Source organism: Amia ocellicauda, chromosome 3 (assembly GCF_036373705.1).
Source record: "Amia ocellicauda isolate fAmiCal2 chromosome 3, fAmiCal2.hap1, whole genome shotgun sequence".
Taxonomy (NCBI): Eukaryota; Metazoa; Chordata; class Actinopteri; order Amiiformes; family Amiidae; genus Amia; species Amia ocellicauda.
This window is the reverse complement of record NC_089852.1, coordinates 23,213,426-23,457,218: the sequence shown is the minus strand read 5'-3', so window position 1 is coordinate 23,457,218 and position 243,793 is coordinate 23,213,426. Positions and strand designations below refer to the sequence as shown.

At 40.5% G+C, this 243,793-nt stretch overlaps 9 protein-coding genes, 1 long non-coding RNA gene and 1 pseudogene across 18 annotated transcripts; 5 read left to right on the top strand and 6 right to left on the bottom strand.

Annotated features, from left to right (window-relative positions):
• Positions 1–4,679: 4,679 nt before the first annotated feature.
• On the top strand, positions 4,680–7,008 carry hexim1 (HEXIM P-TEFb complex subunit 1). Its single transcript, XM_066698560.1, has one exon. It carries the CDS (start codon positions 5,386–5,388, stop codon positions 6,538–6,540), a length of 1,155 nt encoding a protein of 384 aa, XP_066554657.1. The 5' UTR covers positions 4,680–5,385; the 3' UTR covers positions 6,541–7,008.
• A 12,763-nt stretch (positions 7,009–19,771) lies between these two features.
• Positions 19,772–24,783, bottom strand: LOC136747278 (mucosal pentraxin). The gene is made up of 4 exons (XM_066700214.1): positions 24,552–24,783; positions 24,190–24,300; positions 23,655–23,735; positions 19,772–20,767 (listed from the first exon to the last, which is right to left on the bottom strand). Exons 1-4 carry the CDS (start codon positions 24,628–24,630, stop codon positions 20,145–20,147), a joined length of 894 nt encoding a protein of 297 aa, XP_066556311.1. The 5' UTR covers positions 24,631–24,783; the 3' UTR covers positions 19,772–20,144.
• Positions 24,784–27,409: 2,626 nt separating this feature from the next.
• Positions 27,410–32,207, top strand: LOC136747277 (C-reactive protein-like; annotated as a pseudogene).
• A 2,979-nt stretch (positions 32,208–35,186) lies between these two features.
• LOC136747023 (uncharacterized) lies at positions 35,187–47,954 on the top strand. Its single transcript, XM_066699977.1, has 7 exons — positions 35,187–35,468; positions 36,079–36,178; positions 44,882–45,244; positions 45,527–45,715; positions 46,245–46,274; positions 46,689–46,795; positions 47,315–47,954. Exons 1-7 carry the CDS (start codon positions 35,187–35,189, stop codon positions 47,321–47,323), a joined length of 1,080 nt encoding a protein of 359 aa, XP_066556074.1. The 3' UTR covers positions 47,324–47,954.
• Positions 47,955–47,958: 4 nt separating this feature from the next.
• Positions 47,959–49,924, bottom strand: LOC136741972 (uncharacterized). Of its 2 annotated transcripts, none has more exons than XR_010814616.1 (4): positions 49,730–49,924; positions 49,334–49,474; positions 48,619–48,672; positions 47,959–48,230 (listed from the first exon to the last, which is right to left on the bottom strand). It is a non-coding gene; the product is annotated as an uncharacterized LOC136741972 (long non-coding RNA). The 2 variants fall into 2 exon arrangements; XR_010814610.1 differs by having other exon boundaries at positions 49,334–49,432.
• LOC136741956 (zinc finger protein 780A-like) lies at positions 49,418–52,160 on the top strand. Its single transcript, XM_066698557.1, has 3 exons — positions 49,418–49,527; positions 50,362–50,434; positions 50,651–52,160. The coding sequence occupies exon 3, from the start codon at positions 50,839–50,841 to the stop codon at positions 51,727–51,729; it is 891 nt and encodes a 296-aa protein (XP_066554654.1). The 5' UTR covers positions 49,418–49,527; positions 50,362–50,434; positions 50,651–50,838; the 3' UTR covers positions 51,730–52,160.
• Positions 52,161–52,894: 734 nt separating this feature from the next.
• On the bottom strand, positions 52,895–59,942 carry LOC136741940 (uncharacterized). The gene is made up of 9 exons (XM_066698556.1): positions 59,795–59,942; positions 57,692–58,320; positions 56,984–57,162; positions 56,534–56,709; positions 56,324–56,423; positions 55,842–56,180; positions 54,802–54,958; positions 54,398–54,525; positions 52,895–53,984 (listed from the first exon to the last, which is right to left on the bottom strand). The coding sequence occupies exons 2-9, from the start codon at positions 58,242–58,244 to the stop codon at positions 53,628–53,630; spliced, it is 1,989 nt and encodes a 662-aa protein (XP_066554653.1). The 5' UTR covers positions 58,245–58,320; positions 59,795–59,942; the 3' UTR covers positions 52,895–53,627.
• Positions 59,943–62,096: 2,154 nt separating this feature from the next.
• Positions 62,097–74,324, top strand: tmem98 (transmembrane protein 98). 4 transcript variants are annotated; one of them, XM_066698553.1, is made up of 8 exons: positions 62,097–62,204; positions 68,584–68,697; positions 68,816–69,028; positions 69,363–69,494; positions 71,479–71,512; positions 71,798–71,913; positions 72,055–72,114; positions 72,433–74,324. In XM_066698553.1, exons 3-8 carry the CDS (start codon positions 68,898–68,900, stop codon positions 72,638–72,640), a joined length of 681 nt encoding a protein of 226 aa, XP_066554650.1. In that variant the 5' UTR covers positions 62,097–62,204; positions 68,584–68,697; positions 68,816–68,897; the 3' UTR covers positions 72,641–74,324. The 4 variants fall into 4 exon arrangements, with proteins under 4 accessions (XP_066554650.1, XP_066554652.1, XP_066554649.1 ...); XM_066698552.1 differs by lacking the exon at positions 62,097–62,204 and adding an exon at positions 67,373–67,531; XM_066698555.1 differs by lacking the exon at positions 68,584–68,697 and having other exon boundaries at positions 62,116–62,204.
• svild (supervillin d) lies at positions 73,959–132,658 on the bottom strand. 5 transcript variants are annotated; one of them, XM_066698548.1, is made up of 30 exons: positions 132,515–132,658; positions 116,071–116,804; positions 109,428–109,598; positions 107,858–107,892; positions 104,569–104,630; positions 103,107–103,252; positions 101,410–101,647; positions 98,991–99,724; positions 98,401–98,533; positions 87,161–87,308; positions 86,566–86,655; positions 86,370–86,456; positions 85,919–86,099; positions 85,351–85,523; positions 84,055–84,210; positions 83,493–83,629; positions 83,035–83,182; positions 82,463–82,608; positions 81,740–81,915; positions 80,680–80,818; positions 80,234–80,522; positions 79,643–79,797; positions 79,377–79,479; positions 78,773–78,980; positions 78,227–78,360; positions 77,810–77,965; positions 77,354–77,497; positions 77,010–77,122; positions 76,432–76,587; positions 73,959–75,788 (listed from the first exon to the last, which is right to left on the bottom strand). In XM_066698548.1, the coding sequence occupies exons 2-30, from the start codon at positions 116,532–116,534 to the stop codon at positions 75,702–75,704; spliced, it is 5,109 nt and encodes a 1,702-aa protein (XP_066554645.1). In that variant the 5' UTR covers positions 116,535–116,804; positions 132,515–132,658; the 3' UTR covers positions 73,959–75,701. The 5 variants fall into 5 exon arrangements, with proteins under 5 accessions (XP_066554645.1, XP_066554644.1, XP_066554646.1 ...); XM_066698547.1 differs by lacking the exon at positions 132,515–132,658 and adding an exon at positions 131,867–132,456; XM_066698549.1 differs by lacking the exons at positions 109,428–109,598; positions 132,515–132,658 and adding an exon at positions 131,867–132,455.
• Positions 132,659–136,687: 4,029 nt separating this feature from the next.
• Positions 136,688–142,275, bottom strand: cdk21 (cyclin-dependent kinase 21). The gene is made up of 7 exons (XM_066698546.1): positions 141,974–142,275; positions 141,596–141,728; positions 141,016–141,183; positions 140,143–140,252; positions 139,835–139,885; positions 138,880–139,012; positions 136,688–138,426 (listed from the first exon to the last, which is right to left on the bottom strand). The coding sequence occupies exons 1-7, from the start codon at positions 142,201–142,203 to the stop codon at positions 138,334–138,336; spliced, it is 918 nt and encodes a 305-aa protein (XP_066554643.1). The 5' UTR covers positions 142,204–142,275; the 3' UTR covers positions 136,688–138,333.
• Positions 142,276–143,501: 1,226 nt separating this feature from the next.
• On the bottom strand, positions 143,502–152,529 carry retsat.2 (retinol saturase, tandem duplicate 2). Its single transcript, XM_066698545.1, has 11 exons — positions 152,297–152,529; positions 151,859–152,041; positions 148,448–148,689; positions 147,558–147,759; positions 147,035–147,232; positions 146,489–146,608; positions 145,730–145,868; positions 145,507–145,616; positions 144,980–145,146; positions 144,624–144,783; positions 143,502–144,404 (listed from the first exon to the last, which is right to left on the bottom strand). The coding sequence occupies exons 1-11, from the start codon at positions 152,454–152,456 to the stop codon at positions 144,259–144,261; spliced, it is 1,827 nt and encodes a 608-aa protein (XP_066554642.1). The 5' UTR covers positions 152,457–152,529; the 3' UTR covers positions 143,502–144,258.
• Positions 152,530–243,793: the final 91,264 nt, after the last annotated feature.

Below are 243,793 nucleotides of genomic sequence, written 5' to 3'. Positions count from 1 at the left end.
TACTTAAGAGGCATTCTTAAGGATATCACGGCTGTACAGCCAGCGATGAAGCCGTGCAAAAATCACTTGAGCTGAACTCCACCTTCTACAGTAAAAACAAACAAATAGTAATGGAAATTAAATTAAATAATTCAATTGATTGCAATATATTAAAATCATATTTCAAACAAAACACAATTATTTATATATATATATATATATATATATATATATATGCCTTTCTATGTTACTCTCTCCATTGTGTTGTATATACATAAACATGCTGGTGTGGGCATCATTTCAGTTTTTGCATTCGATTAGACAACTTCCTATTTCCACATGTAGCTGCTGAGCAGAATATAGAAGTGTCCCTATAGAGGGTGAGAGATCCTAAGCAGCGCAGTCATGGGCTCTTCCACTCCCTCAGACAAAGCCCAGTGCACATGAGGGAGAGGTGGGGGGGTTACAGAGGCCCTGTGGCATGGAGCTCAGTGAGCAAAGCCCGAGGTACCTGGTTGTTTTTCTGTGTGTTGTGAAATATGATAGTGGTGGTTCCTACTTTGCTGCTCTTACTTAAAATAAAAGAAGGAAGCTATATTTTTATAAATGCAAATGTACGAGTAGCACTTTGCAGTGTCAGATAAGCTATGGTGTGATAATCTAAAAACAGGCAGTGCTTCAATGGACAAGGCCTGAACTCCTTTGTTCTGAGCAGTCAATCAGATTCAAGTCAAGGCCCTGCTAGGGTGGAGTCGTAGAGCCACCAGAGTTGTATGCTGTCTGTGTGGCTCTAGAACAATATTGATGAATGGCTCTGGCAGGAAACATGTATGTGACAACACCAAGCACACAACAGAGCAGACAATAACACACCAATGGTGGTTTGCTGGGTAACTGATATTTCTACCAGGCGGTGAAATGTGTTGAGACCGGATGACACCACTTTGTTTATGTATACTCTTCAGAACAGACAAACTATGTTCGCAGTAAAACAAACCAAAAATCAACACAAAAAGAGTGAATTAAAACATGAACAGTATTTCAGGGTTACATAAAGCACATCTTCAGTGCAGCAACCATTATATTCTTCCTGCAAACATTGTCTTTTCAGTAACTTCCCTGAGATTTACTACATACATTTTTTGATCACAGGCTGCTGTGGAAAAGCACAGTGAAAGCATGATTATAGAAACAGAATAGTGACAGCAAGGTAAATCATTAAAAACAAAACAATACAATAATCAAGGTAAAAGGCGAAACAACATAAGGGAGCTCTCATGACAAATATGAAGTTAAGCAGAGAGCAACAGGACATAGTTATATGTGAATGTAAGAAGGCTGAACTTAAATGACAGGAAAATGCATGGGGCATAACAGTATTTTTAATAAGAATAAATGTAGGCCTGTTGCCAGAATAAATAAAAAAAGAGAAGTATGAATCTGTGGGCAGAGAGGGAGTCAATGAGGCTGTGCCCAGTGGTGGTGTCCCTTTACTCTTTCTTGCCAATACAGTCCCCTCTCTGCTCTCTGCCAACAAGGCCTGTGTCGGCAGAGGGGAATTTCATATTCTTCAGGGCCAGCGCACTGGCTCGACTGGGACGATCAGATTTCATGCCCAGCTTTATGCTCCCAATGTTTCAAATCATGGACTGCTACAAACTGCTTAATCTTGTGACTTGTGTTTCAAATCGTCTTCCTTAAATGAACATTTTATAAGAATTGTGGTTTTGTTTTTTTGTTTCTCATTTCTTCGTTATTGCATTTCCCATTTTCTGTTTTCCAGTCTGTTTTTCTTTCTCTGACAACTACAGTACTAGAGATTCAGAAATAATGTTAAGGATAGTGAGGTGACCAGGCTAATCTCCAGTGACTAGTTCTTTGTGGCCGAGTTTGATTTCATATCCTGCGTTATAATAGAAAAATAAAAAATAAAGCAGTCACCCCAAGACTCTGGTTGCTCTACACCTCCATCCTAGCAAGGCTGAGACTTGACTTGACCTCTCAGAACAAAGGAGGAGTCCAGGCCTTGATACAAATATGACTTTCCCTTCTCTCTATTGCGCCAAACACATCACACAACAAAAGGGCCCAGTACAGTGAAAGGGAACACCATGCAGTAGGATACATCTTCCTTCAGATCACAAGTTAAACCGAGGTCCTGACTCCTTGTGGTGAATAATGATCCTGTGGCACTTTCGAATGAGCAGATATGGTAACCACTGTGTCCTGGTTAAATTCCCAAATCATATTCTCTCAACCTGGCCTATCCAAAATAAACATCCCCCTAGCGTAACTGGTTAAGCAACTCCACACTTCTCTACCTGTATGCTACTGTGAATCCCCGCACCCTGCTATATCAGAAATGCACATAAAACTATTACATTAAAAAGCCTGACTTAACCAAATAATTCAACAGAGAACAGTTTTGCATGTTCAGTGCCCCTGGCAAAAGGCTCACTCTGTTTTTGAATTTTTTCATACCTACGCTTTTCATCTAATAAATCAGGAGACCTCATGAGAGATTACCTGGAACATCGTTGACTATTCCAAGACAGGCCACAGAATCCAACATAGCAAAACACATCAGAGATATCCGGTATACACCCCTCAAATCACCCAGTAAAAACAAAAACAAAACGGCAGTACAGGATTAGACACGAATTTAAAAACAGGCCTGACCTCTGTGGTAATTCCCTTTATGTCTTTGGAAACTGCTGGAAAGGCAAGTTGCTTACTACCTCTTTTCATGACCCAAGTACAGCAATAACTTATAAATGAACAATTGCTTAAAAAAATAACCACACATTCTGTAGTATATTAGTCTTCTAAATGAGTGTCTGAAACATAGGGTCTGCAAATGTGTGCCAGGCCATACCACACACGTCTAGGTTTGCTTCAGCTCCATTCTGTGTTTGGCGTTGTATCACACTGTGGCACAGTCTGTGGCACGATTTTAATATGTAAGGGCTCTCTAACAGCAACTGCATTTCAATTTCCTGTGAGGCAGGCAATGTAGAAACCTTCCTTTTCACACACAAGTCAAAAGTGTGCAGTACAACACAGAGGTAATGAAACAATACAATACATACTGAAACTTATACTGAAAGTAAGTCCTCTTTACCCCCACCACAGTCTATAGAAATACAAAGGATGTTTCTAGTGGTAAATACACAAAAACGTGAAAAGGTTTCATCTGTAATGTGAAACAGCTGTTTATGTTTCCCTGCATCACCCAGTTCTTAATAATAACACAGGAGCAGATTCGGTTTTTAAAAATAAAACTCGTTAGCATATGAGACAATGATAGCTTCTTGGCTACATGACGGAATTACGTAATAAACATGATCAAAGTTTCCAGTTTCCTCTGGTCACGTTACATCTCTTGGACAGCAGCGGGGCATGGCAGCTGCATGTACAGACACTGGACAGCGCTGCTCCAGCAAGGGCTCATCTGTCACTGGCAGACTCGCCACAAGCAATTCACACGCCGCAAAGCAGAAGCGGAACCCAAAAGGAAACGCTTAAAACGTGCACTGCTCAGTCCTCCCTAAAACCTCCTGCTTAGTCGCTAATCTACCGTTGAGTCAGGCAGACACACTCCCTCCGCTGCAGACGGACAGTTTTGTCACCTTCAACAGAAAACCCTGGCGAAGTGCGCTCGCTTACAGACACACGCCAGTCCACAGCGGCGTGTGCAATTCAGATAAATACACATTGGTGGATTCATGCTTTCGTTGCACTGCCCTTGTGAATGAGCCATTTTAAGAAGCAGTCACGCCAGTTCCAGTTGTTGAACCTCTCACAGGCCTGTGACATACTCCTACTGGGAGATTCGAGTCTTACGATGCGGGGCCAATACACATTGATTTCCAATAGGAGAGCTTGATTTGTATCCCCCTCTCAACAACTGCACCGTGCTTTACTGCCGTGGGGGTGGATTAAAACATGCAATCAAATTAAAAGCACCAATTGCAATGAGTGCACGGAACACGCTGGAGTCGAGGAATGCGTCGGAATGGATTCTGAGCACATGTCATCCCCTACAGTGGGCGAGTCACCTCGACTGCAAACAACGAGCTACGAGACGTGGCGTTTATTCACGACGGAAGCATCGCCCTCTGCTTGGCCGTGATACGCACAGCGGGGTAAAGGAAGCGCTTTCTTAGAGGACGGCACAAGAACTCGGTTATAGCGAAGCTTTAACACAACACAGTCGCATATTTTGTTTACGTTACAGCTTACAAAGCCCGTGTCCTTGCGCTTCTCTTTCAGCAGAGACGGGCGCACTACTACTCAATATCCATCCGCCCAGACATCGAAAGGGGTACAACCGACCAAAGTGTAACGTTTCACGGGTTACAATGTACAGTTGAAATGTAAATACCAAACACACACATTACATTTCGGTGTTTTATTGTACGATTACGTCTGTGCGACACACTATTGAGTGGAACTAGTTTCTGCACGAGGGACCGTGTATGTGTACATGCGAGGTAATCCCATTTGTTTGGGATTTAAACAGTAACATATTATCTCATTCAAACGCAAATAGCTGTAATTAATTGGAAGTATTAGCTTTTTGTAGGTGTGAGTGCGCGTACAATGTTCTCAGTGTGTGGCATTTATTCATATTTTGTTTAACGGTGAGACATATTCCCCCCCTCCGCTCCTGCATGTGGTAGAGTCTAGAAGGTTTTCCCGGAGTGCTGTACGTGATAGGAAAGCAAGATCCAGGATGGACAGCAAAAAGGACCAATCCAGACGCAGTTTAAGCTTAGCAACAGCGCACAGGTCATTTCAGCCAATAGGGATGAGCGGGGGCCGGACCGAGTCTCGTTTCGAGTCGTGGAAAACCATTGGTTGATAGTTTGGGCTCTTGCTGCTGGATTGTGGGAATCGTAGTTTTAAAATATAACATTTTCGTGTTAGCTATAGGGAACGTAAACTACAACTCCCGCGAAAGCGTTACACCTGGGGATTTCCGCATGCGCAGTGAGAGCGTCAGGTTTTATATATAAACGAGGACCCCGTCTGCTTTACCAGTACTTGGACAGAGTTTGTGGAGGCGTAGCAGCTGTGTTTGGAGAGTAAAGCGAGTTCGCGAGTAGCTAAACGGTTAATAGTTGGTAAAGAGATTTGAACAGCAGTGTGGCTCAGCAGAAGTAACAAGTGAGAGTAACTTTTCATTGATATTTAAATTGAGACTTGGGCAAAATAGCCAATGTTATTAATTTTAAGAAACCGAAATAACATACTTTGCAAAGCCTGACGGTTTTCCACCTTAAACTTAAAATACTTTTTTTTTTTTTTTTTCCTTTTTAATTTTTAAACCGTGAAGCAGCTTGGGGGGGTATTGTGGTTTGATCAGCCACTTACTCGCCCCTATTTTAAAAAATAACATTCACAATGTCCGAGTCTGTAGATCGGGACAACCATCATCTGAAAACTTCAGATCCCCTTGCAGGTGGGAGCGCTACAGTTTTGGAGCATCCTGTAGCCAATGAGAACGGAGGGCCGGAGGATGACGCTAGGGGGCCCCACAGAGCTGGACCAGCAGACGACTGCAACAGCAGGGGCACTAAGGGGAGTCAATGGCCGAAGCCAGAGAGCCAGGAGGTGTGTCTTGCTAGGGTCGTTGGAAATGCTCACCCTAAATGCCCAGCAGCCGCCCAGACGCGACAGGAACCCAGCAGGGAGGCGGCAGCGGTAGATGCTCTACCTGCCCACGGCAACAGCGGCGACGGCCCTGGGGAGGAAACTCTCAGCCAGGTACAGGGCGAGAGCGGCCCGCATAGCATCCAGCGCTTGAGCCATGGGTGTCCCGGCGGCGGCTTGCACACTATACCCGAGGCGCGAAAGGGCAAGAAGAAACACCGGCGGCGGCCCTCCAAGAAGAAGCGCCCCTGGAAGCCCTATTTCAAGCTCTCCTGGGAGGAGAAGAAGGCGCTGGACGAGCGGGAGACTGCCCGGGCCTCCCGGGTGAGAGCCGAGATGTTCGCCAAAGGACTGCCGGTCGCACCTTACAACACCACGCAGTTCCTGATGGAGGAGCACGACCTGGAGGAGCCCGATCTCAACACGGAGCTCGGCGGGCGCAGACCTTGCGGGGCTAGCCGCTCCGAGGACACTGCCAGCGAGGAGGAGTTCGTGGATGCTGCCGAGGAGGAGGAGGACTGCAGCGGCGGCGGGAGTGGAGGCGGCAGCGACGGCATGGGGAGACCCGGGGACGCGGGCGGGGAGTTCCTGCAGAGGGACTTCTCGGAGACATACGAGAAGTACCACGTCGAGTCGCTCCAGAACATGACCAAGCAGGAGCTGGTGCGGGAGTATCTGGAGCTGGAGAAGTGCATGTCGCGCCTGGAGGACGAGAATAACCGGCTGAGGCTCCGAGACGGCAAGAGCCCGGACGGCACCGTGGACACGCCGCAGCCGCAGCCGGATCCCAGGCTACAGGAGCTGGAGAAAGAACTGGAGAGACTCCGAGCTCAGAACAGCGAGCTGCGTCTGCAAAACGAGCTGTGGAGGAAGGAGCGGGGACACACTGTTTCCACGGGGGAATAAAAACGTTTTTTTTGCTTTTATTTTTAAAGCACCAATGTAAACATGCAAGGCCTGACACGTAAGTACACTTCTGAAAGTGACGGGTTTCTGTTGGGAAGACGGTGGATCTTGTGTGAGACAACCCCGCGGTCCGGTCGATGTATTGCAATGTTTGTGCTTCGAGCATTTTTTTTTCTCTTCCCCTTTCTCCCCCTCCCACGTTCACTTTATGGACTTAAGACCGTCAATACAGAGACTTTACATTTTCAATAAGGAATGTGTATATATTTTAATTTTGTTTTTTAAGATGCATAACATTGATTCCTCTACTGTCACACTTTTCCCCCCCGAAACTCAATGCCAACGGACCTTGAAGAAAAATCCTAACATTTACAATTTCATAGTCGAAATAAAATATGTTTGAAAGTTTTTCAAATGAGACTATTGTTCTTTACTCTTACATTTGTAAATATAAATATATATCTACGAGCTTTTGTTGTGTTTTTATTTGAATTTCTTTCCCCTCTAAATAGCCTACCATGCATTTGGGGACCTAAAGGTAGCTGTTAATCCAGCATCTGTCGTATTGGCATTGTGGAGGACTAATTAATAACGAGTTTGTCCAACAGAGGCAATGGTGACGTGCTAAATGACAGGGTCTCTTGTATGATCTCTGCAGAATTACATCTAATGTACAGATTGCCGGTTGTCCAGACTTGAGACCGTTGCCCATTTAAACGTATGCATGTATAAACTGTATTAATCAGTGTATTTTCAAAGGTATTCAGGTTTGTGTTTCACTCTGACGTGAGGCAGCGTCATTTACCCACTGCAGTTTGACCGTTAGTCTTTACTATAGAGTAAAGTAAGTCGCTAGCTACTCTGTTAAACATGCATTACCCGTCAGAGCTCTAATTTCTACGGCTCTGGTGTGACGGTGGTTTTCTAAAGGTAAATGCCCTGTTGGCCTCTTATGGGGTGTCCTTTTTCATGCATTAGGTTTGGTGGTCTTGTGGTGGAGAAAAAAAATACTGAGGACAAGGATTCAAGTGGTATATCTCCGCAGCAGATGCTCTGGGGGTTATTGGTATTGTTAACTCATTTTAAAAGGAATCCTTTCCATCTCCTTCACTTGTCTGTGGCCAAGCATTTCTGGCTGTTTTGGATTATACCCCCACAAGACCTTGGTCAGTGTGTTATTGACAGCAGCTGTATGGGTCAAAAAGTTAGGGGAAATGTGCTTGGGTGTATAAATAGGTGACTAAGATCTGGATATATAGATTTTTGCTGCCAGGAATGGGTTAAATTTGGTAATCCTATTAAGGTGCTTCCTAGTGCCCCTAGCTGAACCTGTTTCCACCTAAGACAATAGTCAGAGAGGATAACTCATTGTGAAAGATTTTATAGGCCTCAACCCCCAGGCATTCTTTTTGCAATCAAGTGGTGGGGAAAAACTGATATAACTTTAAAGCAATTCCAGGTTTCATTACTACAAACAAGGAGTGATAACACTTGCCAGCTGCCTGTTCAAGCTCACTTCACAGGGCAAAGGTATAAGAAAAATCAAGGTGGGGGTGGTGGTTACTGTACAGAGTGTAGGCCACCACTCAGGGAGGATGCCTCAAGCTGCCTCTTGTGGTGAAGGGGACAGGTCACATACTTACACTTGTAACTCCTTTATTTCAACCAACATTTTGTAATCTCATGAGCAGCTGGTTTCTGTACAGTAGTAGTAACCTTCCCACTAGCATCACATCATGCCTCGTCTGCAGTCCCTGGTGTATATTTCACCTACAGAGGGGAAGGGGGTTGTGTGATCAGGAAGTCCGGATCCCCCACACTGCAATGGCTTTCATGGAATGATACAAAAGGCACAGATATTCAGAGAGAGAAATACGTTAGAGCAGTGCTGCAGGGCTAGAGAGCGGACATTTCATACTTTAATTATGTTAAATTAAAACTCCCCTCGTACAATTATAATTACAAATAGTGATCCCCTGCACTGTGCAGAGGCAAGGCTGTCAGGAGAAGCCAGGGGGCAGTATCCAACGGTGGCAATCATCAGGTCTAAATGGGATACAAAGATGCCACACTGCACTGCACACACAGCCAGCCTCTGGCTTCTGTGTTTGGATCCATTTTGTATGTCACATTTACCTTCAGGTGCTGCATGATTTTAGAACTGGGGGGCAAAGGTTGAAGTGTGTTTGAGACTGGTAAAGCAACAGAAGTTTCCACTTCCCTCCTTTCTCACATATGACATTGACGTTTCCTTATTATTGCTGTACGTCAGGGTTTGGTTGTTGGCAGTTACACGTCAACAGGCAAACACGAAGAACGTACCACACGTTCCCTGCTCCAATGATGCACGTCTGTAATTGGCACTAGATCATTTGACTGAACAACACAAAAAGTGCAAACTGGCAATAAGGAGCTCTGTTGATGTTAGACAATGATAATGATGATCCTGTGGTTATAGAAGTCAATGCTCTGAGTTGTTATTTATAAGGGGGTGAGGGGAGGGCTAGTAACTATTTATATTGGCTTAAAGACCAATAGTATTACTTAATTACTTAGAATGCCGGTAGGAATTTCTACATTTTCATCACATATTCTATAAAACAATGTATTTTTTAAATCAGTGGTGCAATCACAAGTTAGCCTTATGCAGATTAATAATTGTGTAAGATCCATAATTTCTCCTATGGACCCACAAAATGTTTACTGTCCCCAGTGACTATTTAGTGATCAGCAGTAAGAGTGTCTGGATAAAACTGGAAGCAGGGCAATGAGGTAGTGAGGGTGAGATAAACAAGAGTTCTTATACCATTAATACCGGCCATAAGCACTTACCTATAATTCCAAACACACATATCTTTACAAGAAAACTTTGTATTGTTTGCTAATTAAGGCAAGGGGACACAGCACTGGTGTCTCGGAGCATCTGTTCACAATGAGATCAGGGTCTGGATTTAATCAAATCTCTGCATCGCACATCAGTCGTAGATTCCTAAACTAATACTTAATAGCATCTTTCCATTGTATAAACACCAGAAGCCTCTGGCAAACGGAAAGCTTAATCTGACTGATGCATTTTGAATCTGCTATTGGGGGTAAAGTTGTGATAATTTCAGGTCAGATCCTGTTTGTATATTTTGACAATATGTCAGGTTGTCAGATGTGTGCTTCAATTGTAGTTTCAGTGACTTGACAGATGCTGGGAGTGTAAAGCCCCCCCTTAAAGCCACTAGCATTGTCCAAATGCTATCACAGCATGCTTTCTGTGGCTGATGTACTAAAATGACAGATTCTGTTAGACAACTATTAGTCATTTACATTGGGGCAGATTTTTAAGCTCCCTAGCTTCATCAGAGCTCATTGTGGGGAAAGGTGGGAAAAGAAGGACATGACTTTTTTCAGACATTTAAAAATAAATAATGCTATTCTACATTATTGTTAACTGTACTGCCAAGTTGTGATTCAAAATGGAAATGCATGGAAGACTATGACAGCACATAAATAAAATAATTTAGGCCTAGTGTTGATGCTCGGTTTCACCAGGATGAGCTGTGAATGGTCTCCTTCTATATATAAATATCACAAGCAATTGTTGCCAATGAAACTTGGAAGCAGTCTTGAAGTGTGCTGTGACTCGCACTCACAATTTTCCATCTCACCCTCTCCTATCATTGAGGGAATTTCTGTCCAGCAGTTGCTGCCTCTGAAAACTAAACTGAAACCGACCAGCCGTGTTCGTCATAGAATATAGGAAGGAGGAGGAGGCCGGAGGGGGGTTTCCCGAATCATTATCAAAACCTCCCTTCAAGGATTGTTCACGGCTGGCAACAAGAAGTCTTAGACATTTAATAAAACAATACACATACGTGAAGCATTAGAAGAATCAGGTGGAAGACAGGCCTGGGGTTAAGAATGGTCATTCTCCACATTCAGACCAGTGACCTCATGAATATCGCACAATCCCAAAATGGGTGACTGCCTTGCTTTAATCATATGCCATCTTGCAAAAGATAATAGTACAGCGTCCCCCACCCAATCCAACCTTGCTAGATTTCAGAAAGTATTTAAACTGGAGATGGACTGACGAATTATTTTTGTTTTGCTACAGCATGTAATATAATGTATGGGTTTCTTTAGTGAGATCTTGGAAAAGATATATCAAAGTTTGATGGCAGGCTGTCACCAAGATGTAGAACCAGAAACCTGACTTAAGAAAGTTTGACTATTGCCTGCTGCATGCAACAATAAACTTGAGTTTTGGCAGTTGCTGTTTAAGAAACACAGTGCAGAGTGCAAAAGGCACATGTTTGTATGGGATACTCATTAAATCTGATGGTTCTGCTAGGCTTTTTATATTTTCAAATTATTTTTATTGAAAAGATTATAACTTGATTGTAACAGATTTTAGCACAAGGGCTAAAAATATTAAAACAGTAGTTTGTTCACTGCCAGAAAAAAATATTTTGATAATCCCCATACTGTTGTATAGAGAAGTTGCAGGTCAACTATACTACAGACAAGCAGAATAGGTGTGCAAATTCACCCAAAAATGTGGCCTGTTTTGTCAAATATCTCCCCTTTCATGTAGATACCTGGATCCACAGGCTCACTGAGGGATTTAATATATTCCACTTGAATTAACCACACCAGTATTCTTTCTTCTTGGAGAGGTCAAAGGGCATAAGAGAAAGGGCGAACTGTCCCCACCCCCATACTGAAAACACAAAGCAAGAGAAAGATATGAAAATTGAGTGAAATGGGGAGAAGACCTGTGTTCAGGATATTGAGTATGGCAAGATAAAATAAACAGGTATGTAACTAAAGTAGCTTCAGCACCACATTGGGAGATATTAGCCCTCTCCCCCAGTGTCAAAGCATCTACAAGATCTAGTGTGCTATGATTTACCTACCCTATAAATAGGTATCCAACATAACCCAAAGGTAGCCCAACCTAATCTAGTGGGTACTGACAGATTTTGCAACAGTGCATTCTATGACTAGAATAAGGAATAAGAGAATATGTCCTTATTATCTACATATTTAAGTAATATTTTACTTAACAAAGCACATCCTTAGACACAGGCATTAGCTATCAATAATCTCTAATAATGGTTTTATGATCACCCTTTATGAAGGGAAGGACAGTGCTTTCATTGTGTGCCATTGTTAACATTTCATAATTTTATTCCTCAAAAGGAAGTATTATTTTCTGCTGACATTCAGTTCTGAGAAAAGCTCCTACATCATTATTATGGTTATTACTAAATTATCCATTTGACAAATCAAAATTCTCATTATTATAATTGATAAAGTACCTTTAAAACCTGTTGGGGTGAGGCCAGAACATTGTTTCAGTATATATATGCATACACACACACAGAGTTAGGTCCATAAATATTTGGACAGTGAAACATTGTCATCATTTTGGCTTTGGCCACCACAAGGGTCAAGGTTTTGAAACTCACAATTTTATTCATGATTTTGTTAGTTTGTCCAAATACTTTTGAGCCCCTATAATTGGGGGGATCACATATAAAAATGGGTGTAATTCCTACACTGTTCACCCAATTTGGATGTAACCATTGTGGTGACATACAGAGCCAAAATGATGACAATTGTGTCACTGTCCAAATATCTGTGGACCTAACTATATATATATATATATATATATATATATATATATATATATATATATACAGCTCTGGAAAAAATTAAGAGACCACTGCAATTTTTTCTTAAATCAGCATCTCTACATGTATGGCAGCCATTCCATTCCATTCATATTTTTATTTGGAATTTGGGAGAAATATCAGTAGTTTATAAAATAAAACAGAAATGTTCATTTTACCCAAACACATACCTATAAATAGTAGAACCAGAGAAACTGATCATTTTGCAGTGGTCTATTATTTTTTTCCAGAGCTGTATATAGTTACTGTGTACAGTGTTGAAGTTACCAGTAAATGTAAATGTTATTTTTTTTAAAGATCTGATACAACTCCTGAGTCTGATATATTATCGTATTATTGAAGACCCTGTTATAATAGGAAATATAAGGTTTAGTGCTGGCCTGTTCACTTTCATAATGATAACACCCTGTTAAACAAGTTATACAAATGGGTGTTGCTTAGCTGGTGGGTAGCAGATGATCCCTTTTTTACAATAGCAAGAGAAACATGTCACTGTATTAAACTGAAATAAGTACAACTGAAGATGAATGCCATGAAACTCTCCACGTGGGTTTTAAAGTTTATGTAGCCACAGATTTATGCTGAATGCTTTTGCTAGACAATTAAGGCATGGGATATAGTGCTACTTGACAATGCTGCTTTTACATTCCCACAAACACACAGCACTGCACAGATTAGGGATGGCCACTATGGAGGATAATCCATGCCAAAATTAAAAATAAATATATAGAGAGAATAATAAATGAATAAATCAAATGTTGAAATAAATAAATTCCATGTACTTACTTATTTCAATATTTAATATAGTTGAATGCTTTAGAGCGACATGAGTGCTTCTTTCTGCTTTACAACTACAGAAAAATCAACACACACATTTTAATTTCCTTGTGCTAAAAAATAAAATATAAATTCCATCAAATATTTTACTGCATTATAAAGATCCATTAGCTAAACCCATAACACATTAGTAGTCAACACCTCTCACTACTAGTACACAAAAAATAACATGACAACAATTTAATCTAACAGCTACATGTATTTATCTTTGTATACATGTACATACATACATTGCAAAAACGAAGCAGGCTATTCCATCTTTGTTACACGACGGGCATTTGAATGAATTAATAACAACAATGGATAAACTCTTATATTGCTTACCGCATCTTATACAGTAAATGACAATCTGCAATTTCAAGCAGAGGCCTGCTTGTAGGCCAAAATAGAAGCCTCGGGATTTCCTGTCGATATGTGCCGACGCACAGAACTCGAAACCGGAATCATACGTGACATTTGGACGCATTCCCTTATATCGCGTTTTGACCCTATGAGTGTTTTAACGACATTTTACACTACTCTGTATTTTAGCCTACACATTCCCACCTTTAAGTGTAGATATTGTAAAACATAAGACAAGCTTATTTAAGAGCTTCATTTCTAAATAGGCGTGTTCGTACATAATGATTTTTAAACTGTATACATTGTGCAAATTAGTCATTTATGAGAACAAAATGCTCATTGTGCATATAAAATACATATTTTTATTAACCCTTTTCACTACAATGTATGTGTTGAACAACCTTTGTTACGGTGAGATGCAGCTGTTCTGTTAAAAACGAACTGTAAAATAAAAACGAAATAGATATTGATTTGGAACTTTGCAGTAACTGTAGTTTTAGGAACTTGATCAGAAAAATATTTAACTGACATTAAAGTAAATTACGATTCCAACGGGGAAAGTATACATGATCGTTGCTGTACATAGCTCGGTTATGGCAGATATGGGAGTTGCAGTCTTCATGGGAAGCAGCCGAACCTCGCATGACTCTGTTGCAGTTTTGTCGAACTACAATTCCCAGAGGGCATTGCGAACAGGCACACATACAAACAATGTAAACGTGCGCTGGAAACAGTAGCACATTGTGGGACAAATGTGTAAAACCAGTGCAGTCAAAGATCTGCATTTGCACTCGCTCACTTGGCCAGGAAACAGAGGAATAATCATATGTACTGTATTTGTTCTCATTTATCCGATGTACCTATGTTAATTTTTTCACTGTCCTTAATGTGTGTCTTCCAATTGTCATAATAATAACAACAACAATAATAACTTTGTTTTAAAATGCAGAAACAAAACAGCAGGGGAAAATATATAACAATGCATGGACACTCACTTCAGTTCCCTTCGGAATGTGCGTATATCATGTCTTTATAATCCAGGGACGATTCAAAGAATAGATTAGCGCACATCTGCCGTATTGAGAAATTAGGAACCTATAAGATTGAGTTCATTGTATTGGGACCAATTCATTGATTATTCAAAGTCGCATAACCAAACAGCTTAGTTTTTAGCAGACTGGGGTAAAAAAATAAACTAAACAGACAGAAAATTTGGGGCTGGCCATTAAATCTTGATAATCTAAAACACGCAACATACACAATGACAAATACGACACAATTCCTTATCCAGCAAGAGTACATGTGTTACACAACAAGAGAACAATTAGTCAATCTAAGGTTTTCTTCTGGTGTTCTTAACAAAATACCTTAGATTGTCTGTTTCCTTGTTTCAACATGTGGACGTTTATTGCACAAATGAAGGGATCAAAAGACATCTATAACGGAAAGTCTGATGCGAATACACAACCCATTTCCTTTGCAAATCTTCACTGTCGTTTTCTTTTCTTTGCCAAACCGAAAGCTAGTCTCCCCCCCATTATTGATGTGTGCGTGTAAGGAAAGAGGCATTGCACCCTCTACTAAACTAGACCCGATCTTATATATTTATTATGATTGATTTAGCAGACATCCTTTCCCAAGGCACATCTTACATACCTTAAAATGTTGGTTTTGCCCAAGATTCACATTTCATTTAGTGTGGATTAAAAAATGCTTAAACGTGGAAGGCCTTTAAGCCAATATACAAATGTTTGAATCGTGTCTAGGTTAAAAACACATGCTTTGAGTGCTTCCAGTATAACTGAAGAGACCTGGATTGCGCTGAAACGGGGATGTCGCATTTGCAAGCAGCCACGGGTACCCACATGTACCCTCTTGTGGAAGCGCGGACGATTAAAAATGCTTATTGTATGTGCAGATGCAGTTTGGACAGTGGTGCACTAAGGCGTTCATGGACGAGGGTGCCTTTTTTTCGGGGGGTGCATTGTAACAAAATTCTGCCCCTAACACAACTAAACGTACTTCTGCGTTTATACAGCGCAGATCTCAATTAATTGGATGGACACAATAGGAGGCCTGTATTTCCTAGAATTGCTGTTATTGTTTCAGCATCTATATGCATTCAGACAAAGCCGCACTGTCGTTTGGTCCCAGGAGAGCAGCTGAGGCGGATTTCAGACTCCAGCTCCCCCGTGTGGCGCAGACGACGCACCGGCGCCGGATTGTGCTGAGCATAGGCTCGCTGTGGGCCTGTAGATAGGCCTTCCTAACCAGCATCTCTGTCATGAAAAGGGGATTATGAAGGGGGCATTTGTGCATAGATCGAGGTTAATGTCATTGATGGTCTATCATTCATACTAAACCTGTGTGTGAACTGAACCTAACAAACCTCTCTAAACGAATACTACAGTTAACCAGTTTTCAAAGTAACATAGAAAGCGCTTGAGTGATTGAGCATGTCTCTAGGTGCTGTAACCAGTTTCCACTTCCAAATTAAACAGAAGCTCCGTTTGATAGAAAACAAGAAGATCTGGTCACTATTTCAGACAGGTGCCACAGTATTATGGCTCAATTCTAAACTACAAAAATACTTAATCTTTGCCCTGGTTAATTGTCTCATCAGATCCTATTTTGCAATTAGGAAACCTGGAATTAATACTCAACATAACTGCAGTGCCCTATACAGAAGTCCACCTCAAACTAAATTATATAACCCACTCGTCTCTGTAGGAGCATAGAGAATAAACCTGTGTTCAAGTGTGTTAACGACATTTCAATTTTGGTAAGGGTATTAAGGGTATTAAAATAAGTTTAAATGACTGGTCGGATATGTTGTATATTGTATTTAATATCCCAACACTTAAATGCAAACAAAAGCTATGCATAACCCAACTTTATTTTTTCCCGACATACATTTTTGACTTTTGACAAACGTGCAATTATACAGTTATAGTCGCATGCCTACAAACCTAACCCATTAAAGCCATATCCTTGTATGGGAGTTGGTCAGACATGTTCACTGCCAGCATTGTGATGATCAGTGATGTGTAGCAGTTGTCATCACCCTGTGCTTCATTTATTGGGAGAATGTGGGTCACATCATTACGTCACTCAAGCCGAGTGGCTGAAGGATGACGTTTCGGCCTTGTCTCGGCCTCTTGAAATATGTCCTTTTTTTGCCCCGTATACAAAAGCATTACTGCTACTATTAATGCAACTTAAAAAATAAAACACAAACTTTCATATATATTATAAGCACCTTTACAAATCTTGCAATTAAAAAAATAATAATACTCAATTAAAACCTGAGCTGTCGTTCCCTAAGCCTTTTACCAAGTCGTGATTGGTTGAGTACAAAAGCGCCATCTTCCGTCCAAGAGGCAAACCTACCCCCTATATACACACACACAAAGAAAAAGCCAACAGTTGTCAAACAGCTGCAAAAACAATGAACACACTCAGATATATCCGTGTTAGTGCCAAACATGCACAAAACACATGGCGAGAGACACGGTATTGAGGCTGAATGTTGTCCTTAAACAATAAACATTTTTTTTTAAATGTCACTTCCCCAACTACACGAGTTTGCAAAGAAAATGTGGAAAATAATATTTTAAAAATAGATAGCCCCTGGAGTTATCTTCTCTTACAGTGAATAACCCGATTGTTATTGCTAACCCTGCTCGACCAGAATGAACTTTCAGATGTGGTGAATTCAGAACAATTTTAAACACACTAAATTATTTTAATATCATTTCAAGAGAGGTTGCTTATATTGTTTACTCTCACGGTGCACCTAATAGGTTATATCCCTTGATATCAAATTACCTTTTTGTTGCAGAATAACATGTGTTATGTACACTACCGTCAGGGCCGGCCTTCCTTAGGCAAGATTAGGCAGCCGCCTATGACGGCACTTGAATTTGAGGTGGCATTTTGACAATTGGCCGCCGCCCTCAGGCGCCCCTGATCGGCGGCACCCCGGCCACCAGCTCATAGTTTGGGGTCACTTAGAAATGTCCTTGTATTCCATGAAAACATACATGAATTTGAATAGTAAATGTAGCAAAATTAATAGGAAATATAGTCATTGACAAGGTTAGAAATAATGATTTTTAATTGAAATAATAATTGTGTCCTTCAATTTTTTTTTTTCGTCAAAGAATCCTCCATTTGCAGCAATTACAGCCTTGCAGACCTTTGGCATTCTTGTTATCAATTTGTTGAGGTAATCTGAAGAGATTTCACCACCCGCTTCCTGAAGCACCTACCACATGTTGGATTGGTTTGATGTTTTTATGTTCCAATACGGTCAAGCTGCTCCCACAACAGTTCAATAGGGTTGAGATGTGGTGACTGTGCTGCCACTCCATTATAGACAGAATACCAGCAGACTGCTTCTTCCCTAAATAGTTCTTGCATAGTTTGGAGCTGTCCTGTTGTAGGAGGAAATTGCAATTCCAATCAAGCGCCGACCACAGGGTATGGCATGACGCTGTAAAATGGAGTGATAGCCTTCCTTCTTCAAGATCCCTTTAACCCTGTACAAATCTCCCACTTTACCACCACCAAAGCACCACCAGACCATCACATTGCCTCCACCATGCTTGACAGATGGCGTCATGCACTCCTCCAGCATCTTTTCATTTGGTCTGCATCTCATGAATGTTCTTCTTTGTGATCCGAACACCTCAAACTTACACTTGTCTGTCCATAACACTTCTTTCCAATCTTCCTCTGTCCAGTGTCTGTGTTCTGTGTTCATCTTAATCTTTTCTTTTTATTGGTCAGTCTGAGATATGGCTTTTTCTTTGCAACTCTGCCGAGAAGGCCAACATCCCGGAGCCGCCTCTTCACTGTTGACGTTGAGACTGGTGTATTGCTGGTACTATTTAATGAAGCTGCCAGTTGAGGACCTGTGAGGCGTCTGTTTCTCAAACTAGACACTCTAATGTATTTGTCCTCTTGCTCAATTGTGCACCGGGGCCTCCCACTCCTCCTTCTATTCTGGTTAGAGCCAATTTGTGCTGTTCTGTGATGGGAGTAGTACACAGCGTTGTACGAGATCTTCAGTTTCATGACAATTTCTCGCATGGGATAGCCTTAGTTTCTCAGAACAAGAATAGACTGACGAGTTTCAGAAGAAAGTTCTCTGTTTCTGGCCATTTTGAGGCTGTAATCGCACCCACAATTGCTGATGGTCCAGATACTCAACTAGTCTAAAGAAGGCCAGTTTCATTGCTTCTTTAATCAGCACATCATTGCAGAAGGGTTTTCTAATGATCAATTAGCCTTTTATAATGATATACTTGGATTAGCAAACACAACGTGCCATTGGAACGGAGGACTGATGGTTGCTGATAATGGGCCTCTGTACGCCTATGTAGATATTCCATTAGAAATCAGCCGTTTCCAGCTACAATAGTCATAAACAACATTAACAATGTCTACACTGTATTTCTGATCAATTTGATGTTATTTTAATGGACAAAAAATGTGCTTTTCTTTTGAAAACAAGGACATTTCTAAGTGACCCCAAACTTTTGAACAGTAGTGTATGTGTGCAAAAGTGCATTAAGCACACAACATGCTTTTGACATTTTGTTTATCAGATTACCATATGCACAGCTAATAATATTGCTAGCAAAGAATGATAACAATAATTAAAAAAAAAATTCAAGTCACCAATCACTCAATCAATATTTTTTCTGTACTTCTCCAGTCGATTTCACAATTTAAGCGCAATAGGCATGTAGCACAAGACGAGATCAATATCTATAAATGTACACTTGCTCATCAGCCCTCAATCAATGCATTCTGGATTGTAAAGACTGTCACAAAATTGTAGAATTTACACAGTATAATTAGCTAAAACCATGAGCAAGTTTTTGGTACATTTGAACTGAAGATGGTTTAGATCAGGAGAAACAGTAGGGCAAATTCTCAAAGTTAATGAAGAAGATACTTGAACACTTGCTCTTGGTAGAAAGTGTCACTTGTCGCCCTGCTACTGAGCTGCAATTCATAATCAGTAATTACTGATCATTAATTTGCTGGAGACACTGGGATTTGGGAGTATGAGGATGGCTCAGCATAAGAGATCCAATGGGGAGAATCCTTAAAGCTAATGAAGAAGATACTTGAATATGTGAGGATTCACAAAGGTGTCTTTCATGGGCTCCCAGTGAAACAGGAGACCCTGTGATTTGGGAGCAGACTATTTGCAGGTGAGAATTACATATTGTGATTGGTGGGTTGGTCAGAGTTGTGATTTGTTTGTCTGGGTCCTGCAGGCCCAGGATATTGTAAAGTACTGCAAGTTCACCTCAAAATGCAAAACTGCCAAGCACAGACACAGCTCAATATTCATGTTTTCATTTGCTTTCATATTTATTGTATGCTGCTGCAATGAGGCACAGTGAGTATACAGAACAAGAGGAGCATCACACCTAATAACATTCCACATGAAAATCTACACACATACAATTTCATTAAACAGCCACAGATGAAGGTAATTTAAATTTTACAAACTTTTAAGAAGTCTACTGGACATCCCCACCTGAGGATGGCTCAGCATAAGAGATCCAATGGGGAGAATCATTAAAGCCAATGAAGAAGATACTTGAATATGTGAGGATTCACAAAGGTGTCTCTCACGGGCTCCCAGTAATCTGCATTGTGTGATCAGTAATAATTTACTCTGAAGTGACACAGAAGACCCTGTGATTTGGGAGCAGACTATTTGCAGGTGTCTTCCACGTTTTTCAGAAGCACTCTGCCATGCCTTTGGTACTGCAGCACATTCCAGTTTAAAACATTGCCCGTGGTGACAGACAACCCTGCATTCAGAGCAGTTATCTCACAGCCTGAAAGCACGTAATCCCACATGTGAACCTCTGTGATCTGTCCCACCAAAGACTGTTGTCTGTCAAAACCCCCACCAAAACTGTCCTGTTCCTGACCTAGGACAATGGAGTGATTCATTAGAGGAATCACCTGCCCAGTTTCCATTTGGTTGCTACTAGATTTCCCATTCACCCACATCATAACAGTTCCACTACTTGACTCCCAGGTGGCACACACTTGAGTCCATCCTGATGCTGGTCTAGTATCCTCTACTGAGAAATTTGTATGTTTGCTGTTTACATACACCGAGTATTTGCCAGGTTTATTTTTCAAGAGGAGAAGTGCATTGGCCTTAGCTAGAGTTGCAAAAGAGAAGAGAGACTGTGCCCGAGTCAGCTTAGAGTTGTATCTCAGGCAGACGGTCGTTGCAGTGAGACTTGGCAGTGTCTCCGGAGTTACTGTCACATAGGTCTTGTTGGATTCCTCTGGGAAGTAGAAAGCTTTCTTGGTCAGATCTGTGGAAATAAGATGTTCTCAATCTGAGTGCAGAGTATTGTATGAAAGCTTGTTAGTTTAACACTTATTTCACTGATGGCTATTCCTGCTTGATTGCCAGTGGTGACAGATAACCCTGCGTTCAGAGCGGATCTGTCAGAGTCTGAAAGCCCATAATCCTACATGTGGACCTCTGTGATCTGTCCCACTAAGGACTGTTTTACAAACCCTCTGAAAAAGAGAGTCTCCCTGCTGGCCAAGGAAAATGGAACCTGAGGGGAAATGTTGAACCACCTGTCCAGTTACATTTTGCTCGGTTCTGGCTTTCCTATTGACTCTCCACTTCCATAGTCCACTACTTCACTCCCAGGTGGCACACACACAAGGACCCACCCTGCTTCTGGTCTAGTGTCACTATCATCAAAGATGTTATCTATACTGTTTACAGTGGCTCTCAAAAATAGTCACCCCCTTGGACTTTTCCACATTTAATTGTGTTACATGAAACATGAAATCAGAATGGATTTAAATTAGGAGTTTTTGCCACTGATCAACACAGAAAATGTCAAAAGTGAAAAATAGAATCTGTCCATTGTTCTAAATGAATTGCAAATACAAAACAGAAAATAATTGTAAAAGTAATCACCCCCTTCAGTCAATATTTGGTAGAGGCACCTTTTGCCGCAATTACAGCCTTGAGTCTATGTGGATAAGTCTCAACCAACTTTTGCACATCTGGACACAGCAATTTTTGCCCATTCTCCTTTACAATATTGTTCAAGCTCCATCAAGTTGGATGGGGACCTTTGGTGAACAGTAATTTTCAATTCTTTCCACATATTCTCAATTGGATTGAGGTCTGGGCTTTGACTGGGCCACTCCAGGACATTTATGTTTCTGTTTTTAAGCCACTGCAGTGTGGCTTTGGCTGTATGTTTGGGGTCATTATCCTGCTGGAAGATAAATCTTAAGTCCCAGGTCTCTTGCAGACTTCAGCATTTTTTCTTCCAGGATTTCTCTGCACTTTTCTATATCCATTTTGCCCTCTATCTTTACAAGATGTCCAGGCCCTGATGCAGAGAAGCATCTCCATAGCATGATGCTGCAGTGCCACCACCATGCTTCACAGTAGAGATGGTGTTCTCAGGATGATGTGTCGTGTTAGGCATGTAGCGCTTAGCGTTGAGGCGAAAAAGCTCTATTTTGGATTCATCCGACCATAGAATCTTCCTCCACTTGGTCTTGGAGTATCCCACATGCCTTCTAGCAAACTCTAGCTGAGATTTGATGTGTTTTTTTTCAACAATGGCTTTTGTTTTGTCACTCTCCCATAAAGGTCACTTTTTTGAAGTACCCGGGCTATTGTTGCAGTAAGCACAGTGTCTCCCAGCTCAGCCGTGGAAGACTATAACTCCTTTAGAGTTGCCATAGGTCTCTTGGTGGCCTCCCTGACTAGTGCCCTTCTCGCCTGAATACTCAGTTTTTGAGGAGGGCCTGATCTAGGCAGATTCACAGTTGTGCCATATTCTCTCCATTCCTAATAATGGAATTTACTGTGCTCTGGGAGATATTCAATGCCTTGGAAATGTTCTTATATCCTACCTCTGATTAGTGCTTTTGAAGAACCTTATTCCGGATTTGCATTGAATGTTCCTTCATCTTCATGATGTAGTTTTTGTTAGGAATTGTACTAACCAACTGTGGGACCTCCCAGAGACAGGTGTATTTAACCTGAAATCATGTGACACACCTTAATTGCACAGAGGTGGACTCCATTAAACTAATTAAAACTTCTAAAGACAATTGATTTCACCATAGCTCAATCAGGTGTGTCATAGCAAAGGGTGTAATTACTTATGCATTCAATTATTTTCTGTTTTGTATTTGTAATTAATTTAGAACAATTTGCAGATTCTATTTTTCACTTTGACATTATGGACATTTTGTGTTGATCTGTGGCAAAAACTCCTGATTAAATCCATTCTGATTTCATGTTGTAACACAATGAAATGTGGAAAAGTCCAAGGGGGGTGTATACTTTTGAGAGTCACTGTACAACAAAGCTGACAGTAGAGTGGTATTTGTAGAGCAAAAGGACTCTGTCATTAGCTGGGGTTGCCAAAGAGAAGAGACCTAGGACCTAGTCAGACTAGAGCTTTATCTCAGGTGGATAGTAGATGCAGTGAGAGGTTTCCCCCGTCTTTGGAATTAGTGGAATCAAGTGCTGTCAGATTCCTCTGGGAAGCAGTAGCTTTCCCTTTCAGATCTGTGGACATAGCATTTGCTTGTTATGAGCGCTGTCTATTATATAGAACTGTGTGAAAAGGCAATATGTCCTATCCTGTAGAAACTGTAGAAATGAAGCAGCAAATCCTTTTCTCAGGCCATCCTAAAGACAAAGTGCTGGAATAGCCTGTTTGATATTAATGAGTATTATAGCCTACTGCCATAAACAGTGCTATCATTAAGCAGGTCCAGTACAGGGCCCTGCCACAGTAAAATGAGCAGACTTGATCTAGAGATAATTCAATATTGTGCACAACACTAAGCACAAAATAGAGCACACACAAACCAGCAGTGTGTGGTAGCAGATGTTCACACAGGATGCTGATATTTATTTCCTACACACTCAACTTTAATTAATACCATTAATAATATTGACAATAGGATGGACACAAGAAGTCAGACTTGTGTGACAGTTTACTAAAGAACTGGATATAGACTTCAGCTTTGTGATGATGGGCCTGGTAATGTGGCTACAACACAGAGGTGTTCTTATGAAACTGGGTCAGAGAAGTCAGGAGCCAGGTCTCTGATCAGAGCTATGCACTGGGCTGAACTTTAGGCTTTTAAAAATCTGGTATATCATCATAATAATCATATCTGAATGTGATGATCATAACTTACCTTTAGAACAGGGGAATGTGGATGATATCCAGTCCTGTTTTTCCCTCTGCAATTCACTAATCAAATCAGACTGGAATACATCTAAACACAGAGACAAACATTTAACATTGTAAAATACAAAGATCCATCCATCTCTTATTAATAATTATGCAGTGACTACAGGGCCATTTAGAGTAGCCAATCAACCTAAGCAGCCTGTCTTTTCGAGAAAACTGGAAACTGGAGCACCCAGAGAAAACCCACACAGCCATGGGGAGAACATGCAAATTGCACACAGGCAGTCAGTCATGGTCAGAACTGAACTCAAGTCCCAAGTTCCCCTCCCCCCAAGAAATTACAAACTTGTTTTTTAGTTGCATTCATGTACTGTGGTTTTAAATAAATGTAATGTATGATAATTTACAAGAAACATTAGTTACAACTATCTTCTGCAGTAAATCTGTACATTTCATAAACGCACAAAGCTAATTAACTTTTAGCTCTAGCTTTAGGACAGTTTTACACATTACTTAATACACACTGGAAGTATACTCACACAGAGCTCCTAGCACTGTAGTGGCACCCAGTAGGAGACCACACAGGATGGAGAGCAGCAAAACAGCCACTCGATAGTAACATAAGGTGCTGTCCATGCTCTTCACAGCAGCTGGCAGGAAAACAAGGGTATTAATGATAGAGGAAGGTCCAAAGGGGTCACTTCCCTTCAGTGTTTTACCACAACGTGATTCCCGAGGGGGTCAGGTAAAAGTTTCTTTAGACATTCATTCATTAATTATTATATCTAATTAAATTATTACCTAAACCCATATTTCAATATAGTCAAAACCTTCCCTGTAAACTGAGCCTAGAATTACATATTAGAATGATGTACGAGAGATAAAACTCCAGATGACTTACCTGTGGATTGGTGTAAAGTTGTGTATATATCATCTTCTGCAGTTTTCTGCAGTCCACTGCATGTGTTCTGTAGCTCCATCGTTGGTGTGCAGGATGGCCAAGCTGCTAGTGAACGCTGAGTTTATAAAGCATCTACTTTATAAAGAAGGTTGTGGCAAGAGAGAGGTGAAATATATACCCCCACTACCGCCTCCCACCACATGTACAGAACAGACATTTGCTGAATTTTCTCCTGTAATTATCTATACACAACATTGATATCCTGAAATACACTTGTGAAATTCTGTGCTTCCCTTTTTTGATGTATTCTTTGATTGCAACACGAGAAGCCATTCTTATCTTGAGCTGACTTGTTCGTAGTTCTGAAGTACCTCTCACACGCAGAACCACTGGTTAGCAATGATAGTGTGAAACACTAATTATATTAGTACACTTCAAACCTTTATTAAATTAGTCTTTTCCCCACTCATAGTTTCTAGCCCCAGTGTCCCCACTAACACTGCCCTCACACAAACTGGATAATATATGTATATATTTTTATTAACTACATTATTATAATAATAATAATAATAATAATAATAATAATAATAATAATAATAATTATTATTATTATTATTATTATTATTATTATTATTATTATTATTTCTTGGCAGATGCCCTTATCCAGGACGACTTATAAAATAAGCACAATACAAAGTGCAATAATACAGTTCAGTACAAGGCATCAAACATTACAAATTCAAATTTACATAATACAAAGCAATTCAAAGCATAATACATTTTACAAATTCCAATGTACACAAGTTTTTATTTTATAAACATGCAGTGACAAAATGCAATGCAACAGTTGCACTGACAATCCTGGATTGATTATTTCCTCTTATTATTGGTAAGTACCTTGACAAATTCTAGAAGGCATGCGGTACAGGGCGCTATAAACATGAGCAGCTTTTGGTACATCTCAGAACTGAAGAGAAAACGTGCGCGGGGTGTAATGTCTGACTATACTGTAACCCTACTAACAGTATTATATTGATTATATATGTATTTATTTTGTAGATGTCTTAATGTATGGAAATGGGATCTCTAGCATATACCTAGGACTTAACTCACACAGAGAATTGGAATATTCTTATTTGTCATTGGAGGTTGTTATCTGAAATATCACAAAAATATACATATATTGTGTCTAGAGATGTGTTTTTTATGCTAAGTTCTGTAAATTACCAGTGCAGATATGTCTTATTGGCAGGATAACCGCAGAGAACTCCCCATACTAGTGACAACCAGTAGGAGGCAGCACAGCCACTACATAGTAATGTAATTCATTACTAGTACTAATTGCAGGAGCTGACAGGAAAACAAAGAAATGGTTTTGAATTGTTACAGTTTAAACGTCATATTTATGGGGCTACATTTCTGGCTAACTCATGTGTAAGCTTCGTATTATTTATTTTGCAGCAAACGGAGAAAAACAATAAACTGATTAAAAATAGGAAATGGTAGTTTAGAAAAACAATCTCTCGATATTTAACTTTCTAGATGTTCAGCACCAAGTTCCTTCAAGAGTATTAGTGAAAGAGAAAGGGGTAACATTTCTTCAATTCAATGTGTCAAAATCCCGTTTCTTATATTTAACATATGTGGGATATACTTTATTCTTTAGTCTGCAATCTATATATTTTTAAGTACATGTTCACAATATATGGAGAGGACCCATTTTAATCTAAATATATAAAATTACTATATGGATTAGAGACTAAAATACATTTCAGATATATCCCACATATTCTAAACATACACAAGGACCAAGTTTAGTCAAAAATCTAAAAAGATGAAATTCCTATATTTATACCATACCATACAAAATGCAGGCCTGATTGTATGCAGACAGAATAAGAAGTTTCATACTTATCTTTCTATGAATAGGATGTAAAACAATTCATAGTACCAAGCCTGTGAGGTCTCCTTAAAATAAAAGAAGCCCCACCCTTACCCTCCTGTAGCCAGATGGGAGGTGGATTCTCTGTCTATAAATTGGTGGCGTCTGAATGTGGAAGAGTGCCGAGAGTCTGACATTTGACAGAGTGGTAGGATGCTGTGGCTCCTGGCCCTTAGGTGTCTAGGGAGTCAGGGGAACAATAGGGGGGTTTATTCCTAGTGTAGTGCAGCTCAATTCCAGCTCAATTTCAGTTCAATTTCTCTGACTTCTGAATTCAACACGACTTACATGGACTACTTCCCAGTTCCATCAATTGTGAGTGAATTGCCATTTGTATCTTTTGTTTACTTTGAACTGTTTTTTATATGTCCCTGCCAAGTGAAACCTCTGAGAAAACAATTCATGGCTTATGCTAAAGGTTTAAAGGCTACAATGAAAAGGAGTCCATTATGCTCCACACCCCTTCTCCAATCACAAAACTATCCTTCTGATAATTTCTTGAAGCCTCCGATGGTTTGTTCAATACATTATGAATTTGTGTAAAGAGCACATCATAATTTCAATATCATTTCTGTACTAAAGATATAATCATATCTAGTCAATAAACAGACTTTGTTGAAATAAATTCAGGAGAACAGAGGATGCAAGTTGTTTTTGGCCTGTGCACAAAACTGTTTGGTTCGAAGTAACCAAAAAACACATGTGAAAGATGTAAAAAAAATTAAAATCTGAAGTGAAAGGAGTGGCAAGTCACAAAGACTGAACTATTCTACATTTGTTTTTTACTAAATACAAAGACATCTATACTGAGGCTGGTTACATCCCTCCATGGAATCTGCAAGGAAATTCCCACTGGGAATAAACCCCCTATTGTTCTCCTGACTCCGTAGACACTTTATATAAGGGCCAGGAGCCACAGCACCCTGCCACTTTGTCAGATGTCAGACTCTCAGCACTCAGCCCCCGACATGGAGATGACAGCCATTCCTGATGCCATTCAGAGGCCACCGATTTATAGACACACAGATAATCTACCTCCCACGCAGCCACAGGAGGGTAAGTGTGGGACTTCTTTTATTGACTGTTATTATAATTTATCTTTTCTGTAAATCGCAGATACATTCTTTTAATGGAAGGAGTATAAGATATTGTTTATACAGTGTTGTCAATGTCAACCAAGGACAATATGCATTTATTCAGTCCAAAAGTATCTGACTTTAAAATGGCAACAGTGTCATTCAAGAGTGTTTCCTGGTTTTTCTGACAGCTCCTGTGAAGAGCACCAACAGTACATTAAGTTACTATCGACTTGCTGTGCTGCTTCTTACCATCCTGTGCTGCCTACTCTTGGGTGCCACTATAGTGCTGGGAGTTCTGTGTGAGTATATTGCGAATATGTATACAGTAATTTGAATTTACTGCAGAATTTAGTTGTAGTTGATATTTCTAGCATTTTATCTTACATTAAACATATAGTATAGTATATAGTACTATAGTACTCATGCTGAACCATGATTTTATTTTGGTGAAGATGACAACACATTTCTAAATTATACACAGATCAGCCATAACATTATGATCACTGACAGGTGAAGTGAATAACACTGATAATCTCGTTATCATGGCACCTGTCAGTGGTTGGGATATATTAGGCAGCAAGTGAACAGTTCATCCTCAAAGTTCAAGGCTCATTGATGCACGTGGGGAGCGATCCAACAGACGAGCTACTGTAGCTCAAATTGCTGAAAAAGTTCATGCTGGTTCTGATAGAAAGGTGTCAGAACACACAGTGCATCTCAGTTTGTTGCGTATGGGGCTGCGTAGCCGCAGACCAGTCAGGGTGCGCATGCTGACCCCTGTCCACTGCCAAAAGCACCTACAATGGGCACGTGAGCATCAGAACTGGACCACGGAGCAATGGAGGAAGGTGGCCTGGTCTGATGAATCACGAGTTCAAAGTGTTGACTTGGCCTCCAAATTCCCCAGATCTCAATCCAATCGAGCATCTGTGGGATGTGCTGGACAAACAAGTGCGATCCATGGAGGCCCCACTTCCAACTTACAGGACTTAAAGGGTCTTGATGCCAGATACCACAGCACACCTTCAGAGGTCTAGTGGAGTCCATGCCTCGACGGGTCAGGGCTATTTTGGTGTATATACAGTACTTTGCAAAAGTTTTAGGCAGGTGTGAAAAAATGTTGTGAAGTAAGAATGCTTTCAAAAATAGACAATAGATTATATTTATCAATTTATCAGTGAGTGACCACCCTTTGCCTTCAAAACACCATAATTCTTCGAGGTACACTTGCACAAAGTCAGGCGTATAGTCAGGTGTATGATTAAACAATTATACCAAACAGGTACTAATGATCATCAATTCTATATGTAGGTTGAAACACAATCATTAACTGAAACAGAAACAGCTGTGTAGGAGGAATAAAACTGGGTGAGGAACAGCCCAACTCAACTAACAAGGTGAGGTTGCTGAAGAGTTTACTGTCAAAAGTCATACACCATGGCAAGACTGAGCACAACAACAAGACACAAGGTAGTTATACTGCATCAGCAAGGTCTCTCCCAGGCAGACATTTGAAGGCAGACAGGGGTTTCCAGATGTGCTGTCCAAGCTCTTTTGAAGAAGCACAAAGAAATGGGCAACGTTGAGGACCGTAGACGCAGTGGTCAACCAAGGTAACTTACTTCAGCAGATGAAAGGCACATCATGCTTACTTCCCTTCGCAATCAGAAGATGTCCAGCAGTGCCATCAGCTCAGAACTGGCAGAAAACAGTGGGACCCTTGTACACCCATCTATTGTCTGGTCAGAAGTTGCCTTCATGGAAGACTTGCGGCCAAAAAGCCATACCTCTGATGTGGCAACAAGGCCAAGTGACACAACTATGCATGAAAACACAGGAACTGGGGTGAAGGAAAATGGCAGCAGGTGCTCTGGTCAAAATCTGAAATGTGAAATATTTGGCTGTAGCAGAAGGCAGTTTGTTAGCCGAAGGGCTGGAGAGCGGTACATGAATGAGTGTCTGCAGGCAACAGTGAAGCATGGTGGAGGTTCCTTGCAAGTTTGGGGCTGCATTTCTGCAAATGGAGTTGGGGATTTGGTCAGAATAAATGGTCTCCTCAATGCTGAGAAGAACAGGCAGATACTTATCCATCATGCAATACCATCAGGGAGGCATCTGATTGGCCCCACATTTTTTCTGCAGCATGACAACGACCCCAAACATACAGCGAAAGTCAGAACTATCTTCAGTGTAAAGAAGAACAAGGAGTCTTGGAAGTGATGATTTGGCCCCCAAAGAGCTCCGATCTCAACATCATTGAGTCTGTCTGGGATTACATCAAGAGAGAGAAGCAACTGAGGCTGCCTAAATCCACAGAAGAACTGTGGTTAGCTCTCCAAGATCTTTGGGCCAACCTACCTGCCAAGTTCCTTCAAAACCTGTGTGCAAGTGTACCTAGAAGAATTGATGCTGATTTGGAGGCAAAAGGTGGTCACACCAAATATGAATTTGATGTAGAATTTTCTTCTGTTCACTCACTTTGCATTTAGTTAATTGATAAATATAATCTATTAACATTTTTTGAAAACATATTTTTGAAAGCACTTACTTTACAGCATTTTTTCACACCTGCCTAAAGCTTTTGCACGGTACTGTGTGTGTGTGTGTGTGTGTATATGTATATATACACACACACACACACACACACACACACACACACACATATATATATATTGTAATGTTCTATTGAAATCAGTAAATCAAATGCATCACACATGCTGCATATTAAAGCATTTAATCCATTTGATTGATTTCTGTATATTTTTCAGATAATTTAGAATGCAATTGAAAAAGATGCCTTTTCTAATTCTCTGTTGGAGGAGAAACGTGAGTATAAAAATCTGAGCAGCAAATACAGAACTCTGTCTGACTCCGCTAGTGACAACAGACATCGGCAACCTCTCTGACACAAAGATCAAACTAAAGATCGAAAACCACTAGAGATACGGTTGTCCTACTAGATGACAGAGAACAAGAAAATTGGACTTGATAATGAACACCACAGAGCGGTCAGTCAGAGACTCTGTATTAAATTAACACTACCTCCCCCTTTTCTACAGGTAAGCTGTGTGTCATACATAGTTATTATCAACAAATGTAGATATTTTGATGTAACCGCTTCTTGAAACATACAGTATTTACACAAAAGCACACCCTGTAAAACAAATAACTGTCTCCTTATTTCTCTTTCACAACTTAATGAACATTGCATGGGGAAAAAGAGCCCCTAAAGACATTGAAATGTACTCACATGGTGGTTATGGTTATCTTCAAATCTACAATACCTTAAGACACAGAAACACAGGTAACTTAGAAGGCAATGATTGATCAGTTATGATATCAGATAAAGCCTGTCTATCTCTGTCTCCGTTCTGGTTGTTTTCTTGAGAAAAATACAGCTCATGAGAAAAAGTCAAAAAGAGAAAACTGTCAAAACGTGTAAAAAAGGTGAGTTTCCATTTTCACACGCAAAATATTATTTCTATGTCAGTTCATTCCATTTTACATTTGCTATTTTGTCCTCTTAAATTATGTATTGCTCTCCTTGCACAAGCTCCCCTTCAGCAACTAAATTAGGCTCATCACCTGTTTACTTTGTTAGCAGGAAAAGTCATCAGAGCAGTCCGTGTTTAAGTATCATGCAGTTGCACTGAGATTGAAAACATCTTGTTTCCACAGATCTGACCAAGAAAGCTTTCGACTTCCCAGAAGAATCTGACAACATTCAACATTACCACCAGAGACATGACACGTCTCACTGCAACGACCGTCTGCCTGAGATTCAACTCGGGCACAGTCTCTCTTCTCTTTTGCAACTCTGGCTAAGGACAATGCACTTCTCCTGTTTAAAACTAAACCTGTCAAATACTCAGTTTCTGTAAACAATATAGATATACATTTCTCAGTAGAGGATACGAGACCGGTATCAGGATGGACTCAAGTGTGTGCCACCTGGGAGTCAAGTAGTGGAAACGTTACGATATGGGTGAATGGGAAATCTAGTAGCAACCAAATGAAAACTGGGCAGGTGATTCCTCTAATGAATCATTCCATTGTCCTAGGTCAGGACCAGGACAGTTTTGGTGGGTTTTTTAACGAGTGGAACAGATCACAGAAGTCCACATGTGGGATTATGTGCTTTCAGGCTGTGAGATAACTGCTCTGAATGCAGGGTTGTCTGTCACCACGGGCAATGTTTTAAACTGGAATGTGCTGCAGTACCAAAGGCATGGCAGAGTGCTTCTGAAAAACGTGGAAGACACCTGCAAATAGTCTGCTCCCAAATCACAGGGTCTCCTGTGTCACTTCAGAGTAAATTATTACTGATCACACAATGCAGATTACTGGGAGCCCGTGAGAGACACCTTTGTGAATCCTCACATATTCAAGTATCTTCTTCATTGGCTTTAATGATTCTCCCCATTGGATCTCTTATGCTGAGCCATCCTCAGGTGGGGATGTCCAGTAGACTGCTTATAATTTAAATTACCTTCATCTGCGGCTGTTAAATGAAATTGTATGTGTGTAGATTTTCATGTGGAATGTTATTAGGTGTGATGCTCCTCTTGTTCTGTATACTCACTGTGCCTCATTGCAGCAGCATACAATAAATATGAAAGCAAATGAAAACATGAATATTGAGCTGTGTCTGTGCTTGTGTCACGTCCTCCTTGACTTTCCCTTGCTACACTCCCCCCTGTTGCCACTAGATGTCATCCTTGCTCCCTTTCTCCAGTATTTTCACTTATTGAATCATTGCTTCTTCCTACCTGCACTAATCACCGCACCTGTCCCTTGTTTTCCTGCCCTACATCCACTCTATATAATCCCTTCATGCCCTTTACTTCCCGCGAAGTATTGTTCATGCTCCAGTATCAATTCCAAGCCTTTTGTCTCCTTATTGCCTTTGTTTTATTGACCTTTACTACTCCTTCACGACTCCTGATTTCATGATTTCCTTCCCTGCACTGTTTGCCTGATCTCAGACCTCTTGCCTGCCTCTTTGACCAAGCCTCTCAGATTCTCCTTTGACATTTGACCTCAGATCTGGCCTTGGACTCCTCTCACTCTGCATCTGGGTCCCCTTCCTACGGTAGCCTCCCCGTTACAGAATACTTCTCCATGGCTTCGGACCCAGCGGAGCAGACTGAACTCAAGGCTACAGTCGCCGCCCAGAGTCGCGTGTTGAGGAAACACGACCAGATGATTCAACAAGTGGAGTCAACCCTGGATCGCCTTCTGAAACTTCTTGACTCGACAACACCTGCTCCTCTGGTTTCCTCTACAGCAGCTGCCCCGGCACCTTCACCTGTACTTGAGAGCAAAACCATTCGTTTTGCCGTTCCCAATAGATATGATGGTTCCCCAGAAGGCTGCGAAGGCTTCCTATTACAATGCTCCCTGTACTTCTCCCATCAGCCGACAGCCTTTCCCAGCGACTCCGCTAAGACCGCCTTTATAATTACGCTCTTAACCAGTAAAGCACTCCAATGGGCCTCTGCAGTCTAGACACAGCAAGGACGCATAACACGCTCCCTTAATGCATTCCTGGGACACTTCAAAGATGTCTTTAATCACCCAGTGGATGGCACGCTGGCAAACAGCTCCTCATGTTAGATCAAGGCTCTTCCTCGGCAGCCGACTAAGCTCTTAATTTCTGTACATTGGCTGATAGCAGTGGAGGGAATGAGGTAGGGTATGCAATCTTTTCCAGAAACATTTTTTGTTATACTGGTTGAAAGTCTCTTCACATCCTGATAGCAATCAATAATTTAAGTGGTCTAAATGTAAATATATATATATATATACACTCACCTAAAGGATTATTAGGAACACCTGTTCAATTTCTCATTATTGCAATTATCTAATCAACCAATCACATGGCAGTTGCTTCAATGCATTTAGGGGTGTGGTCCTGGTCAAGACAATCTCCTGAACTTCAAACTGAATGTCTGAATGGGAAAGAAAATTGATTTAAGCAATTTTGAGCGTGGCATGGTTGTTGGTGCCAGACGGGCCGGTCTGAGTATTTCACAATCTGCTCAGTTACTGGGATTTTCACGCACAACCATTTCTAAGATTTACAAAGAATGGTGTGAAAAGGGAAAAACATCCAGTATGCGGCAGTCCTGTGGGCGAAAATGCCTTGTTGATGCTAGAGGTCAGAGGAGAATGGGCCGACTGATTCAAGCTGATAGAAGAGCAACTTTGACTGAAATAACCACTCGTTACAACCGAGGTATGCAGCAAAGCATTTGTGAAGCCACAACCCGTACAACCTTGAGGCGGATGGGCTACAACAGCAGAAGACCCCACCGGGTACCACTCATCTCCACTACAAATAGGAAAAAGAGGCTACAATTTGCACAAGCTCACCAAAATTGGACAGTTGAAGACTGGAAAAATGTTGCCTGGTCTGACGAGTCTCGATTTCTGTTGAGACATTCAGATGGTAGAGTCAGAATTTGGCGTAAACAGAATGAGAACATGGATCCATCATGCCTTGTTACCACTGTGCAGGCTGGTGGTGGAGGTGTAATGGTGTGGGGGATGTTTTCTTGGCACACTTTAGGCCCCTTAGTGCCAATTGGGCATCGTTTACATGCCACGGCCTACCTGAGCATTGTTTCTGACCATGTCCATCCCTTTATGACCACCATGTACCCATCCTCTGATGGCTACTTCCAGCAGGATAATGCACCATGTCACAAAGGTCGAATCATTTCAAATTGGTTTCTTGAACATGACAATGAGTTCACTGTACTAAACTGGCCCCCACAGTCACCAGATCTCAACCCAATAGAGCATCTTTGGGATGTGGTGGAACTTCGAGCTTCGTGCCCTGGATATGCATCCCACAAATCTCCATCAACTGCAAGATGCTATCCTATCAATATGGGCCAACATTTCTAAAGAATGCTTTCAGCACCTTGTTGAATCAATGCCACGTAGAATTAAGGCAGTTCTGAAGGCGAAAGGGGGTCAAACACAGTATTAGTATGGTGTTCCTAATAATGCTTTAGGTGAGTGTATATATATATATATATATATATATATATATATATATATATATATATATCTTCTGTGGAAGGGACAGGACTAAAAAAGGATTGACCAATCATTGCATTCGGTCCGAATGTAATGATAGGATGTCCTTCCTGTCTGCCAATCCATATTTGTTTACCGCCCCGCAACTTGTTCATGCAGACAATCACACGTCATCAGCGCGGGAACCTTGATGCTGTGCAGAGCGAGCGCGAGAATGAAAGGCGAGCCGCAGCTACTTTTTTAAAAAACATAATAACCGTAAATAAGTTGTTTACGCTCGTTATTATTGTAATGTCTAACCTGTGAATGAGACATGAGGTAATCTGAAAGCATTGCGATCGATTCCACCAACACATCTCTCCTTCTGGCGCTGAGACTCTGCTCTGTGTGTGTGTTCATGTGCGATAGAGGGGGCGTGGCTTTGGAGACGCCTCTGAAGCGAGGGCGGGCTCTATGCTTTCAAAACAAGCTTGCTAACTGCTGGCCTCTCAGGATTGCATACCCTAGCTTTAACAGTCTTTTGAAAAGGACTTAATCCTGAACTATGTTCTGAATTGGCTTGCCGGGATGAGGATCTGGCTTTGGAGGATCTTATTCAAGTCGCTGTCCACCTGGATCATCTTCTCCGAGTCCGAAGATCAACAGCCGAAGCATCACGCCACCCTGCCAGGTTTTTTCCAGCACCCCAACCTGTATCCATGCCCGAACCCATGCAGTTGGGATCGTACACAGTTGACAGCAGAAGAGAGACAGAGACGGATTCGACTGCGTCTGTGTCTCTACTGTGGTCAGGAGGGACATTACCGTGACACCTCCCCTGTTTGCCCTGGCACCTCCAGAGACCCCGCAGTGAGTACCACCCAATGCCCGCAAGTTACCCATGCACAGAGTCTACAGAGTCTAGAGTCATCAAAGTGAAAATCTCTCTTTTTATTTCTGTGCTACTAGACTTGGCGTCGCAACAGCGACTCGACAAGGCATTCCTATCCTTCCTTACATGCCTCCTCTCCAGATCACGGCTATTGATAACCAACCTATCGGCACTGGTCATTTCTGTCACCAAACAGTCCCTCTCCGGCTTCAAATAGGCAATCTCCATATCGAAGAAATCTCTCTTTCTGGTTATGGATTCCCCTGGCGCGGATCTCATTCTGGGACTTCCTTGGCTCACATGTCACAATCCTACCATTTCCTGGAAAACTGGTGAAATCCTCGCCTGGGGCCACACTGTTTTTCTTATTGTCTGTCTATTCCATGTCGAGCCACACACATTGAAAGTCCCCTCCTATCCCTACCTCTTGAGTTTCCTTCGGAATACAAGGATTTAGCGGCCGTGTTCTGCAAAAGCCAAGCATCCCAGTTGCCACTGCACAGGCCCTGGGCCAGTGCCATTGATCTCCTCCCAGGCTTGGCTCCTCCTAGGGGTCGTATTTATCCTCTTTCCCTCCCGGAATCTCAGGCCATGGAGGAATACATTAAGGAAGCTCTAGAACAAGGCATCATTCGTCCTTCCACATCACCAGCTGTGGCGAGCTTCTTTTTTGTGGCCAAAAAGGATGGTAGACTTCGGCCATGTTTTGATTACAGACAACTTAATTCTGTCACTGTTAAAAACCGTTACTCTCTGCCTTTGGTACCCGCCTCTCTGGAACAGGTACGTGGATCCCGGTTCTTTATGAAATTGCACCTGAGAAGCGCCTACAACTTGATCAGAATTAAAGAGGTGGATGGGTGGAAGATGGCTTTCATTACTGCCAACGGCCATTATGAATACCTTGTTATGCCCTTTGGTCTTGTCAATGCCCCCTCTGTTTTTCAGGCTTTCATTTCGCTTTGTCATCGCCTATATTGATAATATTGTAATCTATTCCCCTACATTTTCTGAGCATATTTCCACCAGGCACTCCAGTGTCTGTTGCAGAATGACCTGTATGTAAAAGCTGAAAAGTGTTAATTTCACCGTGAACACATTGCATTTCTGGGTTACATTATAGATGCTGATGGTGCCCATATGCATTGGCGGATTAAGACTTCATGGTGCCCCTGGGCAACAGCCGCCCAAGTGCCCCCCCATGCAATAAAAAATGCCACGTACTGGCGGTTTTAGTTTCATATTTAAAAGTATAATTTCATTTTGTCAATCATTTATATCAAAATTGTATATTTAAAACATTACGTTTCTTATTATTCTGACTGAATTGTTTTATTAAATGTAAGAATTTCACATAAAAGCTGACACACATACATTTAATAAGTTTATTTAATACATTAATGCACTTAAAGCAACTTTAATAAAACTGCCAAAATCAAAATCAAATCTGTCTTTATAGAGTAGAACACCAAAAAATAATATAACTCTCTGTTATCAAGTTTTTTTGTTTCTTTTTAAGCAACATCCGTCATCCACTGGTGTGCTGTTACATTGCTTGTTTACATGTACTGAACAAAAACACTAGAAAAACCTTTACATCAGAAACATTAGCAATGCTATTACAAATACTCAAACATCTTAGAATGGCCTCTTTCTGGATTTTGACCATGCAAACTCGCATATGATGTCTTCAAAATCTAAGCCCCTAACCAGCTCAGATTCAATGGCAAGCAGGGAAAGTGCAGAAAGCTGATTCTGTGCCATTGTTGTCCTAAGTTCATTTTTCACTCGTTTTGGAGTAGAAAAAAACCTCTCTCCTTCACAGTTAGTGATTGGCAAGGTTAGAAATAGTCTCAGTGCAACATAAACATTAGGAAATGTTGTCCATTACGATCAACAATTTGCAGCAGCTCTGCAGGTGAGGTCTTATCTTTGCTAAAATGTCTGAACTGAATGAGTTCATCAGCCAAGGTTTTATCCAGGTCTTCTGGATATGTGGAGGAGAGTTTATCAGCTCTTGTGCGCAAATCACTTTCTGTACAGTCCTTGCAGAACAGAACACCAAAAAGATCATAGACCTCAATGTATGCATCAATCTGTTTGGATAGGCATGATCTGAGCCTGTCCATGATGACATAATATGCCTCGACCTTAAATCTCTCACTCCCATCAGTAAATGTAACTTAAGCGCCGAATGTCATATTGATACCTCAGCAAACTGCTCTCAAAGTGTGCCAACATAAGAATTGAATGACTGCAAAAGGCCAACAGCAGTTGCTAAGTCCATGTTGCGTTTTTGCAGATTAACACTTGTTGCCTTAAATCTGCTTAGCACCCTGTTCCACAATATAGTCATTAGCACTGTTTCCAGCTTATTCAGTTTACCAACGAGTGCAGCAGCTTCACGTCTTGTGTCTGCCTTCTCATCACAATCTTTGGCAATTTTTACAAGTGCATCTCTAATTGCATTGTAGTTGTCAGGGAGAGCCTTGGTGGAGTCTGCCCTACAGCTCCATCTTTTGCCACACAGAGATTTGAGGGTCAAACTAATGTGAGTGTGACTATCATGAAATATCTTATTCCAGCATTGAGTGGATGCGCTGCAGAAGGTATAAAGTGATTGTAATAGGTAAAAAAATATGTGACCTCCTCACAGCTGTCATCTATGCTGTTCATACCAACAAGATTCAAAGAATGACCGGCACAGGGCATGTAGTGAATTAAAGGGTTTTGCGTTTTCAAGTGCGCTTGGAATCCGTTATATTTACCAGACATATTGCTCGCATTATCATAGCTTTGCCCACGGCAATTTGACAAATCCAACCCCAGGTCTCGAACCATTTTTAATACACATTCTGCGAGACTTGCACCTGTGTGGCTATGCCGGGGCACAAATCCAAGGAATCGCTCAACTACTTTCCCCTCAGTACTGACGAATCTAAAAGTAAGTTATAAGAGATTCAAGCCTCATTATTGGAGTGCACGGATAAGGTATGGAAGGTGTAGGGGTACCTGCCCATCTTGCATTAATGGAGAGAATCTGCTCTTCTTCAAATCTATTATTTCACCGAAAAAGGTGCACATCTTCCCTGATTTTAGTGCTGAAATGCACTGAAACATTTCTTATGAAACACAGAGCTGCATTTAATGAAGTCAAGGCTGTTCTCCGTGAAGCAGTTGAGGTACGACCTCTTGCACCTGGCCCGCATGTGCTTTTCCTATAATGGCACCAATCAGATCTTCAGATCGACTCTCCACAGGCAACAATGAATCTGTATTCAAAAAAGATTCTTCCAAATCTACCCAGCAATACAAATTGCTACAGATTAATAAAATCATACATTTATTTAATTTTCATGAACTTTTATTCATTTTTTTTCTTCACTAGCTGACATGCACACGTTTTACTTGGGGGGGATATGAACTGTGTGATACAACCTAGGTTTGACCACCCTTCCCTCAAAATCAGCCTTGGCTGTTCATTAATTTCTTGAAACTTATGGTATCTCTGACCTATGGCACTTTATTTTTCCGACATATCGGCAGTACACTTTTTTTCTCAACTGTTCATCAAACATTCTCTCCTAGAGATTTTTTTATAGATAAAAGATTGGTTCCCTTGGTCTGTTCTTGCACTTACCATGGCATAGTAATTTTGGATCATGCCCCTTTGGCTTTAGAACTGTTTTCCTCCTCATCACCCTTGGTGTTTTAGTCCCCTGTTGCTGTCAGATTAAACTTTGTCCAATTTCTTTCTTCCCAGCTAGACTTTTTCCGAGATACAAACTCAACTCCAGGTATATTCCCAGCCACTCTATGGAAAACCCTGAAGGCAAACTTACAGGGTCAAATAATTTCTTATAGTGCTCAAACCAATAAAGTCTGAAAAGGACATATATCAGAAAGTAACTGACCTAATTTTAGATCAACAGCATTGTTACTCTCCTAATCCGGACCTTCATAAGCAAAGACTGTCCTTGCAAACTGAATTTGACCTGCACCCCACAAAACGGAGCAATTTATGACTAAATCTCATTATGCAAAATATGAACATGAGGACAAGGCCAGCAAAGTTTTGGTTCACCAGCTGCATCAGTCTGCAGCCTCACATCTGATTCCACAAATTATTGTTCCATGAGACCAGCCTACAACAGACCAGCAGATCAATGACCAATTTCAAAGATTCTACTCTGCTTTTTACACATAAGAATCACCTTCAGATCCTGTCTTACTTGATACTTTTTAAAGAACATCTGTATTCTGACTATTGATGCCCAAACTAAAGCCCAACTAGAGGAGTCATTATCTCCAGTTGAAATAACTCAGGGTATGAGTTCAATGCAGAGTAGTAAAACTCCTGGTCTAGATGGGGTTCCCATAGAATTGTATAAAAAATTCAGCGATAGATGATCTCCTTTGTTGAGTTCTGCGTTTTTGGAATCTTTTGCATTTCTGTCACCCTCTAGAGTGTGGTTCATACCGTCCCATATCTCTTCCTAATACAGATTTAAAAATTCTCGCCAAGGCTCTAGTATATTGTATTGAATCAGAACTCCTGTCTATAATTTCCCTTAACCAGACAGAATTTGTGCAGGATAGGAACTCATTTTTAAATTTTAACCAACTTTTCAATTTATTATATACTCGTTCCTCCCCTTTGCCAGAGATTATTGTCTCACTCAATGCAGCAAAATCAGCTTTCAATCATTTTGAGTGGGACTATTTATTCGCTACACTGCGCAGGTTTGGTCACAATTTTATTTAATGGATCAAGCTGTTATATTCTTCACCTTCAGCCTCACTTCTGTCCGGACAATCAACACGCAGTCTAAATACTTCCCTCTCTACCGGGGTACAAGACAGGGCTGCCCTCTCCCAACCCTCCTCTTTGCAATAGCCATTGAATCTCTTTCGATTTCTCTACGTGAAAATCAGGATGTGCAGGGAGTCGAAAGCAGAAGGTATTTATAAATGTAAAATGTTTAATCTTATACTGTCTATACTTTGCCCTTCTTTAGCAACACTGAAAACCTTGTGGGAACAGGAATTCTCACAGAGGATACCTGGAACTCTCTTCTGGCTCGTGTACATTCCTCCTCAATCTGTGCTCACCACAGGCTCATTCAATTCAAGATTTTACACCATCTCTACTCAAGTTAGCCAGAATCTACCCTGGGCTGAACCCAACCTGTGACAGATACAATCTTGCACCTGCCTCTCTATTTCAAATGTTCTGGTCATGTCCCAGGTTGACTCCTTTCTGGACATGGGGTTTGATACACTCTCAAATCTTACAGGTAATGATTGCTCCCACCCAGGCCTGGCACCACAGGGGGCAAAAGGGGGAAATGCCTTCCCCAGTTGGAATATTGTGCCCCCTTCACTATTTTTTTGATCCGATTATTAATTGCCCATGTCGAAATGTCTTACAGACCACACTTCGCCAGCAATGTCCAGTACAATATTACTTCTTTGCATTTACATTTTACATTTTACATCTGTCCTGTTAAGTAATAACAAAACAAAAACAACAAAAAGGTGGTTGCCTTATTACTAACCTATGCATTAGGATGCATTAGGACTAATGGATGGATTAGTTGATCATTGCTCTAGAGTGATGGATTAAGCATTTCTTAAGGGTAAGAGATTTTAATTCATTTCAGGATTTGTTAAGTTTTGAAAGGCTTTGTCTCTGACTGGTAGTGAACAGTACTGGATTGGATGGAAACATGTAGAAGGAGAAAGGTCTCTTGGGAGGATAAGACTATAGCCTACTATAGACTAACTTTACTTATGAACAGCTTAAAATCTTCAGATTATTTATAAAATAATATGTAAAGAAAAACAAAACAAAAAGTGTCAATTATACAAGTGCAATTATAAAGGTCTGTCAAGACCAAAAGCATTAGGGCCTAATTCTGTGTCATGCTTCGGGTTGTTGAATATATTAATAGAATGTATAACACGATCTTTTCAGCATTTTGTTTGCTGGTTTCATTCTCAAAAGTTTAAATTTGCTTACAACCTAGTTGCTTAATGGTACACATTAACCATTGATATCTGAAGAGACAGGAGCCAGGTTTTAAACACAAAATAAATTCAGTAGCTTGCCTCTTTTATGATTGAGATTGGGGTTTGAAACAAAAAACAAAACAAAACAAAATATACACAACAAATTAAACAGATTAAAAGAGCTGTGAAAGCCTAACTATCCTGTAAATTATATGGTGATTTATCCACAGATACGAATGTGCCATTTCCTTAAAAAATAACTTACTGCCTTTCTTTAAAGGAAGAAATTTTCATATAATCTGATGCTTCAAGACATCACTATCACATAAGGATATTGTAAAGGACAAGATTCTCCATTATAATTTGCTTGATTCAAAACATTAAACTGACAGGAAGTCTACCATCTGTCCAATAAACTATATGATCAAAAGAATAACAACAAGAAGTTGGAAAGTGAGTTTTTGAAAATGCCACAAGCCGATGGTTGCTGTTAACATTGATATAATGACAAGAGTGTTGTTTGCTTTTACACACGGACTGAAGTCTGAGATTTGCAAAACTTCACAGAACACAACTAAGAGATCTTTGGGTCCATACCCTCTTGTATATCTCCAGAACTGAATATTCTGCATAGAGGTGTAAGTGTCTAACGGTACCTATCATATGTGCTGAGAAAAAAGAGCATTACCATTATAAATCAACATTTATATGTTATGCAAAGTATATGTAAAAATGTCAAACGTTGACAGATCTGGCAATTGAAAGGAACTGCTTTTGACCACAGCATTTGTTTTCCTTAATAAGTTTCTTTTACACTGCTTATTTAAAACCTCAGAATAAAGGAAGCAATTCACCACTACCTTTTTTGTACAGTGCCTCATTCTGTGTAATCGGTTTACCTACAGTTGTATTTTGCCTGGACCTCAGTTAGGAAGTCAGTGAAATTAACACACAGCTCTGTCATTCTGCTCTATGGAGATGGACCACATCTACACTGGGCTAGACTTCAACCAAGGACAGCCATCAAGTTAACTTTAGAAGGGTAAATGATCTGATTTATTTCCATAAGGTTTTCACCTGAACCTACAAGTTCAGGAGACTTAAAAAGGTCACATATTATCATCAATTAAAAAAGAGCCCTAAGGCTGCTGTAAGATGTAAGAATGATAATCTTTAGATTGTTTAATTAATAATCATCATCACCATGATACTCTGATTATATATATGTTAAATTTGAAGATACAAACTACTGACATTATGATGAAATTGCAAACAGAACACATTAAATATAATTCATTTGACCAAACAGTAAAAGTCGCAGAAAATATTAAACTACAATCACCTAGATAAGGCTGTAAGGTTATTTAATCTAAAATTCAACTGACATCACATTATAAGGATATTTTACCATTCAGTCATTTCAAACCATAGTGTATTTTAGCACAGCCCCACACTGATGCACACACAGTGCTGGGGAGTAACCAGTTTTAACCAATGCTTTACAACAGTATATTATGATCACAATTTTAATCAAAATAATACATTCCTTTTGTATTTAATGTTTTAGTGGGTTAAATTTCCATGTAAAGACTATTGAAAAAATTAGTATCACAGATATGAGATCAAGGTATCAAGGAACTGGAGAAATTCACCACCACTGTCTGAAGAAAACGCATGTCTGAAATTTTACATGTTGCCACATGTCTTGATGTCAGATGTTGTGGAAATCTCAAACCACTTATAAACTTGCCTACCATAATAACAGTGTATCGACAAACTGTATCAAGTCAGATAGTCTAGTCTTCTAACTGCTCCTTATTGTCCAAAGTATGATAATCTACTAATACTATTTCAGAAAGCAAGTGTAGAGTGTCCCATAACTTTGAAAATCTGAGTAAACTATTATGAAATGCATGGCTCTAAGAATTAAAGGAAGTGCATTACATATCTGCACCAGTTTATGATATTCACAAAATCTTAATCTGTACTGAACCATTTTTAAATGTATATATATTTTAGTTAAATTATTTATATCTGCTTTTCTGCTGCAGTTAGCAAATTTGAACGGTCAATCAGATACAAGAAATTAAACATATTTGTAAAAAAGTGATTTTGAACAAACTGCTTTCCTGAAGCCAAAATCATTCAGCTATGTTACTTTAAAACTGTAAGCATACTTTCAGCAAGGCCCAAACACAACTGATATGGTTTCCTAAAGATAAACATCTAACTATGCAACTAATTTTTGATTATGTCAATTTGCTCAAGGAATGAAAAGGTTTACAACAATACATGAACGCTGCCATAAAATTACAAAAAGAAAAAAAAAATCCTTGTTCTCTCCAGATGCACATTTCCTGCACTGTTAAAAACATTAATCCAGGTAAGGCAATACCAACATCTAGATGAGGGTTGTTGAAATAAGACCTCTTAGAGATTCAACAGATTCAAGTTTTTTCTTAAATATATCTGTAGTTCCTCTATGTAGTATATTTTGGACACAAGCCTGATATACTGTTGTGAAGAAGTAAAGTGTTGTGTGCCGAGTACAAAGAATTATACACCAGAGCTTTGTGTCACTGGAGGAAAGGAGCACTCTGAGTGACACAAGATGACATGAAAATGCAGTAGGTGCTGGAAACACTGAGAAGCATTGTTCGGCAGGTCTGTATTGCACAGCTGTCATACTTTGACCTGCCACTGATGGGAGCATCACAGAGGAACACAACGCTTGACGTCGAGGTATCTTTGTTGCATAACTAAAGACAACTACTACGCCAGCTTCTGAACAAGCAAGAGATTGACTTTAACAAAGAAGGCTGCAGAACAATGACGTACAGTGACTGAACTTGATCTGAAACACCATGCTGCTATCAGCTCGGGCTCTTCTGTGTCTCTTGTCCTATCCATGTGAGTACTGGAGGTTTGTAACTTTTAACTTTATGAGGTGGATAACTTTGCTGCTCCAAAACCTGACAGAATAAGGCATTGCACTACTGACTATAGTTTATAACATGATGTACACACACACATGCAGATAGATAGCTATAGCTGAAAGTATTCACACCTGAGTTGGCGATTCATTTAGTTTCCAACATATTGCTAATTACACTTGACTTACAAAGCAGTGATATCAGAGTAGAGATGGGGTATGTTCATAAAGCCGTAATGTTTGAAAAAATTAAAAAGCAAGGAAACAAATTAAAACAATGTATACCTATAAAACAGAAACATTTATGTGAATTTTTTTATGTTTTGTTTTTAAGTCATTAGGAAAAAACAGCTGATAACTAATACAACCAGGGTATGTAAAGTTTTTGACAGCCACTGTTCTGTGTGATGGCAAGATTGGCTTACTGTTTGTGTCCCATCTGCTCAGGTCTGACCCTTCAGGAAAACGTGAGGCAAGCTACAGCTGTGCAGAAGGCACGCCAGGGGGAAGCTGTACATTTCCAGTGCGCTTACTTAAACAAGGTCCAATCCTTTTATCTGTTCTGGTATGAGCAGCTTCCCAACAAACCACCCCAGTACCTGCTTCAGAAATGGTACCTCAAAGACCAATATGATGAGCCCAAATACAAGGGGATCTTCGAAACAATACTGGACAAAGATAATAAATTGCACACCTTAAAGCTGCTCAAAGCCAAGCTGCGTGGCCCAGTGTCTTACCTGTGTGCCCTAAACGATGGGGGAAATGAACAACTGCATTTTGGAAACGGCACCAGACTGGACGTGCTTGCAGGTAGGCCAGCCCAGTCATGTTCTGTGTCAGTTTCACTTACAGAGGGTTAGACTGGTGCATTTGGATGTGGCATTTCAACATAAAAAAATGCCAAAACTTTAATACAAAGTCATTTATCTACACCATAACTTAATCAAAGCTGGGGTTTTATTAACTGTGAAACATACGGACAGCAAACAGAATTTAGCTTACCTTTTCGTAGCTTCCAATATGTTGTCTTGTATTTTTTTTTTTTTTAAACAACACGAACAACCCTTTCTTTTCTGTTCCATTTAATTCCAGAGACAGAGTGTGAACTCTCCACTTACACACTTCAGCCGAGCACAGGCGGCCCCGGGGCTTGTCTGGTGACCGGCGTGGAGCCAGGAGTGAGCAGGCTGGAGCCCTCGGTGTTGGACGGAGAGTCATGTTACAGCGTGGTGGCTGTTTTGCCACAAGAGGACTTTGACTGTGCAGTCCACAATGAACAGGGTAAGACACAGGGTTGGCACATTGGCTGAAGCGATTTTTAAAAAGAGACAAAATAAAGATGAACTTTTCTTTTTACCCTGGATTTTGTCCATTGCATACCAGTCTTTATAATAATGTATATACACTTAGTATGCATTTGCTGAATTTGTATAATAATAATACAATTAAAAAATAAATTGATTTATTTAGATACATTAAACTTTTAAAAATATGTTTTTTTTTTTTTTTTAATCATGTTGATATCATAGATGCTGTTACCCCAGAATTACAAATTGGTTTGAACTCACAAAATTACTGTTCATACATATCACTCACCATGTACTCTGATTTGTAGACAGAAACACTTTGGTTGCAGATATAAATAATCAATCATAATAAAACCAAAAAAGAATACAAACAGACATTCAGAAATTGATCACTAATTAGGTTAAATCATTACCTTTCACCGTTACCACCCTTTACACCAAATCAAAACCTATTTTATTATTTGTTTAGGTTAGGTTTAATTTTTGAATGTTTTGCTTTTCAGGGGACTCATGTTTTGATTATCAACTGGCAGGTAAATTATTATTTTTTACTAGCGCACTGTTATCGGTTTAACCAATGAGAAGAAAAAATATTAAATCAAAGAAATCTCACATACTCACATACAGTACTAATTCATTATTATTATTAGTTACTATTGGCTCTTTATTCTTAATCTTTCATATATTTAATTAATATAGGCATTATTAATTGCTGATTAGCATGTATCAAAACTAAAAAATAACATCTGTAATCCTTGAATTGATGGAAATATGACCAAATGCTACAGGCAGAGACTACGTAATTGTGAATGTGTTTAAATTGACACGGTTCTAAAATGTCTCATATGTATATTCATATGTATATATGTTATCTCCGTTTAAAATATTTACTATCATAATAGCTCTCTGTTGGTGTGTGACCTTTTTTTCCCCTCTTCAAACTACAGATGAAAAGACCAACTTCTTGTCGTTGACTGTGATGGCTCTCAGGATTATTTGTCTGAAGAGTGTAATTCTTGGGGGACTACTGACACTTCAGATTCACATGGCAAAGGTCAGCTCTTCATCACAGTTGCGAATATCCACCATCTCTAATACATTTCTCAGACATACATTATTGTACACGTACTATTAGCATACAAGTCTCATTCCAGAGAGACCCAGTTCTTCATGGCTGATTGAGTGTCTTCAAGACTTAGTGGAAGAATTATCTAACACTGTATGTGTTTTAACATTACTGGAAGAATGAGATCCGATTAAGCAAATACTTAAGATAAGTAAGGTAAGATAATATAATGCAGCAGGACAGATATACCACAGACACTGGGTTGTACTAAAACAAGGTCCTTTGTGCAGATAAGATAAGTTAATGGTCCCTTTTCTCTTACAGAAACTTTTTATATTCTGATTGATCTTTGCATCACTGACTTGATCTTAGTGCCAGGTGCAGTAAACAACAACAGCTATACTGCTGAAGAAATACCAGTATGGATAATGCGCTAATGAACATATTGCATTATTCTCCAACCACATGACATAACTAATGTATGTTTCATTTTTCTTCTGTTCACAGATTCACTGAAGCATGGACAAAGCCCCCTCCCCTCCCAAAAAAAACCCTGCACATTCTGTAAAAGTATTTTTTGCTTGTAATAGAATTTAATAGAGTAAAGTTTCCTATTAATAGATTATTGTTCCTGCATATGTGATTTCTCTGTATTGCAGTCCTTGTAAGGAACCTCGGATAAAGGCATCAACCAAATTGAGAAATAATATTTGTAACAGAGACAAGTCATGTAAAAATGATTTTCACTTCTGTTTAGGCTCAGCCTTTACAAGCCACAGTGTAGATTTAGGTCGTTTCATAGATAAACTGACTATGCATATAAAACCAACTGTTTTTCCGATAAACTAGTTCAGTTTAATATGGGTTACTAAGATGCCACTTTAAGCCACCCATTTTGTCACAGTACAGCAGCATACAGTATGATGTCAATAGGCAACATGCATGAATCATGAACAGGAGGGGGAACACAAAGACATTCTATACTGCTTTTTGTCACAAGGAATTATTTCCCATTGACCAGCTCACTGGCAATAGTGACATTTAGGGGGAAATCATTCTTGTAACTTATATCAATAGTATGCTTCAGACCATATTTAATTGTATCCCTTTTTCTTATTAAAATATAATAAAATGTGCTGAGTGCAAAGACCTTGCTTCTGGGTTTTGTTTATTGGATTTACACAGACACAGTCAATTTAGAAAAATACATTTCTTGCAATTGGCTAGTCTTTCTTTACCAATTATTTTGACCTTAAACACTGACTTTGCCCTCAAAGAATCAGACACAGTGTTTCTATATGAAAGCAGGAGTCACACAGGGGAAGTGTTACCAATGGTGACCAAAAAGGCTGTAGGTATTTCATGTCTTCAGTTCTGAGATCTCTGCTCGATTTTCCTCCGCTTGCTTTACGGCTCTCATTTCCTGTGGAAACAGCACAGTTTCAAACTACAAAACCAGAAAAATAGATAAGAATTGCAGGGTGTGTTTTATGTCTGTTTTTTTTTTGTCCTTTTGTTTTAGTCAACCACGCTGACCTAGAAAAAGAAAAAAAAAGTGTCCTAAACCTAGAAACTATATCTTTACAGGAAATGCGAGGGTGGTGAAGAAGATCAGCAGGTGTGAAGTCTGCAATAAATTGATGGTCAAAATGTGTGCTGTCATGACAAATAAAGGCAAACAACTGACAAAAACAACCGCAAGATGAAGAAGAAGAAAAAAAGAGTTCTGTCAGCTTGAAATTAAGTTAAACTTGCTTAATCAAAGTAATAGATGTATGAATCAGTATGTCAGTCAAATAAATATCACTCACATCCATTTTGGATCACCCACTCTGGTAGGATGTGGTCTGGGAGGTCTTATATACCTATGAAATGCATCATATTTATTAATTTGTATGCATGTAAATTGTAATGTATTGTTTTCTGATTCACATTTTTCAATGTAAAGATAAAAACATACAACACAGTTAATTCGTTTTACAAACTAAATGTTCTGAATCCTTATATTGTGTTACTACATTGCAGTGATGAATGGAAAGATGTGACCCTATATAACATTGTATTACACATATATAATACAGCACTAACAATAGCCAATATTTGAAATATTACTCTTGATGCATTTCAGGTCTATTTTAATGTATTCTTAAGCACTGTAAAAGTGCAGAAGTAATAATCTATTGCTAGACTGTATGACGTCAATGTCCTTCCAGCTTGCTTTTAATATATTATTTAATGTAACATTTACTACTATCATTCCTTATTTAAACAAGACGAGGTTAAAAAGAAAAACGTGTTTGTTGTTTTATACACTATGCTTGGCACTGTTGTCACCAAAGTCTTGTTAAAATACACTGATGGAAGAATCGTTAAAACAATTATAATTTAAATGCATGAATGCAATCAGATGACGTTTTAAATATTTATTTACACGTATGCATTCGTGTGTAGTTTATTCTGTGCGGATGTTGCTTTTATCGACATATTGATAACATACAGTCATTAAGGCAGTCACCAGTGCCTCACCCGCTAATACTGCAGCGTCTCCTGCCTCCCAAACATCCGGGTCCGGAACCATTTCTTCCAGCCTTTTTCCGGCTTCAGTTTTGCGATAGAGATGTTTGGCTAATGCAAATAATATACTTCGGATAATTATATACACACCATCTAAACAAACAACAACACAATAAAATCGTTGCTGGTGGAAGGCCATTAGCTATGTAAGTTTCAAATACGCCATTTACTTTACAACGTGTTAATTGGAACTATAATACCATTTAGAATATTTCAATGAATCCGATTTACATACTTTTTCTGTACACGTTCTGTTACAATTATGTGTCCACTTTTTGTATTATTTTAATACTAGGCACGCCGAGCTGAGCAACAGATGTGTGTGTGTGTAAACACAGAATGACTTACTGCAGTATATAGACTGGATATAATTGATACAGTCAGGTTCTGTCAGATTGATTCAGGCAGTGCAACATCGAAAATGTTGACTGTATTATAACCCCATTGTTACCATTGTTTTCTTCTCATTTACAGTTCAGCCCCCGTTCTGATTTAAGGCAGGCTGTCAGACTCCAGTGCTGCAGGGCCGCAGTGTCTGCTGGGTTTTCTTCCTGCCCACCTCCTGGCTCCTTCATTAGTCTAATTAAACAGTTTACTGCATGAAGTCAGCACTTCTCTTAAGACACTGAAATGTTCTGTGGGTTCACTATTTTGAGTAATCAACTAATTGTATGGCATCTGCTATAAAAATAATATGAAAGTTTTAGATAAGCCTACCTGAGTAAATAATGACTAAGTAATTGGGAGCTCAAAAACCAGCAGACACTGCAGCCCCCCCAGGACTGGAGTCTGAAACCCCTGATTTAAGGAAGACATGTGTCCTATAATATAATAATACTTCCATACCAGGTCCAGTTTTACCCAGTCAATATGATGGTCTGATTTCCTCCAGGTGTAACGTAGGTCTGAATATTAATCCTGAGGAGTCTTAACTGATTTTACCTCCCTAACCTCCAGGTTATATTTGTGCTTCCCAGCAGCATTTCAGTCAAGTCTGTGCTGTGGTGAATACTGCTGATCAAGACAGAGAGCTCTACATATGCATTAGACCAGGTGGGTGGACATGCTAATGAGGAGAGATTATTTTAAAGGCACTGCTCAAAACTATGCTTCTGTGTTTTTGTAATTGAATTGATTGTGTGATTGTAGCTTCAAAATCATCTAAATCATGATCACTACAAAGTTTTGCAGTGGAAAAGACGTGTAAAAGGAAATTCGTATATTTATATTATGAGTAGGATACAAACCAACTTTTACTGTTTTTTTCAGATACAAAGCAAAAAAAACAAAAAACTAATTGAAGGGCTGCCACACATGCACTCAGATGGAGGTTGCTGAAAGGACTAAAGAGGACACACTGAACTACTGCAATCCATTTAAAGTTATCAAACAGAAGGCATTGTTCGCAATGAAGCAGGAAAGCCCTGAAATGGTACTTTTCCAGCTTTACAGAGGACATGACCGATATGCCCGTTAATATGGAAGCGGGTTCCAAAATTGAATTGATCCGAAAAATTGAGCACCTGGGTCCGACGGAGGTCAAAATCAAAACAGAGTTATCCGAAATTACTCTGTTACCCATTAAAGAGGAAATGAGGGAATCCTGCACCACTGGGGTAGAGGAACCTCTCATCTCTAACGAGGGGAGGGCCGACATCAAAATGGCTGCTACCCAGGGTGTGTTTGCAGCTCGGCCACGCATTGGAATGCCGGAGTCTGGCCCGGGTCAGGGGTTCTCTGATCAGGCGGGCAGCGGAGAGAAGCGGTGCCACTGCAGCGAGTGCAGGAGGACCTACAAAAGCCAGATGTACCCGAGACGCCACCAGCTGGTCCACGAGGGGCTGAAGACGTTTAAGTGCCCCGGGTGCGGCGAGTGCTTCCGGCTGTATGTGCGCTTCAGCCAGCATAAGAAATCCCACCTGGGGGATAAGCCATACCGCTGTGTGGAGTGCGGGAAGGGTTTCCGGCTGGCCAAGTACCTCCGGCAGCATGAGTCCATCCACATGGGGCAGCGGCCCTTCTGCTGCCCGGACTGCGGCAAGAGCTTCAGGCTGACCTCGCACCTCAGGTCCCACCAGCTGATCCACACCGAGGACAAGCCCTTTCACTGCTGGGACTGCAGGGCCAATTTCCGTCTACTGGGTGAGCTGCAGCGGCACCAGCAAGAGCTCACGGGGGTGACGCCGTACCAGTGCCCCGAGTGTGGTGGCCACTTCCGACAACAGAGCTCCCTCATCAGAGAATCCACAGGGCAGAGAAACAGCACTACAACGTGGTCACACTCTGACCACCGGCCTGCAGGGCTTCCCAGTTTACTGCTAGGCCGAAGATGTTACACTGTATCTTAGCCTCATAGTGCAGTGTTTTCATGTATTTTTTTTAAGCAAAGATTAAAAAGTTAATTGTACTGTTATTATTACTGTACATAAAGTCACCTTAGATGAGCACCTGAAACAAATGTCAAATCAGTTTTCCTTCTGTTGTTGAGTGCAGTTTTCCCCATCTGAGTTGAATACACTTGGCTGTCATGTACATGACAGCCAAATCAAGTAAATTTTTGCGGATAAATGTAAACCATTAAGAAGATTGGAGACCAGGGCACGATACATTTCTGAAATGTATCTTGTTTACATTTACAAAATGCTGCTTTCTGATGCTATGAAGACCTCTATCATAATCACGATGCAAAATGACACAAGTGTATTATTTGTTATTCAAACACATTTGAACAGTATCTCAACAGCTCTGCCAAACTCTAATAAAAATATTTTTGTTTTTATATCATTACTGCCCTTCTACCTTTTCATACCTGTGCACTTCATCTTAAAAGGTATCCAAATACAATCCCAGAAAGTAAAAAGATATTTTTCAGTTCCAACTGGAATTAGTTAATGGATCTATTTATTTGTATACATTTCGTGTATAACTTACAAGTACAACTCTTGCATTTTAGGTGCTTATCGATGTAATAAAAGCCCAAAGCTTTTAAACATGTTAACTAGCCAGATAAGCCATCCTGTTAGGGCATTCAAAAGTTGAAAAAATCCAAAAGGAGAAAGCATTGTGACTCTCCCTGACCAGAGCTGCAGATCCTCTGTGCTGTGAATGACCTGATTAAAAATGAAGCCAGAAGAAGTCAACCTCCAATGATGTGCCTGACTTCCGCCTTACCAAGCATAAGTATTTGCCAACAAACTTTGGTCAAAACTTTCCCAGCATTAAATGCTTTGCAGCCGTCCTCCACCCCAAACACCACCCCTGCTCAGCAAGTTGTGGGGGCGTTACGATGGTCTTGTCCTCGTGGCCAGCTCATTAAGTCTGGGCCATATATACCCTGTTTACCTTCTACTACTAACATCTGTTGATGTTGTCTGAACTCCTGAACTGCTTGATGGTTTTACTGTAGTTTTATCTGTCTTTTGTAGGAACATTATGCTACCATCCATGATCTGAACATTTAACAGGCAGGTATAAAAGTTTGTGAAATATGTCACAATTATTGAAACCGAGACCTCAGGGTAACAGCAGTTTTAATGCTGTGTATTAATATGTTAGATTAAAAACAAAACAGTTACAAAATACACAGAAGACACAGACCAAAGCACACATTTTGAGAACCCAAAATAAACACTTCATAAGTTTCATAATTTGTGAAAAAAGAAAATATATAATGGGTAGTGAATTTCATTGCATTCACTGAGCATCTGCAAATCTGAACCAAAATCTTAGTTAAGTCATGATGAAACAGAGCTCTCTTCGATCTTCACAAATGCCTACAGTTCGCATATTGTTCAGTTTGGGTTTTCTGTGCGTCTCTTTACAGTCACACTAATAAGAATGTTGAGACATAAGTTAATTCATATAAAGTATAAATTTAAATTAGCCAACATTCAGAATAACCTTTACAGTACTATTTTTCATGGAAACATCTTTACATTTTAAGTAGGTCAATATTCGTAGAATGTTTCAAGACTAGAATATCTACACAAGACAAATCAGTACCACCTCAAGCAGGTATTCCTAAATACATACCTAAATTCACCTAACAACAAACAGCCCCTAGTCCTTTTCTAGAATTAATCAATTAATACTTATAACACTACAGTAATAAATACCCTATTTGTTTTCTCCCAAAAAAGGTAACAGATATTTGTCCTGAGTGCAGTTTTGCAGAAAAGTTCTCTTTTTTCCCCCCTTTTAAGAGTTAACCACTTAAATACGACCAGACAAATGGACCTGGTTCTTGTCAAGACAGCATGTGGAGCCGGGACACCAGTTCTAGAACCTTGGATCTCTTCCCAGTGTTGGAGCTGATGGGCTTCTCGATGCCGTAGATGTACTCGAAGAAGCTGTAGAGGGAGGTGAGCTGCATGGGGTAGCCTAGGTTGAACACCCACAGGAACTTGAAGAGCTTGTCAATGGCGCGGGTCAGACTGACTTCTTGCAGGGGCAGCACCACCTTCTCGGCCGGAGCCAGGATGAAGAGCTGCCTGCTGGGATTGTCCAGATTACCCAGGCTCAGGATGTACGGCTTGGCCTGGCTGCTTGATGCCCCGTTGGACGTTCCTGCGTCACAAAGGAGGGAGGACACACTGGTGCCATCCTGCGAAATGGGTTTAAAACATTTGATGAGAGCTAGCAGAGCAGGGAAAGCCAGGACAGTGTCAGATCCAAACTTGTATTCCTTCACTAGGATAACCAAAAGTATTGATTTGGTGACATACAATTATTGAGTAAAAACCTTCAAAATCATCAGAAAATCGTTAACTTTTAACAATTTCATTTCATGCAGGCTATGACATAGTGAGGAAAGCATCAGACCCAATATAAAGCAATGAAGAAAAACAAAAGATCAGCCCCGTATCTCTGTACTGCATTTGAAATTCTGTGCACAGAGCAATGTGCAATCATATTCTTTTTGTGACAATTATGTAATAAGAATTGAAAATGCCAGACATGCAGAATTGAACAGCTTCTGAACCCAACTCCGCCTCGTCAGTAACTTCAACCACTTACTGGTGCAAATTCCACAAGGTAGCGTATGGCGTGTTTTATGCTGCATTTCGTTGGTTGTGTGGCTCTGCCAGTATTAGTTGGTGGGAGCAGATGGATCAGCAGTTTAAGCATAGTCAGCGTGTAGAAGTCTGCAAAAAAAACACTTATTTAGTGAAGGATGTACTTCAGAAGAGACATACAAACTCTAGATTTAAGACACTCGTATCTCTAAGCAGATTAAATCAACTACATTCTGTAACAGTAAGATTTTTTTTCTCAGATATTAAAGCCTGAAAGTTAATTACAATGAATCTGTAAAACTGCAATTACTGATCAAGAGCTAGAGTAGGAAACTTTAACCATGGAAAACAAATCGCTACTGAAAAAGATCAAGAGTGAAACCAGCATTGCTGGACTGAAATCACCTTCTTTCTCCGCGCATGACTGTTCCAGCAGTACTCCGATTTCGGGGTGCTTCTCCTTCTCGGCGATGTGCCGCACTTTGGGCAACACACAGGTGTCCCACTTAGATAGGAAGCTCTCCCCTTTGCCCGGGAACAGCCTTTCAAACTCTGAGTCAATCTGGGCAGAAATACACAAGGAAAAGAAATCTCAGTCACAGAACTGTTTGCCACGATTGGAAGCAGAGCACAGATAAGGAGGTCTGGTGTGGCTGAAAACGTAATAAAGCACGTATTTAGAGCCAGGGCATTTTTACAGCCGTGAGTTTTCTTATAGAGGTTTTTCAGTAATGCTTAGACAATTATGAATTCACATTGTACTTAAAATAAGGTAAGATAGAACAGACTGATACAAACTTGGCCGATGTTGTGTATTGCAGCATTTCCTTTTGATTTGTGATATGCTTCATGAAAGACTGCTAAAATTTATTTGCAGCACACTGTGTTGCATGGATCAAAAAGGGTTAACAATGCTTTGTCCTGTCACTGGCTTGAAGACTCCTTTGGGGGTTAACAAGAGAAAGTGCTGAGTTGGTCAAAGTAATGCAGGGTGCTTTCAGGCACAAGAAACTGGATTGTTTTATCGGTTGTGAGCAGCTAATGCCCCTTGAAACACTTCTCCTTCTTCGTTTAACTAATTACATATAAATGGCAATGGATTGTTAATTGAGTAAGAAGGTTGTACAATGCTCCTGGTGGCCTAGCAAATAAATGTGAAATATGAATGTTAATAGATATTATTTATAAGATAAAAAAAAAAGTGGGAAAAACTGTTTAACAAGACCAATGTCCTTTCCTGTGATTAAAAAAAAAGCTGCTGTATCAGAAACTCTGCCTTGCATGGATTCACTGAAACTGCAACTCAATGACTCACTCTCCTGGTGCCTGGAAAGCTTTGAAAAGGTTAAACAACTGGGGAAAATAGTGGTAACGCAGACCAATTTTTCAACAACTGGTTAAACCGAGTTCCATGGGAATGGCTCTGTATGGGTTTCCAAGCTTACCGTGGAAGGCACATCCAGGAAGCGCGGGTACTCTGTGATGACGGCGTCCACCGTGGGCCTCTTGCTCAGCATCCACCTCCTCCTGGCACCGAAGGTCCTCTCCATGCCATTCCTGATGAGGACGAGGTTCTTGGCCAGAGGGCGAGTCTTCTTCATCAGGGCGATCCACTTCCTCGTTTCTTCCGGGACGTGATCCTCTGGCTTCTGCTCCGAGGGGGGCACCTCGGTCCGCCGCCGCTTCAGCACATACTTCTTCTTGTCGGCTTCCAGGGTCCTTCGGAAATTGCGCAGCCGCGTTTCAATGTACCCTGTTCGTGATATTGGATCGTAAAGGTGCTCCTGTAAAGATTGAACTCATCAAGGCACAACAGGGACTGTTCAGTGCAAACACACACTCTTACCTGAGCACAGTACTGCATGTTAGAAAGTCTTCTGCAAAAACTAATGTTTAAGAGTGCTACAGGTCTGCAGATTTGACTTACAATGCCGTTAATTCCTGCCGATGGAACACACAATCTTAGTGCCGGGAAGAGGTCGACAATATGCTCTGCCAACATGGTCTTCTGAGCAGAGGTGGGGTAGCTAGGAATGAAAAAAACATGGATTGAGAATCTGACGTTTTTAACACAAACAATAAATACACTTAATATAAGTTTTTAAAATGGATTTAAAAAGTACTCAAATTGACGTACAATCCAAACTCCTCCACAAGGTAGGCCACTGCGATTTTGATGAGCTTCCTCCTCGACAGCTCACAGAAACACGAGTCTTTCTCATACTCGCGAATGACCTCGGGGGCCAAAGCCTCCAGTCGTCCCCTAAGCTGCTCAGCAAAGCTCTGCACTCCGTATTCGCTGAACTCCCCAGACTGCAAGACAAGGAACACGTCACCAGTTACAAAACTGAGGCTGTGTTTTTCTCAGCCGCACAAAGAAGGAACCAATCCTGTCAAAATCCCACAGTGCCTACGAATGCACAAAATATAAACATTCACTGTGTTCTCATCAATGGTACGGAAAAGCCTCCAACACTTCGGCAGGGAATTCCCTCACTGTCTCACTATTGACCTTTAACCTGTCACACGTCACAACTAAAGAATAGAAGGAAGGTGTGGAATTCTCCCAGATCAGGCTTACTTGTACCTCTGCATTGGGATCAGCTCCCAGTTCAGGTGCCTCCTCTGTGGTGGGGACCGTCTTGTTCTCAGAGTCTTCTTCCTTAATCTGGGCAGGACTGAAATCGGCAGGTTCCTCCTCTTCCATGGGGACAGAGATTATTCTTAAATCTTGGCTGTGGAGGTAATCTTTACTGCTATCAGCATCTTGGATGGAGGAAAAAAATCAGTGAGAAAAGGTTAATTCAACCCGTACCTGTGATTGGGAAAACAGTCCCGAAAAATTAAAAAAGCAGCAGAAAATACAGAAGGCCAAACAAACTCTATGGGCTGGTTTCACAGACCCAGATTAGCACTAGCTTAAACTACCTAATGTTATTTTAGGTAGAGTAGTCCATGACTAGCACTGATCAAGCTCTATAAAACCACCTGCAAATGTGTTTAGTTGCGCAATCGGATTAATTTTATCTAAAAACATAATTCTACAATCAAGAGCTACAATCAACTCCCACTCTACGAACTTGTCTGTTCTGACAATATTCTAGGATGTGCACTCTCAGTGGTTTGGTTTGGCACATGCAAACTAACCAATACTACAGAATTAACCAGGTGTCAAAGAATTGTGCACACTACTCTATACGCACTTTCTTTCAAAACGATCTGGGAGGCAAATATTATGGAAAGCCATGAAGTACACAGAAATCCACAACAGTCCACAGACTACAATTCAACTTACACTGTGTGGTTCCATCCTCGTCTATGAGGGAGATGCCTTCATGCTCTTCAGCTTTGAAGACCCTGCTCATCAGTTCCCAGTTGGCCTGCAATCCAACATCGTGTCCCTCTGTATAATCTGCCGCAGTGGGGTCCCCAGACAGCTCGATGTGATCAGGCGAGAAAGGAGTGAGAAATCCATCGTAACTTGGATGCTCTTCCCTGGGTGGCTCCTGGACAACACGACTACTTTGGAAACGCCTCTTCCTGCGATTTCCACTACTCAGAGTCGGCTTAAGAGTCGGCTTCAGAGTGGACTTCAGAGTCCGGCTGGTACCGTTTAAACAACCGTCTGCAGATACTGCTCCCAAGCCACTTTCAGGCACCTCTAGCTTCAATTTCAGGCTTTGGTTTTCTCTATCCTTTTCAGCTACAGCGATCTGCAAATCTGCCAACTTGCCACCCAGCAGCCTGGCGGTCTCACATAGCACTGTCTCCACAGCGGTTTTCACAGCCTCCTCAATGGTGGAGCTCAGCTGCTCCTTCAGGAAGGACACAGACAGGGTGACGTCCATCTCATTCTCCTCACTCGCACACTGCCTAGACACCTCTCTCGCCAGGGCACCGCTGACTGAGTCACTTCCTGGGGTCCTGAAAATGCAACAATGGCCGCTTAAGGTTAACACTTCTACTGTGTTTTAAAACCTATTACTTAATCTCATTTAGGTACTTATTCACTTGGTTGAGGCTTTCATTCCTGCCACACTAAGTCAATAATACATTTGCATGAAGTAAAGTGGAACATGAATACACAAGCTCGGAAACAGTATGAACATTATGTAGACATTCAGCACACAACTACTGTATCAATAGTGCAGAAAGGTGCAGAAATTGAATGGGTTATGCTTTAACGGCAACCATCCTGCTTGAGGAAGAGTGCAACCAAAGGGGCTTGTGATACAGTCTTCTCAAAAAAGCACCACAAAGTAGGCTCCTAGTATAAAATATCTGGTAGGCCTTTATCCAGTTTTCTCCCATTTACTTTAGGCTACACCCATATGTATGTAGTCTAGGAGACAGCAGGTTGTCCTTGTGTGATACTTATCTGTGTTACCCAAACGTCAGTTCATCAGGCCTTGCCAATAGGCTTCAGCACCCTGTACCCCACTAATTGTGTTCCCCCCAGTTGGCTCTCTGTTGGTCTCCTTTGTTTGGTCCTACTTTGTTACAGTAAGTATTGTAAACCCCCTCCCCCCTCCAGTAATTGTTCTGGGGGATCACAGATACTCATAACAGACAATCACACTGATTCACAAAGAGGATGTGTATGTGTCATTGTGAAATGTAATAAATACACAAGATGTGATACACTGCCTTACTGCTCAATATCTGCTACATGTCCATTTCAGTGTCACAAGTGATGCAGCACGTCACTTTTTAAACCATCTGATCTCCCCACGCTTCTTGACATGAATCATCTTTTATGGCCTTATAACCCCCTCTCCAGGCGCCCGAGTCGCAAGGATAAGGACTAACTACCCACACACGCAGGATGAGAACAACATGACGTCGTCTACAGGGCCTCGTTAAAAACATTTTTTGGCTGGTGCATGGCGCGTTTGTTTTATTGTATGTTCTGTTATAATTTTACCTTGTCCTTACTATAAGACAGCGTGTAATAGAGGTGTGAGATGCAGCCCTAATCCCATATTCAGTAACATATACATAACTAAACATGAGGTCTAATCAGTACACTAAAAGTGCATTTCGATTACACTATCAGCCTACCTATTGTAAAACCCCACACGATTTATATTTTTGGGAATGTATACAGCAAGCGTTTCCGAAGTGATAACGCGAATTGACACAGGCTTCCGTAGAAGCACAACAACTATAAAATTACAAGTAGAGACAACGTATTTCCGTCAATCTTATCGGTAGAACTAAGATCCATAAAACGCAGTGCATGCAGGTTTTGAGTATAATGGGATGGCACTGTGTAGGCACTGCAACACACTAGTCCTCTGTTACGAGAAAACAAAACAAGGGATCAAACACGAGTCCGAACATAGACACTGTATTCACTGATTTCATATTTATTAGTAGTACAAGATGCGATACTCACTTGATTCAAGCACCGTCGACGTCGTAATTACCGGATAATTAATTAAAGCAAATAACGCTGATTTGTGAACGCTACAACTTCAAGTATGAACACCCAGTTTCTCGCCTGTCCTGTGAATAATTCGTCATTCTCCATCGAAACCCGAGCCGGAAACAACAGCGCGGTGCATTGTGGGGGTTGTGTGCGGATTGTTTTTTGTAGTTCACCAGGATAGAGTAGAAATTAATATAAAGTAGTGTGCAGTTTTAAGTTGAATGACTTAATAGGGACTACATTTCAGGTTTGTTCATTTCAGACATACAAAATAATATGGTCAACAATTCTAATTGTTTTTAAATAAGTTTAAATCTAGCATAATACAATGACATAAAATAAGGCATATATTGGGACACTGCTGTTGTACCCTTGAGCAAGGTACTTTACCTAGATTGCGCCAGTAAATGCCCAGCTGTATAAATGGGTTAAGAAAAAAAAGTGATAATTGAAACAAGTTACCCGGGATAAGGGCGTCTAAGAAATTGAGTAATAATATGGCATATACAAGACCGTAGCTAAACCAATTACATTTACAGTGCTTATATATACAGTCCTGTACAAAAGCTTTAGGCAGGTGTGAAAAAAGGCTTTCAAAAATAGACATGTTAATAGATTATATTTATCAATTAACAAAACACAAAGTGAGTGAACAGAAGAAATTTACATCAAATCAATATTTGGTGTGACCACCCTTTGCCTTCAAATCAGCATCAATTCTTCTAGGTACACTTGCACACAGTTTTTGAAGGAACTCGGCAGGTAGGTTGGCCCAAAGATCTTGGAGAACTAACCACGCTTCTTCTGTGGATTTAGGCAGCCTCAGTTGCTTCTCTCGCCATGTAATCCCAGACAGAATCAATGATGTTGAGATCAGGGCTCTGTGGGGGGCCATACCATCACTTCCAGGACTCATTGTTCTGCTTTACGTTGAAGATAGTTCTTAATGACTTTCCTTGTATGTTTGGGGTCATTGTCATGCTGCAGAATAAATTTGGGGCCAATCAGATGCCTCCCTGATGGCATTACATGATGGATAAGTATCTGCCTGTACTTCTCAGCATTCAGGAGACCATTCATTCTGACCAAATCCCCCAACTCCATTTGCAGAAATGCAGCCCCAAACTTGCAAGGAACCTCCACCATGCTTCACTGTTGCCTGCAGACACTCATTCGTGTACTGCTCTCCAGCCCTTCGGCTAACAAACTGCCTTCTGCTACAGCCAAATATTTCACATTTTGAGCCATCAGTCCAGAGCAGCTGCTGACATTTTTCTGCACCCCAGTTCCTGCATTTTCATGCATAATTGAGTCACTTGGCCTTGTTGCCACATTGGAGGTATGGCTTTTTGTCCTCAAGTCTTCCACAAAGGCCACTTCTGACCAGACTTCTCTAGACAATAGATGGGTGTACCATGGTCTCATGGTTTTCTGACAATTCTGAGCTGATGGCACTGCTGGACATCTTCCGATTGTGAAGAAGTAAGCATGATGCGTCTTTCATCTGCTGCAGTACGTTTCCTTGGCTGACCACTGCATCTACGGTCCTCAACATTGCCCAATTATTTGTGCGTCTTCAAAACAGATTGAACAGCACATCTGGAAACCCCAGTCTGCCTTAAAATGTCTGCCTGGGAGAGACCTTGCTGATGCAGTATAACTACCTTGTGTCTTGTTGCTGTGCTCAGTCTTGCTATGGTGTATAACTTTTGACAGTAAACTGTCTTCAGCAACCTCACCTTGTTAGCTGAGTTTGGCTGTTCCTCACCCAGTTTTATTCCTCCTACACAGCTGTTTCTGTTTCAGTTAATGATTGTGTTTCAACCTACATATTGGATTGATGATCATTAGCACCTGTTTGGTATAATTGTTTAATCAGACACCTGACTACATGCCTACAAAATCCCTGACTTTGTGCAAGTGTACCTCGAAGAATTGATACTGTTTTGAAGGCAAAGGGTGGATTTGATTTAGATTCTTCTTCTGTTCACTCACTTTGTATTTAGTTAATTGATAAATATAATCTATTAGCATGCCTATTTGTGAAAGCATTCTTCCTACAGCATTTTTTCACACCTGCCTAAAACTTTTGCACAGTACTGTAGTTATACCACTTTGATAATGATAATAAGTTACTTCTCCTCATGTGGAAGTAACAGTATAATAAGAATACTAAGCCAGTTTAAATAACAACACACAGTTCACGTAATAAATCCGGCAGTTATGGGATATACTCATTTCCCCTGCATCGTGCAAATGCTAGGCGCGGGTCCTGGACACCATCTGGACTGTGTACAGACGCATTGTTGTGTGCGCGCTCCCGGGACCGAGGCTGTTCTGCTCCGGGCGAACAAGCGAGAAGCGCCAGGATGGGCAGGTAAGTGCTTTTCAATTCAAATAAAACACTACAGCAGAACCAGGCCACTCACTTGGGAACTTGTTTAAAACCATGTCGATTGTGTCAGAAACTGTATGAGCTAAAGAGAGGGCATGAAGTTAAACGTATATAAAATAAAACCGTGTAATTTGGGTAATGAAGTACTTCCTCAAAACTTTTTTGTGTGTGAGATCACCGCCACAGTTTATACTCACACAATGACGGCGAGGCTAGGATGGTTTTTCATTATGTTGAAGAAAACATAACGTTGCATTCTTGTATTTTCCCGTTATTTGCTTTTTTGTACACGTTGAACATGGATAGTTAGTCGGCACAAATCAACAAGCTACGTTACTGTAAAGGTTGCTATTAAGTTAAAATTGTAGAAAAGAAATAGTTAACATAAGTACGACACATGACTGCAATTCATTATTATTATTATTATTATTATTATTATTATTATTATTATTATTATTATTAATAATAATAATAATAATAATAATAATAATAATAGTTCATGCATTTATTTATTAACAGACATCAAATTACACTTTTTGTTGGTCCCCAATGACATTTTCGAAATAAACTTTTAAATTTGTTTATAATATGTTGAGTAAAATGTAACAAAATGTTCAGCATTTAGTCTTACAATGTATTTGTATATATGAAATCTAAAGCCGAAACTGTCTCCTCCACACGGGCGCATGTGAACTCTCAGCGCTTAAACAAAGCAGACCTGCGGCAGATGTTTTATACAGCTGTCAAACGCAGAGTCGCTCTCCTATTGCCTGCAGCTATGTCTCCAGCCTCATCCTCCCCCTTCTTTCTGCATAGCTGTGCGAATAAGATACTACACGATTCCTCTCCACCTAACCCGCTTTTCAGACCACGTCTAAAAGACAGACTGTTTACCACTTCGCCAAACCTTCAATCCTTATCTAAAGATTTGAGGGTAGGGAGGACTCCCGCATACCATGCTGTCCCTATCTGATGCAAACGGCCCCCCTAAACGAACATAGTAACCTTTAGTGGAAGTTAAAAAGAATACTAACTTTATTGGTTTACACCCCCATTAAGCTGGAACATGAGCCATATATAGTTGCTTCGAACTTACAGTACAAAATATATATTTTATGTTTCCAGTGTGATAAACACCTGATCCAATACATTCTGTGCTTGTCCTTTATCATGAGAAAAGCTTATGGATTGGTAGCTAATACTGCGATTGGGCAGAATTCCAGCTGAATCACTTGATTCTTTGAGAGTTCCTAGCCTCCAGGAAAGTTATTCACTTGTGAAATGGGATTTAGGTTGGGGGGTTTGTTTTGTGTACAGTTTGTAACTGTTGAGTGTATCTATATATATCTATATATCTATATATATATCTATATATATATATATATATATATATATATATATATATATATATATATACACTCACCTAAAGGATTATTAGGAACACCATACTAATACTGTGTTTGACCCCCTTTCGCCTTCAGAACTGCCTTAATTCTACGTGGCATTGATTCAACAAGGTGCTGAAAGCATTCTTAGAAATGTTGGCCCATATTGATAGGATAGCATCTTGCAGTTGATGGAGATTTGTGGGATGCACATCCAGGGCACGAAGCTCCCGTTCCACCACATCCCAAAGAGGCTCTATTGGGTTGAGATCTGGTGACTGTGGGGGCCAGTTTAGTACAGTGAACTCATTGTCATGTTCAAGAAACCAATTTGAAATGATTCGACCTTTGTGACATGGTGCATTATCCAGCTGGAAGTAGCCATCAGAGGATGGGTACATGGTGGTCATAAAGGGATGGATATGATCAGAAACAATGCTCAGGTAGGCCGTGGCATTTAAACGATGCCCAATTGGCACTAAGGGGCCTAAAGTGTGCCAAGAAAACATCCCCCACACCATTACACCACCACCACCAGCCTGCACAGTGGTAACAAGGCATGATGGATCCATGTTCTCATTCTGTTTACGCCAAATTCTGACTCTACCATCTGAATGTCTCAACAGAAATCGAGACTCATCAGACCAGGCAACATTTTTCCAGTCTTCAACTGTCCAATTTTGGTGAGCTTGTGCAAATTGTAGCCTCTTTTTCCTATCTGTAGTGGAGATGAGTGGTACCCGGTGGGGTCTTCTGCTGTTGTAGCCCATCCGCCTCAAGGTTGTACGTGTTGTGGCTTCACAAATGCTTTGCTGCATACCTCGGTTGTAACGAGTGGTTATTTCAGTCAAAGTTGCTCTTCTATCAGCGTGAATCAGTCGGCCCATTCTCCTCTGACCTCTAGCATCAACAAGGCATTTTCGCCAACAGGACTGCCACATACTGGATGTTTTTCCCTTTTCACACCATTCTTTGTAAACCCTAGAAATGGTTGTGCGTGAAAATCCCAGTAACTGAGCAGATTGTGAAATACTCAGACCGGCCCGTCTGGCACCAACAACCATGCCACGCTCAAAATTGCTTAAATCACCTTTCTTTCCCATTCAGACATTCAGTTTGGAGTTCAGGAGATTGTCTTGACCAGGACCACACCCCTAAATGCATTGAAGCAACTGCCATGTGATTGGTTGCTTAGATAATTGCATTAATGAGAAATTGAACAGGTGTTCCTAATAATCCTTTAGGTGAGTGTATATATATATAAAAAGAATCTGAGAGCTAGATACAAATGATTTAATATGACCAAAATCAATTAGGATGGGCGACACTCTGCCAGTGATGGATGTTTCGCAAGTAATGTGCCAATGAAGAGGTCGTTTGTTTTTACAAAGTGGCAGTGTGGACAACTGTGTCCTGCCAACCTTGGTGGAGAATTAGAACGATGGCCCACAACCTGCAGATACTAGAAAACTGTTTGGGATCTACACTGAGAGTGTGGTGAGAAGCCAACTGTTCGTCAACCCGTGGGATATCAGCCCTGGACTGCGATGGGCACTGCATTTTCTACCATGCCGGCCTGACTGTTGGGACACTGGACGACTGCATCTGGTGCTCTGCAAAAGGAGATGGTTCTAGTTTATGTTTATGCAAGACAGTGGCCTAAGCCAGCACAGTGATAGAAGGAGAACCAGCAAATCACAGTTCTTCCATGGCCGAAGCAATCACTGGACATTGTGTGAACTTCACAGTGGGCGATTCCACACTGATCCCTTTCAGAGTATACGCATTCGAACCCTCCAGACCGGGATTGGTCAACTCATCCACATGCACCCATACAATGTGCAACTGTGATGCTGCCGATCAAACTCCAGCGCGACTTTGCTAGTACTGTGCATGGATCCAGAATACACGCAATGTCCACACTTTCAAATATCAAAGGCTATTTGCTGATACTCAGTTTCATTATATATCTTTGACATCACAGGACTGGTGATCTCACTGACACATGAAGTATGCCAGCGATTAATTACTATTAGAAAATATCCATCCATCCATTTTCAAAAACCGTGGGTCACTGTGAAGTGCTTATAGGGCACAAAGCAGAGTATGTATACCCAGTTGTAGAAAATAGTTCAATACAAAATAAAAATAGAGAGCACTTTTTTGTTACTTTTAAGTTTGTAATGAAATGTAGGCAGTTTTGCAGTAGGCTACTCCATAGTGGAAATGGAGATAGTTAAATTAATCGTGATGGGCTGGCTGTGTTATGGCCAGTACACCATGTGTTAATCCTATTAAAGAATTATAACATTCCACCCTGGCTTTTGCTCAGTTCTCGCTTTTTGCTATTGAGCTCCATTGCTGTTTGGAGCAGTCTTTATCTGGAGAGCAAAGCTTCCTCCTGGTACCTCAACAGAGTGGAATTTTAATGCTGGGTCTGCAAAAAGTCAGTGAGAATAAAATAAAATATATTTTCAAAACATATGGTGGTGTTATGTGAATTTGGCAGCACAAGTTTTCAGAACTACTATAAAGAACTCAAATGTGGCTTAGAATATTCTGGGATTCTGATGTCATTTACAGATACAGCATTGCTATTACTTTCCAAAGTATATTTCAGACACTGAACTCAAGCCATAAAGTGGTGAAAAGTAATCAGTCCTACCACCAGTGCAACTGCAACATCTGTAAATGAGCACAGCTAGGGAATTTAATTTAAGCAAATTCTTATAGTGCGGTTTCATATGATTTAAAGTGTGAAAATGTGGTAGTGTCTGTTATTTATTTATTTTATTTATTTATTGGTGATCTTCTCTTCAGATTCCCAAAAGGAATCTCTAGATATTTTATTGTGAAACCGGTGACATTATGTAGCTCCTCCAACATTCCTCTGGTTAAGTCTGACAGTGAAAGAAGAGTCTGGAGAGGCACCGGGGGGGAACTGATAAATAAATCATTACTATATTGTTCTGTGCTTTTTTCCAAGCTCTGTGGCCTGCTGTTCATTTCTTGGGGGACACAGAAGCTGTCTGTGATGAATTTTGGTTTTAAACTTGCCCTTCATTACTCATAAGTTTAGAAACATACTTGTGCTGTGAAGCTTTATTTTATGTTAAATATGGTTGGCCAACAATAAATTGAGTAAATGCCCTGTGCTATATTGTGTTTACAGTACTATACAAAGGGTGATATGAAAAATGTGTTTTAACCAAATATTAATAAACATGATTACAAATATTTTAAAACATCTCATAACAACATTTGTTTGGTTTGCATCTTAAAGTGGAACAGTGTTTAAAAATATCCGATTTAACTCAACAAGAAAGATACCTGAAAAACAATCTGATTTTGCTCTTGGAAGTTAATCTGAAAGTGTGACCATGTCCAACTCTGTTTCAGCACAGCTGATGAAGTAAGATCTACTCATTGGATATTATGTGCTTGTTCTGGTAGGATTGGTCTATATCTAAAAAGGCTGGGATTTCAAAGATGGAAACATCAAACAGGTTATCTGGCACAGACATGCTCTGAGCTGCCAGTTTCAGATAACAGGATTCAATAATCTTAAACAAAATTCTCAGACAAATTCCCTTGACATAACTGAAACTTGGAAACGATTAAATTCTTTATGGCTGTCTCTTCCCCTCACATTCAATTAACATGAAACATTAAACTTGTGAACAGACTAGCTTGAACTCCATGCTACCTGAAATACAGCAAAGCGGGCAGTTTAACTCGGGCCGACCGCGCAGCACACCTGACGCAGAGGTAAACACAGTTGACTGCTGTTTAAACAGTGACTCATTTGGTCAGAGGTCAGGTGAATGCAGCCATGTTTAGCCTTACCTAGAGTTTGAGAAGAAAACGTTCAGGGGAGGGGGGAAATAAAAGAGTCTGAAAACAATCAGCAACTTGTTCTTAAAGGTAAGTAGCCCCTCAGTTTATTATTCTGAAAGATTCCTGTTGTGTTTTTGATTTTTCTTTTCTCTGCCGTCTCTCCTTTTAAGAAAAATAAGGCAGCTGTTCAAGCTAATCAAAGAAACTGTTGCGTTCGTCATGTCTTGGTTAACTCCAGCCTTTCATTTATTGTTCTATTCATGCACAGTATGTTTCTCAATGTATCTCTGAAGTACACACACGTTTTGGTGAAGCGGGGAGTCATATTGTCTTTCATTCCAGTAATTTTTTTTGTTTTATAGCTGGCAGTATGTGGTGACCTGTCCAGCCTATTTCTCTTCAACAAAACCTGTATATAGTTGCTTTGCGTCAAGTTTGCGGAAGACAAAGATGACTTCAGTGTTTGAAATACAAACCATATAATGCAGCATGGTTTTGGTCTATTCTTAAACATGTTGTGCGTTAGGGAACAGATGTTCCAAAGAAAGATATTGACGTGGTCCTGTAGCATGGAGTTGAGAGTAAATCATTTCAGGAAAGGAAGTGTTTTGAGGCATAATTGAGAGTCATAGAGGCAGATTTCAGCTCTTGAGGGGAAACGCATTGCTTCTTATGTTTCTTTTACTTACCAAAAATTACCAAATTAAATACAACTCTGTGTCATGTTATAATGGAAGTCTTTTCAACTATTGTATTTGTTTTGTTTCGAGCACTATGTCTAACGTTATAAACTTTCTAGAAGGATTAGTCTGGTTAGTGAATTTCCTTGATTTCAGACTCAAAAGCACATACTGTACTTTTTATTTCAACTTTAAGTCCAATTTGTGTCCACAATGCTTGGAGTGGGTGTTTTCAAATGGGATAAAGGAAAACTGATGGACTTTTTCCAAACCAGTTACTTGTTAGTTTTGAATTTCTGTTTGGCACAGGCTTATTCTTATTCAACATTTTGAAAACACAAAGTGGCTTCTCTAGTACTCCATTACTGTAGTACTTTACCTCTATAAATATTAGCGCACATTCTGTATGCATTGGGTGTGAGTCAACATTTGCCACAATGGCCTGGTTTTTCATTTCAGAACTTTGGACTTGATTTATCACAGAGAAAGTGTATTTGGCCACAGCCTGACGATTTGAAAACCAAAGCAGATGAAGAAATATCTTCAACGGGATATGAAGACAAAATCCACACTGTGAGAACCTCAGCCCTGTATCCTGTGTTGTGTTTCAAAGTGAAGTGGAGCACATAAGGCCTAGTTCAATAGTTCTGAATGGAAATAGTAATGGATTCTGTTTTTTTGTTTTTCGCAGATGAAAACGTTCCTGTAGCAAACTGAACCAATTTAGTCACCTTGTTGCTGAAACGTCCACGCTGGAGACACAGTGGGCTGCCATGGAGACAGTTGTCATTGTGGCCATCGGCGTATTGGCTACCATTTTCCTGGCCTCCTTTGTAGCTCTGGTGGTTGTCTGCAGGCACCGCTACTGCCGCCCCACTGGCTTCCTGCACCAGTTTGACTCCAAGTCAGTATGGGCCCCTGCCTTTTGCTTTGCTTTCTTGTGTGGTGCAACCTCTCACTAACCAATAACCAATTGACACTGGATCTGGTTAATTAATTGTCTTCAGTGAGGACTCCAAAGCATCTAGAACTGGTTTCAGACGTACAGTAGGGTAGTCCATAATTAGTGCTAATGCAGGCTGGAATGGTACAATATATATATACTTTTAAAATTTTTAAGGGAAAGAGATGGACATTTTGCTAAAACCAGGAATTGGTAGGGTTGAAATTGTGTTGGAAACTATCTACTGAAGGTCTGCTCGTAGTTTTGTTCAGGCTACTTTCCGGTCACTCTCCAGGCCCACGGTGGACCTCATTGGGGCAATGGAGACCCAGAGCGAGCCCTCAGAGCTGGAACTGGACGACGTGGTGATCACCAACCCCCACATCGAAGCCATCCTGGAGAACGAGGACTGGATCGAAGATGCCTCGTATGTACACTTCTTGTTTTTAGTCCATTTGCGTCTTTACCTGGGGATGTCGGGTGGGGGGGTTGGAAGGGGCAGTTATAACTCAGATTGGCAACTCCTCAACCCCCGTCTGTCTGTCAGGGTCAAACTTGCAACATGCCCCAACTACATCTCTGCCTATATATATTGATAAGGATGATTAAATTGTATAGATGTGTGTGTGTGTGTGTGTGTGTGTATATATATTACACACACACACACACACACACCGTGGGGAAAAAGGGAAAAAAGTATTTGATCCCCTGCTGATTTTGTACGTTTGCCCACTGACAAAGAAATGATCAGTCTATAATTTTAATGGTAGGTGTATTTTAACAGTGAGAGACAGAATAACAAAAAAATCCAGAAAAACGCATTTCAAAAAAGTTATAAATTGATTTGCATGTTAATGAGGGAAATAAGTATTTGATCCCCTATCAATCAGCAAGATTTCTGGCTCCCAGGTGTCTTTTATACAGGTAACGAGCTGGGATCTTAAAGGGAGTGCTCCTAATCTCAGCTCGTTACCTGTATAAAAGACACCTGTCCACAGAAGCAATCAATCAATCAGATTCCAAACTCTCCACCATGGCCAAGACCAAAGAGCTGTGCAAGGATGGCAGGGACAAGATTGTAGACCTACACAAGGCTGGAATGGGCTACAAGACCATCGCCAAGCAGCTTGGTGAGAAGGTGACAACAGTTGTTGCGATTATTCGCAAATGGAGGAAAGTCAAAATAACTGTCAGTCTCCCTCGGTCTGGGGCTCCATGCAAGATTTCACCTCGTGGAGTTTCAATGATCATGAGAACAGTGAGGAATCAGCCCAGAACTACACGGGATGATCTTGTTCATGTTCATAATAGGCAGCTGGGACCATAGTCACCAAGAAAACAATTGGTAACACACTATGCCGTGAAGGACTGAAATCCTGCAGCGCCCGCAAGGTCCCCCTGCTCAAGAAAGCACATGTACAGACCCGTCTGAAGTCTGCCAATGAATATCTGAATGATTCAGAGGAGAACTGGGTGAAAGTGTTGTGGTCAGATGAGACCAAAATCGAGCTCTTTGGCATCAACTCAACTCGCCTTGTTTGGAGGAGGAGGAATGACCCCAAGAACACCATCCCCACTGTCAAACATGGAGGTGGAAACATTATGCTTTGGGGGTGTTTTTCTGCTAAGGGGACAGGACAACTGCACCGCATCAAAGGGACGATGGACGGGGCCATGTACCGTCAAATCTTGGGTGAGAACCTCCTTCCCTCAGCCAGGGCATTGAAAATGGGTCGTGGATAGGTATTCCAGCATGACAATGACCCAAAACACACAGCCAAGGCAACAAAGGAGTGGCTCAAGAGGAAGCACATTAAGGTCCTGGAGTGGCCTAGCCAGTCTCCAGACCTTAATCCCATAGAAAATCTGTGGAGGGAGCTGACGGTTCGAGTTGCCAAACGTCAGCCTCGAAACCTTAATGACTTGGAGAGGATCTGCAAAGAGGAGGACAAAATCCCTCCTGAGATGTGTGCAAACCTGGTGGCCAACTACAAGAAACGTCTGACCTCTGTGATTGCCAACAAGGGTTTTGCCACCAAGTACTAAGTCAAAGGGGTCAAATACTTATTTCCCTCATTAACATGCAAATCAATTTATAACTTTTTTGAAATGTGTTTTTCTGGATTTTTTTGTTGTTATTCTGTCTCTCACTGTTAAAATACACCTACCATTAAAATTATAGACTGATCATTTCTTTGTCAGTGGGCAAACGTATTTGATCCCCTGCTGATGTACTTTTTTCCCCTCACTGTACACACACATACACACACACGTATACATGCATAAAAAACTTTTTGAATCCTTAATCATAAAGAAGTTGTATATGGATTTTTTTTCCAGCTTCACCTCAGTTGCCTGGCTTCATCAGCTTAAACTAATGTCTTATAACGATCTAATCTTCTGTGTTGCAGAGGCCTGGTGTCTCACTGTATTGCTATCTTAAAGGTAAGCTTTTAAAAACGATGGGTACCAGAATGTAAATATGATCAATAACAATTTAATTCTATATATTCTGTTAATGAATAATATTGATATTTAAATAGATTACATTGCATTTCAAGTGTAAAATGGGAAAATGGCAGCCTAGAAATGAAAGAAAAGGGATTATTTTAAGTACTATAGTTAAATCATTCCCACAGTAAATTTAATTAATTGCATTACTTTTTTTTTTTTATTGCATGAAGTTTAGGCACACTGGTAATTTATTTCACGTTAATCTCTTTGTTACAGATATGCCACACATTGACTGAAAAACTTGTGGCTATGACGATGGGGTCAGGTGCAAAGGTCAAGGCCCCAGCCAGTCTCAGTGATATCATCACTGTGGCCAAACGCATCAGCCCAAGGTATGAGCACATGCATTTTACTGGTCCATATTCAATAGTGACTGTGCAGTGTCTTTACCCTTTACTGCCAGATTGCAGACGTGAATGCTGGGCTTAATGCTTCACTTGCTTACCCTGCCTCGTGCCTCGTTTGTCTCACAGGGTGGATGACGTTGTGCGGTCAATGTATCCTCCCCTGGATCCAAAGCTTCTTGATGCCAGGTAAAAAAAAAAAAAAACTGCAGTGAATTATTGCATTTCTGGGTGCAAATCACTTCTAATATGCATGTATCTGTATGGGCCACAAAAAGCTTTATGGGGCCTCATGTTAACTCAAAGATGTAGCTGGTAGCAACAGTCTCGGACTCGGGTCTGGTTTTCATTCCAGTGGACTTGTCGGTTTCTTAAGGGAATCCAAATCTGACTTAAGTAGTCACTGAAGAGGGCCCCAATACTTAAGTTGTTGTGACGAAGATATCTCCGAGAGCCTGAAGGACTGTGTCTGTAAAAGCACTTGAACTGTGCCTTGTGTCCCATCAGAGCCACCGCCCTGTTGCTGTCAGTCAGTCACCTCGTACTGGTGACCCGGAATGCCTGTCACATGTCCGGTAGCATGGACTGGATTGACCAATCCCTGAACGCCGCCGAGGATCACATGACCGTGCTGCGGGAAGCGGCACTGGCGTCCGAAGCGGACAGGAACCTGCCGGGCACAGAGGCGTTCCGTCAGGAGCAGTCGGCTATATAGATCACCCCATGGAGACCCCAGAATGCAAAGCAAAGCAAAAACACTTTTTAGATAATTTTCGCTTTTGGTCTCAATATATTGTAAATGCTGGAGTTGAAGGCTCTCCCATTTTGTATGTTTATGTTTAACACTCCGGCGTGAAGCGGCCCATGTCATAAAATAAATGTTTCACATTTCATGAAAAGAGCAAAATCAAATCGATCAAAAGGGGGTTTCACCATTATATTGATAAATTACATACTAATCGAACATTTGTTATTTAACGGAACAGGTCATCGTTAGCATTGTCCCCCCAAAAAAGAGGGGAACCCCCCCCCTTCCATAAGACAGGTATTGGCTTATGACATTTGAAATTGCTCACAGAAGCAATACAGTCTACTAGTTATTTTGATTAGTATTTCAGATTCAATTATGTAGTTGTTTAATTGGACCAATGGAATAGTTTTGTTGTCCATTTCTGAAGTCCATAATGAAGCCTGCAAGACTAGGGTCCAGGGGGTCTGGGGTTTGCAGCACCACTAAGCTGCACAGAGCCGGTCCTGTTCTATGTGGCATATATAGCATCAATGTATAGGTTTTCACATTCACTACTGCAGTTCACTCACTGGTAAGTAAGCACATCTGATTGGAGGCTCTCTCTACAGAATGCATACTCTTAATTTTGTATATACACTATATATATTTAAATATTTAATCTTTGTGAACAATATAATGTACATCCCTCCTTACTACTTATAGAGGCTTACAAGTCTGGACAACCTTGTGAAAGCCTAAGTACAAGGCTCATCACTGGTAAGGCAGACTTTCCTTGCTCAATCCACACTATACCGATTTGTTAAAAGCATAATCTTGATTTTAAGTCTTTGCTTATTTAAATAGAAAAATAAAATAAAAATTGAATAGTCTTGTATCTTCATGTGACTGATAATTAACCGTCATAAACAAACCCAAGAACAATCGAGCCTTCTTTTACTTAGACACTGATAAAAGTATCACTTGTAGTTAGCATAAGTGGGAAATAAAGTGTTAAACGTCACTGTCACAAGATGGATTATGCATTGTAATCCATTCTTGACAAAGCTACAGAAAGTGGTAAATCCAGCGGGGAAAGTAGGGGGAAAAAACAGGTCAGGCTGAATAATTTCAATGGAATGTGCTGGTGGCATTTACAATGATGTGAACAAGGTGTTTGAGCGACTCACTAGAGAATTTGTGTAACAGATCACTGGACTAGACAGTGCAAAAACTTGAAGATTTACTGTATACCACAGTCCATACATTGGAGCATGCATATTCAAATTAGAAGCCAACAGACTACTTAAAAAAGAAAGAAGTACATTTAATAAAGCACCATTTGTGCATTAGATCCCATTACACAAAAGAAATACAGATGTATTGTTTCAAATGAGCGTAACTTTTCAACAGTAATATAACTTGCAAATAGAAATAAAAGTGATAGAATAATACTGTCATATAGAACATTGTGTAGAAATGCACTGTAATCATATTAGGTGAAAATAACCTCATTTTTGTTGTATTCAATAATTGTTTTGTTAGCACTCCCTTGTGTTACTGGATACTGTAAACCTCTCTGTTACTGCATTATTTTTTTTACTACTGAAATTCACATTTTCCTACCTCCAGTAGAGCTGTACAGGTAAATAAATGTTTCTTAGCAAAATCATCCCAGTTTGTCTCATTCTGCAATTTCTAGCAACTGTAGTACAGAAAAACGTTCACTGTGATGGCAATGTTTCTTCATCAAATGCTGAAGAAACAAAGCAAATTTGAGGGCTTAAGCAAAAGGTTTCCCTTTATTATGAGGGTATTTTAAAAGGTTTCAGTACAAATTACCACGGGCAGCATTCAGCCTCATTTGGCAAAATAATCTGTGTACTCTTATGTGACACAGGAAATTAAACAACATGACCGTTGCAGATCCAGTTTGAACAGTGTGAGGCTTTTCTTCTGTTTATATTTCCATGTTGCCCACAAGAGGGCACCCCTTAGACAAGACAACCTTGTTTTAAAATCAACATTAATCAGAAATTAATGCATTCTTTCAGCACAAGCGTTTCTGTTGAAGATTAACTACATGATCACTATTACAGAAGACAATCATAATAACCACATCAGATGCATCAATAACATTTTGAGTTCCGTGATGATTGTTGGGTGAATTAGACTTGAACACCACTACAGCTCAAACTTGAAATGCACTAGAATCAAGTTTTTGTAACGGCAGTTTATCTGTTGTCTTACTATGTCATATGTTTTGAAGGACAGCATGCAGTGAGCACAAGCAATTCACATAGCAGGCAGAAGTGTTTGCCACATTCAGAGCAATTCTGTAATGTACCAAATACCTTGCCATTTATTTATTTATTTATTATCATTTAACCAATAGATTTTTTTTTTTGTACATACTTGTATATGTCCATGGCTTGAAGATAGCTAATTTGTCTAATAACACTCAAGCATAATAATGAACAAAACACAAGAACCAAGGGAAATAAGTGTAAATGCACATCTTTGGTTGAAGTTAGTAGTGTCTAAAAATATTCCTAATAAAATGGAATTAAATTGATATTTACATTGTAAAATTCAGAGCCCTTCTTTTGTGTTTGTTTGTTAGGCGTTTGGTTTTATTTTCCCTCCCAGAAGTGCCAGGAAGTTTGAACAATTACATACAAATAATATATATTTATACATATTTATATATCAGGTTCTTTTACAAAATTGCATATAGTTTTGATATAATTTGAAACAGCCCCTCTTTCCCTAATGTTTGTCAGTCATCCCCAATTTATTTGGCTTCAATAAAGAACCATTTGTAAAGGAACTACATGTAAAAGACACTCACCCTTTCAAAAGATACACTCGGTTATAGACTATACATTTAAAATTTGTCACTTTACAGAAAATGCTTTTTTAAAATACAAATACAAAATAGTGCAGTGCATTTAATAAAATAATATTTTGTAGAATAACGTATTGTTGCTTTTTGCTTGTTTTCCATTTTTCCTTAGTTTTTTTTTTTTTTTTTTTTTTTTTTTTTTTTTTAGAAGAGTCCTTTGCTTTTTTTCAGGTTAATTTGTTTCCAGTTAGGAAGGGAGTTGAACTCGTCCCTCTTCATCTCCAAAACTTTCTGAAATGCATAATTAAGGGAACAAAGAGTTAAATAAAAAGAAAAAAAAATACAAAAAATTAAAAAATCTAATTAAAGTTCAGTACCATATCCTAACCAATGACCTACTTCAGAAAGAAACTTTAATTTGTATTAACTTTTAACCAGTTTTACCCGGCAGTTGGGTCTTTGGGTTTCTGTCCTGAACCCTCAAATTTATGAGGTGACATTAATGGAAAGATTTCAATATCTTGCATACAGGTGCATCATTCTTTTGGTCTTACTTGGCCGTTCATGAGGTAAGTGATACACAACACTCAAACCACAGTCCAGAGGGAATACACTGGGCTTGGGCCTTTTCGTTTATTGAGACCTGACATAAATAAAAGCATTAAAGTCATGGAATAAGGTGATAGAATTGAGACATAATGGAAACCAGAAGGAAAGAAAAAATACTACATTACACTACTTGTACATACATTCTTATTTCCTGTATTATGCAGCAAGTGCCTCAGTGGTAAAATATTTTAAAAGTGCTCAATTACAGATGCTAAGGGTACATTCCTTCCAAAATAGAAATGGACAGGCCTATGAACATTTTGATTTAAACCCTGCTACTGGACTTGTCCTCTTACTATGTGCAGCAGACAGAGACCCCAGTTACCTGAAAGTCCTCGTCTGAGAGGTAGATTTCGAGTCTGAGGGGGTCCACTCCCTCTGGCATTGGCTTGGCCTGCAGCTCTTCAATGGAGTACTGCGTCTTGCTGAGCCGGGCGAGGGCGTCCTGGACCAGAATCACTTTGTTCCGCAGAGCCTCTGCCTGCAGGGACAGACGCACCCAAATGACACAATCACCCCCAGAGACATCACTACAGGAGAGCTGGGGCATAGTTTGCACCAAGAACCAATCTTCCCAAGATCCTTTGCTGTTGTGGATGTGACTGACACACCCCTGCCTAGGGCTGAAGACCAAGCGTGTTCTTGGCTTTTCAGAGACTCCCAGGCAGGGCAGCAGATAATCACAAACCCCATACACCATGAGAGTATAGCGCAGGGGTAAGTCTAACCAAAAATACTACCTTTCAGCAGGTAGAGGGCAATTTGTTAACTGTCAGTGGACCACATGTGCTGGATAGTTTGGATAAATTGTTAGTTTTATTTAGCCGTTTCCTTTGGTAAACTTATTGCCTGGCGAAGCCATCTGAGAGCCAAGCCTCGGGACAGCAGCAATTCTCTCAGTACCTGGGTGCTGACTTTAGGCTGTGCCTCCCACTTGGGGAAGATGTTGGTGAAGGTGAGGGGTTCAGCTCCAGCGTGGATCAGGTAGGCTCTGGGGGGGCGTCTTGGGTTCTTCTCTGAGGGAAAACATGAACACGCTTCAGAAACCACCAGCCAGGGAAACGCACTGTGGCCATCCTATTGCATGCTCTTCACTTCCCAAGAGCACTACTGGTGACCCAGAAGGGATGTTGAGATGAGTGTATGGCAGCATTTTTAAAATCACTAAAGATAAACGCAACACAAATTGTTAATTTCTGTACGGCATGTAATGGATTCCTTAGTTCCCTCTGCCCCACGTGGAGTACCTTGACAGTACTGCAGGACAGTCTCCATGGCGCACTTCCTCTCGCAGTCCCAGCGGATCTGTGCCGAGCCGGTACACTCCTCATCGTCAGGCTGCTGGCCCTGCCACAGGTACACCTCCATCCGGTTATCCAGGAGGAAGAGGGCTGGAGGGAGACAAAGAATGTGCAGTCCATATTTAAAAACATCAATGCTGCAATGCAGTGTATCATTCAGTTCAGTTTCTTCCCAGGCCATTCTGGATGGATATATATTCCAAGATTCTCACTCCTGCTTCCCTTTATGGCGTCACAGTCACACAAAGGAACAATAATGCACTGATGCAGATCTGCAGTTTGGTTTGTTATTAATATGTGCAGTGCATATGTAAAATAATACACACACAGCAAATATGTAGATGGGTGGGTGAGTGTGACTGGGGATTCTCTAAGCTGTGATTCTCAGACAGTGGGGCTCACCTGGCTGTGGGACAGAGTAGAGGTTTTCCTGCAGGAAGGGCATAGCCATCACAGAGCCCGAGATCCGTGCGGGGCCCAGCTGTTCCTCTGCTATGAACACACCGGAGCACGCACTCATCCTGTACAGTCGGGGCGTGTAGTTATATTTGCCAGGATCTGCGAAGCCAAGCACATGACTTTTGTGGAAAGAAAATACAGAAATAAAATAAATACATAAAAAGTGAATAGTGACCCGTTTACTAGGCGATCTGCAGTAAATTCCTCCTGCCATTTGTTGGTAGTGGGTCAAGAGACAAGACTATTTCATGTCCTATAGCTTTTCAAAGTTTGACACTAATCCCAGGCATAATTAGTCACAACTGTCCACAGCCTGACCCAATATGCTCTCTAGGAATCCAGCCCCATTGGGTCCTGTACCTTGCAGCATACAGTCATAGGCCTTCCTGTCCTGGCGGATCAGAGCATTCCAGAACTCCACGGGCTCCGAGCCTTCCTCCACTTCCTGTACGGTCAGCGTGCTGTTGCTATGGAGACCAATCTCCGCAGGGCACCTAACCAGCCGAAAAAGTAGCAGGTCAAGGAAGTGCCAAACTGAATATACACAGCACCAAAACTAATGAGCGTTAGCCACTATTCTCATTGAATCCCTACACCACATTAATACAACATATCATGCTATTCCAGAGCCAATTATTTTATCTCACCCAAGCTCTTAATTACTTAACAAAATTAAATTACATGACTTCACTGCTTAATAATTAATGGAATCTGCATCCCCTGGTTCTAGACACCCATCAAATGTGCTGGTTGATGGCTTTCCAATATCAGGATTGAAGAACACTGTGCCAAAGTAATATATGTATTTTATTAACACTATTGTAAGACAGTTAGCTCATTTGAAAGATTTTGTGAATTTATTTTTTCTTGGCAGTGTGTGTGAACAGAGGAAGGGCAGGGACTCACAGTTGTGTGATGCGCTCCACGGCCCTTTTGCCCACCTCCCGGATGTTGGCGTGGGCCTTGCAGCCATGCCAGAGGTAGAGCACCCCCAGCTGAGCGTGCAGAAGGACGAGCGAGACACGGGAACGCAGGCTGCTGCATTGGCACTCCACCTCCAGCAGGCTGCCCTCTGCCGGCACCTCCCCACGCACACAGAAGAGACGCCAGCCTCCTGCCAAGGGGCACACAGCACCTGTCACCACGACACTCACTGTACCGCACACCAAGGCTTAGCCATACCTCTCAAAGCCTTTTTCCCCAAAGAATTTGTGGAACGTATTTGTTATTATTTAAATTATTACTCTATAGTTAGATCCAATTCAGGTGGTTTAGCATCAGAGGAGAGTGATTAGAGATTCCTTGTTTATTTTGGATACCACTGGAAAAAAACTAAATCAGCTTGCTGTGTCCAAACCATTGTACTGCTGATGGAATTGCATTCGTGTTGCTAATAGACAACTGCATTTCTGTAAGGCTAACCAAATTCGGTTCTAGGTGCGGAGCTTCTAGTAGGTCTTAATGCGTTACACTTCTACCAGAGTATACAGGGAGGGAAGCAGGGACACACCTGTGTTGTGGGCATCATCATCTCGGGATCCCTTGTGTATGACCATCCCCCCCTTGAACATCTGCAGGAAGCAGGGTGGCTCCTTCCCCTGGGCCACCTGGACCTAGACAACAAACAGAACATCAGCAGTCAGGCTGAGATATTGACACACCTGCTTACCACAAGTAGCAGGAGGAGAAGGCTGTGGCAATTGCAAAGAAAGAGGGGAAGAACATTGAGGAGGAGGAGATGGGGAAGGAGAGGAAGATGAAGATGGCGACCAGTACCTGTGACCCTCTGTGGTTGCCCAGCTCTACGGTCATGAGGGCTGACGTTCCTTTCCCACTGACACTCGAGTGACTGCCCTGCCAGAAGAAACAGGCACTGCGCTCCCGGCCTGGCCCACTGCTGCTCAGCTGATCTGGCTTCTGCCTCTTAGCCACTGTGAGGAGACACGACACACTGAGCCCAGCACGACAGCAGGAGCCTACCAGCTGAATGGTCTACTGCTTCTCTAAGACAAGCAGCATGAAAGGACATGCCAATATACTGTATTTCCTGCTTCTACAGAGACTGACCTCTTTCAAAAGCTGGTTTGACTGCCATGTCTGGACAGAGTGCACACAAAATAGTCACACAAAATAGATATAACATCACATGCTACAAGTTCCAGCCCAAGCCAGCCAGTGTTTAGTTCAACCTTTTTCTTGGGCGCCTAGCTTGGAGTCAGGATGATCTTTAAAAGGAATTAACCTCACAGAAGAGTAGGAGCTTGGGAAGAATGCTTTGAATTACCCTCACAATGGGCTCCACATATTTAATTCATTTAACTCAAATCTGGACAAGGGGATGATTCTCCATCCTCTCAGGGGACTCACCCACGTTGGTAACGGAGTACGTCCACTTGATGATGTAGGTATCCCCCTCGTGGAGCTGGCCTACGCTCTCCTGGGGGATCTCGAAGTCATCAAACTCCCGGATGTGCCACACGGCCACGGACACGGTGGCCAGCTCGGCCTGCCTCCGATCCTCCACGGAGATCAGGCCGTAGCCCCGCTGCACGTCCACACCTTCAAGAATGGTGCGCACAGGAGAGCTGCTGGATGCCAGCATGGTTTTGGCATCACAGGGCTTCAACTCGGTCTCGTGCGGGGAGTGCGGGGGACACTGAGGCACAGAGAGACAAGGAAGACAGAGACTTCTGCTAAGGAGCGGTGCATCTCAGAATTCAAACAGGCCGAACGCTCTGGAGGATGAGGCCTGTGTGTCCTCCCAGAGGCCTGCCTGGTTTGCAGTGCCCACATAGTGCTCACAGTGCCCTCACCTTGACCTCTACCACTGCAGGGTCCTCCTTGGCACTGCGGTACTCAGCCCAGTCCAGGAACTTCTCTTTGAACAGCGCTGTCTCATTGTGCTCCGATAGACGGCCGAACAGGGCCCAGTCCGGTCGACCTTCCCCCTGCCTGGACACACAGAGTCACATCAAATGCACAAGACAGTCTTAAGTCAGAACTGAAATTAGGCCCATCACCAAATCGAATGGGATAAACCTACAGTTCAATGCCACGTGGAACACTTATCAGCCTGTCAGATCTGGTCCTGCTTAATACAAAAGCAAGCTACTTTTGGCATTTGGATCTGCTGTATTGTCACAAAGACATTTAATCTCTAATTGAAGGCAGATCATTTTAATTCATGTAATAAATGTTAATATCATATGCAGTTTTCTTTTATTCAAATTGTATTTGCTAAAAATCTATTTGCTATGTGTCTGAAGTGTTTATTTTATTTACTTAGACTGATTCTTAATTTAAACCATAACTACCTGTAGGTGGCACTGAAACACTAAACAAAACTGAATATGAGATGAAGAGGTTTCCACTATATGTGTATCTGAGGTTATGAATCGTTAACCAGCACAATCTATCGCCAGTTTTGAATATTTAAGTAAGATTCCTTTGGTTTTCGCAAGTTATCGCATACACAAGTGGAAAAATAGACTTCCAATGTGATAAAAAGTGGAGAAATATAAGTGAGTAAAGACTGATTAACTAATTTTAAGTAACACTAATGCATGAATTTTGAAAAACAGCTGGGGTAAAAAAAACAAAAAAACTCCATTGTAAATATTAATTTAAATAGTTTTATAAAGGGGGCTTCAATGGATCTTTAAAACAATGCTTCCTAGATTTCAGAATGCATAGTACTTCTGTACGCCAAAGTAACTATACTAAGTCATTGATAAAGAGAACGTTTATACAAGGGTTTTCTTTCCTATCGTCCCCCAATATGAGGCTGTGATCCCTCAGAAGGTTAGAAGCATCATGGAGTTTCTGTCCACCTTGTCCCAGTATGAACTGTGGTGTGCTGCCAACTATACTCACTGCAGGACCTCCGCGTTCATCCCACTGCTGTCCAGGGGGTTGACCCCACAGTTGCTGTAGTCGTATGGCCCGTTCCACAGCTGTTTCCCGAGCTGCACGGCCAACTTCCTGTCCCCGAGAGACACTTCCTTTCCGTGCCACACATACACCTCGCTGCCAAAGTCAAACACCAGCACCTGCAACACAACTCACTCCTCAGCACTGAGAGGCAACAGCAAATGTGTTTTGGGCAATTTACACCAATAATAATAATAATAATAATAATAATAATAATAATAATAATAATAATAACAATAACAATACTAAACTGACTTTAACTGGCAGATGTACCAAATTGAAGATGAATTTAATTAACGGAGTAGGAATTTGGCTCGAGAAGAAACCTCTTTACAGGTTTCATCTCCAGGCAGGGAATTTAGGGATGTTGGATAAGTAGAAAATAAAGAATGCAACGCAAAAAAAAAAAATCTTGAAAATACACTCCACCCAGTTATATTCCATCAACAGCTCTTTCCCGGCCTCTTTCTAAATACCTCACAAACGTTCACAACAAGAGAAGTAGACCTCCACTACCAAACTACAGCAAGCAGCTTTGAAAGCAAAATGCTTATGACATCAGAAAATGTGCCGTGTGTTTGAGGGGAGTCTGTCTGTTGGTGCTGCCATGTGGGTGGGCGGCTGGCCGGGGACAGCGGCAGGACAGAGTGCAGGGCAGGGCCTCACCTCTCGGGAGCTGAGCAGGGACACGCTGGGGATGGTGGCCCAGGCCTCCTCGTGAGGGACAAGTCTGTCCTCAACCAGCCTGTACACACAGTTGGACTCCACCACCGCGCTCTCGTACACCTCGTCTTCCTCAGGATCGCCAGCCCCTAATAACAACAACAAATCATTTAATATACACAAAGCACCTTTCAGGTTAAAACAAACAAAATAAATATCATCACCACCAAGTACATTTGAATTTTAATGTAAAAAGGGAACTGGAACAGAATATGACGTGATTAAGATAAGATGCAATATATCACCATCGTACGCAAATTCTAAACACAAAGTGGATTGGAGCGTTAAAAATCCAGGACAATCAAAGAGATTTTCCTTATGGACCACAGAACCTAAAACGGTAGTCGTATCACAGTGTATGTCGGATATGCCTCTGACTCAGGATGCCGATTAAGCCTGAGCAGGCAGACACAAATCCAAGCACTGTCTTCACTTAATGAGGAAGTGACACAGCCTTCAGTGAGATTTAAACTCCTCATGACTGCAGCCTCTCCTGACAGTGTGCATGCCGTTACCTCGGTACTCCACTTTCCCGCCTAGAAGCTTCCAGAATTCCTTGGCTCTGGTGCTCTCCATGTTCACTCCCTCCTCCAGGATGGTGATGTGCGGCGCCTTACAGCCCAGATCTCGTTTGGTCTGGATGAAAGAAGCCAGTTCTGAGGCCTGCCAAGAGTCCAAGTGACAAAAGTTTTATTGTAAACAAAAATAAAAAACAAACGGACGAGAGCTGTGGTCGATCGTGTTTCTTGACCTTTCATCTATTTTTAGGCTTCCGCCGCATTTTGTTTACGTGGACACATTGTGTATCACTGACATTTGTTGCTGTGCCAATGGCAAAAACACCAGCTGAACTCAATAAAACATTCATGTACACTCCTCCCACCACCAAATGTCATTGTCTTAATTAACACTGATTTTTTAAGCTTTGGTGGGTTGCATTAGAACTAAAAGCGAGGGATCGGGGGTACAGCACCTTGGCTTTCTCAATGACGTTGGCGAACTCCCCACTCCACAGGAAGCAGTGTTTGGGTGTGAGTAACAGGAAGCAGTCCCCGCTATTCAGAGACTGGGCGCTGGGCTCCACCAGTCTGACCTGGACGTGCCGGCGACCTGCAACAGGACACAGAAAGTACTGACTACATACTAGCCATGCAGCAAGAGCCACCAGTATAGGGTACATAGATAAGTACCCTCTTGCCATGTACGACTTCCAAAAGGGGAATGATCGTGGGAAAAAGTGCAAATTTACCATGCCCTCTTAAATGTTGCGATTCAAAATGCAAACTCACTGCCATACGTTTTTTTTCCCTCATGACAACTTCTGTTGAACTTCCATGTGGCTTTAACACGGCAAGCATGCATGGTACATTTATATCCTTATCCTGATCTTCCTCTATATTTTACACTCATTTCTATGTCTTTCGATAGCTTTAATTTTTTGTTATGTAGAACCACATTGGTCACAGTTTCCATACACAAACCCCTGAAAATGTATCTGTAGCATCAGAAAAATGCCTCAGAGCTCAGAAGCTGACCTTTGACCTGTATCAGCATTAGCTTGTTGAAGGGCAGGGAGCTGTTGTTGGTCACTACTTCAGTCGACTTCACGTTGCGGAGGTTCACCTTCCTGAAGTTCTCCTTGCTGGCCAGGCCAGCCAGCGCAACATCAGCGTAGTTGGAATGCTTTGCCACTGAAAGACAGGATTTTTTTTTGTTTTAAAAGCGGCACAGGCCAAACATTGGCTGTAGGTCTTTAAACACAGGCCACTTGAGTTATGTGGTAGTATGACAGCTCTGATATCATTCACTGATGGAAATAAACTGGCCCAACTGGTTTCTCTGGTCGGATATGTAAATATGGTAACATGGCTTGACCCAGAACTGCTTTTGAAAGACAAAGATTTACTGAAATGTAAGTTAAGAATGGGTATACTATTCATAAAGTATTTTCCATCTCAAAAAAGTGAACAAACAACAACAAAAACAAAAATCTGCACAGTCCCCAACCACCTTCCAACTATTACTATGACTTTACCTCATTTTCTTCATTTGAGCTTTACCTCATTCTCCTGAGCTGTTCAGCACTCTTGCTATTTACCCATGCTTCCTTATGCACCAGTGTGTTTATGTTTTGACAGTACTTCCCCCCCCTCCTTGTACCTAGCACTTAACTGTATTTAGTCTGCACGTCACCTCATTGTACTAGGATGTATGCTTATTGTATCTTGTAATGATTTAAATTGTATTTTGTACTGGTTGTATAACTGCACTTTTGTAAGTGCTTCTTGTATATAAAGTCACCCTGGATAAGGATGTTTGCCTATAAATAAATAAATATTATTAATAACCTACATAAAGTGAATCTAGATTTAACATGAATATATAGTGTTTTCAGTTTAATTCTGTCCAAGAGCAAAATAAAACGCAATGGAACGTGTTGTTTTATTGCAGGAAGCGCAATGGCCTCTCTAAACCAAATATAGAGTTCCCATTGTGTGGTTGAACTTAACCTCATCCCAGCCATTTCTGACAGAAATATTTATCACACCAATTTCACACAAAAGCATGTACTGTGTATGCAAGAGTTACATTTGGGGGGTGGGAGTCCAGGTGCAGTACATCACAGAGCCCTGATTTATTCCATTTACACTACTTTCAAATCCCATTACCTCCGACGGCTGTATTTTACATCCAGCGGAAAAAGGTAATAATTCTAGGCCAGGTGGCAAAGGGCTTAGAAACTCCCAGCTCAGTCTGTTCCAACTTCCTGGAGCTCTGGGGTCTCTCAAGTCTATGGTTTATGTAACAGTGCTGCGTTTGCTTTTACTCACTTTTCTCCACCTGGATCCTCTTGGTCTCCAACACGGCCACATTGAGCCGCTGCTCCGTGTACTCCTGCCTGATGTCATCTCGAGCAGCCAGGGTGCGGAGGGGGTTGCGGGAGGCCTGGGTCTTCCTGGCAGGCCGTACCGCCCGCTTGTGTTCAGCTACGGAAGAGGTCAGCCTGAGGAGACACACACAGTGGGGCTTGAGGAGCAGGCCTGAGCATGTGGGCCCCCCAGAGTGCCCGATCCACACAGGCTCCCAAATGAGAAACAAACCCACTACACCAAAAGACCGGCTGGTTATGAACGGTCTTTTAAGTCTAAGGGATTGACGGCACTGCTTGGAGCCCTGTTGCCCTCACATGGCTGCTGCAGAATACCAGGCCTGTATTTCACCCGAGGCATAAAAAATAATGAAGTGACCAAAAAACGTAATTCTGTTATCACGCTGACCTACCCGTCTTTTACGTTGTTAAAAGTGACTTGCTATATAGCGACTATTCGCTTTTAGGGGTTTAGTTTTAGTGAAGGTCTTTAAAGCTGCAAGTTTCTAATCCCCCCCAACTCAACATACTTGGGAGCGTGGGACTCGAAGATAGTGCTGAAGTCGTTGATCTCCACAGAGCCGCTGGAGCTCAGGGCGGAGGGGGACACCCCACGGTAGAACTTGGAGAAGGTCTCATCATCGTCCAGCTTCATCACTTCCTTCACTGTCTCCTGGGTGACGGTGATGGAGGTCTCTTGGTGCCCCACCCCTGGTGACATAAAGCAGTGCGGCAGAGGCAGGTCATTTACAGGGCACAAGTCAGATCAACAAGTCACTTACAGGTCCACCACTGCATACAATACCACCCTCTACATTCCTTATGGGTAGCAAACTAACATAGTGCAGCTTACAGTGGTCTCCATACTCTCTAAGGAGGCAAATCCTTATGCAAATTAAGAAACACAGCCGACCTTCTGTGATGCATTGGAAGAATATAGGCACAGATAGCATACTGTGGGAATTTGAGTATCGTTGTTACCTTTATTATGCAACTTGTCCAGGAAAGACTCCAGCTTATCCAACCTCTTATCCCCCTCCATCTCCACATCAGTTCGACTGGCAATGTCTGGGGGGGAAAAGGGAAAAAATATAAAAATAAATGCAGGAAGCAGAAGCCTGTCAACAGTGTTTACATTGAACAGAAGAATGCTGATATTTCTAAGGTGAATTCATACCTTCCAAGGGCTTGACTGGAGTTCCTGTGGTGGATTTTTTGCAGTGAAAAATGGGAGCTTCCTCTCTTCCAGACACTGGAGACACTAAACCTGTTAGAAAACAGACTCTGGTGTTACCTAATGCAGTAGATAAACATTTCTGGGGCTAAGTCTAAAAGCTATGTCTGTAAAACTCTGATAGCTTTTATAGAAAGATATATGTTAAGATATACATCAAATAGTAAATTTATAATTATGCTTTAGTTTATAAAATCACTACCCAGCTATTTACATTTAAGCATTTGAAAGAAGAACTGTATAGAACTACTTTGGCAATGATCCAGGAATCTGTGGATTAAGTGCAGGCCCTTCGAAGTGAGAGTTATTAGGCCAGTTCAATCATTGGTGGGTTTCATTGCGCTTGGAAACAAACTGCAGACACTTATCTGCAGAGGCAAAATAGACAAATTGGCAAAGTTGGGCCAATTATTAAATGGTCCCAATCACTGGGAATCAATCATTGGGAGGCAATCATGAACCAGACCAATCATGTAGAGGTTACAGTGAAGCTCCTGAACAAGAAACTAGAATTCATTATATTGTGTTAAAGGCTGACCCCTCTTGGCCATGCGTCCCGCCACGGTGAACTGCGTGGAGTCGTTGGAGGCGCCCCGCCCTTTGGTCTTCCACTGCTCCTCCTTCTCCTGCAGAATTCGCATCCTCTCGGCCAAGCTCATCTTGGTCTCCACCTCTGCCGAGGATTTCTGAAAGGCAGGCACAAGAGGACAGTTTTAACAGCGCTGCCCAGGCCACAGAGATGGGGCTGCCATTTCTACTATAAAGGGATTGTGTAGAAGGAACAAGGATCAACCTTCCCTGTAGCAAAATATTCCAGTGTACAATCTCACAACATGCAACAGTTAGCAAACACTTTACTGTGTGGCAACTCCCAGTAAGTGTAAATCACAAAAGACCCACCAATGAGAAAATATGGTATAAAACAGGATACCTAAATAATCCAAACAAATTGTCAATTGTCAAACAAACAAACAAAACAAGCCATGCAGTTGAGATGCACATAGTAACTTTGCTTTCCATTTCAGACACCACTGTTTATATAGATTTAAAAAAAAGAGGGATCAACCCAAATAATGAACTCCTTTTACTGATTTTTTTACCTTACATCAGGTAGCAGTGCTTTTGTTATGAAAAGCCATGGAAAGTATTTTGGACCCATCACTGATGTGAAACAAACTTTTAATCTGCACTGTAGTTGGGTGTAGTCATGCAGTCAACCGCACATTGCAGACTGGCCTTGAGGACAAACAGCTGCATGTAATTACAGGACAGATACAAATCACCTCTGACTGTAATTTTAAAAGGTTGTGTTTGGTATACCTGAGTCTGAAGAGATTTAGTTAATGTATACCTGCCTCTTTTCTGTTGTTATTGGGGCTCTTATTTGTGTCAAACACTATTGCTCACGTACAAATGTGGGTCAAGAATCTGAGACCACTGTAGATGGAAACGCCACAAGCCACTGAAGAACTACTTCTTTACAGTGATTATATTCCAGAACCAGTCATGTTATTCTAGATTGCTTTGTTCTTTATTCATGCTTATGCAGGCATCCCATTTCAATGGCGAGTACAGACACACACAACTGGGCATGTGTTGAATTTCGATCTTTTATTTATTTATTTATTTATTTTTTAAACTAGCCGAAAAATGAGAGGTAAAGTAAGAAAAAGAAAAACCAAACCAACATTCGTTAGAATACTTGACAAGTGAAAACGCAATAAAAAAGTAACTATTCACATGCACTTTGTGGTTTTGAAACTCAAACAGACGAACACCTGGTTTTAATAATTATAATAATTTGTAACAAAAATAACCTTTACAAGCAACACACTATAGAAAACTACATGGGGGGGGGGACATGACCAACACACATGCCTAATTACCATGTAGAGTGCAGATGAAAAATAAGTAATATCATTTTCACACATGATAGCACCAACCATTAAGAACACTATTAAACTAAAAACACGTAAACAGAAGCCAGATATTCAGAAGCTCCTGTGAAAGAGCAGTGAAAAGCCAACCCTGTGCAAGTGAATGTCACCTTCTGTCTCCAGGGAGCAGGAGAAGAACTGCGTGTGTGAGAGACCTCTTGGGCCTCGAAGGAAAGTGTAGTCTTGAGGGAGAGAAAGAGGAAACAGGAAACCCAAGGTAAAGGAGAAGAACAAGGAACAGTTCCACACTGAACACACAACTTTTAAAGCTCACGCTACTGTACTTCTAGATGGGACCTCAGGATTCCACCGACCTCTAAATAATCTCCAGCTAGTTTTCCTGAAGTATGTTGACAGGATTTCCCTCACGCTGTATCATGCTATATCCGTACGCTCTCCACAACCAGCTACTGCTTTCAGAAAATGAAAGTACAAAACATTGTCTAGATACAAGTTACAATTTATTTACTTAAATCCAAATGATAAAACCAAAAACATTTTGTTGCACTGCTCTGCCTGTGACATGCTGCCACTTTTACATGAACATGCTTTGGGATTTACAAAATTGTTTATATAGGCCTATGTAAAATCCACCCACAAGTATTTTGGATCTGATGGAAGTTGACTACAGCTCACCAGGGCATTAATAATTAAACAAAGCAAAACATAACAGAATTAAGAGAAGGAGAGTGCTTCAACTTGGGGGGAAGGGAGGCTGGTGTGTAGAGGGGTGAGCAGGGGGGGGTTAAGTTTCTCGATCTGGGCTGTCTGCATGTAGCTTATCAGTACAGGCCAAGTCATTTCCTGCTATTCCCTGAACCGTAAAAAGCTGACCCTGCAAAACGCCAGGGTTTATTGCAGGAACCCTGTGGATGGTAATGTAATGGCAAAGGCTGCTGGGAGAAAGAAAAACAAAAGGGCCGAATGACCACACTGCTATGTGACTGGAGTCTGTCTCTCTAATGTTGTCGGCCACACACAAGATTGCTGAAAACAGTGCCTCCAGTGTTTCTCCAGGGCGCAGTGACGGGACACCTCCGTCCGCTGTACACTAGCTTTGACACACCGTTGCCACAGTGTCAAACAGCACCTATAATCCAGCAGGACAAAGTCGTCTACCTGGGTCAAAGTCTAGTTAGTGTAATATTCAGGGCTTGCCTGGTAAAGAAGGCTAATCACAAAGAGAAAGAGAAACTGACATGGCAAAGCATGCTATTGACAACCCATTGTGAAACAGTGGAACAGATCTCCGTGGGTCACATCTTCCTTGTTACTGGGCATCATTATTACTGATGCAGATGCTTTTGCACAATCAAGGCCTGCTGCGAATTTCACTAAATTCACAACATTTCTTGGTTTTATTTAAATAGTGACGTTCACAGGCCCTGTAAAACCACCCTTTCTTCACTTTTAAAGGCTTGAAAATTAGCAAGCACCGTTCTCCTCAAAACGCCGGCCATTAAACAAACACTTACAAAATCTGTGGCGCTTAAGTTAAATATGTTGCAGTGGTTTAGAAAGGCAAGGGCTGCCGAGAAACAATTATAGTTGTTGAACTCTGTATTTAAAATGATTTATCTTGGCTTTACAGGGAAATGGTACAAACAGGAATGATTCACTGTGGTATGTGTTGATGACTGTCACAATCTAGCATGAAACTACTACTGTACATCATTTGTATGGTTTTGCTTTACTGTTTTTTCCATCCAATTTTTTAACAGCTTTTTTGCTTCTAACCATGCATCCAGCACTGCATTCTTGTAGTGTTAAGTTTGTTTTTCCACTGTAAAAGTATACTGAACATGTTTAGGTATTTAGCAAGACAGTAAATATGTTCCCAAGGTCTTTTGTGTGGTATTTACTAAACACTTTAGCACCACACCACACAGGAATAAGATGAAATCGCATTGGCTTTTTACTCCTGCACTATAATAATTTCCATGGAAGAAGACACAAAATACTCCTTTCCATGTCACAGGGTGATAAACTAAAACCAGCCCAGGGAAGCAAGGATACACGAGGTATGGACATTAGTAACCCTACCAAATAATGATTCACAGGGTCTGGAAACATTTTTTGTGGAGTTTTATAATTTAAAACAAGACTCAAATAATTTTCACTTAGATAGTTCGCTACCGTTTAACATTTAGGTTTGAAGACTTGCTGAGAAAAAGGTCCTTGTATTGTTCAGGCGTAACTTAGCCTCTCAACATTATCGGTCTGGCTGAGGAGAATAAAAAACACTCTGTTGCGGGATGACTTTCAATTAGTTGGCCATTTATTTTTCTTAAATGAAACTGTCAATCGGAACAGTGCCGCAGTCTACAGATCACCACAGGTTGCTTCTCAAATTGGCAGAGAGACATAGCATATTTGGAGTCCATCTGAGATGTTTAACAGTCATACACAAGGGAGATCGTTATAAACTCTGACTGGGCATTCCCACCACAGCACTCTTTATTTGCAGAACTCCCAACCCATCCCAGCAGAGCTATTACCTCTCAGGAGGGGCAAACAAAAAGTAGTCAGAGTGCTAAGTTTTCAGTAGCAGTAGTCCAAATGAACAACATAAGAACAGCAATTTTGTTGAGTTTTATTAGTAATTTCTATGCTTTAAAAACTAAAAAGGAAGCAAGCCTACTTATAAAGTATATATATTTAAAAAGGGGGAAAGTATGAGATTTCAGCTACTATTTCCAGCACCTCACAGGTGTCTCTGCATCATGTCACAGATTTGAATTCGGGGCCGGGAGCGGAGGCTGCTCATAAAGCTAGCCGATCATTAAACTCCAGCTTTCTGAAAAAAGTTTTCTTAAGGAATAAATATATCGCAGGCCCTGGGGCGTCTCTGGTTACAGCTCCAGCAACCCATCCCCCACATTCTCCCCCCTGGGAGACACGCACTGAAACACACACTGGAGCTATTATGATAGCATTTTTAACATGTCTACAAAGGAAATGTGTTCCAAAAAAAAAAAAAAAAAAAAAAAAAAAAAAATGACCTCATGCAGAACTTTACACCTATTTGTCTACTGGAAGAATCTTACTTTGTATCTTGCAACCCTCGATGAGGTGGTACAATGTGCTGCAATCACCCCCTCCACCCAAACTGTGGAATCCAATTTCCCCCCCATGGTATTTATGTGCCGCTGTATCAGCCTTCTTCAGACCCTGGTGGATGCATAAGCCCAAGTTATTTGAAGAAATTGTGTGGCCCTTTTTGTGCCTGGTGTTTTTGCATCGGTTTCTCTCTCTCGGTGTCAAGTAATCTTTAATCGCTTAGCTGCATAACGATTATTCTTGTGAAGAAATCTGTTGTTCCATATCCAGAGTTTTCAAATTCTATGTAACTTGCGGTTACATCATAAGAGACTAACTGTTTGATAAAGCACAAGGACATACAACACTCCAGTTGCCTAGTGGTTTCAGGTTTAACGAGCTGCAGTCTCTCATACGGACTGTACTGGCCAAGCACAAGAGCAATATATTGTTCGAACGTCAGACAGCAACTTTGCAAATACACTACACCACCCAGTAAACGAGCTTCAGATATCCAGCACGTGGTCTTGGCTTATGGACGTGCCAGTAACTCGTAAAACCTAAATTGGACCAGACTGCTGTGGTGATGAGAACTAACTTAGTTTTGCTGCAATCAGTAACATGGTTAAGTAGTTGCCACAGTGCTTTCTGGGTCCATGCTGCTTAGATCTTTGAAACTGCCTGAGATCTGAAGAATTGTTTATTTATGTTCAATTCCCCATATTAAGGATTCATGGAGAGACAAGGTGCAAACACAGATACCAACTCCCACACATTAATATACTAAAAAGCTAAAGCACTAAACTAAAAAATAGTTGTGTAACTAGTTAACATTGAATAGGCTAGCCTACCATACTATCCTTTGCATTGTGATCTCATATGGTGAAGGCTGAAGAGGTAAAAGAAAAATATAACAATTTTATTATACTATTTAAGCTACTGCAGTTGCAGTTTTAAAGACCATGGTCACCCAGTATAGGATAACAATTTATTTGCTTAGAAAACGTTTTATTTCACTCTTTATTGATACTGTAGCTGTAAGGCAAAAACAGTTTAAGCTTCTTCTATACCTATAGGTAGCGGCCATCATAAAACAAAGGGGAGGAAAAAACTAAGCAAGAACCTATTTACTATAAATACTAGGGATTACAAGGTCATTACTGTATTACAAATCCTAGAGGACAGAAACATTAAAAATTTAGTGGATTACGTAGACTTTTTGGACTTTACCACTCTTTTTTTTGTTTTAGTACATATAGGTTTCCCGGTGGAAACTTCTTCTACAAGGTTAAAATCACTTTAATGCAAGCAGGCCCTGGAACGGGAGACTTAAAAGTCAGACCTCTTTGGCGGAACATGGCGTTTCTCAACTCATGCCTGCTTTCCAGTTCCTTTCCTTTTTACAAAGCAGGCTCCATTTCAAAGACCCCCACCAGCTGACAGACGCCACCAGGACCTCTCAGATTGATCGCCCCAGAAACCTTTACAACTTGGCTGTTAGGCAATAAAAACAAGGTCTGCTCTCCATTCGGCGAGAAGAAATAGAAACATACTCAGTGCACAACATACACACAACACACGTCATGCTCAAGAGTCTGAGCAGCATGCAGTCTCACCTGGTTATAACAGACTACATACTGCTGTCTAGAACTCACGGGGCCAAAGACAGAGGAATAGACAGGCTCCTAGGGATGGAGGAGTGGGGCAAAGAAAGTGAAGAGGAAGAAACAGAACAGCATGGATTGGTTATTATTTGAAACATAATCCGTCTACGTCTGTAGAGCGAGGCCTCCTCAGGGGGTCTGTTTGCTCCACTTTTTATTAAAATGCCTAATTTTCTGCTGCCCGATACCAATGGGGGCAAATCCCTTTGTTATCTGCTATCCTAATGTTAAAGGTTTGATAGCCACGGAATCATAGATCACTATTCGTACAGATGTGATGCATACATAAGCGTAGGTTTGGGGAGGAGGGGCATGCCACAATGATGTTTCTGAGTGCTGATGATAGTCAAAATAGAACTGTACCCGATAATTACAATGAATTAGCAAAGGGAAGTGTAAGTATTCCTTTCCCTTTTTCATTTTAAAACAAGGTGACCTTCAACTATTTGGTTTATGCCAATTCATTCACTGTAACAGTTATGCCTTAAACTGTATAGGTTTTATCTTAACAAAAATAAGAAAAACTGGAGCTGCATTACTCCACAAATCTGTAGCTCATTAGGGGGTAAATTAAAAACAAAAATAGCTTACAGAGGCATCTGTCATTCGTGATCCATTAAATAAAATACTCCTCCAGAAAGCACAGTATGTGTATTTCATTAGAGTGAAAAGACTGCATCTGAGGTCTGTCAGTTTGATTGTGCAGATCCTGAATGCTTACCCAGCACTGGGTGCAGACAGAGGAGTCACTGGCATTTTCAGTGTCTTCCTACATTAGGAAGGAGGAAAGGAGAGAAGAAGGGGGAAAGAGGAATGAACAGTGAAAAAGAAAGCACAGAAGACAAACTGCAGGAGGATGGAGCAGTAGGCTGAAATAGAGGAGTATCAAACCACTGTAGAAAGACTGGTCAGAAATGCCCGTAGAGTACTGCTGAAGATCTCTCACGCTGGATAATTTACACATTTGTTCGCTTTTTTGTCATCATCGGCACTGTTTGGAAAAAATAAATCCCACAGATTTCACAACCTGGACTTGATGAAACTGCTCTGTTATGAGAGTCTTATTTCCAGCCTTGTGGAGTGTACAAGGGTACAGTGATATCACCTGTGTAAATTAATACCCACAGCATGACGAGTAGAAATACACAACCAATCCCACTCCTGACAGGTAGGAATTAATAACAGTGACCTATAAGGAAGTATGGGGTTACTGGCACTACGCTTCAGTTCACATCTTGGACCGTGAGAGAGGACCTGAGATGAGGTAATTATTATGATTCTGCCCCCCTCCCAGTCTCCCAAGCCCCCTTAAGGTAAATGGTATATTTTAATTGGGCTCTAGGCCACAGAACTGGCAAAGACAGATGTCAGGAGGGTTGGCCAACTCTGTACTGAGTTGGAATTAAATACGGACTAACCTTTAAATTATTTTTAATGAGACGATCTGCATAGTTTCTTTTCATTTCGAAAGCTTGCATCAGCTCTGCCAAGTCTGCCTGCCACATGTGAGCTCGGTAGCACAAATTTGCAAAGGCCTGGGAGGCTGGCTGTTCGGTAGTTTGGCTAAGAAGCTGGACACACCTGGAGACTGAGGAAGGTACATCAGAATTCTGCTTTTCATTTGTTTTTATAATCATGGTAAAGAAATACGCTCCTCATCTCAATTTTGCTCTCATTAATAGATGTTTTTATATTATTTTCTTTGTTGTTGAGGATCTGACATTCTACAGTGGTGGTTTTAATGTTTAATGATTCATGTTGGCATTATACCAGCTATATTTCAATCTGCTTATATAGCTCTTTGAACTAAGGGGGTCTGATTTGAAGGCTTGGTTAAAATATGGGGTGCCACAAGCCGAAGAATTTCAGGACTCCATACATCATAGATCACTGATGTGTTGTAGTTTCATCAATGTGGAATTCACACTAAATTGTACTTTCAGCACCTGATTAGTATACAATAAGCATGTTTTAAATTACATGCATTGACATTAAATACATGAAAAAGCATTTATAAATGCTTGCCCTCAACTGAACCTCATTACCTTCCTGTGGTGGAGGAGTAAACTAAACATGAAACTAAATTGAGAAGTACATCAAACATCAATGTTTCTCAAGCAAAATACACACAAAAAACAAACACATTGGGCATGAAATCAAATTACTGCTCATTATTAACCGTGGAATAAAATAGTTTTGCATGTTAAAGAGAAGGGAGAGGGGGTTTTCTCGGTTTAGTGCGAAAATGTTACACATGTAATGCAGCATATCTGTATCCATTTAAAGTAGAAAAGCAGGTCAGTGAAACTCCTGCCAGAGCTCTGTCACATCAGTTACACTTGAGTGAGGAGAGGTGCTTTCCCTTCAGATCTGTTGAGCTCTGAGGCACTCTTAAATTGAAGCCACAGCTCTCGAAGTTAGCCTCAGTTTGGGATTGTCCGATTTCTTCTTTCCCTTCCCCCTGAAACAGCAGCAGTACAGAATCTCGGTACCGCCAGCTGTATGGGGTTAAAGGTTGAGAGGGATTTCTTTGGCAAGGCCCTTCCCATTTCTCTGACTCATAAATTAGACCTATTAAAAGCAATGGCAGTGGCCTGTCTTGCCCCACTATCCGAGAGAAAACTTAAGCCTGGGCGGGCAGGTTGCCCCTCAAACTGGATACAGACAGAAAATCACTGTAGTTTTTGCATCACAAGATCTGCCAATCTCTTAGGATCTGTTACCATATTTTTGCTCAGAGTTATTTAATTTTTTATTTAACATCTTTAACTATTTTTTTATTATATAAATATTATTTGTTAAACTCTCAAAACAGCAGTTAGTACTGAGATAACCAATATTTTACCACACAACTAAATTATGTTCTGAATCTTTGTGTACTGATGATGAATGGAAAAAACGTGACAACCGTAAAACACCTATCCTATTATTAGGCCTAAAAATAGCCAGCACTTCACTCCTAGCAAACACCAAAACCTGAAGCTACACCCATTCCAACTACACCCATACAACCAACAGAAACACAACCTAACTCTAGAACAAGTGAAAAGATAAATAAGAGAAAATCGAGAGAGGAGTTTCAGTTTCAGCATTTGAAATAATCCAGGGTTCGGCTGTGAGTGAGTCTGTGCAGCAGCAATTTACACTCCCAAGTCTCTGCCAGTCTCTTTAGAAAGGAAAAGGTAAAACTGTGCTAAACGACTAATCACCATGATCATTATTAATTATGATTAAGTTCTGCACAGAAAAAAGGCTCCTTACACAAATCCTTCCCTCCGAGTTAGTCTGCTTATCGGAGGTGGATGTCATCGCAAGGATTTCTGAAGAAAATGAGGTCACCCTTTCAAAGAGTATCCTCTCAGTGACCCTCAATCGTACTAAACCACTGCACCACATGCAGACTCAAATCGGAGAAGAGATTAGCTTTGACAGATTGAGAAGAAATCAAGACTCAACGTGGACAATTATTTTGGAGAGTTTTGCTCTGTACAGAAATGGCTGACCAGGACATTCACAATGCCACTTATTCAGATGTGACAAATTGTATCTGGCAATCTGTGAAGTGACAAATTAATAATAATAATAAATAATAATATTAACAATAATTTGTGTCTTCAGGAATATGTTGGATTCCAATTTACAGCATTAACTGAAATCTCTTACCTTTTTTTAATTTTTAAATTTATTTTTAAATGTAAACATTAATTTAATTCATTCAATAATAATGTGGATTCACATATGTTTGCATTGGCCCAATTTTGTGCTTGGCGTTTTGCTGAAGGTAAAATAATTGAAATTGGTTGGACTGTCAGATTGTTTCTATAACTGAGTAACAGTAGTAAACAGAGAAATCAGTGTGACGGGGCATCTGCTTACTGTTGAAATGAATACATAAACAACAAAAAACCTCCTATGAGAATGAAATGGATATGGAACATGCAGTAACTTTCAGAAGGAGGTGACATGTAGACTGAAATGTAAGGATGTTGGAAGTGTTGATTTCAAATTCAAAATCAGTTTCTCACATCCCCTTTGATCGCCGGAGTTCACAGCAGTGTTAGTGAACTGGAGAAAGGGATTGAGGGCTCCATTACATTTGGGATATAAAGGCTGGAATAAAAATGCTGAAGAATCTGGCTCTGGCCACAGTCCACATGTGTAACATTTTTTATGACAATGCTGCTCAGCTGTAGCGACTCAGAGCCATAACACTATGATGCATTGCTGTGAGCTTCAAATCCTCCCTTTGGCTCTGCACCCCTGCAATCGGCTGAATCAGCGATTGCCGAGCAATACTTTCCAGTCTCACCGAATATTTTAAAAAATATATATAGGAAGGCTTGTCCCTTTTCAGAACCTACACCATCTGTCTGTCTGACTTCTGCCCCGACTCGGTTCCAACCAGTGGAAAAAGGGATTTTAATCACAGTAAGAATTTATATACAGGTCGTTGAAGGAGTACTTAATTCTTCGACTAATAATAAATTAATCAAAATGATCTTTAATCTTAAACTGGCGTTTCCTCAATGCATTTTCGGTTTAATTTTAACCTTTTCTTGTATTTCATTTCACATCTGGATTGTTTTAGAGTAATGGCTACAGTAATAACTCTAGTTAAAACCATTAATTATAATAATTTGATGTAAGCTGTAGACCACCTGATTAAATACAGAACTTCACTGTTTATGGCCAAAGTGTCATCAGATGAACACGTGCGAAGCACACTGAATAAACCACACAGGTCAGTCTCCTCACGAAGATATACACACACACATACCACATACACCACGTCTCAGGTTGATTGCTTGAAGAGTGAAACAAAGATTTGGTTTCATAGAAAGTATTTCCAGGATGGCAGTAAATTTGAGTAATAAATAAATCAAGAATCATGTTTTTTTTTTTTTCCCGCTAGAAGCTCTTAAAAAATAATCCTCCCATTACTGACCCTTATCTCAACACTGGCAGACGTGTTTACAGTCTTGTAAAGCCAGCTAAGTCTCGCTCTCTTTAATTTAGTGATGGACTGATCCTCATTACTTACCCATCTGATGAATGGCAAACATGGTGGGAAAATCAGTACGGGAAGTGAATGCATAGTTTACCAACTAGACCCACATGTACAGTCTTCTGTACCTTACCTTCTTCCTCCAGGCATTCTCTGCGTCTTGCAGTTTATTGTAACGGTCAGCGAGGGACACTTGGATCACATCACCGGACTTCTTTTTGGACACAATCTTCTGCTCTTTTTCCCCAGTCTTCAGGTGTGTCATTCTGTCAAGACACTAGGGGAGTCAGAAAGGGGAGACGGCAAGCTGTGCAGCACCCCGGAGCACTCCAAAACATAAGCCCCAACTAGTTTATTTGTATTATTTTTCACAGATTAGTCACATAGAAGTGTCGCTCAATTACTAATTTCAACGCTACATTCATTGCTTGCTACCTCAGGATTTTTTAATAGCTATATTTAACAACAGGCGGTGTCTCCAGAAATGTATTTTTAGAATATGTTTGTGATGCAACAATCACACAGTAGGGCAGGGACACACCCTCCTGATAGGGCAAGTGAAACCTTGTTCATTTCTTACAGTACATCTCTCTAGAAAGACCATAAAACACAATTAAATCCAGGCTCACTAATTTCATTAAGAATCAGGTGTGTTTAACAATGTTTTCTGTAAAATCCAGTTAACATAAGAGAAGAGCAGTGCAGCCAGGATTCTCCGAGTACCTTTCTTTCAAAGACGATCCCTGGCTGGAATCCAGAGAGCTGTCCAACAAGTCTCCTTCCTCAGACTGAGAAGAAAGCTCATCATTATCCAGAGGGTGCTGGTCCTCGGGGGAGGGCGAGCGAGCCAGGGTGCTCTGAGGAGGGGGTGAAGTGGGGACCGACTTGACCGCCACATCCTCTTTGGAGCTGGAGGAGCTGGTCCTGTCCCTCTGTCTCCAAGGAGCAGAGCCAGAGGTGCTGGGCTCGGAGGTGAACACCTCGCCGCTCTCAGACCTGGGCAAGGGAGGCTCTTCGGTGCGAGTATCCACGTCCTCCCCCAGCAATATTTCCGCCTCGGCCGTCTCCTCTGTAGTTTCATCGCTCATCTTGAGTTCTCTATTCCGTCGCCAAGGGGCCCCCCTCTCGGTGCCACCCTCCTGGCTGGCTGTAGAAGGCTCAGATGCCCTTCTTCCCCTTTCCACCTCAGCTTCCTTGCCTGTCTGGCTGCCCTCTGGCCCGCTCTCACACTCGATGGATGCGGCTCGCTTCTTCAGGATGCCCTTGATCTCGCGCGGCTCCGAATCTCGGCGCTGGGGAGGCCTCGTCTCCCCACTGTCGGCCCTCACACTTTCCTTCTCTCCAGCACTCGGCTGCCTGACCTCACTGGGCTTCAGGTTGACTGCCTGGGCCTGCTGCCTGTCCGAGAGTTGGGAGGTGAGGTGGAGCGGAGGCAGTTGAATGGGACCCTTCTGGAGCTGCAAGAGATCAAGAGAAACTTGACTTCTGCCAACCAGTGACTTGCAAATGGGAATATGGCAAAGATGCACAAAGAACCCAAGACGAGACAAAGAGAAGTGAAGGCAAACTTTATGCAGCACTTTGAATCAGACAAGGCAACAGTTCTTCTTTGCACTATTTCACGGAGTGCTGCTGGAAAACTAATGGATTCCTTTCTCCAGACTGCCTGCATACACAAGATAAAAATCTTAATAAAGATCAAGGAAATCACTATGTTTCAGTCAGCATGGCTGACCCTTGGCACACTACTATGACTTCATTACTAAAGGTACTGTGTAATCTGTATAGCTGACCAACACTGTTTAGTGCCATTTCACCGTCACGCTTTCTTCATTTCATAAGCAAATTTGGTAAGTTGTGTCGATTAACTTTTATTCTAAATGACTATTACAGTTATAATAACCCATATGCCCGTTTTGATGTCTCTCTCGATTACTTTTTGGCATAATGGTAATCACTGCAGCATGAGCACACAGGTAATTTTAACTGAACACAATAGCAGGGTTGGAATTACAATCTGTGTGAACAAAACGGCTATAATTGTGATTTTAATTATAACTGACCCAGGTCAGCTAGTTGCAATGGAAAATATCAGTGCGATTCAGACTGTGGAGAACATCTAGTGCAATTATGCTTGATAGCAGTCGAAGCTTTTCTCGTTTCTTAAGGAGAGTGGAGGGGTCCCGTTACATTCCATACAGCGGTTGCTAAGATACATAAACTCCTCCCCCAAACCCAAATAACATTAAGTGAAATTAAAACCACCTTGAGCATGATTTAGAAGCTGAAAAATGATAAAGACATTCCTAAGACATTAAAATAGGTAATCACAATGTATATCAGGACGCTGGTGGTCTCTTGGGGGAACCCTGACACCAGGATCTAATAACTCATAAGTGCTCTCGTGGGAGTACTGCAAATTCATATTGTAACTCTCACTACAGCGATTCATCACTGACAATATCACAAGCAGTTTCGCTTGCCCCCAGAGGCAAAATGTCAGGGATGAAACAGGATTTTACACTGAGAAGCACTCCCCCCAACCCCTACATAAAGGAGGAGCAGAAATCCAGTCAACAGAACAGAGCAAGCTTGCTAATGTTCCCCAGATGTGGCCTACTGATGCCGACACATCCAGTTTGGAAAACACAGGCACAGCAGCAGTTGAAATCCACTGCCATTTCCACACTAATAGTGGAGTGTTGTGGACAGAACTTTTTAGACACAAATCAGATTTAGTGGAACACGCATTACAACTGTTGTTTTTTCCTAATGTGGCTGAAGCCTCTATCTAGTGCCAACTAACTTAACTGCACATATTCCAGGGACTGAATGAGGACAATTATTGAAATCAGCTTTCTGACTATTATTCGTGACTAGACTTGGCGTCTCAGGAATAAGACAACAAGGGGACTGATCTAGTGATGGATTAAGTTTCCAAAGGAAAACTAAAACAAATGTACACTTAATATAACAAATGTTACAACTGTCCAGTAGGAAGTAAAGCTTTCAAATGGTTTGTATTTACACAATGTAGGCTGTGCCCTGAAGTAAAAGCACATTCCAGAACACAATGGACACTCGACACAAACGGCATCACTGCAAGGTATAGGGGATTGTATTATGAGCATAACTAACTTACCAGCTCTACTTCATTGATGGTGATGGGCTGTGTGCGGTAGCGAGCCCCCTTCTGCCTGCGTTTGGACTCCCCGGCCTCAGGAGGCAGCATGGGCTTACTCTCCGGCTGGGCCAGCTTGTTGAAGAGAGCCAGCTTCTCGCTCAGGGTCAGTTTGGAGTTCTCATCATGCTCCACGGGCTTCTCCCCCAGAGCGGCCTGCGCAGCCTGGGACTCGCCTGGCACCACTGCTTTTGGGAGGCTGCAGTCGAGTGGGGGAAAAGAAGAGTCCTGGTGACCAGTCAGCAAGAGTCAAGTCTAATAGCACTAGTCATGCATTCCTTTCTCCTGTCTTGGTAAAGTATTTGTTTAGCAGTTATGTTGAGTATTTTTTAAACATTATAACATTTTGTTCTTAAATCATGCTTTTCTGTTAATGTGTAAAAACAGCTGCATTTATGGTTTAAAAAAAAGATTTTATTTTATTTAAAAGGCACTCGAGAACACTTCCTAAGGTAACTTCTCATCTGACACTGGACAGTACTTGTGTTTATGGGGGGAACACACTATCCCGTTTGTTCTCTGAAAGGAAATCTGGTGAGGAAATAAAGTCCATGGGGACACTTCTCTTAGCTACATCAAAACAGTGCCACAACAGACCAATATTTCAAAAAACAATAAATCCCACATTCTCTGAAACAAATGTGAGTGGCTGACAGCTAATGCCAGTCCCCATGTGCTACATATTATGGATGTATCCATTGGATTAATTTTGCTTAGGATTTGTTTACTTGTGTTGCTGGGCATATATGAAAGAAGTGTTTATGTCACCAGAGACCAGAGGCTTTGTTTTGTCTGCTTGTTTTTCTGTGCATTGAGGAAACCAAAACAAGGGAGACGCCCTGAACACATCTAAAGCGATGTTCAGCTTTCTATAAAATCTTTATTTTTCTGAGAAAATCGCTTTCCTTTCATCTAAATACGTGATCACTTTCTTTTGTTTTTCATTCATTCATTCATTATTTTTATTTTTTTAAATTAGCATTCACATTTCACTGTAGGATTTGAAGGCAAAGAGATAAACAGGTAATGGTAGGATCTAGATCTACTCAGTTCATATGCCACTGATCAAAGCAGGTAAAATGCTGTCCTGTTACTTTAATCTCTAATCTGCAGCAGCAGGCTGCTCGGCTTTTAGCACACACAGGCCTGGATAGGCAGTAGCACTATCAGAGGCCAGCACACTGCTTGCTGCACCACTGCTGGCCAAGATACACAGACAGGCTGTGGAGGAACAGCAGCGAACAGTCAGGCTCCACACCTCATACATCAGCCGCCCACGCCTTGTGATCTGGATCAGAAAACTGGCTCTGGGTTTTCTCTGGAGTCTGGCAAAAATGTGAAATTCACTGGCATACAATTCCAGGAAAATTTCCCTAAAGAGCACTCAAATGGCACAACCAAAAGCTTTAATTCTGCAACTATTAATGCCAACTGTTAATCTAATTTCAAACAGTACATAAATAAAGAACAACTTGCTTTAAAAGTTTTATTCAGAAGCAATACAAATTCAGTAAAATATTAAAATATAAAGAAAGATTTAGATTGCCTTCTACAGTCTCTCATATTTTACCAAGATGACAAAATAAACTTTTAGATTTTTTCCTCGTGGGAGACAAATGTGCCACAGACTTGTGTGGAGCCAGTGAGTGGTACAGTACCTGTTGGCCACTACCATCTCCTCAGTGGTGATTGGCTGTGTCCGCGAGCGGTCAACGGAGCGGCGGACACGTCTCTCTTGGGCAGCAGTGCTGGAGCGAGGCTTCAGGAAGGAGGAGGCCTCAGGGGAGATGGTCTTCTCCAACTCCTGAAACAGAGCATGAGGAGATCATGAGTGCAGCCACACCATCCCACACCAAACCCCATTATGCGACGAGGTAGCCATTGGGGGCAAAGACATTTGCGATTATATTTATACACAGTGCTGCCTGCTGCCTGACCCACCCCACTGTCCACTTCCTCTAGAACATGACCCAAATCCCACACAGGTGACTGCCAAAGTATCTCATGTGGAGCGATGGACCATGCTGGGTGGCCCCAGTGAAACTAAACACACAGCCTGGGAAAGGCAGAGTCTCCTCTGGAATAGGCCCAGAGGGAGCTGGGCAGGCAGAGATACTGATTCTCAGCATTGTGGCTCAGCTCTGTCACACAGGCCCAGGGACTTGTGCACCGAGCACTATCTCAGCCAAAGCCTTGGAGAGCAGAGCATTAAGGGACGTGGTTCTTTTATTGGCGCACAACCTCAAAATAAACTAGACTTTTTTTGCAAAATATTTTTCTAAAGCCTGGTGGCCCTGGAACAAGTATGAATCCTTGCAATAAAAACAAATTGTATTTATTAATTTAATATCTTTATCCTTTATACACCTTGTAAGATTTTCCAAAGGAGTTTCAAAAGGACCCTGCACCACTTTTGTGCAGTGTGTTGATGACTATAAGATGCCTTAGAGCTTTGATGAAGACTTGAGTGGGAAAAGGTTCTATCCCTGGAGATTTGAAAGGAAGGGTGCCAGTCCCATAGGGCAAGGAGTCTCTCAGGCTTTGACACCTGGTCTGTAGATGGGATGGCTTAGGTGTAAGTGAATGGAGATCGTTAATCATTTCTCAGTGTCTGGCTCTGGACTCTGCCCAGCTGATTTCCTCCTAATCTTAATATAAACACCTCTGTGTTTCCCAGCTCCTGCATGTTATGATTGACTTCCATTGAACAACGAGCTTTTAAACACTTTTGTCCATTAACATTGAACATCTGCACATCCCATTGCCTGATGATATATAATTTAATTGATAGTAAAACCATCAACATCACATGCCATCATTTGAGGGTCCTGACAAGTAAGCAAGGGCATTTCATATAATTGGGTTTATCTAACACCCTTTAACAAGAAATTTTTTGGACAATTTCACATCCATACTATGAAAAGACTGAATCTGGGCATGACTATGGGGCTCAGCAGTGAACTTCAAGAGGATTTTAAAGAGACAAATCTAAAATAAAGTGTGCCATGGAGTGGTGCTAGCTGGAGGGCCAGATCCAATTGGAAAGGTTCACATTTCATGCTTGTATCTGGCCATTCCTCAGATCAGTTCTAATTTCCTCAAGTGGCCCTGAGCACTTACTTTAAACAGAGACATCTTGGCAGCAACACTCATCTTGGCTCTGTCATCTGTTTTCACATCAGCTGTGAATACACACAGACACACACAAAAACATCTTAGGAAAACACACCATTCAAAGCAAAATAAACTCCAGAGCAACGAAGGGGGCCCAGAGCAACATGTTTTCGTTTTTTGGGGGGTTTCTTTTTTGAGATTTCAAATGTCGAAGACAATCATACTTTTGAGCTCTGATACGCTACAGCCCAACTACTCTCACAATTCTTTTAATGCTTTAAAATAGAATAAAAATGTATAGATCAAAATTGAAAACTGGTTTAGTTTTTTCTCCCCCTCTTTCCTCCTGAATATCTACTGATCTTAAGCTCCCCAATGATTTTTGTGACCCTATAACAAAGCTGATCAACCCATCATCTCATCTTTTAAAAGTGTGGCTCAAAGTATAGGAGATCCTGGTTTTAAATATATAATATGTTTGGAGCAGAACTGGTCTTTGTCAAGATGGAAAACTCCCAGAAAAGTCCCAAACGGAGGATTGAAAACATTGGGTCTGAAGTGTCAGTCCTGAAGTCCTGGAATCACAGCTCTAAAGACCACTACAATATCATATCAAGATCAAACATACCACATTTACCCACAGCACTGACTGAATATATTTGCTGCATAACATACCAACCCCCATGCAATTATTATAGAGAAGGTTTTTGAATGAAATGTAGGATGCACTATGACAAGCTATCTAAGGTTGAGCATGTTGGTGCCTGTTCTGTTTAGTACTTGTGCAGTCCAAATGAATTCTCTGAACCCCCCCCAAATTAATCAATCCTGCATGCCATTCTCAATGAGCTGATAAGACTCTGCATTTTGTATGTTATTTACACTGCGGTCATGACTGGTATCTGGCCTGTGACTGAATTAGCTGGGGATCTCTGTGCCCCTCACAGCTGTTAAGCTGTGAACACAAGGCTGAACAATGAATGCAGGCAGCCGAGAAAAGTTCAGAGTCTGGAGAGATTTCCCAGCAGCGATGTAGGAGGACCAGTGGATAGTCCGACTCAGTCTAATTCCTTCATCACCTTGCTGTAAGGAACAAGGGAACCATGTTCAGTCCTTTAGAGCAGTCTCCTTCAATCCCATGGAGAAGGACTACAAAGGGACTTCCCTCCCGGTTGAGGTTGTGGAGGTGTCATGGTATGTGGGATTGCTAACTAATACGTAAATCACAACCACTTTTCTGAAAGAATACAGTTTGTAAAGCTGTTCCATGTTCAAGCCAAGCTCACATAATCAACAGAGGTGCGGCAAGCAGGCTGGTCTGAACACAACCGGCACATGTGATACACGAATCAGACTGCGGGCACTTACTGGTTTACTAAACACGAGATGTTTGAAGAGCAAATGGTGTGGCGGCTAAAAATAAAATGTCACATAAATATACTGCACACTTTTCCCAAGATTTAAGTAAGGTGACTTTCTTTTCAGTGTTCACACACCTAGATGAATTTTAAGTCCAATGAAAACCACTACCGAGAGATCAGCTTCCACTGGTAGCGGCTTGTGTACTTGAGACTACTGTCCATTTCCAGTCCCTCACAGCTGCTGAAGAAACAAGCACAGGCACTTTCATCCCATCAAGCTTTGGACTGAGAGTACAGTACACCTGTTAAAACTCGTCAGGGCAGTGAACAATGGGGGGGGGGTCTGCTCCTTTTAACATTAGGAGTGACTACAGTGCGCCATTGCATTGGCATTCATAGGAAACAAATAGGAACACTGCCCTGTGGAAAAAGTGTGTGCGTGTGTGTGTGCGTGTGCGCCCTGCTATCATTACAACAGCAGTCTGAGGACAAGAGTGGGAGGGGGGTCGTGGGTGGTTGCTTGATAGCCCCTTTGTCTGTTTCCCAGGACCACATGACCTCCCCTCTCCAACACACACACACACACACACACACATATATATACATGGTGTCAGCCATTGACAAAATACCCAGCGGAGCCACTTCTTCCACAGCCTGCAGTATTAGTGCTTTGTTTACCAGACAGACACTGTTGAAATATTACACCGTGTGTGTGTGTGTGTGTGTGTGTGTGTGTGTGTGTGTGTGTACACCAATGCCTGTTTATTTACTGCATCCTCCATACAAACCCAATCCCTGCAATCTTTGCCTGTAAAGAAGGAATATTTTTGAGGAAATACCCACTATGGCTCACAAACTCTTCCTTAAAAACAAAAAAACTCAATATATTCTGGTGTACAGAGTAATACCCTTTACTTCTACAGAAAGGGTATGCATAGTTGGGCGAGAAGGTTCATAGCTATATACAAGAAACTAACTAAAAGGGTTTGAGGTTGGCTTGTGTAGTTTATACCATTAACCAAGGAGGAGATAAGATAAGCACTCCATTTCAGGGGAAACAATTCGGTGAAGTACGTTTGAAAAGCTGGGTTTGGAAGGGGGGGGGATTACTTCACAATGGCCATCAAAGCTTCCACAATCCTATCATCACAGACCATCTTCCAACACTGAGCCTTTAAACAGGTGTTTTCCTGTGCCAGGGATAGCTGCAGGGCTACTCCCTGTATTTCTTTTGAAAAGCCTAGTTTCCCATGCATTGTCACAGATGCATTTATTTCAGGTAAACGCAGTGTTCATCCAAAAAGCTACCACACAGTGCACAAATGTACAGCACCTCCCGCAGGGGCGGCTCCTAAATTGACTCTGACACTGGCCTCTGCTCGTGAAAAAAATGTGCAGACAAATCAATCTGAGGTCATCCGTAAACATCGGAGACCTTTGGAAACAATCGGCCTGTGTATAACTCCCAGGCATACAGAGCACACACCTGCCTTCAAAAGCTACCAATGTCACACACACCTGCCGCTTCCCTCGTTACACAATCCCTGATGTGGCGCAGGCCTCGTCCTGCAGATTCTGCATTCATCTTGGTTGTCATTTCATCTTCATTACTTCTCTCCAATATGGTCTACTCACACAAAGACGGACTTCTCTTTAGTTTTCTATAGTGAACTCAAAATTCACAAGCCAGATTAACTACTGCACTGACCGGCTTCTTAACCACATGTTGATTATTACCCAGACCAATCTGTACTCAGTTACAGTTCAGCCGAAATGGTCATTATCATTATCTGGGTCGTACCATTCCTTAAACTCACATGCCTGTTTTGCAATCCTCTTATGGTCCAAGTATACAAATGAAGGATATCCATTTCAGATCTCTCGCTCTTTTTCTTAAATTTAAATAAAGGAAATCTTTTGAAAGAGAAGCTTACCTTTGGGCTTTTCGCCTTTCTTGGCTTCCACGGAGCTGCAAGGGAACAAAAGACAAAAAACATGTTGACAACGCAACCTTGACCACAGTAAATAAGCAGGGAACTTTAGCCTGCATCTCACAGAAGGCAGCTCCGTGTACAGCAAGTTGACAAACGAATGGTTTAATAAAAAAAATCAGGTATGACAATCTACTGTACAAAAGGTCTTTTATGATTTGAATATGCTTGTTTAGTCTGTGGTAACTGTTCAAACACACTGAGTCAACATACTTGACAGGAATTATAACCTTATTATTAAAGAAAGATCAATTGATCGCCTCAGCTGAAGATTTTAAAGAGCAGGTTTCTTCAAAAATATAACCTTAGAACATTTTTTGGCAATGTTAGTGCTGTTTAAGTAGTCTAATCTCTCCTTAACTCTCACCCTGAAAAAGCTTAGATTTTTCTTACCCATTGTCTACACTCAGGAGCTCTGACCTGCCCTTTAAATACCCAATATTGAACATAATTTTTTGTATTTTATCATGCTACATATCCATTCACTGGCAGCAAGACAATACTGACTCAGGATGTCATAGGTAAAGTCAGGAGTCCAAGTATACAAGAGAAAATGATGGGTGACTTGAAATATATTATATTCTTTAGAACGGTATGACTTGCTCTTTACGTTTGCCCTCCAGGTGACTTCAATAGGGTGTGATGGGAAAGCTCTGCAACAGCCTTAAACAGACTCATTTTAACATGATATAAAAAGGAACTATTGCCCACCCCACACATTTTGAAATACTGATAAATTAAAACTGAACGCCCCCTGGCAAGACCTCAATATTGCCTTTGAAGCCTTCAGTCTGCTGAAATATAAATATAAATTTGCCACCACAATGACAGTGCAGGATGTGCAGAAATGCAATGGTCTGCACAGCACAGTGACACACAAATACTCAGCATTACTAGACTATTTTAACGAAGAGCATATAGAGATAACACCCCGGCATGACAACAGAGCACAAAAAGGAACGGCCACAAACACATGCATCTGGCACGCAGAGCTGTGCAGAAGACCTTTATAATAGCTCAATATCAGTTGAAATAGTTAGATGCAAGTATTATCTGTCCAAACACAACTGCTAATGAGACCAGACCTTGAAAAAGAAAGAGCAAAACCATCAAACCAATGACAGTAGGTCAGTAGATAAAACCTACTGATTTAACCATCACAGAAGCCATTCCATAAACAAGGAACATAAATATGACTCCCATTGCACTGTAGCTTGATCTACCTGCTACAGGTTGTCTTATATAAACACTCATCCCTTCCTGGACTATTTCAAGATTCAGCTTTGCATAAAAGCACTGAACAGTCTGATGAGTAAAAATATACATCTCCCTGCAAAACGCAGCACCAACATTTTCCGTGCCTGCCTGCGATACAATAACACAGAGTTACAGATTATGTTACAACACATGCAAAGCTGTACAGTATGATGGATGACAACATATATTGCTGTAGCCCATGATCATGGCAAGCGACCCAGTCCATCTATGCTGCCCCACTGCACACCGGGCCTACCCATTAGAATCCAGCACTTCTGCGGCCGTGATTGGCTGAGTCCTGAAGCGGTCGCATGTTTTCCTGCCCGCCCCCCCAGGGAGGTAGCGGCGGCTCCTGCGACGCCCCCCCTCGACCCCCGGCCTCACTGCCAAGTCAAGAGATGAGGCCACAAGGTCGGCATCAGGGTTACTTTAAGGAGTGGGTGGAAGCAAGGAGAGAAAGAATGAGAAGGAAAAAGAAGTGAGGAGGCATAAAGTCTGACAAGACATTACAGAAACAACACACACAGCAGGATTCTCAAATGTTAGTGTGGACACTGCATGGAGGGGGTGGGGGAAGAGTTCCTTTCTATAGACTTTTTAAATATTGGTTTTGTTTTTTGCAGTTTAGAGAGGCAGTTGCCGTTTTACCTACTCCTGCACCATTCTGCTTCTTCTGAAGGTTTAGAAATTATGTGAAAAGATCTGCTTAAAGGTCTTCTTGTAAGCTCTACTGCCCAAAATGGTGTAATATCCTTTTCCTAACTGGTGTCTCTCTATGCACTGCATTCAGAGGCTATTGTGAATGACTTTGCAAAACACACAAATTAATTTGGAAAGCAACTTAATGGAGTAGCATCACTAGTGTCAGCCATCTGTGGTGCTCTGGCACTCACTCAGTCTGCAGTTCTGAGCAGAAATAACTTTTCTGATCCCACGGTAAATGGTGTATCTAAAATCCTTTTCATTTTGTCCTGCAGATGCATCCTCTCTCTCGATGGCTGGCAGCTCTACCCTCATATTGCAGGCCCATACAATTCTCACGCATTAAGTTGTTACTCCTAATTGTGTGGGAAAAAATGCATCTGATCTTCTAATGCTGCAGCTTATTATGCAACATTACTCATACCCCAACATCACTGGGTGTTGAGCAGTTAAAAACCCCAGAAAGCGACCAGAAAACATTTGCAAACTGAAACGCAGCCTGGATACAAACAACCACAAAGACACTATATGCGGTTCGGGCACATACCTCCATGCTACAATTTCAATAAGTGGGTTACATCCATGGTTATTCACTGAAGGAAGCAAACCGTGCCTATAGCTCTACCCAGATCAGTTGAAAGGGGTGTGCTAATTTACATGGGGTTTTTGAGGCTTATTTTGAAAGTCACGGTCATATTTAGGAGGTATGAAGTATTTGGTAACTAGTTACAGCAACAGAGTTTTACATGTGAAGGAAAAACATTTTGTGGGCAAAAAATTATATTAAAAAGTGACTGCTGTGAAGCATTACAATTGCCTTTCCTTTTCTTTCTGTTAATCATTCAAATTTCTTACTACCAGGGAAAGTGGTGGCTTTTCTAGTCACAATCTGAACCCTCTCACACAAAGACTTTATTAAAACCTTCCCCTTCAGCGAGTCAAAGCTTTTCAAAGACCTCTTTTGATTCACAGTACCTTTCAGATTTCCATTCGCTCTCATTTAAACCGTATTCCTCAAATTCCAGGCCTTTTGTGCCTCAGGCTTTCACTCCCATTGAGGTTTTAATTAGGTAACTGGAACCAAAAATCACCTAATTTACTGCTTTTCCATAGTCTAAAGTAATGTCATAATTTAAAGAGGTCTATAAGCACACACATTCAGCAGGGACAACACTCTTGCTGTGTCTCCTTTAACGCAAAGCCATCCTTCCTGCTGTAATTCTCCAAAAGCACTTTTGCTTTTTTAATTTGCTTTTTCTCCTCACTTCCTTCCCAATCAGGTGTTCATTAGCCTTCTTTGTACACATGGTTTGTGTTATGTACCTGCTGGACATTTGCATGGCAAATAACAACACAAGCAACAAACAGAGGGTCATGCAAAAACCTAACTAACAAAAAATAAGTATGACCAGATTAAAATGGCATATTCAGATGTACACAACAGCTTTGACAACAAAATGAGGCCACTGCAGCTGATTAATTGGGAAAGAGCCAAGAGCTGTCTAACTCCAACTTAAACTGGACTGACTTTCAGTACTGCTGAAAAACAACCTTTGACAGCAATTCGCTTAAATCATTAGGACACATTAGGATATGGAATCTAGGGCTGATTCTGGGAGCTGGACTCCTGGTGTGAAGTAAAATACTTACGTGTGGAACATACTAGCCTGGTAAATGCAACCAGGAATTCTATTTAGTGAAATCCTAACTGATTGAGATGGGTCTGGATCTACCATGCTTAGCGGGAAGTTTTCGTCTATTATTAATCTGATATTGATTGAGGAATGCCAGCCACAGGCGCTTCCATCACATCAGGGTTTATAAAAAGAGATTTCGCTGGCAGCTGCAAGTGACAGACCGAGAGACAGCCCTCCAGGTTGAAGGACATAGTAATACGATGAAGGAACACCGAGTTACACCCAACGACAGTCAAAATGTCAGCAAGAGGAGATCAGTTTGTCTGTCAGACAGATCCTGTTATTACATTTGCTCATCATTTTTGTTTGTTGTGGGTTTTTTGTTTGTTTTTGTTTAACCTCATGTTCTCAGTCATAATAAAACAACAGAGCAGAACTTTATTGGCTAAATGTTCACTCTCACAATCCTCCATTTGCTCTGTGTAATGCATTTTACAACACAAATTAAACACTCCAAGCCAATAAAAGAAACGGTTTGAGATTTGAAATCTGCAGAGGAGAATTTGCAAATCAGTTCATTAGCCCTTTTGACAAGGTACAAAGCACACAGATAAGTAACAAGGACTGGATACAACTCACTGACTATCTGGAAGAAAGAAGCACAATGGAAATTATGAGAAGCCATCATACACAGTTCTATAAATGGGTATAAAGGAAGGCATACTGCAAGATGTTTAGGAATAGTTTAGCATGCTTCATCAATTTTAGGGACCGTATATCTAATACACAAAATATGAACGTTTTTCATATTGGACTGCAGTACAATAATAATAATAGATGACAAAGTGCAAACAAATGTATCAGCCGTCTAATCTAGAAAATAAATATTCAACTTCTGAGGCACTGACCAAACCTCACTTCTGGGGAATGAGGAGCACTTACCCGCATGTAAACGTTTGGTGTTACCCGTTTGGATTGCATGAAAACTTTTTATTTAGACATGCAAACATTATAAGGTTATGCCAAATAATGGGACTAACTTTGACGAGACAGTGATATATAGGCCTAGCTCTCAGAAAACCATGCAAAGAAAAGGAAGATAAACTAAATGAGCAAACTGAGCTTCAGTGTTGGACTACTCATTTATTTTATTAAAGCGCAATCATGAGGAACTTGAATGCAAAAAAAACAAAAACAAAATAACACCCTATTGGAAATCTAGATATAAAAAGTGACAAAACAGTTTCACACAGCCTTAGTGTAACAGGCGTGGTTAGTACAAGTATTAGACTTGGGCCACACTTGAAAACCACACTGTGCACACCAAGACACCAAACCTACACTCTCTCCTCCGGCCTCCCATTCGTTGTCTGCAGTAGGCTACTCCTTAGGTGACCCACAGACACGTGTGTGTGAAGCAGCATTGGGCCTGCCACTGTGGGGGTGTCACCACGGCTGTAGAGGGTGGCACAGCCTCTGGACCACTGCCGGTGGGGGGGCAAGTCCACCTCCCTGGCAGCAAAAAACAAAGCAGGAGGTCACCCACCAAAAAAACCCCACTGTCTTCTGTTCTCTACTGATGACAGATCTATGGGGCAGAAAACAAAGATTGCGATGCGGGCTGTTCCAACCCCTGCCCCGAAAATACTGCTCTGATATGCACTCACTTTTTCCCATTCCTTAGAAGAGCAGGTCAGACAGTTTGCTCAGATGAGCGAGTCCCCAACACCACAAATTACTGCTGCCCACATTGAGAGCGAATGTTCGGAGGTCTCCAGTTTAGGAGCAAAGAAAGTTTATGATACAGAAAAACAACAATAAAATAAAGGCGGCTGCTTGGCTCATCAAGAGTAGCTGTGCTCATTGGTAACCCAAGTGATTTAGGTTAGAGACAGAAACTGATCGCAGTCTCTTTTCAATAGAATGTAATTTATGAATGGAGTAAAAGGTCACTGAGCTGGCTGTGGTTTGTTTGTTCAAAGCAGCACTGAAAATGTTTACCCACAAGCACAGTCTTTTTCATTTCTAAGGAGAGACATGTTAACAAATGTGATTCGCCTCTTAAGTTTCCAAGGCTTTTGGTTACATTCAAGACCCTAAAATGTAATCCAATCTACCAATACACCAACGCTGCTCTCGTTCAAACTACACAGCGCAGTTTAGGTTTAGTCTTACTGACCTAACCAGGTGTTCCGAAGGCCTGGATAAACTAGACTAACACTTCACAATACCAGTCATACTGTAATAATAAACCAGCAGTGAAAGGGGATCGTTACACTTCAGAAACAAAATACATCTTGCAGACTGGAGAAACAGGGCAATGGATTGAGCTTTTGGCATTCCGTCTGTGCTCTTGAACCAGAAATAAATGCCAACTTTTAAACTGTTGGCTGCGATTCATGTTTCATCATCTCATGGCTCTTTAAAATGAATGACCACCACAACTTTCCATAAATCTTTCACATTAACCATTAAAACGGTCACGTGACTTGATATACAATTGACTCATGCAAGTTGGAAAAGTATGACATGATGAGATGTTGGAATTGTCCAAAAAGACTTTTTTTAAACTGTCTAAAGGTGTACATAACCATTTATAATGAAAATGTAAACTTGACAAGTATCCCCTAAAACCATCAAAACATTAAAAATAACCACATTCTGACCCTGGATAAGATCTGAATATTCAATAACGCTGCCTTGTACAAGAATTGCCTGCTGGGTGTAAATTAATCACACTGCAATCAACTTCAATCATTGTCATCTGTCAAACCTAAAATAATAACTTTCTGTAAAGTAAAACTACATAGAAGAATGCTAATTTAAACAGACTAAAGTTGATGAGGGTCAAAATCTGTATACATATATAGTTGCTTGGCTAATGAAAGACAATTATCATGTCGAAGCTAACTATATAAATCACTGGCAGTTACTGATCACAGACCTACAGCATTAACAAGTCAAAAATAATAGCCAAGCATCCGGTATGGAGTATGTATTTATTTTACCCAGCTGGGAGCTCCAACAGTCTAGATGAAGCGATGGACGATTAGTTTTTCCAAAGCAAATGCAGCCATTTGTGACCTGGCGGTTTGTCTGAAGACAAGCTGTGTGAGGGAGGCACTCCTTCGGTTTTGCTCTGCCTTGTTGCCAAACCAAGCAGGCAAGCCTTTACTGACTCTGTGCAGCAGACCCACCCACTCGGTCAGGCTGCACACCTTGCTTCCTAGCTGGTGCCAGAACACAGACTCCGCCTCCGTGCTGCAGAGGCCTGTACTCAGACACCAGTGAGCATATTCCTGTTTGGTGCACCTAGGGTCCTAGCTTCCAAAGCACTACACACTTGCATACATTTAGGGGAATTTTCATTTTGCTCACCAACCAAGATGAAGACTTTAACAACGTCTTTTATTAGACGAAGTTGTCTGTTGATGGATGCATTATGGTTTTAGATAAAGGAAGGGCACAATTGCTTCTGGAGTAAAGATCACCCTCCTAGTGTACACAAACTAGGTCATAAAAGAATACCTCCTTTTCAAATTATGTACATGTTTGGTTACAAATCCAGATTTATATTTGGTTTCTGCTTGAAATGTACCTTGAGGGGGTGTGGGGCTGAACAAGATGTTACAAGTCTGATACATTTCTGTTTGAAATTGACTGGCAAATTCTCAAAAGACTGCAGACAAAAACAAGCCATCTCAATCTGTTAAGTAGAGGACAAGATGAGAATAGTTTTCTTTTTATGCTTTTCTTTGAAGTGTGTTCAAATAAGAACAGATTAAGTTTAATTTTATATCCTGTGAATGGCCCTTTCTATGGTTTCACTTTCTATAGTTACTTCAAGTTATTTCAAAGGTTCATACATTGATTTTGCCGTTATGTTAATTACCAGGCTATTCCATTTATGCAATCAAGTAAAAATAACTTTTGATCATAAATAGTTTTGTATTTAATGAGCCACCCACAAATAAAGCATATGTATGAATAATGTGTATTTTCTTGCCACATGAATCAGTTAGTTTAATTTCTTCTGATAAAGTGCTGTTCACAGTTGCAGCTGTCCTTCAGTGTTCGTCTTCTCAGGGTCATTCTAACCTCCTCAGCAGAAGCCCAATCTGAAGACTTGTTTCTTTCAGCTGTGACAAACTATAATGGAGAATACCACTAAAACTATTGATAACCATCTCTATTAAAATCAAATTCTGTGTGATCACAAATGTGTCTTTTGGCTCTTTTCCAGCCAAGACTGGACATGCACTGAACTCCTAAACATCCACTTTTCCCACACCAAAAGACACAAGAAACGTTTTTTGTAACCAGTGAAGGTGTTTGGTCTCATCCTGTCAACACACGGCCGCTCTATTAGACATGACATTTTAACAATAGGAATAAACGGTGTGGAACTTTTGCACTTTATCATTTGCAGAAGCTGAGGGTCATTTATTTTCCAGTGTGTGCTTGGTACAAACAACACAAAAATAAATGCAAAATAAGCCAAGGTTAGCTACAACCTAGGCTACATCAATAACACATGAAGGGGATGATGGGAAATCTTACCTGTACTGGGGACTGGGGCCTGAGGTGTCCGTCTCAGTGCCGTTGGAGACTTTCAGTGCTGGGGGCTCTTGGTCTTGGGTGTGGGTCTCTCCCATTAGCCGTGCCGTCCTCTCCTCGCTGCTTCGAACATGGGGCAGACTGTCAGTCTCGTTCACATTGACACTGAAGTTACCATTGCTGTCTTGAGAGAGAGCTGCATGCATGTCATGGAGTCCCTGACTGAACTCTGAGGGCTCTGGCTTCCGCACCTCCCTCTCCTTTGAGTCTGCGGCCGTAGCACTGTCTCTCTGGCTGGCGTCGGCTCTCTGGCCGGCATCCACTGCCTCCCTGTCCCTCCGGATGTACTTGGAAGGTAGCTCCTCGGTGTTGCCGTACTTCTCGGCCAGCTCCCTGCGTCTCTCCGCTTTGTACCTGGCTATGCGTTCTGCTTTGGACTCCAAGGAGGGGATCTCCATCGACTCCATGCTCCGGCGGCTCGGATGTCTTAACTGTGCTTTTCAAGGAACCAGCAGCGTTGCATTTAAAAGGACTTTTCTCTTTGCAGGGAAGCCCTCAAGAGTGAAAGTGTTTTCACAGATGTTTGAAATTGGCAAGAGTGACGCACTCAAAGTGGTCAGCTGTCTGAGAAGGAAGTATATTGCAGTTTTTTTTTGTTTTTTTTTGTTTTTGCCAATGCCAAATCCCAGACTCTCTCTGTGTGAAGGATTATTCACTCCAATTGCCTTCTCTGGGAGCTGCAAAACATCAATAAGTATAAAAGATGTCAGAGTACTGTGGCTGCCCATAGTAGCGTAAAATCTAAAAAAAGTGGCATGACAATTTATTTTAAAGAACGTTTGAATTATTTAATCCACTTCTTAATCTTAATGAATGCAGTTGATTAAATTAATCTAAAATAAATTTAAAAAAAATTAAGATTAAGGTTCAAAGTCACCAATAAACTGGATACCTCAATACCTGCTGGGTATCTAATGTTATACTCTGAGATTATCTCGAACTTAAGATCCCCACCAGACAAACACGTATCCATGGTAAAAATATATATAGGGCTACTGAAGAGATTAAAAAAATAAGAAGGCAACCTTGAATAACTGCAATGAGATCTTTACTTTGCCTCATATCAAAGCAAAACTGTCCATTTATACAACCTACATGCTTCTTGAATTGCCTTGAAATGACCTTGACCCAGTTTTGCATGTTTAATCATCAAAAACACAGCATGTTAACTGTGAAAAGCGAATATCCACAGTGATCACAGCAGGGCAGGATGTCAAACAGCTTATTGGCGAATCCACCCAAGACTTACAAACAGCCAACAGCTAAACTACTGCTAAACCATGGGCTGTTAATCCCCACATCTGCCTGAATCTGGTCTTTCATTGCAGTATCTCCAAGTTTACTTCTGTAAACATCCAAATAAAATGAAGTGGGGCAGAGACAGAAACCAATTGCATCATCCAAGGCCATCACTCCCTCTATTGATATCAGTTACTTACTTAGATGACCAATTATGTGAAATAAAACAATGACTGAATGAGAGAATGAATGAATAGAACAACCAAATGAAATTGGCCAGCGTTCTTGGTCTAAACCCAAATAGCAGGTATTGCACTCAGAAAACATCTTGACTGGAAGTCCATTTAATTCTGCAGACATCAATTATTGAGCACAACATTTTATCCTGTTATGAATTTACACCATCCATTTTTGGGTTTAATGTTCCAGACTCTGGAATCTGGTCATGCCTGCAAATGAGTTACATATGGGTTTTTACGGTTATTTGAAAACACACACAATCAAAAGGACAAATGGCAAGAGAGCACTGTCAAATAACTCCTCTTTCTTCTACTCAGTGATAAAGAGTTTCATCCCCGACTCACATCCGTACAGCCCACCTCCTGGATACTTTGAAAGAAATCCCTTACAAAAAGTCAAGCTCCTTTCTAACTGGATCTGGAGGCAACAGATTCCACATCTGGTTTAGCCCACCACCTGCTGAGACACAACTGAACCCCAGAATGTCATTTTTATTTTTTCCCCCTCTCTCAAGACAAGGTTCCCGTGTGGGAACGGGGAAGGCCATGGGGAGTCTTAAGTGGTCACTCTGACCCTGATTGCACTCAATGGGAAACCAGCGACACCACTGCCCGACCAACCAAGCAAACACAAACAAGCCCTTCCCCGTTCTCAAATCTGCCTCCAGCAATAGAGTGAACATGAAGCTCTGTTACAATACAGTACCCAGCCTTGACAACACCCAGCATAAAATGAAGCAGACAATACCCATCTATCTGCATCATGGCCTTATGCAATGTGTAGGGCCTGCGTTCAAAAAGGAGTCAATTCCACTCTTCTGTGGGGTACACAATTGGCCTCACTACTTGCAGGGGCTTCTGAGACTCTTGAGAGCTCAGGGCAGTGAAGGCAACATTACTGCATACACACAAACATACACACAATGAGAAATGTTCCATACAGGACAGGGCACTGTAGAGCACTTCTCCAATAGTGCTGTATTAGATGGATTTTATACACCTAATAACAAATAAAGTTTTACCAAGCTATCAGTTCCTAATTTAGTACTGATCAATGTCTGTAAAATGGGTAAGGAGTGTAATTTAACTGATCCATGTGGAAAAAAAAATTACTTGACAAGTTCTGTGCTATGGATGAAGGGGGGAAACAAATAAAAAAACTAAACCCAGGTGCGAGTCATCTCACAAGACATTTGAATATGAACAACTGTAACCAAATGCTGAATAGGCATCTCTTTGTTGTTGTTGCACTTTTGAACAGTGCGTGCTTAACCTTCACCCTCTGCACACGACACAAAGCAGCAGACTGATCAAGATCAAGATCTTTTGCAGGGCACCCCCCAAAGAAGCCTGGATTCAGCAGGAGATTATTTCAGTCTCCCAGTGTCCTGCTGTGGGCGGATCTCAGATTTCAGGCCAAGGAGAAAGCAATTTGATATCCATGAGCAAAATGCAGGGCACCTACATGTCATTTAATTAAAAAAAAGAGCCTCATTGGCTTCTCATCAGCACTCTCCTCCCTCCCGGCAGCTCCTTCCTCTTTGCCAGACACCAGCCTCTTTGTGAACACTGTCCAAAAATGTATAATATCAGACAGGGCCTTCGTGACATTCGGCTGCCTTCCCCTGAAAGCTGAAACCATGACCACTGTTTCATGGTTTGACCTGAACTGGACTTAACCTGGTCTAGACCACCAACAGTGGCACACTAACCCACATGATAAAACACGGGCCTCCCTTGGCTCCCCATTATGAATGTGATTTATGGTTCACACAAGGCAATGGAGACTGCTAACCTGTGGAGTAAGACTCAACTGGAGCCTTGCCTTGTATAAAAGATGAGACCGCTTTAGAACAGAGTCAATACATTAGCCCATAACCTCTCCCAGAATGCCAAATAAAATCCATCTTTCCATGTGAATAAGGTTTTCCCACATGCACATATTTTACTGTCCATAAACACACATGAAATTCTATACAACCTCCTCGAAGCACATAAACTTCCCTATTTAAAAAGAAAACAAAGGTACACAGAAAAAAAACAATCTTCATTTGTAAATAAACAAGATGTTCTACTTGGATGCAGGGTTCAGTAACCGAAAACAAAATCATTTGTTCTATTCCATTTATTTATTTTAATACCTTTTGAGTTTCAGAACTGCAGCATGGCTGAAGACTAAGCATTTCTGTCACTTTCATCAAAGCTCGGCCTATTCAGCTCACCACTAACATATGTTACAGAAGAGGCAAATTTACCTCTGCAGTCTAAATGCCTCACGGCTCTGAAAGTTGGCATGGCAGCGAGTAAGTACTTCCATCTGATGAGGAATGCTGTATAGGGAACGGATACCATACAGCAACCACATTATACAAAATAACATTTTGGTTAGTTTATTATTTAATTTATTGGCAAACAGTGTTGAGAAGATATAGCACTTTGAAATAAGAAAATATGGTTTGATATTAGTCATGAATTATCTTGCTTAGTTGTATGATCTAATTGTAACTGATTGGTGTATGATGATTCATTATTATTTTTAAATCTACTGGGAACATAAAACTTGAGGTTGAAGCAGTGAAGTCATAGAAGTGGGATTATTTTGCCTGAACGCATTGCAAAGAGGGGAATCATTTGCAAAACACCCTTTGTTTTCAAAAACAACCTTTAGATAATGAACATATCCCATTATCAAATATTTATTCAGTTATTAATAGAGGAAGGGAATGCCTGCTTCCATGTAGGCTATTGGCACATTTAACCCTCCCCCCCAACAGTAATTAGTCTTGTATGAAACCTTTATGAGATTCAATTTACCAGTGATGTACCAATTGCAAGGTCTCAAAGATAAAAAAATGCAGCATGTTATAATTATATTTCAAGTGAGCCATGAAAGAGAGTGCTTTTGAAGAGCAATCACAGCTACATTGTGGTTTGCTGGGGGAAGAGCTTAAAGACATCTCGGCTCTACACTTAAAGGACTATTGTGAAGGTGATTTACTCCACTAAATATCACCATCTAGTGAATGGCAACACAGCAGAGCCCCAGAAAGAACTGTCAGTGCAGAGGACTTTGCCCTTTCTAGACTTTCGTAAGTAGTGTTTTTCTTTGTTTGTTTCCTTCCAGACGCTAGAGGGTTAAATGTGGTATTTGCAATGCTCTGTGCTTTTTCTTTTTCATTTCCTGAGAGAGAGTGAATTCCAAACCCAGCACCAACCCTAATGAAGAATGCCACGCAAGGCACAGAGAGGAATTTGAAGGCGCTGCCTGGGAAGAGGATGGTGTGCATACAGACACGGGATCTCAGAGAACATTTTGCAGGTGGTTGGTTAAGTTTTAGCTCGATACCCCAGAATTCAGTTAAACAATTTTAAATTCTACACCAGAAAAGGGACACGTGCAAGGAGGACTGGTGCTGCTATTAGAGGTTAATTTTATCTGTAATTATCATACACACTGTACTAAAATGCTGTAAATGAGTCATTCATTCCCTACATGTTTTTTTTAATTTTAAAGTATACTACAGATCACTGCTGTTGGCAAACAACAAATTATCGGTATAGACTGGTCTGTGCCAAAATGAGGTAAGGAGCCCTTGGGTTGGCAAGACTGATACACAGAACTTCGGTTTAGTTCAGCAAGCTTTAGCATTGGAACATATTTTGGTTAAAGTATGCAGCTAATGTTTCCACTTGATCATTTAGTGGTTTCAAATCTTTCCTACACCCATACTGCAATATTTCAGACTGCACAATCCTTTTTTTTAAATAACAAACATTCCATTACAGTTTACATTTTGTGGTCTTTTGTGACACAAACTTCACACAAATCAGGCCAAAGATATCAAAAATGCAAATAAAGCATTTGAGATTTTTTATAAGCTTTTTTTGTAGCATTTTTTTTTATTCAGTTTTTCCTCAGTAGGGAACAAAGTGCAAAGCATTAAAATGACCTACAACATGCACATATTGCCAGAACTCTATATAGTACCAGATCAAACCTGTAATTTTTGTTAAAGGAATAAATGGCAGTGTTCTTCCATTTTCTTTCAATTCTTTACAGAAACCCCAGCATCAAGTATCATCTTGTCAAGAAGATTGAATCACAGATTGGGAGGCAAAGCAGAAATCTTTAACATATTGCAATCGGTATTTAAGAGATCAAAAGGTCAACAATGAGTGGGATCCGAGTTTACACTACAAGCAAAGGGTGGGGGGTAAAGACATCAGGTCCTGGGTGCTATAGTCCAAGATCAGGTAGAGACAAATAATTTCTCCATTTATGATCGATTACCCAAGGTATAGAACACGATTGCCTGAATATCCCCAGGTGTGGGTGGATTTATTTCCTTAACTTGCTGCACAACACTGACCCCCTGTGGCTGTCCAGGCACCTGTGAGGGCTTCTATCAGTCCTCTGACTGATGCTTCATGGTTGCCGTTTGCATTACGGAACGAAGAGAATAACATCTAGCCATAGTGCTTTCTTTGTACGTTTTCCCTGCACCCGTGATGAGCCAAAGTTGAATTGATTGTAAATTCAATCACAGATTGCCCAAATTGGGAAGCCAAACTAATCCAGGAGGATCATTTCATGGAGGAAAATAAAAAAAATCCCAGCTGAATTCAGAAATCATACCACGGACTGGACTATATGAGCTGCCATCAAAAGTCTTTGAAAACTTGTCTCTGGAAGATCTCTTAACAGAGCAAGGAAAGTTTTTTGTTCCCTGGGGAAAAATGTTTAGACACCACAAGTGTGATTTAAAACAAGCCAAAACGTACACTGTCACAAACACATCATCCTGAGCGAAGGGCCCAATCTAAACAGCGTGGCCGTGGGCACTGAAGATTATTTGATTGCCTGCCTCTAATAACACATTCCTCACTCTAAAGCAAATCATGCTGTGAAAGCCAATGCCAGTCCTTCAAGTGGGGCCTAATTAAGCTGTTGAATGAGTAAGCCAAGAGATGAGCAAAGTGAAGGCTAATGACCTCCTCTAGTTACATTCTTCCTGTATAAATGAACATCAATGTACAGAGGAAGAGCACAAGACCAGGGGAAAATTGGATCTAATAATGTATTTACTTGGATACATTATGGATCAGTTCATTTGTTTAAAAAATAAAAGCATGCATCATATAGAGCATACCCCAATACTCTACAGCTTGAAAACTGCTTTTCTGTACCCCATAAGGCAGTGGGATTTAGAAGCAAACCAAAACATTGTGTCAGCTGTCATCATGGGAATCCCACCACTCCTGCTCACATCTTGAACTTTCTGTTCACATTCTCTGCCTTTCAGCACACACATACACATACACACACAGCGCAAGACACGACTACTGCGACAGCAACATCTATACCCTGAGGACAACCTCACAAGTACTCTCTGGGGAGGAATCGGTGAACAAGGGAAGCAAACGGTTCAATAACTCATGTGGAAGGGAGCTGGGGACTGTACAGAAGTGAGAACCTCAATGATTTGCACTGCATTCAGCAACAGGGGGAGGGGGGTGATGGTTAAATACAAAGCCTATGCAGCAGAGGAGTGGAAAATGCCGTGTAGCTTTAAGAGAGGTCACACTGGAACACCCAAAGCCTTTAACAGTATAATATAAGCCCATTAAATCTCTCAAACATACCGGCTGACTGACGGTGCTTTACACTGCAATCCTGCCTATGAGAAGATGCATATCCTCCCCCACCCAGTTTGTTAATAATATGCACACACCGCAAAACTTGCTGCCAACCGCACATAGACGAAAGGATATCAAAGCCTTCTGGAGATACTGACTTTTAAAATTTGCTGGCCATGCACTGTATATAAAAACGTAAATGATAAATGTACATTGTGAGGTGTACTTTAGATAAGACTAAAGAGTTAGACCTGCGATATCTGCCCGTTAACTCAAAGTGGGATTCCAGTTATCTTGCCATCTTAACGACACAAGAGTGGAAAAATATCACAATACTAAGTGGAGAGAGATCAAGCGCAAAGCTAGGCAGCTTCCTAGCCTGGCCTTTTTCTAACAGTACACGGGGCTGATTTGCAGTTAAAACCACTGACCCATGCTGAGAAGTCAAGAGAGAGACAGAACATGTGAAAGAGGGAGAAAAGAAGTCTGCAAAGCTCCACAAAAACCTCCAGCCATCGCCACCCCACATTTCTGTACCTTCTCAGGTTTCAACAGGCGCAGTCTCAGCCCCCTGGCAAGGTTGTTTAAAAAAAAAAAAAAAAAAGAAAAAGAATAATCCCAGGGTTCTTTTGGATCCCAGCAGAATTCAGAGTGTCTGTGGGTCTGTGATTTCTGCAGGTCATGTGACTGGACAGGGGGCTGGGCGGTGTGGACAGACCGCTGTGTGGTGCAATAGGCTGTAATCCAATAATGGCATCTGACATGTACATGTTTTAAGTGGCAGATAATGCAAAAGCAATTCCCTTGTAAATATGAGGGACATGCACTGGCCCACACTCCCTTTTGTTAAGGCGGAAAACCTGGAGTTTATTATGCAGCATCCCTCGAGCCAATTCCTGTTCGGGGCATTCATTCCCATGACTTTCCTGGGAACTGAGGGAAGCAGCAAGTTGGAAACCTAGATTTAAACGCATGATCAAAATCCCCACAATGGTTTTAAAATGTGGATCTCGTGTAGCAACTGGGAGAACAGCCTCTCATTCACGTCACTAGCAAATTACTCAGTAAGCACTACATGACAGGGAAAACCACCAGTACATTTTGGGCAATAGTTTGCAGGAAAGCACAGAGCACTGCTGTATTAACATCATCACATTCAACACTGAGTTACAGTGATTGGGCCACAACAGTAGGCACAAAACCAAGTACCCACAAACACAACAGGAACTGGCAGTGGAATCTCATGGTTTCATTTAGTGCCTGTTCAAAGAGGAAAAGATGGTTATTGGAAAATGCTGCCAGTTGATATTGACACCAGCAGAAGTAGAGTGTTGTTTGTTTTTATGGGCTGTGCTGCCTTGGCAGTGGATGGTATTGGAATCTTTTGGTTTCTGTTTATGGATCAAATTTGTGGTGCCCACAAACTATTCCACTAAAAACTGTGTCTTAAGCAGCTGGATTGAGAAAGGTATAGCCTAATACAGTGCGGCCTCATTATGTCATCAATTCTGGGACAGGCATTGGAACTAGAAATTAGTACAGTTGTCATTATAAAGGAGAGCAAATGATACATAGCTCCAAGACTGTTCAAGGGGATAACTGTAGATGAGGCAGAATGGTATCAGAAAGCGGTCCAGTATAGAATGACTCGCTCATTATTATAGCATGATGCATCTGTGTTACTGTGCAGTTGTTTAGATATCATGCATGCATTTCTTACATTCCTTGGACATGTCCTGACAAGTATTACATATATATATATATTTTTGAGATTGCTTTATTTTTTTATTTTATTTGTTTTTACTTTATTTTAAACTACATACCTGATTTAGCTTTCTTGCTGGTTTCTTTATCAACTGTTCGGGTTGGTACGACAATCAGGAATCATTAACCCAGAGAAAAAAAGACCCTGCCCCCCCACTCTTGCTTGGCTGCCATCACAGAGGAGTGAGGAGGCTACACAACACCTCAGCTGCACTTGACCAGATGGAAATGAATTCCCCCTATAGAAACAGACACTGAGGAGGAAAATGTTGATGCAAAACATAGAAACTCTTCTGCAGAATTACAGGTTTGTAATTTGTAATAAAGAGCTTAGCCTACTTCCTACAAACGCTTAACTCCAGGAAGACAACACTCCTCTCAATTTCTATTACGTATTTTGCTGAACAGGGCAAGATGGCATAGTAACAATGTCTGATGCGTTCTAACAAGTCATTGGAAGGGGATGTTTTATACAAAACAAATATGCCCTTCAACCATGCATGTCCCATCAATAAAACAAACACTGGAAAAACACTTCTGACAAACCCAAAGCTGAAAAGTTCCTATTGTACATCAGCATTCTCTAACGTCAAGACATTTGTGTCTAGTTAAAGTTCACAGTGAACTCTATTTAAATAGCCCCCTATTGCCTCTGATAATGCAAGGACAGCTCATTAATTACCCCCCTCCCCATTCTCTGGTAACCTGAGCTGGAACACCTATCTCACTCTCTGGCTGGTATGCAGATACATGGAAAAGAGACTGATGGATTTGTGATGGAAACAAATCAAAAGCTGGTCAAGTCATTTTTTTAAATAATCATAATGGCAATTTATATAACCTTTTCTTTTTATCAATCTCTTCAGCATCTACACAAAGACACAATATGCCGTTCTTTTTTCACACTGATCTGAACGCAAACAATACTTAAGTCACCACGGGCATTATTCGATTAGGCCGGACCGTCAGACTGTGTCAGCATCAGAAAGGCACAGACTGGGCCATGAAAGCCACTGTAGATCTGTATGGATTATTCTGGCTCTCGGACATTAATTTTGGTTCAGCTGAGAAGACAGCCACACCATGGGAATGAAGAGTTTACAGGCTTGTTTCGGAAAAAGTGATGAGGGAAAAGCAATTGTTAAAAGAGTGGTCCAGGTTTAATTAGGTGATGTTTCAGTTACTCCCTGCGCTCTGCTTTGGAGAGCCTCCTTGGACTCAGCAGTTGATGTATCGTAATGCAGGTTTATGCAAGCTTCTATGGTAAAAATAAGTGCAAAATTTGTAATAATTATTACTATGATCAAACTGGTAGCTGGAGGAGGCGTTGTCTTATAACTTCGGATATTTCACAAGCTGAATGTTAGTAACAGGAAATCCTTGCATAACACAGGATTAAATATGCAAAGAACTTGGGCAACTAGAGAGAGGTGATGACAAAACAAAAACAAAACAAAAAAATAAGTTAAATACATTTTGCTAGAGCTTTTGTGCCCTGAAAAGATTGTTAACAATTGCCCACACACCAGGAAAACAACTTTGAGAAATCAGCCTTTAACTGTAGGCCTACATGCTGTGACTAAATAGAAAATAACAATAAACCCAAGGTTTATTTGCACACAAAACATTGCCCCATCATAATTGGCTATAAACCTAATCATGTTCTGGCCGATTTTCTTTGAACATTGAACAGTGTTCAGATTGGAGTCAGCCTTATAGCGATCAGTCCTCCAGTTTCCACAAGCATGTAAAAGCTCAAAACAATTGCAGTCATATAATAGTGATAAACAGGCTTATCCCATGTACAATGTGCGTTCTGTCCTCCCAATGTTTTCATATTTATTCACTGCAAACAATACTGATTTATGACCAGTCTGCATCCTTGTGCAATATGAAAATAAAACACTACGTCATCAAAAACATTTGAATACCTGTCCATGCAGTGTCTCAAATGTTGCTTCAGTCAAGTATTCATGGTCTTATTCTGAAGCCTGAATTGATCTTCTCTCCAGCCATCACGCCTGAGATTCCCAGTGACTCTTAATAGTAAGTAAGGGTTACAAAACAGGGTGTGAGACGGGTGGTCTGCAAGAAACGTGGGTCCAAGTATAGAACAGCAACAAGGCTGAATGCAATCCTTTAGGATTGAATTAACAAGCTCCCAACGCTGAACCAGTTTTCATTGTTGCATTCCTACAAGCTGTATGTCAATGCATGCTCCCCCAGGCCACGGTTGTCATTTCTAATCTTCCCCAAATAAGTTTACATTTTTTCATTTGCAACAAAGATAAATCAATGTAAAAGATTAAAAGGAAGTTGCTAGACGACTGGATCCCAGGTAAAAGTCCAGTTTCTTCAAAGACATGAACTGCTATCATGCTTTCATTTTTGCTTTGCACTTCATGAATGGGAACACAATGTTTTAGGATCCCTTCAAAAGCACTTGCTGTTGTTCACACTTAACATGGTATTGTAATTGCATTGAATACTACTCCTGTAAACAACTGCCTTGGAAAAAGGAGTCAGTCAAATTATTAAATATTATTATTAATTAACTCTAAAAAATAAAATACAAAACTTAATTGCGCAGATACTTTCAAGACACCACTATGAAGCTTTGTGTATGAAAAACATAATTGGAAAGTGGGCTGTATTCATAAGAATTCGGATAGAGGGTGGGAGAAAACGCTAGCCTCTTCACTGATTTCCCAATATCTCCAGGAAATGGTGTGGTTCAGAGAGTTACAAAACAAAGGTTAACCATCGCTCCTTTCACTCTGCTAAAGGCTTAGTAAATTACTTCGAGGACGTCTAGACTTCCTCTAAGAAGGGATTATTTTAATGGTCAATGACTAATTGGGTGCCGAGACTCTGGGGTGCTTCAGAGGGTCATCATCAGCAAAGAACATGGCAGCCAACCCACAGGATGCTTTGAATCAAACCTTTTGCAAACACCCTCTTCCTGTCTGGCGGGCAGTCTGTTTATCAGTTGGTCTTCACTGCGTTTCTCGGGTTTAAGTTATTCTCCCATACTCATCCTGCCAGGAGATTGCTGACAGATCACTGCCTGTGTGTTTTCATCACAACACGTGAAACTGCAGTCAGACTCCTTCCACCTCAGCTTTTTATCACAAAAAAACAGGCTCCAGGGCACCAAAGTACCCTCAAAATGACTTGGAAACAGAGCCCTTTAACCACCCAAATACAGATCTTTGTCAATTCAATGGATTGTCAGATTGCAGTACTTGATGGCCACACAGTTTTCTGTATTCATCTATTTTTGTGCACACATATTTAGTGGCTATAGAATATCCCCAAGATGTATTCTAGGGTGTATGTACTTGCTGATTTAAAGAGCCAATGGAGTGAAATAAAAGGTCTCCACTAGTTTTTCTCATCATGTGAAAGAGCATGCTGGGGGATCTGAAAACACCAGCTGTACATCATAAGCAGCTGCTTCTAAAGTGTGGTCTGTCACCAAGTCTTCAAGTCAATGAGATACTGAGGAGTTTCTCATTGATCTTCCCATTGCTATCCCTTTCAAGATGACCAGGCCTGCATTCGTGTAAAAGGCGTGTCCTTCAGGCTGCCACACGTCTGACGTCACCCACAAGTCAGCAGAGATAAGAACTACCGATGCCTCTATCACATCACGGTTTTGTAGAAATGTGTTTTGCCTGCAGCTACAAGTCACGTAAAGCAGCTTCCAGGTCAAACCCCTACACGAATGTAAACTGACAGCTCCCCAGTGATCCACTAGGGACATAACTGACAAGTTTCACATTTTTTTCAGGATGTAAACAGCATAGAAAAATGACAGACATGGGACACAATCCAGTTCTTAACATTGAGCAACATTCTTTCGCAGCAAATCTCCCCTGCTCTATAATGCGTAATAAATCGCAACGTTATAAATTCACTATAGATCGCTGACTGACAACCTGGTGTAAACTGACTTGCCTAGGTTTAGACTACACGGTCTTATTTTGAAAGGTGACTAAACTAGTAAAAGCTTGGCACATTTGCCAACACTACCCATAGATTGTGAATGCCAAGATAAAAGTCAGAACAGTCACACACAGGAAAAAAAAAAAAGCCTCACAATACCTGTTCTTTGCAGTCGACTGATAGATAACAGCCTGGGGAATCAGAACATTCTTAAGTGCTTCAAGTCTTAAGTCTCTGTCTGTCATTTGGCTTATCGTGTGTTGAAAGTGCAGCTCACTGTTCAAACTTGTTTTCAGAGTTCCTCTTCATCCTGCATGCCTGCCATTTTTTTTTTTTGCCCAGGGAGCACATGTATCAATGAACATTCAAAGTCTGCTCAATAGCAATAAGTGACTCTTCATCAAAGTCACATTTGCCAGGTATAGGTCATGGCATGTTATGACAAAACAAGACAACACTTCTGAGCAGCAAGTCAAACTGCACTTCTCCATAGATACACTGCCTTATGGTTCTTACTGTCTCCATGCAGTCTTTTACAAAAAGAAAGGGGGCATTTTTTGTGCTTGCTTTAAATTGTACAGAGCCTTGGCACACTCAATTTTAAAAAGCAAAAGGTTCTCCCACTTTGCAATCATAATCAGCACTCTTTATTGTTGCTTGCATGATGCACAAGGCTACGTTCCTAGATGCATTTGTGCCCCTGCCATTTGGGCTAGGCATTTTGTCACAGTCGCAGTCTTTTTGTTTTGCAAGTCCTGCACTTTCGCAGAGTTCTTCTTAACCTCATAATTTGTGTTCAAAACAAAAACAGGAGCTCATGTTTGCAAGCAAGTACGGGAAAGCAGAAAGTTAAAACAACACACACTGCCTTCAAATTGTGTAAGCAAACTCCTCCAAATTACACATTTCCATGGCTGCATTTGCTTCACCATCCCAAACCTGGCTGGTGTGCAGAAAAAACAATCTTTGCTTAAATAGACATTCCCAACAGTTCCATAGATTTTAACATTAAAGACTAGAAACTCACAGGAGGATGGGAGAGTGCTAATCTGGCTGCCCCCTGGTATACTCAACACCCATTGGCTGCCTAACCAAAATAAGAAAGTGATGGAAAGTTAATTAAATCAAAATTAATTCTGACACACCAGAACAGGGCTAAGGCAGCTCTGAAACTCAGTTCATTGGCATCTCTGTACCAAGGACTTGAATGTCTTGAACCTCTACTGGAGCCTAGCAACCACCACCAGCAAAACACAGATAACTCAAATGCCATATGCCAAAGGCTAATCATAACCCATTCTGCACTCTGTCGGACACTCTCATCAAAAGAGAACCACACTACCATCTCTATAAGAAACACAATTTCATGGCACTTTACAAATGACAAATGCTTTTTACATTTTTAGACCGTCATTTTCACTAGCATGATTATCCCCTAGTATTTCCCCTCAGAAGTAACTACTTTTGCAGAGTTGGCATTAGACCAATTTAGACCCAACTGCATCTAGAATAACTGCAGAGAAGTCAAATGATTGTCTTTTTGTTTGGGCAACATCTAACTAGTTGCAACACGAAAAGAAGGACAATTCTGGATCGGGATTTGTGATTTTATCATATAATCAACCTGACAGTACCAAGAGCTCCTGTTAAACAACTGAAATATCTCAGTACACATTATCTGTAACATGTCTCTCAATAACACGTTGCAGAACAGCACGTGCAAAACCGATCTCTTGACAGGGCACTGCTAGTCTTTTAAGTTATGAAATACATTTTTATAAAAATCTGTAATGATAATGTATTAGTGGCTTCCACAGGGAGTGTGCACTGATAGCAAATTGTTTCACTTATTGCTAAATAAATAAGTTCTTATACCCTGGGGGTTCCTCTTTTTCTGTCATCTAAGGTTAGATTGAGATACGTTTACCTCCCCCCGCTCTGAACACTGCCTAAAATAAAGCATTTTGAAGGCTTTTCTTTTCAAAATATTACAGGAAGGAAAAAAAGAAAACCTCTGAGGAAATGAGTGTGAAGTTTCCAGTGGTAGGATTTTACATGAGTAATCTCTCCAGGAGGGAGTGATTTGATCCAGTACAGCCCTGCGAGGTTAAATTTTTTCTGGATTTTATTACAACGCTGGGAATCCCTCTAGATTGTACAGAGCACTATTTTGTCCCACGAGGAAACACCAGACTGGTGCTGATGCAACCCTTGGGTTAGTGTGTTGGAACCAGATAGACTACTACATATCTGCTGATTACATGGTTATGGCTCCAACTGACCCCTACAGAAAACATTTCAGAAGTCATCAGTTTCAGCTCAGACACTCATTCTGAATGAAGGCCAGTCCTCTATGATCCACGTTTGGAAAGCACAACATACTTCCAATCAGTTGCGAGTTTGTTTGCATTGTCCCACCCTGGTGTCAGTTACCAACGTGATGACACTAATTATTCATTTCAGCCAACTACAGTTACTATTAATCTACATGAACAAAAACACAACCAGAAGATAACCAGTTTCTCCACACAAGGAACTTAAAGTTGCAAGTCAGTCCATGACGTCTGTGACCCATTAGTCACATATTGTGTCAGTGCAGGTTAAGAACATGTTCTCCTATTGAAGACATAATCCCTTGCTTCACATCATAAGTATTACTGATTCTTGATAATGCAATTATATCAGTATATCAATAATATCATTATGATCATCAACAACAACATGCAAACATGTATTAACTTAGTGTTGTTTTCTATGCATTTTAAAACCATTACTTTTTTAAAGCCTTTTTTGTCAACAACAACAACAATATATAATCTTAAATACACCAAAGGTGAAGCTACGTGCTGCTAGCCAAGTACAATACACTGGCGTCTTTAATTGGGAAGTGAAAGAAAAAATGACAAGTTTACCTTTGATAACAGCCTCGGTTCACTTTCTCTCCAGTATAATTACAACAGTTCTTTTCTCAAAGGCATCGTTTTCAAAGAGACGCGTCTCAGGTTCAGTACTGATGCCAGTATTGCAGTATACTTAATGCCGACTTAAAATGGTCGTTTCATCCTGTAAGCTATTTAAAAGCAATTCCAAACTTCACCTGTTCTGAAGGCAAGCGGATTTGACTTTTAGCTTTATCCGTTGTCAGTGCGAGTAATGCATTTCTTGCAACAAAGTAACAAGACGACCTGAAATTGACACTTCTCGCAAAGAACACAGTGCTGCAGATGGGCTTTTTCTTTTTTCCGAGTAAACAGACAAGCACAGACCTGACTCGGCGTTTTCGAGAATGCAAATGCACAAACTGCACCCCCTCTTCAGTGCGCGAAATGTCCTAAGCTACCGTATCAATCTCGATCATAATGCACGCCAGCTCAGGTGCTCGCAGACCTGCAGCGTGCCGTCAACGACAAACACTTAAAAAGAAGAAGAGGAAAAGCAGAAACGACAAAGTCCAGCTGCCTAAGTCTTTGTTGTGCTCAAAAGGTGAGCTTGGCGCAGCTGTTACGGTTAGGCTCACCACTCGCTTAGAGACACAATTATCCTTCATTAGCGCTACTTACTCTCAGACAGACGGAGCCCCACTCCGCCCAGCCCGGGGTCCTGCGCTTTATTACCGGCCCGGCGCTGGGACTGTGCGAGCCCCTCCTACAGCAGCACCCAGTCCAGTGCATGCCCAGACCACTGGAGTTCATACGAGAGAGAGAGAGAGAGAGACTCCGCGGCGTTAAGAGCCCCGGGACATTACAAGCCATCTGAATCAACGGGTTGCTTTAGTTTTTTCTTTTTTGATTTTCATCTGTCACTTCACACAGAGGACACTTCCGCGGTTTAGACTGTCAGTTGTAAACTTAAAATAATGCATCAGTGCATCACTGGACGTTGTGCCTTTAATAGCTACATTATTCTTATGATTAGTATTAGTAGTAGAAATAACTTTTTTCTTAGTATGCCACATTTATTATTATTGATGTACTATACTATCCATAGTGCAGCACTTGATCAACAATTAAACCACAGTTGTGTTGAAAATAATGTTTTGTATTCATATCAACACATAACAATCCTGTTTTTTAACAAGGGTTTTCCTGTGTAAACATTGGGTGTGGCTGTATTGATATTAAGCTAATACTCGTTTGAAACGACATTGTTTCAGCTCCATTGCTTAGTACAGACATACAGTCTCAGCTCAGATTATGTCACTACTGAAGGTCCACAAAAATCCTACCTCAGCACTCAGTTTGCACCAATCTCATATATGTGTCTATGTATGGATCAGTTACTGATTCTCACCAAGTACAAAGAGTAGATTAAACAACGGTTGAATGCATTTCCCCATTACTAGTTTTGCAAAAGCAGAATAAAAAAGAAAAGAAACAAACAAAACATGAATTCAAAGCCAAAATAAATAATAATCAATAAACAAAATTACTTACATACCAGTACAGTATATTTCCTGGTGCAAGAGTATGTCAAGCTCTGAGATCTGCAATCACACCAACATCCTGCAGTACTGATCTTCACTGTCTTCTTTTTTTAATCAACAGGTAGAATATTTTCCATAAACAACATTATGACTGGTGCTTTGAGTGCTGGAACAGTATGCAAACTTTATGCAACAGGCACAGGGCAGAGAGAACAAATTAATTTGCATGTCAGGTAATGTTTGTTACAGATCTCCCCATCCTGTAGAACATAAAATGGCGATCTGTCGATGGTGAAGACGACTGACAAACTGATAAAACTAGGTTCTCCAGTGAACCCCAAGCACATGCTCTCACAATCAGGTATGCAAAATGATTGCTTCTTGGTAGAAAGCAAGTGACCTCAAATTAAACACAGGTTTCAGATATTTTGCTGTTTAATATGTGGTCAGGATAATTACCATTTACCCATAATTTGGCACCATGACAATATAGGCCATCTGTTTGACTTATGTGAGTGCAAACAACCAAGTTAATCTGTCCCCATACAAGAACAGTGTAAAACCCAAAGCAAAGTGAATTATTGTAGCACTATCACCAGATATGCAAAACACAAGGCAGCCAATTTTAGAACAATGATACCATGGATATAACCCTATTGCATATATTTTTTTTAAATGGACAATTTAAAGATAGGCATATTAATAAGTGCCAGAATAAAAGTATACGGTAGCATTTGACAGCATTCTGGAAATCCCCCGAAAAACAGACCCATCTGAGTAGTCATGGTAACACCCGTCATTATACAGTATTAATCTGCTGGATGAAACCTTAAACGTAAAAGATTTGGTCAAGCTCCTACTTACTTGCGTGGCATCAGGGATCCCATTTGGGTCTATGCAAATCGGTCCTGTTTTCAGTGCTTGTCTAAGCCATCTGTGCACACATCAATACTGAGGCCAGGCCTTGTAGGGAGAGCGAGCGCCACTGACACCAGAGAACGGCCGATAAAAATATCTCCTCTGGCTCAGCACTCTCCTGCGCTGCTCCCAAATAGAAGACACACCACTCCTTGGGCCGTGTTAATAAAAGCTGCCCCTCTGACCGCAAAGCAGATGTCAATTCAGAACAAAAAGAAATGAACATGGGGAAACATCACAAATAAGTCTCACTGCCCAATAGGATAAAGACAGATGTTTTATAATTTGAGCGTGTGTTTAATTACATAAATGGAAATCGAGATTCACAGGCTCATTCAAGGGTAATTAACACAGCACTAATTTCACTATGTCAATCTATATACCAAATATGTCAGAAAAGTCTGGATGTCTGGGCCAAACACCTGGACTTAATTCAGCCAGTCTGTTCGTCATGTTGTTTAATGTAGGTTGATGTCAGCCTTTTTCGCTGACTGAGCAACTCTTGCCTATATTTGTTTTCTTTGATTATGTTTCTATTTATGACTTGCCCTGCTCAGGCTGTCAGTAAAGCACATTCGTGTATATGACTAATCGCAATAAATCCACACTGAATCACTTCATGTTTAATCTTGCTGATATCATGCACAACAGGGCAACTCTGCAAACCGAATACAAATACCGTATTTTATAGAGACCAATGTCTGCGTTTCTAATGGGCATGTCCGGTTTGAAACAAATTAAACAAAACCATCATATTAAAGATGACAGGAAGCATGGAAACAAATGGCTTTAATTACCAGTCTTTGATCTTGGAAAAGATCCCCAGACTAGCCTGGTCACTTGTACTGCTGAGGTTCATGTCGCAACTGGACTATTGCAGCCGTTTTATTAGGGATAATACTTGAGCTTAAAGAAAACAGGTTTTATTGCTCCAACACATGCATACATTTCTGTGTGTAATCTGTGTTAAAAATAGCAGGCTTGTCAACAGGGTTGTTAACAGCTATACTTACCTAAACGTTACAAGTTCATTAACCCTGTTCATTCTTGTAGTTTTGCAATAGCTCCACCTGCTGGTCATGCTTACCCAGCGATCTGAAGTGGCCTTGATTTAGGGCTTTGATTTAGGGGTTCTCAAACTTTGTTCAGAGACCAAATATATCTTGGTGGAGAGGATGTTAATATGTATTTTTTATTATTTTTTAACTATCCAAATGTACAGTTGGTACAGGGATAATAAATAATAGTTATCCATTTTAACTATGACGCAACAGTCCTGACTAACCAAAAACAAAAAATGGTTACTTGGGAAAAGTACTCTAAAAACAACTAAACATACCATTCCTACCTTTATCTATATCTGTAATTGAGATACTACAATCACTATTAAATAGATATTAAAATTACTCCTTTGTTTGTAGTTTCTTTGGGATGGTCCCGGCAGAGTCCTGGAGATTCCTGGACATTCAGGACAGTGCTGGAGGATTTGCAAGCCTAGTAAACACAGACATGAAATATGAAAAAGCAAGAAAAGAAACAGAGCTTATTACCCGATTCAGTTTTTGTTGTGCTTACAGCACAGATTAAGTTCTCAGCCTTTTCATAACTCGATAGTTATGTGTGAAGTCTTCCAGAACACACATGCTTTTTTTGCTTTAGTTCCAGAAAAACAAATACTTGTGCAGAGGGAAAGTCTTTAAAAGGCACCCTAAATTAATTGCTGGACAAATTAGGAAAAATTCACTCTGAAAAAAAAGGAAAAGAAAAGAATTTAATTTTAGGATCTGTGATAGGCCTTGAAAAACATAATTATTCACTAACCAGTGGACAGAGCCCACAATGCTCCCTCCCCGAGCTGTTACTGCCAACTCCAGATTTCCCTTGGGAAAAAGTTAACCATAAGGGCTGACTCAACTATAAAACTAATTTGATTTGAAAATAGGTACACAAGCCCAGATGTATGATGATGGCAGTTGGCTGGATCACACCATTGTTAGAATGTTAGAAGGACACGCTATTTCCAGCAAATGGTCCCAAAATAACCTGTCAAACCTATGGTGGCTTGTAGAGGCCAAGAACCTTATTAGTAAAATCACAATCTCAAAATAATGATCTCAGGATCTTGTTAGTTCCAGCACTTACGTTGAGTTCTTGTTATTTACCTTTATTTCGGATCATGGCCTCAATGAGAACTGTTTTTGGACACCACATGATTTGCTCTTCTGAAGATATAGATTTGTTTACCAAATTCTGTGTGGAAACTCAATTGCTAACTCTCTCTGATCTTCCACCACAAACTTATCATGGGAGAGAGAACACTGAAGAAACAATGAGAGGACAAGTGAAGTCAAGAGAACCATGGATTGCATTTCAGAAATACAAAGGCTATATATATACTTTTTATTCAAAGTTAACATAAAAATGCATTATACAATTTAATTTTCTTCCCAAACCAGAACAGAGGAAACAAAACTGTACTCATTCGATGTGTACAATGACGACAATGAAAACAAAAAAAGAAACATCTCATAAATTCATATTTTGTCTTTTGTTCTTCACAACTTCTCCCAGAATGCAACCTCTAGGTCTGAATCATTTTACAGCAGCTTGTATTATTATTATTTCTCCTTTTTATGTTGACTGGAGGTTTAAACACAGAATCCTACATCCTGGGAGAATGATTGCAAAATGTAAATAATGACAAGAACTACATTAAGAACACAGCAACAGTTACATTCATCCTTATATTCAACACAGAATAACAACTCTCCCTGTATCACATCTTATGACAATATGAGAATTTTAAGACGGCTGTCAACTTTGTCCATTTATATTGATAGGAGTTTTAAACAGCAGCGTACAATCGTTCCTTGCCTGTATTTCTGGATGGCTGCTTCTCAAATAAACATTCTGAATGGGAGTGAGTTTTTACATTCAGTCATTACTCCATTATTTCCCCTGAAGAACTGACCAGTTATAGCACAACTCTCACCCACCAAAACTCAACTCAATATGTGAGAAGCTTTAAATGAATAAGGCACCTGGTATTAAGCTGTTCAGAGTTCACAATTACAGCTTTCACAAGTGGGTAAATAGTTTTAATTCCAATAATTCAAATCCAAATGCTCAACTTGAAAGACTTGCAAACCACGAGACAATGCTTCTAAAAGTGATATTAAATACTGCATAAGACCGCAATAAAAACGTAATCGAGTAAAATAAAAACACTGTAACTAGTTTCTCAGTCTTCTGCAGCTATCTGGCCAGTTGTCACTGCAGAGCTGTACAATGACTAATGATGAATAGCAAACATCTGGAGAAGCCCACAGCGCTTCCATAATCCATACTAAACTGTCATCAATCCCCCTGTGTTATTGTTCGCATTGATTTATCTCATCCCAGTCACTGCCCCGCACAAAGCAGATGATAGAACAGTTAGAAACAAATACACATTTCCCAATCGGCACCATTCCTATCAATGTAAAAAATACAAACTTTTTTTGTGCTCTGCTTCAATAAGATCAAAAAGTGTGACTGCTTTAGTCCCCTGCTAAGAAATACATTATCTCACAGTGCAGTATCACTACACACCCCCTACCACATTTCACCACACACATCAGTCAAAAAAAATGCAAGGATCATTACCTGCATCTCAGATTACATTGTTACTTCACACTCCCAGACTGATGCAATTACACAAAGAAATAAAATACCCAAAGGTTTACACCCAAATGTAATGACAGTTGTGATGCATAAGTAATGATATTTACATTTTGGGGGACAGGCATAGGCCTACTATTTCCACAAGACACTTCTTCAGTAACCCTATTACATTTACCACAGAAGCAAACTTTCATAGTCACCTAAAATATTAATTTAATTAGGGAGAAAAGGGACTTTTATATACATATTTTGCCCTTAAAAACCCCTGAGAGTTCTTTACTAAACTCTTGATGGCAAGAGCTATAATGGCTGTGTTGTTTCATCGATAGGCACCATCTCATCGTGGTTTTATGCTTCCCCATTCACCTGTAATCTTCAGACTGTCTCTCTGCAACTTGATGAGAAAAAGGGCTCACGCAAAGCTTCAGAAGCTGAAATTCGCAGTGTTGGGCTGAACAGGAGGCATTTCTAGATACACAAGAAATAAAACAAAAGCGAACGGGCAGTTATTATTCACCTGGCCCTAGACATTGATGGCTGCACATTCAAAGTTGGTAAATACATACAGTATTATAATAAAGGAACTTCCTCTGATCACTCCAATTATTTTTAAAGAGGAAATTACTGTAGCAGGTTTTTCTTGTTTATGCTGAAACACACTGCTGTTGATCTGTGACAGAAGCTTTAATTGAGCTTGTCCTGAAAACACAAGAACACCACAAAAGGTTCTCAATGAGGTCATCTGGTCCATCTTTGCTTGTTTGGATTTGATCCCAGAACTTCATCCTGCCTTTTCTCTAAGGCTTCGTAAAGTCATGGTTAACAAATCAGACAAGCTTTTAGAAGTCAGTGTGTTATTTAGCTCCCTGGCCTTTTTCAAATACAAAGCACTGACACAAACTCCCCCACAGCCAAACTTACAAATAACAGGTCCCTGCCTTGCTCGTCCATGTTCGGAATCAGCTGGTTTGATGGAGATTTGGTTTCCCAAAATGAGGAGTATGGAAGAGGGCTCAGCTCGGGCCATTCTTCCTCCATGGGCAGGCCAATCACCCTGCAGATGAAACACTTTAGTTCCAAGAAATGATGGGGCTTAACCTCACTTCACAACAATAGACGGATCCAGATCCTTGTAATGCCTTTTTTTAACACAATCAAGTGCCAATTAAGAAAGTTTAGGCTCAGCACTTTCATTCAATAATGATTCATGTGATCTTTGCTCAATTGACTGAAATACTGGCTAGTTCAAAGCACTCACACAGAAGGGAAGAGCCAATGCTCCATCAGGGTGCTTGCTCTTTTCTCACAGACAAATTCAATATTTTTCTCAGATTCCTTCCAAACTGCTTTTTAAGATTTCAAGTCAGATCTGCTGTTTGTCTTACTAATTTATTCGAATTTTTCACACTTCAAGAAAGATATCGCTGCTCTAGAGGCAGTTCAGAGGAGAGCAACCAGACTTATTCCAGGTCTGAAGGGAAAGTCCTACTGAGAGACTGAGGGAACTGAACATTTTCACCCTGGAACAGAGGAGACTACGTGGGGACTTGATTCAAGTCTTCAAAATCATTAAAGGCATCAACCACATCAAACCAGAGGAGCTTTTCCAGATCAGCAGGGACACACGCACCCGGGGACACAAATGGAAATTGGGCTTCAAGGCATTCAAGATGGAAAACAGGAGACACTTCTTCACACAGAGAGTTGTCACAATCTGGAACAAACTCCCCAGCGATGTGGTTGAAGCTGAAAATTTGGGAACATTTAAAAATAGACTGGATAGGATCCTTGGTTCACTTATTAATGGACACCAAATGAGCATGATGGGTCAAATGGCCTCCTCTCGTTGTAAACTTCATGTCATTTTAAAACTTACTCGAAGATCTTGTGGAGCTGCTGCATGTCTGTATACCCTTGAAACAATGGCCTGAAAATGAAATGAAAGACACAGGAAATATAAATTACTGGGTGATGACTCAACTCCAGATCGCAGTTTATTTTTTATGTTGTTTCAGTTCTGATTCAACTCCAGGGCACCGTGTCACTGGAAAACCCCTGAAATGCAAATCTACATATCCTTCTTCACTTATAGGTCTGTATTATGTAAAACATAGAACAAATCTTGCACTACAATTAAAAATAATAATTAAGCTCTTCCTGGTATTGTGATGCGTCACTCCTTACCGAAGGAGGAACAGCTCGGCAAAAATACAGCCAGCACTCCACATGTCCACCGAGGGCAGATAGCTGGAGTACAGCAGGACCTCTGGAGCTCTGTACCACAGGGTGACGATCTGCAAAATCACACCAACACAAGTGTGACTGAAGTAATGCATCAATACTGTTCTTTGAGAAGGGGGCTGCCTTCAATATGGTCATGAAGGGCAAGATGCTACAGGTTTTAGAAATCTCTTCAATCTATATCCTGGGAAAAGAGTACAATAGTGACCATCAGTATCAATCCACTGCTGGATGAAGGCCTCCCTACAGCTTCTCTTTTCCATGCCATGTCTCCAAACTGTATGATTTCACCTTCCTATCTTCTATGTGGTCATCTTCTAGGTATTTTTTCATCTCTTTGGATCCTATGTCCATCTTTGACATTTTCTTCTTGCAATGTGTTTCCCCTTATTCACCAAGACCTCCTAATTCAACTGCTACCAATTAAACTTGTTTACAATCTTCTCTACCTGTGAAGTGGTTGACAAGATTGAAAATGTACATTGATTCAAGTTGACTGGAAGGTAACATGGGGTTTCATTGGAAGGTCTTGCCCCTTAATGAATATAGTTAAATACAATCTGGAGAGTACTTTGGAGAGCTTTGAAAAGGTATTTGGTTCCCTACTTTTTTCAATACCACGATCCAATTGGCTGGGTGATGACATTCAGCTGGGTGATGACAGAAATAATTAAATAAAAGTGCATTCCAGACTCTAACAACTAACTCTAACACTCACTAACTGTGATGCTGCCATGAAGTGACAGGTCTGGAATTTTTGCGACCGGAAAATAGATTTAAGTTTTTATGCATCCCAGACTGCGGCTGCAGACTTACGCCTGGTGTGAGAGCCATGTGGAAGCTGTAGAGCCGGGCCAGACCAAAATCAGCAATCTTCACCTGTCCCCTGCAGCTGATCAGCATATTTTCTGGCTTCAGGTCCCGGTGCACCACAGTGTTGGTGTGGAGAAAGTCCAGTCCACTCAGAAGCTGCCGCATCAGGTCCTGGAAAGGGGAGAAGCCTTTATAATCTTTTGGGCTGCATTCTGTAAACTCCAATAGTTTCTAGAATCAAACTCGGTTGCTGCTGGGCCCCAGTGCCCTGTGACTTCCTAGTTCGCAGTTACTAAAATTGGTCTGATTACCTGATTAACTGGATTAATTAATTAAAGTGTTAATATAGACTGCAAAGTATGTTACATGAGATGGCATCTTGAAATAATATTTTAAGCCATCATCTGTGAAACTGCAAAACCAGTTATAACTGGAAAAAAATACTTATTGTAATTCTTATATTATTTAAGTTGTTGATTACTGCAGTTGGACCAAAAAAATAGTTTGGGTATCATTTTAACCTACAATGATAAATATACAATACAATGTGCTGGACTGAGTTTAAATTAATGCTCCTTCTCACCTTGATGGTGTCAATAGGCAGACCAGACTTTGGCACTGCCGACAGATACGTTGATAGGTCCTGGTCAATGTACTCAAACACTAAAGTCAAATCCAGGGCATTATTCCACAGTGTGGCCGAAACATCAAGCAACCTATAGGACAAGCAATTACCATTTCATTCATTCAATGGGTTTAGGATAACTTAATATTATTGATACAAATATTGTACTATTGTTAATATTGAGGATCGTAGCTGAATATACACCAAACATGCATGTTTGTTTTTACATTAATAGAACTTGAATTTGCACCCCAATACAGATTTTGCAAATACTGAAATCAAATTCAGCACATGCACAAAAATGGTGACACAATGTATAACCTGACCTATAAGTACCTGACTATGTTGGGGTGGTTGAAACACTCAATTTTCCTCAGCACGGACACCTCTCTTATCATGGACGCAGGGATCCCAGTGCCCACGTCCCCGATCACGTTGAGTTTCTTGACGGCCACCAGCCTCTGCTGCCCCTTGGTCTCCCTGGCTTTGAACACCGTGCCGTACGCGCCCTGCCCCACTTCCACCAGGACTTCATAATCAGAAGCAACGCGGCCAGCTGACTCCATGCCGGGCTGGTTTAAGGATACTGATGGTATGCAACGGAGCAATGGGGCATTTGCTAGGGCAGGAGAAATATGCAAACCCTAGGGAAGGAAATCACAATTGCACGACACAATACTTCTACATTTTAAAGACGTGCATGTACTGATCTTTTCATTGTGGACTTTGGTTTGGAAATACATTGATTAAAAATCGATTGACGCACAACACAGCACCAAACAGACGGCAGGAGGGCATATTTTACATTAATAAAGTTAATGCAACTCAAATATGGGTGACGTTATGACGTTTTTTCCCCATATTTTTTGGGTTGTTTACCAAACATTCCAATATGTAAGCTATATTTGTAACAAGTTCCTATTATTTATGTTCTAGAATAACATCAGAGATATTAATTAAAAAAAAATCAACAACAAAAACAGCCTCAAATGTTTAATATAAAACGATTTCACAGCAGCAAATGAATGATCAATAACGTGGTTGCATTGTTAGCTATACCATCTTCATACACTTCAAAGGTAATCGGAACAAGAAAATAAAGAGCAAGGCAAGATATATAACGTTTTTATATTATTCGATTGCAAAAGATTAATACAATTATGAGATCAGAAACTCACAGATACCGTTCACCCAACCCCGAGCGATGCAGTTATGCAGATAACTCATTGACTTAACGCGCATGTTCCTGAAAATCACTCTAGTGTTCAAAAACTGCAACCAAAGTCCTCAATGTCCCTCAAAGCGTGTTTACAACGTGATCCACGCATGCATCTCTGTGGGGGTCCCGTTAAAGAGGCCGAAGGATGTTATTTAAGGTGATTATTATTATTATTATTTTAATATATTTAATATATATATAGCCACCTCACTCCCAAGAAGGAATAAAAATCTCCTTTCAATAATAAGCATAATAATTGCAAAGTTTCTTAATTTATAACACTATCCAACTGTTAACTTTTAAAATTAATTTTGTAGTTAAATAGATGATTATTGATAATTGCAAGAATACATTTGTTCAGAATCCAAATACATATACATTTGGAAAGCCTGTTTAAGGGTGGGAGAAAAGGTCACCTTTCATTGCTATTAGAAAATTAAAACAACACATTTAAAAGTCGGACACTCTTAAAAAAACTCTTCAGAAGAGCACAGACTTCTAATTTAGTTAATCATTCTTTCATCAGTTGTACATGTTGTTCCTTCTCACTTGAAAAGATTTATCTTACAGTTTGTTCACATACTTACAGACATCAGGAAGAATGCGTTTTCTGAAGCAGTTAGCTGGGATATAATAAAAATAACGTCTGTTTTAGAAATCCTTTATTGAAGAGTCATCATTCCAGTGGATGTGCAAGCGTACTAAATTTGAGAGTACGAAAGTAAGGCATCTTTTGCATAGTAGTAGTACATTCAGTAAAAAACAAAACTAGTTTGTCAGTTATTTAAATACAGCAGAAGTACTATTATAAGACACTACAGGGAAACAAACACTCTTTTTAATGTATATTTCTACATCACCCATTATAAGGAATATCCAGCACACTTTAATTCTTTAAATTAAAACAGAGCAATCAAATAATTTTGGTAACACATTACAGTAAGAGTGCATAATCCTTACAGTAACATTGACTAGGCAATCCTAAAACCTCAGCACAATATTTGTTTCACATTAGAAGTCTATATACTTTTAAGTACCTTACAAAATACAGTACATGGTTGTATTAAATTGAAAACTGTTTGCAGATAACAGGAATTTGAAATGAGCTCTTCAAGAGTTTTTTCCTTACCCTTGTGTAGTACAGATCAATGTGATAATAGATTTGGTACAATACAGAGAGGCCTGCTGGTTGTATGAAAAACAGCAGCCTTGACAGAGACCAGATACACGTGAAGCCCCCCCAGGCACAACAACAATGTATGCTCAAGCCTTACTAGGCCCGATTTAGATGCTCGTAGAGAGAGCCTACATTCACACCAAAGGGTTGGACAATTGGACAGTTAAGTTTGATGGTGCTTGTTTTCTTAAGAGCTGTACACCCAAGGGGCAATCGTGCTGCTTCCTATTGGTCCTTCTTGTGGTCGTCCCTCTGCCGCGCCTTGGCCATGTTAATGACGTCCAAGTGTAAGTTACGCTTGAGGATGGCCGAACCGCAGGTGAGAGCTCCAGCCAGGGCCCCGGCAAAACCGCACACAAACACATCCTGCCCTGTGAGAGAGGCAGCCCAAGAAAACTGCGTTAACATCATACTTCCTTACCACACCAATCCAACAATACATATGGATGTCCGGGAGCCTGCAGGAGACTTGGAAGGGTTTTGCTTCTGTGCCAAACATTTAGAAACAATGACTGCAGATTCATCACACACTGTCCCTAAACACTGGACTGTCCATTCAGTGCAGACCAAACGTTTGTGGAGAGACTCACCGGTCAAGAAGAGGTTTTTGATGGGCGTCTCGGGTCGGATGTCAACACTGAGCACTGGGTTGAAGCGGGCCAAGCCATGATCGCAGCCGTAGATCTCGCCCCGGGGAGCCGCGATGTAGTACTGATGTGTAACGGGAGTCCCAGCATCTACAAACTCAATCTACAGGGAGCAATCAGAGCACAGTGTGCTGTTTCAATGCACAAAAACTTAAAAAACAGCATGTGAGCTACCACCTATTCCCTGACACTTAGGTAGTGAGGTAGTAGGAGTCTATCGAAATATATTGAAGCAATAATCTTAATAGTGATGACTGTAATAATGACAATCACTGCAGGCGGAGTTTTAGAGTCATCACCTTGTCTTTGATCTGTGGAAAGATCTCCACAACGACCTCCAAAATTGACTTGATAAATGACTCTTTGAGTTCCTTGTAGTCTTCTCCCCTTTTGGAGACTTTTCCATCCTTCCATTCTTCAAACCACTTGTAGTTGGCAAAGCTTACAAGGGTAAGGGTGGATTTGCCTAAGGTAGAGAACAGGGAGAGCTTCAGTAAATGTAAAAGGATATTCACCTACATCAGTTGGTGTGGTTTTGTTTGAAAGTGGGGGGGGGGATATATATGCATGATGGAATATTCTTTTGGAAATCTATGGATTAGGATATTCATTTTTTAGACATTTGTAGTAACAGTATCTCAAAATAATTGATTGCACCTTTAAAGTAAACCAAACAGTCTAAACACAGGGAACAATTCTTCTATTTATTTAAATGCTTGTCCTTGGACTACCACCTCATTCCACACTGTTATGCAAAAGACCTGGCTTAAAAACAAAATAAACACAAATGACAAGCATTAACAAACAAAGGCAAAATGTTCTCTACCTGGATTTCTTTCTTCCCAGGTGGGATCTTTGGCTGAAGGGGATGCGACAAAAAGCAGGGGCACATTTTTAGCAGCTTCCTCTCTTGGGGCATTCATATAGTTTTCCACCCTGGAAAATAAGTTTATAATAGGAGGGAGGGGAAGAGAGAAGAAATTCTAAAAAAGATGTCCTACAGATCAGATGAAATTAATAAATGAATGATTGAAGACAAATTAACTCACAACTCATCAAGGTTATTTTCTGGAAAGATCCAGTAGTTGTCAGCTCTCAGGCCCAGCTCTTCCTTGGTTCCATTCAGACCCAAGAAGATACTCAGACCTCCCTCACCGTGCTGGACCATGCTGAGCTGGGACTGGATAGCTGCCAGAGAAAGCAAGCGTTAACCTGCTACATACACAGGGTAAGGCAAATATACTGACACTGGGATGAGAACAGAGCCGCCCCATTATTTTTTTTAACATTGTACAGCCTGCTGGCTCTTCTCAACATGTCTCCAAACTGTTTACCTGCATGTGATGATTCAATATTGATATTATGTGACACTTTTGCATTCATGTAGGTTTCAATGCATGACTAATTAACACAAACTGGCAAGGTGGTGGTTGTGGCAGCATCACTGTAAAATGTCCATTTTAATCACAGAGCGAAGTCTTGTCATAGTTATAGGAAAGACTCCATGGGATTTGAACGACGGACACTGGAGAGCACAACTTTGACATCAGGAGCCAAACCATGCAAGATAGGTCAACACCACTTTATCAAACAAAGTATGCCAGGAAAGCCAAATACATTTGTGGCACAACCAGCAAGAAATAAATCACACATGAACCTCCTGCTAAGGGTCAGACAGCATTAAATCAAATCTCCATCTACAAGTCAAATCTATAAACAAAAAAGTAATGTCTGCAGGTATAAACTGATACAACTAAGATCCACCTTCTTCCTAATTCTTGAAATCTCAGCCTGGAAGGTTGCCGTACCTGGGAGGGTTTGAACTTCTTGAGGTAGAAGTTGCTGGTAGGTATTGAAGAGTCCTGCGTTGGAGATCACGATGGGTGCATAGACATTAATTTCCTCTTGGCCTTTCATCACACTGACACCTGCCAACGAGAACAGAAAACAACTTTTCACCGACTCTTCCACACTAACAGCAAACCTACTGCAAATGCTAGATGCACTCATCCCCAGCACTTTGACCTGGTGTCCATAGAGAGTGTTTCAGAAATCAAAACTGTAATTTGCTATGCTCGATCTAAAGAAGCCATCCCATTAATAATGCCTTTTACAACACAGATGTGCTTTAGGGTGTTAAAACACTGAACAGGGTAAGTGACAAAGGGTTATCTATGAAGCATTTTCCACCACACAAACTTACCATTGTCCTGATGGTACAAATTCTTCTTGAACACTTGGATTAGCATTGTGTTTTTTGTGACACTTAACTTCACTGTGTGGTGTTCCTCAGTATTGGGGGTAAACATTTGATGGAATATGTCTCCTCAGTGTTTCTGAACAGGTTGCTTTACCGTAGGCTTGCTTGGCATCGTTTATCAGAATGCGCTGGACTGGAGCACGAACCAAAACAGCGCCCCCCGCTTCCTCAATGATGGGGATCATGTGGTAGGCGATCTCGCTGGCGCCCCCTTTAGGATACCATGCGCCCTCCAAATAGTGACACACCAGCAAGCTGTGCATCGAAAAACTGGCTTCTTTTGGAATGTTTCCTGCAAGAACAATAATTCAATAGTGAAGTTTGTGATTTCGATCCAGCAAACAATTAGAAAGATTACAAAGATGGATTAGGATGAAGAGCTGAGGGAACTGCCATTTGGAGGACCCATAAATAGTCATGCTTTGGTAGGTAATTGTTCTGACCTCAACTCTTAATTAAGCATCACCTCTATGTGGTGAGCAGTTGGGGAAATAGGGAAAAGGACACAACCTATGGGACTGCGGCCATCCAGTACCAGGAATGCCCACCACTGCATTAATATGCTTGGCGCTGCCCTATATTCAATAGTTGCTTTGCATTTGTGTGTGGAACCTTACCATAGGTACCAAAGATGTAACTGAACACAGCTCGGAGGTCCTCGTTGCTGGTCAGTTTATTGACCACTTCGGTCACGCTCCTGGGTGCCATTTTAAAGAATGGAGAGAGCCAATTCACCAGGCCAGAGTAGACGAGAAACTTGGCCAATCGTGGATGGATCATTTTCAGGACAGCCATAAACCAGACACCTTTTCCAACTTTCTGCAAGACACAAATCCAACCCCTGATATATCTGGTTCTTCATCAACTCAAAAGCATGCATTTCATATCTTTCGAGCTCCTGATATCTCACTGGGACAACACAGCTTTTGTTTTTTCACTTGATATCCTAAACAAATCCTATGTTGTCCTTTATTACTGTGGTAACACCACCATAACAAATGTAAAAGAACACTGTTTAACATCTGTTAAATATTACAAGGAAGTAGTTGAAATATTTTGGCTTAAGTTACTAATATTACCAGAAAATCGATGTTGATGTTGGCAACTCTGAATGCTCTGTGAAGAACACAATAACCTTAGTGCTAGGGTCTACAGCCATGGACCTACAGCTAGAGTCACCCGTATTATATAGGTATGTCAAAATGATCAATACCTGGATAAACATGTTCACTAAAATATAAAGTACTGGAGAGATTAACAGGAGACAATGAGATAAGGAACCATCTCCTTAAAATTAAATTAAGTCTGCAATTATCTGTACCTCTGCCTCACTTTATTTATAACTTTTGTCCTGTCCAGTATTGCTGTACTGTATAGTGCAGTGTATTATTATTATTATTAAATAATACCCACTGTAAACTACACCACTTTCATTTCATGACTTAACTGTTTGTGTGGACGACAAAGTAACGTAATATTCATAGTATTATTATAGTTCATAATTTACCTTTACAAGCTGGAGGAACTTATCGATGGCTTCTTCCTCCCCTGGGAAAAACTTCTTCAGCTCCTCAGGGAACCTCTTCTTCCCACTGTAGATGGGATAGACCCGTCTCTTCCCAGGCAGGCCCAGAACCACTTTATCGAAAGGGTTGTCCAGACTGGCCCACTGCAGCTGCCCATTTGTCAGCTGGTCAATCATGCAGCGGAAAGGCCTGTGCTCCAGTAGTTCTCCGATGTAGTGTATCCCTGCAGGGGTGCAGTTGGCCAGGATGAAACACAGAGGTACTGTGAGCAATGCTAACATTCTCCTAATTGTAAAGAACAAAAACTAAAACTAAAAAAAAGTAAACATCTGTAGTGGATTTAGCAAACTATCAATTTTAACCCCAATTCTCAACTCTCAAACTTTGGCGAAGTAGTACACATTTATGGAATCTACTTCCAGTTAGACAAGAAATGTTCTGATTACATTTAGCATTTAAAACACCTTTGTATATGATCTGGACACATTAAAACATATATATACATTATACATATATATATATTTATATATAAATATACAGTGAGGGAAAAAAGTATTTGATACCCTGCTGATTTTGTACGTTTGCCCAATGACAAAGAAATGATCAGTCTATAATTTTAATGGTAGGTGTTTTTTAACAGTGAGAGACAGAATAACAACAAAAAAATCCAGAAAAACTTATTTCAAAAAAGTTATAAATTGATTTGCATGTTAATGAGGGAAATAAGTATTTGATCCCCTATCAATCAGCAAGATTTCTGGCTCCCAGGTGTCTTTTTTACAGGTAGTGAGCTGAGATTAGGAGCACTCTCTTAAAGGGAGTGCTCCTAATCTCAGCTCGTTACCTGTATAAAAGACACCTGTCCACAGAAGCAATCAATCAATCAGATTCCAAACTCTCCACCATGGCCAAGACCAAAGAGCTGTCCAAGGATGTCAGGGACAAGATTGTAGACCTACACAAGGCTGGAATGGGCTACAAGACCATCGCCAAGCAGCTTGGTGAGAAGGTGACAACAGTTGGTGCGATTATTCGCAAATGGAAGAAACACAAAATAACTGTCAGTCTCCCTCGGTCTGGGGCTCCATGCAAGATCTCACCTCATGGAGATTCAATGATCATGAGAACGGTGAGGAATCAGCCGAGAACTACACGGGAGGATCTTGTTAATGATCTCAAGGCAGCTGGGACCATAGTCACCAAGAAAACAATTGGTAACACACTACGCCGTGAAGGACTGAAATCCGGCAGCGCCCGCAAGGCCACCTGCTCAAGAAAGCACATGTACAGGCCTGTCTGAAGTTTGCCAATGAACATCTGAATGATTCAGAGGAGAACTGGGTGAAAGTGTTGTGGTCAGATGAGACCAAAATCAAGCTCTTTGGCATCAACTCAACTCGCTGTGTTTGGAGGAGGAGGAATGACCCCAAGAACACCATCCCCACCGTCAAACATGGAGGTGGAAACATTATGCTTTGGGGGTGTTTTTCTGCTAAGGGGACAGGACAACTGTACCGCATCAAAGGGATGATGGACGGGGCCATGTACCGTCAAATCTTGGGTGAGAACCTCCTTCCCTCAGCCAGGGCATTGAAAATGGGTCGTGGATGGGTATTCCAGCATGACCATGACCCAAAACACTCAGCCAAGGCAACAAAGGAGTGGCTCAAGAAGAAGCACATTAAGGTCCTGGAGTGGCCTAGCCAGTCTCCAGACCTTAATCCCATAGAAAATCTGTGGAGGGAGCTGAAGGTTTGAGTTGCCAAACGTCAGCCTCGAAACCTTAATGACTTGGAGAGGATCTGCAAAGAGGAGGACAAAATCCCTCCTGAGATGTGTGCAAACCTGGTGGCCGACTACAAGAAACGTCAGACCTCTGTGATTGCCAACAAGGGTTTGAAGGGGTCAAATACTTATTTCCCTCATTAACATACACTCACCTAAAGGATTATTAGGAACACCATACTAATACTGTGTTTGACCCCCTTTCGCCTTCAGAACTGCCTTAATTCTACGTGGCATTGATTCAACAAGGTGCTGAAAGCATTCTTTAGAAATGTTGGCCCATATTGATAGGATAGCATCTTGCAGTTGATGGAGATTTGTGGGATGCACATCCAGGGCACGAAGCTCCTGTTCCACCACATCCCAAAGATGCTCTATTGGGTTGAGATCTGGTGACTGTGGGGGCCAATTTAGTACAGTGAACTCATTGTCATGTTCAAGAAACCAATTTGAAATGATTCGACCTTTGTGACATGGTGCATTATCCTGCTGGAAGTAGCCATCAGAGGATGGGTACATGGTGGTCATAAAGGGATGGACATGGTCAGAAACAATGCTCAGGTAGGCCGTGGCATTTAAACGATGCCCAATTGGCACTAAGGGGCCTAAAGTGTGCCAAGAAAACATCCCCCACACCATTACACCACCACCAGCAGCCTGCACAGTGGTAACAAGGCATGATGGATCCATGTTCTCATTCTGTTTACGCCAAATTCTGACTCTACCATCTGAATGTCTCAACAGAAATCGAGACTCATCAGACCAGGCAACATTTTTCCAGTCTTCAACTGTCCAATTTTGGTGAGTTTGTGCAAATTGTAGCCTCTTTTTCCTATTTTTTTTCCTATATCTTCTGCTGTTGTAGCCCATCCGCCTCAAGGTTGTACGTGTTGTGGCTTCACAAATGCTTTGCTGCATACCTCGGTTGTAACGAGTGGTTATTTCAGTCAAAGTTGCTCTTCTGTCAGCTTGAATCAGTCGGCCCATTCTCCTCTGACCTCTAGCATCAACAAGGCATTTTCGCCCACAGGACTGCCGCATACTGGATGTTTTTCCCTTTTCACACCATTCTTTGTAAACCCTAGAAATGGTTGTGCGTGAAAATCCCAGGTACTGAGCAGATTGTGAAATACTCAGACCGGCCCGTCTGGCACCAACAACCATGCCACGCTCAAAATTGCTTAAATCACCTTTCTTTCCCATTCAGACATTCAGTTTGGAGTTCAGGAGATTGTCTTTACCAGGACCACACCCCTAAATGCATTGAAGCAACTGCCATGTGATTGGTTGATTAGATAATTGCATTAATGAGAAATTGAACAGGTGTTCCTAATAATCCTTTAGGTGAGTGTACAAATCAATTTATAACTTTTTTGAAATGTGTTTTTCTGGATTTTTTGTTGTTATTCTGTCTCTCACTGTTAAAATACACCTACCATTAAAATTATAGACTGATCATTTCTTTGTCAGTGGGCAAACGTACAAAATCAGCAGGGGATCAAATACTTTTTTCCCTCACTGTATATATAAAATCTGGTTTCACTTGTTATTAATCAAGTACGCATCGACACTGAAACAGCCCTACACCCCCTTGTCTGCATCCTTACCGACATCAAATTCAAATCCCTTTTCGGTGAAGGTGTGGCAGCAGCCTCCGGCGCGGTCGTGTTGCTCCAGGACCAGCACCTTCTTGCCAACCTTTGCCAGCATCACCGCCACCCCCAGCCCCCCGATCCCGCTGCCCACCACGATGGCATCGAGGTGCTCCGGTACCCTGCTGGCCAGGAAGCCTGTTGACACCGCAAACAGGGTTCATCAATCACCAACACACCTCTCCTGGGATAAAAGTCAAAACTCAAGAATATTAATGCTAGTAGGCAAACGTAGTCAAAAAATCCGTGACTTCCAATCTCATTTATATGACTCCCATAATAAAGCCAAGTTCCTGGTTATTTGACACAGTTTAATGCTCCCCATAAGGAAGTTGGGAAAGCAACAGTACAGCTAGCACTGGACTCATGGTGCCTATGTGCTCATGGTCTCACCCTGCTTCAGGACTTTGTTTTTCTCCTGCTTGTTCGTCACCAGGGGTCTCGGAGGTTCCCGCGTATCAGCAGCAAACGGGTTGGGTCCGGCTCTGCCACAGACATATTTGTACAATAACACTATGAAAGCTAAAATCCCAAACGCTGCTGCAAACCACATTATTGCTGGCGATAAGTCTGGCTGTGAAGCGACACCCCTGCCACAGATCGCGATTCCGATCTCTGTTCTTCCTGGTCTCTCCTGATTGGCTTATACCAGCGGCAGCGCAACCTACTCCAGCGAGCTACGTAAAATGCGCAAAATGACAGCACACGCACTGGACCTGTACTCTCCTTTCGTAATTGCGGCTAGACTTGACAATGCACTTTACTCTGCACGATCGACAGAGATTTAACCTACAGTTCATAAATAACAATTTCTCCAAAGTACAGTACAGTATGTCTATTTTTGAAAGCATTGTTACTTTACAGCATTTTTTTCACAGCTGCCTACAATTGTTGCTCAATACTGTATTAGTCTATGTCATTGTGAGCAACTTGGCACGGTTATTTCACAAAATGAAACGCATTTAATTATGTTTGCCTTTATTATTTTATTGAGTATAGTCATTATTTATACGAGTTAAGGGTGGTGTCTATCGCAGTATTAATATATCCATATGTTTGCATAGTCTACTGTAGTAATAAGTCAGTGCAGTTATAAACTCACAGGTATAGTAACAGCAAGGCGAATCAGTGTAAAATGTCAGGTTTTACAGTGGTTACAATAACTATAAATAATTACAAATAAGAAAATATATGTATCCCTAATCATTATTTTAGTATAGGCTACATGATCAGTACCACGTTGAAGGAAAAACGTATTCGTTTGTATTTATTAACGTATGTATTTACAGTATTGTATTACTAGGTTCCGAATTAGCTCATCATAATCACATCTCTTCTCATCCCTTATTTACCTCCGTATTTAATTGTGGCTAGTGACCTCAAGCAAGTAAGAATAGATATGCACATGCAACACTGGATTAATCGCGGATTAATAGTCTGCATACTTAATTAATTCATAAACATAATGGATCCAGCAGTGTTAACGGCGTCTGTTACAATTTGGGAATGCAAACCCAACATCAATTGTGTTTGCGGACACAAAGATTGAGATACAATACAAAATCAACCAGACCAGTCAAGGGTTAGATTTAGCATTTATGCTTCTAATGTAGGTTCAAATACGTCATGTCACAGATTAACATGCATGCATGAACTGAAGGGGATGAAATGTGGAATAAAGATAAACGGAAAATCTCCAAAAGCAGGACTGAAAGAGGGACAAATAGCAGTGCAAGGTTTAATAATTAACTCAGATCCATCTGCCAAATCTGCCCAAGCGAAACGGAAGTCATGTATAGTTTGGAGAAAAGAGAGCACTCTGGGTTTCTTGCAGAAAATAAACTTTTGCAATATTAAAAGGTATCATTTACTTGAATGAAAGCCATACAGTTAACAGCTGGGAAATACTGCTTAAGAATCGATGGCTTATCATACAAGATTGATTATGAGAGAGAGAGAGAGAGAGAGAGAGAGAGAGAGAGAAAGAGCGAGCAAATGTATTCTAGCCAATCTGACAAAAAGCTTCAGTTATAAGGACAATGAACACTAGGGGACGCCTTTAACTGCTATTATGTGTCCCGGGAAAGCATTAAAACACGAGAATCGCACAGTAGCAGGAGCATCGCCAGTGCATTAATAAGCATTAGCAGCTGAGCAAATGAAACTGGCCATGTAAACGTCGCGGTCACTGGTACGTTAATGCTTCATGAATTTCGCTCCATATGTTATAAAACATCAAGTACATTTCTGAATACATTTTCTCAGATTGCAGCATCTTCAAGGAACATGTCGTCAGCAGACCTGACAGAGTGGATGCATCCCAAGGGGAATGAAATAGAATTGTTGAGACGGGGGTGTCATTTATTTTATGGATGACATATGATGACCCCTTCAAAGAGAATAAAGTTTGTGTAAAGCTTGTATTTCTCCTTCATTTATTTTAAAACAAGGGAGGGGAAACAATTTAATATCACATTTTTTGTGTGTTTAATTAGCGTAAGAAGAACATAAATGCTCAGACCTTTTGTTGTGCAGTACCTTGTAATGCAATAGGCTGCTGAAATACTTTGCACCATTGTATTACACCACTAAGATACCTTGCTGCATTTTCTGCCCCAAATATAACCAGGAACCTCAGCCCTAATTAATTTCAAAGTGAGACATTAAATTGGGTTTTCTATTTAGTTGATGGTCAGGAATGAGCAGTTTCACAACCTCTGATTATGAGCATGGGGACTTGGTTTAATTGAATAAGTAGCTGCAAGTACTGCTCGCAAACGAGCCCCGTCAGATTAGTCACAGGGATTGTCATTAAGGTCCATTAGCTCACAAATAACCTACACTACCACAAGGAACTGACCTGGTCTTTCGTAATATTTGAAACTGCAGCCAATATGTGGATGCTTGCAGGTCTGGGGGAGCTGCCAACACACAGCCTTGCTCAAGACACATCAAGGTAAGAAATCAAGGGTGACAGATGGCTGTGCCCATGCAGAGCAGTGGAGCTGCGAACAGCAGGTATTATATTACAGCACAGCCAACGACTCCACTATGCGGCTAAAGCTAAAGAAAAAGAGGACCTGATTTTAAGAGCCTCAATCTGGCACAAATCCTGCAAAACAAGCAACCTTGTTTTCGACAAACCCATTTTAAATAGCTGGTTGAAAATATGCCATATTTTAGAGAGATTTGACATATATTTTAGTCTTTAATCCATATATTTATTGTCTATGTTGCATATCTAAGGCAAGGTTAATTTCTACAATATATCTGCAGGCAGCATCTAAGATCAATATATAGATTACAAACTAAAATGTACAAATTAGAAAAATATATGATCTACACATCTCTACCATATATTAAAATTATGCTTTTTTTCTGTGTGGGTCTCCTCAGCACCACTAGAGGATTGAATCATGCACAGTTCTCACCATTCCCTTTTTCAGGCTGGATTGGTTTGGTCTTGTACTGAGATTAGCACCCCATCCTTTTATTTAAAGTGAACTTCTCAAGGCAAATACAAAACAGTTCAAAACACACAAGCCAGTAAAACAGCTCCACAGCATAGGTATTGTTTGGCAGGGCACCAGCGACCTGCAGTGAGGCAGCATTTCTTTGCCAGAACAACACCGATCTGACAATGGGAACAGCTTGGAATAGGCCTGCCAACAGAGGTGTGGGACTGTCAGTCCATATTTTTCAGACTGGAAAAGGGTTGAATGTCAGACTTTGGCAACACAGAGGGTTAAACACTTTATTTGTATTGCTTTTTACCTTTTTGTGTTGCAAATATGCATGTTTTCAAATGAAGCAGAATTCATTATCAGCACTATATGATTACCCAAACACAATGGATTGATGACCAAGAACTTAAAAAAAAAAACTGACAGATGTGTGTTTCTCAGTAGAAAATGCGACAGGTATAGATTGAGGAATAATATGCTGAATTTGAACCGTAGTCGTCAGGCTAAAAAGCTCAGAAAAGAGTTTGCTTCCAAAAATGGATTCAACTCGTGTCTATAACTGGGATGCTGAGAGGACGCTTAGGGAATAAAGATACTTGCTCCAGCGATGCCTATCAAAAATACAGCACAGAAAATTAAATAAAGTCCACAGATCTTTCTCAGGCATGTTGGATTTCTTATGGCATTTTGCTGCTTTTGCAAAAGCAAGGGATTGGTGCAGCAGGAAGATCTGAAGGATGAAATCAGCTGGTGACAGAGGACATGCACACAGACCAAAATTGCAGGATGCGTGAATGCCGTCATTATTTACTGATGTGCACAGTGCGGAGGGAAAGCCAGAGGAAGGCTGTGCAAACTCTGGAATCATCCATGAACAGACACGGTACAGACAATCACGACGGCTCTCCAGAGACGCGTGCACAAACAACATTGCCTTTCCCAGGCAGCTGACAAAATAGTGTTGAAACGCAAGCCTTGGTGATTTGTGGAATTGCTTTTGAAGAAATATATGGCATATGTTAAGAGGTATAGCAAGACTACATGGGAAATAAACCAGAAGATTTTCTAGCTTGCGGCTCTGATTGTATCGAATCATTGAATTCAACATTGGGACAATACGTCAAAGACAAGTCCGAAGGCTCTGAGGAGTCTGGAGCAGCAGAATGGATTTATACGTTGGCATTGTGGTTACATGATGATGTTTTACAGCACACTAGTATTATTATATATGATACACCCTTTAATATAATAAAAATGAGAGTAATAATAACAACAATAACATTCTTTATACAAAGACCCATTCAAAGCTGAGAAAGAAGAGCATACAGTGCAAAACAAATCTGAAATGACTGCTGTTTTCTCTAGGCTCCTTACTAATTAGTTTAATCTCCTGGGGCATTTTTCTGTGTTGCAATTAAGCAATAATCCTCTTGGACAGCTCGACCCACTTGCCTGAAAGTCATATTTTGAGTATTATTATTATGATCATTAATACTATTTTTAGAGCCCCCCTTCCCCCACAGTAGAAGTCAACCTCTTCATAAATGCTGGTTTCTGGCCTCTAAATGTTTTAACTGATCGATGTCAGGTCGCTGCACATCAATTAAAGACAATTACAAAAATTATTCTGAGTCCCTGTTAGTCCAATCTGTCTGTGCCTGCACCATCTGGCACGTATCTTACCAAGCCAAAATATCATTTTTTAATTATTTATTTTTTTGCATGGCGACACTGTTATGTGTAGTTATGAGTAGATTATTAGTTCTGTCAAATTTTCATATGCATCGGAGGAAACACACGCACTGGGAGGAAGCCAACTGAAGTTCGGCTTCTGGGTACCAAAGCCCAACACAGGTTGTATTTTCGACTGAATCGCACAATGACAGGGCTGCATCTTGCCCAGAGAAAATAAGCCAGTGATGATGCATAAAATAATGTATTCACAATTGTTTTTTATTGAGTTTTACAGCTGTCCAAAAAGTCCTTTGTTGGGATTAAACAGATTAAAAACAGATTTCCTCTCTGAACCTTTGATGTATGTCTCCCAAGTATAAGAGAAAGAAAAGGCTTTGTTCTTAACGGGGAGAAAAAATGTGTCTGTATTGCAAATGGTGCTTTAGTATCAATGAAGGGTTTTTGTCTATACATTTTCCTGGACCGTATTGTATGGCAATTTTCATACACTAACCAAACTCAGTGGGCCAGCAGACCCATGGGCTAATTTGACTGCTGCGATCCGTAGGATAGACAGCCAAAGGAATATGGTGCCATTACTCCCTGAGCACAGCAGTGGGTCGGGGGTGAGGATTGTGAGCAAGCCCTGACATGTTTTCAATATAATTGTACTTAACCCACCCACTGTGCTTGACTCCTGGTTTTGTGACAGTTTTATAATTCTGGCACATGAATGGGGCCCTCAGCATCCATTTCTATCAGTGCTGGCAGTTCTGTATTGTCCATGGAGAGCTATGCGTACTGCTGATCATGTTGACCTTTGCATTTCACCTTGTTTCCAAAACCCTGGTTACTTCAAATAACACACAGATTACTTTAACATGATCACATTTTAATTGGCTCATTTATATTATTTTGTCATTTCGATTTACTTATCCATCCGGTTTTGAAAATATAATAACTGCCCATTAAAAAAGCAATTGATCTATATCCTTGCATTCCTTTAACATAACTAACTAACATCTATTGTACTCTCGTTCCTCCCTCTTGACACGGAAATGTGGGTTTCATCATGTCAGGAGAAGTAATTAATTTATAAAGATAAAAAGTTCCTTTGAAAACAGGAACCTATATTCAACATGCCTATTAGTAGATCCCGAGGAGCAGTGAGATAAATAATAATGCATAGTGAATGTATTAATCTTGTGAGGTCTAATCTTACTATATGTGATTAACTCTATAGCACTGAGGATAAAGTGAGTATCCTGGAACAGAATAATAAGCTGGGGATTGATAGAGCACTAAACATGAGATAGTTTTCTCTTTAACACAGCGTTTTAATCATGGCCAACTGCACTGCCTGCCAATTGTGTTTAAAGGGAAAACACGCAAAGAATTTTCAGTTTTAGTGAAATGGAGAAACGTTAAATGGGTACACAAAATAAAAAGAAAAAATAATGAGTTAAACTTAGCACTCTGTTAAACTTAAAGACATTATTGCAATGTGCCAAAGGTCATGTGAACTGTCTAGTTCCCTTGGGTTTCAATTAAGGTATTTTAATTAGATATGCATAAAAAGAAAATGTAGTTTCAAATTTAAATGAGAAAAGTGGGATATCATCAGGAATCCTATGCATTTTGATAAAACTAAACTAGTAATTATTGGATGCGATACAGTATGAGCTCAAGAAGAAAAGAAAACATACTGAAAAGCATTATTCAGCAAATTCAGACAAAAATGTATACTTCTTAAAGATGAACTGTGAAAAAAATAGCGCATATAGCCCAGTGCCCTACTCTCAATGCAAATAAAAAGGTCAGACAAATTGAGACTAATACAATATGTATTGTTTTTGTTGTTGTTGTTGTTTTTCCGCAGGCCTGGCTGTCAACACAATGCATGGATGGAGAAATGGAATCGCAATGAGAGATGTAAACACTACGCTGTAATATCGCAGCCTGGTAGGGAGAAACTCGCCACCATGGCAACAAGAGTAAGCCCAGTAATAAACAACAAATGGCTTGTGAAACTGCGCGCTGAATAAAACAAAATGCTTCGCGCCATAAAGATGACAGTTGACAGTAGGAACCCATCTCATCACTGCGGTTCATCTTCAAGAAAAGAAAGGGGAAATGAAAGAGGCTAATATTAACACATTTATTATATATGATATTATATTATACTTGGCTGTACTTGGCTGGCTTTTAATTCAGTGAAGAAAAAGATATAGGCAGTTTGTTCACATTCCTTCTTATGAAAAAAAAAAAGCTAAATTTGACTCATGAAGGTGCCAAGCCGATTTAACACCATACAGGGTCAAAGTCTGACTTACAGGGTAAAGCAGCAATGCAATGCCTATTATCTCTGCCCCGTACACAACCTGAGACATGATTTGGCTACTCTGACACTAAGAGATTTTTGTATACTTTAATTAGTTTTACAAATAACAAAATTAATAACATAGGACATATTCTAAGGCTAAGCAATTTGCTAAAACAGTCTTATATTTAAGGCTATATATAATTTCAGGATGCACACAATATAAGAGTGTATTCCTGATCCCCTAGCGCTGATATATTGGAGGTTTCAAATAAAGATTAGTCAAACAGTGTGATATATTGCAAAGCAGATGCATATATTCTTCACAGAACCCTAACAGAAAGTAAATCAATTCTTAATAGCCTTGTGCAATTTGCTGCTTTGTCTGTAATGCTATAAAAGGAACAAATTGTAGCTTTGATTTTTCTGGCATTTATGTAACTACGTGATATCTCACCTTGAATTACACTGAAGGGTATTGATTAACTTACTTGTAATTTGTAAAACTTAAATGCGATAGACTGTGGTCAGGAGCAGAGAAAAGCACGCAATCACAACATTTGGGAAAATTATCAGCCCACCTTATCTTCTGTGTGTCTCTTTTGTTGAGTACGGTACAGGGTATGGTTGTTCTTGCTTCTGTTCCCACAAGGCAGGCAGCGATTTTCAATTCGACATTTGCACAGCAAGCTCATTCTTGCTGTGTTAATCAACAGTTAAAGGTGATAAAGGTGAAACCCTGAGACAAAGAAAGATTAAATTGCATTCCCTACATCTGCTGCTCTCCAAACTATTCTGATTATGTTAAAAGCAACAGGAGAAAATGTTCACGCAAAAGACATGTGTCTGGTAACTTCTTATTTTCTTCATTTTTTAAAAATAAACTTTTATTAAATATTGAAATTAAAAAACATCTTTCTAATGGAATCAGAAAAATACCATCATCCTATTGAGGCTTCTGATGTTCATTTCGTGAATTTGGTGACAGGATTAAAAACCCCAAAACACATAAATGTTTCCACTCTTCATTCTAACCCTCTGTTGTGTCATCATTTTGAAAAAGAACAATACAAGCTACACTTAAATGTGTAGTGCATTCAGCAAGAGTTTTTCAATGTGTTTTTTGAATTATTTATATTGATTTTGCAGGACTGACTGTAGAATCTGAGCAAGGAAGACTCTTGTTCCAGTAAAGTCAGTGCCTTCTTAATTGATTACTTGGCAACTGTATTATACCAAACAAACTTTCTCTGACCTTGGCTTGGTCTTGATATCATTGGACACTAGTGTTTGTCTGGGTGAACTATTGCAGCAGAACTTTCCCCACAAAAAAAACACAAATGTTTTAATATGCATCCTCTGTTTGGATGCCCAACATCATCCCCTGGGAGAGATATGTAAACCATATCAATGCGTTGGCAAGTTTGCAGACTGGGGAATAATAATATATACACACACACTGCAGGCCAAACATTTACCAGCAAAGAAAGGATGTAGATATTGACCACGGGAGAATGGCTGGTTCCTCTTCTCTCCCTGGATTGCTAATCTATTTTTCTGCCTGATCAGATAACTGACAAGTCTCCCTCTTCCAGTAATGGATAGTGCCAGAGATCCTGCCTCCCCCACCTCCCCCACAATGTGTCTTTTTTCTCTCAAGGACACCATGACCACTCTCGTGATAGCTTGGACAAGGCTACACTGCCAGCATTGATAGTATTTTATAACAAGATTCCCATACATCTACTAACAATATCGCTGGTTCACAAAGCAGCCAGAGTACAAACAAACTCTCCAGGAGTTCACCGAACATTAGAGGTAGTCAGAATCAAATCCCATCCGGTGGTCTGTCCCACTCAGGTAACACTTGGGAAGCTAATGAACCGTGTCAGCTGTAGGAACACACACAGTTCATTATGGCCTGGGTTCACTTCCCTCACTTTGGTGGAAAAGCAAGTAAAGGGGAATGAGGCAATGTGAACAGAGATTGAAGGCTTGATTTAATTTTGGCAACCCCACCGCACTCTGTAACTACAGAAAGACTTCAGTAAATCACTCTGGTGTTTGAAATGCACAGGACTGTGGTGAGAAATGTGGCAGTTATTCTGTTTCCATTACACTTGATGGATGTGTTGATCTTTTAAGTCATAGTGCTACAGCTGCCCATTACCTTTGATATGAACCTGAGCAGTAAGCCTTCTGTAAATGTCGCAGAGTGCTAGGAAGCTGACTTTTTCCAGGTCTAGGAGAGTGTTCTTGTTTCTTTCCTCCCAGGTCTGCTTGGCTGAAATACATGTGAAGTGTAAGCATAGCATAGACCAGTATCAAATCAATCAACCACATTTTCTGCGGCACAAAGCCTATTTTGATTAGACTGCTCTAAAAGAAGGATTGCAGTAGGGTAAGGGAAAATTAGACTCAGAGCCTCAATACAAACTGTATCATTGCTCAGATGCTCATAAGAACATGAGAACACATGAAAGTTTACAAATGAGAAGAAGCCATTCAGCCCATCATGCTCGTTTGGTGTCCTTTAATAACTAAGTGATCCAAGGTTACTACTACTAACTTCAACCACATCGCTGAGGAGTTTGTTCCAGATTGTAACAACTCTCTGTGTGAAGAAGTATCTCCTTTTTTCCATCTTGAATGCTTTGAAGCCCAATTTCCATTTGTGTCTCCGGGTGCGTGTGTCCTTGCTGATCTGGAAAAGCTCCTCTGGCTTGATGTGGTCGATGCCTTTCATGATTTTGAAGACTTGAATCAAGTCCCCACGTGTTCCAAGGGGAAAAGGTTCAGTTCCCTCAGTCTCTCAGTAGGACATTCCCTTCAGACCTGGAATAAGTCTGGTTGCTCTCCTCTGAACTGCAGCGATATCTTTCTTGAAGTGTGGAGCCCAGAACTGTACACAGTATCCAGATGAGGTTTAACTAGTGCATTGTACAGTGACTTTCCTTGTTTTAAATTCTACACTTTTTACAATATACTGTAACATTCTGTTTGCCTTTTTATTGCTTCCCCACATTGTTTGCATGGAGAAAGTGAGGAGTCCACATAGACTCCTAGGTCTTTCTCATGTATTACTTCATCTAGTTCTATTTCTCCCATAGTGTAATTATAGTGGATATTTTTGTTACCTGCATGTAATACCTTGCACTTGTCCACATTGAATTTCATCTGCCAGGTGTCGGCCCACAACTGAATATTATCCAAGTCCCTTTGAATAACCTGTGCTGCTGAGATTGTATCTGCTGAGCCACCTATTTTAGTATCATCTGCAAATTTGACAAGTTTGCTAACTATCCTAGAGTCCAGATCATTAATATAGATTAGAAACAGCAAAGACCCTAGTACTGATCCCTGTGGAACTCCACTAACAACCTCACTCCAGTTAGAAGCAACTCCTCTAATTGACACCCTCTGTTTCCTATACATCAACCAGTTCATAATCCTACTTACAGTACCGTGAATGCCTACAGCTTCCAATTTGAGGATCAGTCTTTGGTGTGGAACCTTATCAAATATTAAGTATATCATATCACATGCTTTCACATGATCTACAGCTGCAGTTGCATGTTCAAAAAATTCTAATAAATTAGTGAGACATGATTTGCCTTGTCTAAACCCATGTTGACTATCTCCAAGAATATGGTTTTCATTACGATGCTCCTCTATTTTCTGTCTAATCATTTTTTTCCAACAGTAATACTCATTTAGAACATTTGCCACATAATGTTTGTTTTCCAGGATACTTCAATTTTTGCCCTTTATCTGTTTCACTTCCTCCCTTATTGTCTTCTTGCTGTTGTAATATTGAAAAAAGCTCTTTGCATTAGTTTTAGCTCCAAGAGCTATGTTCTTCTATTTCCCTTTTTGCTTTCCTGATCCCTTTCTTAAGATCTCTTTGCAGTTCAACATATTCATTGTATTTTGTTTAGTCTCTATCCCTTTTGTATACGCTATACAACATTTTCTCTCTTGATATTTTTTTGCAAACTTCTATTAAACCATTTTGGCCAATATTTGTTGGTCCTCAATTTGCTAAGTTTTGGTACAAATTTCTCCTGAGCCTCAAGTAGTACTTTCTTAAAATATAACCATCCATTTTCAACTGAATCTGTATCCAGTGTGCTCCAGTCTACCTCTTCTAAGTGCGCCTCATACCTTCAGGGTTTGGTTTTCTAAAATTGTAAACCATTTTAGACTTGGTTCTTGGTCCTAGACTCCTAGGTCTTTCTCATGCATTACTTAATCTAGTTCTATTCCTCCCATAGAACCATGTACCTGCATGTAATACCTTGAACTTGTCCACATTTAATTTTATCTGCCAGGTGTCGGCCCACAACTGAATATTTGAATAGCCTGTGCTGCCAAGATTGTATCTGCTGAGCCACCTATCTTAGTATCATCTGCAAATTTTAAAAGTTTGCTATCTGGGATAGTTAGCAAACTTTGCACATGATACTAAAATTGCTCAGATGTTCCCAACACACCTCCACCAAGTTGTCAGCATTCAGCGTGAAGATCCATGTCTGGCCCCTGCATGTCACCCAAGACCAAGTAGAGAATCAGTCGAGCGGAGTGGAGTCAATTAATCACATGTGTTCATTATGGGTTGCATTGGTTTTGCATTGAGTTCTGAGGCATCTGGTTTATCATGGTTGCTTAAAGACTGTCACGCATGCCAAGCCTGTATTGTTTTTCGCACATCCTCCTGTGAAATGAAGGCCATGATTAGCAAGGCACAGGGTGCATCTGTTTTAAACGGAGTCTCTCACTCACTTCTCTGTTAGAAAATGCTCGCTCTCTCTCTCTCTCTCTCTCTCTCTCGCCCTCTCATTATTCTTATAGATCTCTCTTATAGATTTCACACATTTTTCCAGCTTGGTGGTTCCTGCACAGCCACAAACAAAAGAGCTCCTTCTGAACAGTTACACAATCAATGTGAGGGCTTCATCATTAACACATAAGTTAACCATTACATTTGTGTGCGTATATATATGAGATCAGAGGCTTTGCTGGCGTCAGCTGTAAAACAAAAGCTGCAGATAGATCTAAATGAGGGGTAGCCTTCATCCAGCAGTGGATCAACATAGGATGATGATGCTGATGAAGGTAATGATGATGTATCCCTACATGCACTTCACATTGAACATGCCGTGCAGATAAGAGGCAAGCTTGCGTGAACTGTGCCAAACGGTGCGTGCGCTGGGAAAACATTAACAGCCTGCATCACACTGTGAGCACTAGGCGGTCCAGTGTTGGGAACAGGGCTTGTTCACAGGAGGGGTCTGGCTGACCTGACTTTTCCTCTGACTCACTCACATCACCCCGAGCAGCAAACCTCACCCCCCTGAGCTCAGTCCTTTGGATGAGATGTGAAGCCAGTATTGTTTCAAGTGCCTATGTAGCAGGAGTTATGAATACAGAGTCCAAACCCCTAGAGTCTGTGAGTTGCCTTGGATAAAAGCATCTTCTGAATGACTCATCTTATTCTAATAATTATTACGCTTACCATTTAAGGGATTAGCTTTGCATCAAGGTGCCTTTTAGGACACGACTCCAACCTCTATTGTGATTCTCTGGTGAAATAACCTGTGGAAGTGTTCCCTGTCATCACAGAGACTCCCAGTGGTTTTGCCAAACTTTAAGAGCTATGGGAAGCCATGGGAATAGAAGGCTGCCCAGTCTCTATGATGTCTGGCTCAGTAAGAAAACCTTAGTGATAAATAAAATAATAAAACCTCACTGTAAATGAAAGGCCAACTTCAGACTTCTTTAATGTAGAAATCCTTTACAAAATGCCTATTCTCTCACACCTGGACGTCTAGCCAGGGATCTGAGGCAAACACACAAACAAGACGGGATCTTAACCCCATCCTGACAGCAACTGTCTATTACATTGCAGCATACTGTGAAAAAAGAGCCAGGGACAAATCGAGTTTTCTGTTTTCTTCCCCCTAGCATTCATGAATACTTCATCAGGCACGTGCATCTGCAAATCAAGTTTCCACTGATCAGGACCCACAACAGCATGCAAGAGCAGAGTTTTATTAGATTTTATTTCTCCTTAATTTTTCTGCAGGAGAACAGAGAATGCACGAGTCAATGCTCTAAAAACAACAACAACTACTTGCAACTAAATAACCGTGACAGAAAAAAAAAAGACCTTCTGGCCTTCCATGCTTTCATGTTTTAAAACACTTTCAATGTAATATGCACTCCACGCTGGCTAATACAGCCTGGAATAGAACTTTGACACCACTGTCTGGGAGTGCCCATTACTCAGGAAAAACGGATTACCAACAAAGCCGCTGCAATAACAGGCCGAAAGTGTATCATCAGGAGGAAGGGGGTGGGGATTTGTGGCAGGTTACTTACTCGCTGCCTTATCAGATTGAGTAGCTAGTTCACAGCTACAGTAATCACAGGCAGGGCATCAGGGGCGGAAGCTGGGATTATCACAGACCGATGGGAAGGGGCCAGGGAGCAGAAGTTTCAGTTTCAGCTTGGCTGCTCAAGTAAAGAGTGAAAAGTGCGGCTGTAGTGGAGAAAGGTGGAGGAGGCGGGGGGTGGGGGGATTTGGAGCTAGGTTCTACCTAATTGAAGAGCAATCAGACTCTGAATTGGATTTTGAAATGCAAGTACTTTGAAGGAACCTATTGATTAAGGTGAGAGCTTCTAATCAGCCCAAATCTGGTATGAAGGTTGTTTTCTTTTCTATGCTTACTGTGTATATGCCACATTAACGCACATACTAAATGCTGGCTTAGCAATACATTGTAGTGGTCTAGCAAGAAAAAAATCATAGAAAAGCAAAATTAAAAAAAGCATTAGGGACAGTATAAGGTATTTTTGCACTTTTTGTACTTTGTATTGTGCTTATATTTTGTAAGTCGCCCTGGATAAGGGGCGTCTGCTAATAAATAAATAAATAAATAAATAAATAAATAAATAATAATAATTATTATTATTATTATTATTATTATTATTATTATTATTATTATTATTATTATTATTATAATTAATAATAATAATAATAATAATAATAATAATAATAATAAGAGTATCATTATAGTTGGACTTTATTTTAAGTTTATTGCACCTAGGCTGATATAAAACTTGTTAGTCCTCTGTGGGCAATATTAACCCTCCCAAAACATCCATATCTGTCAAAAAAGCCAACTGTAGCTGAACTCAGGTAGTGTCTTACCTGTCTGCCAAGCCCTTTAATGTTATAGATTGGAGGTTTTTAATGATCTGTGAGAAAGATCAGGGGGAGTGCACTTCTGGGGGCGTTTGCACTTCTTCTTCTGTCTGCTTTGATCTCTGATTCTGTCCGACGCACCTGCCATTCTCTCTCTTTCTCTCTGGCTTTGTATTTTCTCTCAAAGAGACCTTTTTGTTTTTCACATTTGAAACTGCACTGTTGTCTCATTTGCTTTCCTACCCTCACCCCAGTACCTTCCTCACCAACATGGAGAAAAAGTCAGTGTAGTACTCTGAAATGCTCTGATATGTACCAGAATCCAAGAGGAAACTAAAGACAGGCATTTGTGCTCTGTCTTTGGGTTTCAGTCTTTCATTCTCCTTTTCCCCTATTGTTTCTCATAAAGTTGTCTGGTGTGCAAATTTGTGTTCCACAAAATTGTGACCACCTGCATCACCCCACAGATGCGTAAGGAATTCAATCTCTTAGCAGAAATCCGTGTAAATGCTGTGGAAAGTTGTTGTTGTAAACTGGGAAGCAGCAGGCAATCCTTTTAGGGTCCTAGGGTTTCCTTTCTAGGGTTCAGAGCTGTGTGCAACAATCATTTTCTTCCCCATTACACTTTTTAGACCCAGAAAATGTGAATTCATAATACAACAGAAATAGAGCACACATACTCAAAAGTAAGGAATGAGAGCCATGGCAAATAGCCTTTCAATGTCTGTAGCAATTTCTTTTTTTATAGTTTAGGTGCATCACAGATGTTGTTAGGATTGACTCTTTGGTGCACAAAGGGATACATTTAAAAAGGAAAGAATCAAGTGATCACAGTATTTAAGAATACAAATGTAGAAAACAGCTTAAGTTTCCAAAATAATATAACAGATTTTCTATTTGAATGCTTATGTGAAGAAGCCCCTTTATATACCACAGAGCCCAAGAGGATCCTGAGAGGCAATTGATAATTGATGCATGTCAGAGAATGAATAGAGTCTACAGTTTCTAAATAAATAAACACGTCAATCAATAAATAAAGATGTAAGGGCCTGGCTTTAAAGATCTTTATTTTAAAGCGTGCATTTCCCCTTGTACACGTCTGCTCAATTCAGTGACTGTGAAATCAGAGCATTTGTGAACTGAACTGTACTTTGTCATTTGTCAACCGCTGTGTCTCAATGACAGCGCAGGGAAAGCAGGTGATAAGCCTTCCTGTGATTCAGAGGCTGGGAGCAGAATGAGGCGATACAAAAACATTTTCTGCTTGTGTATGTCAAGTGTGTGTGTTTCAGTGGGTGGGAGTGGGGGCAGGGGATGAGACTCTGAGGCAAAGAGGATTCCAACTGGAGGACTGGCATTATTCTGCAAGATGTTCAGGGACAGAGTGTGTGAGTGTGAAAAGGTCATTCTTCTCCAGGACTGGCTCAATCTGCAGCACTTCAGAAGACATGTAAAAAGACAGCCATCCACATCCAGGGAGTGTAAACAACACATAATGAGCAATAAGACCAACATGTAATAATTGAACACGTTGGCCATACTAACATCGAGCCTCCTTGACACGGAGATCAAGGCACAAAATTGATGCACTCAAATGCGGAAGTATCTGGTAGCTTGGGCTCATCCATCAAAGAAAAGAAAAGCTGATATTTGTGTGTGTATGTGGGGAGTCAGTTTAAAAGGACAGGGTGCAAAATAAAATAAAAATAATTGCATGCATACATATATGCGTATGTTTGAAGGAGATTGACAATGTGCTTGGCTGCCATTTTGGGCAATGAAGACGCGTTTGTGTTGCTGTGCATTTAAAACTTCACTCTTCACTGGTATGAAGTACTGTACACTGCAGTCACTGAGCAGATGAGGCTATGAAACTCCTGCTATCCTGAGAGTGAACTTCACAACTACAGAATATTTTAAGAAAATGTTAATGAATCATGAATTCTGGAATCCTGTTTTGTGTTCAGCATACGTTTATCATATGCTAATCAGGCAGCAAAGAAGGCAAGAACGTTTTACTGGTAACGTGAGAGAGAGCAATGGTTAAAGCAGTTGCATTTGTTTGTCATACCCAGTTCAATTCCATTCATTTTATTTAGCTGGGTAGTGAGGGCTTTATGTAATTAGTGCTCCCTTGCGTCCTACACAAGAACTGGGCCATCAGAGTTACAGGGGCTCATACCCACTTACCAGATCACACACTGCATCTCTATTGCATTAACCTTTCATTTATTTATTTTTTTACAATGGTCCCAGCTGCCATATTGATTCTGCGCTTTGTGTGGAATAAGGGGGAAGGAGGGTAAGTCAGAGAATCTCAAATCGAATGGCATTTTTGGATTATATTGCCTTTTCTGCACTTTATTATATTGGAATGGCTAATCCTCCTGTATATAGGAAAACACGTTCCTAGATTCCCTGCCAAGTCCACCGTGAGCCACTGAAACTAAGCAAATACTCCCAGATCCTGATAATCTTGTGTCCTGTCTCTCAGCCTTGCCAGCATTCAAGTATTCAAAAGCATCATGCACTCTATTCCCCACTACAGAGAAAATCAACTTGTACTTGTACATGTAGAAATTATATATGTGATATATATAGAGATGTTTTCATCTGTTTAGTAAAACTATAGTTTGCGGCACAAGTATGTGCTACAAATTACAAGAAGATATTTAAACCAGAGAAAGAAGTAAAAAGGTTTTCTGGAGGTTTCCATTCACAGAGACATATAAAGAATTTTTTGCTGATAAAAGTATTTTTATACAGTCTTGTATCAGTACTTCAAGGCATGATTCGATGTCTCTCCCTCTCCCTCATGCTCAACTCCATAGAAATGAAAAGCAAATGTGTTGCTGCCAGCAGTGAATTATGTTTTTAAAAACAGATTTTTAAAACGCTGTCATTTTCTGCTTGCTTTGCAGTTGTCTGAGCTCAAAGTCACTGTAGTGTGTCCTGTGCTGGACTAACTCTGAAGACAGATGGCAACATTTTAGTCTCCAGTCATAGCTTCAGAAATAGTATTATTTTCATGGCTATTATATGCATTATGCCGGTGCTATCAATCTATACATTAATTTAAGAACATTCAGAAGAGGTATGTACCTTTTGCATGAATGCTAAGAGCCAATACAATGACTTATTTTTCCTTGTGTGATTCTGTATTTACAAATGTGTTACAATTACAATGATTTAAATTAGTGATTTAAATATATATATTTTTTTTCCAATTTCTTTCATACACTGAACTTTTCAAGCAAATGTAAATGTTGTAAACAGTTGTAAAATCAATGCACTGCTGTCCCGTTGGTTGTAAAGCACAGAATAAACACAAAGGTAACATTTATTCCTTAGGTAGCATTAGAGATACAGGATATCAGAGAGAAAGTTGAAGAAATAAGCAGCAAGTTTTGAGGAGTTTTGTTTTGTCAGCTATTCATGGGAATCATAGTCCACAATATTATATTATGAGGTAGTGTATTTTAGCACATTCCCCGCCAATATGATTACTTTGATTTATCAAATTGAAGACCCTGAGCTCAGAAGGCTGCTATGGAATCTCACCAGGCTTCCCACCATCCAAAACAGAAAAAATGTGTCCTGATCTGTGAGCTGGGATTCAGATAGTAGAGAACAAGCCGAGTCATCCCCCCAGCAGCTAATCGCTCACTGCTGTCAACTCCTTGAACAGCTTCAATGTCTCCCCATTTCAGCCAGCCACTACGTTATTATGCCAATGGTAAATTATGTTGTACCTTAATGAATCCAACTGCCAACCAACAGCAACTGATACCTCAGACACATTGTGTATTCTGAAAGGCATTTGTTTTTAATATTCTGGCAAGATCATCACAAGATAAACTATCATCTCTCACAGATTTTGTAGGTCTGCACTATTTAATCTGAAAAACACTTATCACTTACAAAAAACAACCCACTCTGGTGCCTTGTTAGCATGGGCGTCACTAGACCCCTTATACTGGGGCACGTGCCCCAGTATAAATCTGCTGTGCCACAGTAAAATCTCAAGTTTGAGTTTTAACAATTTACTTCATTTATCAGTGCATTCATTTAGATTGATAATCTAAATGCAACGCAGTAACCCAATCAACGCTTGTAAAAGCAACACAATTTAACCAAAAACAACAAACAAACTGATGTGTGTGTGCCTGTGTGCTTGCTATAATAGCCACTGCAGCGTGCACCCAGGTGTCAGCACGCAAGTCAGAATTGAAGTAGGTTTTGTTATTTGCATATACAGTGTATGCCTTTTATGCCGTAAAACATGTTGAGAATGTACAGTATGTTGAAGATACTTAAATAAATATTTTCATAAAGATTAATATCTCTACATGTTTACCTTTCCTAGTACTTGTTGCAGTGTAGGAACAGTGGGTTAAGCAAGGGAAGTTTCTATAGTGCATTGTGTTGCACACTTCTTGCATGAAGCAGGCTTTTAAGGAAAAAAAAACGATATGAGTAATGGGGGGCTTGTGCCCCAGTAGAGCTTTATGTCTAGCAACGCCCCTGCTTGTTAGCTTTAACATTATGCACCAATTGTTTGCTTTGCAATGTTCTGGAACTTAGGAACTAGAGTGTTTCTGGTTGGTAATTTCATCTCTCTCTCTCTCTCTCTCTCTCTCTCTCTCTCTCTCTCTATATATATATATATATATATATGTATATATATATGTATATATATATATGTGTATACACTCACCTAAAGGATTATTAGGAACACCTGTTCAATTTCTCAGTAATGCAATTATCTAACCAACCAATCACATGGCAGTTGCTTCAGTGCATTTAGGGGTGTGGTCCTGGTCAAGACAATCTCCTGAACTCCAAACTGAATGTCTGAATGGGAAAGAAAAGTGATTTAAGCAATTTTTTGCGTGGCATGGTTGTTGGTGCCAGACGGGCCGGTCTGAGTATTTCACAATCTGCTCAGTTACTGGGATTTTCACGCACAACCATTTCTAGGGTTTACAAAGAATGGTGTGAAAAGGGAAAAACATCCAGTATGCGGCAGTCCTGTGGGCGAAAATGCCTTGTTGATGCTAGAGGTCAGAGGAGAATGGGCCGACTGATTCAAGCTGATAGAAGAGCAACTTTGACTGAAATAACCACTCGTTACAACCGAGGTATGCAGCAAAGCATTTGTGAAGCCACAACACGTACAACCTTGAGGCGGATGGGCTACAACAGCAGAAGACCCCACCGGGTACCACTCATCTCCACTACAAATAGGAAAAAGAGGCTACAATTTGCACAAGCTCACCAAAATTGGACAGTTGAAGACTGGAAAAATGTTGCCTGGTCTGATGAGTCTCGATTTCTGTTGAGACATTCAGATGGTAGAGTCAGAATTTGGCGTAAACAGAATGAGAACATGGATCCATCATGCCTTTTTACCACTGTGCAGGCTGGTGGTGGTGGTGTAATGGTGTGGGGGATGTTTTCTTGGCACACTTCATATTCATATTAATTTTTAAACAACACAATACTAATGTTATAACTTTGGAAGAGTTCAGAAATCAATAATTGGTGGAATAACCCTGATTTTCAATCACAGCTTTCATGTGACTTGGCAAGCTCTCCACCAGTCTTTCACATTGATGTTGGGTGACTTTATGCCACTCCTGGTGCAAAAATTCAAGCAGCTCGACTTTGGCTTGGCTTGGAACTTGGAATCATCCATCTTCCTCTTGATCACATTGCAGAGGTTTTCAATGGGGTTTAGGTCTGGAGATTGAGCTGGCCATGACAGGGTCTTGATCTGGTGGTCCTCCATCCACATCTTGATTGACCTGGCTGTGTGGCATAGAGCATTGTCCTGCTGGAAAAAACAATCCTCAGAGTTGGGGAACATTGTCAGAGCAGAAGGAAGCAAGTTATCTTCCAGGACAACCTTGTAGGTGGCTTGAATCTGCACGATTACAGCCTTGCTGAAGCACCCCAAGATCATCATCGATCCTCCACCAAATTTCACAGTGGGTGTGAGACACTGTGGCTTGCAGGCCTCTCCAGGTCTCCATCTAACCATTAGATGACCAGGTGTTGGGCAAAGCTGAAAATTGGACTCATCAGAGAAAATGACCTTACTCCAGTCCTCTACGGTCCAATCCTTATGGGGTATTGTGCAAACCTCAGCCTGACTCTTCTTTGCATTGATAAAATACTTTTTTCTAGCTTTGCACGACTTCAGCCCTGCCCCTAGGAACCTGTTTTGAACCATCCTCACTGTGCACTTCACCCCAGCTGCCGTTTGCCATTCTTTTTGTAGGTCACTTGATGTCATCCTACGGTTGTTGAGTGACATTCGAATGAGTTGGAGGTCACCCCGGTCAGTGGATAGTCGTTTTCGCCCTCTGCCGTTCTGTAGCTTTGTTGTCCCCAATGTCTGCTGCTTGCCCTTGTTCTTATGAACCGCAATCTTTGAAATTTTAAGGATGGAAGTAACCCAACGCTCACTGTATCCCTCTGCCAGTAAAGCCAGAATTGAACCCTTCTTTTCCTCACTCAAAACTTCCCTTTTCAACTCTTTTGGCATGGTCAGTAGTTATTTTTTATCCCAATTACTTTTGTGGTACTACTAGCACTGTTTTTGCCATCCAGCTGGTCCTATTGCAAGAGGATAGCAGCAATGGTTTTTATACTTTTCCTCATTAAATACATTTGGGTCAGGTGATCACCTAATCAGTACCTCATTCAGGAGAACTTAGAGTGGTCTCTTAATTTTTTCCAGAGCTGTATATACACACACACTCGCATCTGTCTCTCTTCTTGGACTCGAACATCCAGCCAGGAGATTGTTGCAAAACTCTTTTGTGGAGGCATGGTTCAGGACTTGTCTCCTCCATACACTTTCATCCCTGTTTAACATTGTCTGCAAATAGAAATTCCTATCTCTACAGAGTGAGATAATAAATGTATATTTATGGCAACAGCATAGCATTTAATCACACACACACTGAAACAGAAAATGATAAAACATTAACTGGTCAATAAACACAGCTAAAAAGATTAATCTTGTTTTACAAGAGGCTGTTAATGACAAAGGTACATATCCTTTTTAAACTGTGTTACTATATTACACAATTGTTAGTGCTAGAGCATTCTTTAAAATAGGAGTGCTTATATAAGACATATTATGAAGCAGTATTATGAAGAAATATGTAGATGCTTCCAACACATTTATATAAACAAACAATTAAAAATATGGGCCAGTATTTTGAGCTGGTTTATCAGGGTACAGCTTACAAGTAAAGTCCATTCTACATCAACTGGGAAGAAGCGTGCTCACTGAAACATTGTATTCATTGAGCAAAGCCATCAGATTGATCAAGAATTGAAGACATTGACTTAACAGAAATGATATGAGCTTAACTTCCTAAACTACTTTCAGACACTACCTTAGCTCTGTCAGACACTGCATAACCAAAGAGCATGAGAATGCAATTAAGTTGAGAAGAACTTCAGCATGAGGAACACGTAGAATTGACAATAAGAGAACAAATAATTGTGAGGAACAGAGTAGGATCAGCAGAATATCAATAAGCTGCACAGTAGACGCTGTAATGAAAACAAATTTTAGGCATATAATAGACCCTACACAGGTCCGATCTCTCATTACATCAAAAGCTTCTGTACACATGATCAGGTCTGCATGAATCATTTTAAAAGGAGTATCGAGTAATATATTTTGAATCCCTCACATGATGTATTGACAACATGGTGATCAGAACCGGAGCCAGAGTCTGCCCTCACCCCTAGGTGGTGGAGTGACCTACCCACCGTGGTCAGACGCAGGTACCGTCCCTGACCACTTTCCAGCTGAGCTCAAGACACACCTATTGAGACTGTACCTGCTACACCTCAGGCAACATCTCCTGGACAGCATGCTTTGGTTTAACGCACGTTCTTGTTGAAACTGATATACTCCCTGCTGCTCTTGATTGCAAATGTATTTTTAGCACATTTTATCATCTTACTGTAACTGCTTCTGCAATATTGATACTTATGCCCGCTCTACCCCTCAGCACACACCAGGGTTGGGACTCAACTGTATTTTTGACTTATTTTAGCTCATATGTACTAGGGTGTATGCTTATCTAATTCTATTTTACAGTTATCGCATTTGCTGTGTTTTCTAATGCTCTGACAAACTGTAAGTCTCCCTGGGTAAGGGTATCTGCTAACAAACAAAATGAGCAAATTAATATAATAATTATCATGGCAGTTGCAAGATGCAGTCCACTGGGAGAACTACTATCTGAGAACTATTACACTATTAGTTTAGCACTATGACTTATGTTGTTAGTGTTAATAAAATAGTATGGGAGCAGACAAAAGAGCATGCTAAATTCAGATTACACAGATTGGTAATGCTCTGACTTCCTCAAAACTTTCCTAGAGTTCAGTTGCCTGGCAGCTAACAAGGCCTGAGCAGACCATGCCTCAAGGGCTCTGCAGAATGAAAAGTTTCCCCTTTCAACTCAGAAAGTTGCCTGACATCTTATTAAAAAGCAGGCACAATCGTTTTTTAACTAGCCTCCATTTATACAGACATGCTCAAATTTGTTGGTACCCCTCAACAAAAAACAAAGAATGCACAATTGGCATCCACCATTGTTTATCCATATTTAATAGAAATCAGACTTTGCTTTTGATATTGTTTTTCAACATAATATTGTAAATAATAAAACAAATCAAAATGGCATGGACAAAAATAATGGGACCCTCAAACTAATATTTTGTTGCAAAACCTTTAGAGGCAATCACTGCAATCAAACATTTTCTGTAGCTCTCAATAAGACTTCTGCACCTGTTAATAGGTAGTTTGGCCCACTCTTCCTGAGCCAGCTGCTCCAGCTGTCTCAGGTTTGATGGGTGCCTTCTCCAGACTGCAAGTTTCAGCTTTTTCCATATATGTTCAATGGATTCAGATCAGGACTCATAGAAGGCCACTTCAGAACAGTCCAATGTTTTGTTCTTATCCATTCTTGGGTGCTGTTAGCTGTGTGTTTTGGGTCATTATCCTGTTGGAGGACCCATGACCTGCGACTGAGACCGAGCTTTCTGACACTGGGCAGTACATTTCGCTCCAGAAAGCTTTGATAGTCTTGAGATTTCATTGTGCCCTGAACAGATTCAAGACACCCTGTGCCAGGCCATTTTAGAATATCTTTGTAGAATGAGCAATAATCCATCTCTTTTCACAGCTTCTTTGCTTTATTCTATGACATACCAAAGGCATGAAAGTATACATGATGCAATAGCTTTTAATTTCATCACTTTTCAGGAGGAGTGAAGCATTATTTCAATGAGCTGTAAGGGTACCAACAAATTTGAGCACATCTGTATGTGCACAAAATCCTGAAAACTTTCCAGAACTAATGTTGCACCAGCCCAAAGCGATAACTATGATCAAAAAGAGTGAAACATACATTATATTATACCCTGTTTGTTGTTGAAGAACCATTGAACTTAAAAATGAATAACTCACCTTGGATAAAAGCATCAGTCAAATAAATAACAGCAGCAATGTTGGTTGTTTGGTGGAGTCAACAATACATTGACAGACTACATCAGTGAGGCCAGCAGAGTCAGAAGAAAATGGCCTGCCTTGAAAACTAGATGTCGCATTCTCCCTAGTGAGTACTGGGGGGAGTACTGGGTCTTCAGCGGCTGGCATTGCATGCTGACAAGTAAACCTCTATGATTTATTTGGGTCTGCGATCATCGACCTAAAGGGGCTTCAAGCACCAAATTAGAGACTTATGCCTGTGCTAAACTTCCCCCTGTCACAAAATGTGGAGAGCACCTAATAACATCATTAGGTGAAATTATTTCCTGTACAGGGCCTTTAACTGCCAGAGCCCTGAGGGTGTGTGACAGTTCTTTGTTGCTGAGACAAGTGGAGACTCTTTAGGGAACAGATTGCCAAAGTCAAGACATCTAATTATAGAGCGATGATAGAGAGATGCTCACCAATTAAAGGCACCGTCTAAAGAGTCGTTTGATAGAAAATAAGCCCTGCCCCAAGGAAAGTGAAAGGCATCTGTTATGGAGGATTAATTAACACTTAATTATTATTAAATTTGCCTTCAACTTTTCCACTCCCCCTAGACGCCATGAGAAAGTAACAGTGAAATGAAACTGCTAAGTTCCACTCTCCACAAACATTAGCAGCAGTCTTTGCCGCTGCCAGTCAATCAAGGTGTCACCTGGCTCTGTGATTTGGGATTCCTGTGACTCGGATAAAGATGTAATTTAGTCTCCTGCACTGATGGACATTTAATAAAATCAAACAATACAAACAACTAAACCATTCTGAAATTGCTACAGCTAACTTTAATTGAATTGGCATAAATAATAACATTATTAATTCTGAGAAAATGTGTCAATACTGTCATACAGTTACATAATTACCCATATGGAAAAGTTACATATATTATACTCAGATATATAGTACATTTTCTATATGGGTGATATACTGTGAACTATATCTAGTCATGGTGCTAGTGTGCAACTGGAAGCACACTAAACAAATGGAAGATGTTACTACATGTCAACATATGAAAAGAGGCAACAGACAATACTGCTGTGTGCTACAATGCTAGTTTTACCAACTTCTATTTTACGTACTTTCAATCACGTGCTACGGTGGGGAAAGCTACAGAGATCCAGCCTGGATTACTGGAACAGGTTGTTCCTTTCCCAGCAAGGAACACCAAGTGACATAATAAACAGCTGCTCACATTTACCACATTGAAATTCTCGATTAGAATAACCTTTGAGCACTTTGAATCCTGATCTAATCTCAGCTGAGCCTGGCTGGTCCTGGGTTGAACTGGAATGGAAGAACTCAGTGGAAGAACCTTCACCAGAGATGTGCTGGGTATTTATGTCATTGACTATGGTGTCTCGAACCTGTGTTTAGAGGCTACCATTGAAGCATGCGTTCAAGAATGCATTAGTGGTCCCTGGATCTCCTCAGCCTTCTTTCATGCTGATACGTCTGTTGTGGTTCAGTAATGTTTGCCATCTGTTTGAGTATTTTTTAGAGGAGATACTGTCCAGAAACATTTCAAGTAATTGTCTTCACTAGGAAGGGCAGGGAGAAGAGCAGACAGGGGTATATATGGATTGCTTTCTGCTACATCTCAAGAAGACATTTGCTGGTGCCAGCAAGAGATTTAAGGCTCAGCCAGATATCTGTGCTTTTTGTGTGTGTGTGTGTGTGTGTAAGCGAGAGAAAGGGAATGAGACAGAGCAACAGGGAGAGAGAGCGAGATGGAGAGGAAGAGAGAGAGAGCAAGTGAGAGAGAGGGAGAAAGAGAGAGAGTAAGAGGGAGAGGAAGAGAGAGAGAGCGAGCAAGAGAGATATAATTCACATTTCTTCCGCCGTGTGGCGTATCGATCCACAATGCTCTGTGAATGATACCATCTTTAAAAATTCATTAGCTGCAACCAAGGTAGCTCTAGGGGGCTTGTGGCTTTCCTTGCTGGGCACATTAATCTACATTTACAAACCGAGGTGTAGTTATTCAAACTGAGAAAAATCCCTGTGACAAGGCAATGGGGCCGGCATCCATCTCCTCACCTCCACCTGTCAGGGACACGCACATACCAGCGCACACCTCTTAACATAATTTACATTTCCAGCAGAGACAGCTAAATTATTTAGAGTATGAAAAAGCTGATTTATCTTTGAATAAAGGGAATGTCTCCCCCCCACCATCCCCCACCCCAAACAAACACCACCACCTCCTCCTACTATCGCTTTCCTCACTGCCTTGTCAGGATTCCAGAGCTTTTAAACTGAGCCATGATCAAAGTCCTCATGACACTGGAGTAAGAAAAGCACAGGCACAGATTGTGTGCCAAAGCTTTGCTGAACAGCTTTTAGGCCAAAGAGATGGGTAGATGCATAGGGGTAAGGAGAGGGAGGGTTTTTTATCATTCTGCCCCCACCTGCCCAGAGGTCAAGATTTTCAATTCAACAAACTTTTGATTGTTGATTCCAAAATCAGCACTGCCATATTGTGCCTTTAAACAGGGTGCCCTGTGTTTTCTGCCTTCACTTCTCTACCTGCCACATCTGTTATCAGCCATGATTAGCCAACTTTGTTAAGTATCTGATAGAAGTGCTGTACATTAGGAGTGAAAGAAGCAGAACTATTTTTGCTATGCAGTTTCAGCCACCGGTTTTCCCATTTGTGTCACATCTGATAAAACTTTAACGTTGTTATGTGTTCATATGTTCTAATTTCTTAGATCAACCAAAGTTCTGTTATAAGCACCTCAATTGGATGCCTATTGCTCCAATGCATCATCACAATTCAAAACCCATGGAGTGAAAAATGGCAATAAGACTCTCTTATGTTTAAAATGAAGAAAATGCATTAACCTAACACCACTATAGTTCAAAGTAAGGCAGGTACATCAACTACAAATAACATGGAAGGGGCCTGTTTATACAACATTGTTATTTTGTAGATTTGTAAATAAATACATACAAGTGTCTTACATGTAGAATACAACAGAATAGAATTCTACATACAGACCACAGACATTCCTCAAGCAGACTGCAGAAACAGATAGCTAGACAGGCAGTCTGCTTCAGTTCAGATTTCAGTACATTTACAAGGACAGAACATTCCTTGGCAGTGCCAGCTAATGAGAGATCTGAACACGAAATCTCTACATACTGGAAACAAGTTATCTGGAACCTAAGAGTTGCATTGTATAATTGCTAACTATACCTGCATTTCCTGGGACTTCAGATGAGAAGCTGCTCCGAAGACCTCCTAGCTGTGCTGCTTGTGCACCAATGAAAGGGGAGAAAATCACACAAAGACAGACCTATAGGATTGGCTGCCAAAAAATGGAAAGGCAAACAACAAACGAAGCAGGGAGGCATACAAAAGTGTTTACCTTCTACGTTTCATAAGAAAAATATACCACAGAAATGTAGATCCTACTCTGCTTCAGTGTTGATCCCAGAACAGGAACATGTGCTTATGAGTGGCATCAATTCTGACAGCTTCTGACATATCTGCTCTACTGGGGATTAGGTGTACGTTGACCTTTTGTGTCAAAGAAGCCAGGGAGCGCATTGTAATGTATTGCAGCGACCGTAACAATTGTGGGTGGTGGGGGGGTTCCACTTCACAGGCTCATGTTTCATGTACCAGCAGAGGCAGAAGTGGTATTGTATAACACAAAATGACTCCGAAGGACTGCCAGGACTGTCTATGGGCTTGGTCTGTGCATCTCACCTCTGTTCATGCATCATAGTCATACATCTTACTGACATTTCAATAAAGAGGTCTCAAATGAAATGTAAGGCATTGATTGAAAAATAAAGTGAGTGCAGCTGTAACAGGCCTTATTTTCTTAACAAGCTTACTGTGGTGTTGCCAATCCCTTAGACTTGGAAGAGCATTGAAACCTCACCGTGGGAGAGGACTGGTTTATCACTCTGGAGATCTGAGGTTTTTGACACTGCCCATCAAAGAAAATGCCGCCTGTCTTAAATGTTATTAACCAGTACTAACTGACTAAGAAGATTTATTGATATATCCATGTTTAATGTTAAGTACTGTTTTTTGTTTGCTTAATGTCTGTAAAATACAAAATGCTCAGAGAAACTGAGAACTTTGTCAGAGTTCATTGAAAAATAAGTTGATTTCCTAAGCTAAATGAAAACGGTGTTCATTTTAGCATACAGAAAGAAGTAGGGTTTTAGAACATGTAAATTAAATAGGATTATTCATTATGTCAGGATGCTGAGTTCTGAAATACAGCTGGAGTCAACATGTCCCTTTTTGAAAGCCTTCATGGAACTACATTGATTGTTCACTGAGCCAGGAATAGCGTAGGTAAGAACAGGGCTATAAAATATGCTAATCAAATCTTTGTATCAGCCAGGTTTACTGGATGATAAAATTGCAATCCATCACATCTTCAGTTGTAATTGCACAATAACACAGAGCTTAAAGCTGTATTTTAAAATCTGCTCCAGTCTTTGAGACATGAATTGCATAATGAAACAAAATACATTCTGTTTGTTACTGCCTTGATTTCATCAGTGTGAATGTTGTTGTTTTTTATATTTATTTTATTTATTGAGCCTGAAAACTGGTTGTTAGTTACAAGTATGGCATCAGAGGTGGGAATAAACTGTGGAATTAAAAGCTAAGTCTAGTAAGCCTTTACATAAACACATGACATCTGCTAAGATTTGTTTCCCTCCTTCAAAACATATTTATGATACAATTGTGCCTCACAGTTTATGCCCGGTAACATTCTTACTAATATATGACATTGTGACAGAGGATTCAAACACAGCCATCAACAGTATATTTAACATTTTATGGGCTGTTGTGTAAAATGCCTTGCAACAATGTCTAATCCTATTTTGTGTGTGTTACTTTTATTTTATTGTTGTCCCCCTTAAATACATTAAAACCACTTTCACATTTTCCATCTCCCAACAAGTCATTAAAGTGTCAAGGAACAAAAGAAAGACAGTGGCTTATAATTGCTAATGCAGATCTCGGCAGTCATTCAAATGCACTGTCAAACATAGACGTTATTCCGAAAGATTATTATATTTCCTCTCTCTGAAAATTAAAGGCGAAATGGAATGATTCCCATCTTGATCATCCATCTTGGCACAGCACTTGTGTCATGCTTTTCAATTTAAAAACTCATTTGCAGTTTTTTTTTATGCAGAAAGTATAAGAAAGTAAAGAGGTATATTACTGAATTACATCTTTCCTGGCCGTCTTTTGAATCTCACAAGATTAACACGGTAAACTGTTCCGGACTTGCTGGGCTCTGTTGGAGTATGAGCGTGGCCAAAGAGCAGGGGTTCCAGTTTCAGTTGGTCTTGGATCAGGATTGCCAACAGCCTGTACATTCACTGCTACCAAATTATCAAAAAGCCACCCATGAGAAAAATAAAGTAATAAACAAAACTGGGATTACACCACCTATTTATTTAAATAAAATAAGTTCCAGACTGACGTAGAGAGGAGCAGGATGCAAAATATTTGATATTACATAGGTGTGCCTTTTTTATGTCAATAGGTTACCGACCTACCTGATACATTGTGATGACCAAACGCCAAAATAATCAATTGTATATGACTGAAATACGGCAGGGTAGCACTGAATGTAAAGTCTAGATGTGATAGCACAATGTTAAAGCTTGAGATATGAATGGGGTGGACAGATGGTTGGGGCTGATGTGCTGCACAAAATGTAAAGAAAGTAGATGTGACTTGAAAGCATTGGAAAACCTCTCCCTGACTCAGTCTCCGTCTCGCTCATTAGGAGACAAGACCCAGGGCCTTTGCTGGCACCCACTAGCCGATAATTTGTACATTTTTCACATCTTCCTTAATCCAGGACCTCAACAAATGTAATAACACTCCAAAGGCACATTCTACTGTTTATTGATCATCACAGGGCAGGGGGGTGATGAGCCAGGGGTCACTGATAACTGTATTATCTGAGAACACTCCACAGATTCAGCTCACTGTGAAATCCTCTTATAGCCACTAGAGATTTGGCTGTTCTTTACATTTCTGCACTGCCAGGACTGAACGATTCAACAAACAGCTGTGTCACATGTGGAGTGGTTTGGAGTGTCACTGACTATTCTTGTACATATGCCTTGGTTAAAGAGTCTACTAGAGGAGAGGACTGCAATTAAAGTGATTTAGATTAGACTATGCTATTGAAATGTTGCTCACACCTACAAAACACACGTATCCTGTCTGTGGAGGCGGAAAAGAAAGTTAATCACAGGAAAATATAATTATTCTATTTTTACTTATTTATTTCTTGGTGCGCTGGGTTGAAAACTGTAGAGTCGATCCTAGTGCATTATTCAAGAAGAGCGGAACAAAACAAAGCAAAACAGCCAAGACAAGACCGGAACAGCATGAAATCACATTTTGTATTTTGTGAGCAATTACTCCCGCCTTCTGCATTATTCAGTTCTTAAATTTGGCAGGTTTTTAACTTTATATTAACTTTCAATGTTGCTTTCAGCTTGAGTGTCTTTTTTATGTTATTCCAGCTGTATACATAGTGTACTTTTACTCAATTTACCCATCAGATGCCTCTAAAAGTGCTCTCAGCTTCATTCAGTGCAGCACCAGCATCGTAATTATTCACTGCTATTCCAGGAAATGGTGTAATTTTAGAACACTGAGCTCTGCCAGTCTTCCATGCCAAAGTCACGGTTCTGCCTGCGATTTTTTTTTATTTTAAGAAGAGCACTTGCATGTCAAAAGTTCATTTGGTATTTTGTCTCCAATTTGACTATTGTACTTTGATAACATTGGTAGATTTGTACTGTTAACATTCTTTTAAACAATGGAGTCATGAAATATAGTGGATTTATGTATGTATTTATTTGAAAAATGGCATCTGCCTCAGGTTGGGCACCAAGTTACTGATCATGGTGTTTGTGACTGCAACCTTTAATGTGCTGTGTCACATTCTTATCTCTGTGCCAAGGTCGCCTCATTTGAATGTGTGTAAAGAAATGATCGGTTGCTGCAGAAGCCAACACCACATGCTGCATATTTCACACAGATCTTACTTTGTCTTAAATCCATCCTGTGTTCGTGCCTCAGGGACACAGCTTGGACAAACTGACATGGATCAAACCACTGTACAATGAGTCTCTTAACTGTCTCCCTGATAATGTTCACGCCACCCTGCCTCAGCTCCCCCCTTTCCCTGGTTATTCCAGCTTCCAAGTTCTTGGAATATTTCAGTCCGACGGCACGGCACAGTTTGGAACGGGGCCCAAGATGGCAGACCCACATGTTATCAATGACAGCAGCGAAGGGGGCAAGCTATCCAAGACTGTACAAAGGCTCTTGTCCCATCAGGGCTGCAGAGAGAGATGCAACAGGAATGCAATCTGCGTTTGGAACGCAACCAAGGCCGCTTAAAGACCGCTAACAACTTCTCCCTCTTTACCATCAATGGCAAGTCCAGGGCATTTAATCTAATCCGCCACTCACTACCCACAGTCTGCGCTGCAGGGAGATAAGTCGGGAAGCGGACCCCTGCTGCACGCACCAATTGCAAGACCCTCTTCCCTCCCTCTGAGAGCAGCGGAGGTGGAAAATCAGGGGAAGGGACAGAACTGTTAAAAAGCCTAAAAGAAAGAGAAATAGTGAAGGAGGAGAGTGTGACACAAGCTTCCCTTTAATAACCGCTCGGGTCTGTGAGTGTGAAAATCATCAAGCTGAGACCCAGCTCACTGCTGTTCAACCTACCTTTCCTATTTGTTTTCTGAAAGGGAGTGAGAGGAATGAGGGGTTAGAGGCCAGGACTCAGGTGCACAGTTTGAAGAATAAACTCTTGTAGACAGTGCGTGCTCGTCTAGTCCCCAGCACACACATCATCCGCTTACATTTGATGATGTCTCTCGGAACCAAAGATATAGAACAGATTGAACATCATGTACAAAACCAAAAAATGATTATAGGCTTTTATGTCTGTGAAGCTGTACAAATATGTCTCCAGTAAATTACATGGCCTCCTTGTCCACAAGAATGCATTTGAAATTGACCATGGGCACATCTTGACCTATGCAAGGTTAAGGTTTGGGTGGGAGTTTAATGTAACCTGCCCAGAAGCACTGTATTTTTCTGCTTGACAGGGACCCTAAACAAAACAAACAAGCCCATTTTTAGTCCCTTTTTTACCTAATCTGTGCCATGGTTTATGCTTTTCTTCATAATTAAAGTTTAAAATGAATGTGTTGGAGCAGAAGAGCTTTGGAGAACATTTCCACATTTAAATTAATTGAAGACCAGGTATATAGAAATGCCTAAGGAGCTGAACATAAGAACATAAGAAAGTTTACAAACAAGAGGAGGCCATTTGACCCATCGTGCTCGTTCAACCACATCGCTGGGGAGTTTGTTCCAGATTGTGACAACTCTCTGTGTGAAGAAGTGTCTCCTGTTTCCATCTTGAATGCTAAATTTCCATTTGTGTCCCCGGGAGTGCGTGTCCCTGCTGATCTGGAAAAGCTCCTCTGATTGTATGTGGTCGATGCCTTTAATTATTTTGAAGACTTCAATCAAGTTCCCAAGTAGTCTCCTCTGTTCCAGGGTGAAAAGGTTCAGTTCCTCAGTCTCTCAGTAGGACATTCCCTTCAGACCTGGAATAAGTCTGGTTGCTCTCCTCTGAACTGCCTCTAGAGCAGCGATATCTTTCTTGAAGTGTGGAGCCCAGAACTGTCCACAGTATTCCAGATGAGCTCTACCTAGTGCATTGTACAGTGACTTTCCTTGTTTTAAATTCTACACTTTTGACAATATACTGTAACTTTCTGTTTGCCTTTTTTATTGCTTCCCCACATTGTTTGGATGGAGAAAGTGAGGAGTCCATGTAGACTCCTAGGTCTTTCTCATGCATTTCTTCATCTAGTTCTATTCCTCCCATAGTGTAATTATAGTGGATATTTTTGTTACCTACATGTAATACCTTGCACTTGTCCACATTGAATTTCATCTGCCAGGTGTCGGTCCACAACTGAATATTATCCAAGTCTATTTGAATAACCTGTGCTGCCGAGATTGTATCTGCTGAGCCACCTATTTTAGTATCATCTGCAAGTTTGACAAGTTTGCTAATTATCCCAGAGTCCAGATCATTAATATAGATTAGAAACAGCAAAGGCCCTAGTATTGATCCCTGTGGAACTCCACTAACAACCTCACTCCAGTTAGAAGCAACTCCTCTAATCAACACCCTCTGTTTCCAGGAGAAGTAGCAACAGCTCCACTGACTGAGCATAAACCATTCTTGCAGTTCTGGGACACTGCAGGATGCCTGTGACACAACACAAACCACAAAAACAAAGCGTCTCAAACACTGCAGCATCTGGGAGCTTGGACTGTATGATGTAGTTCATGGCATTTGTTTTATTTAGGGAAGCTCAGTTTCGGGGATCATTTATTTAACCACAGCACAGCCAAACAATATATCTTATATACATTCAGTGCCTATAGAAAGTCTACACCCCCTTTCACAATTGACACCTTTTGTTGTCTTATAGCCTGGATAAGTGTCCACTACCCTTGTAACAACAATTCTAAATTAGCTCAGGTGTATCTACCTTCAAAATCATACACATACTGTTTTAAATCATAGTGATTCACATGATTTCAGGATAATTGCAGCTTGTGTAGGTTTCCTCTGCTGGGTCATGCACTTCAAAGAAAAGACTCAACCATTAGCACCAGGAGCTTTCAAAAGAACTCTGGGATAAAATTGATGAAAGGCACAGATCAGGGGATGGGTAAAAAAATATATCAAATATCTTGAATATCCCTTGAAGCATGGTCAAGATGATTATTAAGAAGTGGAAGGTGTATGGCACCACCAAGACCCTGGCTAAATCAGGCTGTCCCTCTAAACTTAATAATAAGGAGACTGATCAGAGAGGCTACGAAGAGGCCAAAAGGAACTTTGGAAGAGTGACAGGCTTACAACTCTGGAAGACAACTGCAAAATTATCAGTTTCTCTGGTTTTACTATTTATAGATATGGGTTTGGGTAAAATTAACATTTTTGTTTTATTCTATAAACTACTCACAAAATTTCTCCCAAATTCCAAATAAAATATGAATGGAATGGAATGGCTGCCATACATGTAGAGGTGGTGATTTCAGAAAAAAGGTATTAAATTGGGTGGAAGGGTTAGGGTTATATAACTATGATATTTCAGTTTTGCATTTTTAATATATATATTTTTTGCACAATAAATATTTTTTCCCTGTTAACAGTGTGGCGTATGGTGTGTAGATAAGTGGAAAAATTACTAATTTAAATGCATGAAACTCAAGCACTGACAACAAAATGTGAAAAAGTTCAAGGGGGTGTACACTTTCTTTAGGCACCTGCATATTAAAATGTGATTTATGTTACAGCTGAAAATCTTCAGGCTATGAGAATGAAAATGGAATAGAGATTTAAAAAAAAGTCTTACATCACCTGCGCTTGGACATGTAGCAGTTAATATGTGAATAAAATTCAGACAGATGGGCCTCCATTTTATATGCTCTGGTCATGAAATTTTGCTTGAGACTCAAGGTGCCCTTTCAGAATGGTTTTTGAAATGGCTCAAACGAACCGTACAGCTAGCAGCCAGACAGAACTGCTGGAGCACCCAGTAGCCAACACATGAGTCACACTCCTTGAACAGATTACAAAAGCATATCCCAGTTTTCTTTTTCTTTGACTGACATCAAGCTATACGCAGACAAGAATAATACGCATAATAATACATCAGAAGAATAATACTCTTTTGCATTGATTACATTTTCTACTCTACACGGTTTATTAACTTCTTCTCTCTTCCCCATGGATCACCACATAAACTCCAAATGGTCTTCTGTGGTTGTGAAACACTGCTATTTCAAAAAGGGATGAAGATGCAGGTGGCACAAAGGTTGCCCAATCCTATTGGCCAGGAGTCATGAAAGAGCCCATCAATCTCCTCTCCTCACTCTCACACTTGCACATCTCTCCTCTCATCTGGACAGTGATTGGGAAGTTGATAAGTCAGATTGTATATGAACTTTGCAATAGGCTGCTGTGCTTGCATCCCACCTTTTAAGGTGCTAACAAGACTACAAATTGGAAGACTTTTTATACAGTGCATCCGGAAAGTATTCACAGCGCTTCACTTTTTCCACATTTTGTTATGTTACAGCCTTATTCCAAAATTGATTAAATTAATTATTTTCCTCAAAATTCTACAAACAATACCCAATAATGACAACGTGAAAGAAGTTTGTTTGAAATCTTTGCAAATGTATTAAAAATTAAAAACAAAAAAAGCACATGTACATAAGTATTCACAGCCTTTGCTCAATACTTTGTTGAAGCACCATTGGCACCAATTACAGCCTCACGTCTTTTTGAGTATGATGCTACAAGCTTGGCACACCTGTTTTTGGGCAGTTTCAAAAAAGCACATGTACATAAGTATTCACAGCCTTTGCCATGACACTCAAAATTGAGCTCAGGTGCATCCTGTTTCCACTGATCATCCTTGAGATGTTTCTACAACTTGATTGGTGTCCACCTGTGGTAAATTCAGTTGATTGGACATGATTTGGAAAGGCACACACCTGTCTATATAAGGTCCCACAGTTAACAGTGCATCTCAGAGCACAAACCAAGCCATGAAGTCCAAGGAATTGTCTGTAGACCTCTGAGACAGGATTGTATCGAGGCACAGATCTGGGGAAGGGTACAGAAAAATGTCTGCAGCATTGAAGGTCCCAATGAGCACAGTGGCCTCCATCATCTGTAAATGGAAGAAGTTTGGAACCACCAGGACTCTTCTTAGAGCTGGCCGCCCAGCCAGACTGAGCGATCGGGGGAGAAGGGCCTTAGTCAGGGAGGTGACCAAGAACCCGATGGTCACTCTGACAGAGCTCCAGCGTGTCTCTGTGGAGAGAGGAGAACCTTCCAGAAGAACAACCATCTCTGCAGCACTCCACCAATCAGGCATGTATGGTAGAGTGGCCAGACGGAAGCCACTCCTCAGTAAAAGGCACATGACAGCCCACCTGTAGTTTGCCAAAAGACACCTGAAGGCCCCCCAGACCATAAGAAACAAAATTCTCTGGTCTGATGAAACAAAGATTGAACTCATGTCTGGAGGAAACCAGGCACCGCTCATCACCTGGCCAATACCATCCCTACAGTGAAGCATGGTGGTGGCAGCATCATGCTGTGGGGATGTTTTTCAGCGGCAGGAACTGGGAGACTAGTCAGGATCGAGGGAAAGATGAATTCAGCAATGTACAGAGACATCCTTGATGAAAACCTGCTCCAGAGCACTCTGGACCTCAGACTGGGGTGAAGGTTTATCTTCCAACAGGACAACGACCCTAAGCACACAGCCAAGATAACAAAGGAGTGGCTACAGGACAACTCTGTGAATGTCCTTGAGTGGCCCAGCCAGAGCCCAGACTTGAACCCGATTGAACATCTCTGGAGAGATCTGAAAATGGCTGTGCACCGATGCTCCCCATCCAACCTGATGGAGCTTGAGAGGTCCTGCAAAGAAGAATGGGAGAAACTGCCCAAAAACAGGTGTGCCAAGCTTGTAGCATCATACTCAAAAAGACTTGAGGCTGTAATTGGTGCCAAAGGTGCTTCAACAAAGTATTGAGCAAAGGCTGTGAATACTTGTGTACATGTGCTTTTTTTGTTTTTTATTTTTAATACATTTGCAAAGATTTCAAACAAGCTTCTTTCACGTTGTCATTATGGGGTATTGTTTGTAGAATTTTGAGGAAAATAATGCATTTAATCAATTTTGGAATAAGGCTGTACCACAAAATGTGGAAAAAGTGAAGCACTGTGAATACTTTCCAGATGTACTGTATATATGTATATTTGTAGGATGCAATACTTTTAATATTATGCCATTTATCTTTCCACTATGACATGTTGAGTATTTTGAGTCAATTTAAGAAGGAAATGAAAGCATGCCCGATTCATATTTTTCTTCTGGAATATATAATTTAGCTGCTTTTTTCTCACTCTCCAACCCTCCTGTTCTTACAGTAAAGGTCTAGCCACATCAGATATATATATTATATATATTTTATATATATATTTTTTATATATATATATATATATATAATTAGAGGCTATACACACACACACACACACACACACAATGCTCTGCAAAGGCATTCAGAACCTCTCACACTTCAGCACAGAAGAGGAGAAGAGTACATAAAATATTGAAGTCTCTGAATATCCCTGTGAGCACAGTCTACTCAATCATCAAGAAACAGATGGTGCATTTTATCATGTATTTTTTTACAGTCCTTCAGTCTGTGTTTGGTTGAGTCTTTGCTTGAAATTCATTACCTGACCAAGGATCCTCACAGAGACAGATGTTTATACTCTGAAATCATGAGAACCACTATTATTGCACACAGACAGAGAGGCCAATTCAAAAGGACATTTTGTGCACCTGAATTAATTTAGGTTTGCACACAGCAAAGGGTTTGAGTACTTTGTGACTTTTTGCATTTTCATTTCAAATTAATTATCCATTTACTTCTTTCTTTGTGCTTTGAATGTGTGGAATATGTGTATATAACAGTAAGCTTCAAAGTAACAACACTTAAAAACGGTCTGAATACTTCTGCAAAGCACTGTATATAAAACAATGTATTGACAGCAGATTACTTTGAGAGCAGATACTGCTCTTAAAGAATAGCCTATGTCTGGCTTTGTGTTAAGGCACTCTAATTAGTTCGTAACAGGACAAATATAACTCTTACAGCTGGATCTAAAAGTGAAAGTGAAGTGCAAGTAGATTCCACTTTTAGTCAAACATTAGAATGACCCATCCACAACTGAACTCAATACACTACCCTGCACTACATGGGGTATTTAAGTATAGAGCCCAGTACTCTAACAATTAAGTATAATTAGCTCATAGGCTTACCTTGATGAGAAATTCTTGGCAGTGATCTACTAAAGAACACAAACTGTTCATATGATGACTGACACAACGTGACACTATGCACTAAGTGAGATTCGCCCCCTGCATCCTCATTGATTTGTATGGGTGGGCAGCAATGTAGCTTGAAAAAACAGAATTAAACAAAATGACTTTTAATGCAACCCACTTGCTCACTTTCACGCCTCGCCTTTTACAAAAAACATACTCTGCCAGCTGCAAAATAAAGGCATCAAGAGAATGCTATTACCCTAATGGAGGAATGAATTGTGGTAATAGTACATAACATTCTGATGCAAGAGATGACCTGCTTTTGTATGGTAATGAGTGCCATAATGGTGCTCTATCATAAAGAATAATCATATGTGTCATAGATAAAGCTTGGTGACACTGCACTGCATAATTTGGAAAGAGGCTGACATCCTGCCTTATAATAATTAAAAAACGAATAATATATATATATATATATATATATATATATATATTATACACACACACACACACACACGTGGGCTCTATGCACCATCACATATACCGTTTCACTTGCAGGCAGCCCACTTTACAAATCACAGGGCACTTCTGAGTGATTATGTAAAGCACTTTCCACTTTTCATTTGCATAACACCGAACTTTACAATGGGAGATAAGAGTACATCTTTGGCGGCCGTGACGTGCACTACTTAATCAAAATGTATAGATTTTATAAATAAAAACATTCTGATTGCAGTGGAGAATTCAATGCACAGAACATCGAAACAAAAACAGAAAGAAACAGAATGGGTTTGATGTCTGCTCAATCTCCCATCAAGGCTGACACTGGGCCAACTTTTGAAGTCACAGTTATACATAAAAAGTACCCTGATTGCCAGAACAACTAATTTATTACCCATATTCAGTAAAAGTGTTTTCAAAATAATGTATATGTATATGAATAAATAAATAACAAATAGAGGGGAAAATATAACGTGAAACTTCCCAAGGCAGAAAGACAGGCGGGCACTTACACACTTCGATCTCAACACGAGTGGTATGATTCTTACAGGTAACTTTCCCCACCTAAATTAAATCTCTCAGGGAGCAGGATCACACGAGAGAGAGTGAGAGAGAGATAGAGAGAGGGAGAGAAAGCAGCAAATCAGATTGACCTGAAACAGACATCTGGGCAAAATGCAACTTACCTGCAAACAGGGCAAGTTAATTGAATGACAGAGGAAAAAAACTCCTGCAAGTGGTAGACCTTATTTATTTCTATTCGTGCAGACAGATGGATTTAAAGTAGTTTAGGGAGCGATCTGAAAGTCTGGAAAGGTGACGCAACTTCGCAAAATGAAGCTGACGGGACTAACAGCCATCCTATTCTGGGCTGATGTGCCTGATTAGCAAGACACTTGTTTTATGGCCACAAATCCCAATGAGAAGCAACCTGTGAGTCACCAGTCCCAGGCTGAGAGTTGCAATGATGGTCAAAAAGGGAATCCGGAGGCTCAGTCGGTGTGGATGTAATGGGTTGGGACACACATTTAAGGGCAATAATCAACATGGATGATGGAGGACCTAGGCCAGTTAATCTCTCCAGTGCAAAAGTGTTTGTGTATATGTGAGGCTGCGCTGCGAGTGTGTTTGTGCATGGAAAATCAAACAAATACTCATTGTACTTCTGATTTAGCCAAGATCTCTGTGTAGTCGATATGTAACTAGAGCTACAGGATAATGAATGCCCAAAAGATTAGGCTGCTTGAAGGTATATCAATACAGCGTTGATTGAACACTTCGATATTTCAGACTCTAATGATATGATATGCTGGCAAATCTGGGATTTCTGCTTCTATAGATTGCTGCTTGTTTAATGGTCAGGAAATGCCAGCTATATAACTGAACGCTGGATCCCAGCAGGGATTGGAGTAAAAAAAAAAAAAACTCTATTAGAAAGCCATTTTTGGATTTCTGTGCTCGTTTTTCCTCACGGTTTGTTGATGAGGTCCGTGTGAATCTGTTCTGCTCAATATGTTTGTGATTTAAATCTTAACCAAATCCCTCAGTAGTGAATTCAACTGACCTGTAACAGAGCTGTTTTGATAGGTAATTACACTGCGGGAATTAATAACAACTTTGGTAATAACCTTACAAATTCCATTTGTTTTAGGCAGTAATATGCCACGGCAGTGCTGAGGCGGCACTTTCTCAGTCTTGACATTGCCTCACAGTTCTGCACAGCATAATCCAATTTCCTTCTATGGTTTCCCCCTTTCATTGCACATGTAATTACTACTTGCTTCATCCATCTAATGGCTGGCCTTAAAGCTGCATTTTGGAGCTTCAAAGTCACGACCACGTATGAACAGCCATTTTCATACGCAGATTGAAAAATAATTACCCGATGCATCAGTTTGGTCATTTGTTTTTTCAGGAGGTGTAACTATAATGAAGAAGGGGTTGTGTTTCTTATTTCTTCTTCCATTATTCTACTGTTGAACAATTCTACAACTATTAATTACTACTTCTCTTCTGCTGCTATTACTACTTTTACTACTACTACTACACCATGTCAAATCAATCAGCAAACCATTATTGGAAGGGAAGCTAACCTTCGTAAGACTTGTGGTGTAGAACAATTAAAAATGTTGTCATTACAACATCTTCTGAGCTAATTCCTTGGTCTATCATATCCCCCAACAGGGTAATATCTTGCATTTGTTTACTTTTTCATCTTTTCACTCTTTTTTTCCCGCTGTGCTATCTCTCATTATTCTTTAATCTCTCTCCTAGTGTTAACTGGTTGTATAGCAGATTGCAAGCGCTCTCACTTCCACTGCGGCAGAATAGATTTACATTGTGTGAGACGATTCAATAAAGGGAAGTTTGGAAACAAGCGGGCAGATAGGTGCCCTTAAAATCACAATTTGCAATCTCTGTTAAATCAGGATTGGGGTGAGGGGTTATTAATGTCACTGGTTGACTCTAGTGTTCAACATAGAATATAGAATATACAATCAGTGGCTTAATCAAGACATGAAGGGAAAAAAAACTTTTTCGGGGTTTAGAAGATTCAAGAGAAGTGACACCCAGGCCCTGACTCCTTGAGATCATTTAAGACCCTGTGGCGCCACTTTTAGAAAAAGCAGGGGAACTAAACATTTCACTTCCAGTTTTATCTTTCTCCCTGTGGCCTACACATCCTCAGCAGTTCAATGATACCTAACACCGGCCATGACAAGCTGGAAAAAAAGAATGAGAAGTATGGCCTCAAGCAGCAGGTTCTTATGTCCTTCATAAAAAAAAAAAAAGTCAAATTGTTCTTTAGTGTTGAAGTAGGAACACACATGCAATGCGATGAACAGACACGGAGACCTTATTCTATTAAAATTAAATGCTCGTAAAGACATGTTCTTCCCCCTGAAGCGCTGCCACATTTCTCCTTTCCAGTGGTGACATGCAAAGTCAATATGGGTAAGTAATAAACAGTGCTCCAATAAAAATAAACAAATAAATACAATAATAATAATACAGAACCGCCTCAGGTTGAAGTAAATCAAATGTTGCTCCCACTTAGAGTGAGGTTTGGCAGCTGAGTTTATTTTCTTTTATGATTCACTTCTTGGTTGTATTGAAGAAAACATTTATTTTGATTTTATTTTTTTAAAGGGAAAACATTTAGGGGGGTGGTTGGGCAATCCACAACCATAAATCACATATTTTCTCGAGACAAGGCAGATGAATGTCTCCGATCGTGATTAAACTATGAAAATAGTGATAGTGATCTCAAGGAAAGGGGGAGAGAGGCAGAAAATTGAATGCCATAATAATCTGCTTGCTTTAAACTTATGGCTTGTTGTCAGTCGGGCCCATCTTCAAAAGCATGCGTGGTATAAAGCCTCCCGTTATTTCATGATCAATAACCCAGTCATGTGTGCACAACACTTAGAGAATTAGATTTTTCTTTCTTTTTTTGTGTGAATTACAATTATTGTCTTTTTCATGCACGTACCAAGCTGCAACACATGAAATCAATACAATTAGCAGAGAGATGATTTGCCTGCGGCAGTAGTTTCTTATTTTTATTTTTTTGATGTAAATCCTGCTTCTGTCTCAAAATGGAACACCAGGCAATTAACAATTCATTTCTTTCTATTCGTCATGGTCACCAGATGAACTTGAATGAGGAAGTGGGGAACAGTACATCACGATTGATTTTTAAAAATAATAATTATTATAATAAAAAAACAAAGTTTGGAAGCCTTGCATACACTGTTTTGCATATCAGTTTAGATTTAGGATATGTCTAATTAAAATTCAAAATAGTAGTAGGCATTAGGTTATAGGTAACAGATGGGTTAAGAGTTATGGTTAAGCTTGGTTGTAGGGATGTTGAAATACTCCAGGAGACTCCAGTACTTTGCAAATTGACAAATCAAGGCAAACATCAGCATTCAATTCAAGGAACCACTAACCACTTCAAATATTAAAATGTAAATATTCTCACGGAAACACTGGCATCGTGACATAGAACAGCACAACACTGGCATATGATGAAGTGAAATAAAAAAATCACTAAACTGTGTAAGTTTAATTGGCACTGCTTCATTAGCGTGCCAGCAGTGAAGACTTCTTAACAAATATTCAGCCAACTCAAGAGGACTTTTAATTACAACCTAAGCAGATGTGTATATTTATATCAAGTTTCACAAATGTTTACCTTAAATTCACGAGGTGCACATGGATAAATGGTCTTGTGATATTTTGAGGCACTGTTGACTAAGTCTGACACCACTCTAAGGCTAATACACAATATAAAAAACAAAACAATATTGAAAGATAGTTAATCCACCAATAGAAAGAAATACCAAATTGTATTCATCTCAGTTTTACAAGGTGAACTAATCCTAACCCCAGTCCTTAACCCTTAAATAACTAAGTAGATAAAATAATAGAATGTTTATCATTATGGAATTCATTATGAATAAATGAATTAGCCATTAATGCAATCATTGAACCTTACTATGAGAAACCTCGAGCCACATTCAAATCAGTAGTGCCTGCTTTGATGATAGGGATATAGGAAGAAACAGAGTACAATATTTACATCCTTGTCATAAGCAAAACGTATCAATAGGGTTTAAATTAAAGCTCCTTAATACATCCTCTCTATTCATCACAAAGCTTTGATTCTGCAAGCAGACAAAATATTATTTGTGGAGAGCATGATTTTAATCAGCTTTCTGGTTCATAGGCCTATGTAGGACATTGACAAGGCCATAAGTCAATTGCGAGTATTAAAGAGTCTGTGGGCTAAAACATGCAATTTACCAGAATAACTCGCTGGCAGTGTCTCACTAATTACTGTGCACGGGATCGTCCCCAATAAGAAAATTAAAAAATCATTGGCACAAAGGATGTTCCTTCTGGGAGAGGTGGAGAGAGAGAGCTAGGGAGGGAGAGACAGAGTGAGAGAACTAATGAAAAAGATGGATTTAAGCTCCACAAAGTTAACAATAAATGTGTTGAATGGAAATTGAAGGCTTCAGAAAATTCAATTAAGAGTAGCGACAAAAGGCGATAAGATAATGAATGACAAGCTATAAAATGAGCAATAGCTGCAGCTGCGATAGAAAATAACAGGCGTCTTCATGGGAAACCGAGAACGATCCCTTTTTTCTTTTTATAGGGGCGCTATGTGAGGGAAGGAGAGAGGATACCATTATATCCACATTTAAACTCCTTCCAAAAAAGAGTTGACTAATCTTAAAGTGCCATCTCTAGAGCTAGCTTGTGGAACAGGGGAAGCAGCATGGGATAATGAAGGCAGGACTTTCACTTTCAGGGCTGGTTTCACAGACTCAGATTAGCAGTCTTACACTACCCAATGTTATTTTAGGTAACAAAATCTTGGAGTAATCCAAGACTAGCTCATCTGGGTATGTGAAACCAGCTGCTGAACTGTATAGGTGTGCTTTCTCTGCTATTGACTCGATTCAGATACATCCACAACTCATTTCCTTGCCTGATCCATTTCTGCCCTGGCTGCATCGCAGGGGACTGTTCAATACATTCAGTGCTTGGAGCAAGGTGATTGTAAGAGAGAGGGAGAAGGAAACGGGGCAGCTGGGTGGTCAAGTTTTCCTCTTACAAAGTGTTACCCCCTCCGCCCACCCCCACCGAAACTGCATCGGTCTTGAATAATTCAAGCCAACATTCAGAAGAGTATTGCTTCAAGATACAGGCATGTGGCAATTAATATTTTATAGTGTTGAACAAAAGTGAGGAATGCTGGTGGAAAGAGGGATCACTTATCCTTAAGTAACTATCTGTCTGCTGATTACAATGACTGGGAAGCTTAGTAGAGACAAATCTTTAGTTGGAATTTAACCTCGGCTAAGTACTTCTGTTGTAATTTTTATTTTGGCTGCAGGAGAGGCACACAGAAGCACAGAGTGACAGCTTGCATAATATTGCATGCACATCACATCCCTACAAAAGCAAACAAGCAAACCTCTTGGGATATTGACACGCTTTCAGGCAGAGCTGCTCAACTTTGTTTGGCAGGGAATAATTTAACACCTAACATATGGCTTGCAGTTTAGCTTTGGGGCCTGGCCAGGATGGTAGTATTATTATTATTGATGTATTTATTTGTTGAATACATAGTATAATCATTTACTGTAATAGTTTGTTTACGGTAATTGTAATTGCCGATTATAAATTGATTGATAGAAATAAAGCGGTTGTTGGGATCTGTTTAGCAGTTGGTTTTTGAACGTAATTCCACTGTCAAGTCAGTCGTCACTGTCCTGGAGGGTAGTTGTAGGCAATTGGCTTTTGAACCTGCACAGCTGAAAACATAATGGGCATTAAACCCTCACTGACATTTTAGCTTGTCTCACAGGCAGCCTTCTGCCAAAAACGTGCCAATTTAATTGAATCATTATCAAATTATTATTATCTAAGTTGTGCGGCACTTACAATATGCTCCTACTTTTTTTTGATCATATGGTTGGGGTGTGATGGGTCACTCTTAAACCTACCACCCAACTGGCCATCTTTGTTCAATGAATGTTACTGTCATGTTTGAACATTGGTGTCCTTGCCATGCTGAAGGTCAAATCCGCAGCAAAACAGAAATAGGAAATTCTCTGTATCAAGTAATCTGTGATTTAAGCCTGGATACAATATGGATTGCCCATGTTGCTTGATTTAATTTTAGTCAGATGAACAAAACAGGTTACAGTGGATAATATGACTGGTAGTTTGGGTTCATTTGTGGATTACGAGGGTGGGGATTTTAAGTGACAATGAAATTGATTAGTAAATAACACATATACTTTTAATTAATTGAAAGGATCATTACGTTTAACCGGGCTGGAGTGCAAACCAGAGGACACTAAGGTTGTGACAAGCAGAATTGAGATAAACTGTCAAAAAAAGAAGGAAAAAAATAAAAACAGCAGAATCACTATTCCCAATCAATTTCCAGCTTGCTTTTATTATGTTAACTTCATAACTAAAAATCCTCCAAGTTCTAATTATGGTCACTTGAAGGTTGGGCATCTGAAATGCCTGGCATTGGAAAGAAAAACACATCTTCATCTCATCTGAGCATTAATTGCACAGGGAAAGAGACAGATGCCAGTGCAGGAATCCATTGACGTAAGCACACCACAGATGCCCAACGAGCTACATAACACAGGGGTTGGCTGTTTCTGAGAAAGGCAGTTTGCACCTTTCACCGAATTAGGGGTGCCATGAAACACCTTTTGACTTAAAAACTACCTGCGCTGTCTGAAGAAGGAGCATCGCTCTCTTTTACTGGGCTCCCAGTCGGTGTCCTCAGCTGCTGGTCAGTGTGACTTTGCAGAGTCTGCTAATGTGGCAATTGTGTGCATTGTCTGCCTCCTGGTTGCAGAGCGGCTGTTAATGCATCAATGCCACGAGTGACAGATTGCTCGCGTTCCTCTCCCCCTCAGGTGACTGGAGCCGTGCAGCACTGACTTCTCTGAAAGCAATCATGCAAAGACATTGAGCCAACAGAGCTGAACATTATGGCACAGGTGCACATCACCTACAGCATGGGTCGAACGTGTATGTGAGTCAGGGACACAATAACAAAAACAGCCTATTCGAATCCAAAATAAAATAAAATTCAGCTATTGTAGAATCAATCAAGGCAAATGCATTCAAATCTCAATCTTGACCGGAACAAGAATTTTAAAAGTATTACCGCTTCAGTTAATATTTGTACTTTGGATAAAGAATAAATGTTTTGCTGCATTGTTTCTACTACTTATTTCAATGAAAATTGCAGTGAAAATCTCTCTATTTAATGTACCTTTAAATTGAGATCCAACAGTTTAACTACTCCATGACATAACAGAATAACACAAAAGTTGTAACTACTGTATTGATACATACTACTACTCCAAATTCCAAAATCCCTTTTTAACATTTTATGACAACAAGAACTTAATGCTTCATGTAAATTAAATACACCACAGAAAGTTATATAATACAATACAATGAAATGAGAGACTAATGTCTTTAATTTGGCGTAAAATGATCTAATCTCTCTCTCCCACTCTCTCTGTGTTGATGCAGGACAGTGCTCTGTCTGAATGCCAAATATACTGTATGATATTCGCACCATTGTTGCAGCAACATTGTGTAACCCATGTATGAATTTAAGCTTTTTGTATTGCTCCAGAGAGGACAGGTGCAGTAGTTCTAGATGATTTTTAGAAAAACATTTTCATCCAAGGCCATAGAGAGAACAGAAGATAAAAGAGACGTGTGATAAAGTTTGGGGTACCTCATTGACGTCATCTAGTTGCCCAGCAACCAAAGGGAGTCATCTTGTATATGATAGCACGTTCTTTAGAAAAACTTCAGATGTGTTTTGCCGACTGATCATCTCCAGAGCGCTTTGTTGCAGCTGAATAAACTGTTTTGGTATTATTTCAGTTAAATCGGGTCCTGAGTATTCCTTGTCCCCCTATTTACTGAGGGAGTAAAATTTCTCCCTATCAGTGTGTATATTTATTCATTTATTTATTAAGCCCATTACTCAAATCCAAACCTTTCTTACATTTTTCTTCTAATGTTTAGTCGGATTTGTCAGTCAAAATGTTAACAATTACTTGGAAATGTGTGGATTTTGCCTTAGAGCGAGAAGCTTTAAAATTCGCCTGGCAAATGTATATAGCTTGAGGATTCTTTTACCCAGAACTGAAGAACATGGAGCAGCCCCTCTGTACGATGGCTCCGGGTGAATTTTCAAAGAATTCCCCCATGAGTCCACACTCACACCTGAGGCAGATACAAAAATGCAAGGAACTAACTGTGCTTTAGGAGGGTTGATAAATGAACAAATAAGCTGTGTTTCAGTTATCTGTGTTCCCTTCAAGCAGCACTGTAATTGACTTCAGACTTTTTACTTGTGAAGGAGACTTCTGTAATGTTGGATTTTATTACAGACATCACAGATGACTAGGTTTGTTTTCTCTGTATACTAGATTTTCATCTTCTTTCTTTCACATACATATTCACATGTTGTTTTTTGTCCTGGAAAGCAGATATCCAACAGCTGTCATCAATGGGTTTTCCACAGGCAGACCTGTCCTGTCTTGTATCACAGAGTATTGGCAAGAGCCGTGTTTCCAGCCAATTGCAAATTATTTCTGTATTGACTTTTCAGGAAAGAGAAGATGGGCACAAAATATATACCCAGGGAGCTGCTAATGGAAATCAAAGGGTAGTTCTCTTTTAAGCAAGTATCGGCATGCTACTCCAGTCCCAATGTGTTATTATCTCCAGATGTAGGACTCCAGATGAAGGAAGGGTGTTTCACATCATGGGAGAACTTTAAGAAAACTTTTTTCAATACAGCGTTTGTGAAGGGGTTCATGATTTGCTCAGCCAAGAGGCTATTAATACTTGAGTGATGGCATTTGAATCTGAAATCTGAATCATCTAGATCTGCTCAGACCACACTGTACAAGGAATAATGAAAAGAAAATGCATCTATTCAGCCTATAGGCCTGCATGCTAGGACTTATTTTGAAGGCTCAATGTCAGCACATATTGACAGCAGAATTACTTAAAACTAACATAACCCCAATGAGCTAAATCTAGCACACATTGAAAGCACTATTTATTATATATATATATATTATGGCCTCACACATTACAAAGAGCCCACTGTTATGTTGGGAAAAAAAAGAAAAAAAAGAAAAAAAAAAACATGAAATGTGTTCTTTAAAGGCTTCCCAGTTGAATTAATTGGAGTCAGTTGGTTAATAAAGAGACCAGTGTGGGGCTGTCAGAAATGTGGAAGCGTTGTCTAATTTTTAAATGTCAGGATGTGCTCTTGGTAATAAACCTGCCATGTTCCTCTCTGGGAAAGAGGGCCACAGACAGGTCTCAGACTCGCTCTTGCAAGGTTCCTGTATGGAGAAGCATCAAATTACATCTAACTTGGTGCTTTTACACACCTGCTGGGGCACTGACAGCCTGACTGTGAAAAGAGCTCCAAATTACTGAGGTACTGTAGCCTGACTTCCTTTCTTTTTGTCTTTAGAGGAAATCAAAGATGGATGACATCTTAGTATTTCATCACTTACTCATAGTTTTCTTCCTCTGGTTTTTATTCTAATTTAATTAGTCAGTTATTATGGTTATAGGCTAGTGTACTAAAAGCATGGTAGAGTCATAGAAAAGCACTGCACAACTGTAGGGGACAACCATGGCAACAGTTTTGCATTGCCATACATGAGCACCAGTACTTCCATGGAAAGGCAGTGTTGAAAATAAAACAGGACTCAATACTGTGAAGAAACCAGTCTGCTTGTAAAATCCACTTGTTTACTACATATAAGTCCAGTCACCTCCTCAAGACAGGTTTTTAGAGAGCTCAGTGAATCAGCATCCACACCATGGCCTGGGCCTTTACTCCCACTGTGTGCGTGTATGCGTGTGCATGTGCATGTATGCGTGTGCGTGTGTTTGTGTGTATGGGTGTGTGGGTAGGAATGCATTGTCTGGTCCGGTCTGCTTCGGCGGCCTCCATGCTGTGCCTGCTGGTCTTGGATGCATGCTCAGTGGGATTGCACCTTTTCACAAGAAGCGCTTGGTTTCGGCTTAAGGACAGGGTATCAGTGAGCACTAGCTTTGGTATTGTTCGGAGATTTCAAATTGCCAAAAAAGACTTGGCAGACCCCCCCCCCCCCCACCCCCACCCCCGCACAAACAAGCTTTACTTGTAACTCAGCGGCACGGATCTCCCAGGCAGCTGGACCGGCATGCCGAGAAGCCCTGGGGCGGTGTGGACTGTGCTCAGGCTTCAGTGCATTTGTACGGAGCGCAGAGCTCTGTGTGTGAACGGCACGCCGCTGCTCCCAGCCATGCTCGTCAACACAGACATGCACAAGCATGATTAGAGGGGATTCTCGAGAACAGAAGAAGCGTTTAAAAGAAGTTACCTTCATGATGATTTGGGATATAGACTGAAGCATCTCAGAAACGGCTTTGAAGGATCCTAATTAATTAGTTAATTTGCTGCAGACGCCCACAGCTCTCCTTAACGAGCTACCTCCTTCCTGGATTGTTCTGGGCCTTTGGGGTTGTATACATAGACCATGTGTGTGCACATCATTTTAATTACATTACACCTATAAGCCTGCTATTAAAAGCTAATTCTGCAGGGGATGGGAGATTTCAGGATTTCATTCATATATAGATGAACATGATACCCTTCCAAGATAAATAAGATTAGTGTTTCTAAGTTGGGGATCTACATGTCTAAGGCCTTCATTTAAACTCTGAAATGATCTTTAAAGATTTACTTTAAGCCCCCATTTTCTCACATCATTCTTAAACAATGCGATCCATATCTAAAATAATGCCACTCTAGTGATCTTGGTGACAACCTGGAAGAACAGATTTAAGAACCTGCACAGCGAGAGACAAATTGCACTGATAAATGGTGAAATATTTAAAATACAAGAGAGCACAAAGTAAGGACCCACCCTACTGCCAGGCAATGGCATGCAATAAAAAAGACCATTGATCCTTCATGTTTAAAACATAACTGTAGAATGTGAGTAGAATTCCCTTTGCAGAGCAGAAGGAGGAATTGGAATTAATCGATGTGGCTTGCAGCTATTCCATTTCGAGCTGCTCTGGGGGCACTGTGCATTAAACTCGATCTGCTTATATTTTTAATGTCCTTCCCTTAGAATAACATGATGAAGGCCAGCATGAAGACACTCTGATAGGAGACTAGGAGCACAAGAATACAAACATACATGAGCACACATATCAACAAATCACAAAGTGGTGCCAAGATGAAATCTTGCAAATATATAAAGATACTTAATATAAATGTGTGGCCCTTACAGACAGGAAGGTATGAAAATGATCTAAATGTAGACTAGCAAAAATGCATTAAAGACATGAAAACCACAGAAGGGTCACATCACTATGGTGCATTAAATAAGCAATTCCAACACAGGGGAATTCAACAGCAATAAATAAAAATAAATAAAAAATCAAGAGCAAGAGGGAAGTGCGACAATTAAACGTAAACCAATGCAGTTCAAAACAAATACGGTTTCCCTAAGTCGATGGAGGGACGTTGAGAAGCTCGTTCCTCTATGATATTACGCAGTGTAATTTGTCAGACTGGTGACATGCTTGTCACTTCTATAGCTTGAATTAATTAAAGCTGCAGCATATAAGCCAAGCCAAGCCTCTGAAATGGAAATTTGATGATGGCTTCGGTCAGGCACACGCAGGATGAAAAGCAATAGAAAGATTTTTTTTTGTTTTTAATGTTATTTTCTAAACCCCCGCACTTAAACTGCTGAAACAATTTAAACTACTTAAACATCATTATAAATTCTAATTTAAGAGGGATTCAATTAACATATACTGGGAGAAGGAGATTTTTAACCTCCCGCACTGGTACAATATCTTTCTTGGCAAATAAATAAGCAAACAAACAAACAAATAAATAATATATATTTTTAAAATGGTATACCTTCAAAAATGTACCATAATGTTATTAATCTATTTAAAAAACAAAACATTCAATTCCCCCAATATTTTGTATTTTCTTTGCCAATCCTGAAGAATACATTTTCCTAAATGAATTATCTTGTTTTACCTTAGATTAGCATACACAGTTGAGATTATATATATTTTTAATCTTTACATTTGAACAGACTCTGGAACCTAGAAGTTGAACTCAAATAGATTTGCTTCACAAAGCTGGGATGACCCATTGGTTAAGCATTATGCTCTTGAATGATGTGTTGATCCTGTGTTTTGGTAAAAGTCTTTGGCTCGACTAATGCGTGTGGGTGTCAGGGCGGAATGTAGATTTCTGAATGGGAGATAATTAGCAATCTACATGAAAACTGGTGGGTTGATTTTCCTCCTCTTGCTACACAAACAGAATGTGTGTGTGTGGGGAGGGTGTCAAAAAAGATTTCCCTTGTCCTACAAAAAAAAAATCACTTTAGAGATTTAGAGATATGTGAATTCATTATTTGTTGGTGACTCTTCTGTTACTCAGAAGAAGAGTTTCATGGAGTTGATCCATACATGATAGCCTGATGCTGGTGCATTATTTGGTAAGTTTTGGGTTGGCTGACACCACTAAAAACAACTTTATTAACTTTATATGCTTATCAACAAACAAGGTATAAATCTTCATCTAGTTATATCAATGAGTGATGAGGCTGTCAAAGATTTAACTCACCAAATTGAGAAGGTAGAGAACTGCCATGCAGCCCAGAAAGTGGTCTAGCATACAGACCTCCAGCCATTTCAATTACAGTTTTCACTTAATAGGGCCAGTCAGAGCAAAGACAGATGGTAAGAATTCATGATAAACAAGGTTCCTTAATACAAATGCTTTAGCGATTAATACAGCCAGCAGGCACATTACTCACTTAGCTACTTGTTTTTATGAAGATTTAAAAGCTGCTTGTTGATATTTTATCCATCATCTAGCATTTAGTTTTTTGTGTGTACATTTCATAAAGGTATTACTATCAAATGTTACTAGATAAAAGAAGCACTGACAACCAATGATACAAATAAAATACACTAGTAAAGGCTTTGCAAGAAATAAAATCTTGTAGGTCACAAACCTACAACGTGTGCCCTGGACCCTCTCCCTTCTCGCCACCTCCAAGCGACCGCTCCTGATCTACTCCCCTTCATCTCCTCCTTCCTCAACTCCTCACTCCTCTCTGTCTGTTTCCCCTCTGCATTTAAACAAGCTGCTGTCATCCTACTCCTCAAGAAACCAACCCTTGACCCCACCTCTCCTCAGTACTACCGCCCTGTCTCCCTTCTCCCCTTCCTCTCAAAGACCCTAGAGCGTGCTGTCCACTGTCAGCTCTCTGCATTTTTAATTGTTTTATTATTATTATTATTATTATTATTATTATTATTTCTTGGCAGACGTCCTTATCCAGAGCGACATATAAAATATAGGCGCAATACAAAGTGCAAGAATACAGTTCAGTACAAGGCATCAAAAATTACAAATTCAAATTTACATAATACAAAGCAATTCAAAGCATAATACATTGTACAAATTCCAATTTACACAAGTAAATACAATAAACGAGGTCTTACATCCTGGAAAGTAAAAGCTAAGTGCGGTCAAGATGTTAGGTCACAGTCAAGGGCCAAAGGAAAGGGAGCAAGGGGAAATCAATAATACAAGTATTAGTAACGCAAGAAGCATGATAAAATGTTCTAAGGTGTTATCTTTCAGGAGAGTAAAGGACTAATATTACAAGTACTGTCTGAAAAGATGTGTCCTGAGTAAGTGCTGGAAGGAGGTCAAGGACTCTGCTGTTTTGACTTCAGTGGGAAGGTCATTCCACCATTTAGGGGCCAGGGATGAGAAGGAGCGGCTCTGGATGAAGGAGAGTGGAGAGGAGGCAGAGTTAGTCTTCTGGCACTGGAGGAATGCAGTGGTCTGGAGGGGATGTATGGAGAGATGAGTGTCTGAAGGTAGCTTGGTGCAGTGTGGTCGAGACAGCGGTTGGTGAGGGTCATTGTCTTGAACTGAATGCATGCCGGTATCGGGAGTCAGTGGAGGGAGCAGAGCAGTGGAGTAGCGTGTGCGAATTGGGGCAGAGAGAATACCAGACGAGCCGCAGAGTTCTGGATGAGCTTGAGCGGCGGGTAGTAGTTGCAGGCAGGCCGGCCAGGAGGGACTTGCAGTAGTCCAGGCAGAAGAGGACCAGTAACTGGACGAGCAGCTGAGTCGAGTAGTTGGTGAGGAAGGGTCGGATTCGGCGTATGTTGCTCAGGAAGAATCTGCAGGTGCGTGTCGGTGTGGTGATGTGCTGGGTGTAGGAGAGGGCAGGATCGAGGGTGACTCCTAGGTTTTTAGCGGAAGAAGAAGGAGAGAGTGTGGTGGATTCCAAGGGGATTGAGATGGAGAGATCAGCAGAAGGTGAGAAAGAGTGGGGGAAAAAAGAGGAGATCCGATTTGGAGAGCTTGAGCTTGAGGTGGTGTGTGTGTATCCAGGTGGAGATAGCAGACAAACAGGAAGAGATGTGTGAAGGGATTAGAGGGTCAGAAGAGGGAAATGACAGGAAGATATGGGCATCATCTGCGTAGAAGTGGTAGGAGAAACCATGGGATGCGATGAGGGGGCCCAGGGAACAAGTGTAGAGAGAGAACAGGTGGGGGCCCAGGACGGAGCCTTGGGGTACGCCTATGAGGAGAGGCTGGGGGGTGGATGAGGAACCTCGCCATGTCACTTGGTTTACAACATCTATTTACAGACTTAAAATACCTAAGGACAGAAATAAGCCTCAGCTTAAGATATATATCTGGGACTTGTACTGGCTTCAGGGCAAAGCATTGCGCTTCTAAATGATTCATCAGACTGCGAAACTGGCCCCCAGAGAGGGAACAGTTGCTGCTACAGAGTGTCCTGGCTCTTGTGAACTTGAACTTGAACTGGCAGTGACAGGGCAGACCACACATCTTGACTGTCTTCATGCAAGTCTTAGACGCTGAGTGCTAATCCTGTCTGACAGGGCCTGTGGATGTACCCAAAGCAGACTGTTCAGATCAGTCAAAATAGTACACACACACACAAGCACACTCATGCATACACTGTCTCACTGACTCCTATTATATCTGATCCATTCCTGCACCCAGAAAAACTGCACAAAGATGTGAAATGGTATATTTAAGCACCCCAACCCCCAATGGCGCCAGTCATCCATATTTAGAATACAAAAAAGGGACATCCTCAGGGTATTCAAAATTTTAATGCATTTTCCTCACATTTGTTCCCAGCCAAACCAGACTGCACCCAACCCAAGCAGGTAAGGTAAAATAAGTCAGCATCACAGAGATGTCTCGCTTCAGTCTTTCTAATCTTGATCAGCAGTCTGCTGCCGTAGTGGTAGTCATTGCTCTTGCTCCAATCTATGCCTCTCAGGGAGAGAAGATCCCATCTCAAGAGCCTTCTGTTGCAGTTCATTCAGAGGGCAACCAGGCCCTCCAATAATAAATTTAACACTCAGAATTAGCAGTTGCCTGTGGTTCAACAAAATTACTTCAAAATCTTAAGGAAATCTGTCGGCTTCCCTGGAGGTGTTATTTGTATGTTTGTGTTCTCATCGCCACGGGATTAAGCCAGACGTTTATTGTTTGTAAACTAAACACTATAAGTCTCTTACTGCAAGAAAAGCAGCACTGACATTTTAATTTCATGTCCCCTTAACCATTTGTATGATAGATTGCTATACAAAGCAAACCCTGCAAAGCCCGGAACAGGTGAATATGCAATTATGAAATACTACCACAGGAGAAGTGACTTAAGCAGTCCCAGTGTATTCAGAAATTCCAGAGGAGGTTTTCGAGTTGAGTGTTTGATCGCAGATGATAAAAGTCAAATGAAAATGCTCGGTCAAAGACCTCCTCTTGTCTGCCACCGTTTGTAATGTTCTTGAAGAGTGCACTGATTGGGAAACTTTGGCTAGGAAAGAAGAGAGACAACATGAAGACCGGAGTACAGTGGGCGTTAACGTGAGCTCCTTGAGGAAAGTGGACTTTTCATTACATGTGCTTTTTCAGCTCTGCTTTTCCAATCAGCATGAGTATCCACCCTACAGCTTTTGATTCTACAAGAGGCTGAAAATGAACTGTGGAAAACAGTGCCAGCCTCTGATTAAATCTTACTTCTTGATGGTCCTGGCTTCATACCTGTAGCTGTAATCAGACAGGTTGCATGTTAACTGGACTCCGCACAGTGGAGCTGCCAGTTCCTATTTTGTAATTAGGATGACGTGAGGTGGCAGAGTGCTTCATGTTGAATTTAACTCCCGGCTGCTGAGCATGTCACAGCAAACTGCCCTGTCATTATTTCCCTGGTCATGCGCACCCGCACGCCGAAACAGCCTGTTGTTCAAGGAAAGGCTAGGAAGAAGAATCCTTATGGACTGGAATAAAAAGTGCTTGCTTAGAGATCAACACTTTGGATTAGACAGATAGAACATTCATACACACAACTAATGTCACCATTATAAAATAAATAGGCATGATATTACAAGGTCTGGACTTAGAATAAAGATTGCTTAATCTAAACATTTACTTGAGGGAAACAATGGGAGGTGGGTTCCACAAACGAAACTGTCCTTGAAAACGCAAGTGTATTGTTTGGAATACACAGACATCTCCGTTATGTGATAGGAAAAGACAAACAAACTCAAAATCAATCCAAAGCCAAGCAAAATGCTCAAAACGTTGAAATGCAGCATAAAATCATGCTATGTAGCCAGAACACTGATTCATTTTAACTCTCTAATCTAGATAATGGAGAAGTAGCTAACACTCTGGATTATAAACCAAGTTTAGGTTTAAAACTGGGTATCAAACCCACAGCTTCCTGCACACTCCAAACACTCACAAGGGGATTTTCTAAACTTTTGTCATCTCCAGTGCCTAACTGAATCCAGATTTCCTGAAAGGTGCAACTCTCACGTGGGTCATTAAAGGAACATAAGAGCAGGAATGAAGCTTATTCTACTCTTCTTAATTGACTGTGAAGAAAGCAGAGGCAATTTCAGACAGGGTGGTTGGGTGGGAATTTGTGATTGTTCTAAAAAGTGACTGGGAGAGGGGTCTGAACATAAGAGCGAAGGGAGAAAACATTTCCGCTGTGGTTTTTAGTTTTGCACGAGTGTTTTTAACGTCCCACCTGCCTCAATCCCAGTTTTCCGCCCTCAGGTCTCTCTGCTTCTGATGCAGCTGTTGCAGTCACACATCAATCTGATCAGTCAAGCAGAGCTTTCTATTGAGAGCAGCCTTGTCATCATCTGAAAGAAATAGTGCTTCTCCTCCACCCCCAACTCCATCATTAGCTTCTGAAACGCATCTGAGGAAAATTCAATTATTCATCGGGAGATTCCCTCTCTCTCTCTCTCTTCCTCTCTCTCTCTCTTGCTCTGTCATGCATTAAGGATTCTCTGGGAGAAACCCAGTGCAATTCAAGGAATCCCTCTGCAGTGGCGACACAGCACATTAAGTAAAGTGACACTGCAATGCAAAAGACCAAATAGGAAAAGAACAGCAATAATCAAACAGAATCCCTACTGAGCCCACCCACACGCACACAGCATCACTGGCTATGCCGCTTTCTGCCGAAAAAAGGATACACACACTCCTGCTGTTACAAAATAATACTAATAACAATGAAAACACTGGCCTAATGCCTTTGGTTACAGGAAATTTATCAAACAACTTCAACTCATTTTCTCCTTTCTTCTTCATTTTACGGAAACCAAAACATTGACTCCACTGGTTTTGCAGTCATGTTGTCAGCCGTATATTACCGTACGTCATCGCCCCCTTTCTGAATCATACCAGACAGATCCTATTAAACCCTGAACTTCAATTTCCATAGTTTGAAACTTTAACAGCCCCTGGAGTCTTATTTCATTATGAACGCTGTGGCTTCAGAGGATGTGGTGGATGGCATTTGGTGCCCTTTCCATCAAGTTGTTTAACGTCTGAAGAGAGAAAACGGGGCCACGGAGAGGAAAATGGGAAACTGCAAGCGAGTGTTCTGCAACCCGACATGATGGGACAAAACCATCTAACAAATGTACCTCAGGTTCAGTTATTATTGAACCAAGAGAAGAAAGGGGGTTTAGTCTTAGTGCCGACACTGACACAGAGAGTTATAACTAAGACAAACTGATGACTACCTGTACTGGTAATTTAAGGTTAATTTGACTGTCTCCTTAATTATTTGCATTCTTGTTTTGTAGACTTGTTTTGGTTTGTAATCTCTTGACTTAACACAAACACACACACAAAAATATCCAGGTATTCTAAAAATGTAATAGGTAATACAAAAAATAACAATGGTGCAATTGTGCCCATATCAGGTGGAATAGCATGATGCACTGAAACACAAAAATACTTATTCTGATCTATGATTGAGTCTATTTCACTGCTTATTAGTCATATGCACCTTCAATGCTGGGACATGAACCAGGTACATAAAGATTGATTTGTCAATTATATGATTATTTTTATTTAATTTGTTTTGTAAAGAAGGTCAACATTTAATAAATTGTTTTCCCCACTGCATCCATGTGTCTATCTCATTGCAGGAAAACACGCAAATAGAGTGAGTCATCATCACTGCTAACTGATTTAATCAGCCAACCACTTTTGTACTATTTATCAAAAGGTCAGGGAGAAAAAAAAAATACTCCTACATTATATATTGATCTCAGTTAGGAATGGTAATTAAAGTAGCTATTACACTACAGCTGCCTCATAATACTAGCAAAGTGAAAGAGCTGGTATATTAAATGACATTAATATGAAAAAAAGTACTGTGAATGTATTCAATTCCGACAGAATCAAAACACCTCTCTTAAAAAGTTATTTCAAATGTGATGTTTAGGTTTTGAGATTTAAAGTAATAAGTACAACTTAGCCCCTGTCCTAGAAAATACAATTATAGAATATTTATTCTAATTGTGAAGTATATAGTCTGCAAACATACAAACAAACAATACAGAAATAAGTAAGTAAATAAATAAATACACACAAATTGGGATTGCTCACTTTTGTTTGTCATGCCTTTCAACATAAAGCATGTTATGGGCACTGCATAGAAAATGAACTGCCAACAGAAATTTTGCATTTTCATCTCAAAGCACACTTGTGGTATAATTGGATGTGATGTGTGACACATTTTCTGTGTAGTTTGTGCTTACATTTCCATCTTGTCTTTTCTAATCGCATGTCAGCATCGCTCAGTATGCGCTTTGTGATGGATGTAAACAATATTTCCCAGAAGATTACTCTGATTTAATACAATATTTGCATTGTATAAGCAAAAATATATAAAAATATATACAGTACTGTGCAAAAGTTTTAGGCAGGTGTGAAATGCTGTAAAGTAAGAATGCTTTCAAAAATAGACATGTTAATAGATTATAATTAAGTGAGTGAACAGAAGAAATATCTACATCAAATCCATATTTGGCGTGACCACCCTTTGCCTTCAAAACAGCATCAATTCTTCTAGGTACACTTGCACACAGTCAGGGATTTTGTAGGCATATAGTCAGGTATATAATTAAACAATTACACCAAAATGATCATGCTAATGATCATCAATTCAATATTTAGGCTGAAACACAATCATTGACTGAAACAGAAACAGCTGTGTAGGAGGAATAAAACTGGGTGAGGAACAGCCAAACTCAGCTAACAAGGTGAGATACACCATGGCAAGACTGAGCACAGCAACAAGACACAAGGTAGTTATACTGCATCAACAAGGTCTCTCCCAGGCAGACATAATTGATAAATATAATCTATGAACATGTCTAATTTTGAAAGCATTCTTACTTTACAGCATTTTTTCACACCTGCCTAAAACTATTGCACAGTACTGTATATATATATATATATACACTCACCTAAAGGATTATTAGGAACACCTGTTCAGTTTCTCATTAATGCAATTATCTAACCAACCAATCACATGGCAGTTGCTTCAATGCATTTAGGGGTGTGGTCCTGGTCAAGACAATCTCCTGAACTCCAAACTGAATGTCTGAATGGGAAAGAAAGGTGATTTAAGCAATTTTGAGCGTGGCATGGTTGTTGGTGCCAGACGGGCCGGTCTGAGTATTTCACAATCTGCTCAGTTACTGGGATTTTCACGCACAACCATTTCTAGGGTTTACAAAGAATGGTGTGAAAAGGGAAAAACATCCAGTATGCGGCAGTCCTGTGGGCGAAAATGCCTTGTTGATGCTAGAGGTCAGAGGAGAATGGGCCGACTGATTCAAGCTGATAGAAGAGCAACTTTGACTGAAATAACCACTCGTTACAACCGAGGTATGCAGCAAAGCATTTGTGAAGCCACAACAGGTACAACCTTGAGGCGGATGGGCTACAACAGCAGAAGACCCCACCGGGTACCACTCATCTCCACTACAAATAGGAAAAAGAAGCTACAATTTGCACAAGCTCACCAAAATTGGACAGTTGAAGACTGGAAAAATGTTGCTTGGTCTGATGAGTCTCGATTTGTGTTGAGACATTCAGATGGTAGAGTCAGAATTTGGCGTAAACAGAATGAGAACATGGATCCATCATGCCTTGTTACCACTGTGCAGGCTGGTGGTGGTGGTGTAATGGTGTGGGGGATGTTTTCTTGGCACACTTTAGGCCCCTTAGTGCCAAATGGCCATCATTTAAATGCCACGGCCTACCTGAGTATTGTTTCTGACCATGTCCATCCCTTTATGACCACCATGTACCCATCCTCTGATGGCTACTTCCAGCAGGATAATGCACCATGTCACAAAGGTCGAATCATTTCAAATTGGTTTCTTGAACATGACAATGAGTTCACTGTACTAAACTGGCCCCCACAGTCACCAGATCTCAACCCAATAGAGCATCTTTGGGATGTGGTGGAACGGGAGCTTCGTGCCCTGGATGTGCATCCCACAAATCTCCATCAACTGCAAGATGCTATCCTATCAATATGGGCCAACATTTCTAAAGAATGCTTTCAGCACCTTGTTGAATCAATGCCACGTAGAATTAAGGCAGTTCTGAAGGCGAAAGGGGGTCAAACACAGTATTAGTATGGTGTTCCTAATAATCCTTTAGGTGAGTGTATATATACACACACACACACACACACACAAATATATGGAGAGTAATGATCTGATTTAATCTATACCATAGACCATGTCTGTGTAATCAATTAACAGATGCACTTCAGTTTCCATTACCAAGTGATTTTACTTTTTCTATACTATTTAAAAGCAAAATGCCCCACAATTTAGTTTGAACATAAACCAAGAAATGCACTGCTAGTTTCGCATCTTGAGGATCCAACATATTTGTCATCTTTCGGAGCATCTTGCCATAATCACTAACTATATAATCCTAATCTCTCCTTGGCACCAACTAGCTTAAATGAAGCTGACAGCAGGAGTTGTGCATTTCACAGGGGCTTTTGTGATACAGTGAGGCCAGGAGAGGAAAACCACTCCGCATCACTGCTGGGGATAGACTCCCTAAGCTATAAGTTTTGTTAGTACAGTAAAGGTGGCGGATATCCACTCGTGTGCCTCTGAAGATAACGTGTCCCACACTGATGTGAAATATCGACCGAGTAAGCGTTATTGTCTTACAGCTCTAGCATGAAGGATTAGGATGAAGCGAGCCCTGACGGTCTTACAGACTAATGCCAAAATATTATCAATCCCCGTTTAAATCGGCTGCACTGAAATTAATAATCGACATCACAGGCCGACGTGGCAGGCCGAGCCTTCAGGGTACTATTGTATTCGCCCTAGTGAGCATCCTTAAACCACCTTCTGAAGCAAAAGCAGAAATGCAGATGTTCAGGCCGACAGCCTCCAGTATGACTAAGCAAAGGCAGAGCTCGCCTTGCATTCAAACAGGGGACTGTCTCAGAAAATGAGCTTCAACCTGGGGGAGATGCAGCCAGGGCAGTCGATTTATTCAGGGCACAGAGAATACTTTGTAGTTAGTCATCCAATCAGCCCACAGAAAAACAGTCCTCTCTGAACTAGAAATAATTTTTTTTAAGTATTCTTTTTTTATTGAAGTAACCTTTCGGGGTGAAAAAGGACAATGGACAATGAACAAGATTCAAAATAACAACAATTACAAAAACATAACAAAAAACAAAAAAAAGTATATTTATGCAATAGCTGCCACTCCAAGACAAGGTAATAAATGCAGGCTTTTAGCACACACAGACTGATTTGTGAATGGGAAATTGTGGACAATATTTACTATTAAAACTTTCACTCAAGCCCTGCATTAATATTCTACCCACAGTTTTGCAGAAACAAAGCAGCCCAGTGACTGAAGAGTGTGCATGGCATACAACAAGGCACAAAGGATGAAATTAAATTAAATTAAAAAAAAATGGATGTAATAATTAACCCAACTCCTTTTGAGCTTTTCTTCAAACCCGAGCCAACACAAACACACTCATTCCCTCTTAGGAATACAGCCCTAGAGACACATTTCTAAGCACGGACACAAAACACTGACACAGACAGACATGTTTTAGAGGAAAAGTTGGATGCAAATGTTTTGCCTTCTTTCCTCTTAAGTATGTATTAAGTTTTCTTCTCAGATCCAGTTTGTGTTGCGTTTGTAGTTCCAGGAGTAAGATTTACTGATATTTAGGTCACGCCCTGCACATCCTCCATGTGAAAATCCAGAAGGTTTTTAAGACAAGGAAGATTCTTCCTTGTCTTAAATAATGATAATGCAGATAATGCAAAATAAAACCTGTATAAAAGCTGCCTTTAAAAACATCCACTTTCCTTAAATCAAGAAAACTGCTGTGACCTCATTCAAAAATACTTTTCTTGTCATTTATGAAGCTGTGACAAGGAAAATATGTCATGTCTTTAGTATGTACAGTATGTACAAAGAATGACTGTCATCAGTCCTCAGACAGCGGGATGGATTCTGTGAAACTGCTCTTTTAAACAAAACAAATTAAAGGTGTGGTTTAAATTTGTTAGGAAAACCCCCTCCACCCCACAAAAAAAACCATGTCAAGCCTGAATTGATGAACAATGAACAATGCTTCTTAAAATACAGTAATTGGCATTGATCTTTCAAAATGACACTTTAGAACAAGGCTAAAAACAGGTAAAAGCTAATTAACACACTCCACAACCTCCCGTCTGTTTTGGCTTTGTGAACTTTTCCATTGCTTTCCCCAGTGACTCAGCCCTGACAGCTTCAAAAAAGTGGGTCTGCGAGATCCATTTAACTGAAGCAGTGTATTTCACTTTATTCAGACGCGTCTGCCTACCTTTCCTGGCAGAAAGACCAAGCAACGGCCAAACTCTATTACGGCTTATCTCAGGACTTCAAAACAATTCAAGACAGTTTGGGAACAAATCCATTAATGAGAGCACAGCACACATCGAGCATGAGGGCTGTATTAATTTTCTTTCCAGTTATGTTCATCTCACACCGACGCAGCAGTCTTTATTCATTATATTTTTTGAGGCGAAACTCACACAAATCCCCCTTGGCAACTATCATATTATAAAGATGTGTGGAAGGTAACCTCTGTATTATGGACACGTGCCTATTATTTGGTTTACTCATGAAATAAAAAACATAAGTCACCATATTTTACACAAGCAATGGATCAAATACAGCCACAAAATATTGGCCTTGCATTGCGAACAATATGGGCGTCGTGTGATTTCTTACCTTTTTTGTAAGAAAGAATGAATGCCAGCATCTAGATGGCATAGTGCGAGTTGCAGTTTGATTAAAAAGTTCCATACAAAATGTGTGATTCAGGGTGGAAAATAGAGACATATGTTATACAAACACAAACAAGTCAAGTGAGCTTTTTCTTGCACTACAATGGCACTGCCAAGTGACTATCATAACCTAATATACACTACCATTCAAAAGTTTGGGGTCAAATTTCCTTGATTTCCATGAAAACATACATGGAATGAGTTTGAATAGGAAATGTAGCAAAATTAATAGGAAATATAGTCATTGACAAGGTTAGAAATAATGATTTTTAATTGAAATAATAATTGTGTCCTTCAAACTTTTTTTCGTCAAAGAATCCTCCATTTGCAGCAATTACAGCCTTGTAGACCTTTGGCATTCTAGTTGTCAATTTGTTAAGGTAATTTGAAGAGGTTTCACCCCATGCTTCCTGAAGTACCTCTCACAAGTTGGATTGGCTTGATGGGCACTTCTTACGTACCATACAGTCAAGCTGCTCCCACAACAGCTCAATAGGGTTGAGATCCGGTGACTGTGCTGGTCACTCCATTATAGACAGAATACCAGCAGACTGCTTCTTCCCTAAATAGTTCTTGCATAGTTTGGAGCTGTGCTTTGGGTCATTGTCCTGTTGTAGGAGGAAATTGGCTCCAGTCAAGCGCCGTCCACAGGGTATGGCATAGCGTTGCAAAATGGAGTGATAGCTTTCATTCTTCAAGATCCCTTTTACCCTGTACAAATCTCCCACTTTACCACCACCAAGCACCCCCAGACCATCACATTGCCTCCACCATGTTTGACAGATGGTGTCAAGCACTCCTCCAGCATCTTTTCATTTGGTCTGCGTCTCATGAATGTTCTTCTTTGTGATCCGAACACCTCAAACTTAGATTCGTCTGTCCATAACACTTCTTTCCAATCTTCCTCTGTCCAGTGTCTGTGTTCTTTTGCCCATCTTATTTTTTTCTTTTTATTGGTCAGTCTGAGATATGGCTTTTTCTTTGCAACTCTGCCGAGAAGGCCAACATCCCGGAGCCGCCTCTTCACTGTTGACGTTGAAACTGGTGTATTGCTGGTACTATTTAATGAAGCTGCCAGTTGAGGACCTGTGAGGCATCTGTTTCTCAAACTAGACACTCTAATGTATTTGTCCTCTTGGTCAATTGTGCACCGGGGCCTCCCACTCCTCCTTCTATTCTGGTTAGAGCCAATTTGTGCTGTTCTGTGAAGGGAGTAGTACACAGCGTTGTACGAGATCTTCAGTTTCTTGACAATTTCTCGCATGGGATAGCCTTAGTTTCTCAGAACAAGAATAGACTGACGAGTTTCAGAAGAAAGTTCTTTGTTTCTGGCCATTTTGAGCCTGTAATCAAACCCACAATTGCTGATTCTCCAGATACTCAACTAGTCTAAAGAAGGCCAGTTTTATTGCTTCTTTAATCAGCACAACAGTTTTCAGCTGTGCTAACATAATTGCAAAAGGTTTTTCTAATGATCAGTTAGCCTTTTAAAATGATATACTTGGATTAGCAAACACAACGTGCCATTGGAACACAGGACTGATGGTTGCTGATAATGGGCCTCTGTACGCCTATGTAGATATTCCATTACAAATCAGCCATTTCCAGATACAATAGTCATAAACAACATAAACAATGTCTACACTGTATTTCTGATCAATTTTATGTTATTTTAATGGTGACCCCAAACTTTTGAACGGTAGTGTATATAACTGCAATCATATAGTGTACCATTGCTTTTTTCCATCTGGTCTTTGGAGGACCTTAGTCAGGCAATGCTTTTAGATCACTCTAATGTATTAACACTTTAACCAGGGAAAGAGTTCAAATGGTTACAGCCTTCTCCCAAACACTTTTAGGCTGTGGCTCGGACACTCTGCGTTGCCTAGTTCTCACGTCAGCTGTTCTCTCAGCATAACGCAAATACAGCTAATCGTTTTATAATTATTTTCCAGCTGAAAACAATTAAAAAAGGTCTAGTGAATCAGATTATCACCTCAATTAAGATGTCATTGGGTAATTGAGAGCTCAACAGTCCTCCAGGAGCAGTCCTGGCTTTAGGTTTTATTTGAACTTCCTACAAATTTACCCAACCTGGGCCTGAGGATCCCTTGTGTCTTTCAAATAAAGATATCACCTCTTAATTGAACTACTAATTCACTTCATTTTCATTTTCAGTTCTTTCCAAACCCCAACATATTTCAGGTTGTTACATTTTACAAGTACCAAGAATGGAGAAATAGATCTTATTATTGTAAAGGTGTAATTACAAAAAATATTAGCACAACTAAGATTTTAATTAAGCAATTTAGAGCTAAGTGAGAACAAATACACTGCTGTACACACTACCAGGCTAGGAAACCTGTCCTATGCTCAATGTCATGTTGTGAAAATGTCACCCCTAAGGTGCAGAATCAGTTTCTCTTTTTCTGTAAACAAGGATGACAAAAATCTGACTGGGCTCAACTCATACAAGTTTCAGAAACTCTGATAATTTGGTAACTAATAAAACAAAAAACAAAAAGGTTATTGTCATCTCAGACACTTCCTCCAAATCCATCATTGGACAAAACCACATTTTACTGATGCTTTCTCAACTGTATTATTCATCAAGTTTTATGAATCTAATTTGACTGAGCTCATACTAGATTTCATTAAAAAACAGCATCTGATTTATGTATTTTTGCAGACCCCTTTACGTCCAATAAAATAGGCGTGATACAAATACCCAATATGACAGCCAATGTCTGTAGGCATAATACAGGGCAACTGAGTCCTCAAAATGAATCCTGCACAATGCAGAAGAATCAAAGACATCAGAATGCACAGGGTTTAATCACCCACTTTGCACATTGTCAACTAGGATGAAAGGTACTGTGGTCACATTTTACCAGACAGGGTAGGTCATGAAAATTGTATCTCGTTATCTCTCCTTAAAGGTGCATGGAGCAGAACCTTTGCCATCTTAAAATAAATACAAATCGGAAAAAACAGTATTGCTTCCAGATTATGGAAAATGGTGGAGATTGTGCTTGGTGTTATGTCTTGTACAGATTATTCTGGTATCATCCACTCACATATTTATAATATGATGTTAATATAATTATATTGAATTATAAATCTATGACACAAATAACAAATCAAATTATATATACAGATATACACTCACCTAAAGGATTATTAGGAACACCATACTAATACTGTGTTTGACCCCCTTTCGCCTTCAGAACTGCCTTAATTCTACGTGGCATTGATTCAACAAGGTGCTGAAAGCATTCTTTAGAAATGTTGGCCCATATTGATAGGATAGCATCTTGCAGTTGATGGAGATTTGTGGGATGCACATCCAGGGCACGAAGCTCCCGTTCCACCACATCCCAAAGATGCTCTATTGGGTTGAGATCTGGTGACTGTGGGGGCCAGTTTAGTACAGTGAACTCATTGTCATGTTCAAGAAACCAATTTGAAATGATTGGACCTTTGTGACATGGTGCATTATCCTGCTGGAAGTAGCCATCAGAGGATGGGTACATGGTGGTCATAAAGGGATGGACATGGTCAGAAACAATGCTCAGGTAGGCCGTGACATTTAAACGATGCCCAATTGGCACTAAGGGGCCTAAAGTGTGCCAAGAAAACATCCCCCACACCATTACACCACCACCAGCAGCCTGCACAGTGGTAACAAGGCATGATGGATCCATGTTCTCATTCTGTTTATGCCAAATTCTGACTCTACCATCTGAATGTCTCAACAGAAATCGAGACTCATCAGACCAGGCAACATTTTTCCAGTCTTCAACTGTCCAGTTTTGGTGAGCTTGTGCAAATTGTAGCCTCTTTTTCCTATTTGTAGTGGAGATGAGTGGTACCCGGTGGGGTCTTCTGCTGTTGTAGCCCATCCGCCTCAAGGTTGTACGTGTTGTGGCTTCACAAATGCTTTGCTGCATACCTCGGTTGTAACGAGTGGTTATTTCAGTCAAAGTTGCTCTTCTATCAGCTTCAATCAGTCGGCCCATTCTCCTCTGACCTCTAGCATCAACAAGGCATTTTTGCCCACAGGACTGCCGCATACTGGATGTTTTTCCCTTTTCACACCATTCTTTGTAAACCCTAGAAATGGTTGTGCGTGAAAATCCCAGTAACTGAGCAGATTGTGAAATACTCAGACCGGCCCGTCTGGCACCAACAACCATGCCACGCTCAAAATTGCTTAAATCACCTTTCTTTTCCATTCAGACATTCAGTTTGGAGTTCAGGAGATTGTCTTGACCAGGACCACACCCCTAAATGCATTGAAGCAACTGCCATGTGATTGGTTGGTTAGATAATTGCATTAATGAGAAATTGAACAGGTGTTCCTAATAATCCTTTAGGTGAGTGTAAGTTTCCCATATGGGCAATATCACACTTTTAAAAATGAAAAGAGCTGAGCAGGCCTGATTAATTCTCAGAGACTGGAAAAAAGTGTGAAAATATATTTGTACCAAGAGTGGCCGAAGATGTGCGTTTAATGTTTTCTCAGTTTTGCAGAGAAGTAACCAGATGTACAGATTTGACAAAGGAGAGAACTGAACATGTAACACACATTCAGGCATGAATCGGGTGACAGGATTATCAAGATGCCTGCAAGCGCGACAACTAAACTCTGCGTTCAGCGCTGGCAAATGAGAGTTTAATCCCTTTTAACTGGAATCACTTAATGATGTATCCTGCTGTGCAGCAGCCAAGGTTCAAGGTGAGGGTGGAACTAATATCAGACATGCTGAGAGGAGTCCAGAGGTACTGCAGGTCCACAAAGATCTCCTGCAGACACACAAAGCGTTTAGCCTCTCAGCAGTCTCACATAAGGGTCCAGGAAGAGGATCCTAGAGCAGTCTCCCATGTAAGAGTTTGCACTGGCAGATTTGATCAGATTGATGCATGATAATATCTACCGACACATGCAGAGGGATACCCTGAGAGATAAGCAAATAGGCAAGAACTCAAAGATTGATGGATCGATGGATAGAGAGACATACCGAGATACACAGAGTGAAATGTGGGTGGGATGGAAAGAGGTTTAGATAGATATCTAAATAGGCATAAAGAAATGACATACATGACATAAGAATAGCTTAAAATAATAAATTAAGACAAAAATTGTGGAATTCTCAGTATTTTAATATTACTTTGAGTAAATAGCTAACTTTTTATCCTGATACTCTATTCTTCCACAAAAAATATTAAATTAAATTATCTTTATTCTTTTCTTTTGTAAATCACATACCGCACCCCTTCCTTCTGTCAAAGAAACAATATGAAATAAATATATATTTTCCTGAGAGTGTTCTTGGAATGAGCTGACATGGCCTGTAGGAATATTCTTGCTGGCAGTTTGACTTAATTTGGAAGCCTTCACGCATGTATTTGAGTCAGTATGTAAAAAATGGAAAATGTGGGCAGCAAAGCCAGATTCCATTGTGCTAATGGCTTGGGCACCGTAATGCATTGTAATGAGAACTACAGCAGTTAAATCACATCTTTGGATCTACCTAATTGGTGTAATTGAACAGAGGCATTGAGAGCTTAAAGAAAGAGAAGCTGGCAGAAGCTGTAGTCATGGCTTGTGATTGAAACGTGTGTATCTGAACTGAGACTGTCGGGGTCGGGGGGGGCTCTTCTCAGATTGCTTGGGGAGGCAGGGAATCTAAGGTGGGGAAAAATCAAAATGATCAAAAACCAAACAGTAACAGCCTCATAAACTCGCTTTTAAAGCAGCATAGCTCTAGCTCTGGCTGCAACTGAACTGAAACACCAGGCTTACATATACTATTATAAGGCACTGAGCTATTCAGTTATTTTCCCTTGCCTGGCGCACACAAGGAGGCAATTATTCGAGTGGCTCGCCCCTTTAAAATGCCATCAGGGAAAAACAAAGAACCTGTCAAAAGCGTCTCTCTCTCTCTGTGCAACATCATCATCTGGAAGCAAAATAATAATCATAATAATAAAAAAAGAGTCTTGTTCATGCTACTAAGCAATAGCAATATAATTAATTCCTTAACTTGCAGGCTGAACTCAGAAGACATTAGACACCCTAATTGTTTTTATTTTTCTATAGGAGCATTAACCCGATTAGCATAATGGCCAATAAAAGACGACAGAATTGCTCTTGACATTTCAGATCGCACCACACTGCACCTCTTTAGCAATTAATAAGCTAGGAACGTTGCAATGACACAAATAACAGGCCCATTCTCCCGACCACCGACTGCTTAATCAACCCAGCTGTTAAACAATGATGACAGCTTTAACAGAGCACCTTACTAAGTAATACCATTCTATACCAGTGCTGGACCTACACCCTCAGCTTCTACTTTGGAAATCAAAAGGCACATAGTGTAGTAATCAAGAGTCTGAGTGTGTGCTAAGTAATGAGCAAGCACAGAGGCCTGAAGATAAATACAAATCATATATCATTGCACAGAGTGTAAAACCCAGCTAACAATATTACATTGCTAAAATGCTGTAGCAACATAGTGGCTTTTGTTGCCACAACGTTGTACTGCAATTGTACTAAAAATGAAATTCCCAGATTCGTTGCCACAATGTTTATTTGAGTCAAGTGACATTTCTAACGTTGTCACAGCATTGTGTTTGCCCCAACCAACCCACAACCTTACTACAACATTGTGAAAACGTTGTGTGTTACCTGGGTAGACACCTTAAAAACATGCCAGCATTTTAAAATGGGTCTTGCGTTTTGTTTACAAAGCCACTGACACTAATTAACTGAAATTGAATAGAATGTTTATATTTTATTCACCAAGAGATGTTTTTTTAATAAAGTCTAGTTTTAGCAGAAATGTTAATACTCTCTAATATAGAATATAAGACTGAAGAATCTTTCAAAATAAATAAGAAATCCCAAGCGCTCAGAAGTAAGTTAAAAAGAAAACATGAAAGGATGCTATATTCCAAAATAAAGACTTGTGCTTTTGGGCTTTTTTTTATTATTAAGTTTGATCTTTACTGCAGCATGAGAAAACAAGAATGAAAAACACAGACAGAAAACATTCACAACATATTTACTATGCACAAAATGAAATACAACCATTTAAAGATGTAAACAGAATCTTTCATTTCAATATGTAAGAAGATCTTGGACTCTCAAAATAGTTTATTCCATCTATTATGAGTTTCCCAGATCAAGACTACTTACTTACCTGTTGCCAGGTAACCACCGCAAATGAACTGTGGGTATTATCTTGGTTTAGTTAATTTCCTGTCGCCCTGCATGCCAGCCGCAGCTGTTTTTACTGCAACAGAAAATAAACAAAGATAAGATTTATAAAGGAGGCTGGATGGTTTCTGTACCCAATAGATTTAAATACTACTGTGACACATAAAGGCAAGCTATCGAGCTGTAAAATCCTTTCTAAATATTATTATTATTATTATTATTATTATTATTATTATTATTATTATTATTATTATCATAATTATAAAGACATTTAGCAAACTTTATCCAAGGCAATTGTTTCAAGGACTAATATGCATATACATAACATTAAATCAGTATACAAAAACATCTACACATTACAGTGATTAACAGGAGGGCAGAAGAGATCAAAATGGCTAACAACATATAAAAAAATAATAGTTTTTTTTATTGCTGAAGGGTAAGCCTACACTGCTTTTTATATTTTATTGTCTACATTTAGTTACAAGAAATTATTAAAGCTTTCAGTATAGCACAAAATAATCTATATATTACAATATATTACAAATAATCGAAAGTATTGTATGGTTTTGCTCCACATCTCCTGTCAACACACTCAAACTCAACAAAAAATTAAATGGGGCTCCAAATAATCCTTCCTGGATAACTGAATGATTCCAAATCTTGTTTCAATCAAGCTAATATATTTTTTATTATGATTTATTTACATAACCAAGTGTGTCGCCTCTGGTTTTGTAGGTGAATAGTCTATTGTTTTTGCTTTATTTGCTGCAATAGCCATGGTTACTGAGCCGCAGGGTAACTGAAGAGTGAGGAAATTCTGGTATCGGTTTCAAAAAGCACAGCTCCTGAAAACGAACACAACATTTCCAGCAGCTTCTATATAATTAAAAAGAAGCAGATGGCCTGATATTCACACTTTGGCAGACCATATGGTGGGAGTGGGTAAATAAATATTTCTATATGATTCAGAGAATTGTCCTGTTTGTGTCATTTTACCCGTTACAGAGCTAACATTTAAATGGAATATTACATATCATGGAAGAGTCAAGTCGGAAACAGACTGCAAACACAGTGGATAAACAGGCAGCCTTGGCATGGAGATGACAGCTGGTGTGACACATCACCAAGCACAATATGGAGCAGTCCCGAACACAGTAGTATCTAGAAGCTTGAATTTGTGAAGCACACAGGGTCTGAGCTACTCTTGCAAAACAAGGGCAAGATCATTTGTGGAGATCCTAGTCCAATCCAAGAGCTGAAAAAATTGAAGAAAATATGCAAGAGAGTCAACACTGTGGTAAACTGTAGATAATATAATAGTAGATAAGGGAATATTGGAAATTATCTGCAGAAAAATACACATCTGTAAGACTTTAAATAGTTAGATGTTTTGTTCAGAGAAAATGTTGCTCTTTTCAGAGTGATGAATGCATTACTGTCACCCAAAGTTGTCTTTGAAATCTTAGAATGAACAATGACTGTTTCCTCAGCACACCTCTCACAGAAAGAAAGCTTTCACTTTGTGCAAACAAACCCGAGAGAGATTATTTTATTTGAATTGTTTTATCAAGTCTTGTCTAGTCTAGTATCACCATATCTAGATAGAAGCTAGCAGGACTTTAACGCACTGGCTAGGATATCTACATTATTGTATTATGGTATTCGATATTGTGTCCCTTCATTGTTGCACTTTCACTGAATTAAGCACTCAGTCACTCCTAATTGCTTTAGACTTTTTAGAAAGAGACGAAACAATTAGATTCTGTGGATTAGAGTAAAGGTCAAATGGAGAAGTTTATGAAAATGCCAAAAAATCATTAGTCAATTCCGCCACTTTGTGCATTGCTTTTCGAAATAATCCAAACTGCTCAAACCCTTCCCTGTGTGTGACCAAACAGTATACAGAAGCACCCAGATTTGCTCCTGTTGTCATTTTTGCAGTCTGCTGGAGACAACCATTACTTCCCAGCTAAGAAGTCCATATCAGATATTTCACGCTGCATTGTGGGTAAGACTCCAATAGCACAGTACCCCATACCTCCCACTAGTACCCAACCATTCCAGTTGCTGAACAATATCTCATAATTGCTGCATATTGGGGTAAGTCAGATGCAGAGCACCAATCTATACAGACTGCGTTAGGAAATAACCGGTGGTAATGAGTTAATTCCAATCAATAAAACTACATTTGCATCAACCCTGAAGGACCCTGTAACACATGCTGTTATTCAGAATACTTGCTCATTATTTTTGGTTTGTTACCTGCAAAAACAACCCCCAAAATAACCCCCACCACCCAGACTTCTTTAATTTTCCAGTGTGGTGCTTTTCAGTGAGGATTTATTTATTTAACTATCTGAAAATATATATATTTTTTAGCAGCCTCTGATGCAATCAAACTGTATTTCACAGCGCGTCGATATCCAGGCATTCGAGACAACTTATCAGCACAACCTCTCCACACTGATTGACTTTGCATCTTGATAGGTCGGGATGTGATGGCTGAGCACTCAGGCATATTTACCGATGTACCACGGAGAATACACTGAATGGAATTAAAGTCGTTGGAGTGGACTGGAGCTCATCAGCATTTCAAAGACTTATTAAATCTCAGCGTCGACGTCATACCCTCAAACTTGGCACTGCCTTTTCAAATGCCCATAAACAATGTATCAGTCACATATCAAAATAATACTATTTGGTGTATCAATTCAAGCTAGTTCCTGTAGTTTTATCACCATTTTCTTTTCATTTTTGGAAAACCGCTTTTTATTTCCCCTGTCCATTTGATTGACTCATTTAGTTGGATTTTCATTTTAAACAGGCACTTGATACCTAGACAAACAAACAGATAATACAGCTGTGGGTTCAGACGAGGATGACGGTTAAACATATTCTCAGAAAAGCACCCAGATATTCATGAATCTAAAGGTTCATTTAAGGTACAAAGTTTTTGAACAATAGTTACTGAACTGATTCTATATTTTAGGTTCATACCAGGTAAAACCTGTAGAGAGTTTGAATAATTAATTAGTGTATGTATGTATGTATGTATGTATGTATGTATTAATTTATTTATTTTAAATCCTTGCTAGATTGACTTTTCTGTAGCCCTATATGAATACTGCAGCATCCCATCCTCTTGCTAGGAAACCCCCCTTTCACCTCCACCTCCACGTCTCTTGGATTTTGCAGCTGTCCACACGGTGACATGGGCACCTACTTATTTCAAACGCAGAGCAGCAGCACTGAAATGCCTGCGTGAGGGAGAATAAAAGAGCTGAAATGTTGTCAACAGGCATCTCACATTTACAAACAGGTACATAAGTGAGTGAGGTACCCAACATTTTGCTGCTGTTCTGTTTTATGTTTTTTTTGTCTTTCTTTCTTTCTTTCTTTCCTCCTCCCACGGCAAATTAGAATGAATTAATTTGGGTGTCTGGGATGAGACAAAGCAACTCGCTTTGAAAAAGGGATTATTAAAAGGGCATTAAGGCTGTCAGGAATGATTCTGCAGCTACACTGAATTAACCATCTCATTCATTATTCTCTAAGGCTCTTCATTTTATTAAGCCATTTAAAATGACACGTTGCTCCTAACGGTATTGAACATGAAAAGGAGATCAAATAGTTTTTGAAGATGAAGGTATTACTGAAACATGTCCAGTCCTGCATCCAATCCCGAGCTGTGCGCTTTTTGCTTGGTGGCCTTTCAATTTGAAAAGCAGAGGTGCTGTCAGTTCATATTAAGGAGGATGCATGTATGCTGTCCTCCTCTCTCCTGTTCTGACACATAGCTTGTACATGTGAACCCAGTTGATTAACTTTACTCAGTTCCAAAATTGGGCAGTAGAGAGAGTAAACAAACGTGTGAATTCACATTTAAGAAACAAACAGACACATAAAGAGGCCCGTCTACTCTTCAGTATGAACAAGGCCAAACAAGAACATTCAACCATTCAAGCCCCAGAGAGGGGAAAAGAAAATACAAGTTTTATAATGGGTGACATGAAATTAATCCACATTAGCATTACTATAATTCAACTGGTGCATTCAAAACTATTTTGTATTTAATAAAATAATAATTTAGGGGAAATAGTGGTAGATTACAGGTACTTTGGCTATTCCGTCCTTTTATTCATTCGTTTCTCTTCCCTTTATCCTAGTGAGGGTCAGGGCAGCTATTCTGGGCCAAAGTCAATATTTTTATAATGAAGATAATTGGATTTGGTAGAGAAGTATTTTATTGGTTTGTTTAAGGTTTGACCCTGCTGTGTCTGCAAACTTCTGGCTCTGAAAAACATGATCTGAAGGCTCTAAAAAAAAAAAAAAAACACTCCTCCAAAGGCATGTGAAATTGCAATAGTGGCGGGTTCAGTAAGGCAGTTTAAATAAAATACTGTGCTATTCCATTAATCATCCTACTCTGGTATACTAATTAATTTTCTTAATAGCTTTTAATCCCATGGAAATGCGATAAAGGAGAGCTGTGGAGCTGTGAAAATTCAGTTAATATTTCTCTCTGCATCACTTCCCCCTCACTAGCACAGCCTGTGGGGAAGAACAATGTTTTGATTCTAGTAAATTATTGAAATACTGAAGTTTACTGATTCTGATTAAAATGAAAGACAACAGGAGAGAGTGCATCAAACTTCTGAAGTGTATTTGCAACTGCAAATTGCAACACTGTCAGGTATTATCACTGACAAGTACCTCTGGCACTGTCGGTTAGATACACACACACATATATATATAGATATACATACACACACACATACACACACACACATTTTCCTTGTGTCCATTTTGTGAGTAGTTTTCTTCCCCAGCCTATAAGAAGGTAAATATTTTCCACAAGAGTCCACAATCTCTCTGAAACTTCAATTTCTATTAAATGTTGTGCCCACTTGATATGCTTATCATGCTTATCAGCAACAAAGCACTGGGCCTGTGAATACCAGCAAGCTCAATCTCTGTGGCGAACTTTATGGCTGGGCTTCGGAAATATCAGTTGCAAGATTTCAAGATTTTAAAGCCCAAAACAACAACCTCGCCACCGCAATGAAAAATGGTAGCAACTTTTCTTTATGTCACATTCTTTATAACTCGTATTCTTTTGCTTAAATGCCTTCATAGAGATTAAAAAAGCAGCGCCTGTGATACAATGATAAATCTACATGTCACATTGTGCGCTTCTTGGTTTTTGAAACTTTGGAGGCTAATTTCTTTGTGGGAGTCATGCCAAGAGTTTGGTTTATAAAATTAAAGTTGGCTCCTAGCTTGTTTGCTTTTACTTACCAAGTGCCGCACATTTGTATTTCAGTTTAATGTATGCATTTATTAAAGTAAAGTGGAACAGTGGGAAAGGTTATATTATTTTCATAACTGCACACGACTCCAGAGATCGACTACATCAACGTTAATTAATCCAGTTGCAGTTCAGTTTGCTCATGATAGACCCATATAGCAAGCCAATTTAATTATGATGATAATACTCCTGTCTGCGTTGTGACAAGCACTGCGAGCAGTAATCTCCAGCCTCAAGTCCTGGACTTCAACAGGTACACAGTCATTATTATCAGTGGTTGACTGGAGACTTGCAGTCACCCGGTCACACTACTGCTTCTTGATTTTTTCATTCCAGCTGATGAGACAGAATAAGCACCAGCTACAGAACAGGAGTTATCTCCAGCTGCATCATTGCACCTGAACCCTTTAAAGACACGCAGCTCTAACCCTGTTTCTCCAGCCTGCTCATTGTCTCCCCCTTTTCAATAAAGAAGGTAACACCGCTGAACTGGGCCATGTCAAATAGCTATTCAACAAATGTAACAGCTTGGTGACCAATTGTGTTCATAAGTTGATTAGTAAGCCGCAGCAGTTATTACTGTGATAGTTATTCCACTACCTTTGTCCAGGGTACACAATAATGGGCCTAACTCAGAGCGGGGTAGGGTGAGGTGGAGTATATATAATAATGCTGGTAACCTTACAGAAGTTAATATGGAACTTATTTCTGAGACACTTTGGCAAAAGCAGTAGCCCTGTATGGATGGGAATGACTGTTAATTAGGAAACTAGTCCAAAGAATACGGACCTTAATTGTACTCTCCTGACCTTTTAACTGTTATTTATTTTGATTATATTTCTAAAACAGACACCATTATCCAGGGCAACTTACAATTGTTACAATATATTACATTGTTTTATACATACCCATTTCTCTAGCTGGGTTTTTATTGGAGCAATCTAGGTACAGCACCTTGCTTGAGGGTACAACAGCAGTGTCCCCCACCTGAGGCTGAACCCACAATCCTCTGCTCCAGAGTCCAGAGCCCTGACCACTCCTACACACTACTGCCAGCACACTGTGCAGTGAAAACAATGTGACCCTCTGGTATCAATGCCTGCCCAAAGTCTCTCTGGCGGCGGTGATCATGACACTCAGTCAAATAAACTTATCAGAGGAGCCTTTCTGTTTACAGTAATGCATTGCTGCTGCAGGCATCCACAGTAGCGGGGACTGAATAAAGCTCAGGGTATAGTTACACCAATGAAAGTTTCCCAGCCATTCGTGGAATGGCTATTACTCCTGCCTACACATTCTTGCTCAGAAAGCACTGAGCACATTCGGCAGTGAAATCAGGAATATGGAGATCAGCTTGGTTGTGTGAGTGAATGTGCACTTTATGCCAATCTTTCTTCTGGGTCAAGGATTATTGTGCCTTGCTTCTAACTGCCAGAGAGAGGGAGCTGAAAAGCACATTAATTCACCCACCATTTATTTCCACATTTCCCGTGGGTGATGTATTTTTGTATTTTATTTTGTTCTGTTCTTCTGCATTATACAACACATCCATTTTTAATGTGTGCCACGACAGGTGAAAAGTGCTCTTTGCCCTGGTACATGTATAGTTCCTACGAAGCCATTTTATGCATTTTGCTGTGGTTAGCCAACTATTCAGTACAGTGTGTCCTTGTATTTTTTAGTTTGGGTATAAAACAACAGATCAAAAGATCTAAAATTAAGGCAATGTATTATTCATACACTGGCACACACACAGTACCCTAATTTTCTTTCTCAGGTGGGGGGGGGATTCACAATTTTAGTTAAGAGTCGAACTCTTAAACTCGAACATTTAAATAAGTGAATGCATCTCGGAAAACAAAGGAAAAGCAAAAACTAGTCACTAGGAGCTGCACCAAAACAAGCTCTTAAAAAACATATCAGAAGAAGAGAAAAAAAGGTTCCACTAATCAATACTACACAACAAAACAAGACAGAAAACATGGCTCTGGTGTTTAAACTAAAACTCCCACAGAGCTATGCCTCTCCAGGAACAGCTGTGAGGATGACTGGTTTATTGACTTCCATTTTGTAGTTGATGCCTTGTCATTGACCTACTGTATTGGGACACGATGTAGTCCATTGACAACACAGTCAGATAATTCTGCACATGTTCTTGAAAAAGCTTGCCTTTGCCCTGAGGTCAGTGATCTACCTGAATTGAATGAGCTCATATGTCAGTGCACAACACTGAAACACCATAACATGGTCAGCTCTGATATTAACCAAATGTCACTTGCCTTGCTCTCACTGCCCTCATGGAATACAAAACCACTGCCTTGTACTGCCCTGACATGCAAGACAATCGCCCCCAGAGGGAGCGGGATTTTAACAACACGCAACACTTCTGTCACCCCCCTCCCCCACCCCCTCGTCAAGTGTGTGAGTTTTATCTTGGCGGTGCAGGAACCGTGGCACACACTTGCACACTGAATATGAATGTGGAATGATGAATGCAGATGAGACATTTTGTAGTGCTCTTAAAATGGGATTATCAGTTTACGGAGCCTAAGGCAATGTTATCCTCATAAATGGCTACACAGTGGAATCCCTGAGCGATGCATCTGTTTACTCTGCATAACGCTCGACACCACGCCTTTCATTTGACTTGTGGTAATCTATTTCATTCAGGGAGCTGGCAGTGGAAGAGAAACGGCTTTATTCAGGCGAGATCACATCTCACGTAGACGATGTGTAGAACATCCAGGTGCACCTTCTCAGCTTGATGAGAGAACGGGGGATTGTGGGACTACTTCATAGGATACATCCTTAGCGCTGGCTAAAAAAGAAAATTTTAATGTTAACTAAAGTAAAATAAATGAATCTCTCCCTCTGTGTGTGCAGGGCAGGCTGGTCGGCCCAGTTGTTTTGAGCCTGGTGTTAAGAGCATTAGAGTTTGAGGTTTGAATCGTGTCTGCTCCTATATTCTCACCCATCAGCCATGGACATTTCCCCCAGTGGTGTGGAGACCTTCAGCCATTCAGTGAATATATCATAGTTGGGAGCTGTTGATGATATATGTGTATTGTATTCATAGGTGGACTGGCCATTGGGCAATTCTGGCAAATGTGGGCCGGTCGTACCGTGTGGATTTCCGGACAACACTTCCCCAGCACCCCCACCCCAACATGCCCCACCCCCCCAGACTGCACTTCACCAGCAGCCACCCCCCACAAGTCCGGGGCGTTTTTTGGGTCCCAGTCCGCCCCTGATTGTATTGTACGTACAGAGCCCAGGTCAGTTGCAAAAAATAATTGGTGTTGAGTTTCCCCTTGAGTGTTCCTTATCTTTAAGAGTGTAGGAGTTTGGAGTCAATATTGTACTAAAGGGAATGCTACAGTCTTTCATACTGATGTTATTCAATATTTAAGGTGTTTTCGTAGCAGCTGTGGAGGCAGGGGAACCAGACGAAATCACGATTTTCAAGTATTCTGAACGATTGGCAGTTAAATCGAGTGCAAACCCCTAATGAAAAACATTTGTTTTGCTTCTCTGCCTAGACAAACATTTATTAAACTATAAAATGAGTAATGTAATGTTTGAGCAGTGAAATTAGATTATCTCTGCAAAGAAGCAGCATTTTAGTTTTAAAGCATTTTAGTTTAAGATTATGTAATTAGCTATATTATACACTCACCTAAAGGATTATTAGGAACACCTGTTCAATTTCTCATTAATGCAATTATCTAACCAACCAATCACATGGCAGTTGCTTCAATGCATTTAGGGGTGTGGTCCTGGTCAAGACAATCTCCTGAACTCCAAACTGAATGTCTGAATGGGAAAGAAAGGTGATTTAAGCAATTTTGAGCGTGGCATGGTTGTTGGTGCCAGACGGGCCGGTCTGAGTATTTCACAATCTGCTCAGTTACTGGGATTTTCACGCACAACCATTTCTAGGGTTTACAAAGAATGGTGTGAAAAGGGAAAAACATCCAGTATGCGGCAGTCCTGTGGGCGAAAATGCCTTGTTGGTGCTAGAGGTCAGAGGAGAATGGGCTGACTGATTCAAGCTGATAGAAGAGCAACTTTGACTGAAATAACCACTCGTTACAACCGAGGTATGCAGCAAAGCATTTGTGAAGCCACAACACGTACAACCTTGAGGCAGATGGGCTACAACAGCAGAAGACCCCACCGGGTACCACTCATCTCCACTACAAATAGGAAAAAGAGGCTACAATTTGCACAAGCTCACCAAAATTGGACAGTTGAAGACTGGAAAAATGTTGCCTGGTCTGATGAGTCTCGATTTCTGAGTCAGAATTTGGCGTAAACAGAATGAGAACATGGATCCATCATGCCTTGTTACCAGGTGTGCAGGCTGGTGGTGGTGGTGTAATGGTGTGGGGGATGTTTTCTTGGCACACTTTAGGCCCCTTAGTGCCAATTGGGCATCGTTTAAATGCCACGGCCTACCTGAGCATTGTTTCTGACCATGTCCATCCCTTTATGACCACCATGTACCCATCCTCTGATGGCTACTTCCAGCAGGATAATGCACCATGTCACAAAGGTCCAATCATTTCAAATTGGTTTCTTGAACATGACAATGAGTTCACTGTACTAAACTGGCCCCCACAGTCACCAGATCTCAACCCAATAGAGCATCTTTGGGATGTGGTGGAACGGGAGCTTCGTGCCCTGGATGTGCATCCCACAAATCTCCATCAACTGCAAGATGCTATCCTATCAATATGGGCCAACATTTCTAAAGAATGCTTTCAGCACCTTGTTGAATCAATGCCACGTAGAATTAAGGCAGTTCTGAAGGCGAAAGGGGGTCAAACACAGTATTAGTATGGTGTTCCTAATAATCCTTTAGGTGAGTGTATTATAAAATAATATATTTGTATTAATAAGCATAATGTTCACACAGTGCCTTTGGATGCAGTGGGATCTGACAAAATGGAAACAATTTTGGTTTTGGGACAAGCACCCCAACCCTCTATACCAAAAGGTTACAGATGCAGGCTACTGGGAATTGTTTTATTTCTATATTCACTTTAAATCGGGAATCACTAATGATTTGTCTCCCTGTTTGAATGCCATTGTTCCCACCAGCTTAGTCAAGAGTGCACAACACCTCTTCAGCAGATCTTCCAGAACAGAGAACTTGCTGGGCACGTGTTCTCTGGAGGCACTTTTTTTTTTGTCAAAGCCATCCACTGTTGTACTCAACTCAAAGCACTTCTGTGAAAGCAGACAATTCAGCACTCGTATACATTCTGTTGTCTGTGGCCGCAGTACAGTACCTGACGCCGGCTGTTTCATACAGCTCTCGTCTGTACCGATTCTGATACCGTTCTCCAAAGGCTAAACATCTTGGCTGGCTTCTTTTTCTTCATTTGATTTTGTACTGGTAGCTCATAAACTTTTATCTTGAATCTTGACACCTGCTCTAAAATCCTCCTGGCACTGATGACACTTTGTAATCTCTTTTGTGTTCTGCTGATGTCTGGATGATTCATGCAGCTCTAAACCACAGAGGGAGATGTTGAATTCCTAATTGCAGTGTGAGCTTCTCTTATTTTAAGGGACTCTAGTTGAGCAAAAAGCTTAGCGGAGTCACAGAAGCTTCAGCAAGCCATCAGATTGTATTCAGCAGTCCCCAGATGCATCTGGTTATTATAAGTTTAACGGGTTTCTACTTGTTTTGCCTCCCAACTGACAAGCAGGCTTTTCTGTTCTTCCTTATCTATTCTTGCTCTGCTCTGCGGGACACAGTAACTGAGCTGGCCATGTCAGTAGAGTACAGCGGTAATAGACTTACACAGGAGAGAGGTTTAATGACATTATAAACTCTCCTGGCTTAGGGATCACTTTTGTAATTGGGTCTCCACAGCTGCCACTGAATTCTACTGAAACAAGGTTCATTGGGACAGAACGTTTCCTATTTTCTATAGCATGAAGTAAACAAAGACAATAAGACTTCCTGAGGTTTTATGCTGGAATTGGTATTAATTTATCCAGCAGGATTGTCTGAAGCACTTACTGTAAATTATGAAACAAGAACAAAAAAAGTCCATGAAAAAAGGGGAGAGGAACTGACCTCACCTTTAACTGCCAGATCAAGGATTGGGGAGTTGTGATGGATAACATCTGTTGATGGAGGGGGAAAGCTGGCATCAGGGTCTGGCAGGATCTTAACCCTGCTGGAAAATATGCAGGCAGATTCAGCAGGACAGCAATCACACAAAACAGCAGCTAGCGAACAGATCCACTTTCCTTATCAGAACAGCTGGGGATCATTATCCTGCTTATGCCACACAGTTCATTAAGCGTGATGGAGTCTTTTTCCTCTAATTTGACAATTTGTAGCCTTTTGGGATTTCTTTGCACCCTGTAATAAGCCTCTTCAGATACATATTAAGAATGGCAGGGGGTTCATCTCTGAAGGACAGGAGTACGTGGTTTGGTTAATGCTTCATAAACAGGGATAAGTCCTGTCTGGAAGATCTGACAAACACAAAGACAAACACTCAGAAATGCACTGTCAGTACTGGCGTGTATGCAGTATGGAGGTAGAAATATTTAACCGGTCTTACTTGAAATGAAATGAAATGAAATGAATCTGCATCCAATTATTTTGTTCTCGTTTCTGACTTGTCTCATTATTTTAGGGGTGATTCCTTCGTTTTAAAATCTAGAGTGACACTTTGAAATTGACAATGATTCCTCAAAATGTAATACACCAGTTCCTGATGCTACATTAACAAGATGAGATTGTATCTATAATCAAGAACATCCATGATAAGTAATTACACAAGAAAAGTAACGGATTTGAATCCCAGGAATCAAAGAGATTTTTTTTAACATGTATGGGGTTGTGCTTTATCACAATAAAATCAAAGAATTTCCAAGAGAATAGTCAATGAAGTGCTTGACAAAACAGGTGTATCTTGCCCAGACTGGAACTCATTCAGACCGGCAGTGTTTTTTTTTTTCTTTCATTCAGTCCATCAATCAGCCCCATGCTTTATGCCAATTTGCCCTGGAAGAAGTGAAATCAAATAGATTGAGCACCTAGGAAATAAAATAAAATAAAGATCCGACTGCAGGCTCTTGATAAATATTCAGACTTTTTTGTAGCTGCCAACCTGTTCTCCTGGGAGTCCAACAGTGCATGACTCCCATCAAACCTATGGCTCCATCCAGAACCAAGCAATACTCAACAGTGTGTGGACAGTACTACAGACTGTTGTATTGTAGTGTAACTTAGAAAGGTAATTTAAACTGATTAAAAATTATTAAAAAAATATAATTAGTATGGATTATACTTTACACAGTCTGCTGTTCCAACTGGATTAAGACTGCATTATTCAAGTGATGCCCAATTAAAGCAATGTTTTTATCGAACAATCCTGAGTCAAAGAAAGCATGCTTGGAATTTTAACACAGAAATAATGAAGAGAAGTGGTAGACCAGTACACTGCATCAATTACTTATTTTCCTAACTGGAAACACTTTCAGAAGTATTTGAGAATAACACGGATGCATTAGAAGTTGGGTTTCTATGTGAAAAAATAAATGCGTTCCATTTGTCACTTAAACTGAGAGAACAAACATCTGCATTTCAAACAAATATTTGTTTATAATAACTATCTCTGCATTTCACAGTTGATATTTTACTTAAAATAATACAGGTTCAAATGACAACGAGAAAAAAGATCATTAGATATTTCTTGGATGTGGAATTTTGTTTTGCTTCAGTTTACTGTATTGAAATGAACATCTTGTCAGTAACGAAAGTTTCAGACAAAATTCAAGATTTGTCAGAATGCCATTTGCATTCAGTTTAATTTGCATGATAAGAAAATCCATTCCAATTTACTTGGTAAGTTCAACATAAAAACTTCAGTCACAGAAAAGTTAGCAGCCTTGATATAATGAGACAATACTGGGCACAAAATAGAACAAACTCAAACACATCAGGTCCTGGCAGATTCAGCCTTGTCATGCAAATCCAGAGTCTGACTATGTCAAAATAATGTATGCCTATGAACTCTAATAAAACAGCTGTATATGTATTATCTATATACCCACCAGTATCTAATATACTATCTGAAGACGTTATATGTACACTTCCGCCCCTTGTTCCAGCTGACCTCTGTGTAGAGCTTGTAAAGATGCCCTTGAAATGTCTGAAATGTACGCAGTTTAATGTCTCAATGTACATTGAAATTAATTTCTGTCTGAAATTAAAGCAAAGAACAAATAAACAATTGGAGATAACACATAAATCATGGAATCATTTGGTTTAACAAAATTTAACCCCTTAAGCTGACAAACCCCTCTGGTACCCTTAGAAGGGCACCAAATCCGTGTGCTTCTCTTTAATCCCTATCCTCTTCACTGTTGTGTTGCCTGCCAAGTGTTTGGTATCCCATGAAAGCTGAGATTTTTTGACAGGTAATGTATATTGTGTCCAAGCCATTTTCAAAACAGTGATCAATTATCATCAATTCCAAATGGGCAAAATACATGTTTAAAGGTACTGCCATTCAATATTTGAAAAGCAATACAAAAAATGAAGAGTTTCAGTTTGTTTGGGGAGGCACTCAGTGATATCAGTGACAGTTTTTTTGTGTAATAAAGGTGTTACATACAGAACGCACCCCATCTATAGAGAGAAGTCATTCAACTAAAAACAGGATTTGTGCAGTGCCTTTTTGAAGGATGACAAGAGTCTCTGTGTGTGGAAAAAGAACCTTGACCTTACACCCCCCCTTCATTAAATCTGCGCTGCGTCTCTCTACACTGAGTGCACCCCTCCCACCAGTCCTGCGTGTGCCCTTTTACTTTTGCAGCCAGACAAAAAAGTGGCCACTTAGAGCTTTTGCGCAGCAGACATTGCCTTTGAAGTGCTCTGGCAGGAAGGCAGAAGTGGACTCCTACTCTGCTTCTGTAACGAGCAGCTCTACTTAAAATACTCCACTGTCACAAGTTTCAACTAAAAATAAAAGGGAGGGAGTGAAAGAGGGGAGGAGGGGACAGAAAATCAAAAAGGGGAGAAACATTTATGCAACACAGACCAGCATGTAAAATAGTGCTCTGCAGCCTCAGTGCACAGGCCGTGACCGCTAGTCAGTGTGATGTGTTAACTTATCAGCCCTTCCGTACTCAGCTGAGAGAAGAAGACAGTCCCATTCCGAAAGGTGTAACACCTTGCAAAGGGTACATTCACAAAGCTTCAGTCGTATTCATCTTGAATGGCAACCCAACAGGTGTCCCACAGACCATGAAAACCAGAGCAAAAATATAATGCTGCAGATGTACACCAAAGCAGCCGAAGCAGGATCCCTTCAAAACCTATGCAGTTTTTCCTGCATATAGGACTTCTATGCTGCTTTAGACAGTGCACTAGACATGCACCCATCCAGATTTTGAACACTAGAACAAATCAAGTCATCTTTAGCACTCACTTGCATAATGTAACCATATATGGAGATGGCACATTATGCCACTGAAAAGGGAAAAACGGTTTAATGGAGGTCCTACTGTTGTTAAAAATAAAACAACAGGTTTGAGTTATTTTCCAGCTCGCTTTAAAACATTGCTCTTTCACACAGGGAAGTAGAAACCTTGAGGGAACATTTGCACACTGATCTGTAGGAAATATAATTTATTCATCAGCAGGTTATCTAGTCTAGAAGTGCCATCAGCAGAATGGTTGTTTTATCTTTGAGTGGAATGGCAGGACAATAAAACAGCGTTAGTTCTTCTGTTGCAGTGAAGACGAAAGAAACCCATCAGGGTGGCTTAAGAAGGCAAGATGACAGTCTAATGTTTAAAAGATGGAAACCTCTCCTGGCGTCCTTCAGATGACCTGTCTATCTCAGTCGGCAAGAATGAAGACACTTCACAACCAATGGAGATGCAAGCAGGACGGGGCTTGAAAGAACCTTGCCGCAACCAAAGCACTACAGTGTAACCACAATAAAAAAGTGAAAGGAATGCCCATGTTTTTGTGTCCGTTTCATCAGCTGCTAATACAAACATTAGCAGAGTATTCTGACGTACTTTCCCGGCACATACGACACCACCACATCTCAGCTGCTCTAAATAAAGTAACCAAAAGAAGGGTGTATCAAAAATAAGCAAATGAGTTTAAAGTATAAATAAGTGTAAGCAGCAAAATGAGATCCTGCTTCACACTTCAAAACCATCAATGATCCATCATGGAAAGACTCACAAGTAACTGTGCAAGTGGTTGGCTAATCTGTCACTCCATGTGCTATGAAAGGAAAGAAAAAGCAATATTTACAGTGGGCCTTTCCTTATCACAAAGGCCTCAAGCTTGTGAGTTTGTCTAGAGGGAGGGGTTTTCACAGCTGCTTTTTAGGTGTACAAGGAAAAAAAAAAAGAGAGAAAGCATTATATTGTCTCACAACTGCTGGCCACATCAAGTGCTTCAGACAAGCCAGCATGAATCCGACTAATACACTAATTCTGCCTGGGGCTTACTCTTGCAGATTACTTTGGGCCTACATTTTCGCAAAATAACACAAGGAAATACAAACTGCTTCCCAAATCCTCCCAACAGACTCAAAGCAGAAGAAAACAGACAAAGTTTTGCATCGCAAGTGCAGCAGCGTACGCAGCTAGTAAATCTTTACCTTCACATAATTTAATCAGAAGCTCATTCAGAAGTGTGCTGCATTTTAAATGGAGACATTATGGAAATGATTGTAGAAAACAGAAAGATAAGAGGTTATTCGCAAACCCTGATTTAAGGAGCAGAATTTCAACAGAAAGGTGCAGAGCAGTGGATAGAAATATACGCCCCTTCAAAGGAGTTTATTAAGCAACCTGAATGAAGTGTTTGAAATTACTTCAGATTTGGACAATCTCTGCGTTAATTTGTATTTCTCTAAAAATGTATTTGGCCATTCCCAATACATTTTCTTATGCTGTTCCACATCAGTTATAGTGTATATTGACATATTGGTGTATGGGATTAATATCTCCTTCTAAAGTTTCAGCCAGGTAGAGGAGGTGAGCTAATTTGGCAAATTATGACAAATGTTACTCTTCAGAAACCAGTATTTAATCAACTCTGCAGGTTGGGTGCCGATGAGGTCTGGCGATTACATTACCCCTTGCTAAAATCCTTACACTGGCTACCAGTCAGATACTGTTTTGATATCAATGCGATGTTGTTGGCATTCAAAGCCATCAGGGAATCTCTGACCGACTCACCAACTATACTCTTAGTCGTGCTTTGCGGTCCTCTGACACCAACCAGCCTTTTAGTCGGTCCCTTGACCAAACTGCACACATTGCCTGAGAAGACTTTTTCCTCCTGTGCTCCAAGGCTGTGGAACACACTTCCCACCATGATCCATGACTCCCAGTCTCTGTCTGTTTTTAAATCTCAGTTGAAAATTCACCTATTCCAACTAGCATTCTTTGAATTAGAAACTGATGTAGGAAATGTTTTTCTCTACAATTAAATGTATCCAATACTTCAAGCTTGTTAATGCATTCCTTTCCCCATGTGAGTCACTGTATCTCACTCTATCACCAATTAAACAACAGAAAACCAGACTGAAAATGATGCAGAAGTCCTGCCTGTTACTATTATTATTATTATTTAGCTCCTCTGCAAACAAGTACTTGAAAACAGTAACTCAACAGACAAAATGCATCATATGTATTTTATAACAAGGGGGTACTATAGTTCAAATTGGTTTGGAAAACACTTAATTAGGAAAGCATCCTCAAATTGTAATCTCGATTAAAAGTGTTTTGGTTTAATCTTGTTTTATTTTTAAACTCAATTGGAGATTAAAAGTACATACAATTCTAAAATCTTATGAAAATACAATCAGATTATACACATCCTGAAGGCAAAATTTGAAATCCAGAGCGCAAACAATGTATTAGGTATTGCTCTAACAAGGTAAATTACGATTATTTGAAATGTCATGCAACCTAAAAAGCTAGATAAATAGCCTACGGGCAGAGCGGGTTGTTTCTGATAAACTGCGGAGCTCATTCACTTTGTGAGAGCAAACCGCACCATTTGTAGCACAATTAGATGGCACGTATATCCATCAATTCATCATGCAGTATTCCGAATTTCAACCCCCCTTGCAGGATAAATGCATGATCTCAGACTGAGTCGGTGCTCGGTAATTGCGATGTATTTGCATGTGGATCCCTGATACAATTGCACTGTATGTGTGCTGCTTTCATAATGCATGGGCAGGTTTAGCAGGTTTGAGAACGTTAGCCATCATTTGCATTAGACAAATGAAGTGTAGCTACAAGTATATAATGGCTGTGGGCATGAACTCTGACCCGTTTCATACTGTCTTATGTGTTACCTCTTCTGTCACGGTATGCATCACCTGTGCTTGTGAGGAAAACAGGTCGCGTTCGTGTAGCGCAGATTTCCTCAGTTTTTGTGCTGCTCCACCAATGGGATTGGGGACATTTGTGCATTTCTGCGCAGAACTGCGTAGATCTGCGCTACAAGAACGCACACCTTTGGCGATGACATCATCTAATTAGTAAAACTACACGGGCTACCTTTTGGAAATTGTATTCAGTTTTTGTGTTTCTGCAGCAGAAAACGATCTACACAGTGTAAAATGGCAAGACCCATTTAATGTTATCACTGTCGGCATCACTTACAAAGACCACACAATCCCTGACTAACATGAACACCCAACCTGTGCAAAAATCGAAGACTTATTATTTAAATATTATATTGATGGGCTAAGGTGTACGAGATGAAGTACAAATCCATACACGTTGCCTGCGTCCGCAGTATCAGTACACACCTCCAGTCCTTCTGATATTCAATACTTCTGTAAATGTTTTACTTGTTATGCATGGTTTGCAAAGCGCACTGAAGACAAAAAGGCGGGTTTGTAGGAGATCGAAATCAAAGTCAGCGTCACAGTAAGGACCTCTTGGGATAATTGATGCATTACAATCCTGTTTTCTGGTGCTTGAACTCGCCTTGCTGTTTTCTCTTTTCCCTCGCCACCTCGGATCAGATAACAATGTACAGCATCGAACACAAACAAACACACAAACACACAACAACAGAAAAGCACTTATCTTCCTGTAGATGAAAGACGCACAACAATACATAAGCATTCATTTCGAGATAAATGGCAATTTCTATTTTTCCAATTACACTTTGGCGTCATGAAGGAAGAGTAGTGTGGGGAGAGGTACCTTCCTGTGGGAAGGGATAAGATAATGAAACACAGAAATAAGACTATATGGATCTGTACGGTACACAAATGTTAATGTTCCTCCAAATAAATATTTTAAAAAGAAAGAAAATTCTTGGAACTTTCCCTTATTTTCTGTCAACATTCTGTCAATGGTTTAATGTTCCATTGTGACAAAAGTGATTTTCTCATTGTTGACAGATAGCAGGATGTGTGTTTCAATGATCCCTAAAAAAAGTGTTTCAGTTTTATTGTTTTGGCAGCATTATTGTTGATGATTAGCATATCTGTGTTTGGGACTTAGTGGAGGGTAATAAATATAATAACTGGTATTTTTTTTTATCTGCTTCTAATTTAAAACAACAGGAATGAAGCCAAACTACATTCAGCTGGTTTTCTGATTCTTCTGAATATGACCAGACCAGCTCAAAGGATTCCTATTGTGCCTTAAAAGTCCATCCAATTCTAAAAACATTATATCAACATGCCTCAATCACTTTGCTATGCAAGTCAGAGCTCCTCAGGTTCAATCTACAAAACAAGAAGAGTTTATATTTATATCGGTTAACCCTGACGAGATGTAATACAAATCTGTCACGCTGGCAAACTCTCAATATGCTGACGGTCATGGGCTCACTTGTCTCCATCCCCCCCGCATCCCCTATCCACCAAAGAACAAGGTGTATCTGTCTCTCACAACATTTCTGATAAAAGGAGCAGTCAACAAATGCTCCAATAGAAGTGCCTATTTAAGACTCTTTGGTGCTCCTATAGAATCTCATCATTCTTATTTCACAGCAGCACTAACAACACCTTTAAAGGCTTTGATCTCAGACTGTAAATCAAATCCTGTGCCCTCCTCTCTCTCTGTTTTGGAAGGTATCAATCTTCAATTGTAGCCATATCTCTGTCAGGCCATCAGCCTTCTGCTGTGACACTTTGCTCATAATGAATATAAACTGTGTTGAAGCGTGAAGACAGAGGGCCTGTTTTGAATGAGGAATTCAGAGAAATCATTCGTTTTTCTCACATCAAACAAAACAGTTTAAACTGAACTGAAAATAGTATGTCAATAACTTGGACACCACAAAGGTAAATTGTATTTTGTTGTTCCAAAAAAAAAGAAAAATGGTTTAATTATTTTTAAGACTTTAGTAATGAGGTACAAAGGAGGGAATGAGGGAAATTGGCCACTGCTTCTTATTTTCCCCAAATTCATTTGTCTTGTGCCAGAAAAAAGAAAAGAAAAAAAAGCAGTTTTTTGTTTCGAATGTTATCAGCAGAATGGCATTCATTTAGCCGTAATTGAGAAATAGGAGAGAGTTTGTCACTGTGGACTCTCAGACAGAGAACCTGCACAATACACTGCAGGAATCTATAAATCTGGCTCCAGTACAGATATCAGCAAAAAATAGGACCATAAATGGCAGGACAAAATTATCTTCATAATGTCTTACCCTGTGTATCACTGTCACTGGCTAATAATACAAGGAAATGGGATTGGTAGATCCAACATTTGACTAACCATGCGGTACAGTATTGTAGCTGTTTCTGTTCTGGCAGGACCAGGGGCATCGCTAGACCCCCACAAAAATAATACGATTATGAAGTAAGGACGCCGTCAGCCACCCCTTGTATTTTCTCTCAGCCCCCCTGAAAATAATACAACAAAAAAATCCAAGAATGAAGACGTAACTCCGCAAAACACTGTCAGCAATCCCCCCCCCCCCCCAACTCTGACACCAGCACCCCTCCCAAACCTGGACACCGTTTCGAAGCCCCTCTAAAACCTGAAGTCTAGAAACGCCCCTGGGCAGGACCTTGTTTTCTTCTTCTCTGGGTGTACCACCTTACTGTTCAATCTCCTGCTTTGAAAATTATTAGAAAAACAATAGACCAATTTTGAGAATTGTCACTACTGTACCTCCAAACGTAAATTGGCTGAGGGAGTGCTGCAAAGCTGACAGGGAGTTAAACGAGATGAAGGTAAGACTGCGTCACAGTCGATGAAAAGTAAATATGGCAAATCGAACGCCACCGCCCCCTGGAAAAGGCTTCTCAGGGTGGAACATAAATACAAGCATTAGCTGCCCTAAATGCCAAAATGCTAATGCCAACATTTACCAGGCATTGCGATGCACTGCTGTTCAAACACAGGAAGGTGAACGCAAGCTCAGAGAAAGTTGCAGCCAGAGATATTCAACAGTAGGTGACATAAAAATAAAAGAAAAAAATAATGTAATAAATTGAATATAAACAGGAAATTTAAAATAACTGCTAAGGTATTTTGCTTCACGTAATATAAGGCAGAAAATGAGGGAGAACATTTTCATTCTGAAGTCTGAAGAGTATCCTCACATTAGCTGAAATAGGAACTCTCTGGCTCTGGGGTTTGCTTTCTTTTTATAGCTATAACAGTAGACAAGAAGAAGCCGTAGCAGGAGGGAAATGCATGCCTCGGTGACTATCATGTGGCAAAGGACATATCACTCTGGACTTGCAGTTGTGACCAAAAACCCAGACAAAAATATCCAAATGTCAACTTTTACTTTTTGTCAATATTACGTTTAGGGAAAGGAAACATCCCATGGAGAATACAGTTTGTAACATTGTCTGTATTTGACAATGACCTTCCCTTTAAAGCTCACCTGCATTAAGACATGGGGAAAGAGTTAAACTGGTCCAATTATGTTAATTTCTATTTTAGCGACCTAATTAAGAGCTGAGGTGGAAAGGGAAGCAGATGGCAGAGTGGCCCTCCAGGACCAAAATTGAGGAAAACTGTTATGCAGCTTGACAAATCTCTTTGGATTTGCATGGCATTCAACAGAGCTGCTGCTCTCGAGCTAAACTCACAGTGTTAGGGCCGTTTTGTTGTTTCTGTTTCATTTTTTGTTTGTCCGTTTGGCAGTCTCCTGTGGGGAGAAATTCCACATGCCTTCGTGTGCACCAGCGCCTGCATTTGCTGCATAAGGAGTTTCAAACCTAGTGAGACTTTTTGCTTCTTCAGGTTTCTGAGAGAAGGTTAAAAAGCAGATGCCCTGGGCTTTCCCTCCA

Excerpts from the sequence above, each read along its gene's own strand:
- svild (XM_066698548.1), bottom strand. The coding sequence starts at position 116,534 with ATGGAGTCGATGGAGATCCCCTCCTTGGAGTCCAAAGCAGAACGCATA. Across the intron at positions 103,253-104,568 it reads CCAAGATGTCTCTGTTTAAA|GAGTTGGAGAAGACCATCTC; the intron begins GTAAGTGCTCAG and ends GCTCTGTTTCAG. Across the intron at positions 79,480-79,642 it reads GCAACCACAGAGGGTCACAG|GTCCAGGTGGCCCAGGGGAA; the intron begins GTACTGGTCGCC and ends TTTGTTGTCTAG.
- LOC136741940 (XM_066698556.1), bottom strand. The coding sequence starts at position 58,244 with ATGGACGTCACCCTGTCTGTGTCCTTCCTGAAGGAGCAGCTGAGCTCC. Across the intron at positions 54,526-54,801 it reads GTCATGCGCGGAGAAAGAAG|ACTTCTACACGCTGACTATG; the intron begins GTGATTTCAGTC and ends TTTTTTTTGCAG. Across the intron at positions 53,985-54,397 it reads ACCTTGTGGAATTTGCACCA|GATGGCACCAGTGTGTCCTC; the intron begins GTAAGTGGTTGA and ends CCCATTTCGCAG.
- LOC136747278 (XM_066700214.1), bottom strand. The coding sequence starts at position 24,630 with ATGGAGCTACAGAACACATGCAGTGGACTGCAGAAAACTGCAGAAGAT. Across the intron at positions 23,736-24,189 it reads TACAGTGCTAGGAGCTCTGT|ATGTATTCCAGTCTGATTTG; the intron begins GTGAGTATACTT and ends CTCTGTGTTTAG. Across the intron at positions 20,768-23,654 it reads CACATTCCCCTGTTCTAAAG|ATCTGACCAAGAAAGCTTTC; the intron begins GTAAGTTATGAT and ends TTATTTCCACAG.
- hexim1 (XM_066698560.1), top strand. The coding sequence starts at position 5,386 with ATGTCCGAGTCTGTAGATCGGGACAACCATCATCTGAAAACTTCAGAT.
- tmem98 (XM_066698553.1), top strand. The coding sequence starts at position 68,898 with ATGGAGACAGTTGTCATTGTGGCCATCGGCGTATTGGCTACCATTTTC. Across the intron at positions 69,029-69,362 it reads CTGCACCAGTTTGACTCCAA|GCCCACGGTGGACCTCATTG; the intron begins GTCAGTATGGGC and ends GTCACTCTCCAG. Across the intron at positions 71,513-71,797 it reads ACTGTATTGCTATCTTAAAG|ATATGCCACACATTGACTGA; the intron begins GTAAGCTTTTAA and ends TCTTTGTTACAG.
- retsat.2 (XM_066698545.1), bottom strand. The coding sequence starts at position 152,456 with ATGTGGTTTGCAGCAGCGTTTGGGATTTTAGCTTTCATAGTGTTATTG. Across the intron at positions 145,869-146,488 it reads AGAAGTTCAAACCCTCCCAG|CTATCCAGTCCCAGCTCAGC; the intron begins GTACGGCAACCT and ends TTTCTCTGGCAG. Across the intron at positions 144,784-144,979 it reads TTCCACAGATCAAAGACAAG|ATTGAGTTTGTAGATGCTGG; the intron begins GTGATGACTCTA and ends TGCTCCCTGTAG.
- LOC136747023 (XM_066699977.1), top strand. The coding sequence starts at position 35,187 with ATGAGGATCTGGCTTTGGAGGATCTTATTCAAGTCGCTGTCCACCTGG. Across the intron at positions 45,245-45,526 it reads CAGACTGGACGTGCTTGCAG|AGACAGAGTGTGAACTCTCC; the intron begins GTAGGCCAGCCC and ends ATTTAATTCCAG. Across the intron at positions 46,275-46,688 it reads TTTTGATTATCAACTGGCAG|ATGAAAAGACCAACTTCTTG; the intron begins GTAAATTATTAT and ends TTCAAACTACAG.
- cdk21 (XM_066698546.1), bottom strand. The coding sequence starts at position 142,203 with ATGGAGTCAGCTGGCCGCGTTGCTTCTGATTATGAAGTCCTGGTGGAA. Across the intron at positions 141,184-141,595 it reads TGCCTATTGACACCATCAAG|GACCTGATGCGGCAGCTTCT; the intron begins GTGAGAAGGAGC and ends TCCCCTTTCCAG. Across the intron at positions 138,427-138,879 it reads AAGGCAGGGACCTGTTATTT|AAATGCCTCCTGTTCAGCCC; the intron begins GTAAGTTTGGCT and ends TTGTGTATCTAG.
- LOC136741956 (XM_066698557.1), top strand. The coding sequence starts at position 50,839 with ATGACCGATATGCCCGTTAATATGGAAGCGGGTTCCAAAATTGAATTG.